The 244506-nt window shown below is 39.9% G+C and overlaps 2 protein-coding genes across 3 annotated transcripts; both read right to left on the bottom strand.

The window, feature by feature from the left end:
• Window positions 1-9378: 9378 nt before the first annotated feature.
• On the bottom strand, window positions 9379-122952 carry btaf1 (BTAF1 RNA polymerase II, B-TFIID transcription factor-associated). Of its 2 annotated transcripts, none has more exons than XM_059653119.1 (38): window positions 122572-122952; window positions 114082-114205; window positions 100256-100370; window positions 92876-93019; window positions 86564-86769; window positions 81131-81276; window positions 77746-77875; window positions 74701-74769; window positions 73487-73576; window positions 68917-69012; window positions 66248-66424; window positions 65984-66124; window positions 63219-63343; window positions 62326-62446; window positions 62088-62192; window positions 58909-59058; window positions 58414-58556; window positions 57689-57863; window positions 56795-56998; window positions 55599-56025; window positions 54981-55171; window positions 54337-54490; window positions 54143-54252; window positions 53602-53803; window positions 42191-42339; window positions 38270-38422; window positions 37933-38054; window positions 37666-37833; window positions 37033-37110; window positions 36759-36888; window positions 31586-31727; window positions 26605-26735; window positions 26203-26328; window positions 23293-23445; window positions 21542-21753; window positions 20443-20602; window positions 18081-18251; window positions 9379-10120 (listed from the first exon to the last, which is right to left on the bottom strand). In XM_059653119.1, the coding sequence occupies exons 1-38, from the start codon at window positions 122583-122585 to the stop codon at window positions 9977-9979; spliced, it is 5598 nt and encodes a 1865-aa protein (XP_059509102.1). In that variant the 5' UTR covers window positions 122586-122952; the 3' UTR covers window positions 9379-9976. The 2 variants fall into 2 exon arrangements, with proteins under 2 accessions (XP_059509102.1, XP_059509103.1); XM_059653120.1 differs by having other exon boundaries at window positions 86606-86769.
• A 7665-nt stretch (window positions 122953-130617) lies between these two features.
• Window positions 130618-189990, bottom strand: LOC125461694 (RNA/RNP complex-1-interacting phosphatase-like). Its single transcript, XM_048550725.1, has 12 exons — window positions 189878-189990; window positions 189627-189680; window positions 163630-163705; window positions 161427-161558; window positions 161204-161327; window positions 152856-152916; window positions 147509-147555; window positions 147346-147421; window positions 140900-141028; window positions 140146-140235; window positions 131846-131962; window positions 130618-131262 (listed from the first exon to the last, which is right to left on the bottom strand). The coding sequence occupies exons 2-12, from the start codon at window positions 189653-189655 to the stop codon at window positions 130956-130958; spliced, it is 1188 nt and encodes a 395-aa protein (XP_048406682.1). The 5' UTR covers window positions 189656-189680; window positions 189878-189990; the 3' UTR covers window positions 130618-130955.
• Between the last annotated feature and the right edge of the window lie 54516 nt (window positions 189991-244506).

The following is a 244506-nucleotide window of genomic DNA, read 5'->3' as shown; positions in this document are numbered from 1 at the left end:
GGATGCTGCATCACCAAGAAGCTAATGCATAACAGATCTGGAAACCTCTGCCTTGCTGGGATTTCGGAAATGGACATTGAAAATATGGGACTTAGCCCCAAAGGAGGTAGTAACTGCAGTAGTGGAATCAACTGAAGGCAGATGTTTATTATTATTTTATCTCCATGGAAGATGATGTTTCATTATAACCAAGAAAGGGTGAGAACCACCGAGAAACATTACCAAGAGGGCCAGCAGGAGTGTCTTGAAGGAAAAGATCCTGGAGCTGGTCAGCTGTCAAGGGTTTTGATGTGCTAACTGTGGAGAGGCTGGTGTTTGTGTCACTGGGACTGAGTTTGATGGTCCCTAGCTGGGGAGTGCAGGAAAAACATCAGTTTACCACCTTGCATGTTACTTCACAGACCTCTGAAATTTGTCTGTCTCAGTTCTGCATTTATATGTTGTGTTGGCCAGTTCTAATGTCAGTTTTTTCTAACAGCCTAGTCAGTGCTTGCAGCAGCCAACATCCATGAGTAATAGCCCTTGGCCTCAAGTGGATGAGTGTGGTGTTGGACGGTGTAACCTCCTTCTGTGCCTTGCACAAGCTTGGAAGATCCTCCCCCAGTAAATATGTGCACATTGACTAATCTGGAATCCGGCCTCTCACTCAAACCCTTCAGTCTTAGTAACATCCTTTTGGATTTTTTTTTTGCACGCTTTCCAAAAATCGTACGCAGTACTCACACTGTGACCTTACCATTGTCTCGGGCAGCCGTAATGTGACATTCAACTCCTGTAGTCAATGCTCTGACTGATGAAGGCAAATTTGTCAAATGTTACCATCACCCGACAACGTGATGTCATAGGTGGACAATGAACTATGTACCTGCACCCAAGTCTCCCTGTTGGACAACACATGCCAGGGTTCCACCATAAGACTAGGGTAGGACTTGCATTGCTAATCGTACCAAAACACAACGTCTTGCATTTATCTAAATTAAACTCAATCTGCCAATCCTTGGCCCAGTTGTTCGAAGTCCTATTGTACTCTTGGATAATCTTCTTCATTATCTATTTTACCAACAATTTTTGAGACATCAGCAAACTTACTCAACACATGGCCTACATTCTCATCAATTGTTTTATATAACTGAACAACTATGGCCCTTATTGTACACTGCTGATCACATGCCTCCCAGTTTGAACAACAACCCTCAACCACTTCCTTCTGTCTCCTACCATCCGGTTTTGTATCTGCCTGGTTAGTTCTCCTTGGATTCCATCTAATCTAACCTTATTAACCAGTCTACTGTGTGAAACCTTGTTGAAGGAGTGAACGTATGGTGTTAGAAAGTTTAAAAAAAACAGGACTTCAAGGTAGTAATCTCTGGCTTACTCCAGGTGCCATGTGATAATGAATGACAGTAGCAACAGGAGATTAGGGCAGATGAATGCATGGTGAAGAGGGCAGCGATTCAGATTTTTTAAATCATTGGGATTTCTCCTGGGGCTGAAGTGACGAGTACAAAAGGGATGGGTTGCACCTGAATCGGAGGAAGACCAATGTCCTGGCAGAGAAATTTGCTAGAGCTACCTGGGAGGGTTTAAACTAGTCTGCAGAGGGAGGAACCCTAAGCTGTAGCAAGGCAAGAAGGAAAGTGGAGGCTGGTACAGAAGGTAAATAGACAAGGCAGCCAAGAGCATAGACAAGGGAAGACTGATGAATTAAACTGACAGGTAAGGCAAATGAACTTGGGGCATGGAAAGGAACACGGACTTGGGATATCATAGCTATTGCAGAAATAAGGCTGAGAGAGTACAGATGCTATCAGAAGGATTGAAGGGGAGGTAAAAGAGGGGGAGTGGTGTTTTTGATTAGAGAAAATATCACAGTAGTACTTTAGATATTTCTGGGGTATCGTCCAGTGAAGGTATATGGGCCGAACTGAGAAAGAGACAGGGACGATCATACTACAGACGCCCCAATAGTCAGCAGGAAACTGTTGTAGGAAGACTGGCAGATAGCTGTAAGAATAATAGGTTTCTAATAGGGGAATTTAACTTTCCAAACTAGACTGAAGCTGCCATAGTGTCAAGGGCTGGGATAGGGAAGAATTTGTGTGTTCAAGAAAGTTTTCTCAATGTGTAGATGACCCTAATAGAAAGGGCGAAAATCTCAACTTCTCTTGGGAAATAAGGTAGGGCAAGTGACTGAGGTGTTAGTGGGGGAGCATTTTGGGACCAGTAACCATAATTGTATTAATTTTAAAATAGTTGTGGAAAAGGATAGGCCTGATCCAGAAGTTAAAGCTAAATTGGGGCAAGGCCAATTTTGATGGTCCAAGACAGGAACTTTCAAATGTTGACTGGGGGAGGCTGTTCCCACGTAAAAGGGATGCTTGGCAGGTGGGAGGCTTTCTAAAGTAGATAACGAGTTTTTAGGGACAACATGTTCCTATTAGCGTGAAGGACAAGGCTGGCAGGAGAAGGGAACACTGGAGATATTGAGGCTCTGATCAAGAAAAAGGAAGCATATGTCATGCATAGACAGCTGGGATCAAGTGAGTACACTTGAGGAAAAGCAAGTGTAAAAAGTGGATGTGAGATAGTTTTGGGCAGAAAAGGTTAAAGAGATTCTACAATTATATTAAGGGCAAAAGACTAACTCGTTCCCCTTGAAAATTAATCAGTCTGTCTATCTTGGGACATCATAAGACGCTAGGTAAGAAATCACTGGGGTCCCTAGCAGAGATATTTCTACCACTGACAGCCACGGGGGACAGTGGCTAATGTGCCACTATTTAAGAGAGGCCAGGGAACTACAGACTGGTGAGCCTGATGTCAGTGGTGGGTAATTTACAAGAAGGGGTTCTGAGAGATAGTATCTACATGCATTTGGAAAGGCAAAGACTGATTAGGTACAGCTAGCACAGCTTTGGATGTGGGAACTACAATGTTATATGTTCACCCACAGTAAAACGTTTGATAAACAGTAAAATTTAAGTATTATGTGAATAGGTCATTCTACTGCAGTGGGTGTTATGTACTAATTGTTCAAATCCCACGTTGAAATGTTTTCTATTTACATACTTGAAGCAAAACCTATGAAAAATATCATGAAATATATTTACAATACAAACACAAAAAATCAGTAGCGTACCAAAGAAGCCACATGTCCCAGTTTTGACTTCTAACCAGTTCATTTCAATAAATCTTAACAGGCACCACGGCAGGGCAGCAAAAATTTCCGCCAACATCTGTATATTTGTGAGTGCAGGCGCTTGGAATTGAATAACGCCCCCCAACTCTTGACTGTGCACGAGGCAGCAATGTGGTCTAGTGAAGAACGGTACTAGAGACCATCCGCTACTCACATCACACCGACTCAATGCAGTGGGGGCTGGATGTTGCAATCTGCAGCAAAACTACTCGCCATTATCCTGAAGGAAAATTGCCCAGTAAAGGATCGAAGGATCTCTGTGGTATGGCTTGTAGTTTAAATTTGGGATCAAATCAAAATAATCTATTGGTGTGCACAAAGTCATGTCAGCAGTAGCTAATCACATCAAGCAGAGAAAACCAGAAATTTAAAAGTTAGGCAACTAAAAGAGCAGCAGTTGCAATAGCAGCGACGGAAAACAGCAAAACCAACTGGGAGATGCATGAGCTCAATCTAGTGACACTGTTCAATAAACTTGGTGGGACTTTAGTTAAGTGAGTAATGCATTCAAATGAAATGTTCCAATATGAAAAGCACGCAATTCTGGTCACTATAACAGTGTGGGCTAAGATGGCCAGAATCACAGAGACTGTATGCACTTACCTTTCCCGCTTCCCAGCATTACACAGATGTATTTCATAGGTACCCGCGGAGTTTAGGTCTGCTAAGTAAATAAACTGGAGTGTCAAGCACCCACAACAACGTTCAGTCTTGTGCCTTTTGCGTTGCAATATTTACCCGTATCCCCACGCGCTGTGTAAAAATCAGGCAATCACCCCGCCTTTTCCATACACGGTACTAATCCTCTTCCCCCAATTCCGATCGTGTTCACCCCCAAACATACGCTTTGCTTCCTCACTCACCTTGAACCTCTGACTCCTGTTCCTGCTGATGGCAGAAGAGTCGGCAACTTCTGAGGGTTGGGGAAAATCGAGCACTTTCGTCGGGTGAACATTAAACGCTGATCACATGATAAATAACTTTCTATTGTAAAACAGGGCTAGAAATAGCACAATTAACACAAAAATGTAAAAAAATTTTTAAGTTCCAGCAAGAAACGCAAAGCTTGGTCATAACACAGTAGACGAACAGTAATCTGATGACAGTGTTACTCCTCAGCATGAGAAGCCAGTAAATTATCAGGGAACATAAAACTGTAAAATTATTTTCAGATCATAAAAGAGAGCTAGTTGGACGAACAGAACCAAAGGATAGACAGGATAATACCTACAGACACAGCAGAAACATTTATCCAATGTCTTTCTTCAGTATTTACCAAGGAGATAGATCAGGTAGATGTGATATCGAATGACGATACCAGCAATGACATAGGTAGATATAAATAAAATTTTATTCCCTTATTTGTCTTGTTTATCTAGTCAGGGCAGAGTTCATTGAGAGGTTTCAAAGGAATCTGATGAAGAAATGGTAGAGGCATTACTACCTCTTACAAAACATTGAATAATTTGGTAGAGCATCAGAGGACAAACATTTGCTAGATGCAATTTCCTTATATAAAAGGGAAACTGAACATATCCAGGAATTACAGACCAGTCAACTTAACACTAGGAAAAATAATGGATTTTCTCCTAAATGAACATTTGGAATTTAAGTTGATCTTTGACCTTTTTAAATTTCTAAATGATAAAAGCAAGATTGATCAAGCGAGATTTTAAGAAGGGAACAGAAAGGTAAAAGTAAACAACGGTGATGTAGAAGGTACAATTTATCTGGATTTTTAAAAGGCCCTGGTTAAGGTGCTTTGTAATAGACTAATGAATAAAGTCAGAGAACAAGTGACAGAATGAATGTGAATGACAAAGTGTGGGAATAATGGGGAGTTGTTTAGTGGCTGCAGTGGATACAAACTTCACCTGTCCAAATCTTTCCTGTAAGACTAAGATGATCTGCCCTTTCCAAATATTAGTTTAGTAAATCTTCTCTACTGCTTCCAAAAATAAGGAGCTAAATACACAGATGTGGTCTCACCAATACCTTGTACAAGTATATAATGTCCTCACTTTTGTTTTCGCATTCTCATGCAACAAACAACAACCTTCTATTCGCTTTCCTAATTACTTGATATAACTATGTATTAATCTTTAGTAACTCATGCATTCGGATACCTAGATCCTTCTGTATCTTAAATCTCTCACCACCAAGATAATTTCTTTTCATTTTTATAGTCAACATCGACAATTTCACATATCCCATGCATACAATCCATCTTTCTAGATTTTTTTCCCCCTCAATTAACTGCTGCCCTTTGTAGCTTCCTGATGTCTTCTTACAAGTTATTTTTGTGTCCATCTGTCATCTACCATCTGCAACTGAATCCTCAGCTTTCTGACTCAGTCCACAATCAGTGAAGATAGGTAACTGCAACTCATCCACAATCATACTCAACACTCGAGGCCCCAAGGATGTGTCCTCAGTCCCCTAATGTACTCCAAATTGTTGCCAAATTCTGAACGAACACGATCAACAAGGTCGCTGATGACACCACCGTACTAGGACAGATATCTAACAACGATGAGTTAAAGTACAGAAGAGAGACAGCGGGGTTGGTGACGTGGTGCAATAAGAACAAGCTGTCTCTCAACATCAGTAAAACTAAAGAACTGATCATTGACTTCAGAAAGAAAGGAGGAGAACATATCCCCATCTACATCAACAGAACGGCGGTTGAGAGGGTAAACAGTGTCAAGTTCCTTGGAGTGACGATAACTGACCATCTGTCCTGGAATTCCCACGTAGATGTGACAGTCAAAAGTCACAACGCCTATTCTTCTTCAGGTGGCTCAGGAAATTTGGCACATAAAAGGACCCTCGCCAACTTCTAAAGATGCACCACTGAAAGCATACTGTCCTGGTGCATAATAACCTGGTACGGCAACTGCGCTGCCCAGGGCTGAAGAAAACTACAGACGGTGGTGTGCACAGCCCAGACCATCACAGAAGCCAGCCTTCCATCCACTGACTCGATTTACAAGGCTACCAACATCAAAGACCCATCGCACCCCGGTAATAATCTCCTACAAACTTTCTGAAGGGCCCTGACCTGAAACGTCAGCTTTCCTGTTCCTCTGATGCCGCCTGGCCTGCTGTGTTCCTCCAGCTCCACACTTGGCTATCTCACATCACGTTTGATTCTTTTGCAAAACACTTTCAATCTCTGCCCTCTAGTTCTCAACCTTTTATAACGGGTAACAGCATTTCTTTATCTACCATGAGCAGACACCTCATGCAAATCTCCTCTTCCATTCCAACTTCTCTAATCTTTCCTCACAAGGGAAGTGCCTCATGCCAGAGCCATTCTTGGAAACCTCTTCTGCATTCTCCAACACATGCACATCCTGAAGTGTAGCACCTAGAATGTAAGCATTACTACAGCCGAGGTAAAATACTGTCATATAACTTCCTCATATCCTCTCTGCTCCTTACTCCATGCCACAAATTATTGTACACTTTAGTAACAGCTCTCTTAGTATGTCCTGCGCCTTTAATGATTAATGCATATATTCACACCTCCAAGGTCCCTAGAATCATAATCTTTCTTTTATGCTGTCTCTTTGTTCCAGAAAATGCATCACTTCTCCACATTGAATGTCATCTGCCAGCTAACTGCCTATGCCAATGTTCTTTTGGAATCCTATACTGTCTTCTTGCAGTTTACAATTCTTCCGGGTTTTATGTGGTCTGCAACGTCCCTGCATACCAAGATAACATAGTGCTCCAAAATAGTGGCGAAGTAGGACGCCTGAGCTGGATCTCACCTGCTCTGCTTTTCTTCCTTTCTCTCTTTTCAATTTTCTTTTTTAGCTTTTCCTTTATACCTCCCATTCTTGGGTTGTGTTTGCGATGTCTGGGACGAAAGTCAGCGTGGACTCCCAGCCCTGAGGTGAAGCCCAGTGTGGTCTGAGTTATTATTCTGAACACTTATTTATCTATTTTTCTAATTTGTTGCTGGACTTTTAAAATTTCTTTATTTTACTAATTATTTTCCCCTAGGGGAAGGTACTTACAAGTCTGTACCTAGGTACCTTCATACCTAAGATGGCACCATAAGTGGCAAGATGTATACTTTTCACTACTCATGTGAGTACATGAGACAATAAAGTTAATTTTAATGCTAATTTTAATTTTGTGTGTGTGTGTCAGACTTTCTGTATCACTGGCATTGCTTGGCCATCCAATCCCATTTGTGCAGCATAACCTGCAACATCACACAAAGTTTGGTAACAGATTTCTTTTGATAGGCCAAGTCATCTATGGCACAGGTCGTCTGAGTTGAGGGAGTTCATGAGACACCTACACAGTGGCATGACCAATCCACAGACTTACTCCTGACGCTATTCTGACTGGTGCCCTTTTACAGCCTGTCCTGCCACAGAATGCATCTATTACTGCTACGTTGGCATTGGTGCCTGGTCTTCTGTCCCTCTGCACCACTTATCCTCTGCTCAGGATTGGGGGGAGTTGGTTTGGCAAGCTCCATGGTTTAAAACATTCCTTAAAAGGGCAGAAGCCAGTAAAAGGAAGTGGCCTACAGATTGCAATAGGTCTTGATGATGCTCTTCAGCTTTGTAACCTGCAGCCTTACAGTTATGGCCCTCTGAGTAGTGTCTGTCAGGTTTTCAATATTCACTATCCTCCTCTCTACTTTCAAATCCAGTAGAAGGCTGACTGATCTGACCTACACTCCAAAAACAGAGGCTTCACCTAGCGAACCCTACTTTTGTATGGCTGTGGATCTTGCATCCCGGAGATGTCCTGTACAGGATATTAATTCAGAAGACAACATTGAATTGCAAAGACAGACATACAAATATCACAATAACTTTATTAAAAACCATGTTCAATTGCTTTCCTGCCCTTACCATACCATGCCACCACTTGCATGTTTATCTAGAATTTCCAGTGTTGGAGCCTCCAAAATAGGGCCTCATACATGATTTTACAGAGCACTTCCAAGTCAGAACCTGCTCCAATGAACTGCATTCGTTTTGGTTCTGCATCTATTTAGCAACCTCCAATATTCCCGTTTACCACTGGGTCAAATTAAAAGTCTGAGTTCTGGTCTAGAAATCCATTTCTTAATGATCATTTCTCACCGTACCTCTGTGCTTTCCTCTAATTCAAAGTACATGATGATGTCATATGTTTCCCACCCTTTCCACAGTGTTGCTCAGTTGGGTGGTAGGACTTTCAGCTGTTGATATCAACTCCCCTCCTGAATGCCTCTGCATTGCTCCTTCACCCCACTGTTAAAAGTTGCCTCAAAATTCATTATTCTCCTTCTTTGCTTTTTTTTCCCCTAATTACCCCACTGCTTATCCTGATAAATGAAATATTCATCACATTAGAGCTGCAAACTTTTTAAACAATGTTAAAAGCAATAGCCAAGTTTTCATATTTACACTCTCACTTTTGCTAAATACAAACATTTGAAGAAACCAAAGTTACATCAAAATTGTTCTCTACTGAGACCATAATACACTGGACTAAACTGATAGACAAGAACATTTAAATTAAGATTTACATTCACTTGTTCTTATCAAAGTTTAAAGGCTTTTGTTAAACCTCTAGATGCGGACAACATTTTGGTTCCTGGTTTATGTAACAAATGAAAAAGGCATGAATAAAGCTTCAGTGTAACATTTTGACATTACACTAGTTCAGTACTTACGCTGCACACAGAGAATTAATATCAAGTGCATTAAGTAAATTTAAGCACAGTATAATTTATACTTAATGTTTAAAATTGTCTTCAAGTAAAGAAGTCAGTTCAATTCCTGTATCATTAGATTAAGTAAAATAACAGAAGTAGAGAAAAGATCAGAATAAATTAGTATTGTAATATTTCTGACTCAAAATTGATAGGTTTTATCACTACAAATTTAATATGATTTTGCAATTCATCCTTCAAAGTATTTGATAGACGTACTGTAAAAGTACTGCAGCTGTCAATGTACCTGTTTTAAAGAGTCATATTACACATGAAATGTTAACTTTTATTCTCAGCCACACCTGCTGAGTTTCACCAGCAATTTCTGCTCTTATTTCAGATGTCCAGCATCCAGAAGGTACTTTGCTTGTACATAAATGTACTTCTGTTGTTCAATTATGAATAATACATGTGAAAGATGTAGATCAATACATTTAAATTCATGCTCTGAGATCTTTCAATTGAATTTTATTCTTGATCCAAGGAATGCCATGGATGATAATATTCAATGTCAGAAGTTCTGTTTTTAAACCCAAGTACAAAGTTATTTCTATTTAACATCTACAATGATCATAGATCTGCAAGTAAGTTGAAGGCTATCACTACTACGCAGCAAAAATTCAATTTCCACTGTGGAAAAAGTGGAGGTCTGTGTTTTCAATCAAATTTAGATTGTGCACTCATGTACAGCATGTTACTGTATCATACATATGTCACATAATGGCATAAATTTCCTTAACTGTAGGAAAAAGTTTTCCTCAAGAACAGGTTCTTTGCTTCCTAAGACATCAAAAATGTTGCTTCAAGTATATCTGCTCTGAATAAATGTCTAAATGAAAAACTGTAAAACAGTGCAAATAACTAAGCCAGGATAACTATATGCTCTAGTTTTTTTTTGAAACAATGGTTTTAGAAATATCCATTTTATGCTCACTCTTCAAATGCCTGTATTTTACATATTATTTTCAGCATTTCATTATTTTATTTCATTTCATTAGTGAAACTTGCTGAATATCAGCAGAACAATCCTGTGATTGTGCAAGTACATTTTATTTCAGCGAATGCATGAAATTATCCAAGTTATATTCTGTGTCATATTGCTCCTGATCCCAAAGTTCTCCAAGGTTTTCCAAGATTGCTTTTACGGACGGCTTCCCACTGGAACTAGAAGATCCCTTATCTTCTTGGCCGTCCTTTAGAAAGATTAAGAAATAGATATTAGGATCTCAGCCAAAAGTAATACTGGACAAGCTGGATCAAGAATGAAATCTTGCTTGATCAACCACAGCAATAATTAATTTTGCACAGTTTAGTGTAGTGATTTGTCATTGAAACGTATTCATGAGACTGCATATGTTCTTTGACAACAAAACTTAAGTTTATTCCTCAAAACAACAAATAAACAAAACTACATACAGATAGTGATGAGAAAAATGAGAAAGACCTGAATATAAACATCAGTCTCACTAATTCTTCAGATTTCCAGCACCTACCATATTTTATTGCTTTTTAAGCGTTTGGTCCACTGTCACTTCTCTACCATGTATGGCCACCTAGAAAAAGTTTTGCTCTTCTCTATGGTGGGATTTCAGTTTTAATTTTTCTTCAAATCCTACTTGATCTCCCTCTCAAGTCCCCTAAAAGATTTTAGATACAAGGAAAAGAGGAGTGAAAATGGGCTTATTCTCCCTGGAGCAGAGAAGATTAAGAGGTAACTTGGAAAACCTAATAACATTATGAACAATTTTGGCTGGATAAAGAAGGCTATTTTGTTTCCAATAGTTGATAGGAGGTGATATCGTGGCTCAGTGGTTAGCGCTGCTGCCTCACAGCACCAGGGACCTGGGTTCAGTCCGAGCCTCAGGCGACTGTGTGCGTGTGCGTGTGTCCCCAATCCAAAGATGTGCAGGTTAGGTGGACTGGCCATGTTATATTACCTGTGGTGTTCCGGATTGTGTAGGTTAGGTGGATTAGCCATGAGAAATGCAGCGTTATAGGGTAGGAGGTTGAGTCTGGGTGGAATGCCCTTGGCAAGGTTGGTATGCACTTGTTGGGTTGATTAGCCTACTTCCACACTTGTTTCAAGACTGTCAGCAAGCGAGCGAGAAGAAACGTCTTTACTCAGAATTGTTAGGATTTGGAATGTGCTACCTGGGAGAACGGAGACAGGTTTCATAGAAGTTTCAAATGAGAGAGGAGAGCTGAATATATAGTTAGCTCTGCCACAATGTGTGTTTCGTTAACACAAATTAGCTGTAACACGATTGATGAATAATGAATGCCGTTTGGTGCAAACTTTCTGCTGTACAGATATAGTGCTAGGTCACACAAGAACACACCTATCACGTTACAGGGGGACTAACTGTATTTGAAAGTGATGCATTTAGAGAGCTATGGAGGCACACTGGAGAATGGGATGAGCTGGGTAACTCTCTTGGAAGCTGATGCAGATACAATGGAATGAGTGGCCAACTTCTGCATGGTAAAGTTCCATTTTTCTTTCTATTGACGCTGTCAGATTCACTGAGCTTCTCCAGCACTTCTGGATTTCCAGCATCCCGAATTTTGCTTTTAAGAAATTTCAATTGGATTCTGAGTACCATCTATTAAGGAGACTTGATCCCTGATTAATATTACTCCTATCTCAGCTTTATAATCTTTATTTAACCAATGTTTTCTATTTTCTTTCCCTTGGGATTGTTGAGATCACTGTTTTTACAACCACCTCCAAATCTGCTGGCATGAACCTCTCAATTTTGACAGCCTAAAATTTCTCATTTCTAACAACTTTAAGATCTCTATTCAAACTACCTCAACTTTGAAGCACCACAGTAAAACATTTCAGCTGGGGTGATTAGTTCCCCTGCACTAATTTGATTCTTCCACTAGGAGAAACTGTTCTACCTTCAGAACACCGAGTTCTGTTCATAACTAAAACTTTGAACCTTCTGTTCTGAAATCAAAGCCAAAGTAATTGCCTTAATTATGTTTTCTCTGCCTGTCATAAATCCAAAAGTACAAACACTTGATTTTTTAAAACACTGCAGTGGCTCTCCCAGTAGGCATCATACTATAGTCACATGCTTTCTTGAAACCGATGTTACCATTCGAAATTAACTTTGATGTTTTTCGAAAAATTACTTCTCAGAACTTACCACACCCATCTATCTCTATTTTAAAATCCAAATACTTTTCAAAGATGTATTAAGAAAATATCGTTTCAAAATAAATCAAAGTAGTTACAATGACAATGTATGGAACCTCAGGAGATGGGTGAGATACTAAACAAATACTTCCTGCCAATATTTGCTATAGAGAAAGACATGGAAGCTGGGAAACTTGGGCAAATAAATAAAGAGGTCTTGAAAAGAGTCCACATTACAGAAGAGGTGATGCTGGAAGTCTTAAAACACTAAAGGTAGATAAATCCCTGGGACATGTTTAAGTGTATAGCAGGACACTACGGGAAGCTAGGAAAGAAATCATTGGGTCCTTTGCAGCGATATTTGTCTCATCTACAGCAAAGAATGAGGTTCCAGAAGCCTGGAAGTGGCTAATGTAATGCCATTAGTTAAGAAAGGTGGTAAGGACAAGCCAGGGAACAACAGACTGGTGAACCTGATGTCAGTAGTGGGTAAGTTGCAAAAGGGGATTCTGTGGAACAGGACTTGCATGTATTTGGAAAGGCAAAGGCTGATCAGGGATAGTCAACATGTTTTTGTTCATGGCGTACTGTGTCTCACTAATTTGATTGAGTCATGTTTATGGAAAACGTCAGAGCAGGAGACGGCGTATGTAAGAACTTCGAGGTGCTTGACAAGATTCCACTTGATGGACTGGTTAATAAGGTTATGTAACATGGAATCGGGGGAGTTATTGAACTGGATACAAAATTCCTTGGAAGGTAGGAGACGGGGTGGTGGTGCTAAAAGGTTGTTTCTCAGACCAGAGGCCTGTGACCAGCAGTGTGCTGGGTCCATTGCTTTTTATCATTTATATAAAGATTTTGATGCAAATATAGAAGGGATGGTTAGTAAGTTTGCAGATGACATGAAAACTGGTGGTGTAGTGGACAGTGAAAAAGATAATCTCAGAGTCCAATGGGACCTTGATCAGCTGGGCCAATGGACTGAGTTGTGGCAAGTGAAGTTTACTTTAGATAAATAGTGAGGTTTGGCATTTTAATAAGGCAAACCAGGGCAAGACTTGTATAGTTAATAGGCCCCAGGGAGTGTTACAAACCAAGAGACTTCGGGGTGCAGGTACATAGCTCCTTCAAAGCGGAGTCGCAGGTAGACAGGGTGGTGAGGAAAATGTTTGGCACACTTGCGTTCATTGGTCAGCGCACTGAATTTAAGAGTTAGGACATCATGTTGCAGCTGTACAGTACATTGGTGAGGCCATTTTTAGAATACTGCATTCAATTCTGGTCTCCCCGCTATAGGAAGAATGTTGTTAAACTTGAAAGGGTTCAGAAAATATATACAAGGATGTTGCTGGGGTTGGAGGGTTTGGTCTGTAGGGAGAGGCAGAGTAGGCTGGGAGTTTTAGAGGCCGAGGGGTGACCTTAGAGGTTTATAAAATCATGAGGGGCATGGATAGGTCTTTTTCCTAGTCCAAAACGATTTAAGGTGAGACAGGACAGAATGGTGCGTGTATGGAACATGCTGCCAGAGGTGGTGGTGGAGGCAGATACAATTACAGCATTTGAAAGGCATCTGGATGGGTATGTGAATAGGAAGTGTTTAGAGGGATATGGACCAAATGCTGGCAAATAGGACTAGATTAATTTAAGATATCTGGTTGGCATGGACAACGTTGGGCCAAAGAGTCTGTTTCTGTGCTGTAGAACTCTATGGCGCTAACTAATCCTTACAACAAATGGTAGTAGATCAAGGTTTCTCCAACACATTGTGAAGTAGTTTTAACTTTTAGGCTGTTTCTCACTGAAGGGGCACACCATTATAAATGTTCAGACATTTGGAGGTCCAATGCTACAAAGTGAAATTTTCATGGGCTGTGTGCTCTGCTATTGGATTGAATGCTTTCATTTTCCTAAATCTTAATTGTTCCATTGAACAGCAATTAATCAGCTTTAGGATCACAGAATGGTCACAACAGAGGAAGCCATTCAGCCCACAATCATGTTCGCTCCCGGCAAGAGTAAATTACCTAGTACCTTTCATTTGCCTATTTGGCTTATCATCTTTTTTTTTAAAAAAACTAAATGACACATTGTCGTTAATTCAAACTTATGTCTTTTTAGAAAGATTTTTATTTCTCTTCATTAGCTGCCTTCTCCCAATTTCCCATCCTTCATCAGCATATATCATAAGATACAACTATGTTCTGGCATGATTTGAATCCCATCAGAAACAGTCTTCAATGGATCTGTATTATGGTGATATAGATCTCTTCAAACATTGCTCTCTTATGACTCCTAATACAAAAGATCATAAAATACAGAAGCAGAAATTAGGCCATTCAGCCCACTGAGTCTGTTCCATCATTCAATCATGGCGGATAACTTTCTCAATCCCATTCTCCCCGTAACCCTTGTCTGCTTGACAATCACAAACCTCCCTATTTTCATCTTAAACATACTCCACTGCCTTCTGTGGCAGTGAATTCCATACATTTGCCTCTCTATGGCTGAAGACATTTCTCCTTATCTCCAATTTAAAAGATCTTCCCTTCTGGATGCAAGTTTGCTCGCTGAGCTGGAAGGTTCATTTTCAGACATTTTGTCACCATTCTAGGTAACATCATCAGTGAGCCTCCGGTGAAGTGGTGGTGTTATGTTCCGCTTTCTATTTACGTGTTTAGGTTTCCTTGGGTTGGTGATGTCTTCCCTTACCCAAAGGCAGTGTCGTCGGGTCCTAGTCTCCAATCAATGGAGGCATCTTCCCAATATCCACTCTTGTCCAGGCCATTCAGTATTTTGTAAGTTTCAATTAGACTCCCCCCCCCCTCCTTTTTCCAAATTCCATCGAGGATAGACACATATGTTAAGCTTTTCATTCCTGGGACCAGTCTAGTGAACCTTCTCTGAAACCGCTCCATCTTTCCTGAGATATGGAGATATTCCAAATGTGGCCTGACCTGAGCCTTATAGACCGTCAGTAGTACATCCCTGCTTTTATAATCAGGTCCTCTCAAAATAAATGTCAAAGTTGCATTTGCCTTCCTGACTACTGATGCAACCTGCAAATTTACCTCGAGAGAATCCTGGACTAAAACTCCGAGTCCCTTTGCACTTCAGACTTCTGAATTTTCTCCCCATTTAGAAAATAGCCCTTGCTTCCATTTTTCCTACCAAAGTGCGTGACCTCACACTTTCCCATGTTGTACTCCATCTGCCACTTCTTTGCCCACTCTCCAAACCTGTCCAAATCCTTCTGCAGCCTCCCTGCCTCCACAATACTACCTGTCTCTCCAACTATCTTTGTATCATCTGCAAACTTAGCCAGAATTCCCTCAGTTCCTTCATCGAGATCATTAATGTAAAAAGTGAAAGTTTTAGACTCGGCACTGACCCTTGTGGAACACCGATTTCACAGACTGTCATCCAGAGAAAGACCCTTTTAATCCCACTGTCTGATTTCTGCCAGAGAGCCAATCTTCTATCCTTGCTAGTACCTTGCCTCTAACACACTGTGCCCTTATCTTACTCAGTGGCCTCCTATGTGGCACCTTGTCAAAGGTCTTCTGGAAGTCCTGGGAGATAACATCTATTTGCTCTCCTTGGTTTAACCTGCTCGTTACTTCCTCAAAGAATTCTAACAGATTTGTCAGGCATGACCTCCCCTTGATGAAGCCATGCTAACTTTGCCCTATTTTACCATGCAGTTCCAAGTATTCAGAAATCTCAGCCTTCACAACGGACTCTAAAATCTTACCCACAACCGAGGTTTTACCTTAGTCCCTTTTTAAAGCAGGGGTGTCACGTTAGCAATTTTCCAGTCCTATGAGACCCTCCCTGACTCTAGCGATTTCTGAAAGAGCACTATTAACACTTCCAATATCTCTTCAGTTATCTCCTTAAGAATTCTGGGGTGTAGTTCATCTGATCCTGGTAATTTATCCATCTTCAGGCCATTCAGTTTTTCCAGCTGTATCTCTTTGGTCATGACCACCATACTCAGCTTTGGCCCTTGAATCTCTCAAATGTTTGGGATATTACTTTGTGTCTTCCACTGTGAAGACTGATGTGAAGTAATTATTCAGTTCCTCAGCCATTTCCTTGTTCCCCACCACTCTCTCCAGGGTCATTTTCCAGCGGTCCAATGTCCACTTTTGCCTCTCTTTAGTCCTTTAGTTATCTAGAGAAACTCTTGCAGTCCTCCTTTATATTATTGGCTAGCTTACCCTTCTATTAAATCTTCTCCTTCCTTTCTTTTTGTTTCCCTGTGTTGATTTTAGTAAGTTTCCCAATCCTCTGGTTTCCCACTGCCCGTTGCCACATTATATACTTTCTTTTTTGCTTTTATGCTCTCCCCGCCTTCCCTAGTCATCCATGGTTGCCTCTTCGTCCCTGTATCCTGCTTATTTTTCCTAGGGAAGAATTTTCGATGCGTCTCCTGAATTACTCCTAGAAACCCCTGCCATTACTATCCCACTGTCTTTCAAACTAGGCTCCTCTCCTAGTCAATTCTGCTCAGCTCCTCCCTCATACCTCTGTAGTTGCCTTTATTCAGCTGTAATGCCATTACCTCTAATTCTATCTTCTCCCTCTCAAATTGCAGAATAAGTTTAATCATATTATGATCACTGCCTTCTAAGGGCTCCTTCACCTTAAACTCCCTTATCAAGTCTGCTTCATTGCACAACACTAAATCCAATATTGCCTATTCCCTATTGGGCTCCACCACAAGCTGTTCCAAAGCTGAAAATGGTAGATGGAAGCCACATTTACGTTGAAGACATTTCCTGCATGACAGGAAACATACAAAGTTCAACAATTCTCATGATAAATTGTCAGTCTTTATCTAAATCCAAACCGTCGTTAAAATATTTTCATTCATGTTGATTTTGGTTCTAACGTAATCCATATCTTACTGGTTTGCTGAAAGTATGTATAGTTTTAGTCCGAGCTGGTGAATATTCAAGTAAAACATTACTTTGGTTTTCTGAAGATGGTGATAAGATGTCAAAACACAAAAACAATTCCCAACTGCCATCATTTAGAGGTCCTTAACATATTTCAGGAAGTTCTTCCGGTGTTTCACAAGAATTGTTTTGTTCAAATCTATCCTCTATTGCATTTCAAAAAACAAATAGTTACCACAAAAATACAAACATCTGTTAATTTTCTTACTTCTGTGGAGGCACATGAGGCTGCAGCTTTTCAATCCTCAGTGCTATAGTGATGTTACCAATGAGAAGACTCTATGCACTACAGCAGGTCCATTGTTTCAGTAGATGTGTGCTAAAGATATTTTACATTATATAGAACTCACAGGGTAAGATTTAAGGGTGCAGCTGCTGAAGGAAATGTAGTTACTTTCCTTTACTCTCACTGAAAAGATTGTCCTCCAACATGGTCCACAACAGGACTCTAAATCCTGTTAATTCCATTCCCTCATTTACCTATCCTACCAAAACCATAATGGTGTTCTCCTCGACCTCACCATACAACATACACCAGCAACCACATGCAACAAATCATTCTCCATCATTTCCTGCATGTTGCCATCAACACCATTCTCCCAGTTCAGACATGTAAAGGGACTATTCCCTCTACAACATTCTTCAATCATTCCATTTCCCATATAATGGCACTTGATACAACAGTTGCTCTTTCACATCCTCTATTCCCACCATCCAGGATTCCAAACACACTTACCATAGATCCATCTTTTGTTTCTCTACCATTAGTATCTCCTCTCACTTTGCACTTCCATCATTTAATTTTTCCCCCTCCTCCAGCCAAATCACAGATACCTTATTTAACTGACTTGACAGTCTCTGGAGTAGTTTAAAACTTATTACATTTCTAATTTTTCTTTCTGACTATCCTAAAACACTAGCTCTGCTTCTCCCTTCACAGACAGTACCCAACGTGTTTAAATAATTCCAAGATTTTTGAGTTTATTTCAGACCTCCAGTATTCACAATAATTGAAACAAAACAAAAAATAATAATCGACCTTACCTTGTCAAGAGTAAATAAATCGAGAAGTTGATCTGTTCCCATGCTCTGGAAACTTGCATTTTCTTGGCTAATGACAGTATTTGCAATGCTCATTTTAAATTTTTGTAAACCCATGATCTTCTCTTCCAGTGTTCCTCTTGTTATCAATCTATAAACATTAACAACACGTTTCTGGAAGATAAAGTAAAAATGCTTAAAACTTTTCGACCGGGTTCTTAGTTTACTGAAGCCTCCATCAATTTGTTAGTTTTCTGGTTCTAATTCTATTTTATTTACAACTTCCTCTCCTGAAAAACTGTCTTCATAAATGTCTAATTATTCTCAATACAGTTCATTATCTCAAGCTTCTATCGCTCCAGTTAATAAACCAATTCTTATTTTCTGAAGCACTTTACAGTTTGCAAAATTTCTTCTCAGACATATGTAATCTGCCCGCATTGTCACTCCTCCCTTTCTCTCTATTCTATCTCTTGTAAATGTTATTCCTCTGCAATAACTGCCAGTGCAGAGGATTTGTATTCAAGATCTTAACTTTGGTTAATCAGAAATTGTGAAGAGAAAAACAAAGTGTTTTGAGCATTTTGTGATTTTTAAAATGGACTTCTTAGGCCAATTTTACTTCTATTCAGTGGAAAGTTGGTCGAGTCAGGTTAGATTTAAAGAAATATTTAATTTATAACCAACAAAAATAAATCACTTCCTAGTCCAGAAAATCAATCAGGCATATAACAATTGTCATGTAATAGAGCCAGGTGACTTAGTAACAAAAAACGTTGTTGACAGGTCCTCCTAAAACTAAACATATTGGTGCAACGTTCCAAGTCTAAATATTAGTCCAGGAACTTACATCCTTAAGACTTGTGCTTTAAATAGTTTAAGAAAAAAACAGCTTCATAATAATTGATTTGGTAGTGGGCAATGAATTGGAGAAAAATACAAATAAAAGCACTCTTTACTTCTATAATGAGTTCAGCTCCATCAGTGTTGGATGGTTACTTTGCTTATGTAGAATTAGAACAATGTTGGCTACGATGATAAACCATGTGTGTTCGGCAGCATCTCCAGAAAATTCTCTCTCTCTAAAAAGACTGCAAAGACGTGACAGACCTTACTGGGTTTCTGTGCACGCTGAATTCAAGTTATTCAAATCTCAGATTCTACTGAGGCCCTTTTTTTGGAAGTGCGAAGCAATTCTATTTAAAAGATCTGGAAACAAGGCGTCCAGCTTGCAGTACTAGTGAACATTAACAGAAAATTAATTAATTAATTCATTCATTCCATCTCTTGTGGATGAATTACTTACACTTTAAAGTACATTTAGTTATTCATGAATTATACATTAACAAAAGTAGGAATTTCTAACTTTGGTTTTATAACAGCTCAAACAGTCAAAGAATTAAATCTGACTGTTCCCAATTTCAAAAAATTTTCCACATAAAAAGGATGTCAATATACAAGTTTCTGAAATATATAAAGCATTTCTGCTACAATGGCATAAAACTGTAATATCAATGTTACTACAAAAATTGGATAACAATATAACAGTTTGCCTTGGAAATATTCACTATTTTGAGTTTAACTTCAGTTATAACATTATCCCTCATTTTTTTTAAGAATATCAGCTTCCAATAATTTGTTATAATGCAAGATTGATTAGTGATTTCCTAGCTTCTTGGCTGTCCTCCCTTGGCTTCTACTTATACTAGCAAAATTAATACTGTTTTCAAATAATAGGTACAAATTTGAAGTGCAGAGAACTGGCGGCAGAACAGGACCAAGTGGAAAGCTGTTTGAGAGTCAGCACAAGTACAATGAGCCTAATCCAGTGTTGTGACATTACTTCTAAAATAACCTATAGTTTCTCATTCTACATAAATTGAAAGTCAAAGTTAGGGCCAAATTAAAATGAAAAGACATACACTATCCAAATGCCACCTTATATTTTAATAAGTATATGTATTCCCATCACGACAATAGCTTACAACACAAATCACTATTCTAACATCCCCATAAAATATACACACTCACTTAAATTAAGTTTATGCTCAACTTGCACATCAATATTAAATTTCCAACTTTTGTGTTTCACTCTTTCACTCTGTAGCAGTGAATCTTTATGACATGGTATTGAAAGCATTTTGTAAAATTTGTTCCAAAGAAATGATCTCTGCAACAATAACGCCCTTGACATCACCATCAGTGGTTAAGGGTGGGCACTTAACATTGATCTTGAAGACAACTGCTCACAAAAGATGTTAACAATCCTGTGGTGGAAATTTCCTGACAGCAGGTTGAATCTACTGTGATCTTCATGATTTGGTGCCAAACTAATGGCTTAATAATAATTTTAAGAGTACAGTACCTGTCCAATACGATGTGCTCGATCCATTGCTTGCAGATCACGCATTGGGTTCCAATCATGTTCCACAAATACTACAGTATCTGCTCCAGTGAGATTAAGACCTAGGCCACCAACATGGGTGGTTAACAGCAAGACATCTATAGATGGATCATTATTAAACCTAGCAAAAAAAAAAAATCAATGTTCAATTCATATATACATTTCAACATTGTACATTTTGTGCTATGTTCACATCCTATGTAAAAACTTTTCATTCAGAAGTAAAAACATTAAAGTACGCACATGTTACTGGTTGACAGTTGTTATAAATCAAGGGATACCTTTCTTCCCAAGCTAAGGTTTTAATATATTTGATCTGTTAACATGACAACCAATTTAATTGGCCACTTTTCTAAGAAATAATTTAGTTTTTTTACTACATTACAATGAACACAGTGCACAAGTATCTGGTTGGTTGTGAAACATACTGGCAGATCCTGAGATCGTGAAGAGCTTTATGCAAATCTGGTGTTTTATACTAAATTATAGCCCATTGAATAGTCTCTCTAAAAATAAAGCTTTCAGACTGATTTATCTAAAAATATTTCTGTCAGTATCCAGCTGTATTTTTGCTTCTTAATTATACTAACTACAAACTAAAACTATAAAATTCAAACTTAATCATATTAAGATGAGTGATAGTGTGTTGGTCAGAAGTGCATAATGGGCAACCCATTCAATCTCTAGCACGAACAGTGAATGGACAATAAATGCTGGCTAAGCAGAAGGAGGCCATAGGTTACAGCACTCCCTTGGTATGACCTCTAACCATTTTTCAAGAATGAGGCTAGGTGGTGTTACGATTTTCAACTTTAGAGGATCATTTGATTTGTTTTCATTCAGCTTCCACACAGGTGTCCAAGTGATGTGAATTCTTGCAAATCATTCTGTTTGGATGTCAAGAATGCAAAAGCAAATGCACTTCAGGTGCTGCCATAGCTAGATCAACTCATTGCAGGACACAAACTACTACTTACCAGGTATTTAACCACTAAAACGTGGAAAAGCTTACACTAAGTACCATTTATAATGCAGCTTAGATTTTAGGCATCCTACTTACCTTGCCACAATGGAATGTCGCTGGCCTGCAGGCACACTGCCATCTAATCTCAAGTAAGTAATACTTGACATCTGAGGTTTAAGCAAATCATGTTCTACAATATCCAACATGCTCTTTAGTTGACAGAAAATGAGAACTCTATGCTGAGCTACAACTGACTCGGTACCATTTTCGGAGGCTCCACTATTACCAAGTCCACAGTCAAGCAGCAACTAGAAAAATACAGAAAATAACATTTTTACACCTAGTCAAACAACATCATTTCAAAGGACCATCAATTCAAAAATTGTGCGATGGTAATATCTTAAGAGCTTAGGTCTACCTATCTCCAACATTCAGAATTTCAAATGTATTCTGCCAACATACAGCAAATTTCTTCAGCTCTGCTCCTTGGTTAAACTTACGCAGTTGCATAAAATTGATGTAGCACAGAAACAAATCATTTGGCCTACAAATCCTGCGACTGTCCATATTCCACGATATGCAAATATTTCAGTGATGCATTCTGCATTGAATACTAGTGAAGAAAACCTTTTGTCACTTCTACACCATTTCCTGACTTTGGCCCTGCCTTAGTTCATCTGCTGCAGAAATCCTCATCAGTGCTTCTGTTCCATCTAGACTCGAGTATTTGGTTGCCAGCCTCCCATATGTACCATCAACTCACGATCATACAAACCTCTGCTGCCTTTGGCTTTATTCGCACCAAGTTCCATTCACTATCACCATTGCGCTCACTGACCTATGCTGGGTCCCAGTCAAGAAATGCCTTGATTATATGAATCCCGTCTTAGCTTATAGATTCCCCCCATGGCCTTAGCGACTTTCTATCCCTGTAATTTCCTTTAAACCAATAAGCAGCTTGAGCATTCATGATTTTAAAAAGTGCTTCATCATTGATCACCATACCTTTAACTGCTCTAGCCCCAAGCTCCAGATATATCCCCCTAGCTCTATATAAAAACTTGCATGACATTTTCAATATACTCACTGACAAGATAAGCTGGTGAGTCTAGCACTACTCAGACATACCTGATGTTTTCAACTTCAAGTACTTTGAAAGGTAGAATTTGCAACCTGATTTGTCTGTTACTATGATTGCTTACACAATTTTAACATCGTAACTGAGAATCAGTAATGAAAAAGATCAGCTAATGTTTATAACAGACCAGGGATCTCAAAGCTAGTTGTGTTGGGTGTATTAATTTGTTAGGAGACAACCAGAGCCCGTGAAAATAATTAGATGTCACAAAACAATTCCTGCACATTTTGGAAATAGAATTGCACCTTTAGTTCTAAAACTATTTCTTTGGCATGGGCATAACTGTGAGAGAGAACGTGTGCATGAGTAAGATTGAAAGTAAAGAACAAAAGAAATAGGAACAGGAGCAGGCTATTTGGCCTATCAAGCTTGCCCTGCTATTCAATAAAATCAAAGCTGATTTGCCTCAGGCCTCAAATCCTCTTTCATGCCAACTCATCAGTCCCCTGCTCCCCGAATTTCAAAAATCTATCTCCTCTTAATACTTTCCATGATCTAGCCTTTACAACTCAATGAGATTAAAAGAGAAAAAAAGAAATCCTATGAGAAACTTTATAACTTTCAAAACCATGTGATAAGAAAAATTAAGATCTTGCTTCAGGACTGCTCGTGTAATTTAACTGTACTTTGAATTGGTCTAGATGAATAATTCTGAAGCACAATTTGACAAGAAGTGCAAGAAGGCAGGGTACTAAATTCTAATCAATACCTGTTTTAAAGCAGAGAGTTTAGGAGCATGCTGAATATCATGAAGAGATGAATTCTGGGCAGCAAGCTGCTCTATAATATGTTGGAATTCTGGATGTTGAGAAGTTAGTACCAGGGCTGGATGATTGCAGAGTTTCCTCAAGTACTGCAAGGCCTAAAAATAAAGCATCAATTCAAATAGGTCATCCAGTTTCCCTTTTAATATGATTGATCACAACATCAAAATGTATCAGAATATTCATCTGGTCTTTCAACTTCTGTGTCGTTTTCTCAAATTTTATTCTCAACCAATATTTTCTGCTCAGTAGGTCATATCGCGTTACAGTTAATTTTAAGCTGCAAAGAACGTAAATGATCCATTTTCTTAATTTCATACTTTCCTTTCAGTCCTTTTGAAGCTGGGTGGCAATACACTTTCAAATTCTATTTGCTTTCCCCACAGTATTATGTTCAGCCTTTGCTAATGTGCGTTTCTTGTTTCAATGTCTCATACCGACCATAACTACCCTTGCCATCACTTAACCACTGAGCTGAGACATATATCAACTTTGGAAGAGTGGGGGATATAGGACAGAAAACTTCACAGAATGGTGGGAATACCAAGTAATGGGATGGGGGAAAAGAGGACTGAAGGGTTAAAGGATGAAAAGGACAAAAGGTGCAAAAGGTAGTGGATAGGAAAATCCAAAAAAGACAAACATAAACAGACTGCATATACTAACCGTACGTCCACTACAAAGTTGAAGGAAAATAATATCTTTTCCAATCTTAACTTTAGTTTCTCTAACATTAGTTTCAAAATATAAACATCATAATATTTAGATTCAAGAAGATAGTTTGAAAGGCAGTTTCACAGAACAAAAACAAGAATGTCAGCAATCACAAGAGAGACAAATGAGATTGCATGAGACAGGCATGTGCAGTAATGCAGAGATATTCTCTGTACTTGGGTTGTTTGCCATGTATCTTGAGCTTGATGTGGGGCTGAAATTTACAATAAAGGCAAGTGACAGTAAAAGAATCTGCGAGGAATGTTTCCTTCAATTAAGGTTGGTGGGTGGGTGAGTGAGTGGTATGAGGCAAGACAAGGCTCGTCACTCAAGATGACAGAACATTAAGATCACAGCCTGAATGGCAGCCAGGTGGACATGGGTGGGAGCCAAACAACATTCACATGAAATGGAAACAGCTACTCTCCTGTTCACCTCCTATTTTGGTACTGCCTTTAAAAAGGTCAGAAGTGGGGATGTTTATTGATAGTTGTACAATGCTCTGCACTATTTGACACTCTTCAGACACCGAAGTAGTTCACGTCCAGATGCAGCAAGGCCTGGGCAATATGCAGCTACGGACTGACAAGTGCCAGGTAATGACCATCCCCAACAAGAGAGAATCTAACCATCGCTCCTTGATATTCAATGGCATTAACATCACTGATACTGACCTCTGAATCCACCGCCGACAACATCCTGGGAGTTACCACTGACAAGAAACTGAGCTAGCCATATAAATACAGTGGCTACAAGAGCAGGTCAGAAGCTAAGAATCCCATAGTAAATAACTCACTTCTTAACTCCCCAAAGTCCATCCAACATCTACAAGGCACAAGTCGGAAGTATGATGAAATACTTCCATATGTCCGGATGCATACAGCTCCAAACACACTTCAGAAATTTGAACAGCCTGCTTAATTGGCAACACACCCACAAACATTCACTTCTTCCATCACTGGAGCAGAGAAACAGCAGCATGTGTTAGCTACAAGATGCACTACATAAATTCACAAAGGCTCCTTAGTCAGGACTTTTGAAACCCAAAACCACTAGCATCTAGAAAAGATAGGGGTAGAAGATATATAGGAACACCACCATTTTGCAAATTCCCCTCCAAGTTACTCTCATAGAAATAAATCAATGCTCCTTCAGTGTCACTGGGTCAAAATCCAGGAACTCCCTCCCTAACAGTATTGTGTGGGCCAACGCTGCAGGACAGCAGTAGTTCAAGATAGCAGCTCATTGCCACCTTAAGACCAACTAGGATGGGCAATAAATGCTGGCCAGTCATAAAACACAATGTCCCATGAATGAAAATTCAAGGACCCAACAGTAATATTTGAACATCTGCAGTGGAAGATATAGTGTACTGATGGGATATAGGAGGTAATGTACTATCTGAATCGGAACAATACAGCGTCAGCAAGTGTTGAAATAGGTTCCCCTCACCCCAGGGACAAAAAGAAAAGCAAACAGTAAGAGGAAAAAAAAAGTGTTCTGAAGAGTAACGTATAACTTATCAGTGATTTGGCCTGACTTCAGGCAAGTGTATGATTCATTTCAAGCTGATGAAGACTTCTTCTTTCAGTATTAGCCTATGAGCATATTCTTGAAGGAACAAAACTAAAATCAAATGATTTATCATGGGTTTTGTGTCTTATCTTATCAATCTCCATCTCTACCTTTGCCTAACTGCTCCAATCCATGATAACTATTCAATGTTTGCTTCCCTCAATGTGTTCCATTTCGTATCTTTATCGGGGTATGCCCTTGAGCAAAGACATACAAGACCCATTGTTCTTTCAAAGATAAAGAAACTGAAATTCAAATGTTTCGGTGTGAGAAGTTTAAAAATATGGACAGATGAAGTCCGATGTTTTATTACACAAATTGATAGATCCTTCACAATACAGGAACAGGATCATCTGTACATTATTAATGGCTTTTTGGAGGCTAAGCTTTCCACTTGTGTGGGTAAACCTTCATTAGCATCCAGTATCTCGATTGGTAATGCAAGAATTGATTTAAACTAAATTTAACACACTAAGTTCTTGAAGATCTAAAACAACCTAACATTAGCCTCAAGAACAGATTTTTTTGATGCCAACATCATGAGAATCTCAAGAAAAAATATTTACTTGAAATACATGTCCAGTAGCCTTCAATTTAGGTTTCTCATTTTCTTCTGAGAGTGCACCTGCAGAAATTGTTTCTTCAACATCGCACTTAGCGCGAGATTTGGCAAAATCCTCGTACAGTTGTACCTATAAACAAAAATGTAATAGTAAACGTGAACTGACAAGGAATGTGAAAATATTATTGGTCCATCAAATATACTTATCCTGCAGAGCATTCTCCATTTTGGTAGGATCATAGTTTATTAAATTATTTATGGTCTTCAATTTTATCATAAAATGTTTCCTAAATAATGTTCAATTTCTTGATGTTTCTATTCAATGTGATGGTATTCAGGTCACATCTAAACAGTTGACTAAAAAGAAAGGTGCCTTTTTCACAAGGCAACTCATATTACAACATACCTGTAAAGTACTGAGATTACAGTAATAATCTTGAATGATCTTGGGTGGAAGATCTTGAAGAACATCTTCCTTCATTCTGCGTAGCAGGAATGGAAGTACTTGTCGATGTAATGCTTCCATTGCAAGCACACCTATAATGTGTATTGCATAATATTTACTTTGAATTGCCAATTTTTAGCTCATGCAGGAATAGAATTTGAAAATCTAAATCGCAACATAACAAATTAATCTTCAAACCAAAAAATTAGTGTACAATTACATGGTAATGCTGCAAGTTTCAACATGATGAATCATTGTATCATTAAAAAGATAAAAAAACACTTTACTGGTGCAACTCAATCTTTCCCATGCCCTATTTGCAAGGTAAACACAATAAGCACGAAACAATGATGTCTAAGACTTAATCTTAAATGACACTGTTCTAGAAACAAAGCAATCCTGTAGTAGGATAAAATGCCACCATTGCAGCCCTTCTACATTAAAATAGCAGGCCTATTAACAAGAGTGACTTGGTACAAAGAACCGCACTCAAACAGCAAAATTAAAAGCAAAAGTCAACTTATAAACCAAGTTTAAAGTTCAAAATTGTTTTGTGAACTTTTTGCCAACTTTAGCAGCAACATTTTTGTTTAGCATAAAAGCATGATCACTTTAGCGTAATGTAACACGTGAAATATCACGGCACAGGAGATGCAATTGTGAGTTTCCTGCTGCATAGGTGATCCGAGATACAACGCTAGTTAATTCCTTGAGAAAACTATTATTGTCCAATTATCTTGGTCATCAAGAGTTCAACACTGTTTTAAGCAAAAACTGAAAGAACTGAGGCAGCACCATAATAATAACGCAGTATTAGTGCCTCCAGTGACAGAGAGTATAAGCTCTAACGCAATGAGGACAAACAAGCTGATTTCAGCTCTGATCGACACTATTATGGTACATACAAATCTTTCACAGCTAGCAGGGATCTTTCATCCCCTAAAATAGATATAACAGCAATGATGCTGGCTTAGAAAATTGTACATGAGCAAAACCGTCTATGAACCATTCTTGCAAATGGATAAAAGGAGGAGGAATTACAGTTACACTGATGGATTCGGAAAATGGGTGTTGTTCTCTTTATTGCAAAGGTGGCAAAGAGGAGACCTTAAATAGGTTTTTAAAATCATGGAGAACTTAGAAAGAATAAAGACGAAAGAATAAAGACAAACTATCAATTGACAAATCCCAAATAAATTGTGGGCACAGAAATCATGTGATTTATTAGTAAAAGAATAAAAGGCAACACAAGGACAACCTCTCTTACACAGAAAATGGTTAAATTTGGAATGCAATGCCTGATAGAGTGAACACATATTCAATACTGGCCTTAGAATGGGAATTTGGTACAGATTTGAAGGAGTTAATATTGTAGGGTTAGAGTGAAGGTGCTGTGGAATGGGTCTGACTGCATCATTTTGTGTAAGAGCCAATGTAGACTCAATGGGCTGAATGGCCTCTTTCTGTATTATCCTTTGACAAATCTCTGAGACTTTCCAAACGTAGAATTCAATTCCAGAATACAAAATTGCAGAATCACTACCATGTGGAAGTATTTGTCTTTACAGCTTTATTGGCAATTTACTTTCTGTCCCAGTATTGTTTTGGCAATCTAAATACAATAGCTCGTAAATGATTGGCACATTTATAAAAACTGAAATGCTGCTAAGATGCTCCAAGTTGATTTGCATTCTCTACTGGTCTTCATTAGAACATTTACATATCAAGAAAGAGGTTGGAGGCATTGGACACTCCAAAGGCTAGGCCCTGAGAATATTCTGGCAAGAGTACTAAAGACTCGTGATCCAGAACTTACTGCACTCTTAGCCAAGCAGTTCCAGTACAGCTAGAACACTGTCATCTACCGGTCAATGCAAAAAATTTTTCAGGTATGCGCTGTATACAAAAAGCAGGACAAATCCATTTGGCCAAATACCTCCCCATCAGTCTACTCTCGATCATCAGTAAAGTGATGGCAAGTTTCATCAGTGGCATCAAGCAGCATCTGCTAAACAGTTTGGATTCTGCTAGGGCCACACAGCTCCTGACTTCATTACAGCCTTGGTTCAAGCAAGAGAAAAAGAGCTGAATTCCAGAGGTGGAGTGACAGTAACAAGCCTTAATATTAAGGCTACATTTGACTGGGTATGGCATCAAGCAGTCCTAGCAAAACTGAAATCAATAGAAATCAGGGAGCAAACTCTACGACGGGTGGTGACATATCTGACACATAAGAACATGGTTGAGGTTGCCAGAGGTCAGTCACCTCAGCTCCAGAACATCTCTGTTGGAATTTCTCATGGTATTGTCCAAGGCCCAACCGTCTCTAGCTGCTTCATCAATGACCTTCACTCCATCACAAGGTCAGAATTGGTGATATTGGCTGATGCCTGTGCAATGTTCAGCACTATTTGCAACTCCTGAGATACTGAAATAGTCTGAGTCTTAATACAGCAAATCATGGACAATATCCAGGCCTGGGCTGAAAAGTGGAAAGTAACATTTCGACCAGACAGATTCCACGCAATGACTAAGTCCAATAAAAAGACAAATTAATAACTTTTCCCTGACATTCAATGGCCTTACGACCAAAAAGCTCAGTATTACCGGTGACCACAAACTCAACAGGATTCACCTTATAAATACAGTGGCTACAAGGGCAGGTCAGAGACAAGGGGAATTAATCCATACAACTGTTGATTCTATAAATCAGAAACAAAAATAGAAATTGCTGGAAAAGTTCAGCAGGTCTGACAGCATCGGTGGGGAGAAATCAGAGTTAATGTTTCGGTTTGAATGATCCTTTCTCAAAATCGAGATGAGGAATCTTGCAATAAATAACTCATCTCCTAACTCCCCAGAGCCTGTCCACCACCTACAAGGCACAAGTCCAGAGTGTGATGGAATACTCCCCAATTGCCTGGATGAGTGCAGCTCCAACAAGACTCAAGCTACAGGTCAAGCAGCTTGCCTGACTGGCACCACATCCACAAAACATTCAGTCACTCCACCAATGCTCAGTAGCTGCTATCCACAAGATGCACTGCAGAAATTCAAAAAGTCCTTAGACAGCATCTTCCAAACCAAGACCAAATTCATCTAAAAAGGAGAAGGGCAGCAGATACACAGGAACACCACCATCTGCAAGTTTCTTCCAAGCAACTTACCATCTTGATTTGAAAATATATCACTGTTCTTTCACTGTCACTGGGTCAAAATCCTGAAATTCCCTCCTTAATGGCATTGTGCATTCGGCTACAGCACACAGGAGTAGAGCGGTTCAAGAGGGCAGTTCACCATCAATTTCTTAAGGTCAACTAGGGGCAGGCAATAAATAACAGCGTGGAGCTGAAGGAATACAGCAGGCGAGGCAGCATCAGAGCAGCAGGAAAGCTGACTTTTCGGGTCGGGACCCTTCTTCAGAAGCAGGTCCTAAACCAAAACGTCAGTTTTCCTGCTCCTCTGATGGTGCCTGGTCTCGTGTTCTCCAACTCTACATTGCGTTATCTCTGACTACAGCATCGGCAGTTCTTACTATCTCACAGGCAATAAACGCTAGCTCAGCCAGTGACGGCCACATCCCAAATTAAAGTAAAACCTAATTTTGCTCCAGAGGCATTTGTTTAATGAAAGAAAGAAACCTTTTTTTAAAGGCTTTTGACTGCTTGAAGGGTCGGATTCCTTGGGTTGTAGATTGCAATAAACAAGATTACTATACAGGCTTAAAGTCTAAATAATAATAATAATAATAATAATAATAATAATAATAATAATAATCTGCTTTGCAAAATTGACAGTATTAAAATAGCATCAACATGCTGACACCATTGCGGCTAATAAATCACTTGGAGGGGACCTCCAGGGCAGAATATAGACAATATTCTCAACATGTGCATCCTGACATTATGTCCTTTTTGCTTAAATTAGCTCAGATTCTGGATACTGTCCTGACAGAAGCAAGATATACCTCTGAATCAGTGACTTGTTTTATACAGAGCACAAACTACAAGTTTAAAGTTTTAACCATGAATATAAAGATGATTTTCAGTAAATGAACAAAAAAAGTGTACTGACCTCGAAAATAAAAGGCGAGTAGAAGAAAGCAAGCAAGAACAAGCAGCTAAATTAATGTTGGTAAACAGAAAACACTAGTCAAATTACATTAGGTACAATAAAGTAAATGATGGAGAATGGGAAATTACAAAAAGAAAGGATACTTTTTTAAAACTACAATTTAAATTTGCTTTTAAGTGCCTATTATACACATTTACAATGAATTTTCCTCTGTTAATGTTTCAATATCTCAGGTGTGTCATCTTGAAACTGGAAACACATTTTCAACGTGGAGACAGAAGTTATACACTGAACCAATTGAAAACATGGAAGATAACTCCTCACATAAAGTATACTCGTATTATGTTAAATGAGTCACCAGAAGATAGTGTAGCAAATTACCTGAACTGATTTTGCACCATCATACCACATTTTGATAAACGAGTAGCCAAAAAATGTCATAAAACAAAGAACATAATAGCATAGAAGGAGAACATCTGGACCAATGTGTCGGTGTCAGGTCTTTGATAGAGCTATTCTATCAATTCCCCTCCCTACCCGTTAGCTCTAAATCATTTCATTCAAATATGTTTCAGAGATGGTAGGAACTGCAGATGCTGGAGAATCTAAAATAACAAGGTGTAGAGCTGGATGAACACAGCAGGCCAAGCAGCATCATAGGAGCAGATTGCTCCTTGGCTGGCTGTGTTCATCCAGCTCTACACCCTGTTATCTCTCATTCAAATATGTGTACAGTTTTCTTACCTTTTTTTTAAAAAACTGAATCTGCTTTCAGGTAGAGCATTCCAGATCTCAGTGAGAATTGGATGCAAATTATGTATTGCTATACATCACATTTACATTAAATTGGGTTTTAAAGCCTGCTTACCTGCTTCCTGCTCCCGTGAAGAACTCCTAGCATCTCTGCTAGCTAATATTGGTTTTCCATAACGAGCTGCAAATTGCCGCTCAGTACCCAAAAATCCTGGCATCAGGAAGTCAAATAGTGACCATAATTCCAATACATTGTTCTGCATTAAGACAAATTGATTTTCAAATTGTATAGCGTGTGCCAAATAGGGTTTTCAACAATTTAAAATGTTCTTAAACATTCACTTGCAAATAATTTAAGAGACCAAATAATTTTTTTAAATGATACAAGAAGAAATGCTGTTCAGTGATTTCAATGAGACTGCTCACCAAACTGGTTTTATCTATCTAAAAAAAGACTATGCCACATTTATTATGACTTATTCTCGCAAGTGGTTTCTGCAAAAAACCAGTGTGGCAATATCCCATGCTAACCAGCTACTCTTAAGAACATTATTACTTTGGATTGGAGCATTATCGTGCAGACATACTTGATTCTAGTGATAACCAGCTACTCCTAAGTGAGTTGCTATATTGGTATGTCGCCATAAAGCTAAAGCTAGAATGTGTCTGCCTAGGTTTTATTAATAAAAATGGGACAAGCTCGATATAGTGAGAAGTATATTTAACTCAAGACAAGTGATATCTACGTCTGATTTATATGACTGAACAGCTAATCATAATGACCAAAGCATTAACCAAACAGTTGATATCTCCAACAGTTCAATCATGTTCCAGTACTAATACTTGTTTCATAGGTACTCAATAGTTTCCAGGTATGTTGAAGTATTACAATTCCCAAAATGGCGTAGAGGGTCATTTATTTGCATGAATAGAGAATCGATAAACTGAAAGCAGGAGTATTGGGAGATCTTTCTCTGGATGGGGTGCCATAACGTTCGGTCCTTGGGCCACACCCTCAACTTCTTACAAGCTAAATTAATTTTGATGCAGGGATAGAAGGTTCTGTAACCAAATTTGTAGATGACATTAAAATAGGTAGGAAAGTGAGCTGCAAGAAATTTACAAATGGATACGATTAGGCGAAAGGGTCAAAATTTGGCAGACAGCGTTTAATGCAGATAAGTATGAAGTTTTCCATTTTGGTCAGAAAAATAGAATGGTGACTTGTTTTTAAAATAGCAAGAAATTTCAGAGATCTTTAGTCCAGAGGCATTCGGATATCTTTGTACATAAAATGCAGAAAACTAGTATGCAGATACAGCAGGTAACAAGATTATTAGAATTTTGGCATCTATTATTGAAGAAATAGAGTATAAACGATGGGAAATATTGCTGTAAGTGTACAAGGCATTTAGTGAGATCATATCTGAAATACTGTGTACAAGCGTGGTCCCCTTGACGGCAGGTAAGTCCATAAAATATAGCAGCAGAATTGCGCCATTCGGCGCAACTACTATGCAGTTAAGGCTGATGTGTTTCTCATCCCTATTCTTTTGTCTTCTCCCCATAACCCTTGCTTCCCAGTTCTAATCAAGAACTTGTTTTAAATGAATTCAATGATTTGGTCTCCACAGCCTTCTGCAGTAATAAGCTCTATTGGTTAACTAACCTCGGGTTGAAGAAATTCCTTCTCATCTCAGTTCTAACGGTTGCTCCTCCACTCCCAGGCTATGCCCTCTGGCCCTAGTCTCTTCTACTAATGGAAACATCTTCTGCACATCCACTCTATCCAGTCGTCTCTGTATTCAGTAAATTTTAATAAGAGACTCCCCTTATCCTCGTAAACGCCTTCCAAGTGAATATAGACCAGAACTCACAATTGCTTATCATGTGACAAGCCCTGCATCCTCGGGATCACTCTTGATAAGCTTTTCAGGACCATCTCCAATGCCACCACATCCTTTATTAGATGTGGAGCCCAAAATTGCTCAGATTATTCAAAAAGCGGTCTGACCAGAGCTTTATAGAGCCCCAGCTGTACATTCTGCTCTTATAATCTAGCCCTCTTGAAATGAATGCTAACCCCTGCATTTGACTTCCTAACTGCCAACTGAACCTACATGTTAGCTTTAAGAGAATTCTGAGCCAGGACTCTCACGTCCCATTGTCCTTCTGACTTCCAATACCTTTCCACATTCAGAAAATATTCTATGCCTCCGTTCTTCTGACTAATGCGCTTAACGTCACACCTTTCCACATTGTATTCCAACAGCTACTTCTTTGCTCACTCTCCTAGTATGCCCAAGACCTTCTGCATCCTGTCTGCTTCTTCAACACTACTGACCCTGTGCCTTTGTGTCATCTGCAAACCTAGCAACAATATCTCCAGTTCCTTCACCTAGCTCAATGTAACATGACTAGTTGTGCCCCAACATTGACCGCTGTGGAACTTCACTATTCATTGGCTATCACCCTGAAAAATCCTTAAATCGCCACACTCTGCCCGTCAGCTAATCCTTTATCTATGACAGTACCTTACCCCTAACACCATGGGCTCTTATTTACCAGTCTCTTGTATTGCACCTTGTCAAAGACCTCTTGGACATCCAAACAGATCACGTCCATCGGCTCTCCTTTGACAAGCTTGCTTGTTACTTCCGTACAAATTTGCTTGTTACTTCCTTAAAGGATTCTAACAGATTTGTCAGGCACGACATCGCCTTGACAAAGCCACGCAGACTCGGCCCTATTTTAAGCATACACTTCAAATACTCTGCAATTTTATCCTCACAGACTCTAAAACTTTATCAAGCTATAATTTGCTGCCTTCTGTCTACCCTCCCTTCTTAAACAGCAGTGTTATGTTAGACATTTTCCTGTCCTATGGGACCTTCCCAGGATCCAGTGATTCCTGAAACATCCCCACAATCTCCCGAGTACATCCTTCAGAACTCTGGGGCATAGGCCATCCGGTCTGGGTGATTTATCCACCTTTCAGCTTCTCTAGCACCTTCTCCTTAGGTGATGGCCGTTACACTCATCTCTGCCCTATGACCCTCTTGAAATTCTGCTACATTACTGGGGTCTCTCACTTTGAAGACTAGTGTAAAGTATCTAATTCCTCCACCATTTCTTTGTAAGCCATTACTACTTCTTGAGCCTTATTTGCCAGTGGTCCAATGTACACTCTTGCCTCTCTCTTACCTTTTATAGCTCTAAAAGCTTCTTGCAACCCTCTTTTATATTACTGGTTAGGTTAACCTCTTATGTCATCTGTGTCCCCTTTATTGCTTTTCTCCCCTAGTTATCCTCTGCTGACTTCAATGGCTTCTCACTCATCTTCATCACATTGTATATTTTTCCTCTTGCTTTTATGATGTCCCTGACTTTTCACCAAGCATCACTGATTCGTTCTCCCCTAAGTATGTTTCTTCTTTTTCTGCTGTGACTCCCCAGTTACTCCTAGACACTCGTACAATTGCTGCTCCACTGTCTTCCCTGATAGACCCCCCTTCAAATCAACACTGGCCAGCTCCACCCTCATGTCTCTTAGTTACCTTTACTCACTCAAATACTGTTACATCTGATAACTGCTTGTCCCTGTCAAACTACATGGATTTCTAAAATATTATGGTCACTACCCCGAGCAGTTCCTTCACCTTAAGCTCTAATCAAATCTGCCCATTTGAAAAAAAAATCACCAAATCCAGAATCATCTGTTCCCTAGGGGACTCAACTATAAGCTGCTTTAAAAAAAATCCAAGTCAGATCTTCCATACATTCCTTTTCTTGGATTCACTCCCAACCTGATTTCCCCAGTTCACCTGCATCTTGAAGTCCCCCACAATTATTTCAATAATGCCTTTCTTATATGCCTTTTCTATCCCCACATCTCGACAACTGCTAGGAGACCAGTGAGTAACTCCCATCAGATTAATTTTTCCTATGCAGCTCAACTTTACCCACACAGATTCTATGCCTTCAGACTCTATATCACTTCTTGCTAATCGAATTACTTTAATTTCTTACTGACAAGACAACGCCACCCCCTCTGCTCATTTCCCTTTCCTTTTGCCAGGATGCATATTTTTATATATTTAGTTGCCAACCCTAATCCACTTGCAAGCCACAACTTCGCACCTGCTTATTTAAATCTGCACTACAAGTTCATTTACCTTGTTTCATATACTGCATGCATTCCAGTACAACACCCTCAGTCCTATATTGCACTTCTCATAGTTGTCCCTTATCTGCTGTCCCTGAAGTTAGATTCCTGAGCCTTTGCTTACTCTATACTATTACTTATTCTACAAACTTTAATAACCTCAGCTGAGTCCTCCCCCCATTTTAACTACTTTTTTTCCATGCAACTGAACCCCACCCCCCACTATTTAGTTTAAAGGAGATCTACTGTGATGGTATGCAATTCTTATCTGTCTTGTACTACGTCCTGACATCCATTGCAGCTTGTTTGCAATCACTTTTTGATATCCATCATCCAACTAAGACTTAGGTCAGTCCCTCTTTGTCTTCAATTTTATCTTCTAGAAAAGGAGATCTCTGTAGCTTTCGAAGTCTGATCAGATAGTCAAAAAACTGACATTTTCTTTCCTGAACGGCACCTTTTAGGCTTCTTTCTGCTCACAGCTTTCATCTTCACAAAACTACTTTTGGCTGCCTCGATCCATCTAACTACTGTATTATATCTACCATCTTCTAATGTTATTCATTCTAAATTGACAAAATTAGTTACTTGCTCCAGTGTGACACCATCCACCTCATTCTTCACTCTATTGGCTTTTAAAACAAAAAAAGCCTCCTAAATATCACTGACAAAAAGACAACATTCGTATTCAATCTATATTTTAAATGTTTACATTTTACTTTGATCTACGATATTTTGTCAGGCTTTTCTGATTTTGCAGACTGTGCTGCACTCAATGCACTGAGTTTATTAGTTCTAGTCTCCAATTCTTTACCCATGGAATTACATCTAAATTTTTGAATATTTTGTTCTGAAAAGATTGAATAATTTTGAGTACCGTACGCAGTCATGTCATACACCTCATTTCACGCAATCTAACAGGCCCTCTCCCAGCCTGATGCTGATTATCTGGTTCCAATCGGTCACTGCATAAATCTCACATCTTTAATGGTCAATGACAAATTTCATTAAGTGCATCTAACAACAAATTTCTTTTCATTCTACTTCAAGGACTTGAAAATTTTATAGACAGCACACTGTATCATTATTAGGTAGAAAACTATTTAACTACAACAAAAAGTACCTGTATTGGTGTTCCAGACAGAATTAACCTGTAGCTTGCAGTTAGTTGTTTAACTGCCTTTGACAATTTTGTCTTGCCATTTTTGATGACATGACCTTCATCAAGGATACAATAGTTCCACTTAATATTCCTGAAAGCAAAGGAAAAAATCGTGCAAGCATTCATTTCTTCTGGAATACAAGCCAATGAAACAAAATCAAAATTTAAATATTAAAATGAGTCAGAACACAACTTAATAAAAATAGAGAATATTTGCTGTTGAACATACACCTACTTGAAAAAGTCAATGTCATTTCGAACAACATCATAGGATGCCACAACAAGGTTGTGTTTTTTCACAAGGTGCTGCAATCTGAAACCCAAGATACAAGCCAATTCATATTAATACAGACACTGGGTCATGACTCAGTACATTTTACAATGTTAGTTCATTTGGAGTCAGAAAATATGAAGTTCTCCCTCATTTATATTTAGTAATCTATAAAATATATTATCATCTCATGTTGATAGTTAATTCCATAACCATGCTTCAGCAATTGAATCTGTGCAGGTGAAATGAATGGAATTAATCACTTACATTGCTGGATCGTTCAACTTAAAAAAAAGACATACACATGCTAATCAGAAGATGAAGAAATACAGTAATAGAACCATTAAATGGTTTGAAAGGAGGAAGCTGAAATGCATCAGAATTTTGCTACTGCTTTACATGAATACACTTTTGACTCAGTGTGAAGCCTAAATAAGCAGCAAGTTTTGCTTTGCTCAAATCTAATTGGAACACACAAACTTGCTCCCATTCAGTTTATTTGTGTTTATGTTGATAACAAATGTGTGACTTCAAAAACATTACATGGATTAATAATCGCTACAGCTCAGTTTTGGTGCTATAGAAAAAGAAACTTACCGAGCCCTCTCTGTGGGAGGTCCTGTATAGTGCAAAGGATGTAATATTTCTTTAGAACAGAATTTCTCCACTTCATCAATCCAATGGCCCGTTAGAGTTGGAGGACATACTACTAAAGAAGGTAGGGGTGAACAGTCTTCTGCCTGAGTTTTTGTGTATTCCTGAACCCTATAGAAATACATAAGTTAGCCATTACACAATTAGATTTTCTCCAAAGCAACAGCAAGATTTTAACAAAGCTGTAGCGAATGATTTTCGTAACATTACCTGAGGTAATGATCTCCTGCAAGAATGCATATAGATTGCAAAGTTTTTCCCAACCCCATATCGTCACAAAGAATGCCATGGAGCTTGTATTTATTCAGAAATGCCAACCAGTTTACACCATCCTTCAGGAGCAAAACAATAATTTAAAATACAGAGACCATCCTGATTCATGACTTTTCTTTGTAAAAAACATTAATGGTATTAGATAACACATTCATGGCCAAAAGTTTGAAATTTGTAGTATTTCATTACCTCTAGAAATAAATGTTAACTGTTCAAAACGTTATCAAAATCTTTATTTCCAAAAATGATATTTAGCAATATAGAAAATACTTACCTGCTGATATTTTCTAAGTTCAGCCTTGATAGAAACAGGAATTTTATAATTTTCCAACTTTGTCCCATCTAATAACTGTTCCAAAAAGTGGCGCTCTCGAGCTTTCTGTTTAATCAATTCTTCAGACATATGAGGAGGATCTGGAATGCCAGCCTACAAAATTGAACGTAGTTTAGAACTAGTCTCATGCTTACAACACTGCAAAGATCATATTCATTCAGTCTCATTGGCAAAGGTCATTAAGTATCCAGCATCAGAACTTAAAGGTAACACCTATCTTAAGGGAAGAAAAAGGCCGAGTTCCTTCTCTTGAAAAGTGAAAACAGATGTGGTACCTGAGGCTTTCAAAATTACAAACGATTTCGACAGTGGACTTCCACTTGCAGCAAGGAACAATATAAGAAGCTGCAATATACTCTCTCTAACAAGAAATTATATAGGTTACGGAGATAAAACCATCTTTAACCAGAGAGTGGTATGAAAGTGTAATTTAATTAGAACAGTGAGTATTTGAGGCAAATAATAGATGCATAGCAGAACCTAGATAAGAACATCAGGGAGAAGGGAATTCAGATTCATACTTGTAGACTTGCATGAGGAAGAATGGGAACAGATTCAAAAGTGAGCATAATTGCAGTTGTTGACTGGGTCGACTGAATGACTTCTTTCCCCTCCACACCTGTTAAGTATTCGTATGTCATTCTATGGTGCTATCTTACGCAACAAACTTTATATGGTTAGCATAATGCATCTTATGATGTGGGTTACAAGTCTGAGTCCTCACAGTACCCACAATAGCATTTGCACAATCTCTCCAGCCAGAATGGTAAAAAAGTTGGCGAGATAGTTTTCTACCAAAAGGTGGAAAAGAATGAAAATAATGAGTTACCTTGAATCCTTTATACACACCTTTTAAGAAATAATGAATTTTCTAAGTAATTTTTTGAAAATAAGTTCACACAAAGTGCTCTGGCAAGAGTTCCAAATGTCATACAATTGTTTTGTAGAAAAGATTGGGAATGTAATATAGTTACTTCTGTTAATGGAAAACATGATTACTAGGCTTCATAGTACTTTAGTATATTATTACTGCCAACAAACATATGTAACCGAATGATCTCTCTGCTGGTTGCAAAGGTTTTGGCTGTCGCAATTCAATATCTGGCAGTCACGACTCCAAAGCAAAAATACTGGCCTATAATTTTGGGAGAAAAAAAAACCAAGATGGATGATTATTGTCAGAAATGGAGTATTCATTTTGGTACATGAAGCATCAGTCTCAAGCCTGGAATTACACTTCAATTTTTGCTGGTTCAGTGTAAATAGAAGTGACTATTTGGCACTGGGCTACATTACTACATTTGGAAAATTATAATTGAACCAAGCAGGGCGAACAAGGCTTCAAGGGAAATTGTATCTTACTAATTTATTAGAGTTTTTTCAGCAAGTCTCAACGAGAGTGGACAGAAGGGAGCCAGTAGCTGTATTTGGAATTCAAGGTGTTGTTCAATAAGGTACCTCACAAAATGCTGAATAATGGTTTTGGAGATAGCATATCACTGTGGATACAGAATTGGCTCGTGGGCAAGAAAAAAATTAAAAGGTTAAGTGGGTAAAAAGGTGGCAAATTGAGTACAATGTCAAGTTTTCAACCTGGAAGGGAGAATTCATGAACAGAGTATTACTTAAGTGGTGAAAAACTTCAGAAAGAGATAGCACAAAAGCACCTGAAGGTGCTTGTGAGCTGACAACAAAGCTAGGACTCAAGTGCAGCACGTAATCAGGAAGGCTTATGGAACGTTGGCCCTTATTTCAGGGGCTTGGAGCAAAAGAGTAGCGAAGTCTTGCTGCAATTGTACAAGGTGCTGGTGAAACCACAGCTGGAATATCGTGAACATCTTTTGTCCCCTTAACTAAAAGGAAAATGCTAATTCATTAGAGGCAGTTCAGCACAAGGTTCACTCAGATGATCTCTGGTATGGAGGAACTGTCTTATGAGCAAAAAGCTAAACAGATCATGAATTGTTTAGAAGAATCAGAGGTAAATCTCATTGAAACGTTTAGGGTTCTTAATGGGCTTGACAGGGCAAATGCTAAGAGTCTAGGACCAGAGACAGTCCCACAATAAAGGGATCACAGTTTAAGGCTAAGAGGAGGAGGAATTTTTTCTCTTATTGAATAGCAGAGCAGGCTTGATGGGCCAAACAGCTTGTTCCTATTCCTGTTTCTTAGTCTTATGACAAAAATTAGAGAACAGGGTAACAGGAAGACTGGTGGACTTCCACTAACTCTAGTATTTGGGGAAGTTATAAAGAGAAGAAATCAGGACAAAATTACTTGGAAAAGTATGTGCTAATGAAAATATTTATACTAACTTTCATTTAAGGCAAATTGGATTACAAGAACCTGATCATATCAGTCTAAGAAGTAACCGAGAGTATTGATGTGGTTAGTGTAGTTCATGAGATGTATATTAACAAATAACTTTTTAAAAAGTCAGAAGTCCAGGTAAGATACTGGTTAGAAAAATTAAAGCCTGTAGTATGAAAAGCAATAACAGTTTGCACACAAAATTAGGGAAGGGAGAAAAGCAGAACAGGTGGAATGTGCACAATTGTATTCTACAGTGGTTAATATTTGAACTGCTGATCTTTTTGATATACACGTGATCAGACTTGGGTATACGGGATACAATTTCAAGGTTTGTAGATGATACAAAACTCAAGAATTATAACACTTTAGATATAGACCAGCTGTGGCATGTGCAAGCAGATCAATCATAAAATCTAATGCAGAGAACTAGGAAGTGACGCATTTGGTAGGAAGAATGAGGAGAAGCAATATAAACCAAGTGGTACAATTTTAACGAGAGTGCAGGAACAGACAAGTCTGGAGCTATGCATATCTTTGAAGGAAGTAGGGCATGTTGAGAGGCTATTAAAATGCGTTGGATTAACTAATAGAGGAACAAAGTACAAAAACAACAAAGTTATGATAAGCCTTCAATGCTGGTTAGACCTTAGGTGGAGTAATTTGTTCAATTCTAAATAATACACTTTTGGAAAGATGTCAAAACCTTGGAGTGCAGAAGAGATTTACTATAATGCAGTCCTCCATCCTTACTTCTAGTTACAGAGAGAGAGAAGCTTTTCTCCTTAGAATAGAGTAAAGATTAAGAAGAACTTTCATAAAATTTTGTTCAATATCATGAACAGCTTTGCTCTTTCAAAGACAAATTGCTTCCAGTGGCAGAAGCATCAGTAATCGATCAAAATCAATTGAAGGTAATTGACAAAGAGGAGGAAACAGCAAGTTGTGATGATCTGGAATATACTGCATAAAACGGTTGTTTGCGCAGATTCAACAGTATTTTTCAAAATAGAAGTGAGTAGATACTTGCAGAGAAATAGAAATTAGAAGGGTTTGGCAGTAATTAGAACAGTATGACTAATTGTGTTGCTCAAACAAAAAGCTGATATTGGCACAAACTGATCCTTCTGCAGCCTTTCACGTTTCCAAATCAAAAAATGATAGGAACATACAACATCTCAGTTAACACTTCTAAAATGACATGGGTTTACATCCAAAAACACAAAAATCACCTTCTTTACATTTAAAGAAGGCAATTTTCCTGCTGTATAGTTCATGATTTTCATTTTCAGTCTTGCTTCTCCTATTTGTAAACGTCACACGGGCATAACTTACATTTAAGCAGATCATAATGCCATATCCCATAACTCAGTAAGTTCACTTGAATTTAAAATAAGTTAAATTTGAATTCATTGTAAGTGCACACCTTGTACTATTTTGATAACACTATTTACAAGACAGACAAGTTATACTAAACCAAAGATTGATCTTTTTTAATTGCTACATGCAATTACCATCAATTGCTACCAAATACAAACTTTCCAAGCTTACCTCAAGTGGCATTAACCTAATCAATGTTGCAAAGCACTGGGTAGCCATGAACCGCACACTATCTGTTTGGTCACTCATCCTTCCCAGCACAGGTACCACCAGCAGGACTATATACGGGATGATATCTACATCAAGTTGCTCCATTATACCTAGACATATTTTGTTAAGGAATTTTACTCTTCTTCACCTCTCGCATAAAAAAGATTACTTTTTATAAGTCAACTCTATGTTTTTTAAAATAAAAATTGTGATAATAGTCAAGACAGATTTTGACATCCACAATCAGGAAACCGGAAGAAAAAATGCTTTTTAAAAATTATAAATTATAGCTATAAATTATTGGCTCACTTAATAAAATCTTCTAGAAGACTTATTCCCTTCTAAGTAACAACAGTAAAACATTGTTGGAATGAAATGCAATCTATATTGTTTTAACTGGTGAGTATTTGCAGCATAATTTAAGAAACTGTTCTGTTAGCACAAATGGGTTGCCATCACTTACATTACGAAAATTATCCTCAAGATTTTACTTAATGCAGAGAATATAAAAGAAGAAAACAAAACTTAATTACCTGTTAAAAATTAGCCGCAGAATCTTTTTGTAGCATCGGGGGACTCAGCTGTAGGTCAGACTGCTGGAAAGGCACAGCAATGCCTCTCTTTTGAGAGGTCAGCTGAAACACAAACTAATCGGCAAGTGGTAAGGCCAGTGACAGGGCTTTACTCCAGCATGGAAATTCTGCCTATTGAAAATTGCTTGCCAATCAGAAGCTGACAATTCTTGCATTCAACAAAACTACTGAGGACGCTATGGCTGCTGCCTTGGCAGCACATGCCTTCCCAGTTTTGGGTACTTGGATCACGAAGGGCCTAGATTGCAGATGAGTTATACAGTCAGAGAAATAAAGCATAGAAATAGGCCTTTCGACCTAAACTGGTCCATGGTGCCCACTCAGCCAGTTCCAATTTGGTCCACATCCCTCTAAACCGTTCTCATCCATGTACTTATCCAAATATTTTTTAAAATGTTGCCATTGTACCTGCCTCAACCACTTTATCTGGCAGCCCATTCCATATATGCGCCACTCTCTGCGTGAAGCAGCTGCCCCTTAGGTCCTTCATAAATCTATCCCCTCTCACCTTGAACCTAGGCCTTCTAGTTTTAAATTTAGCATCGCTGGGAATAAGACTATATGCATTCATCCTATCAATGCCCCTCATGATTTTATACATCTCAATAAGGCCAACCCTCATTCTCCTACGTTCCAAGGGATAAAGTCCTATCCTGGCCATCCTCTCCCTATTATTCACACCTACTAGTCCTGGCAACATCCTTGTAAGTCTTCTTTGCACACTTTCCGGTTTAACTATGTCTTTCCTGTAACAGGGTGCCCAGGACTATACACGATATTCCAAGCACGGCCTCGCCAATGACTCACGCAACTGTAACATAACAGCCCAACGGCTATACTCGAAGCCTGGACTGATGAAGGCCAGCATGCTAAATGACGTCTTCGCCGTCCCGTGCGTGTGCGCGTGCGTACGAGAGTGTGGGTGGAATGGGGTGGGGTGGGGTTCAGAAGGCCACAACTATCAACACTATTCCATCCAATGCCCAGTCCCCTTGATCGGGTACTGAATGCTTCAAGGGGACTCCAACTCCCACTTGAAAAGCAGCCAGCACAGTCAGACCTGTTGTGCATTCCTCATGGTAGCAAGACTGCTTGCAGATGGGCTTATCACACAGGGGGCAGAATAAGGTTCTTAAGACAGTCCTAATTTGGTAGCAGGGCCAGAAGACTAACAACAGACTTAAAGAGATTAATTATGGAGGAGGTAGGTTCACATATGATATCACCCTGCTCTTCCCACCTCTAATTCAACCCCCATTTGAGCGTGCAAGATTCTGTTAGCACTTGAGAACTTCGGTCCTCTTATATCAGATTACCTGTGCCTGGATTATATAAATTCATCAGGGAACCGTCAGTTTTTCAGCCCAACAAATTAACTTTATCTTCTACAAGTATCTTGGTTCAGATATTGGGCACAGCAACTTACAAAAGACCCACATTCAAATCCAATTGAAAGAAAGAATGCAGGAAGAATTTTGGTCTGGCAGTTTGGTACTCACTAAGATTAGTGCCTCGAACAGCAAATGTTGGCATCAGGCATTTCCATATCAGGTGCATCATCTTGCATACAGAGTAAAGATTCCTTCCCTCTGTCCCAATTGTGCACAATTCCAGAACACGTCATATCAATCTAGTACTTCTCACACTGGGATTTGTAAGACTTTCCAGCAGCTGCATAAAATAACTTTAAATACAAGCTGACAAATGAAAAAGGACATCCATTGCCTCACTATGAGGGACTGCATTAGATTCCCCAGTGAGAAGCAGGTACACTCACCTTACTCATCTACAAACATTATTTTTCTAAAAAAGGCACTTTACATGCAGCAATTCATAGTGAATGGTTACTGAACAATTTGAAAAGAAGTCCTTAAACCAAAAATGTTCAAGAACCCCTAATCCATAACACTGGACGTTTTTGACCATTTCCTGCACCTGTTTTTCTACAGCTCCTGAACAAGAAGAGAGGATGGTATTGGAAAAGATGGGTTCTTGGAAAAGTGTGAAAAAACTGTAATAGCTTCGACACATACCCAAAGAGAATCTAGTTTGAGCTCAGAGTTATAAAATGCAAATGCAAATTCAAACCATTCTGAGTTTAAATGGGTACAGGCATGATGAGTAGACATTTTGTTTCAAAACTTTGACACAAGTCATTTATAAAAGATTTAAAGGGATATTCATTGGGATAATTGCTTTGGCTAGTTATTTCAAATCAACAACTTGCCTGGAACAATCTTGCTATACACAAAAATTTTGTTTTCTAGCTAGGAGGAAGAGCAAAACACTACTAAATCTAAGTAAACACAAAAAAATAAAATTGCAAAGTTTTAAATTAATTACCCTCAAGTGTCCCCTTATTGGGATATCAGCAATGCCCTTATCCTCAAGTTTGTACTGTCTAAATTTATGGGAACTATCATTGTAAATTACCTTGAAAATGTGTGCAATGCAAAATTAATAAATATATAAAATCATGGATGATTTTCAGAAGACCACCACTGCTGCATTGCGTTTGCATTGATTGCATTATCACAAAGGGTCCCATTTTTATGCTCTTTCCCAATAGGCCTTTATAAATTTTATTCCTTCAATTATTTATCAAATTGTCTTTAGGCAGTTACAACTGAAATAGTTTACAGACACTGAATATACTCACTAATAACTGAGTTTAGAAAAGTTCATTTTATCTCTGGCTCTTTTGCCAATCACCTTGAAGGTGTATCCCCAGGTTACCAATTCCTCTGCAACTGGAAATGGCTTCTCATTTATTCCATCAATTTTCAGCATTGGTCTCAAAGTTCTTAATGGTCACTGTTTGAAAAATAATAACCCTGCTTCCCCAGACTCCCCACTTCATGGAATTACCTCCTTCTTCAGGATTGTCTCCTTGAATTTCGTATTGCTTTTCCTCATTCTTCCAAGCAATGCTTCACATTTCTTGCATGAAATTTCATCTGACATGTCTCTGTACATTTTTTAAGTCTATCAAAGGCTCACTGCCAACACCTTTTTATATTTTCTTTTAATCTGAAAAATAATTATTCACCATAATTTTTTTCTGTCAAATTTATATTAATTTTTTTATTGTTCCATTTGGCAACATGTTGGTATACTAGTACTATCACTGGACCAGTAATCCAGAACACCAGGCCAACATTCTGGAAAAAACAGCAAATTCTGGAGATCACAGCAGGTCAGACCGCATCCATGGAGAAACAGCAAGCTAAAATTGAGATAACAAGGTGTAGAGCTGGATGAACACAGCAGGCCAAGCAGCAGAGGAGCAGGAAGGCTTCTCAGATTCTCCAGCATCTGCAGTTCCTACTAACTCTGAAGCTAAAGTTGAGTCTAGATGACTCAAATGTTCTGGAAACATAGGTTAAAATATCACCATTGCAGACTGAGAGATTTGATTTCAATAGAAGAACTGGATTAAAAGCTAGCCTAATGGCAACCATGTAGCCACTGACATTTGCCATTAAAACCTCACTGAAATAATGAGGTCCTTTAGGAATGGAATCAGCTTCCACACTGGATGTGGCCTACAGGTGGTTCCACACCACAGCGATGTGGTTATTTCTGAAATGGCAAGGCACTCTGTTCTTTCAAATCACTAGATGTCTCAAGATAGGAATGAAACTGAATGGGCCACCTGACATTGTCCAAGGCACCAAAAAAATGATGATCGCCGACAACCTTGTAAACATTACAAAAAGGTCTCCTTAACAACATCTGGGGGCTTATGCCTAAACTAGGAGAGTTGTCCCACAGATGATTCAAATGCAACCTGACAGAGTCATACTCACAGAATCATGCCTTACTGACAAATAATCTCCAAGACACCATGTTCACTGTTCCTGGATCCCAACAGGACAGACTCAAAAATGTGACAGCATAGTGTTATACATTTGGGAAGGAATTGCCCTGGGAGCCCTCAAAATTGCTTCCGGACCCCGCTAAATTTCATCAGGTTAAATACAGGCAAGGAATCCACGTGCTAATTACCACTTACTGTCCCCTCCTCAACTGGGGAATCAGTACTTCACCTTGTTGACCACTGTTAAGTTTGTAATTCTCTGGGAACCAGGAGTTATACAAAAAGAGAGGCACGAGTAAAATTCTGAACAGTAACACTATTTTAGATGCTCACTTCTCCACAGCCAATCCTAGACTGAACCCCTAGCTCTGTGTATTGACAGTCACCTGGCCAACTCTATTAAGAGGGGGCAGCATACCAACTACATACGTAACACCCTTCCCCCTTTATTTTTAGGGAATCTCATTAATCAACATATATACAACCACTAAAAATTGTACAGGCATCATGGCCAACATATGTACATACGCAGGAATATTTACAAAAACATGGAAAACAACAATTCCCCTTATAGAAGATATTCCGTCCATAAACTACACTGACATTAGTCTCTCAGGGGGATTGGAATTCCTCGAAGAATGTCTCATCATCTCAGTAACTTTTTCCACTGTAGTCTACCAGGCTTCTGAGACTCTTGTTGTTCTGTTGATATGTCCCTTCCTGATTGCTCGTTGTGACCCTGTGACACTGCTATTATCTCCTCCCACAGAATGTCCAGCTCTGGCTTGGAAACACAACTGAGTCAACACTCCTGGTTCTAACTGGCCCAGCTCTGTATTCAAAGGGATACCCCTCAGTTGGCGAGGTGAAATGGCCATCCGGTCCATGTTCTCCTCCAGACCAGATTATCCCTAGTCTGCACCACATACGACAATGGCCCAGTTCGAACCAGCACCACCACTGGGGTCTATTTGCCCGCCAGACCCGTAATTCCAGACTAACAGGGTGTCTCATTCTCCACATTAAACACAGTCTGATACAGATAATTCCTACCTTCTGGACAGGCAAGGGTACAATTCTGGTGGTTTCCATTTTTGCAACCAGGACCATCCACATGGTGTTGGGTGTTTAGCTTTTACAACAATAAAATGGTAATTCCACACACTGGTCCCTTAGTTGTACTTTTACCAGAGAATAGCCCTTCAGTAGCACCACTTGTTCCATTAAAATCTGTGATGTTATCTTTGTTGACTTCAGTGGTTGTGTCTTTACCTCCTCCCCCTGTATTGACTCAGGAATCAGGGTCACTGCTGAGCTCATGTTCACTTCCATTTTTATGGTCTTCCCCTCAAGTTGGGAAGAGGACAGAAACAATCAACTTCACTCATACGAAGAGCATGTCTAACCAGAACACCTTACCCTGGGCCTTTGGTTTCTCCTGCAGACTCTGTTGGCTCCCTGGTCTACTCCCTGGCTAGCAACACATGCCTTATGCCTTGCCCTCTGATATTTAGGTATCCCTTATTTAGTTTCTACCTGACAATTCCAATCAGTATGACCTACTCAATCACAACTGTAGGACTCGGCTTTGAATCTAACATGTTGGCTCCTTGTGGCCACCCTTGCGACATCGACGGCACGTGACTGTTAGAACCACAACTTGACACATGCCGGAGTCATCAGTCAACTGGGTTGCTTTGCTGGCAGCCAATTCCATCAAGGTAGCATTTTGAAAAGCTGCCTTGAAATTCAGGTCTCTCCTTGTTAGTAGTTTCTATTGGATGGCTTTGTGTCAGAGGTCCCAACCTAGCAGCCCCACAACGCATCTTGGAGAAACCCTCCCAATTCATAATGTTCCATTAACCTCTTTAATGTGGCTTCAAATTGGGTGTTGGATTCTCGTTCATGCTGTACCCATTTGTAAAACTTGAACCATTTGATAATCATTAGCTGCTTTGGTGCAAAGTACATTCCCAACATTTTGCATAATTTTGAAAGGTTTTCTCCATGGATTTCTCTGGTCGTACCAGAATCCTAAGAATTGAGAAGTTCTTGCTCCCAATGGTACTTAAGAGAAGTGGTACCATGGTGTCTGCAGCCACTTCATTCACCATTATGAACAAATTAAAGCATTCCATGCCCAAAGTCCAATCTTCTGACTCTTCATCACACAGTACCAGCACTTCAGAATGGCCTGCCATTTTGTTTTTCCATCACTCAGACACTGTAGCTAATTGCAGTCCATGTCCCCTTGGTGAACATTCCAGTGTTGGCCCTTCCCTCACCAGATGCATTAGCATACCATTCCTCCCCATCATTGCCCACAGCCTTAGTGACTGCTCTCCGCACCAAAATTTCTGAAGTCCAGGTCTGGTCTCCTTCAGATGAAATAAAAAGTGTTTGCATATAATTTGTCGGTCAGATTTACACTTGACGCTAGTTGTTGAGTTTGTTGTTTGCTGGGAACCAGGAATTATATACGAGGGATGAAATAGGTAAAAATACTGAATAATGGACACCCTATTTGAGATGCTCACACTTTCACAGCTGGCTTGAGACGAGCCCCTGGTTCCATGCCTCGTAAGTCACCTGACCATATCTCAAAGGGGCAGCAACCCAATTGCACACCCTAGAACATGATGTAAGCAAGAGGATGGCAAGAGCACAATGTACTTTGGATGTGGGATTTCAATATCCTGATTTGATTTCAATTGCTGCTGCTCTGGGTCTATGGTAAGTGGCAAAGCAACCAACAAGGGAGAAAAATCTACTTAGTCTTATCCTTGCCAATGCACATGTTGCAGGTGCATACTATGTATATGTACTATTCATATACACTATGAATAGTAAGGAGTAGCCATTGCACAATCCTTACACAGAGGATACAGTCCATCACGTGTGTGGCATTACCACCTTGCTAAAATGGGGCAGACTTTGATAACATCTCGGAACTCAAGATAGAGCATGCATGTGGCACACTGGGCCATCAGCAGAAGCTGAATAGGATTCAATCACAATCTGTAACCTTATAACCTGGTACAGGGGTCTGACTTACGAACACTTCTACTTACAAATCTGATGTCACACACAGGTGCAATTTTAAAAGATCCAACATAGGAACATTTCTTGTCCTTATGAGCGGCTGCTTTACAATGTCTGGCATCGTGATCTGATTTGTGAACAAATCTACTCATGAATGGACTCCAGAGTCAAACCCTGTTCTGGACTGGCTGTACATATTCCACTCAACCGCTACCATCAAGCTAGGAGATCAACCCTAGTTCAACGAAGAGTGCAGGAGGGCATGCCAGGAGTTGCACCAGGCATACCTAAAAGTGATGTGTTAATCTAGTGGAGCCACCACACAGGACTACTTGCTTACTGAACAGCAGAAGCCACAGGTGAGCGCCAGGGCTAACTAATCCCTTAACCTATGGATCAGATCTAAATTCTGCATTCTTGCCACATTCAGTCGTAAATGGTGGACGATAATTAAACAATTAACACAGGGACTGGAGGCTCCACAAACACCCAAATCCTCAACGATGGGGGATCCCAGCAATCAATGCAAAAAAAATCTAAGTACTTTCAACTAGAACTGCTGAGTGGATGATCCATCTTGGTCTCTTCCTGAGGTCCCTCACATCACAGATGCCGGTCTTTAACCAATTTGACACTGATAAACAGTCAAAGACATTGAACACTGGAAAGGCAATGGGGTCTGACAACAATCCAGCCGTGGTACAGGAGGCTTGTGCTACAGAACTAGCTGCACCCTGGTCAAACTGTCCCAGCATAGCTAACACGTTGACATCTGTTCAACAATGTGGAAAATTGTCCAGGTATGTCCAATGAACAAAAAAAAACCCAGAAATCCAACCTGGCCTCTCAGTTTACTCTCAAATCAAAGTGATAGAAATTGTCATTGATGGCGTTATCAAGGGCACTTGCAAAGGAACAACCTGCTCAATGTTGCTCAGTTTGGTTTTTGATAGCATCACGCATCTCCTGAACTCATGACAGTTTGGGTCCGAACATGGGCAAAGGAGTTTAACTTGCGAGGTGAGTTGCGATTTACTGCCCTTTACATCGTGTAACATTTGACTGAATATGGCAATGAGGAAGCCCTAGGAAAACTGGAATCAAAGGGAATTGGGTAAAAATCTCTGCTATTTGAAGTCAAGTATGGTTGCATTTGTTAGAGATCAAATCATCTCAGCCGCAGGGAGGAGTTCCTTAGGTTATATCCTAGTCTCAACCATCTTCTGAAGAAGGAGCGAAGGTCATTAATGAAACAGTTGAAAAAGCGTGGACACCTCTGATGCTGAAGTAATCTGTGTTCACATGCATCACAACCTGGGCAAATCCAGGACTGGACTGATAAGTGACAGGTAGTATTTGCACCATATAAATGGTGAGAAATGATAATCTCTAACAGAGAATCTAGCCACTGCCCCAAGACTTTAAATGATATAACAAATGTGAAGTTTCCCACTAACAACATTCTGGGGTTTCTAAGGATCTGAAACTGAATTGGACCAGACCATGCATGGAAACACTGAGTGTAAGAATAAATCAGACGCTAGGAATTCTGTGGTGAATAACTCAATTCATGTCTTCCTAATGCCTTTCCACTATCTACAAGACAAAATACAGCATGTGATGGATACTTTCCACTTGTCTGGAAGACTGTGGCTCCAACTTCAGAAACTCAACAACATCCAGGGCAAAGCAGCTCACTTGATCAGCACCCGGCATCCACTTTCAATGTTCACTTCCTTCACCATCAACACAGTATTTCATGCGGAAGAATCACTGCAGACATTCATGAGGATCTTCTGACATCACCTACCAAATCTATGACCTCTACCATGCAAAAGGATAAGGGCTGCAGAAGCATGGGAACTCTACCACAAGCAAATTCATCTCCAAGAGAAACACACCATCTTTACTTGGAAGCACATCACCATTCCTTCACTATTACTGGGTCAAATTCTAGAATTCTCTTCCTAACTACAATAAGTTTCTCTACACCCTCAAGGACTGCAGCAGTTGAAGAAGGTAGCTAACCACTACTTTCTCCAGAGCAATTAGGGATGAACAATAAATGCTGCCTTACCCAGTGATCGCAGGTCCCATGAATGAATGAAAAAATACTTAGAACTTCAGTTTTGCCAACAGGTCTATGCGATACTTCGTCAAACACTTGTCAACAGTCAATATGCACAGCACCACTATACCACCCTCATCATCCTTAACATTATTTAATCAAAAACTGCATTGAATCTCAGCCTAAGGTGAAATTGAAAACTTAATTTCTGAATCATTAGCTCAGGCCAATATTGGTAGAGTACTTCAAACCTGGATCCGTAAAAACAAGTGGTGTTTGAAAATTGGAAAAAAAACGTACATGTTTATACTCTTTCATGCATCAGTTTTGATTGATAAAACCTTACCAAGATAATTTAGTAATACCCGGCATAGCGTGGTTTGCCTCTAGTCTAGATCTCGGCTTTGCTTATTCCTGTACCTACCAAGTTCCAAGTGACACGACCCCACCTGACCCAGCTTGACCCAAAACTACTCAAACGGAAATCTGGAAATATCAGAAATCTGGCACAGCCAGTGTTCAGTGTGCTGGGTTGAGGTACTACAACTGTAGTATAACAACTTTGTGACAAGAACTAATGTCACTGCTAACCGTTGTTTCTTATGTCCATATTTAATACTGTTTTGGGAACAGTTTGACCATAAGCCCATCATCATTGTCCACAGGCTTTATAAAAGGATTAAGCATCGTGCACTACTTTAAACAACTAACATTCAGCATCTAGCTTTTCTCTCAAAATTGTTACCGTGACGTATCTGCAATCTTTGACATGGTTCGCGACACGACCCTTCTCCAAGGCTTTGCCACCATCATCCAGCTACAGCACTGTACTCACCTGATTCTATTCCTATTCTAATTGTAGCTCGAATAAAATCTGTCATGGCTTGTCTTCCGACTTCTGCACCATTACATCTGACATCCATTAAAGTTCTATCTTCAGCTCACGGCTATTTCTCATCTACATGCAACACATGAAAAGCACAGCTTTAGATTTCATATATATTCTGATTTCACCCAGCTCTACTTCACAACCATCTCTCTTGACACCTCCACTATTGCTAATTTATAAAATTAGCTCCAATTAAATACTTTGAAGACTGAAGCCAGTCCCTCCATCCCCTCTCTGGCACCTATCTGTGACTAAACCGAATTGTTTCAACATTAGTACCAAATTTCTTGCCAATTTGAAGCAGCAACCACTTATCTGCATAACAGCTAAACTTTGTACTCATCTCAGCTCTTCTCACTCCTGACTGATCGCTCACATTCCGACCTCCATATACTTGAGATTATTCAATACTCTTCTGGCCATAGCTTGACTCACGCCAAATCACATTCACCTAACATCCGTGTGTTTAATGCTTAGATTTTAAAATTCTCATCCTTGTTTTCGAATCCCACCTTCTGATATCTGCAATCTTCCAAGTCATTTGTATTTAATTCATGCTGGACTCTTGAGCAACTTCGCTTGTAATTGCTGAAACATTTGAGACCATGCCTTCTGTCACCTTGGCCCTAAAGCTCTGCAGTTTTCTCCCTAACCATCTTCAATTCTTAATTCTATTTCTTCCTTCAAAATATTCCTCAACATCCACCTCTTAGACCAAGCTGCTGGCCATCTTGCCATATAGGCCTTTGTCTTAAATTTGGCTTTATAATACTAGTGAAATACTTTGGGGTGTTTTATGATGTTAAAGTCTCTATAGAAATACCAGCTGCTATTGTTATGATGATGTTAGTCATAAGAGAGACAATACGCTTTTAATTACATTTACAGTTGCTGAATTATTATGGAAAAACAAAAAACAAAATCACAAATACAGGATCCTTATTTAATTGCTAAGGATACAGGCCAATGCTTCAATTGCTCCTTCTTGCTTTGTATTATCATCAATTGCTCCTAGCCAAGGGAGAACCTTCTCCAGAAAAATGTTCATTGTTTCCATTGTAGCTATTTTGCTCATGACACCCACACACCTTGCGGCCATATGCCTTACTGCAGTATATGGGTGTCGCAAACAAGTGCAAAGATGTGGAAGATGTTGCAATAGCTGAAAAGAAATAACAATGTAATTGGCTCATGATATTTTAATTCATAATTTAAAAGCATTTACTTTAAAATTAAAAAGATACTGTAGTAGAAAGATAGACTCAAAGCTCACCAGGAGGAAATCTACTTTAAAATTAAGAAACATACAAATGTTTAATCCTTCCACGAAAAATAAGCAAAGCATTTCGTACTTTTTACAGCAAAATATGCTCAGTTAACCCACATAAGAAATAAAACATTCTAAAAATACAAGCCTAAAATATCCTAAGGGTAGTTTGGTAAATTATTTGTAAATACAATAGAAACAATATTTTAGCTTTCAACATAAAGTTTAACAAACCTGAGCATGGATGTCAGAACCCATTGCCGCTGCTGTAATTTCTAGCACCTGTAACGAGTTTACTAATTCCTGAGCAACAACATCTCCTTTTTCAAGGACTACCTTTCCATCTGGAAAAACATAAATAAGTTAACTATTCATGCTTTAAAACAGATTTGAACTAAAATATAAAATGTATGGGATTAGTTACATACTAAAATTCTGCACATCAACATGACTTCGCAGTAGTCCAACCATAGAATCCCATAAATAAGGCAGTGTTGTAGCCATTTCAGCACCAAAGTGTTTTCCTATGGTTGTAAGTGCATATTCAGCTCCTCTTCTCTGAATTAAGTTTGGCTTTTGGGTCTGCAAAACAATGAAGAAATGCTCCTTCAATACATAGTAAATTTTGCCACATGCCACATATAAAAGTAAACTAACATGTCAATGTCAGAACAAGATAAACAGGATGATTCCCTCCTCTGAAAAATTGGACAAATTGCAGTGGTCTTGCTGCTATTCTGGTTGAAATTAAGTGCGTGCAGATAGGTAGTTTATTTTTAAAATCTATAAAGCTGTAGTAACTCATCAAATAACTGAATTCATGGGCTAGTTTTTTCACCGTATTAACAGAAGGAAAACCTAGAACAACGCTGTCAATGTGAGCTACTATCAAACTATACAACACATGAGACTCAAGGGCAAAAACAGTCAAGAAATTTTGTTTGGGGTCTATGAATGACTAGAAAACCAAGGGGCAGGAAAAAAGTGCACACTAACAGCGCAAATGATTATTTAATTAGGCAACAAACACACACTTGACTAGTTGAAATTTCATCTGTAATTAGAAACTTACTTCATCATGGTCACACAAATTGATCCCAGCACTCCCCTGTGGAATGTCTGTAGATGAGCCCTTAAGCGCTTTAGGTGTTGGGCCCCGCCTACTGGTTAAAGCAAAAGCAGCTTGCTGATGCCTATAAAGCGTGATGATTCCCCTAGTCTTATTTACTGTGTGATGCATTCCATCTTTTTCAGAATTTGGTCCTTAAAAGAAAAGAAAGTACAGATGGATTAGTCAACAGTCTTTTACTGAAATAAATTTTAAACAGGTTAAACAGAACCTAAATTATCGTTAATTTGTTTAGTGTATTTTTTCTGAATGCATTTCTTAAACTTTACGTTATAAAACAAATGCCAATTTATTACAATTTTTAATCAACGCTTCAGTATTAATTAAAAAATACATTTAGCACAATTTTAGTGACAGTAGATTTTAAAAGGAATAAAGTATTTATTTTAATTTCAATACTGACCAAAACTTAATAGCTGTTTGGTTCATTTTCTTCATGTTTTACAAGGAGCATGTGAAGTTAAGTTGAATGGTAATGTAAATAGGTACTGAATTTTTTTTCTTTAAAAAAGTTTCAACTGGTTTATTGCTTAACAAGTTCTTTGTATGCTCCAAAATTACCTTTAGAATTTTCTATACTGTTAGACATAGGCACTGGGGAAGCTGCAGAAGGAGTAACTGTGGAGTCCACACAAACCGAGTTACAAAGATTTTTCACAACTTTGGGGTTGGGACAAGGACATCTAGATGTACATTGTTGGAGCAGCTTAGCAATACAAGATGCAGCATAATTCTGCACAAGTACATTTTCCTCTTTCTTCACTCCTTCCATTAAGGGTTTGATGACAGGATTCAGTTTTTCTGGAAGTTGCTGCAAATCAACAACTGCACAAGCAGAGAACATGTGAACCCTCAAATGAAGAGTTTGCCATTCTTGATTTGTCTCTGTTATAGTCATTTGAACCTGCTGCCGCTTACTCTCCAACTGTTGGATCACATTGGGCTTTAAACCAGAGGTTGATGTCACTTCATTGAAAATTGTTGTGACCTTTGAATTAAAAATGGAATGTTAAAACAAAGTTTACGTAACAGTAAATGTACTAGTATTGATAGAAAAAAATTCTGAATAGAATTTTACAGCCTAGGGTTTTTAAAATTTGCTTTGTTGATTCGCAATTCCAATAGTGATCTGACAAAATGTTTTTTCAACATTACTATTCAACATTTTCAATCCGCAGGTGATTCAACACTACTTTTCTACAATAATTTTCTTTCAAGTTTGTGTATTTATGTTATGTTGTTTTGTCAGCTTTGCAATATTCAATACATATTAACTTCGGATGTAAGTCTTTCGGACTACAACTTAACAGCAAACAATAAATAAAACACTGAAGGTACTTCGTAAAGAAAGCCAGCAAACTGTTTTTTTTAAATACAATATATAGTCTGATTTTACAGCAAGTCATAACAAACTTCTTGTAAAAAGTTTGAAACAAACTATAATCAAAATAAATGCCCCAATTATCTTAATGCATACAATCTGCAGAGCATGATCAGTTGTTTCAAGATTACTTTTATATAATTTAGAATATTATCCACTGGTGCCACATGCATCAGTGATGTTAAAAAGTCGCTAATAGTTTAACAAAATGTGGGACAACTGCCATGCTTAATATTCTCTCAATCCAACATACAATTGTGGTGTAGTTCAAAAATTATACTTTTTTTTCTTGGCAAATGAAGTTTTCAGCCAAACGTTTTAACTTACTCTTCAGCATATAGCAAATGCGTCCCTCAAATTAAACAGATTTGCTTACCAGTTCGTTTGCTTGATCTATGGTAAATACGCTATTATTTACGCTGTTCCCAACATCACAATTAGCTTCAACCAGTGATGCAATAAACTGTTTGCATTCATTCTGCATGCGGGTAAATGGAATAGCTATCTCATCATAATAAAGATGCTCTGACAAAATAGCCATTAATCGTGGCTGTACAGCACGGGATACAGCGGTACAATCCTGAAATTAAAGCAAAGCTCAGATTTAGTCAGGCATAATACTAACGTTGCTCACAAGAGCCTAAACCCCTAAATGGAAGCCGGTAGAAAATATATTATGCAGTTTCAATGTCACAAGAAATCTCAGAAGTCCAGAATTCTCTGCAAGCTAAAATGCTCAAGATTTCTAAATGTAACATTTGTTCCAGTAGGTCTGCTGTGCATTTGTTTATACTTAAAATTATGCTTTTCTGTGCTAATGTGTAGAGGTTTACCTTCAACAGATTATAAATTAGTACATGAAATTAAATTGATTTAGACAAATAAATGCAGAAGTGGATTAAAATACAACAAATCGGGAGTAAAGGGTAATAGATTGAGACACGAAAGCAAAGTTACAAGACTGACCAGAAAACATGGGAGTCTGAAGACAAAGTCTTAACAAAAAGTTTGGCAAATACAAGGATATTAAGATGACAAATTCACTTCAAATATATTTTGTTCACGGCATATAGTCCAATGCAAACTTAAAAGGCGACATCCAGATCTTAGCAATTCGTTCAAAGAGAAGGTATCTAATGCTTCTTATGTAACTTGTAACAGGAGGATTTATGAAATATCGCTAAAACCCAAGACTGTTTTAAACTTTCAGGCAAAGAGAAAAGGTGAAAAGCTGATTTATAATTCTTAATTGTTCAAATAAATTCCATACCTTTCGCAGTGTAGCCCATTCAGAAATAACTAATGCAACAGCAATTCTCTGCAGCGCAGATTTAGAATTCAAATGAAATAATAATAGTTGAGCTAGTGACTCAGCTGGTTTCACTTCCTGGCTGATGAAGTTCACACTTGGCTCACACAAGGAACAACAGAGGGCTCCAAGCAACCTTTAGAACAGGAGTTTTATTTTAAAAAATAGTGTTGCATAACATGGTTATGTTCAAACAACTACAGTATACTCAAGTTAATCCTCAATTCTTATTTAGCGCAGAGAAGCCTTACTCAGAAGAACTTCAGCTTTTATGGTTAAAATGACCAACGATCATAATGATAATAAATGGCTTCACTAAGTTATGGTACCAATTCCCATCATGAAACCTAAATTGCTGATGTAATATAAACATTTTCCATCAGTTCTATTTGTTTTCCTAGCTTAACCCTAAAGTTGATTGAAGATCAAAAAGAAAACCTTTCCAATCTAGCTAGATCAAAAATTATTTGGAAATGCAAAAGGAAAACAATAGAAACGTAGAACTGATGCAAAATTTTGCAGCAAATATTTAATGTTTTTGTTTCAGTTTGACTGCACCCGATTTTCTCATACAAGTCATTATCTCTACTGAAATTATTAGAGAGACTCAGCTAATAAAAAGATTCAAGTATTATATGAAACTCAACTGAAACAGTTAACAGTAATGATTTAAAGTGTTACTTTACCTAGCTGCCTTTAGGCGTGTCCTAGTTACAACATAATCTCTGGTAGATTGATCCTCATTAATGGTGTCCAACCCAGCAATATATTCTTGCCTCACCTCTTTGGTTTGAGCTTGACCTTGTCGATGTTTACTGCAAGACTTTTCCTATGTCAAAAAAAGGTTACAGCTAAACAGAATCAATTACTAACAAATTGTGACATTTTTAAACACACGCTGATCGCAGGAAGTTAGTAAATTAATAATAGGTTTACAAGTAATTCCTATGTTAGTAACAAGCACTGATACATGTTGTACAAGTAGTTGTAGATGAACAATTATTATTTTTTGTAGACTAAATCAAATTTAGAAGTTATCAAGTTACAGGTATTAAGCAGCATAATCAATGCCTTATTACCTTTTTAAATTCTATAAGTTCCTTCAACCCAATTTTCTGGTGAGAATGCTTGACTTACTTTGTTTTTGAAGGGTGTGGGCCCTTATAATACAACAAAATTACCTTGGACTTGGATTTAATCTCCAGTAGCATATTTGAATCAATTGGTAAATGAGAAGGTTGCATCATTAAACACAGCCAAGCTCCCATCCAAGGGCAAGCAGCAGCAACTAAGTACTGAATTGGGGCTTTATTCAATAGTTCCAACCACACCTAAATACAAGATAAAAAGAAATTAGGTTGGTGTATCAAACCTTCTGGCTTTGAAGCCTCTCCAGATCAAAAATATAAATAGGTTACAAAAATCAAGGGTTTAAAAAGTAATGATTCTGAGTTTAGGTTGTTACGGTAGCCATGATATGAAATATATTCCAAAAAAAAACTTGGTAGCTTTAAAAAGAGAAAGTTGTTGCAATTTTAGAACCTGGAACTGGAATGGTTTCTAAAAAAAGGAAAAACACCGACTAAAAATGGTCACAATGATTACTTAATGCCATGTTATCAGCCAGCAATTCCCTGCAGACACATCAAAAGATTCTCAACTTCTATTTTTATTTACAGCCTAAGAGAACGTACACATGTTGAAAGATGGAATTTTGCTTACAATTAATAAGCCTAAAAACAATTTCCAACAACTCAGAACACACAAATAAGCTTGTATTTCAAGGAGATAGCAGGAACTGCCGATGCTGGAGTCTGAGACGCCAAGGTCTAGAGCTGGAACAACACAGCAGGTCAGGCAGCATCAGAGGAGGAGGAAAGTTGACGTTTTGGGTCTGAACCCTTCTTCAGAAATGGGGGAGGGGAAGGGAGCGCTCAAATAAATAGAGACAGAGGAGGAGATGTTAGAAGGTGGATACAGGAGCAGATAGGTGGAGAGAAGATGGACAGGTCAAGGAGGCAGGGATGACGCCAGTCAAGGTGAATGTAGGAAGGGAGTTGGGATGGGGATTGGTCAATGAAGAGGGAGGGGCAGGTAGGTGGGAGGGAAGACTGACTGGTCATGGAGGCGGATATGAGGCTGGTAGGTAGGAAGTGGGGGTGGGGGGTTGGTCAGTGAGTTGGGAGGAACGGATAGGTGGGAGAAAAGACAGACAGGTCGAGGAGGTGGGGATGAGATAGGCTGGTTTTGGCATGAGGTCGGGGGTGGGGAGAATTCGATGCTTGTGAAATCCACATTGAGAGCACTGGGCGGCAGGGTTCCCAAGCGGAATACAAAGTGCTGTTCCTCCAGCTTTCGGGTGACATTGTTGTGGTACTAGAGGAGGCTCAGGGTGGACATGCTGTCCAAGGAGTGGGAGGGGGAGCTGAAGTGGTAGTGACCGATTGCATGACAGAGCGGTCTCCGAGACTGTGCTTGGTTTCCCCGATATAGAGGCCGCCACATTGGGAACCACGGATGCAATCTACCACATTAGTAGATGTGCAGGTGAACATTTGTTTAATGTGAAAGGTTTTCTTGGGGCCTGGGATGGAGGTGAGGGAGGAGGTATATGGGCAGGTGTAGCACCTCCTCCAGTTGCAGGGAAAAGTGCCAGGGGTGGTGGGGCTAGTGGGGAGCGTGGAGTGGACAAGGGAGTCACAGAGAGAGCGGTCCCTCCAGAAGGCAGATAAAAGGTGGGGAGGGAAATATATCCTCGGTAGTGGGGGAAGATTGCAGGTGGCAGAAGTGGTGAAGAATGATGCGTTGAATCCGGAGGTTGATGGGGTGATACGTGAGGAGAAAGGGAATTCTGTCTTTGTTGTTATTGCAGGGAAAGGGTGTGAGGGCAGAGGTGCAGGAAACGCAAGAGATGCGGTCGAGGGCAGAGACAATGGAGCTGTTTATGGCCAACAGAAGATAAAAGTATGGATGCAGCAGGACACTGAGCACTCAAGCAAAACTGCAATATTTGCTACTGCTAATGTTCTAAGACACGAACTAATGAGCTGCAATCTCAGGCTAAAACGATACTTCTCGATGACATCCTAAGGCTTCTAAATTGTATCATCCTTTCCCTTACTTAACACTAAACAGTGCCCCTTTCCACTTTGAATCTACAAATGTTTGTGTGAGGGCCCATGTGGCATTGTGTCTTTATTACTTTTTTCTTCTGGTTAGCAGGTAATAAGATTGTTCCTTCAGTTAAAGAAACCTTGTAATTGGCTCCTTACTGTTTCTGGTGAAAACAGTTAACTGTATTTTAACTGGGGAAAGGTGCAGCTCTGTGTTTAACAGGAACTTAAATTTTTGTTGCAACAAACTTACAAGGCTGAAGAGAAGGGAGCTAATCCATTCCTCTTCACCTGATCATAACACAAACACAAGTGTGAGCAGTTAACAGGATCAATATTTTGATGTCATTCTATTAAGTTTAACTTAAAATCAGATTTTAAAATAGGATATCAACACAAGTCTCCCTAACCTAGTATCAAAATGTTATATCAACCTAACTTATTAAGCTGCCCAGCATTCTTTTCAATTCTATTGTCTCCATATGTGCCAGGAACACGTTATACTTGCAAAAATTATAACAACACTACTTTTAGGATCATCAAGCAAGTCTTCAGATTGTCCCTGAATGGTCCTGATACCATTAAAAACACCAGACTTAACAACATCTATGTAATTCAATGAAGCAGTTTAAGGCTTGTTAAAATGGTTGTTGAAGGAATGGATACCAATCTACGTATTTGTAGACTAATGTTCAGACAAACACTTACCCAGGAAAGTATTCAGTAATGCAATTGGGTGATTCTATTTCCTATTTACCAGATAAACTTGTAGATATTTTATAATTAACGTGCTCAGAGCAATTATTACACACCTCTGAAGCAGGTGGGATGTGAACCCAGGTGGCCTGGCTTAGGAGGTATGGATGCTATAATTGCACCTTCAAGAGCCCTTGGACTAACTTTGCAATCATTCAGTCCAAGTGCCAATAAAAGGTGACAAATGTGGACAAGTTCATACTTCAAATTGATCATAGTAAACAACTTATAACTCGTATGATATACAAGATTTAAGTGCCACCAAAGGGGAGACCATGCTTTAAGTAATTCAATGCTAAATAAATTATCTAAACAATTTATCATGATTGAAAAATAAAGATGGACCAGTTTCCACAATTAAAAACAATTGTGCATATTTTTGTCTGAGCTAGGAAGAATTCAGCAACAAAAATACTTAAAACTTTAAAAATGATTTAATGCTTAGTGAATTTGTATGCTAACAATGATTACTGAATTGAAGAAAAAGGCACCTTATGAATAAGTTCCAAAATTTCTTGATTGCTTTCCAAAATACACGATTGGTATATATGTCTTAACACATCTTGTAGAATTGGGGTCAACCACATTACACAGCTCTAAAAAAATAAAAAACAATTATTTCCAAATGCTTTGCATATTAACTACTTATTTGCTCTAATTTTTAAAAATTAATACAAGATAAAAAGGGCATCAGTTACATATTTTACATCTCAGTATAAAAGTACATACTTGATCTCGTGTAGATAGAAGAGTGAATAAAGTTTCCAAAGTTGCTTTCCGAACAGAAGAAATAGTGTGACGTAAAAATGGCCAAACTCGAGGAACCAAAACTGTAAGTGATTGCTGGGTACTGGTAATTTAAAACAAATTGCAGTTTTAAGAGAAAAAAAAATCTAAATGTTTCATGCAACATGACATTTAGTAATATTTAAAATTATGTGCAATATTCACTGCATTTATTGTGATAATATTTGCCATATCAAAGAGATTGGTGAAGTTTATGGTTGAATTTGTGCATATCAGGAGACACAGACATTTTTAAAAGCTGTTAAACTGAAATATTCAACATCCCAACAAGCACACTGGTAGGATTCAGACTTGTATTTCTAATTCAGTATTTGATAAGCTCCCATTATTGACTATCAGGGGTTTAATAGAAGAAAAAGAAAACTGATGCCAATTATTTTTGGATACTTCAATCACACCTCTTAAATACTACCTGCTGTGATTAAGACAGCATGTGATTCATTCTCTTTTCATACCAAGTTATTAGAATATGAAATATACTAACAAAAGCAGTGTTGGAAGTGCAATTTACCAATGGTTTTAGACAATAAGTGAATACATTATTTGGTAAGAAAAGAATGAAGATGATACAGCAACAGGACAGCAGCTTGGGACAGAGTTTATGGCTCTTCGAGAATTAGAACAGGTATAGTGGATTGAATTGTTTCATTTGTAAAATTCTACGATGTGCAAGCATATGAAAAAGAATTAGATGTTAAACAAGGAGGAAAGAATAAATTGCATTTGAAAAATTCAAGTGAATTTCAGACAATATATGTAATATAAAAATTATTTTTCAAAAGATTGCTCAGTAGCATTAATACTTAAGTGGTTACCTATACTGTTGGATTTGACTATATGTCAATAGTGATGACAATAGGGTCATGATGCTGTTAGTAGAAGCTGTAAGATCATCCAACTCCAAAAGTGCATCCCATAAAGTATTGACAATAAAAGGCACCTAGAAATAAGAAAATACTATTATTTTGTTTACTTTTTTTGAAGTATTCTACATTGTTAATATGAATAAATTGAGGAATGCAAAAATTAAAAGTTTACATGAGAAAATTTCAACAGAACTGGGTGATGTCATTGTAATTAGAAGGGCTGTATGCAACCCTTACTGTTAAAAATCAGAACATATACGGATTGGACCGAGAAGAGAAAAAGTGTGTGTACTGGCTAGGATTACAATCAAACAATTTCTATGGTAGAACTTGTAGCTTTAAAGAGAAAGTTGTTGCAATTTTAATCTTTTGATGCTTCTGAAATAAATATTAATGGAGTGGAATTTTGCAATGCAAGAGACAACACTAGCTAAATGCAAAAACCCAGATTTAGAGAAACATCAAAAGGTTGAACAACTTAACTGCTGGTACCAGAGGTTAGCAAAACTAGAAATTTGAACCTTATCTTCATCTTTCATTACTAAATTCTCAAGGGAGAAACACAATTGAGACCATGCTGATGATCTTCAATTTATTGCAACAAATTATGTGAACACATCCAAAGTATATGTGTTAGAGGGAAAATGGCGGCGGGGGGAAAGAAACATGCTGACGGTTAAATCAAAAGAAACTGCTTTAGAAGTCAAATCTGATCTGCGACAGTGAAAAAAAGTCTACCCATACTGCCAATTGATTGAAACAATTCGTTAAAATCATTCAAGAGGGATGGAAGAAGGCAAAAAAAAAAGACAAAAACTGACAAGTTAAACTTGAATGCCTCCAAGTACTCTTCACAGAAAGTGAAAGTTGCCCAACTCTGAAAGTTGGGAACTCAAGAAGGAAAAACAAAAGGTACAGGAAATGGCAAAAAGACTACTAAGTCACAAAGACCAATTCAGATAATTTAGACTCATGCAATTTCTTGGTAATTTAATTAAAATCAATGCCAACAAATAATCTGTAGCATAATTCAAGAGTATGCTTTTTTTTAGTTATTTATGAGTGCTTATACAGTGTAGCATTATTTAAGATGTTCAAGATTATAGGGTCAATCCTACTCAAGACAGCTCGTGGAGAAATAATTTCTGATTTTGGACAACTGAATGTTCATGACCAATGATATGGAATGCTTTTTTACCAGATCATCATATCTAGCTGGTGCTTCTCAAAAGAGTTTTACAATTTAGAACAATAACCAGTCCACATAAAAACATCTGTGCCATGAAAACAATCCAGAGCATCACCATCCTGTTGAAATTAAAAATGAAGTAGCAGAACGAATGGGTTACATCATGTATCATTATGCTGGAAAATAAAATAATGTGATCCCATATAACATAGGAAATAAAGTTCCAAATTAACAATATCATTCTGAGAGTTTTACATGGCACCTAGAGGGTCAACTTTCATATCTGGTCATGGTTGGTTTATAGAAATATTTACCTCTTTTGTTTTATGCTAGTCTGTATCCATCGTGAGAGATATTTCTCTGTATGCCTGCTGCCTATAGCTCGCAAATTCCAGTTTCACAATAGTAATTAGCACCTATACATTTTGCATTCATCAATTAAAAAACAGGTGGTAACCAGGATAGAACCAACAGTTTAAAGGTTTTATTGATTTACAAAAATGAACTGATAAAACTCTCAAACTGGGTTGAGGAAAATACACTGTTTAATACAGTTTCTAATGTTTACGATTCCTATAATTCAAAAATTTTTTAAAAATCATTTAGAAAATCTACTCTGGTTGGTTGTATTTTATCTTCTTGATTTCAACTTCCCATGGTCTTGTAAACTGGGGATCAATGGGTCAGTGTATAAAGATACAGCTCAATTCTCATTTTAAAGTCAACATTCAATTCTTATTTTATATGCCACTTTATTTGTACACTATTCATAGATAAATAGAAAACATGAATTTGGGACAGAAAATTAGAATTCGCTATAGGCATTGCAGTGCCTTTACATTATAACAATCAACTAGAAAATGTAAAACTGAGGTGCTCTGCCACTGCAACTGAAGCAGGATAGAGCTGCAGTATCAGAAATTTACAGCAACCTTGTCTGCCATCTGGAGGTGGCAATTTAAAGTAGGAATGTTAGAAGTTTGCAAAAACAGAACGACAGTAAGCAAGGTTTTGCAAATGAGAAATGTGAGCTACTATGTCCACTGATGTGTTAAAAAGAATGTGTACTTCCATCAGAGTTGGATTGGTCTGCTGTATTCACAGCAATTTCAACCATTCTTATTACTTCTCAATACCCAGCACGTGCAATGAATTAACTGTACTGTAGCTCTTCAGGGAACCACACAGCCAATGAAGTGGGAAGTACTGAGACAATTGATCAGAACAGGAATTCCTCATTTTCAGTCTCCGCTCTGTATGGAGTTAATTAATTGCAGGCACAATGGCTTATTTAAAGCACCTAAAGCGTCAGCTTTCTAATTCTTCAAGATCAAAAGCTCATGGGTGAAGAATAATGCCTTGAAACGGTGTTCAAGTTCTGTTAGCATCTGTGAAACTGCAGCACCACACAAGAAGTTGCAAATCTAAAACAAAACCGAATGCAACTCAATCAACTTCAGGTTCTTTTTTCAGAGCTACTTCTACCTTAAGAACATGCAATGCTTACAGAAGATTTTGTACTAACCTCTGATGCTTGAAGTTGTACAAGATTTTCCACAACAGGTACAAGTGCAGCTGCTGCTACTGCACGGACGTCATCATCCAAGTCTTGCAAACCATCAATTATAGTAGGAAGGACTTTTGGTAACAATGTCTCAATCAAGTCCTACAACAAAATACAAATATTTACTACTGTCATTTCACATAAGCTAATATATGTACAAATCCAAAAGAATAAATAGTATGCCCAAGATTTATTTCTAAATTACTGCAAATTGTTGCAACTTACCTGCCGAACTGCCAAAGCGTATTTTATTCCTAGAAGTCCGCCATGTCTCACTTCCCATTGTTCCTGTGCCAGTAACCTTAGTAAAACAGCCACTGTTCCATGCACCCCCCTCTCATTCATGTACTTCAACACAACTCCAAGTGTTTGAGCACAAGTTTCCCGTACTGGTGCCACAACCTTTAAGACAAAAATGTTCATGTGTTTCTATATATTCCTCACTTGGTACCCACCTATTTAAGCTCACTGAAATAGTGAGATGCTTGAGCCCAAAAGGAGATCGCATTGGACATTAAAGCTATTGCTCAAACAGATAGTCTGCTTGATTAGGGATAGCAGGAACTGCAGATGCTGCAGAATCCGAGATAAACAGGTGTAGAGCTGGATGAACACAGCCAGCCAAGCAGCATCAGAAGAGCAGGAAGGCTGACGTTTCAGGCCTCGGCCCTTCTTCAGAAATGGGGGAGGAGAAGGGGGTTCTGAAATAAATAGGGAGAGAGGGGGAGGCGGATAGAAGATGGATAGGAGGAGAAGAAAGGTGGAGAGGAGACAGACAGGTCAAAGAGGCAGGGATGGAGCCAGTAAATGTGAGTGTAGGTGAAAAGGTAGGGAGGAGATAGGTCAGTCCAGGGAGGACGGACAGGTCAAGGGGGTGGGATGAGGTTAGTAGTAGGTAGGAGATGGAGGTGGGAGGAAGGACAGGTTAGGGAGGCAGGGACGAGCTGAGCTGATTTTGGGATGCAGTAGGGGGAGGGGAGATTTTGAAGCTTGTGAAGTCCACATTGATACCATTGGACTGCAGGGTTGCCAGGCGGAATATGAATTGCTGTTTCTGCAACCTTCAGGTAGCACCATTGTGGCACTGCAGGAGGCCCAGGATGGACATGTCGTCTGTGGAATCGGAGGGGGAGTTGAAATGGTTCACGACTAGGAGGTGCAGGGGAGAGTGGAGCAGACAAGCGAGTCACGGAGAGTGGTCTCTCCAGAAAGCAGATAAGGGTGGGGAGGGAAAAATATCTTTGGTGGTGGGGTTGGACTGCAGATGACGGAAGTGTCGGATGGTGATGTGTTGAATCCAGAGGTATGTGAGGATGAGGGGAGTTCTGTTTTGGTTGTTATTGCGGGGAGGGGGTGTGAGCAATGAGTTGCGGGAGAAATGCTCGAGGGTGTTCTTGACCCCGGGGGCGGGGAGGAGAGCACATCTGAGATGTGCGGGAGTGGAATGCCTCACGCTGGGAGCAGATGCGTCAGAGGCGAAGGAATTGGGAATACGGGATGACATTTTTTACAGGAAGGTGGGTGGGAGGAGGTGTATTCCACTCACTCCCCTCCAGCCCCACCTCACCTGGCACTTGTCCCTGCAACCGCAAGAAGTGCTACACCTGCCCATACACCTCCCCCCCTCACCCCCATCCCAGGCCCCAAGAAGACTTACCACAACAAGCAGATGTTCACTTGCACATCTGCTAATGTGATATACTGCATCTGCTGTTCCCGTCGTGGCGTCCTCTACATTGGGGAAACCAAGCGGAGGCTTGGGGACCACTTTGCAGAACACCTACGCTCGGTTCGCACTAAACAACTGCACCTCCCTGTCGCGAACCATTTCGACTCCCCCTCCCATTCCACAGACATGTCCATCCTGGGCCTCCTGCAGTGCCACAACGATGCCACCTGAAGGTTGCAGATACAGCAACTCCTATTCCACTTGGGAACCCTGCAGCCCAATGGTATCAATGAGGTCTTCACAAGCTTCAAAATCACCCCTCCCACTACCACATCCCTGAAGCAGCCCAGCTGCTAACCTCACCTCCCTAACCTGTCCTTCCTCCCACCTATCCCCTCCTCTCACCTCAAGCACCTCCCCATCTCCTACCTACTAACCTCATCCCGCCCCCTTGACCTGACCTATGTCCTCCCCACCTACAATCACCTTTACTGGCTCCATCCCCATCTCTTTGGCCTGTCTGTCTCCTCTCCACCTATCTTCTCCTCTATGCACCTTCTACCCGCCTCCTCCTCTCTCCCTATTTATTCCAGAACCGCCTTCCCCTCCCCCATTTCTGAAGAGGGGTCTCGGCCCAAAACATCAGCCTTCCTGCTCCTCTGATGCTGTGTTCATCCAGCTCTACACCATGTTATCTGAGTCTACTTAATTATGCAGATGGGGAACTGTACCCTCCCCTGAACAGTACATTTTTCTTCTTCAAACGTTAGCCATTTCTAATAAATCTGTAAAGCCGAATTACACGCACAACTGATGGGTGCTCTACTCTGGTAGTCTGGCATCCACTATAGCTCTAAGAGTACCTATCTTGCTCCGAACATACAAAGCATTACAAAAAGCATTACTATAAGTTTTAATGTTCAAAGTTAGCATTCTTTAATTAGAAATTGTGATTCTAAATTTAAAATATTCCAGTAATCAAAACTAACTTGAAATAAACTCTTCTACAAAGTACATAAGTTGGGGCACAAAGCTTTCTGTATTGCAGCGATTTACTTTGAACAATGGATTTTTAGGAGGAATAACTATAAAACAACTCCTTTTCAAAATAATAGATTTAGCATGTTCACGCAAATTAGACGTTCATGTATAATACTGCAATGGGTACTGCTGCTTTAACATGAAAGCTGCTCCGTCCCACGAAGTTTTACAGCAGAACACATACTTCATCAGATACAAAATCTCCAAATCTGTCCAGTGCAAACACACAAAGTAGACGAATAGCCAAATCCTCTAGCCATCCCTGGTGTTGTTGTTCAATCTGAAAAATAGAAAGTTAAGACCTCGTGTAGACTTCACAAAATAAGCAACAGCATGGGTGATCGTAAGTTCTTCCTGGCCTTCCTATCATTGCAAACAAGGGCCTTGGGCACGGAAACACATATTAACCTTTGAGTAACTTGCATAAATTCCCTGTTATTATTATGAGATGGTTTTAGTCCAAGAGATGAAAAAGGCATGAACAGATTTTGTCAGCAGTTGGAGCAGAGTAACGGTATTATTATAGGTAGTATTAAAGGTGGTATACAAAATATGTTAATATTGAATAACAAATTTTATTGAAGAGAAAATGGAATTATTTGATTTGATGGGAAATGATATTCCCAATATTGCAATGTTCTGGGAAGTCCACTAAATTCTGAAGGTTAACCTTTATGCTTGCTAACCAGAATTTTACACAATTTCTTTTTCCAGTAACCTGCGATCTCAAATCTCTTATGTATCTATTTTAAATTATTCCTTAGGGGATTCCATTGACTAACACGACAAATTATATCTTTAGAAGTTTATCATACTTTGTGTACCCATTTGTCTGGTGGGATTTATTTGATTAAGTCAAAGAAACAGAGGGTATTCCCTTGAGCTTATGGCTCTGCTGTCTGAAGTGAAGGAGGGAGAGGCACAGGAATTTATCACACAGGGGAAAATTAAATTGCATTCATCATAGCTCTAAAGAAAACCAACATCATATTAATTTTAGTCTGAGATTAGTGGGAAACATACCAGTTTGCAAAAAGGGCATAAGCATATATATTTCTGAATGACAGGAATCATCACTGAAATGTGCAGGAGTTCAAACACTGTACCCTCACAGCTGATAAACTTGTACTCTCATACAAACCAATAAAAAAAATTCAAATTCATAAGCAAGGCAATGTTTGATTTTTAAAAATTAAGAACTGTCATCTTTAGCAGTAGGTGACTGAGGTATTGCTCAAATGCCATTGCTTATTACATTGTTGTGGACCATGACTTCAAACACAGTTCTGAGAATTCCTTACATCACTGTTATCAGTGTCAGCATCTCATACTTAGATGACATAGCATGGAGCCAAAAACAATGCAGTGTGAATCACATTTAAAATTTCTGAGACATTCAGTCTTCCTAGGAATTAAATAAAACTCCTAAAAGTAAGATTATAAAACACCTTGAATAAGGTTTTAAACTCACTCCAAAAACAACTTTTCTATCTAGAAGTATGCTTTTTTCCCATCGCACATTTGCAGTGCCCCCTCTTGGCAGAGAACAGACAAAGCAACAGAAATCTGGCCAGCAGCACTACTATGTTTACTAATCACAGGACACTTTCTAAAATGGCTACTGTAAACAATTGTAAATAGTTAAAATAATGCAGCCCTCAAAAAAAACTTTCATTCCATCTAGAATTCCAGATCCAGGCAATAACAAATACAACAGCAACCATGGACTAACCACCTCTTCTAAAAAAAACTCTGAATCTCTCCACCACTTCTGTATTCATTTTATGGTGCTATCTTTGACATTGTCTCAAAATGATCTATGCACCTGCATTTCCACATTTAAATTATTCCTTAGGGAATTCCATTGACTAACACTATAAATTATATCTTTAGAAGTTTATCATACTTTGTGTACCCATTTGTCTGGTGGGATTTATTTGATTAAGTCAAAGAAACATGCAAAAAATGTTCGCATTCCCACATTTCTCTGGCCTAAATTGCATCTGTGCCTATCATATCAAATACTTTAGAACCATCGAACTTGGGTATCGCTTCTCTCGTGCCTATGGCCCAGCAATTTATGTAAAATGTTTCAATATGGTCACATCAATGCCCTGAATAACTAAGATGTGGAGGTGCTGGTGTTGGACTGGGGTGGAAATGGCCAGGTGTTCGAGAGAGATCTAGTACGCAAAACAGAATTTATAAGTAAAAGATCAAAAAGGATCACACCAGTGATGATGATGAATAAAACAATCCTAAGATGTTGTTAAATCTTAATCAGTTAGAAGATAAAACAGGTATATGTAAATCCCTGAATTCCTTACAAGTCACGGTCCTGAGAGAACTAAAGGTTTTACCAGAGTAAAGAAGAGGTGATCTAATACTACCACTCTCACTAACACCTGAAGGAGGAGCAAAGTTCCGTAGCCTTGTATTTTCAAATAAACCTGCTGGATTATAACCTGGTGTCATGTGATTTCTGACCCTGTATAACTAAAGCATAACATCCTGACTTTCACATTCAATTCCTCTTACATGGGATGGCATGCCATCAGCCTCCTGGATTATGTGCTCTCTCCGCATGCGTCAAGACACACGTAGTAGAATGCTTAAATTTATTTGCACTTCAGTATCCCACCAATTACATTTCATTTCAGTAACAAGATAATAAAATGTGGGGCTGGATGAACACAGCAGGCCAAGCAGCATCTCAGGAGCACAAAAGCTGACGTTTCGGGCCTAGACCCTTCATTTTGTGCTCCTGAGATGCTGCTTGGCCTGCTGTGTTCATCCAGCCCCACATTTTATTATCTTGGAATCTCCAGCATCTGCAGTTCCCATTATCTCTCATTTCAGTAACACTCTGCTTTTTCATTCTTCCTACGAAAGTGAACAACTTAATATTTTCTCACATTACACTCCATCTGCCAGATTTCTGTCCACTTGCTCAACTGATCTACATTTATTGGCCTGTCTTCTTCACAAAGAAACATAGAAAACAGAAGCAGGAGTAGGCCATTCAGCTTTAAACCTGCTCCACCATTCAACATGGTCATGGCTGATCATCTAACTCAGTACCTAGTTTCCACTTTCTTCCCCCACACACTTTGATTCATTTAGTCCTAAAAACAATATTGAATTCCACCTTGATAGCAGTCCATAATTTGGCCTCAACTGCTTTCTGTGGCGGACATTTCCCACAGGCTCACCACTTTCTGCTTGAAGAGATTTCTCATGTCAGTTCCAAACAGCCTAGTCAATATCCTCGCACTGTGACCCAGAGTTACTGATTCCCCAGTCATTACAAACATTCTTCCTGCATTTATCCTGTCTAGTCCTGTTCTTCTGAAATAGTGAATATTGTCCTAACTGATTTAGTCTCTCTTCATGAGTCTGTCCTGTCACTCCAGGAATCAGTCTGATAATCACTTTACTGATCAACATCTTCCCTGTGACAGATGTTAATTTAAGTGACCTACAGTTTCCTGTTTCCTTCCTCCCTTCCTTCCTTCTTGAAGAGGCATCATGTTGCAACTTTTCACTCTAAATGAAACCTTTCCTGAATTGAGGGAACTTTGGAAATTTTTACATCAATGCATCTCCTGGCTCATGAACAATCTGTTCTCAAGACCCTGAGTCTGGTTGGGCCTCTTCCTAGAGACTGGTCAGCCTGCAGATCCATTAAATTGCATCTATTGCTTCTTTGATTGTACTTTCACGTAGGTGTCCTCAATTTTTGTTTGTATTACTTATAGTGAAGACAGAAGAAAAATATTTCACCATTCAGCATTTCATTCTTATTTCTCATTCTCACTCTCTAGGGGTCCAACTTTCAATTACTTTTCCCTTTCCTATTTAAATACCTGTATGTACTCCTGCTATCCATTTTTACCCTAGTTTCTTCACATACTCTAAATTCTTCCTAATTAATCCTTTAGCCATTCGCTGTCATTCTTCATATTCTGACCAATCATCTGACCTGTTCAGTGTGCAATCAATCAACAGCAAACGTTCCCACATCTGATGTTATGATAGAGGGAAGGTCATTGATGGTCCTGCCTAGGACACTAACTTGGCGAACTTCTGCTGAAGCCGAGACGTTAAACCTATTTCTCTCTTTACAGATGCTTCCAGGCCAACATGTTTTCAGCACTCTGTTTCTGTAACAAATCTCCAGCATTCACACTATTTTACTTTTATAATAACTTTCCCAAATCTTTGAAATCGCTGAAAACAGGTACTAACAGTTAGTTGTAAGTAACCTCAGTAAAAGATACAACAAAAAGCATTTCACACATATTCAATAAAGGAATTGTTACCTGAAGGTTAAATCGATAACTAACCAAGAACAAATGAACATGCAATTATACAATACACTTAACAACACCAAGAAAAGTGCTTCATGGCCGAATGAATTAGTTTTTGGAGGGTAGCCACTATGTGGATAGTTTATTTGCACATGGCAAAATCCCCCTCAAATCAGCAGAAAAATGATTGCAAAATTTGTTTTGGTGGCACTTTATTTTATTTTGAGGAATAGACATTGGCTAGAATAACTACTCATATTTCCTCTGAATACAGTCATGAGATCTTTCCTGTCCACTTGAACCAGCAGATGACATACTTGACACAAACTAATCTTTGATAGGCTAATATTACAGTTGCTCAAAGTGCTCAGCAATCTTGAAATCATAGCGCATCAAAATAGATGTTAACAAAAGATACATAAAATCATTTCTATGACGTTTTACCTCTTCTAAAGTGCTGTCTCCAACTTTACCACCACTTTTCCCATGAGCTTTCAATATCTCCCTTAGCCCAGTTCCTGCACCATGCCGAACCTGACAAAAAATAAACAAAAACAGACAAAAATGATTGAACGATATTTAAAAAAAAACTGTGACAAATATAATTGCTATTTGAAAAGTGTACCGACAAAGTTTATAAAATTTGACTGGAAACCAGATCGTTTTGAGAAATGCAACGCAAACTACCATCTTGAGTGTTCTGGAATTCACTTCAAAAGTCACCCAAAAAAGAAAAAGGCAAAGACTTTGGATTTTGGAGGTCATAAACTTGTATACCAGTTCTGAAAGTATTAAATCACAACATAAAGTTGGTGAAATGGGAGAGATAAAAATGAAGCTGTATAACTGTGCCATTGGAAATATGATGTAGAGATCTAAACTAGATTAAATTCATCTATTCCTTAGCCTCATGCAAATAGAATGAATGAGATACTAAAAACCCAACTATGAAGGTGCAATAACAGTTATGCAAAATCTCCTGCAAAAATTTCAAATTTTACTTCCATGCCTTTAATACTATTGGTCTAACATTCAGTACCATAGCTGGGCATTTAATATAATGAACTTGGAAGCTTAAAGATGTTGCCCTGTACACTTCTCACTTTGGGTTTTCTCAGTATTAGAGACAAAAATTCAGCCTCTGATCTACACTCTCAAATGTAACTGACATATAGAGGTACTAACAGAGGGATGGTAGAAAATTAGTAAGAACTTAATTGTGAAAATAAATTTTGCAAAAACAAGACCCGGTGAAAACTGAGCCATCCTCTCATTTTATATTCCACTGTGTCTTCATTTTAATTTCAAAACATGATTAACCCAACCCATTACTCCACTTTTAATTGTATAAACAAGGACACCTGTACTTTTACCGAACTTGCACACAAACAATTTCTCAGGAGGTACATAGCTTGTAAACAGAATTCATTGCAACACATTTTTGCATTTTGCACCTGTTGCATGGGGAATTTATTACTTGTGATTCTTTCCATAGCGACTACAGAAAAAGCATTCTAGGAACCAGTATAATAATGTGGTCAGTGATGTATATTTGAATGATGCCTCTGGCTTTAAAGGCATATAATAATATTAACACAGCGTTTAATCTTAATTTTAAGAAATGGTTTCTGACGCTTATAAAGAATGATTTTAATTACCTCCCATGAAGAGTTAAAAAGGTCGTTGCAAAGTTCTTCACAGAAGCTTTCCAATGGCCATTCATTTGACTAAGTGGAAAAAAGTGGTTTGTTAATATACAGCATAGAACATCCTTTGTATGCGGTAATGGTTAAGAAATTAATAGATGGATACTTGTGGGATATCATACAATATACAATACAGTACAGCACAGGAACAGTCTCTTTGCCCCTTCAAGCCTGTGCTGATATATAATCCTTATTCAGACCTGCTACTTCTTGCCAATATGCAGTTTCTATCCCTCTGTTTGCCTCCCATTCATATGTCTATCAAGATACACCTTAACTGTTGCTAGCGTATCTATTTCCACCATCTCCACTAGCTGCAAATTCCAGGCACCCACCACTATGAAAAATTTTCTCCGCACTTCTCTCTTTAGCTTTCCCCCTCTCAGTTTGAACTTGTGTCTTTCTGCAGTTGTCCTTTCCACCCTGGGAAAAGGACTGACTATCCACCCAATCTATGCCTCTCACAGTTTTGTGGACCTCTATCAGTTGCACCTCAGCCTCCACTGTTCCCAGTGAAAACAATCCAAGTTTATCTGACCTCTCCTCATAACTAAAACTATCCAGACCAGGCAATATCCTGGTATACGTCCTCTGCATTATCTCCAAAGTATTCATGTTCTTCTGGTAGTGTGACAAAGATATGGCTAACTAATGTTTTAAGGCTGTAATGTAACTTGCTAACTTTTATATTCAATGCTTCGGCTGGTGAAGACAAGCATACTGTATGCCTTTATGACCACCTTACCCACCCATGTTTCCACTTTCAGCGATATGTGAACCTACAAGTCCAGATCCCTCTGTACGACAATTCACCTAAGCTTCCGCCATTTATTGTACAATTCGCACCTGAATTTGACTTTCCAAAATGAGTCACCTTGCATTTGTCTGGATTCACCTCTATCTATCATTTGCCCGTCCAAATCTGCAATCTCTATATTCCACTGTGCCCTTTGATAATGCTCCTCATTATCTGCAACGCTGCCAATTTAGGTGTCACCTGCAAACTTAACAATTAGAGCACCTACATTTTCCTCCAGATCATTTATACATATTACAAACAACAAAAGGCCCCAGCACTCAAGTGTATGGAACACCACTAGTTACTGATCTCCTTTCCGTCTTCTATGACCAATCCAGTTTTGTACCCATCTAGCCAGCTCACCCAAGATCTCATGAGACTCTATCTTTTGTACCAACCTGCCATTGGGTACCTTTCAAACATCTTACTAAAGTCCATGCAGACAACATCCACTGTCCATCCCTCATCAATTTTTCCTGTCATCTCCTCAGAAATCTCATTAAAGTTGGTGAGGCATGGCCTTCCCCACACAAGCGTATCACTAGGTGATTACTAACAAGTCCATTCACTTCTTCTTTTTCCTACTTTCTCCACATTCTTCAAGGACTTTGTTTGTTTTTAGTTGTCTAGACCTTTGGTATGCCTCCTTTTTGTTTGACTAACCTGATAATTTCCTGTCATCCAAGATTCCCGAATCCTGCCATTCCTTCATTTTAACATGAACATATCTATCCTGCACTCTGATCAACTGGTCTTTAAAAGACTCCCACATTAGATATGTATTTACCTTCAAACAGCTGCTCCCTAATCTACATTCTCCAGTTCTTGCCTAGTTTGATTATAGTTGGCTTTCCCCTAATTTGACACCTTTCAACCAAGGTCCACTCAACCTTATCTACAAATATCTGTAAACTTGGAATTATGGTCGCTATTCCTAAAATGCTCCACCACTGAAATTTTGATCACCTGACCGGGCTCATTTCCCAAACCAGGTCCAGTATGGATCCTTCCTTTCTTGGGCTATCCACATACGGTTTCAAAACAAAAAAACCCTCCTGGACACACCAAACAAATTGCTCAACATCCAAACCCCCAGCACTAAAGGGAATCCGAATCAATATGGGGGAAGTTAAAATCAGGCACCACAACAACCCTGTTATTTTCAAATCTTGTTAGCATCTGTCTACATATCTCGTTTTCTATTTCCTGCTGGCAGCTGGGACGTCTGTAGTACAATATTGCACCCTTCCCATTTCAGACCTTTACCCATAATGCCTCACTGCAAGATCCCTCCAGGGTGTCCTCCCTCAACACAACTGTGATATACTCACTAACAAATAATGCAAGTCCCACGCCTCTGCCGCTTTCTCCTCTGTCTCATCGAAAACATTAATATCATTAAGCTGCCAATCCTATCCCTCTTTCAACCATGTCTCTGTGATAGCAACATCATAACTGCATGCATTAATCTAGGCTCCGAGTTCATCCAATTTACCTATTACACTTCTCACATTGAAGCAAACAGTCCAAACCTCCAGTTCCACGGAGTTCGGTAACCTCTCTCTGACTGCTCTTCCTCATAGCTACATTTGCCTTAGTCTCAAGCTCCACCTCAGTCTCTTTAGTTACTGATCTACCACTCCGGTTCCCATCCCCCGCCACACTAGTTTAAATTCTCCTGCACAGCATTATAAAATGTCCCAACCAGGATACTGGTGCCCCTTCAGTTTCAATGCAACCTGTCCTTCCTGTACAGGTCCAACTTCCCTGGAAGACATCCCAATGATCCACATATCTGTAGCCCTCCCCTACACCAGCTCTTTAGCCACGTGTTCAATTGTTCTTGGTCTCTGTTCCTAGCCTTAGTAGCACATAGCACAGGGAGTAATTTCTTTTTCTTCATACTTTCACGGGATGAGTGTGTCGAAAGCTAGGCAGCATTTCTTGCCCAGAGGGAAGTTAAGAGTCAACCGCGTGTACTGCCGTGAGATTCCGTAAGCTATAGTACCAAGGGAGTTAATGGGTAAACACAAACATGATCATTATCTAATTGTACTATTTAAATCAATTTCAGATAATAGATGGTTTTAGAATTTCTTCCTTTTTCTGGCACCGTAAATCAGAGACAACATAGAAAACATCAAACTGTTGACATTACCTCATCTAATTTTTAAACACACAAGCAATATTCATCTCACCTCATCAAACATGGAAGAACTGTCAAGTATATTGTCAATTAAAACCTTCGATTCAGTTGTCGGTTGCTCAATTACAACATTGGTAAGTTTCCGGCGCTTCTCCTCTGGCTCCCCATCAACATTATCATTGCTATAAAACATAAATTAGTTCATTTTTAATTTTAAAAAATCCTCCCAATTCCATGGATTAGGCATAATTCTATAATTTTTCATTTATTTTTAAAAACTCAAATCAGTTAAGACAAACAGCTATATTTTCAATGCCGAAAAATCCTCTCTCGGCTAAAGTGCAAAACATTTTCCCTGCCATAAATTTTTTACCACATTTTTAAAATTGAAACAATGTTGAAAAATCATTCAACAAAAGCAGCATTTAAAGATTTTATATTCATGAATTTTTTGACACAGAAAAAATTGAAATATACAGTGAATGGTTACAGTTTTCACAAAAACTCTTGAAGGCTGATTAATTTGCTAATTACGTACACCATGCTTGCTAAAGATATGGAAATATTACTTGCACAACTGTTCAAATGGTACTACAGCTGAATAAATGCATTATTTTTATTCTGAGGGAGCGGTACCTTTTAATTCTGGAAAAAATGTATCAAGTAAGTGGCTACTATGTTGCCCATCTTCTAAAGCAAATATAGATATATTGATCTGAATTTTGTGACTGTAAGATCATTACCCTTCTGAAACTGACAACTTCTGGAATCCACACATGGAAAGGGTCTTTGATGGTAAGCCAGCAAAGAAGAGTAGCCAGAAAACTGGTAATAAGGGCTATGAACAGATGACAATGGGCTGGCTGTACTGAAAGCAACCCACTTCATGACGGGACCTGGGGCGTGGAGGTGGATAATAGACACGGAAGATGGCGATGATGCTCTGAAGTTGTTAGACTCAATATTGAGCCCTGAAGGCTATAAAGACTCCCAAATGGAAGATGAGGCATTGTTCCTCCAACTTGCGTTGAGCCACACTAGAGAATTGTAACAGGCCCGGGACAGAGATGTTTGTATTGGATTGGGATGATGTGTAAAAGTGGGAGGCAAGTGGAAGTTTGGGGTCATTTTTCAGACAAATAGGAGGTGTGACACAAAACAAACAGTCACCTAGTCTATGTTTCATCTCCCTAATGTAGGGAAAACCTCATTTGGGAGCAGCAAATACAGTAATTAAATGAAGTACAGGTAAATTGTTGCGTGGAAAGTGTGTCTGGGGCCTAAGGTTAGCAAGTTGGGAAGTAGTAAATGGGAAAGAGATATGCCTTCTGCAATTGAATGGCAAAGTGCCATATGGGTGTGCAGTGGTGTTGGGAGCAGAGGAGGAGTGAAGTAGGATGTCGCCAGGGGGAGGGGAAGCATGCCACCTTTCTTGTTGATAACCTAGCTACCTGTGTTGCCACTTTCAGGGAACTATGGACCTGCACGCCCAGATCTGTCGGAATGTTACTATTCCTAAGTGTTCTGCCATTTACAATATAATTCAAACCTAAATTTGATCCTCCAAAATGCATCACCTCCCATTTGTCTGGATTAAACTCCAGCTGCCATTTCTGTGCCCAAGTCACCAATCTATCTATCTATATCCTGTTGTATACTTTCACAATCATTGGCACACTTAGCAACTCCACCAATCTTTGTGTCATCAGCAAACTTGCTTATCAGACCACCCACAATTTCCTCCAGATCACTTATACATACTACAAACAACAAAGGTCCCAAGACTGACCCCTGTGGAACAACACTAGTTACCAGCCTCCATTCTGAAAAACATCCTTCCACCTCTACGACAAAGCCATTTTTCTATCCATTTAGCCAGGCCGAATCCCTTGTGATTTTAAGCTTTTATACCAACCTGCTTTGTGGGGGTTTATCAAATGCCTTACTAAAGTCCATATAACCTACATCCGTGGCCCTTCCCTCATTGAATTTTTTTTGGAAAGATAATCAGCTCGGTGAGACATGACCGTCCCCCAAGAGAAAAAAAACCATGCTGTCTGTCTCTAACTAGTTCAATTTCCTCCAAATGCGCATAGATCTTGTTCCTCAGTATCTTCTCCAAGAGCTCCCCACCATAGACATCAAGCTCACCAACCTTTAGTTTCCTGGATTATCTCGGCATCCTTTCTCAAACAAGGAAACAACATTCACTCATTTCCAGTCCTCTAGAACTTTACCTGTGGTCAAGGATATTAAGATATCTGCCAATGCCCCAGCTATTTCCTTCCTTGCCTCTGAGTAACCTGGAGTAGATCCCATTGTCTATGTTATTACAATTTAGGATTCCCAAAACTTCCGCTTTCAATAGACAAATGACGTGTCAATTTCAGTAAATAGATATGATTTAAACCTACCTCCCCATCGTGAACTCACATTTTAAGCAGTGGGCAATTTAAGCATATCAATGAATTTCCAACAGCACATTTCTCCTTTTGTTACATTCCTACCACCAGCTGCTGAGGGTCTGATGCATGGCCTGTAAGCCAATCTCTATATTTGCCAACCATAATATAAAACTTATTTAAAATTAAAAATCAAATAAGTATCTGTCTTGGGAGGGATAAAATAGCCAAATCAGGTTAACTTCCGCAACCTCAGACTGAGTGGAATAAAACACTGTTTCTGTGTGGTTCAGCTATATGCTTATTTACTGAAGCATACAAATAACAAGCTCCGTTCAGTTCTTTTTCCCTTTTGGGAGGTTAAAAGGAATTTTTTTCAAAATGCAAAACAAATAAAATCCTACATCTCATTCGATTTTTCCTCCCTTTCATTTGGTGTTTTTCCTTCCACTACAACATTTTCCAAAGTTACATCATTTCATATGTTGAGTAAAAATAACGTGGTTTACTCAATGCATTAAGCTGATAAAATGTAGCCTCTGTAACAGTAGCATAAAATAGATCATACTTTATGGAATGAGCAAAAATTTTACTTCACTCATAAGTGAAGGTCAGACAATGACTACATTTAGTTCAATATGCTTATCTTGAAATACTGAGCAAAACATTTTAGAATTTCAACACAGTTCATGAAAGACAATTCTGCATGCCTTCAGAATGGAAGAAAATTCAAAATATAATGAAGAAGACTTTACCTAAAAATTTAACATTAAACTTTTAATTTTCATAATGCATATATTCATGGTCAAAATGGTATATGGCATTATTGTGGTTTCTAATGGTCTCACTTAGCACAATTTATGACATAGAAGCAAGCAGAATGTTATTTCAGATAACAAAGTGCAGAATTTCTGTCAGCTTTTGTGCTTCTAAGATGCTGCTTGGCCTACTGTGTTCATCCAGCTCTATACTTTGTTATCTTGGATTCTCGAGCATCTGCAGTTCCCATTATCTCTGATAGAATGTTATTCTTACCATTTTTCATTGTTTGTATTTCCTTCAACTGTGTCTCTTGATCGTTGCTTCGCAAATAGTTTAGCCATCCTTTTTGCTTTATTCTTCTGCCGACTGCTCATGCCCGGCTGAAATTCAGCTTCGATCAGATCAGCAGCCTGGACAAGCTTAAAAAAAAATTCAACTAGTTCCAGTCATGATCACAATTTGTAATGTCAAATTTGCTATTAAATCTTATGTAACAAATATTTCAGAGGGGTTTCAGGTATTTTACATAGAAAAATAGTTGGGCTTTGAAGACAGGCAGACCTCAGATATAATCACATTATTTAAAGCTTGTTTGCAATTAAAAGAATGAAAATATTACTCTCTTGACAACGTATTTCATTATGATCTCTAAATATTCAACTTATTTGTTTCATTGGAACAAATAAGCTGATAAAACTTGGGCATAAAATCTGTTGATTTTATTAGTTCATTAGAACAGTTGCTGAGAGCATGTGAATTATTCACTGACACATAATCAAGTTCCCGGCTTTAATAGCAATTATTGCCAAGCTAGCTTATCTCATCTAGACCAGTATTAGATAGGATGCGAGTCAGGAGCGAGGAAAGGGATAAATCATGCAGGAAGCAATAAATCCCACTGGACGTGTATGTATGCATGTTGAATAGGAACATGGTCTGGCTGCAATCCCTTCTGGTGTTGAAAAGTTATTGCAAACAAAGTTTTAACTCGCAAGTAAAGATCAGCTAATTGTGGGTGATTAATGATATCACCATTCTAGATTGGCATTTTCATACAAGATTTACTAATGGTAAGTAATGCTTTGCAACGACAGATTTTAATCACATGGCTGTTTTCTAGCTATGTTCATAGTTTGCTTCTTCAAAAACACAATGGAGTCACCTACTTGTTTTGATCGGTTTCTGAGTTTCGACTCCACTGAAGATGTCACTTTTGACAAATTTCACATTAAGTCATTTAGTAGTACAAATATTGAAATCTGCTGACAAAGACACACTCATCAACAGCCCTCACAAGAATATCAATTTAAGAGGGAAACCAACATTTATGTCGTAGAAGTGTACTGATTGTTTAAAGAGTAGACCCTGGCTGATTAAAAAGTATCCAAATTGTTCAGACACTTTACATCACACATCTGGGGCTGGTGGGGCTTGAACCCAGGCCTGCAAGGTCCAGAGGTAGAGACAGTATCACTGAGCCACAAGACCCCTCTTGTTTGGTATTGTGGTGTTGGCCATGGAACACATGTCAGTTAATGATTTTTGATAGTAAACAACTAGACTTTAAATTTAAAATGAGGCAAGTTCATTTTGATTGGTCTAGGAATTGTCCTGAGCAACAAACCAGCAAATGGATGCCAACCATTTTGTTGAGCCGAAAACTTGGTGTAGGTGTTCTTTCTGATTGTGAAGAGACCACATTTTCTTTCTTCAGACTATGAATTGAAATTCAAGCTGCAGTGCTATAATTGAAATACTACGAAGGTTTTGTAATCGAGAACTGCACATTTTAAAAAAAAACTCAAGTCAAAAGAACCGTGAGAAAATAACTTTTCACTTTGTGGTCTAAATTTTTGATCTTTGGAATTTTGTTTTAACCTGCCTTTAATATTTTTCCACCTAGTATCTGTATCATAAATATGTCATGTGTGTACACACACGTGGGGGGGGGGGGGGGCTTTTGAAGGGGTACAGTAAGTTGTATTGTGGGAGATTAAAAATCCTTTCGTCCTGCTATTGAAGTTGTGGAGTTGTTTTTTTTTAAAAAAAAACACTGCCGACAAAATCTGGCTTGAATTTCTTCCTTCCTGACTAACAGTCTAGACAAATTGATCATTTTGTGATAACAAGGTGTAGGGCTAGATGAACACAGCAGGCCAAGTAGCATCAGAGGAGCAGGAAAGCTGACATTTCGGATCGAGCCTGGCCTGCTGTGTTCATCCAGCTCTACACCTGGTTATCTCAGATGCTGTAGCATCAGCAAATCCCACTATCTCCTGACCATTCTGTGATTGCTTGTGGAACATTAGGGCAAATTGTCAGTGCACTCTTCCCGGTTAAGTTGAGACAGTCTATTAACATTTGTAGCTTCTAGCACACACAACTGCATCATACTGTGGTCCTAAATTGGTTGCACTCTTTGCACTCAAGGTGTTTGCCAATTGCAGAGAGTTTAATGTAGGTCAGCGTTTTGCAAGTGAGGATTCATTGGATAGTCGGTATCTGGTTTGTTGTGGATAGCCAAAGGGATATGCTGTTTGATACACAATCTCCTCCAGTCTTCAGGATGCTATGAAAATTCATGCCCCACATTCTATCTTTGCACAATTGAGTAATGTCTTTTTGACTTGATGACAGCATCCTGTTAGTGGGGAACACCACTCACGTTGTGACTGCAAATTGCTCAGTCTACTGTTCCTCATTGATCTGAAGTAAATTATTGCAAAAAGTGCCAAACTATTATGATGCAGTACTGAAAAGTACAACAAACAAGTCAACAAGGTGCTGTCTTTCTTGTGGGTGGTGGTTCCTCTTTCAAAAGCACATTTCCTAATTGAGGGATTTAAGAGCGGCAATAAAATCTCCCCTGGCTTGAGATTCAGATGATGATAGAATCATCTTGGGTGGGAGTCAGATCAGCAAAAACCATTCTCTGCCCCTTGGCACTACCTACATTCAATTCTGCTAAATCGTTCTAATTCAGGAATTAAATTACAGCATTTCTAATCTGTTTTACAGTACCAGAGTTTGGCATTTGAACCCAAAATAGTCAAGGCTCTCTCTTTTGTGAGTGGCAAGTTTGAATGTGCCTTCAAGAATCACTTCAGCTGATGTCTCTGGAGGCTGGAAACTACATTAGGAACAGGAGGAGTCTTTAGTTGGCATACAGTGGGCCTGATGGGATGCATCCCAGTTTACTGAAGGAAACAGCTACAGAGATAGTAGATGCATTGGTAGTAATTTTGGAGGAATCCTTAGATTGTGGAAAAGTTCCAGAGGACTGGAAAATGGCTAACCTAACATCTTTATTTAAAAATAGGGAAACAGACCAAAAAACAAACAGTAACTATAGGCCAGTTGGCTTAACACCTGTTACTGGGAAAATGAGAGTCTAGTAGTAAAGGATATAATAACAGAGCATTTAGAAATGCATAAAATAAATCAGCATGAGTGAGAAATCGTACCGGACAAATTCACTAGAATTCTTTGAGGTAAAAAACAGGATGGATAAAAGAGAAGCAGTAGATGTAATACATTTGAATGCTCAAAAAGGTACTTGGTAAACGTGCTGAACATTTCAAAAAGGTAAGAGCTCATGGAGTTGGAGGTAGTATACTGGCACGGATAGAAGATTAGTTAACAGGGAGAGACTTGGGTTAAGAAGGCATTTTCAGAATGACAATCTAACTTTTGGTGTGAAACAAGGATCAATACAGAGGCTAATAAATGACAAATCAGGAAAGTGAATCTTATTGTCAGATGTGCAGTTCACACAAAGATAGTTGGAAAGGGATTTGGTCAGGATGACAGAGTCTGCAAAAGAATAAAAGGTTAAACATGTGAGCAAAACAAAAAAAAACCAACCTAGTAGATGTAATATAATGCAAGAAAATGGTGACATTATGCACTTTGGCAGGACAAATGGGAGTTATTGCATATTTGCATGGAGAAAAAAATGCAAAAAGTTATAGAAGACAGACTTAGGAGTCCTTGTTCATAAGTCACAGACGACTAGCATCGCAGTTCAGTGGGTAACAAAGAAAGCAAATTATTTCAAACAGAATGATTAAGGGATACTTTACTAAAAATTACACAAGGCACTAATTGGATCATTGCTGGAACACTGAACAATCTTGGGCCTTTGGATGTACGAGCATTGGATGCATTCCAGAGACTATTCACTCATACGAAGGACTGTCTTAGGGGATACAGTGAGTACATTGCGCCTGTTTTTGTTTGAATTTGAAAGAATGAGGGGCAACCTTATTGGAATATTGAAGATTCTTAGGGGACTTGACACAGTAGGTGCACATTTAAAATAAAATGAAGAGGAACTTCTCCTAGGTGGGTGGTGAATCTGTGGAATGTTTTACCACAAAGGATTGTCAAAGTTTGGTCATAAGTATGTTTAAGACTGAGAGACAGATTTGAGATTAAGGGAATCAAGACATATGGGGAAAAGGCAGGAAAGTAAAATTGAATATCAGATTGATCATAATCTCAGTGAATGGCCTACTTCTGTTCCTATGTTTAATGGTCTGGCTTTTAAAAAAGTCCTTAATCCTGGAGAAAGACCTATTAAATATCTGGGTAGCATTTAAATTTGGGGCCTTCCCCAAGAGACAATGTGGGGCTGTTTCTGACTTTAAATCTGGCAGGCAAAATGCTGATTACTTCTATTAAATTTTATCAATTGTTTAAGCATGTTTATAGAGAAATACACACCATGTGTATAAAGTTATTCCCCGATTCAGTAGAAACACGTGATTTAAATTTATGTGGCCTGCTGTAATTATTGAATGTGCCTAATTAATAGTTGCTGCATTGTAGGCAATTAGTTCTGCAGTGTGGTTGAAACCATTTAAATGTGATACAGCACTAATAAAAATTTATTTGCAGGTTCCCAAATGCAGTTACGTGGTGTGACAGAGAAAAGTTTGTTGAGCAAACATATTTCTTGAAAGGGACAATGAAAATTTGTAGAAAAGATCACTACAGATTATGGATATGTAACATGGGTTAGAACACTGACAGACTGATGCAAATTATCAACCGGTCAGTCTTCCTAGCCAGAAAATGTGCACAGGAACCGATATGAAAACTTAAAACAGTAGTTAAAAATTCCATTTAGAAGCAACAAGTTCATTAACTAACTTTTAGGTATATAAAAATTTATAACAATACTGTGGAATAAGTGGCACACTGCAGAATCAAACTGGCCTTTTTATTTCTAGGGCCCAGGTTTAAATCCAGGTCATGTAAAGATGTCTTTCTGCAGGTTCTTAAACTATACACAATGCGATTTTGGACGAGTTTAGAAATAAAGTTTAATAAATGATTCTGGTGCATGCTTGAAGGAGACATCAAATCCATGAAGTAGATAAAAATGATGATCCATTTTCCAGTTAGATCAAAAATATTTACCTTCAAATGAAAACTGTTAAATTGTACTAGGAAGCAATTAGAATAATTTAAATAACCTTGGCTCTTTACACAACCTTTCAGTTGCAAATACTTGCTAACTGACTCATGACCAACATTGTGTGATTAAACTGTATAAATTCCAAATGCCCAGACTCAAATCACATTTAAATTTTAATCAAAACATTTTAAAACATTTGCAAGAAAAGCTGTTAGTAAGAGCTTTTAACAGGTACATGCATGCAGACTTTAAGCTACCAGAAGCACAAAAGAAGCCAAACCCACTGCATGATTCCTTGTAGACAAACAACCCGAGGTTCTACCTACAGGTTGCTTCAGTACTGTTGGAGCTGGAGAAGGATTATAAATGAGATCTTCATCATTAAAGAGCTCTTCAGTGTTCATTCCTAGAGCTGCTCCCATGTCGAGACCCAACTTCTTTTGCAACAGTTTTCTTTGATGAGCTATTCTTTCCTTGGGGTCGATTTCTCCTGTAACAGGGAACACAGATTTTAAAAATAAAAGTTCTTGAAATGGATCAACTGGCAAGGGGAACAATACATCTCAGACCTGACCTACAGCAACATTTTGGGACATCTTACTTAATTTCCTAGTTCACAATATCAAGCCAAATAGATTTATAAATAACCACTGACATCTCGATAATGGTTTTAAACGTAAAACAAAAGCAAATTTTGGCATTTTACTAATGGTGCAAAGAAAATTAAGGAGGTTGGAAGGGAAAGGAGGGCTCAAGGTTGTTTCTCCACACCCCATGCCCCACCTCAGCCACTTAACATAGCACAGGGAACACTAATGAAACCAACTGACTCAGAGAAAGTGGGATCCTTAAGAAAAACTGGAAAAAAGGGAGAATGACAAAAAAATGGCTAAAGTTAGAAAATCAAACTGTGATACTGGGCATGGTTCTAGACTGTAAGTAGGCATTTGGTGCTGTGAAAAAATTAAACTGGAAAAGTTACACAGTCTTGAGAGCAGACACAGAATTGAAGGTACTGACATATTTGAAAACTTGAGAGGAAGGGAAGCCAGTAATGGTGCATTAGCTTACGGAGCTGAAAAACTGAGGCAAGAATCATTCTGAATAGTTAATAGTAACATACTAGTTCCACATATTTAGCCAATTGAATTCAATTCTGCAGAGAATGGGAAATGGAAGAGAAATCCATGAAAGTTACTTTCCACAAAAGCCAGAAACAACCAATTCTGAAATAGGACTTTTACAACACTTGCCTTTTATATGCCAATCTTACTGTCTAAACAAAAAAAAATCATGGTGTGGGTTCTGGTGGCTGAGAAAATATTTGTTGCCCAATCTTAACTGCCCTCAAGAACACATTAGTGAGCTGCCTTCTTGAGCGACTGCAGTCTGTTTGGTGTAGGTACATCCACCGTGCTGTTCTGTTCAGTTACAGAAATCTGATCTAACGGCACTGAAGGAACAGCAATGCATTTCCAAGTCAGGATAATAAGTGGCTTGGATGGGAACTCGCAATTGGTGGTGTCTGTTTGTATCTTGTGCCCTTTTTCCTTCTAGATGGTAGTAGTCACAGGTTTGGAAGAATCTGTCCAAGGAGCCTTGCAGAATTTCAATTCCATTTCTGTTAATTAAAGAACATTTTATGCTGTGAGAGGGTCAAAAGCTGAACCAGATGAATTCAACTATAGTTCAGGGAGTGACAGACATGGAATTGGAAGATAACAGCAGATAACAATTTCTATCCTATTTCTTGCAACTCCTGAATCAGATATTTCGGTATCGACTTCCTATCTACAGTGGGGAAAGCATGGGTCATGTCCCATTTCTTTAATGCTAGTCAGGAGGATGAAAGGCTTTAAAATCTAATACAGAATTTGGCACAAAGAAATCATCTGAAGAGCAAGTTTGGGAGCTCTCTTTGAACATGTTTCTCTATTTTTATTCTGTTAGCATTGCAATTCCTTTGAGTTTATTTTCTAAAAAAAAAATTGAGACTATGCAGAGTTCAACAAAAAAAAAACCATGTTACTTTGTAAGGAAAACCATTCATTTTTTAAAGGAGCAAAAGGTGCAGAATTAATATTCATGTAGTTAAAATTACAAGATTAGTAATCATTTATCCTTTTTAACCAAAGAAAGGACTGAAGGTTTTTGCCTCCTGTTTCAAGTACAGGATACCCCGCTAATAGATTATCAACAGCACCATGATACAGAATCATCTCCAAGATACAAGTCACATTATTACATCAAATCAGCTTATGGTAAATTGGAAACAAGCTAAAGTCTACAAAAAGGTAGGTAAGACTAATGGATAGAATGGAATAATCATCCATTTTGTCCAAATAATCAGGTGCATACCACTCTCATAGGAGATTTTCCTCCTGTAAGTTATGCTCCAGTATTGGCTGAAAAATGAAAACAATTATTTTGTTTTAAGTTAGAAATCACATCTATCAGATCTCAACTCAGGTGTAGTAAGCAGTTGAAGTGCCTTATTTTCAACAGTTCAATCTACTTCTGCACCCAGGTTACTGAATATTTTGACCACAGCACTTCTAGACAGTGGAGTAGAGTGCAATGATCAATTTTTGCCGATTAACTGAACCTAAATTCATGCAATAGTACATGTTTAAGGAGATAGTTTGTGACTCGCAACAAAAATATACGCCAGTAAGGAGGAAAGATTCCAAGGAGGGGGGTAAACCAACCATGGCTGACCAATTTGGTTAAGAAGAGTATAAAAGTTGAGAAAAAGCACCCTTAAAAAGGAGGTAAAAGTCAGTGATCAGCCTTCAGGACAGAGAGCGCGAGAGCAAGCGCGACACCTTAGGGGAAAAAAAAAATCAAATCAAATCAATCTAGGGAGATAGTTATGGGGAACAAGGAAATGGCTGTGGGGTTAAACAGATATTTTGCATCAAGCTTTATGGTGGAAGACACTCCAAACAACATGTTAATACTAAAGAATTGGTGGAAGAATTAAAGGACCATCACCATAACTGGATTAGTTGTACAGGCCAAACTAAAATCGGGTGAAAGGCAGAAAAGTCTGCAGGTCCTGATGGCTTGTACCCAAGGATTCTGAAAAGTAGCTTAAAAGAAGAGAAATAGTGGATGCACTGATTCTAATTTTCTCCAGAATCCAAGGATTTTTGGAAGTACTGGAGAATTGGTAAACTGCCAACATGGCACTCCTATTTAGAAAAAAAAAGGCAAAAAAAAAAAAAAAATCAGGGAACGATAGTCACATTTGTTCAACAGATGTTTGGCTAATGTTGGATTCAATTACTAAAGGAAGCAATGGCAACACATTTCGAAAATCAATCTACTCAAACAGAGTCTGAATGGCTTTATGAAAGGGAAACATTGTCTGATTACTATAGTAGAGCTTTTCCAAAGAAGTCTCAAACAGAGTGGATAGAAGAGAACCAGTAGGTGTTATATTTTAACTTCCAGAAGACATTCAAAGTATCTCACAAAATGTCTAAGTCACAAGGTAAGAGCCCATAGCATTGGAGCTAGTATATTGGCGTGGATAGAGAATTAGCTAGTGGACAACAAACTTTGAATGGGTTTAAAGGGGGATCTTTTTCAGGTCAGCAACCTGTAAACAGCAGGGTTCCACAGGGATCAGAGCTAGGAACACAATGGTTTTAACATATGTCTTCATGACTTCAAAGCAAGCAAACGTATTGTAGCCAAATGTGAAGACTACACAAAAGTAGGTGGAAAGGCAAGTTGCGAGGAAGAAACAAACAGTTTATAGAGATATACTGACAGATTAAGCACGTGGGTAAGAAGTTGGCAAATGGAGCATGATGCAGGAAAACATGAAGTTGCCAAATCTGAAAGGAAGAACAAAAGAACAGGCGAAAAATCTCAGAGATAATGGGAACTGCAGATGCTGGAGAATCCAAGATAAAGTGTGGAGCTGGATGAACACAGCAGGCCAAGCAGCATCTCAGGAGCACAAGAGCTGATGTTTCGGGCCTAGACCTTCATCAGAAAAATCTCAGTAGGCTGCAGCATTAAAGGGATCTGGGTATACTTATGTATGAAACATGAAGCTAGCACACTGGTGCAGCAAGTTATGAGGAAAGCTAATGGAATATCAGCCCTTATTTCAAAGGGGTTGGAGCATAAAAACAGGCAAGACTTACTGCAACTGTACAAGGTGCTGGTGAACTACATCTAGAGTGCTGTGAGCATTTTTTTATTTTAAATAAGTTTAATTGGATGCAGTTCAAAGAAGATTCACTAAGATAATTCCTGTTGGAGGGACTGTCTTTATGAGCAAAGGTTAAACAGACTGGGGCTCTGGAAGAAAAAAGAATGAAAGGTGATCTCATTGAAACATATAGGATTCTTAAGGGGCTTGACAGGATAAATGCTGAGAGGATGTTTCCCTTCATTAGTCTCAGAGTACCAGGATGCTACTTGAAGACTTAAAGGAGGAGGAATTTCTTCTCACAGGGTCGTGTCTCTTTGGAACTCCTGGCCACAGATAGCTTTGGGGACCAAGTCCTTTGTATGTTTAAGGTGGGGATAGATTTTTGATCAGTACAGAAATGAAGGGCTGCAGGGCAAAGGTAGAAAAGTGGATCTGAGAAATGTCGGATCTGCCACGATCCTACTGAATGGTGGAGCAGGCTCAAGGGATCAAACAGCCCATTCTTGTTCCTATTTGTTATAGTCTGGTATTACTTTACTATTATTAGATTAATTTGTAATATAAATTTTCCTCCTTTTAAACGTAAAATACTCACATTTGGCATATTATTACTATCTTTTAACTTACCTCATTAGTTATGGCTCTTTTCCTTTTGAGTATTTTTGCCTTAAAAAGTAACATTTCTAGTTTTGAAAGCAAATAGTAATTGTTTAATTGTTTGCTACTGCCTCTTTACCATTAAGTGTTTTAATGTGTTTCTCCAATCCATCACAGCCAATTTATCCTTCATAATTTCGTTTAGTTAAGACACTGCTTTCAGCTAAAATTTAATGGAAAATTCCAATTCTACTATTTTGACTATTCCCTCAAAAAAGTTCTTTTATAAGATTATTAATGAGCCCCTTCTCATTGCATAATGCTAGATCTGAAGTGGCTAATGTCCGAGATGGTCCTTCAATGTATTATTCCAGGAAATACGTTCTAGAATTCTTCCTATTTATCTTGGTGCTTATTAGGTTTACCCAGTTTATGTAGATTAAAGTCACCCACAATTACTGCATTGCTCTTGCCACTTGGGTCTCCAATTTCCAGGTTAATATAATTCTATATTTTAAAGCATTTGGTGGCCTTACAATATTTGCTATTCCTTGCTGTTTTTCAGCTCTGCTTGAACAGATTCCATACCCTGCTATGCTAATTGGAGATCCTCCCTCACTAATACATTATTTATTTATCATCAATAGTAGTCCAACTCTTTGGCCTATCATTCCTAAATATTGAATATCCTTTAGTTTTTAGTTCCCAGTCTAGGTCACCCTGCTGTAATGTTTCTGCATTGGCAATTACGTGACAACCCTCTACTTCTATTAGTTCCAATAAATCTCTTGCATGTCTGTAGCAATTACAACAAGATAGGTAGGGTATATTTATCTCTTTCTGATACTATTCTGTAATTTGACCCTAGTTGATATTCTGCTGATTTCCATGATCATTTACAGCTTTTCTATTTCCCATAACCACTTTGTTTTTGTTCCATCCAAGTTCTCTCTTCGGTCTCCCTTTTCTTGACAAGCTAGTTTAAATAAATCCTTCCCAACAGTACTAGCAAATATCCCCGTGAGTGTATGTGTCGTAGTGTTGGTAAAGCATAACACATCCTCCTTGTACAGGTCTCACCTAGCCCAGAAGGTTGATGGTACAGTAGACAGAGAAGGTTACCTAAGATTGCAAACAGATCTCAATCAATTGGGTCAATGGGCTGAGGAGTGGCAGGTGAAGTTTAATTTGGATAAATGCATTTTGGTAAAATAAACAAAGGCAGTACTTATACAGTTAATAGTAGAGACCGGGGAAGTGTTATCAAAACAGAGACCCCTAGGAGTTTAGGTATATAATTCTCTTGACATGAGGTCGCAACCTTTTCTGTAAAAAAAAGTATTTTTTTAAAAAAGTGGTTCATGTGACGAATGAACTGCCAGAGGAAGTGGCAGATGCAGGTGTGGTTACATATTTAAAATTCTAAATTTTACAACATTTTAAGTGAATAGGAAAGGTTTGCAGGGATATAGGCCAAACGCAGACCAGTGGGATTAGTTTAGTTTGGGAACATGGTCAGTGTGGACTAGTTGGACCAAAGGATCTGTTTCCGTGCTGTACGACTATAATGCTATAACTGGTATCAATGCCCGATAAATCTAAAGCCGTCCCTCTGGCACCAAATTTTCTAGCCATCTGCGTATCACTCAATCCTCCTATTTCTATACTTACATGCATGTGGTCCAGGCAGCAATTCTGATCTACTGCCTTACGAGTTCTGCTTTTTAAAGGTTGTTATCTTAGGCACCATAGCTTTCACAAATTATGGAACAAAACTTAACCACACAATTCAATTAAGTGAACATGTAATTTAAGAATCGAAATGTACCTGATTTCTCATGTTGGATCTCAAACTCTGCACCAGCAGAGCCAAGAAGAGATGCTCCATGTTTCAAAAGCCGTGATATATCAAATCTATCAAAGCTCAAACGATCCAAAGGTGCTTCATCTGTTGAAATTTGTGCAACAGGCTCTAAAATTAAATTCAGCAGAAATGATAAATAATTACAGAAACTAATACAACAATCCATTTGACAAAAAAATTGGAGTAACCATTATTTATTTTTACTTCTAAGCTTTGGAAAGGAAATTGCAAGTCCATCTAATGAAACCTTATATTCACTTTCAGAACAGCAAATTTGCTTTCCATATGATTAGTTCTGGACAGATAGTAGTAATGGACACAAGTACAAGTACAACAGGATACAAAAAGTTAAACCTGAAGCTCAACTGAGCTACAGAATCAGCAACATTTACAAAGACAAAAAGGTCATTTACCCTATCACTTTAAAGTTGGCTTTTTGCAAGCTACTCAGTTAGCTGAACTCTGACTTTCTGTAATTCAACCAGTAATTCAAGCTTTGAAGAATGCTAAAATGTGGTAAAAAGCATTGGGCATTCTTAGTACAATGGTTTTGTGAATGCAACTTGAAGAATCCCTCAATAGCTGCAGTGCAAAGGAACACGCTAAGCATGTAACAACACCAACAACCGATAAGACACCACATAGTACTAGATAAAGGGAGAACAGTACTAAGTCACGGTGCTCATTTGAGAGCCAAGGTAGACATAATTGAACGAATGGCCTCAGTTTGTGTCATAACATTTCTTTGATTCTCTAAAATAGTTTCTATCTACACAATTCAATTACAACAATATCAACTGCAAGTCTGTGTATGGTTTTCCATCCAGTTATCAAAGTTGTTAATAAAAACAACAAACAGTTGAGGCCACACCACCGAGAAGATTAGTCAAATTCTACCACTCATTGTCCTTATGCTCTGACTCCTGCCGCTCAGATAAATTCTTAAGTGAATAAAATTGCCTTCAAATACACCAGCTCCAACTTCAAGCTATTCTGAAGGGCAACATCAAATGCATTCTGGAACTCTAAAAATAACAATCGATAGTTTCCTGTACATTAAATTCAGCCACCTCTTCAAAAACATCCAAATCAAATTGTAAAGCATGATCTGTCCTTTAGAAATTCAAGCCAAGTCTATAATCACCTGAAAATTTTCAAGGTGGTCACTCACCAAATTTCCCAATAATAGATGTCAGGCTAACTAGTTAATAATTCCCTATCATGAAATAGTACTGTACTGAACTCAAAACGTCAACTCTCCACAGATGGTGTTTTCTCCAGCATTCCCTTGTTTGTTTCAGTTTCCCAGCATCTTCAGTAATTTCCGTTACGTATTTCACTGGTATTGATAGTTTTTGGTATTGTTAAGTGTTCTTAGAATGGAGGAGTGACATGCACAATTTGTAATGGATGTGAGTTTGCTCGCTGAGCTGGAAGGTTCGTTTTCAGACGTTTCGTCACTTTTTTTTAAAATTTGAAAAAAATATACTTTATTTGTAAGATGTACAAAAAAAACATATTTACACACCTACCCAGTCATGCAAGCCGCTCCAGGTTACCCGGGGGTACATACACCAACTAAAGGAAAAAAACAAAGAAGGAAAAAAAAAACAAAGCAAAGAAAACACCCCGGCAGTCGGCACCCCGCACAGTCCCCGTCGGCCCCCTGACCAGTTGGAGAAGGTGCCAGCTGGGCCTAGCTGCCAGATAGGGCCCTTTTTTCTATTCTGGACGAGGGAGTTCATACGGTGGTCTTTCCCCACCGCGCCTTGGCGGCGGCTGCCCCAAGCTTTAGCACGTCCCTCAGCATGTAGTCCTGGACCTTGGAGTCCGCCAGTCTGCAACACTCGGTCGGGGTCAGTTCTTTCAGCTGGCAGACCAAAGAGCGTCTTTCACCGCATTGACGGTCCTCCAGGCGCAGTTGATGTTGGTCTCCGCGTGCGTCCCCGGAAACAGCCCGTAGAGCACGGAGTCCTGTGTCACGGAGCTGCTCGGGACGAACCTCGACAAATACCACTGCATCCCCCTCCAGACCTCCTGCGCAGAGGCACACTCCAGAAGGAGGTGATTGACAGTCTCGTCCCTCCTGCAGCCACCTCGAGGGCAGCGTGCGGTGGCGCAGAGATTCCGGGCATGCATAAAGGATCTCACTGGCAGAGCCCCTCTCACCGCCAGCCAAGCAATGTGCTTGTGCTTGTTTGAAAGTTCTGGCGATGAGGCATTCTGCAAAACGACTTTGGCAGTCTGCGTGGGGAACCACACGACGGGATCCACCCTCTCCTTTTCCCGAAGGGTCCCGAGGATACTACGTGCTGACCACTGCCTGACGGCCTTGTGGTCAAAAGGTGTTTCCTTTCAAAAATTTCTCCACAAAGGACAGGTGGTACGGAACGGTCCAACTACTCGGAGCGTTCCGCGGCAATGAGGCCAGGCCCATCCTTCGCAACACCAGGAACAGGTAGAACCTCAGTAAGTCGTGACACTTGGTGTTTACGTACTGGGGATCTACGCACAGCTTGATGCAGCCGCACACAAAGGTAGCCGTCAGGGCGAGGGTGGCACTCGGTATGCCCTTTCCCCCATTTTCCAGGTCTTGGTACATGGGTGTCCCTGCGGACCCGGTCCATCCTTGACCCCCAAACGAAGTGGAAGATGGCTCGGGTGACCGCAGCGGCGCAGGTCCAGGGAATAGGCCAGGCCTGCGCCACATACAACAGTACCGAAAGCCCCTCGCACCTGACAACCAGGTTCTTACCCGCGATGGAGGGGGACCGGAGCGTCCACCTGCCCAACTTCTGCTTCAGTTTGGTGATACGCTCCTCCCAAGTCTTAGTGCACACCCCAGCTCCACCAAACCAAACACCCAGCACCTTCAGGTAGTCTGTCCTGACGGTGAAGGGGATGAAGGAGCGGTCGTCCCAGTTCCCGAAGAACATGACCTCGCTCTTACCCCTATTGACTTTGGCACCCGAGGCCAGTTCAAACTGGCCGCAGATGTCCAATAGTCTACTCACCGACCGACGATTGGTGCAGAAGATGGCGACATAGTCTACGTACAGGGAGGTCTTCACCTGAAGGCCTCCACTGCCTGGGATAGTCATGCCCTTCAGGCTCACGTTCTTCCTGATGGATGCAGCAAAGGACTCCACACAGCACACGAACAAGGCAGGAGAGAGCAGGCAACCTTGCCTGACTCCAGATCTGACGGGAAAAACTGTCCAATTCCCACCAGTTGATCGAGACTGCGCTAACGATGTTGGTGTAGAGCAGCCAGATCCAATTGCGGATGCCCTCCCCGAACCCCAATTTGGAGAGGATGCCCCTCATCTAAGCATGAGAGACCCTGTCGAAGGTCTTCTCCTAGTCCAGGCTGACGAGGCAGGTGTCCACCCGCCAGTCCTGTACATAGGCGATGGTATCCCTGATGAGCGCGAGGCTCTCAGCGATCTTCCTGCCCGGCACAGCACAGGTTTGGTCAGGGTGAATCACCGACTCTAGGACAGACCTGACCCGGTTGGCTATGACCTTGGCCAGGATTTTGCAGTCCACGTTCAATAGTGAAATGGGATGCCAATTCTCAATTTCTTCCCTCTCCCCCTTCCTCTTGTAAATGAGGGTGATGATGCCCTTCCTCATGGACTTGCACATTTCCCCTGCCCGAAGCGCACTATCGTACACCTCCAGCAGGTCCTGGCCGACCAGGTCCCATAGAGCGGAATACAGCTCGACCGGTAAGCCGTCGCTCCTGGGAGTCTTATTCCTCCCCAAGGACTTGATGGCTCTGGTCAGCTTGTCCAGGGATAAATCGGCCGGTCCAGCCACTCCCTCATGCCGTCGTCCAAGACCTCCGTGTTGGACGACAGCGACGACTTGGAGGCCGTGCTGTCCGTGGGCTTCGTGTCGTACAGTCCGGCATAGAAGGATCTGCTGATCCTCAAAACGTCGGGCCGAGACGACGTCACCGAGCCGTCGTCCTCCCTCAGCCGGCTAAGCACAGAGGTCTCTTTGTGTACTTTCTGAAAGAAGGAACGCGAGCACGTCTCGTCCTGCTCCACGGAGCGGACCCTGGACCGGAAGATTATCCTGGAGGCCTCCGCAGTGAAGAGCGAGGCTTGCTGGCCCCTCACCTTGCGGAGGTCCTCCGTGACATCGACCCCCATCAAACTGCAGAAGGAGCAGGTTCTGCACCCTTTTCTGGAGTCGCGACAGCTTTCCCCGCCTCTCTCTTGCCTTCCGAACACCCTTGAGGACAAAGAACCTCTTGATGTTCTCCTTCACCGTCTCCCACCGGTCGCCCGGAGACTCAGAGGGGTTTCACAGTTCTCCAACCGGCGTACTCACTCTTAAGCTCCTCGACGTTCTCTGGGGTCAACAGAGTCGTGTTGAGCTTCCACGTCCCCTTGCCGGCCGGCTGGTCGTCCTGTAAGTGACAGTCGGCCAGCAGGAGGCAGTGGTCAGAGAAGAACACCGGCTCGACGCCGGTGGACCTGACCGAGAACGCCTGTGACACAAACAGGAAGTCTATCCTTGAGCGAATAGACCCGTCTGGCCACGACCAGGTATGCCTCCGCTGCGCCCCGTCTGCAGGGGTGCTGAAGACGTCGAGCAGCTTGGCGTCCTTCACCATGCCCATCAGGTATCTGGATGTGACGTCCAATTGACTCCCCCCACCCGCTGTCCCCACGCCGGATCTTCCATCTGCATCGATGATGCAGTTGAAGTCTGTGCCCAGGATGACTGGCCTGGACGTAGCCAGCAGGGGTGGAAGCCACTGCAAGACAGCCAACCGCTCCCTCCGTACCGCTGGGGTGTACACGTTGATCAGCCTCAGGGGAGCGTTCCTGTAGGTGATGTCAGCCACTAGGAGGCACCCCCCACCACCTCCTGAACTTAAGAGATGGTGAAGTCGCACCCCCGCAGCAGAGTAGCCAGGCCCGAGGAGCGACAGTCGTTACCCCCCCGACCAGATCGAAGGCCCACAGGTCCAGGCGCTGGACCATTTCCCGTACCTGCCGAGGTGCGGTATCCTGCACTCCTGCAGGAACAGGAGGTCCACCTTGGCGGTGGTCAGGTAGGCCAACGTGGACACACATCTTGCAGTGGACTTGACACTGCGCACATTAACACTCGCAACTCGTACCCCCATTGTGGGCAGTGACTGCTGTACCCTCCCCAAGTCCAAGGTCCAGCCCCTCCGTGCCCATTGACCGGGCTAACGAAACCGTCCGTGCTGCCTTCCGGGTGGCATCCCCCCCCATTGGGGGTACAGAGGCAGGAGAGTCCGGCTGGGGACGCGCTGTTTCCTCCTTCCGGCCTGGAAGTCCGGGGGGCCCTCCAGTGCCCCAGCGGCACGTGGCTGGGTGTCAGAGGGAGCCTCCCGTCACCTGGAAGTGTGGTGCTGCTTTCCTTCTCCCGTGAGATCTTTAACTTCTGCTTCGGGCGGGCCCTCTCTGAATCCTCCTCAGAGGAGCTCTTATAGTCCCCCTGTAGCTGCCTCTTCCCGCCTGATGGTTGCGGTTCCTGGGCCCAACGACGCACCGTCCTCCTCGCTTTCCGGACCATCGTCCGCTCCCCTGGGGCGCCTGTCGCCGCCTCCATCTGAGTGTGAGAGAGAGCGCGTGAGAGAGAGAGCAGGGGTGCTCTGCTGGCCTTGGGCCCATCTGGCGGGGCTGGGCCCTCCTGCCCCGCATTGCCCCTGCTGGCGACCTGGGCGTAGGTGGTCCCCCACTGCAGGCATGCCCTATAGAGGTGGCCCACTTCCCCGCAAAAGGTTGCAGCTTTTCTCTTGTGGGCAATCCTTTGCAAGGTGTCCCTCCTCCCTGCAGATGGTGGCTTTGCAGTCGGCCGCCACGTGACCTGACCTACCACAGGCATGGCACACTTTAGGTTGCCCTGCACAGGTCAGGTAGCCCTTGCTCCTGCTGATCGCGAAGCTGGATGGTGGGTGTACGACGTTCCTGTCCGCACCCATCCTCGGCGTCACCTTGACCTGCCTCTTACTGGTCCAGATGCCAAAAGGGGTCCATGATGTCAGTTAGGTCCCCTTCCACCTTCACGTACCTTCCAAGGAAGGTCAGGACATCAACTGCTGGCATATGCGGGTTGTACATGTATACAGTCACCATATGGCTCCTCTGCACTGGCATCACAAACAGTGGGACAGCGGTGAATACAGAGAGGGGGCCCTCACCTCCTTTCTCCTTGAAAACCTCCAGGAAGCGCTCGCAAAGCTTGGCACTCCTGAAGGTCACATCGTAAAAACCTCCTCCGGGGAAATCCTGCAGGCAGTAAGTGTCCGCAGCAGCAAACCCACAACAGTCCAACAGGACCCTCTTCACGAAGGTGGTGTGGTCCACAGGTGCACCTTCATCCACCTTCTTTAAGGAAACACGGATGGTGTTCCGGACCCCCTGACCTGGGGCACAAGCACTTGCCGCAGCCATCGTTGCAGGTTGGCTGCTCCCCTGAACCAGCGTTAGGCCAAAGCCAGCATTAAGATCCACTGGTCGCAAGGGTGCACAGCCAACCCGACGTCCTCCTTTCACCTCCAACACAGCACTCTCCTCCTCCTGGTCCACAAGAGAGTGGGTCTTTATTTTGTTCCAGTTGTAAGCTGGTTCACTGAGCTTGAAGGTTTGTTCCCAGATGTTTTGTCACCATTCTAGGTGACATCAACAGTGAGCCTCCGACGAAGCGCTGGTGTTATGTCCCGCTTTCTATTTATCTGGTTAGGTTTCCTTGGGTTGGTGACGTCATTTCCTGTTCGTTTTCTCAGGGGTTGGTAGATTGATTTGGAGCCAATCTACCAACCCCTGAGAAAACGAACAGGAAATGACATCACCAACCCAAGGAAACCTAACCAGATAAATAGAAAGCAGGACATAACACCAGCGCTTCGTCGGAGGCTCACTGTTGATGTTACCTAGAATGGTGACAAAACGTCTGAAAACAAACCTTCCAGCTCAGCGAGCAAACTCACATCCAGAACCTCAACCTGAGCTACAAATCTTCTCAAAACTCACTAACAATTTTCGATTTACAAGTTCATCTAGTTATCTATGGGCAGTCTTTGTTTTATCCCACTAAAGTGTCCTGTACCCTAGCAGTTCATTTTTCTTTGAAACACTTATAATTTTGTTATGACTGCTATTAAATAAATACTCATGCATTGTTAGCCCATTGCTGGTAATAGGTCATGATAAGCTGATAGTATAACTATAACCACACTATATGTTGGTTCCATCATTTCCAAAGTGAAATCTATGATTTAAAGAAGGAAAATTACTATATTTAGCTTGGTTAAAAACAAACAGTCATCTTCATGAATACAGAAAATGGCTATACCTTGTTTTAGCTTTGGAGTAGGGTTCCATTCACATACGTTCTTCACAATAGCTTCTACTGCTTGGCCAGCTGCAATACGAGTGTCCCAGTTAGGGCTGCGTAAATATGTTAATACCTATATTTTCCCAAAAAAAAGGATTATTTTTTAAAAAAAAATCCTTCAGTATTTGCTTGATTGAGGTCATAGTCCATATACAAGTTAAAACAAGCAATTCACAAGTTTGTTATGATACCGACATTAAAAGTTTACACAGTAGTCCTTCCCATGGGTGTTATGACTGAAAGTTAATCAATTAAACTGGAATGGAAAAAAAAATTCAACCATGGCCACCCAAGTGGACAGGGTTGTTAAGAAAGCATACGGTGTTTCGGCTTTCATTAACAGGGGGATTGAGTTTAAGAGTCGTGAGATCTTGTTGCAGCTCTATAAAACTTTGGTTAGACCGCACTTGGAATATTGCGTCCAGTTCTGGTCGCCCTATTATAGGAAAGATGTGGATGCTTTGGAGAGGGTTCAGAGGAGGTTTACCAGGATGCTGCCTGGAGTGGAGCGCTTATCTTATGAAGAGAGGTTGACTGAGTTCGGACTTTATTCATTGGAGAAAAGGAGAAGGAGAGGGGACCTAATTGAGGTATACAAGATAATGAGAGGCATAGATAGAGTTGATAGCAGGAGACTATTTCCCAGGGCAGAAAATGCTAACACGAGGGGTCATAGTTTTAAGCTGGTTGGAGGAAAGTATAGAGGGGATGTCAGAGGCGGGTTCTTTACAGAGAGTTGAGAGAGCTTGGAATGCGTTGCCAGCAGCAGTTTTGGAAGCAAGGTCATTGGGGACATTTAAGAGACTGCTGGACATGCATATGGTCACAGAAATTTGAGGGTGCATACATGAGGATCAATGGTCAGCACAACATCGTGGGCTGAAGGGCCTGTTCTGTGCTGTACTGTTCTATGTTCTATGTTCTAATCTGCTTCGCCACTTAAGAGGAAAAAAATGCAAGCAATCCTACTTTTTACAACTGAACTCATGAATTAGATGCACATGCTCAATAAAGTGACTAATGATACTTCACCAGTGCCAAATTGAGTTACAATATAACTTTATATTGAATCAGTTTAAATAGGTCAATCATACAACTGTTGCTCACATCCAGGACTGAACAACAACTCAGAATGGTGGTGAATACAGAGAAGGGCAGCTCAATGCTCTTCATCGTATTAATGTGGCAAAGTCACCTACTTTGCACAACATCACAAACAAGTTCGAGACGAAATCTGCAGGTGCTGGAATCCAAGGTAGACAAACAGGAAGATGGAAGAATACTGCAGGCCAGGCAGCATCTGGAGGAAAGGAGCAGTCAATGTTTCGGGAACTACCCTTCTTCAGGACTGCTCCTCTACTCCAACTTATCTCACCTCATCTCTCCAACTATAATTACAGCACATTCTCTATTGTACATCATTGGGGATTTCTAGCAAGTTCCAACTAGTCCAAAGTGGCTTTAGTGCAATCTAGTAGGGCACATAGAAGGAAGCAAGTCTGAAATTTTGCTGTTTCAGTCAGTGATGTCGTCCTGCATAATCTACCCTAAAGATGTAACCCGTGGCCAGTGAGGATACAAATTTGAAATATGGTCAAGCTGAACCTTGAGACTGAAATACAACTGTCAGCAACCTGAAGGGACCAATCAAAAAAGGTTTCTCAACAAAAGAGTCACCTCTTTTCTTGGCCTAGATTTCCCAGAGGTAAAGTGAAGGTGCTCTCAACTGATCTTTAGGAAAAAAGAGTGCATAGAGTGATCTTTGATGTGGATAGCCCCTGTTCAACATTAGTTGCAAACAGCCTGGAAAGCCAAAATTTCTTCTGGAAATACTTTTAAAAATCGATTTTCCTACAGGAGGATTTTTAAATCAAATCAAAACAGCTGAATTTAATGGATATTTTATCCTCCAGTTTAAAAAAAACCATCTTTCATGATGTTTCTTAATGTCTTTCCAGAGTGTAGCAAGATTAATTTAGCATAGCTTTCGGGTATATATTATTTTCACCTAAATATAATTACAACATTATGTAAGCTTGAAATCTGAACACATAAATCTAAGGGACATTTCAGTATTGTACTGGAGAATCATGGCATTGGAAGTGCTTAATATATCATGGCACCAAGTCCAGTCTTTCCATCCAACTGGCTGTTACAGGACCAACTAGACCATTTGAAGGGGTGGGCATAGCATCCACCACTAACGCATCATCTGGTCATTTAACCTGCTCTACTTTGTAGGACCTGGCAGTGTATAAAAGTTTGTGGCCAAGTTCGCCTGTATTATAATTGGGGTTTTCAGTTCAAATCTACTTCCTTGGTTGAAAAGCACTCTTTTAGCACTCAAATGACATGAAAAAGCAGTGGTGTAAGTTAAAATCTCTGCAACTGTTCTTCCTGGCTTGTTATTTGTTTGTAACATATTAAAAGTTGGATCTTTATAGAAATTTTCCATCCTTTCCTGAAGGCTGGTCTCTAGGTTAAGATTTGATTTGTCAATTATCTATTGTTCTAAAGTACACTGAGCAAGTTCTAGCGCTTACAAAACAACTACTTCGACAATAATTAGCAATTTCCAAATTCACAGCCCAACAGAAGTTATTGTCATCTGAACAACTGAACAAGTGGTTGTGATGGAATGCTGAAGTTTTGTCTCTGATGTTCTAGAACAATTCTGCAGGGGTCTTTAACAATGGATTGTCAACATTCGCCATCATTACTCTTCTGAAGCAGACTGCAACTTCAAAATTGAGTGAGTGTACAGTTTCAAAGAACAGTAAGCGGTCTCATTGAAAACTACACATGTCAGGGTGGATACAGGCAACATTTCTAGCAGTTAGGAAGTCTAGAACTGGAGCACTATTAAAGTTTCAGGAGGAAATTTTTATTTGGGGTTAAAAACCTATAGAATTGTGTATTCAAGAGGGCTGTGGAAGGACATCTGGGTATATTTAAAGTCGAGACTGAAATTTTCAATTATCATTATTATTAGCATGAAGTATTATAAAGATAGTGTGGGTGAAAGGCATTAAGTGAAGTGTATGATCAACCATAACCTTATTAATGACAGAGCAAGCTTGACCGGTTTAGTGTTGTTCCCATAATTTTACAGCTACTGGATAATATCAAAATCCTTAATAGAATTTTAATGTTTTGACTTAATTTGAATTTCAGACTTCTTTTCTCGATTTTTATTAGAATTCTTAACACTAAACCCAATTTTGACTTGGGTAAGCTGACAAACCTGTCAAAATACCACACCAAATTTTAAGATTTGATTTTAAATAAAACAGTTAGCTGCAAGAAAATAAAAATGATTTTTAAAATCTCACTCATTATGAGCATTTGCTTTGGGCAGGATGTTTTGACAAACACTTGAGAAAATGAGGTGACAAGAGGGAAGATGAGATCATAAGAACATGTGTTCTTGGCATTTTGGAATTGCTGGATCACTAAGACCTTTTACAGCATCTCCATGAATAGTTAACAGCCTAACATAACATCTTAAAACTTTCAATGATACACAAGTACAAACTATGTTCAGAGATGAAATTTGTTAATTCCCATTTATAGGAAGGCCATTCAAAGACAGCTGTGCCAATACGTAAAGCAGCATGAAGCATTTCATTTAAAAAAAATCATTTTGAAACAACAGCCAAGACATCTGTAATCGTGCCTAGAATCAGTGAATAATGGTCATATGTTGTAACTACAGTCATTTCAAAAGACATTCTGCAAAATTCCATAGTAGAGAATAGAAAACAAAAAAAAACAAACATGCAGGAAATTCACTTAAATGAAACTGATAATTATTGCGATAGATCTAGCTGGAAATTATTGCTCTGGTTCAAATTTAAAGGAGCTCATAAACATGTTTGAATTAACTTCATAGTCTCAATCCACATTGGGATATCATCCAGCCCTACTGGTCCTACTTCAGCCACTGAAACTCTCCAGTTTTTAACCTCATTTCTTCATTCACTGTTTTGAATGTGCCTTCAGTTACCAGTATTCTCTCCCAGACTGACTGCGTCTTCACCTCCTTTTGTCATCCTAGGGCAGATTTCTGACCAGAATTTCAACAAACCATCCTAATTGTCTCATCCTTTAGACTAGCATTTAAAAAGGGAAAAAAAAACTTATTCCTCTATCACTGTTAGAAGTTTAGGGATTTTTTTTGAGCTACTGCTACTACAACCCTTCAGAAGTCATTCAGGTGTGTATGGCAGAGCCTTTAAGATTAGATTAAATCCACGTTTACAGCACACGAGGTCATTTGGCGCATCTTGTTCACACTGGCAAAGACAGATCGGATAACACTAATCCCATTTTTGAAATTTCAGTCCATAACCCTGGAGTTCAATGGAGAGTTCAGGAGGGCATACCAGGACCAGCACCAGGCATACTTAAAAATGAGATGTCAACCTGGTGTACCTACCAAACAAAAAGTTACTTGCATGTCAAACAACATAAGCAGCAATAGACAAAGCTAAGCAATCCCACAAACAACAGATCAGATGCAAGCTCTGCTGTCCTGCCGCATCCAATTGCAAATGGTAGTAAGAAATTAAACAACTCACTGGGAGGAGGCGGGTCGATAAACAACCCCATCCTCACTGATAGGACAGCCCAACATATCAGTGCAAAAGGTAAGGCTGAAGCAGTTGCAATCTTTAGCCAGAAGTGCCAAGCGGATGATCCATTTCAGCCTCGTTCAATGGTCCAAGACATTACAGATTCCAGTTTTCACCCAATTTGGTTCACTCCACATGATATCAACAAACAATTGAGGGCACTGCATACTGCAAAGGCTATGGGCCCCGACAATATTCTGGCAGTAGTACTGAGGATTGATGCTCCAGAACTTGTCTCTAACCTAGCTAGCTGTTCTAGCACAGTTACAACATTGGCATTTAGCTGACAATGTGGAAATTTGCTCAGGTATGTCCTGTGCACAAAAAGCAGGACAAATCCAACCTGGCCAAATACTGCCTAACAGTCTACTCGCAATCATCTGTAAAGTGATAGAACGGGGTCATTAGTGCTATCCAGCAGCACCTGCTCAGCAATAACCTCTTCAGGGACTCCCAACTTTAATTCCACCAGGACCACTCAACTCCTGACCTCATTACAGCCTTGGTTTAGCAATGGACAAAAGAGCTGAATTCCCGAGGTGAGCTGAGAGTGACAGCCTTTGACATCAAGGCTGCATTCGACCAAGTGGGGCATCAAACAGCCCTAGCAAAACTGGAAGCCATGGGTATTGGAGCAAACTCTCTGCCTCTTGGAGTCATATCTGGCACATAGAAAGATAGTTGTCAATGCTGGAGGTCAGTCATCTCAGCTTCAGGATCTCTCTGCAGGAATTCCTGAGGATAATGCCCTAGGCCCAACCATCTTCAGCTACTTCATTAAATGATCTTCACTCCATCATAAAAAAGGTCAGAAGTGGGAACGCTTGCCAATAAATACACACAATGTTCAGCACCATTCTCTAGGATATTAAAACAGTCCATATTCAAATGCAAAAAAAATCTGGACAATACCAGGCTTGGGATCACAATTGGTAAGTAACATTCAAGTCACAAATGCCAAGCAATGACCATCTAATTACCACCCCTTGACATTTAAATGTTGTTATGACCAGTGAATTCTCCACTATTAACATCCTTGGAGTCACCACTGACCAGAAACTCAATTGGACACATCACAAACATAGTGGCTGCAAGGAGAGGTCAGAAGCTAGGAATACTGCAGTGACTAACACATCTCCTGACTCCTCAAAACTAGTCCACTATATGGAACACTCCCCACTTGCCTGACGGGTACAGTTCCAACAACACTCGAAGCCTGACGAACCAGCCCAATTGATTGGAACTACATCCACTCCCTCCACCTGTGCTCAGAAGCAGCAGTATGTATTATTGACAAGATACACTGCAAAAATTCACCAAAGATCCTTGGGCAGCTTCTTCCAAACTTATGACCACTTCCACCAGAAGGACAAAAGCAGCAGATACATGGGAGCACCACCACTTGCAAGTTCCCTCCAAACCACTCAGCATCCTGTCTTGGAAATATGCTCAACAATTGTTCACTGTCACTGGGTCAGTGAACTTTCTCCCTAAGAGCATTGTGGGTCAACCTACAGCATGTGGTCTGCAGTTGTTCAAGGTAGCAGCTCATGACCACCTTTAAGGGCAACTAGGGATAGACAATAAAAATGCTGGCCACCAGCAATGTCCACACCCCAGGACTGAACTTAAAATAAAAAGGCTCTGGCATAGCAAGTGAATATCAATGTAGTGCTTAAAATATTACAAGATTTTGACTTCACCCCCCTTTTAGACAAATGTGTTCTGGACTTCCAGCACCTTGAATAAAAATTAAATCCAAAGAAAGACTGGGTAGAAATTAAGGTTAGGGACAGAGGCTGTTATTCTGATTAATCCTTCTATTCATTGAAGAAGTGCCTTCTTATTCACCTTAGCTATGGTCCTCATAATCTTATATATCTCTATCAGCTCCCCTCTGAACATTTGCTGCTCCAAGGAGAAAAAAAAATCACAACCTATCCTCATTGCTCAGACCCTCCAATCCAAGCAGCATCCTTGTAAATTTCTTCTGTACCCTCTCTACTGCAATCGCCTCCTTCCAAAACATGGTGACCAGAACTACATGTAGTCCTCTGGGTGAGGCCTAACAAGTGTTCCAGTATTAACATCCTTGCTCTTCTGTTAGATGTTTGACTAAAGGCATGCCTTCTTAGCCACATTATGTACTTGCCCTGCTACCTTTAGGGATCTGTGGATATGCAAATCAAGGTCACTGATGTTAAGTACTTTCTAGGTTCCTACTATTTACAATTTAATTTCTTCGCCATGTTAGCCTTCCCCAAGTACATTATCTCAGACTTTTCTGGATTGAATTCCATTTCCCACTGTTCTGCTCAACTGACCGATCTGGCGATAGCCTCCTCCTGGTTATGACGATCTTCCTCACTATTTACCACCCTACCAATTTTCATGTCATCTGTGAACATCTGGATCATATGACCCAAAGAAACTATACCTTACTAATTTTCTGTATTTTTGATTGAAAAATAAAATTCATTTCATTCACAGGATCTGGGCACATTGCTGGCAATGAATGCTTGCCAGTCATTCAGTGCCCATCCCTCACTGCCCAAGTGTGAGCCACATTGCTGTAGGTCTGAAAGCACATGCAGGCCAGACTAGATATGGGCAGCAGTTCCCCAAAAAGGGCATTAATGAACCAAATGGGCTTTCCCTGAAATCGTTTCAGTTATCATTAGACTCTTGATTCCGGATTTTTACTGAATTCAAATTCCACTATCTGACGTTGCAAGATTTGAACTCATTGTCCAAAACATTACCTGGGTCTCTGGATAAATGATCTAGTAATAATACCACAAAGTCATTAAGTCCACCAAAGAAAGGGGAGGCAATGTACCAATCACCTGTGCTCCCTGCAAAGAACCTGGAGAATAGCAAGTTGTGGCTAGCAAATGGATCACCTCAATGAATGCTGTGGACAGAGGCCATTGCACTGGTTTCCTAGATTCCCCTGCCACGTCCATTCATAACAATGCTTTTTTCCCCCCCACCCCATTGTCTGTCAACACATGTAAGGGAGATTTAGGAAGGAATTAGAAGTTTAATTAGCACAGTTATGTGTCAACAATTCACAATTTTTTAACCTGTGGATAGATTCCCCCCTCACTAAATAGCATTCCTTGTTAATCAGAGAAACCAGGTTCATGTTTTAAGTTAGTCTGGGTTGGACAGGTGAATTGTGGGAAAGTTGTGTACTTTAATAAAATGTTTACCTTCTGTGACCAATCAATGAAGACTAGGATTTGACTGTGTGCTCCCTTGAAGTAGGATGCCCCTACCTTTTAGTACAAATCATTATTGTACACTATAAACAGCAAGGACCACAGCACAGAGTCTTGTAGAATCACACTGGAAACGGGCTTCTATTCTCAGAACCATCCCTCTAACTTGTGCTTCCTGCATGTCAGCCAAGACTGGATCCAACTTTGCCTTTGATCCCATGGGCTATTACTGCCAGCCTGCTGCAAGGGGCCTGATTAAGATCCTTGCAGAAGTCTAGAGAGAACAATGCATTACTTTTTTCCAACATTACAGATTGAACTTGTGGTAATCAAATTTGTCATATCCTGAATTCCATGCCAACCATCCCCAATTAATTCATATCCCTAGAAGCACAGATACATTCTGTCCCTCAGAATTCTTATTAATAACTTCCCCACCACAAAGGCTAGACTGACTGCCTTGTCATTTTCTAGTCTGTCTATCTCTTTCTCTTTCATAATAGGACATAAGCAGCCCTCTATAATGTTCATTTGCAGTAGCTCCTGAGATCACAATGTCATCCAGATAGACTACCACTCTGGGCACCCCTTGGAACATGTTCACTGTTACCGTTTGAAAAAAATGGCACAAGCTGAAGACAAAGGGCAAGACAGGGTACTCATACAATTCTTTCAGAGTATTTACAGTAACATACTTCTTGGAAGAGCCACCAAGTTCCAGTTGAAGGTAGGTATGCTTCAGACTAAATAACTGTTTGTTTGGGGAAGACACCCCCAGAAGTCTATTGAGTTTGTTGTAATTATTCCTTTCAACCTGCTTTAAAATGTGTCTGCCGGTTAAAATGAAATTGTGAAACAAAGACAGTAATGTATAGTTTTCAATTCTTTAAGAAAAGAAGTTCACATGCACACAGTGTGGTGACAAAACATAAAAACACAAGTGTACAGTACTCATGAACATGGCTGGACTGCGGTTTTCCCACTGGCCTTGAGAAAGGAAGGAGGTAAAACAAGTAGCATACACTACTTCAAGGAAAACTGAAGAATGGCTGAAAAATTCATACATCACTTAAGTTAAACTAAAGAATTTTTTGTTTTGCAAGTCCATCGTTTCAAAGTAAGTGAGCACTGTTGTACGCGGTCCTGATTACTTGACTATTCCTTTTGTAAGATTAAATCGCTACAAATTTGAAACACTACGAAGCCAGTAGAGCTAAGGATCTAAGAATAGCATACATCAAAAACACCTTGCTATTTTTAAACTGAAATGTGAAAATGTTTGCACTCAAAACTAGCTTCTCTAACTGAAGCACAACAGGGGGTTGCAGAGTAAAGGAGTCTGAAGTCCAAAAAGCTAAATCTCTCTGCTATTAAGTGTGTGATCTACTAAGAAGACTAGTAGTATGGCAGTGTGACTGAAGCTCCAAATGTTCAGACAATATCAAAATAAATTGTGTAGAATGAGACAAAGAACTGTAGAAACTCAGCAGATCTGGCAGCATCTGTGATAAGAAAGCAGAGTTTCAAGTCCACTGACTCTATCAGTAACGAATCAGTACTTTTATTAGTAGCTGAAGCCAAAGTCGGGGACAGGGTGGGGGGGGGGGGGGGGGGGGGGGGTGTGATGTGATTGGATAGGCAGAGATGGAGCCCAGACAGTGAAACAGAGATGATAGTGGGAGGTAAGCAAGGAGATTATGTATAGCAGGTCAGGACTGAAGAAAAGCAGAATACATGATAATAGGACTGAAGGATAGTAGAAAATGGGCAAAAATGTACTGAATGCAACCCATATAATGTGATAATGGGCTTTGGAGCATAATAGAATGAGTGACTGTGCTAAAAACAACCCTTATAACAGGATGGATGTGGGTAGGTAAAAATCATGGCAAGATGGAATTGGATTCTAAAGTTATTGAACTCCTCGGGTTCTGGAGGAATCAGGGTCACCAAGTGGAAAAATGAGATGATGTTCTTTGAGCTTGTGTTGAGGCTTGCTGGAAAACTGCAGCAAGCCCATAGACAGAAATGTTGGCCACAGAGCACAGTGTGTTGAAGTGCCAGGCAACTCCAAGATCTGGGCTATTTCTGCAGGTAGAACATAAGTGTTCTGCAAAGCAGTCACCCAGTCTGCATTTCATTTCCCCAATGCAGAGAGGAATAGGTGGTACTTCATTGGGCATTGCTGAAGAGTCCTCTGTTCACTCCACAGATGACTTCATCACCTCTAATACTCTCCCTCCACTTGTGCCTCACCCTGCATTTGACCTGTTGGAGACCTGTAGGCGTGATGTCAGTCGCCTCAACATCTCTGACCCCTCACACATTCAAACTGACTACACTCCGTACTCTCCAATCTAATCCTGATTTTGTTATCAAGCCTACCGACAAAAGATGTGCTGCTATTGCCTGGTGTCTCTACATTGCGGAGGGAGAGTGTCAGCACTCTGACACCTCCTATCGCTCCATGGACCATGACCCCACTATCAAGCATCAGACCAATGTGTCCACTTCAACCTCATCTCACCAGGGAAGCTCCCTGCAACAGCCTCCCAGCTCAGCTTCCCAAGCCTACACAGCCTACTTCTGTTTAATCCCTAAATCCACAAACAGATTTGACTGGGCAGAACCATTGTTTCTGCCTATTCCTGCCCCACAGGATTTATTTCTTCCCATCTGAACTTTTTTTCCTTCCCTTGTCCCATCCTTCCCCACTTACATCAGTAATTCCTCTGACACTTTATGTTAGCTTCAAAACTTCCAGTTTACAGGCAGCAGCCACCTCCTCTTCGCTATGCACGTGCAATCCCTTTACACATTCATCCCCTATAAGGACGGTCTTAAGCCTACCACTTCTTCCTGGAAGGGCAGCCTGAACCGTTTCCATTCATCACCACCATCCTCCATCTGGCCAAGCTCCTCCTCACTTTGAACAACTTTAAGTCCCCATGTTCTTCAGGTCAAAATACTGTGGCTATGGGTACACGCACGGGCTCCAGTGATGCCTGTCTCTTTGCGGGGTAAATGGTACATTCCTTGCTCCAATCCTGCTCGAGTACCTTCCCACATTCTCTTTCTAGGATATATTGATTTCATGATCATTGTCACTTCCCTCTAATTCTGAATCAGAGGAAAAAAAATTTATCAATTTTATTTCCAACCTCCACCCTGACTTCACCTTTCAGACTCCTCCATTCCCTGACCACACTGATCTGTTTTCATTTCGGGGGACAGACCACCAACATACACTACAAACCCACAGACTTCCACAGCTACCTTAACAATACAGGAAGCAGGGTATGAGGTTGTAAGGACTTCATCATGCCCTCCCAGTTTCTCGATCTCATCTGTTCTGGTGATGCTACCTTTTGTACATGGGCTTCAAAACCATCCACCTTTTCCTCAAATCATGGATTCCCCCAATTCTTGGTCATCCTTAGCTGTTTGTGGCTTATCTCCCACATTTGTTTCCCCATCCCTTTCCTTTCCTCCCACAACAGTGATAGGACCCCTCGGTCCTTACTTACCACCCCATTATCCTGTATCCAAAAGATTGTAAGAGTGTCGTCTGTCATCTCCAACAGGATGCCACAACCAGTTACACAGTTCCCTCCCCTGTTATTCTGCAGGGACTGTTCATTCTGGTCTAGTCTTCCTCTATTATCAGCATCTTGTCACACCCTCAAGTTAGCTTCCCATGCAATCACAGAAGATGCAATACTTGCCCAGACACCACCTCCCTCCTCATCATCCAAGGCTCTAGATACTCCGTGCAAAAGGAAGCAGTATTTTTCCTACCTTTCATTCAACCTAGCCTACAGTATTCACTGTTCACAATGTGGTCTCCTCTACACTAGGGAGATGAAACACAAACCAGGTGACTACTTTGCAGAGCACCTCCGTTCTGTCTGCAAAAGTGATCTGAAGCTCCCATTTGCCTACCACTTTGACACACCACCATGTTGCCTGGCCAACATTTCCATCATAGACCTGTTGCAGTGTTCCAGCAAGTTTCAGCGCATGCTCAAAGAACATCATCTCATTTGTCAAGTGGTGATCCTGCAGCCACTGAGTTCAACAACTTGAGCCCAATTACATCTTCCAGAGATTTTTTTACCTTCCCACATCCAGTCCTATTGCATCATGGTTTGCTTTCACCACAGGCACCCATTCCAACCTACTCCAAAAACCCATTACCACACTGGATGAACTGTACTCATTTTTTCCTACTTTTCACCCTTATTATCACTAGTTCTGCTTTTCCTCTGTCCTAGTCTGCTATCCACAATTTCCTTGTTTACCTCCCCCTTTCGTACATCTGTTTCTCTCTCTGGTCACCTCACCACTTCCAACTTCAGCTTCAAAATAAATATCATTTCCCCTAGCTACTAACAGTTTGATAAAAAAAGTCACTGGACTCGAAGTGTTAACTTCACTTACTTCCCACAGGTGCAGAGTTTCTAACAATTTCTGTTCTGGTTTCAGAATAATTGTGAATGGAATGAACTTAGATGTGCTTCTGCTTCCCTTTGACATTGGCGAATGACAACAAAGACACCACACCCTCGTTCTCAGATTTTAAAAAAAATGGCATTACTGTTCAAGAATTGAACTGACACGTCCCATCATGCCAAGAGTTGATAGGTCCCCACAATAGCTGCCCTCAGATGACAACTCTGGTGATACCAAGAAGTGATGAAGCACCTTGGCACTAACGAAACTTACAGGCCTCAACAACAGTCCAGCCACAGCTCATAAGACTCGTGCCCAAGAGCTAGCCACATCTCTGGCTAAGCTGTCCCACGCAGCTACAATACTGACATCTATTAACCAGATGTAAAATTACCTAGGTATGTACTATTCACAAAAGGCCAGAACAATTATCACTCCTTTAGTATTCTTTCCTGAGCTATCAGAAATGATTTACTCATCAGTAACCTGCTCAGTAATGCTCTGTCTAGGCTCTGCCAAGGCTACTCAGTTCCAGACTTCATTACAACCCTCGTCCAAACATGAACAAAAGACTAAATTTCAAAAGGTAAAGTGACAGACTAGTTGGAACATCCGTACAGTATTTGCTGGCAAGTATCAAAGATTAGAACATTAGTTAAATTATTGCCTGGCATTTGCAACCCAATGAAAAATTGTTGGAGAATCTAAAAATTTTGCCTTGACTTGCACTGACATTATGACTGCTGAATCCAACACTAAATACTACAGTTTACCACTGACCAGTACTAACCTGGGCCAGCCACCTAAGATACTATGGCTACTTTGGTCGATCAGAAATTGGGAACTGATGCAGTGAAACTTGTGTAGGAACAGAACTTTTGAGATTTCTGTATTTAATTATGGTTGCACTGATATCAGATGTTACTGCGCAAGTTACTCCTTAAAAACAGTGAGTGAACACCAATAGCCACATTGTCAAAAGCTGCAGTAAATCTATAGATGCCAAGTCATTTTCCATTTTATGGACAAAGGGTAATCTGACATTTTACTTCTACCTAAACCTTATAGGATTATATTTTTACACTTATTTTTGAAGCGACAATCTATGACTGAATACTGACTTGCACTGGCAGGAAATCAAAATTGCAAATATAGTTTCAAGATACAAAACGTGAGCACCTTCACAAAACATGAAGCTTGGAAAGCAATTCCGCTGCAGAAATTCAAAGCTGTCTTTTCATTCACAGCTTGTGCTGAATAATTTTCATTCTTGTCTGTCATACAAAAGGGTCAGCTAATTTTTATACACAAGTACCTCAAAAAGTAGAAAGGATGATGTGTAAGTTCCACAAAATAGGCATTTCTTGCTTGTTGTAGGTCAGCCAAATATTTTATTTGTTACAATAAAATGAAACTTCAATGTTGACATTACATCTATGTACATATTTCATATGTTAAAAATTGATTTTCTTACCCTGGATAAGAGGTTGTGCAGTTCATGAGGATGAAGTTTAACTACTTCACCCAACTGTTGAGCTGCTGCTTTTCTTGTTACTGGTGTGGTTCCAGTATCCAGTAAAATAAATAGACGATCAAGCCTGTCAAATGGAAGAAAAAAAAAATTTATAATTTCAAAATTATTTTCGCAATGAATTTACTGTAGTTTGCATACAATCACAAAAATAAATAAATTTGAAGCTTTAAATTTTCCCTTTAGAACATGAGCTCTAGGACAAACAATATGGCAGACTTAGAAGCTGTGACATTAACCAGCGGGTTCTCGTTCTGTTCCTTTGTAGACAAAGCAATGAGTCTGCTTCCCACTCATCTGCCATTAAACAAGGTTGCAATAAAGGTAACAGAAACAGGCAGCCTTTAGGCATCCATGAGTATGCCAGCAACTTAAAAGAATAAGTACCATATTACAACTGAAATTTGTGCCAAGAGATTTCTACTTGAACACTTGCAAAGGAGTCTGCACTACAGCAAGGGCAGCTTCTGGTTTGCAGCTGTCTCATATGATATTACTTTTAAAACTTGATTTAATCTAAAAGGCTAACCCAGCATATGTAATTATTTCATTCTCCAAAATGAACAATGTTACAAATTTGCAAGTAATAGGATTAAACTTTGGGACTAGTTTTTGTTTACAAAAAGGCAGACATAGTCTGGCAATGTATCTTAAATGCAGTTTAACACAAAAAGGAGTCAAGTACCTAGGCTATTGAGTTAGGCGCACCTCCTACTGCCACACTTGAACAGGAAGTTGGTGCTACTAATTTTGTCACTGCGGGCCCACACTACATTTGAAATGGAAGTTAGAACTGGAATCAGACGTAGTAAGCCTGTCATTGCAGCCACTCGTCCACTGCCCTGCCTCCCTTGTCATCTAGCTGACAACCTCCCTTGCTGCCTCACACACCACTGCACTCAGCAAGTGAGGATAGTGGGGGAGGCACTGAAGACTCTGAGCATTCCTTTGCATTGACAACTTTTGTAACTTAATTCAGGCTGCTAAATGAAATAATCTTAAAGTATGAAGCTGTTACACAAATCCTGCAGCATTGCTAATGTCGTCATGGGAGCTGCGAATACATGGATTATGAGTGCTTCTCTGCTGCAAATACATGGATTTATGAGTGCTTCTCTGTAGTCATCTGGACAGTAGTGTGTTTTGTATGCTTGGATGAAATAAAGTCAATGAATTGCAGCGAGATGGATGAAATCACTTGTCCATGAAGCTGCCTACTCACGAATGATCAATACTACTATAGGAGAGCACTAGTAGAGGGAGACTCCAAAAAAGTGGTTGGCCAGACAGCAGAGGAGCAAGAAAGTTGACATATCAGGTCAGGACCCTTCTTCTGCCTGGCCTGCTGTGTTCCTCCAGCTCCACACTTATCTCTAACTCCAATATTTGCAGTTCTTACTATCTCCAAAACGAAGAGGTTGTTGCATTGTTACGATTTCAAACGATAACAACTTAGAGAAATCCAAATTTTGCTGTTAGCTGAAAAGGCTGATGTGATTTCACATTTTGAGCAATTCAAAAGAATTTTCAAAATCTATTAGAGTTAATTTTCCTCAGCCTTAACGAAATGTTTCGTATCTGAAATATTAACTTTTCTCTCCATATTTGCTGCCTGTCCTGAGTATTTCCAACATTTTCTGTTATTAATATCAGGAACAGACTGTACTTGATCCAACAGTAAGTCTTCTTGTGCATGGATCATTTAATAAAACAGAGGGCACCAACTCTTGAGTCTAAGTTACCCAAATCTGTCTTCATTCATGGCATCTAAATATCATTCATACACCTTATTATGGATAACTCAAATAAGCACCATCTGCAGGAAGCTTTCATGATGCATGCTATTTGTTACACAGACGAAGCATAAATAGTTGCACTTGCACCCAAAGCAGAAAAACAGGTTAAGTAACAATGTTTCTTTTTAAAAACACAGAACGGTTCTTCTTGTCTCAAACATTGCACTCCAGTGCAAATAATGCCTATGAATTTGGTCCAAATTCGGGGAAAAGTGGCCTGCAAGAAAATGGTCCATACATGATAAGTATAAGACATCTTTGTAGCTACTGATAACAAGGCGTAGAGCTGGATGAACACAGCAAGCCAAGCAGCAGAGGAGCTGGAAAGTGGACGTTTCGGGCCTAGACCCTTCTTCAGAAATGGGGGGTGGGGGGGAGAAGAGGGGGCACAAGGGGGTTCTGAAATAAATAGGCAGAGAGGGGAAGGCGGAAATATGATGGATAGAGGAGAAGATAGGTGAAAAAAGAGACAAACCGGGCAAAGAGGCAGAGATGGAGCCAGTAGAGCTGAGTCTAGGTGGGGAGGTAGGAAGGAGGTAGGTCAGTCTAGGGAGGACTGTCAGGTCAAGGGGGCTGGACGAGGTTAGTGGGTAGGAGATGGGGGTGAGGCTTGCGGTGGGAGAAGGGCACGAGCTGGGTTGGTTTTGGGATGCAGTAGGGGGAGGGGAGAATTTTGAGGCTTCAGAAGTCCACATTGATACCATTGGGCTGCATGGCTCCCAAGTGGAATAGGAGTTGCTTTTCCTGCAACCTTTGGGCAGCATGGTTGTGGCACTGCAGAACATCAACTCATATTCCGCTTGGGAACCGTGCAGCCCAAGTGGTATTAATGTGGACTTCACAAGCTTCAAAAATTGCCCCCCCCCCCCCCCAACCCTATTTATTTCAGAACCCCTTCCCCTCCCCCATTTCTGAAGAAGGGTCTAGGCCTGAAACACCAGCCTTCCTCCTCCTCTGATGCTGCTTGGCCTGCAGTGTTTATCCAGCTCTACACCTTGTTATCTCAGATTCTCCAGCATCTGCAGTTCCTGCTGTCTTCATAGCTATTGGGTAGGCACAGTTAAGGATGAGTCAAAAAGGAAGATATCACCAGTTCTTAAATTAAACTAGTGCTTCATGGCTAAATTAGTTTTTGAAAATAACATTCATGCTCTTAATGATTTCACTAAATTAATGCATGTGGAATCTTGCTAAAAGTTTAAATAGCATATAGAAATCTATTCTAGATCAAATCGTGGTCAGTACTGTCATTTGTGACAGGATAGAAAACATTCTTCTCAGTACCAGAATTCATTGTTTGCATTAGAATGTTAGCCTCGGTTGTGTTGCAAGCCTCAATCCAGGATTTCATCAAATGATACTAAACAATTTTTCTGTGGCAGTTTTAAGGGATAGCAGTAAATTCAAAGCTAAAAATTTTAACAACTTTTTGAAAGTTAAGTTCCTGATTATCTAATAAAAGTGAACGTAAAAAGATTACGTGACCTTTGAAGCGGGACAAGCTGTTTTTGACCAGGGCCTGGCTAACAGTTATCCCTCAATGCATATCAACAAAAAAAAATTATTTAGCCATTTATCTGATTTGTTGATTTTGGCATCTTGATGACATCAGACTGGTTACAACACCTTTCTATAAAACAATGACTAAAGTTTAAGAAATAATTTCTGGCCTGTCGAAGAAACATGAGACTCCATGCAAATACAAGGGATTTCTTGAAATGCAACTGATATAGGACTATTATTACAGATTCCTTTACTTTGCCCTACTCCAGTTCCCACAAATGGCAAAATTAAGGTTATATTATCTGATTTTATTTGTTGCTTTTAAAAGTTAAAGTGGTGATTGACGTAACGTATATGATAAAGGGTTTCCAACTAATTTTTGGAACTTTTAGAAAATTGCACTACAAGCAAAAATGACCATGACTGTAAAAATACAAGAAAATGTCAATTCTGAAACAGGCTTAAATTTGTACTTTCAAGTAGATAAATGCTAAAAAAATTCTTTCCTAGACAGCTAACATATCAGGCATGAGATGAAAAATTATCAAATTGGTGTCCTCTTCCTCTACCACCAACTAAAAGTATATTAAGAAGTTCTCACGAAATTGTAACTTCCACTTTTTCAACATCAGCTTTTTTTGAAGCTGCAACAGCCTAAAGTGAAATTTCTTAAATACCACATTACATGAAGAGCTATCAAGTTCAAAACCGTTAACTTAAAAAAAGCTAAGAATATTGGCTGAAAGGAAGAAGATAAGATGTATTTGTCAGAGGTGTTATGTTCTAATTGTGGTAAGGAGGTGGGAGGGGCAAGGTGATGAGGGTAGGTCAAATATCCATGCTGGAATGATAATGGCTTATAACTTGCATCAATAACCAATTCCAACGAAAAGCTGGATGCATTTTGCACAGTAATGGAAACCAAAAAAAGGCCCAAAACTATGAAAATATTGAAAATATGTAAGTAAAGCAGATGAATGAGACATTTCAGTGTCAAGTGCAAGATGTTCGATGAAGAAGAAATTGTTGGCACTCCCAGAAAAAAAACTTTCCCAAATTCACAGAATATTGCCTTTCAACATTTGAATTGTCTAGACTTAGGCTTGCTGTGTGCCACGATGCACTAGACCTCACTGTACAAATAGCCACAAATGCCTCAGTGTTCCTTATCACAAAGTTTGTGATCAGACAACCAGCTTTTCCCTTCATTCAGTCTACTGGGCCAAAATGTTGTCCAATATTCCACATTGGCCGAGACCTTTAATCCTTTGCGAGCTTTCTTCCTACCGCTACTTTGAGAACAACGCATCACACGAGACCCACCTCCTGCTTGCTTATGCCTACCTGCACTAAGCTACTGGCCACTGAACATCCTCTTCCTGCTTCCACATTGGCTGATATTGTTAACTGTTCTCTCTCCCACTTTCAAACTTGACAATATCACTCTTCTCCTCAACTCCACCATTATATACTGTTAACTTCTTCCTTATTTCTCTCAAAGTCTTAAACATGGTGTTGTCTCCCAAATATATGATTAGCATTCCAAAACTTCCACATTGAAATCCCTCCAATCAGGTTCCTGCTGCTCCCACAGCACTAAAACTACTCTCAACATCAAAAATAACTTCTTATGCAACACTAAAAAAAAAACTCTCTCTCTCCATTCTTCTCTTTAACACCATTTGACCACACCAAATTCCTCCAACCCTTCCCACTGCATCCAACATTGAAAGGCAGCATTCAGCAGACCCATTCTCATCTATCCAATTAAGGCCAGCAGATCATCTGTGATGACATCACTTCTTACTCCCACATCATAACATCTGCAGTCTCTAAGGATCTATCCTCAACTGTCATCTATGGGCTAAATAAAAAGAAAATAAAAAAAACTGTGGATGCTGGAAACCAGAAACAAAAATAGAAATTGCTGGAAAAATTCAGCTGGCATGGCAGCATTTGTGGAGAGTAATCAGACTTAAAGTAAAGTATCAGGTCCAGTGACTCTTCTGAGCAGATGGTAACTAGGAAAAATTTTATTTTTAAATGCATGAGATAGGGTAGGGAGAGAGATCAAGAAGTAAACGATAGGTGGAAATATAGCCCAAAGTGAGAAGAGAGAAGAACAGGTGGAGAGACGAAGGAATGGATAACAGTCGGCCTAAGAGAACAAATGGCTATCAATGGGGCCGATGAGTAGCTACCATTGGGTTCTGTGTAATAGCAGACCATGTGATAACAAGTCAATACGGTGTGTAGCTGGAGGAACAGAGCAGGAGAGTCAACATTTAGGGTCAGGGCCCTTCATAAGTCTTGACCCAAACCATCGCCTCTCCTTCTCCTCTGATGCTGCCTAACCCGCGTTCCTCCAGCTCCACACTGTACCAAATTGGACTCCATCATCTACAATTCTTGTTCTCTTCATGTGCTAAGGCGGCCTGGTGTATGGGGGTTGGGGTAAGGATACGGGAGATAGTGCCTTAAGCTCTAAAGTTCTTGAACTTGATATTGAGTCCGGAAGACTGTAGAGTCCCCAAGTGGAAAATGAGGTGTCATTCTTCCAGCTTGCACTGAGCTTTGCTGGAGCACCGAGACAGAGATGTTGGCCAGAGAACAAGGCGGAGTGCTGAAGTGGCAGATAACTGAAAGCTCAGGGTCTTTTCCAGCTGACATAACATGGGTTTTCTGTGAAGCAGTTACCCAGTCTATGCTTTGTTTCCCCACTGTAGATGAGACCACATTATGAGCGGCAAATGCAGAGGTCTAGGTTGACTGAAGTTCAGGTAAAGCACTCCTTTACCTGGAAGGTACATTTGGGCCCTTGGATATTATCATCTATATGCTGCCCTTCACTTCAACAATGTCATCTAAAAACACAGCATCAATTCTTAGAAGCACACTGACAATATCTACCTTCATCTCACATATCATCCCACTTGACCCCTCACTGATCTCCAAACTGTCTGACTGCACATCTGACATTTGATATTTAATCTCCTCCATTAACTATATATTACTAGCATGGATTTGACCTTGTGTGTTAAACCATGGCTGAACCTTACTGTTGACCATTCACAGTAAGGAGTTACTGACCACATCTCAGGTACAGTTGAGTGTGCAATTTACATCACTATTATAAGAAACTACACAGTGGCTTATATTAAAAAAAAGGCAGAGAGGTTAAGGATTTTCAAAGATTTTCACAGATACACAAATCAGAGTGGTGACATCTTCCAAACTGTGACAGGTTTTGACAAGAGTGGATACAGGCAGAATCTGTGAAAGAATGTAACTAGACAGCATCAATAAGTGACAATTACCAACAAATCCAGGAAGGAATTCTGAAACAAAAAATCTAGAAAAAAATAACAATGTGGAACCTTTACCAAAGGGAGTGGTTGAGGAGAATAGTATTGATTTACTTAAAAAGAGAAACTAGACAAGCTTTTGAGGGAGAAGAGGATTCTTATGATGGCAGATTTTAAAAAAGATGGGAGGTGGTTCAAACACAGCACGAACACCAGCATGGGATGGATGGGCTACGTGGCTTATTTCAGTGCCATACTGATTGCCAAGGCTGCCTATTTACATCTTTGTAATATTGCCAGACTCCTCAACTACTGAAACCCTTTCTTTGCTACTTGAAGCCTGTACTATTCCAATATAACACTGGCCAACCTTCAACTGTTTACCGTTGTTAAAAACAGAAGGTAGAAAGAAAAAGGTCTGCTGTGTGTTTTAACTCATACCAAACCCTGTTCACCTATCACCCACACAATGACTGGCATACACCAATTCCTGTTTAAAAAGACCCAATTTAAAATTGCTGTTCTTGTTTTTAGATCCTACCACATCATTGACTCACTATGATCGCGTCTATAAGCCTTCAACACACCTACACTCCTCCATCCCTGAAGTCTCAAGTATCCCTGTTTTTCATCACTACACCATTGGTGCCCAACACCCTGCAATTCCCTTCCTACTTCTCTCTGTCTTGCCCTTTTCTCCTTTAAAATATTCCATAAAGGCTACTTGTCCAACCAAGTTTTTGTCCTACAACCATCCAAAATATTTAAAACAAAATTTGACAAAACGTTGAATAAAAGCTTCACAAGAGCATAATGTTGGTGACTACCTAAGTGAAAGCTGTTGACACTCAAGTTGCATGATTACTGTTAAAAATATATAAAGAGATGAAGTTGAAGTTGATAAAGACAAGAACCAACAATGCCAAAAACAAAATACAAGTCAGAGGGAGTGCTCCAGTCAGCTCACACTTGACGTACTGATAAAGGTTCGATCTGAAACCCTAGTCTGACTATTCTCCCCACAGATGCTGCAGAAGCTGTCCAATATATTTTTTTTTAAAAAATGCTTCATACCCTTCAGTACAGTGTCCCCTTCTGGTCACGAAAATACAAGTTAGCCGCAAAAGATTTATCCCTAGTTTCCCAGAAAGCTGGAAGGACGAATTCTGGGTTTATCAGCTTCGAATCCGAGAGGCATTCTCAGAGATCGAACCAAGTTCGGCCAAATATGTAGTTTATCTCTTTAAATTTAAACATGGTAATGATCCTTCATTATAAGCGATACCAAAGCATATGTATACGAACAGATGTTGGATCACTTTGTAATCCGTACGTGTACATGAAACAAAAAGACTATAATTATACACTATATGTCTTAATAACTGGAGATAATCCAACTTGCTCACGATTCGGTACGTGTCAAGATAGACGAAATGTAAGCTAGTATGTCCAAATATCGTTTTGCCATTTTAAAATTTACTGCATATGCCTTGTGGATGAAGAAAATTTAAACTCACTAAGGCAGTTCCTGGATCACAAGTAGTAAACATTTTCCACTGGCCTAGCCATCACTCGTCATTGAGCTAGCATAGGCCTCAACGATGTGCGATTTAACAACCGCACTTGGAATAGACGCCCAAAAAGTTTCACAACCATTCAAAAAGGCCAAGATCAACTGTAACACTCAATCTGATTCATTATTTACCATCGAAAAGCAGATCCCACACCATTCAAACTATCCCCCTGTCACTCGGTTAGAAATAAATGGGCCTTTTTGACCACCCTTCTTGGTTTTGTTTTACTATGAAGGACTGAAACACATCACTAACCTCGATACTGCCATGAAGAATCTCTGGCACAAAATTTGTCTCACTCTCTGTGTTGAACAATATTTGCGGCTTTACTCCACTATTATCTCGGCCAATGGTGGCCCGCGATCACCAAGTCGGAGCAGCAAACGCCGAGGCCGCGGCGTTGTCAACCGTGAGAGGGGATTTAATTCATCGCTTCGTCGCCGGAAACCAAAAACCCTTTAATTACACTCAGCGATAAGTACCCGACGGTCATTTACCGATCGGTTTTCAACACGTAACAACCAGTTAGCCCTCGGGGCGCCACCGAAAAACAGATCGCGTATAAAACTGAAGAAAATCAAGTTTTTTACGAACAGGAAAGCGCTTCTCCGCGCGTGCATTTATATGAGGAGCCATCTTGCATTTATTGTCACCAAAATGCATCCTCCCGCCTGATTGGCTCCTCCGGCTTCCCGCAGCCAATCGCAATCGGGCTCTTTGCGCTCCGGCCTCTTGGTGCGGGTGGAGAAGCGCTTCCTGCTGGAGGTACTGTTTCAGGCTTTATCTCGGCCGTTCTCAACAGTCTGTCAGATAGAGGATGGGACGAGTGGACCATTTATTTCGAGAAGCACCCGGGAAATTTAGGAGAAAATAACGTGGTATTGAGGTTTCCCTTCAGGACTCTACTCGATTCTGCCCTCCCCAGAAATTGTGATTTACACGCTCAAAGTTAATTGAAGCGTCCACCTTCAACGGTTTCAAAGGAAAAACTGTAAAACTGGAACCAATTGAAATCTTTGATAATGGGGACTGCAGATGCTGGAGAATCCAAGATAATGAAATGTGAGGCTGGATGAACACAGCAGGCCCAGCAGCATCTGTGCTCCTGAGATGCTGCTGGGCCTGCTGTGTTCATCCAGCCTCACATTTCATTATCACCGATTGAAATCTATATGATCTGCTGTAATTTTTTCCCTTTCTTCCGATCCTGTTGTCGTCCCGGCTCCACGCGCGCTACCCCGCAGCAAATCCGTTAATAATGTATTGTGTCAAGATGTACTTCCTGTCGTCTTACCTTAAACTCCCATGCTTAAACTATCATGCATATTGTCTAAACTCGTCAGTGTGTAATACTTTCTTTACCGTGGCGGCGTCACACGTAGTTGGCAACAAACGTGTACCTGCGGTGATATAGGTATTCATAGGAATTTATAAAAATAAGGGCATTGATTTTTGTCTTAATGAAAATTGAAATTTAATTGAATTTATCATGTCATTTTCAATTATTTAGATCACAAACACACAAAGAAGTTTAATTGAACCCATCTAAAACTGCTTTGGCGTCAACTCGAATATTGTATCAGAGACAATAAGAACTGCAGGTGCTGGAGAATCCGAGATAACAAGGTGCGGAGCTGGATGAACACAGCAGGCCAAGCAGCATCAGAGGAGCAGGAAGGCTGACGTTTCAGGCCTAGACCCTTCATCAGAAACATGTTTCAAGGCCGAAGAGATTACAAGAGAGTTGCCGAAACGTCAGCCTTCCTGCTCCTAAGATGCTGCTTGGCTTGCTGCGTTCATTCAGCTCCACACCTTGTTAACTCAAATATTGTGCTCACTTCCGGGGCACGACCCTTTAAAAAATATTTGAATGCATTAGGAAGACTGCAGAAAAGATTTGAGGGACTGTTTCCTGAAATAAGAAACAGGACTTTCTTCTTGGAGAAGAGATGGATGAGTCAAGATGTGATACAGGTATTTGAAATTGTGACGGACATAAAGTAAATATGGAGTAAAACCTTACACAGTGAATGGTTGGAGGCAGACTCAATCATGGCATTCAAATGGGAATTGGATCATTACCTGAATAATAAAAATTGGCATAGCTAAGAGGGAAAAGGCAGGGGGCGCAATTAAGTAACTTCCTCCTGTCAATGGGGATCATGGACTGAACAGATTGAATTACCTCCTCCTGTGCTATAGACCATAAGACAAAGGAGAATTTGGCCATTCATACTGCTTCTCCATTCAATCACGGCTGATATGTTTCATTCTTGTAACCTTTGATTGCTTTACTAATCAACAACTTATCTGTCTTAAACGCACAATTTTTCCTCCTCGGCCTTCTATGGCAGTGGGTTCCACAGATTCACCACCTTTTGACAAAATTCATCCGCATTTCAATTTAAAGAGTTGACCCTTCACTCTGAGGCTGTGACCTTGAGCCTTTGTCTCTCCTGCTGGTGGAAACATGTTTACATCCCCTCTCTTTGGGCCTCTCAGTCTGCTTTTAAACTCCATAGTGTTTGTATCTAGAGACCTGCATCATTTTCATAAACCTCCTCTGGGCCCCTCCACGGCCAGCACATCCTTAGATGGGTGACCCAAAACTACTCCCAATATTTCAAATGAGGCCTGGCATCCTTATACAGCCTTATACAGTACAAAATGAATGGTAATATTACATTTGCCTTCTGAACTTCCAACTAAACCTGCATGTTAACTTGGAGATCTGAAAAGGGAGGAATTTAAGAGAATCCTGAGCTAGGACTTCCAAAAGTTTTCCTATTTAGAAAGCAGCTGCCTTCTTTCCAAATTGCATGCCTCACACTTTCCTATTCTGTATTCCATCTGCCATTTTGCTCACTCCTAGCTTGTCCAAGTCTTTCTGCAGCCTCCCCACCTCATCAATACTATCTGTTCTCCACCTATCTTTGTGTCATTTGCAAATTTAGCAAAAGTGCCCTATTTATAGAATCCCTGCAGTGCGGAAACAGGCCCTTTGGCCCAACAAGTCCACACTGACCATTGGAGCATGCCACCCAGACCCATCCAAGCTACACATCCCCGAACACTATGGGAAATTTAGCCAAACCACCTAATCTGCATATCTTTGGATTGTGAGAGGAAACCCACACAGACATGGGGAGAACGTGCTAACTCCACACACAGTTGCCTGAGGGTGGAATTGAATGCGGGCCCCTGGTGCTGTGAGGTAGCAGTGCTAACTATTGAGCCACCATGCCACCCCACTACACTTGTCACTGCCCGCCATCCTTAAAGAGACCCCTTTATCCCCACTCTGCCAGTCAGCCAATCCTCTACCCATGCCAGCACCTTGCCTCTAACGTGGACTCGTTATTTAGCAGCCTCCTGGGTAGGCACCTTTTTAAAGACATTCTGGAAATCCAAATGAATCATGTCTACTAGTACCTTTATATCTAAATTGCTCATTACCTCCTCCGAAGGAATTTCATTCTGTTCTTGCCTCCTAACTCAGTTTTACCCAATTCCTGCAAGTAGTGTCAGGGAATTGACTAGTGTATAATAGTTTTGTAGTTTAATTTACTTGTGAAAAGCATATGAAACAGCAACAAATCATAACTGAAGAGGTGAGATAAAGGTAGAGAATTTAGAAACCAAAAAGCAAGGAAAGGTGGTAATAAACTGCCAATAAGAAACAACATTAGAACTTATAAAACAATAAGTTTTCAAATAAAATATATAGATAAAGTGCCAATAAAAGATGAGATGAACCAATTGATTCACTCAGATATCTTTCAAGAACTTCATCACTCCACCTCAGTAGCTAAATTGGTAATATCCAAAGCAAAACCATATATAATTCACAATCAAATCAACTTTACCCATCTTTTATTATCTGGTGTTGCTTATTGGCCTGTCAGTCTGCAAAGCCTACATTTCTATGGATGTTTTGCCCCATGGCAGTCAATATGGTATGTGGGCAGATAGGTAGGTAACCTCCAAAATAAACAGGAGATTGATGTTTCTAAGGATTGTTTCAGTTGAGTTTCACATTTGACTATTAACCCTGTAGAACTGGATGAACACAGCAGGCCAAGCAGCATCAGTGCAGCAGAAAGGCTGACGTTTCTGGCCTAGACCCTTCTTCAGAAATTGGGGAGGGTAAGGGGGTTCTGAAATAAATAGGGGGAGGAGGAGGCGGAAATAAGATGGATAGAGGAGAAGATAGGTGGAGAGGAGACAGACAGGTCAAAGAGACGGGGATGGAGCCAGTAAAGGTGAGTGGTAGGTGGGGAGGTAGGGAGGAAATAGGTCAGGCCACGGGGGCGGGATGAGGTTAGTAGGTAGGAGATGGGGTTGGGTCTGGGGGCTAGGTGGGAGGAAGGTCAGGTTAGGAGGTGGGGACAAGCTGGGCTGGTATTGGGATGCTGTTGGGGGGGGGGCAAGGGGAGATTTTGAAGCTTGTGAAGTCCACATTGATACCATTGGGCTGCGGGGTTCCCAAACAGAATCCGAGTTGCTGTTCCTGCAACCTTCGGGTAGCATTGTTGTGGCACTGCAGGAGGCACAGGATGGACATGTCGTCTGAGGAATGGGAGGGGGAGTTAAAATGGTTCGCAATTGGGAGGTGCAGTTGTTTACCACCATCTCCAACCTACTAACCTCATCCCATCCCCCTTGACCTGTCCGTTCTCCCTACCTCCCCACCTACACTCACCTTTACTGGCTCCATCCCTGCCTCTTTGACACGTCTGTCTCCTCCCCGTCTATCTTCTCCTCTATCCATCTTCTATCCGCCTCCCCCTCTCTCCCTATTTATTTCAGAATCCTCTTCCCCTCCCCCATTTCTGAAGAAGGGTCTAGGCCTGAAACGTCAGCCTTCTTGCTCTTCTGATGCTGCTTGGTCTGCTGTGTTCATCCAGCTCTACACCTGTTTATCTCAAATTCTCCAACAGCTGCAGTTGCTACTATCTGTGACAATTAACCCTTTTCTGTTTGGTTCGGAAAAGAAGTTTCTCTCTCAACAAGACATCATTTGTAGGCTTAGGTTTTAATTTGAACCACCTAACCTGAACAGCCATCTGGTGACGGCAGGAGAATATAGTGCAGGCAAAACTGTGGAGTTCATTGCAAGGAGAGATTTGAACAAGATAATGTAGAAATGCATAAAAACAAATAGATATGCAGTATGCGATCACTAAATTCTTGTGCACAAGTACAAGTAATCAGAAAAGTTCGAGAAGTGTTGTTCTTATACTTGTCAGTTGGAATACAAAAGAATGGGGAATTATTAAGCACTTATACACAGCCTTTGCCATAACCTGACTGGACTACCGCAAGCAGTGTGGCACACCTTAGGAAATATATTTATTGACATTGGATTGGAGTGGGAACCACGTATAATGCAGATTCTTTAGAACATAATTTAATTGTTTAATGTCAGTCAATGTAAATTTTATTATTATCCCTTTCAGCTCCAACAGCTATGGGATCACTGATATTTTTTAAATTCCAGATGTTTATTCATTTAAATTCACCCAGCTCACATGGTGGAATGAGTGTCCCTGGATCACTAATTCAATAAACACTCCTATGCTACTGTGCTAATCTCATACATGAAAACATACGGAAGGTTGATCCAATAGACAACTGCACTTCAGTTTGCAATTACTTCATCTGCCTTACCACTAAAGTACATACTGATAAGGGAAACAAGTTATGTATAGTCCCTTGAACTTAAGTGCAACACTACCACACTTCTGAACAGCACCGCAGATATAAAAATTCATTTGAAGAATAGCTTTCAGATGTCAGTCTTTAAGAACTATGTATTCCCTTTCCTAGCAATCACGCTAGCATTTCTAATCAACGTTTTATATTCTATATATTCAGTTCCTACTCATTCACCTGTTTCCAAGACTAAGTTCAGACAAAAAACGGAATTCAAATTTTCTGATTACTAAACTTAGTATTGTCTGCGTTACTGCTAGGACTTAGTAACCAAAACACAATTATAGTTTTAAAAGTGTAGCCTGGTTCAGTTTCAGAAAGGCATTAGATCTTTGGGGGTGTAAGAGTTAACCTATGAAAAAATATTGAAGGGGAAGTGCAAGTCAGGAATAGGTTTATGGTACAGTTGCCCAACTTCTTCAAAATCGTGGCTTCTCACTGTGTTGAATACACTGTTTAGGTTATTGACACATTAGCACTGATGAAGTACGGAGTACATTTATTTCATTTGTCAGTTCTGCACTTACCTGGCACTTCAACCATCTGAACACCTCTCTCAAGTTAATTGACATTGTCCTCAAATTCCTGTTCCAAATACCACCATGCATGGTATGCAGCATATTTTAGTTATTTCCATTTTCTAAATAGGTTCAGGTAATTTCAGTTGTTCAAATTTCAAAACTAAAATTTTTCCCAAGTCCATCTATAGTTTCTAAATTCATGCAATTTACATAAATTTCAACAAAAGGGAAACCTGGGGTATATCATTCAGCACATCATCCAGCCTGACATAACTCCCCAAATGAGTAATTGACTGCTTTCTTGCAAAAGAGCCAGATATTTAAATTTCCAAATTTATCTGGCATATCATTTAACAACTTTATTCAGATATTTGGTGAATGTTTATTACACTAAAAGTAAATAAGTTCAAACAATACATGAATGGGGATTACTATAAAGATTACTTAATCCAAATTAATGTAGCAACCATTTCTCAATTTACTTACATTAGAACCATGCTCTGCTATATTGTCATTCTGTAACATTGTATGATTTTTTTTAAAACAAAGCAGAGCTCTTCTGTCCTGAATCTTTCTGTCCAAAATGAAATACTTTCATCTCAAAGACAAAATGCATCAATTAGCTTCACTACACATTTCAAAGTGATCTAATCTTTAGGAAAGATAACATCTCTGTTTGCCAGCTTTGGAAATCCATATTTGGTGTCACATTTTGGAATAACAACTTGTATTTACATAAGCCCTGCAATTAATGAAAAGTCCCAAAGCACTTCATGGGAGTGTTGTAAAACAAAATTGCACAAAGCCACACAAAATAATTTAAGTCAAAAACTTAGAAGTTAAGAGATGTAGAAAGCTGATGAGGTTTAAGGAACAAATTCCAGGAATTCTGGCCCCAGCAAGCAGCAGTCATGGTCAACAAAATTGGAGCATTTCAAATCAGGGAACCTCAGGTTGTCAGAATTAGAGGAATGCAGAAATCTCCATTTGTTGGGGTCGATAAAATTATTGACAGGTTCATGGTCAATGAGAATTTGAATGTGAATAAGCATGAGAATTTTTAAAATTGAGGCGTTGCTTTATTGCGTACTAACGTACATCAGTAAGCATAATGGTGATAAATGACTGAAACTTAGTAGGGATTGAGGCAGCAAGTTTTGATTACTTTAAGTTTGCTGAGGTTTGAGAGGCTGGCCAGATGTGCATAATATAGGTAAGCTTAGAAGGGCAGCAAGATAGCTCATGGTGAAGTACTGCTACCTTACAGTGCCAAGGATTCGAGTTTGATTCCAGCTTTGGGCGACAATGGACTCTGCACATTCTCCGGTTCTCTGTGGGTTTCCACTGGCTGTCCTGGTTTCCTCCCACAGTCCAAGGATATGCAGCCTAGGTGGATTAGCCATGGTGATCGCAGGGGTAGGGGTCTGTATCTGGGTGGGATGCTGTTCACATTGCCAATTGATAGCCAAAGTCATATGAATACAGTTCTCTCAATATGCTTATTTTTTGTCTCACTGATGTTAGTCTTTTTGATATCTTTGTTTTGTCTTGACTCTTTCCCTCAATTTGTTTCTTAAACACCAGCACTAAAGTTGCACACAAGCAAATGAATTAAGGTATGTGTGAAAAGCATCAAGAAATCTCCAGATTACTGGGAAGCTACCCTTCATCCATAACTCCATGTCAGGTTATCTGCCACATGTAATTCCATATGATAAATTGCAAAACAACTACAAACTGAAATATTTAAAAATATCCTTTTTTAAACAAGGAGTAGTAGTATCTATTGGAAAGGAACAACCTCAACATAAGTTTATTTTAAAGTAAAGGAACATTTATTTTTAGTACTATGTGACTCAATATGCTGCTATGAGTTGAGCAGGTACAAACAGGACTATCGCATTGAATTGCATGTTTTAGTTGGTATGGTGCATCGTGGAACCTAGCTTTTTTGTATAAAGAAATAAGTTTGTACTTCCATAACGTAATTTCCCTTTCTGAACATATGGAGACCATAAATAAAAATCAAACCACTGTGGTGACAAATTCAATTTGAGGCGACGTGTGCAATTCACTATGTTACACTTAAAGGTCTCTAATTTTATTTAAAAAAGTTATCTACAATCTTGTGCTCAGAAATTCACCTTCAAAAAACCAGGAACCAAGACAAAAAGCATATATTCATAGTGATTTATATAAAAAACTTAAACAAATGTTTATGGTGTAATAACTAACAGTTTTCTTTACAATTGCACCATTCTAAGTCAACAGAAATATTAAAAGGCAAGAAGTGAGGGAAGGGTCGTGGTCCTTCAATATTCAAATTTTGGAAAAGGAAACTTCTATGAAAAATACAAGCGCTTATCATCCCCAAAATAAAAAAAACACATTAAAGTTAGTAATTTAGTTCCAATCATATTCACGAAAACCATCAAAATTATCATAACAACCACCCCCGAGTTTACTCAGACTGGGACCACGCTCTGGTGGCTGGCCATGATTGTAATCACGGGTAAAAACAGTATATGGGGCAGAGCTCTGTGGTTCTAATTCTCTTCTGCTTGAAAAGGAATAAGGTTTCCTTTCAAACTCATCCCTGAAGCGATCTTGAGGTGCTGGTAGTCTTGTAGAGTAGGGTGCATATCTACTATGCAGGCGGGAATTTTCTTCCGAACTACGTATTGCTCGATGTTCACTGAAATGGTTGAACCTGGAATAAAAGACAAAATTCTCAGTGAAAAGCAAACAAGATTGTTGGAGATTTTCCTGCATCTCATATCCATTTTGATTAATGGGGTTCTAACATTAGGCTCTACCCATAAATAGGAATTCTAACATTTAGCAAAATACATATCCCACTATTTCCCAATTCCAGGTCACAAATTAAGCGTAGCTATGATGTGGAGATGCGAGTGTTGGACTGGGGTGGACAAAGTCAAAAGTCACACAACACTAAATTATAGACCAACAGGTTCATTTAAAATCACAAGCGGTCAGAGTGCTGCTCCTCCAAAAGCTTGTCATTTGAAATAAACCTGTTCCTCTATGACCTCGTGTTGTATGACTTCTGACAAATTAATTGATGGCAGTAGGCTAGGAGGGAGGATGACCCAGACTTGGGCCTCTGATGTGAATACAAGTTAGTCATGGACAGCTCAGAAAAGGGACATCTTTGACTTTCTCTCTGACTTAATAACAACACTGACAAGACGACTGAAATCCTGACTTCACTGTCAACCATTTTAGACAATATTTGGCTAGATTCATTTCCACGGCAAAGCTTAATCAACTACCTGGAACGTCCGTCGTAATCCTCAGGAGCAAAGTCATCGAACCGGGAAAGTGGTCTGTGTTCACCATATAGAAGTGAAGGTGGAGGTGGAGGAAGGGGAGGAGGAAGAGGTCGAGGCCTAAACAAAATAATTTTTTTTTAAAATTAGAAAATGCTTTTAATAACCGGTGTTCGTAGATGTTAAACAATCTGTTCTTTTATGAAGATTTATGTAAAAGTGACAAAATAACTAAGTTCATTGCATGCCATCTAAACCGGTACAACTAGATTCTTTGTAATAATTAATCCATGTTTGTTTGCTGAAAGCTTGGAATTCCAGAAAATAATCCTGAAAGTGTTCAATACCTTGCACTCAACATATGACTTGCCCCTTAAATAGTTATGTCTAAATAATAAATTAAATCTTGATGTCATTAGAGAATCCAAGCAGTTGGCTTTAGGAAATATAGACCATATTGACATATCTGACTGAAGCCTCAAGTACATCACAAAAATTAGTGGATTATGGAAGGCTTGTAGAGATTGTATACTTCAATTTCCAGAGAACTTTCAAAAAGATGGCCCTCAGATCATTATCAACAGAATTTATATCACATGTTTGGCAGTTAGATCTTTTGTCCTAAAAGATATATAGCAGCCTTGCAGGCAAGGTTTCAAGGTAGTAGATCCACTTAAAACTCGTGAAGCACTATAAAAGAATGGAATTGTGACTTCAGCAGTTCCGTCATCTTCCTAAAATGAGGCATTTACAAGTTTGTAGGTGATATATAACTACATAAGAGTCAGGAATTTATATCAAAGAACAGGCTAAAGATAAGTGTAGACAAATTCAAGAAATAAGCCCATGTGTAGTAGATATCATTCAACAAGAATAAGTACAGGTCATGTAATTGGGTGTGGAAAATTCCAGGTGTATGGATGAGATGCAGCATTACCACACTAAGTTTCACAGAATAGAATAGGGAGACCTAGAGAAAATGCTTCATAAATTGTTGAAGCAGTGAAATAAGAGCAAAAGGAAAACAGAATTTTATATTACACTATTAAGACAGGGAATAGTTTTGGTTTCCTCACCTGGAAGGAGATAGTGTGTCTCTGGAGAAGATTTAATGTAAGATGAGTTAAAAACATACCTATTCAGTCTTAGCCTTGGCTAAATATGTTGGCTTATTTTCCTTTAAAAAGGTCCCCGAATCAAATTTCCAAATCAGGTTCTGGTCGTAAAGGACATTTCAAGTTTTAGAAAAAACATTGTGGACTGGATCAAATGAAATTCAACAGTGTAGCTTATTTGATTGATTTAGGGGACCAGAGAGGAAAATTTCAATTTTTCCCAAAATTAACCTCAGGACTTTGTCAACTCTTTCACGAAATTGAGAGGCAAGGTGGGTGAACAGGTAATGTTCGTAGCTGGGACAGTCTGGATGGTTCTTTACATAGTACAAGAAAAATGTTTTTACATATTTAAACTTTTTTTTGTAATTCATCAATACCATATTTAAACTAAAAGATACCTAAAATACTGCATTAAAAGATCTGTGTAAAAGTCTATCAAAAAAATTGGACTGTCCTGTCACTTGCCTACGTTTAAAGGGAGAATGAAGGCAAAAATAATGCAAGAAATGACAAACAAGTAATAAAAACACCAAAGTGCAATATCAATGTAAGCAGAAGACAACCATGATAGAACTCACACCTGTATGTGTGCTCTTCTGAGAAGACAGAAGTAGTTGTTTCAGCACTGGTCTACTGTGACCCACAGAGTATTTCCAGACTGATGAAGTCTCATTGCATCAGGTCAAACAAGAACAAGAATACCTCATGCTAATTACCACCTGGCACCCTTTCTTGATTGTTGAATCAATACTTAATTTTGAATGCTATTTGGAAGTAGTTTTTTTAAAAAATTATTTATTCACAGGATGGGGTAATCACTGGCTAGGCAGCATTTATTGCCCATCTCTAAATGCCCAGAGGGCAGTTCAGAGTCAACCACATTGCTGAGAGTCTGGAGTCACATGTAGGCCAGACTAGGTAAGGATGGCAGTTTCCTTCTCTAAAAGGACATTAAGTGAACCAGACAGGATGTTCTGACAATCAACGATGGATTCATGGTCATCTTTAGGTTCTTAATTCCAGATATTTTATTGAATTCGAATTCCACCTTCTGCCATGGTGGGATTCGAGTACCAGTCCCCAGAATGTTATCTGGGTCTCGGGATTCATAGTCCAGCGATAATACCACGAGGCTATCACCTCCTGAGTACTGAGGATAGGAAAGGCACAGAACGTACTCTGGATTGAGGCAGGTTACATTGTTGGTGGTTGTGGGTAGCTAGGGTGCTACTATTACAAGCAAAAGCTTGGTAGCACAATTGATTGAGGCTTGAACATAACAGTCACATTGGGACTGCAATCAAATAACCCAACTTAGCAGGGGTGACGTCCGCTTAACCTCTAAATTGACCTCCTCCAGATGCGTCTATCTATAACAGTATTGGTAGTGAGATACACAGTCCATCTGGGGATGAAAGAAAAACTTGCATTGAAAATGCTTTGCATGACCACAGACACTATTGAAGCACTTTCAAACAGCACTCAGTGTTGGAATGCTGTCGTAACTGGCTTTGATAAAGAACATTCGACCAAATGTGGCGCCAAGAAGCCTCAGTAAAATGGAACTCAATGGGAATTCAGGATAACTTCCAATTAACAGAAATGCAAAGAAAGCTGCATCATGAGACACTAAATCATTCAGTCCTAGATATTACTGGAAAAATACTCAAGGAAATGTTGTTGGCCTCCACTAACTTTAGTCGTTTTATCACCGATCTTTCCTCCATAAGATCAGAAATGGTGATGCCAGATGATGACAGTTCTTAAAAAACATGAAAAAAAACTCAACATCATCCAGCTTGCTTTCTTGGCATCCCATTTATGACCTCGCATATTAACACCCTCTAGCAATAGTGCAATATGTCAACAGTAAATACCATGTACAAAATGCACTGCAGAAATTTACCAAGCCATTTTAAATTGCGCTTTCAAACTTACCTTCTACTAGCTAAAGATAAAACATGGGCAGCTGTTATATAGGAAACACACCAGCTCACACACTATCTGGATTTGGATAGGTATCATTTCTTTCACTGTTGCGAGCCAAAAATCCTGCAGATGACTGCCAACATTGTGGTAGTACTTTCACCGCAAGTACTGTAGCATTTCAAAACTGTTCACCAAGATCTTTAGGGGCAATTAGTGATGGCTAATAAGCGAGCATTTCCCAACAATGCACATATCCCATGAACATTTATAAGCTTGAAGCTAGCAAAAAAAGACTTTGCTATTCATTCCAAAAAGGGTAACTTTTACTGCATCATAACTTTACAAAAATACTGTTTCCAAATTATCACTCAATTTCTTTCAAAGGTTAACACAAGCAGTAGTAATACAACTAGCAGTGATGCATTTTACAAGATGTTTCATGAACTCAAGGGTGAATAGCCTATAGGAATATGTCAATGGTGTTAGACGGAATGTGGCTGGAAACTTGAGTGAATCATAACCTCCAGTATGGCCCTATGGACAAACAGCATTTACACCACAGAAACAGACTACGTATTTTAATTTGTATTCAAAGTTGCAAAGGGTATAAGGATAAAAATTTTAATATTCCACATTTTAAAAGTGGTGTTGACAGCATATCATTGAAGCTCAAGTTGAGTTGCTGCAGAACCTCAAAATTGTGGGTCAACTGAATAAGACAAGGGAGACAAATAAACTGTTTAGAAAAGTAGGCCATTAAGCCCATCAAACCTGCCCAACATTCAATTAGATTACGACAGGTCATAAACCTGAACTCCACTTTTCTGCACATCTTGATAACCTTGATGCCTTTAGTCTCCAGAAATTTCTCTCTCAATGAGTGAACTTTGCAGCCCAATTGGGATTGGAATTCCAAAGAGTCACCATCCTTGGAGTGAAAAAGTTTCACATCTGAATCTTTAAGGCCTACCACTTATCCGAGAACATTTCCCTTTGTTTTAGGCTCATCAGCCAGCAGAAGCATCTTATTTACATCCACCTTATTGTGCCTGTACGAACTTTGTAAGTTTCAACAAGGTCACAAATTCTGAACTATATAGAGAATATAGACACAGTCTCCTCAAACTCACCTATTAAGAAAACCACACCATCCCAGGATTAATCTGGCAAACCTCTTACTTACCCACAGAAGCAAGTATGTTTTTCTATAGATAAGGGAAGCAAAACTGTACAAAAAATACTCCAGGTGAGGTGTTAAGGGTCTATACAACTTAAATACAGCTGTAAAAATGTCATGAAGTTCCTTTGCAATGAAGGCTAACATAAAATTTCTCTTGGTTAGTTGCTTGCTGCTAACTTTGACTCCTGAACAAAGACACCCTGGTCCCTTTGGACACCCGATTTCCTAACCTGTCACCATTTTAGTACTACTCTATTTTTTCTGCAAACATAATACAATAGGTGAAGTTACGAACCATGTTCCAGCCCATTCAATTAGCCTGCCCAAGTTTTCAAAGTCTCCTTGCATCCTCCTCATGACTTAGGCTCCCACCAATTTTGGGTCATTAGAAAATTTGGCCAGATTACATGGCTCCCACATCCAAAATCAGTCAAATAGATTACAAAGAATTGTCAATCAGCAACAGATTCTTGTGGCATTCCATTGGTTACAGCCTGACATTGAGAGAATTATCAATTTGATCCCACTGTTTACTGTCTGTTTACTAATTCTCAATTCACCAGTATAATTATCTCCAGTCCCATGCAATCTAGTTTTATTTACTAACCTCCTGAGAGATTGTACCAAAGGCCCCCCCAACAATCCAAATACAACACACCTACTGATTCTTTTATTTAGACAAGTAATAACCTCCAAACAAAAACTGTAAGGTTTCTCAGACATGATTCCTTTCATAAATCCACATCAACTATTGCCAATTTTACTATTCCTCTGGAAATGTCTAGTCAGCAGGCCCTTTATAATAGATTCCAACATCTTACCTAGTGTCAACTTTCTACGGTAATGGGGCGACCTTTGCGACTTTCCAGTCCACAGGAACTTTTCTAGACTGAACTGAAGCTTGAAAGATTAACGCCGAAGTATCCACTGGCTCTCAGGCCACGTCCTTCGGCACTCTGGGGTAAAACATGTCTGGGCTGGGACATTTGTCAACCTTCAACCCAGTTAACTTTTCAGGCAACTACTTAATGTTAATTCTTTTAGTTCTCAGTTTAACAAGCCCTTTGGTCACGTGCTCATGGGCATTTTATCTTCTGCTAATGCAGGTGCAAAGTAATGTTTTGTTTCTTTGCCAGCTCCCTGTTCTCCAAGACAAAATAGTCTGTCTGCACCTGCATTGGGCCCACATTTGTCGAAGCAAATCGTCTCCTTTTCATAGATCTAGAGAAGCTTTTGGGAGTTTACCTTGTGGTTCTTGATCATTTGCATTCATACTTCCTTTTTTATTCACTCTTTTGATCCTATTTTGCTGGATTATAACTTGCTCGTAATCCTCAGGAATCCATATAATGACTTAATTTGACCTATTGCAATCTTGCAACTTGTTTCATTAACTATACTTGACTTTCTTTTCCTTTGAGTGTTTGTGTCTATGTATATTGTTTCCATGTAAAATTTAAATACTAGCCATCTGCATCATATCTTTTAGCACATTTTCCCCAATCTACTTTAGCCAACTTTCCCTTCATACCTTTATAATTTCTTCCTTTCTGATTTAAGACCCTAGTTTCAGAATTCAGCATTATGTTTGAATGCAATATAGCATCATAGTAAGGTCATATTTGCTGCTCTAAAAACACAATGTGTTATAGATATACTTTAGACAAGAACTATTTGAAAGTTAAATATGAGCATCTATTTGGTGATGTGCGCATTGTATAAAAGGAGGTACAATACGTATCATGTATTTGTTTTTCCTCATTGCTATAGTAATTCAAGCTCAACTACAAATATGATTTTGCCAGCATGAAAGACAAAGGATATTCACAGTCAAGAAATTTATGTTCAAGTGGAAAAACAATTTGTGCTTCATGAACTTTTTCTCTTAATATTGGACACTGATTTGTAACAAGACACACTTAACAGTAAGGACACTAAAAATATGACATCTCAGACCAGACTATTGAAAGTATAAGAATGTATGAAGGTGGAGAAATCTCCTGGTCCTGACAAGATATATCCAAGAACTCTGCAAAAGGCGACAGCAGAAATTGCAAGGGGCTCTGGCGGACATTTGCACCATTGTTAACCACAGGTGATGTCCTGGAAGACTAGAGGGAAGCCAATGTTGTACCATCATTCAAGGAGGGCTACAGAGAAAAAACCTGGGAATTTTAGACCAGTAAGCTTAACATCTGTGGCAGGCAAGATCCTTGAGAAGATTCTGAGGGATAAGATATACATGCATTTGGAAAGACAGGGTTTGATTAGGAGTAGTCAGCATAGCTGATCTTGCCTCAAATTTGTTAAGAGTTCTTTGATGAAGTGACCAGGAAGGCTGGCGAGGGCAGGGTGGTAGATGTGGTCTATATGGATTTCAGTAAGGCCAGATGGTAGGCCGGCTCTGGAAGGTTAGATTGCATGGAATCTAATGCAGAGCTGGATATACAAATGGTTTGACGGTAGGAAGCACAGAGTAATAGTAGAAGAATGCTCATTGGACTGGAGGCCTGTAACTAGTGGTGTGCTTCAGGGGTCGGTGCTGGGCCCATTGCTGCTTGTTACCAATATCAATGATTTAGATAAGAACGTACAAGACATGATTAGTAAGTTTGAGGAGAACACCAAAATAGTTGGTATTGTGAATAAAGAGCATGGTTATTAGAAATCGCAGCAGGATATTGATTAGCTGGGGAAGTGGGCCGAGAAATGGCAAATGCATTTTAATAGAGATAAGTGTGAGGGGTTGTATTTCGGAATGTCAAATCAAGAGGTTTCACGGTGAATGGTAGGGCCTTAAGGAGTGCAGCGGAACAGAGGAACCTTGAAGTTCAGGTGCACGGCTCACCAAGTGGAGTCACAGGTAGAAAGGGCATTGACGGCAGCTTTTGGCATGCTGGCCTTCAATCAAGGCATTGAGTATAGAGACTGAGGGGGGAATCTTGTGAAAGTGTATAAGATCATGAGAGGCATGGACAGGGTGAATACACTCAGTCTTTTTCCCAGGGTTGGGGAATCGAAGGGTCTAAAGTTTAAGATCCGAAGGGACAGAATGCATGGGAACCTTTTCATTAAACACAGACGGTGGTACGCATATGGAATGTGATGCCACTGGAAGTGGTTGAGGCGGGTACATTAACATTTAAAAAGGCATTTGGATTAACACATGGATAAGCAAGGTTTAGAAGCATATGGGCCAAATGCAGGGAAATGGGGCTAGCATGGATGGATATTTTGGTTAGAATGGACCAGTTTGAGCCAAAGGGCCTGCCTCTGTGATGTAGGACTCTGTTACCAGACCAGAACCATCACATCAGACCAGATCACAAACATTTACACACCAGAAGCTAAAAAGCAGCTGCCAACAAGTAAAGCATTGAACAGTTACTCTTTTGAAATTTAAAATGTCATAATTTGATGCTTAATGGTTCCTTAATGAAACTTTAATGCAAAAATAAGGGACAAAGATCTAACAGAAATAAGCAGATCATACTTCAGTAAAACATGCAACTAATTCTTTATTGATAAATAAAAACAACTGATCTGTGAAGGTTTCTTTCTGTAGTGACTTCTTTTGTACAAGCGTTAAAAAGTTCCAAAAATGAGATAGTAAGAACTGCAGATGCTGGAGTCAGATAACGCAGTGTGGGGCTGGAGGAACACAGCAGGCCAGGCAACAGAGGAGGAGAAAAGCTGATGTTTTGGGTTGGGATCCTTTTTCAGACCCAAAATGTCAAGCTTTCCTGCTCCTCTGATACTGCCTGGCCTGCTGTGTTACAAAAATATATGGATCAGAGAGAATGAGAATTCCACAGACCAGCCAGCAATCTAAAAGTTAACATACTGTGGTTGGCGGGCGGGCGGGGGGGGGGAGGGAGGGAGAATATATCCTTATCGCAACTGAGCTTTTGCTAAACCAAGGTCATGGAGCAAAGATACCTATGAAATTACGTCACAGATCATTTGAAAGTTCAGAATAGTTGAACAGGCTTCAGAGGGTAAATAACCAGCTTCTAATCTTACGACCCCACTTAGCTTAACAAAGGAAACACAGATGGAAGTAGGAAAGCTGTTACCTGTCATGCCACCTATTATAAGGGGGAGCATCAAAATCTCTAGCTGAAAGAGGCAGAGCTCCATATGATGGTCCACGTCGTGAATCTGGTCTTATTTCACAGTGAAAGAGAAAGAGAGAGAAAAGCAGTATTATTTGGTTTCTTAGTACATCACACAGATACTAGATGACTAACAAGTGAAATGATATCTGTCATGTGTAATTTTCCAAAACTAACTGCCACAAATGCATACTAGAAGTAAAGCCTATATAAACGTTGGGATGAAGTTGCACGTGTAACTTGTTCAGCGTAAAAGGAAGTGATTCAAAGGACCACAGAGGGGAAGTATTTAATTGTAAAACATTGTCATGGCTCAGAGTAGCTTGACTGATTTATATCATAATCTCATTGGTTTGGTCCCTGCCGATAAATCTGATCCATGTTTATACCCCAGAACGAGGCTCCCAGTCAAAATATAGGAAATTGCCAAATGTGCCAAACCTCCAAAAATGGGAGGTTTTAATGGGAACAATTAAGTACGACCTAACTCCTACAAATATCTTTCACAAATAGTTAAGGAGCAGATATTTAATATACACTTTCCACGTGAAGACACTTATGTATTCCAAAAGGTCTTACAAACATAGTTGTTTCCAAGATACAAAAATTTTTACTTTAAAGGTCTGAATTAGGAACAAAAATTTATAACTGTGCTGAAATATTTTATATGTAACAGTTCCACATCATCTACAGAAAAGTAAATTTAGTTCCTTACTCTGGGAAATCATCAAGCAGTGGTCTTGGGCCATGTGGTCCTTTATAAGAGTACGAAGGGAAAGGCTCCAGTATTTCTGGTTCTGGTTCTGGTTCTGGCTCTGCATCAAACACGTCAATTCCTAAATTACTGTAAATAGAGAGATTCAACGATAGCAACCATACATACAGTACCAAATATACATACACATGTCAAGTCTGTTCCAAATAAGAAACACACAATTGAGGAAAAGCGTATTAGCGAGAAATCAGGTTTTCCTAGCTTTGGCTGACCTGAAGTCATGGAACACTTCAGGCTTTTGGGGTCAACATTGAGACATTTCTAGGCCAGGTCATACATCCCATTCATAGGACAGCAAACATCCATTGATTGGGATATTTGGAAGCTGGCATATTTATATGAGGAGTTACAACTATACCAAATTGTTGCTTGACTGCTCAAGGGTCAGCTATCCTAATTTGGACACCAGTTCCCAGACATTTGTGGCAAGTCTGGTCTTCATCTCTTTCTTGGATCATTGCAAGTAATGTCATTCTTATGATCATGTTCTGCAACAATTGATTATAATTAGTGGGCAACTACAGAGGGCAACAAGGAACAAAAACATACTGCAGCACAGAAGCTATATACACCACACCAGTTAAGTACAGGTTCTTCATTGAATCTGAAGGATTCACACCTCAAACATCATGCCATCCTTATTTAAAATCCTCTATCAGACCTGTTGCACAGAGTGTAAAATTGTTTGCACTTTTATTTATTTCAAAGCATCAGTCTTCCCTTAAAGGGGAGGAAATCAAGGTGCAATCCCAAACAGCCCGAAGAAAAATATCTAATATATATGCAAAGGGAAATAATCTCAGAATATGCTATCCCCCTGCAGTTTACTCGTGATTAGTAGGACTTTTTTTACAACAATCCAGCCACCTCGATTGTTATTTATCTGATTCTGGGCAATAAGTGACCAGAGATATTGAATTCATTTTTATAATTTGCCAAATTCAAACATTGTTGCAGCTTTCTTTAGTCAAGAGTTCATAAGTTCTTTGAATTGTGTTATGAGTGTTACCTGAACTTCCTTCATTTAAGTACTGCTACTCATTATTCATAATGTTGTCTTCTATATTATAACATGACCAAACACAAAATATCCACCAGAGATAATGGGAACTGCAGATGCTGGAGATTCCAAGACAACAAAATGTGAGGCTGGATGAACACAGCAGGCCAAGCAGCATCCCAGGAGCACAAAAGCTGACGTTTCGGGCCTAGACCCTTCATCAGAGAGGGGGATGGGGGGAGGGAACTGGAATAAATAGGGAGAGAGGGGGAGGCGGACCGAAGATGGAGAGTAAAGAAGATAGGTGGAGAGAGTGTAGGTGGGGAGGTAGGGAGGGGATAGGTCAGTCCATGGAAGACGGACAGGTCAAGGAGGTGGGATGAGGTTAGTAGGTAGCGGGGGGTGCGGCTTGGGGTGGGAGGAAGGGATGGGTGAGAGGAAGAACCGGTTAGGGAGGCAGAGACAGGTTGGACTGGTTTTGGGATGCAGTGGGTGGGGGGGAAGAGCTGGGCTGGTTGTGTGGTGCAGTGGGGGGAGGGGACGAACTGGGCTAGTTGAGGGATGCAGTAGGGGAAGGGGAGATTTTGAAACTGGTGAAGTCCACATTGATACCATTTGGCTGCAGGGTTCCCAGGCGGAATATGAGTTGCTGTTCCTGCAACCTTCGGGTGGCATCACCTGCCTCTTTGTAGGTTACGTGGAACAGTCCCTCTTCCGCACCTACACAGGCCCCAAACCCCACCTCTTCCTCCGGTACATTGATGACTGTATCGGCGCCGCCTCTTGCTCCCCAGAGGAGCTCGAACAGTTCATCCACTTCACCAACACCTTCCACCCCAACCTTCAGTTCACCTGGGCCATCTCCAGCACATCCCTCACCTTCCTGGACCTCTCAGTCTCCATCTCAGGCAACCAGCTTGTAACTGATGTCCATTTCAAGCCCACCGACTCCCACAGCTACCTAGAATACACCTCCTCCCACCCACCCTCCTGCAAAAATTCCATCCCCTATTCCCAATTCCTCCGCCTCCGCCGCATCTGCTCCCACGACAAGACATTCCACTCCCGCACATCCCAGATGTCCAAGTTCTTTAAGGACCGCAACTTTCCCCCCACGGTGATCGAGAACGCCCTTGACCGCGTCTCCCGCGACACATCCCTCACACCCCGCCCCCGCCACAACCGCCCCAAGAGGATCCCCCTCGTTCTCACACACCACCCTACCAACCTCCGGATACAACGCATTATCCTCCGACACTTCCGCCATTTACAATCCGACCCCACCACCCAAGACATTTTTCCATCCCCTCTCCTGTCTGCTTTCCGGAGAGACCACTCTCTCCGTGACTCCCTTGTTCGCTCCACACTGCCCTCCAACCCCACCACACCCGGCACCTTCCCCTGCAACCGCAGGAAATGCTACACTTGTCCCCACACCTCCTCCCTCACCCCCATCCCAGGCCCCAAGATGACATTCCACATCAAGCAGAGGTTCACCTGCACATCTGCCAATGTGGTATACTGCATCCACTGTACCCAGTGCGGCTTCCTCTACATTGGGGAAACCAAGCGGAGGCTTGGGGACCGCTTTGCAGAACACCTCCGCTCAGTTCGCAAAAAACAACTGCACCTCCCAGTCGCAAACCATTTCCACTCCCCCTCCCATTCTCTTGATGACATGTCCATCATGGGCCTCCTGCACTGCCACAATGATGCCACCCGAAGGTTGCAGGAACAGCAACTCATATTCCGCCTGGGAACCCTGCAGCCATATGGTATCAATGTGGACTTCACCAGTTTCAAAATCTCCCCTTCCCCTACTGCATCCCTCAACCAGCCCAGTTCGTCCCCTCTCCCCACTGCACCACACAACCAGCCCAGCTCTTCCCCCCCACCCACTGCATCCCAAAACCAGTCCAACCTGTCTCTGCCTCCCTAACCAGTTCTTCCTCTCACCCATCCCTTCCTCCCACCCCAAGCCGCACCCCCCGCTACCTACTAACTTCATCCCACCTCCTTGACCTGTCAGTCTTCCCTGGACTGACCTATCCCCTCCCTACCTCCCCACCTACACTCTCTCCACCTATCTTCTTTACTCTCCATCTTCAGTCCGCCTCCCCCTCTCTCCCTATTTATTCCAGTTCCCTCCCCCCATCCCCCTCTCTGATGAAGGGTCTAGGCCCGAAACGTCAGCTTTTGTGCTCCTGGGATGCTGCTTGGCCTGCTGTGTTCATCCAGCCTCACATTTTGTTGTCACAAAATATCCACCAGCTTTACAGACGTTTTAAAAAAGCATGCTGCCCTTACTATTTCAGTTCCTTTTTCCATTTCGAGATTAATCCCCTGCGTTGCTTTAGATATAAATCAGAAATATTTTCATCTTCAGCAATACGTAGCCCTCCAGTTTTAAAAAAGTGGTTTTACCAACATTATTCCTTCTTTCTGTTCTGATTATTCTTTCCATTTCTTTCAATCACATTCTGATTTTCACTCCCATTTCAACAGTTCATTACATCCACCTCCCATCTGCATTAGTCCCTTAAATTTTTGACTCTTCTCTGTTGGTATCTAAAGATACTCTGAACTTTCTTTCATGAAATCCATTGGATTTTTGGTAAATTTTCCATTCCTCCTTTGACTTAGAGTCCAAAGGACATTTTGGTTCAACTTTCAGCAATGCTTTAGCTGATGTTCTACAATTTAGCGGTACTTGATGTTATCTCCTCTGTAGTAACTCTGAACCAGGCAGACAGTCTATAGAGCTTAGAGTCACAAAGCACAGAAACAGACACTTCCGTTCAGTTCATCCATGCTGATCAGGGTTCCTCATTTTGAGCTAGTCCCATATCTCTCTAAAGCTCTCCTATCCATCCTCTGCCGGTTCATTCCCTTAGGGCCCTTACGCCTCTCTGGTCAAGTGCTGTTTTCTGGCTCTCAACAATCTCCAGTCTGGTGTTCTATTCCAGCTTTTAGGCCTCGCCTGTCTTGCACCGTTTTTAAAGTTCTTGGCTTTCTCTGGTCTGGGACTGTTTTCTAGCTTATGGGCCTCTTCCCCCCTCACTTTTTAAACTGCTCTTGGCCCACTCCAGTCAGGCCCTTTTCTCAGTCTCTGAGGCCTCTCTCCTCTCATGCCATCTTCCAGATGTCTGGACTCTCCGCTCTCATAATGGTTTTCTGACTCGCCACTAAGTGGAACGAACCTCTCTCTATCTGCCCAGTTAAGACCTCTAAGAATCCTGTCTGTTTCAAGAGAACTGCCTCTCATTCCTCTATATTCCAATGACTACAGGCCAAAACTACTTGATCACTCATGAGATAGTCCTTCCATACTTGAAGTTATCAGCCTAGTTCATTTTCTGTGGATTGCTTTCAATGCCAGTACATCCTTCCTTAGAAGAGGGGCCAAAACTGTTTGCAGTATTTCAGTAGAGGTCTGGCTAGTGCCTTGTATAGTTTTAGAAAAGTTCCCTCATTCAAACATTCAATTTGCTTTCCCTATTATCCTATTGAACTCTGATACTAGCTTTTTATGATTCAAAGATGACGACACTCAAACTTCTCTATTCCAGAGATCTTTCTCCATTTAAGCTGTTCTATTCTTCTTAGAAAATCACAGCCTCACATTTCCCTACAATATTGTCCATCTGCCTAGTTTTTGCCCACTTGCTAAACCTGTCTACATATATCCCTCTGCAGAATCTGTGGTTGTCCTCACCACTTGTCTTCCCCCTATTTCTAGGACATCTGCAAACTTGGTGATAATATTTATTTTCCTCAATGACATTAAATATACACTAATGTATATAAATGTGACCCCAAGACTGATTTCAGCTTCCTGTCACCTCACCCACACGGTGAATGTCATTCCATGGTTGTCCCACAGCTCTCATCTTTGGGTCTGTTCATATTCTTTGTTTGCTTTCTTCGATGAAAAGACCTCTATCGTCTTAAACGTAAAGATATAATCTTTACTATTCCAGGATATCCTCCATATTCAGTCACACAGGCACCTTGGCTTGAATCCAACTACATCGCTCCCTTTTTAGCCCCTTCTTGGCACGACTAGCTTCTGTTCCCCTTAATAAATCACTCTTCATTTCTTCACTCTTTAGCATCAAGGTCCTCTTGATCCTACATCTACTCTTCACTGCCACTCCACAATCCTTACTGCTACCAATACAAGTTTGAATCTCACTAAGTGGTCTTCTGTGCCTCCAATGATATTCACTAGCATGGAAGGCATCACTGCCTATTTAACTCCTGTGACTCATTGTGCACTTCAGTAAAAAGTAGACGAAGGCCTCTACTTCTGACTCTGCAACACCATGCTCCTGTCATCAGGTCACCTTTTGTGGCCGTAGCTGGTACACTGTTACCTCCAGACTTGACTAATTCAGGTTCTATTTGTTGGCCTCTCATTGCCCTCCCTCTGAACTGTGATTGAGCAAAATCTACTGTATTATTCCAACACTGTGCCTGCTAATCCGGGCTCTGCTAATATATATTGTTTGCTATTTCCAAATGTACCCAAAATTATTTACCTTAATTTCCCTACTCTATTACTCCCTCAAAATGCACAATCTTCAGCTGTCCTGTAAAATGATCATGAATACGCTTTTTTGCTGATTGTGTATAAAATCTTGGTTGCATCATTGGCAGCCTTCAATCACCTGGGCATTACCCTCCAGAACTCCATTATAAACCCACACCCACTTGTCCACTTCATGTTTAAAAATCACTTCAACTTCAAATCTTTCAATTGTTTGACTTAAAGCTTTCCTTCTTGGTTCTGCATCTGTTTCCTTTAACCTAATCTGCAAAGTACCTCAACACTTCCTAAACAAAAATTTAAAAGATGTTGTATGAATTCAAGATCAACTGCCCACAATAATGTGTTAAAAAAATCCATTTTTAAAAAATGTCACCATTTCCCAATTGAAAGTCTTCTTACTGGGATAAGTTCCATGGCTAGCAAGTACCTTTGGTAATTTACCAAGTGATCAATATTAACACAAGAAATTTCACAGAAGGAATATCCGACAAAGCTATTTTACTGGAGGAACGCAGTAAAGAGCCAGACTCCAATCTCCAAATTGAATTTCTCGACTTCCAGTAGAAGTTACTGCACAGTGATTTGGAATGAGAAACCAGACTGACTTATCTCTCCTTACAAGAAGGCGCTGCATCCAAATGTGACTCTTCAGAATGCTAATTGAGAAGCTAACTACAAATTGAACCTGAAATGCTCTTGGAATGGATAGCTCAGCTACTTAAAAGGATAGATTGACGAAGCATCCTAAGGTTGAAGCACAACAAAATTGCATGTTAAATAATTATAAAGTTCTAGAATAAGACCAAATAATTTTTTCAGAAGCCATATAATCACCTTCTCATTGGTCCACTTCGAAGGTCAGTCAAATATATGCTTCCATCCATTTTGTGGCCACGAGCAGTATTGAAAACTTAAATTTAAAAACGACAAGCAAATGTCACTCAAGATCCATTTTGTATGATTGAATGAAAGGATTTCACTTAATTAAGATACATACGTTCAATTGATGTCTCAGGGTCCACTTCTTCTACATCAATAAGGTACCTTTAATCAGTTTAAAAACAAAACATAAAAACAAAAACATAGTACTTTAACATAAGCCATGTCACAAATATTTTCATGTTTTTAGGGTAACATCATGAGTAAATGCTATAATAGATTCAGTCAACTATTTTACACATCACTGTCTGAATCAGTTATAAGCAATATTAGGAAATAATATGGACCTAAGCAGAGGTGGTTACTGGCAAGGCCAGTGTTTATATCTTATCTCTAGTTGCCTTGGAGCATGCAGCGATGGGTCATTTTCCTGAGAATAATTGAGTGACTTGCTCAGCCATTTGAGAAGGCAGTTAAGATTGAAACACATTCTGAAAATATATACAAACCAGACTGAGCAAGAATGGCAGTTTTCATTCCTAAAGGACGTGAATGAACCAGATAAGTCTTTAAACGGTCGCAGAAGAGCAATACGGAGACTAATAGTTATTTTTGGATTTATTTAGCTGTTAAATAATGCATGTGAGATCCTTGGTTTTCTAACCAGAATGGTGACCAAGTAGAGGCCATTTTGCCAAACCGTTAAAAGGGATCAGATCGTACAAGCATATGATACAACAGCATAATTAGGCCATTCAGCCCATTGAGTCTACTTCAACATTTGATTATGGCTGTGTTTTTCAAACCCACTCTCCTGTCTTTTCCTGGTAACCCCTGAAACCCTGATTATGTTTTTGATTAAATAAATCTCTCAGTTTAAAGACATCGAATGACTTGGCATCCAGACTCAGCATCCTCTAGCTTAAGAAATTCCTCATCTCCATTCAAAAGGATCAACCCTTCACTCTAAGGCTGTACCTTGGGGTCCCAGCCTCTCCTACTAGTGGAGACATCTTCTCACATCAACTGAATCCATGAAACTTGGAGTACTGAGAGGCAATCACATCTCCCATTATCCTACTAAGCTCCAAAAAGTACAGTTCCAGAGTCGTCAAACCTCTCCTCATACGAAAAGCCCTTCGTCCCAGTGATCATTTTCGTAAACTTCCCCCGGATCCCCTCCAATGCCAACAAATCTTTCTTTAGATACAGGGCCTGAAACTACTACAATATTCCAAATGCAGCCTGACTAGAGACTCATACAGCTTCAGTAGTACATATCTGCTTTTCTATTCCTAGTTGATAGAGTATTGTATTGAAATTTTGGGCACCCATCTTTAGAAAGGATTTCAAGGTCTCAGGCTGGGTACAAAAGCAATTTACGATAATGGTACCGGGGTTATGGGACTTTAGTTTATTGGGGAAGCGTAGTGAATCTATAACTTTCCCTCCCCTCAAGGGAACAATTCATAGATTCGTCAGAGGCATTCTCAAAAAGAGAAAATCTTCTCAATGGCAGGAGGGTAGGTAAACAAAAAGATAGAGATTTAAAAGTATTTCGCAAAAGACTGAGGGATGAACTGGGGACATATTAACTCCCACCGCATGTTAACATCACCTCTTTGGATGCTCCCATGTCTTCAATTATGAGGCTGCATGTCCAACATCCAATATTGGATGAATAGAAACTCCCTTGAATAAACTTTGGGAATTCTGAAATCACCATCTTCGGTCTCCATGACAAACTTCATCCTTCTTCCTGGCAATGATCCATGGCTGAACTTGAATGCTTGTAATTATGATGTCATGTGTGACATCACCAAAGTGCATATTTTTATTTTGGTAACCTCTCTCACATCTATCCCACACCGTTCACCTGCTACTGAAACTCTCATGCTCTGGTTACCTCTAATAATGACTATTCCAATGCACCTCTGCCAACTTAAGTTCATCCAAAACCTATTTTCCCGGTCCTTACACATACCAAGTCCCACTGAAACACCACCACTGTGCTCATTGTCATATACTGTCAACCATGGTTAACCAAAACCTTAATTTTTAGCTTATCATCACAGTTTTCAAATCCCTCTATGACATTGGCTCTCCCTATCTCCATTTCCTCCAGTCCATAATACTCCAAGCAATCTGCCCCCCTCTGATGTTAGTCTCAAGAATCTCCAGTTTTAATTGCTCTGCCATCGGGCATCAAGGCTCTAATCTCACCATCTCTATCTTTAAGCCTACTTTTGGCCAATTTTTTGCTATCTGTTCTGTTATCTTTGTATGGTTGTGTCAAATTTGCTTCCAAATGCTCCAATGGAAGTACCTTCGAGATGTTTTATTCTGTTAACTTTAAGTTGCTGTTGCAGTTATTTAAGCACACAAATCACGACCTAAAATACATCACCAAAACAGTGCAGTGCAATGTTGGAAGCAAATTCAAAATAAGTTTCAAAAGGGAATTAAATAACTAGCAAGGGAATTGCAGGGATAGTGCATGAACATGGCTTCAACTGAATCGCTCTTTCAAAGGCTTGGCTCAGGCAAATGCACCAATGCCTCTGTTTCCATGCCATATGACTAGACTATCTGTACATAGAATAATCAGGCAACTGAAGAATCAATTTGGGAAACAAGAGAGAGAATTTGGACTGGAGTCCGAGGATGCTCAGTATTGCTCTTTTAGAAAGTCAAAGAAGATGACAAGATGACTTGAGCACTGAAACCTGGAACTATTAGTGCAGCAGATAAGTGATTGTTTAACCTAGAGTAGTCTAAATTAGGAACAAAAAGAGGTCATGTAGCAGAGTTATTGTGAGCCTCTGAGCCAGAAGACCTCGGTTCAAAACCCATCAGTTCCAGAGATGTATAACAACATTTGATTAAAAATATCTAAACTAGGACCACAAATTTGTAAATAACTAATTAAACTACTTAACAGGACTACAAATAGACGTTGACGAAAGGCTTTAATGAATGAATTAAATAAAGCTAGCCTAAGACATGGCAGATCAGATACTGTGCCTGGACTGCAGAATATGGAAGCTTGTAGATTACGGGACATGCCCTGTAGATGTCTGCTTGGGACAACCTCATTCCTGACTTTCCATGGTTTAAAATTACTAAACTGCAACTTGGAGAGACTGATACTTGGGAGAGCAATATGTAGGAGTTTTATCCAGACATCATCCAAGTAGGAGGAAAACAGGTTCAGGAAAGGCGGGGGGGGGGGGGGGGGGGGTGGGGGGGGGGGGGGGGGGCGGGATTTGACTGAGCTAGGGTAGTGGGGATTTAGGAGTGTTTAAGGAGGTCCTGTATTTAATAGGTACAATGCACTTGCTACCTGAGAGGATCAGGAGAAAGGCTGCAGGGAGGATGGCCATGATGTAGAAAATGGCACTGTGGCACAGGCACCCATCTGGGGTCTTGGGGAATAAAGAGCAGAATAGAAATATAGTAGTAACAGGGCCCTCTAAATAGAGAGAAAGATAGGATTCTCATTTTTGGCTACAGCAAAATCATCACTTCTATCCACTGCCACTTTAAGGGATATTTCTCTGCAGCTGCAGGATAGGTCCTGTGTCATGATGCAAAATGAAACAAATAAATAGGAAAAATGAGGAGGTCTTGCTGGAAGAGTATCAAGAGTGAGCATCTTAGTTAAAAAAAAAACCAGGAATCTGAAGGATAATCATCTCTAAATTACTGCCAAACTAGAGGCAAATTGGTGTCGGAGTCTACAGTTCAAGAGAATGAACAAGGGGAGGAAATAGCTGTTGTGGGAGAAGGGGGGTTTATCTTCACATATAACAAGAAGCAATTCTAAATTAGGGAGCTGAACCAATAAGATGGGCTCCACTTTAACTATACTGGGACTTACATCCCTAGTAGGAAAGTAAACAAGAGATGCAGCAAAAGGTTTTCATCTAGTAAGATTGGGGAAGGATCAACAAGAAATAAAACAACCTAAATACAAACAACAGGGAAGGAGAGCACAGAATGAACAACACAAGGTAAGAGAAGGATATTAAAAAAAGACTAAAACCTTGGTTAGAACATTACGTACAGTTTGGGCCATTTGTAGCAAGGCACTTGGAAAAATTCACGTAATCACACAATCTATATCATTGACAGATGGAAATCCTGTTTAAACCAATTTGACCTCTGAATTAGTAGCACGTGCTGTGGACAGAGGGAAGTAAGTTACTTATACTCTACTTGGATTTCCAGAAGTATTTGATAAGGAGCCATACCAAACACTCATGGCATAAAGACAATATATTGGCATGGACAGAAGGTTGATGAGCTGACAGAACATTAGTCCAAAGTGGCCACTTTCTACTGACATCTTGGGCCAAAGAGCCTGTACTGTGCTGTACTGTTCGATGCTCTTAGGATATAAACAGAGGATGCTACAAGGCAGTGCTGGACCCAACATGTTTATTGAAACAATTAGTAAGAAACATGACCAATACAGTGAGAAATTAGAACCAGGAGCTATTGCTTAAGAATAATGGATCACTCTTCAAGACAGAGATTAGGAGAAATTTTTCCTAGGAGCAGCACGAGTCTTTGGAACTCTCTTCCTCAAAAAGATAGTGGAAGCAGAACATTTGAATATTTTTAAAAGAGAGATATAGAAAGATTCTTAGTAAGGGAGTGAAAGGTTATTGAGGATAGGCAGAATTGTAGAATAATTAAATCAATCAGACAAGAACTTAAGTAGCAGAGCAGGCTCAATGGGCTAAGTGGCCTAATCTTGTTTTAACTTACAAAGGTCATATGGTCGCCATTTAAAAAAAAGGCACTGAAGAGAGAGTGCACTGAAAAATTTATAAGGATAATACTAGAAATACATGGCTTATATCAGAAAGAACTGACAGAATTGATTTCTTTACAACAAAAGAGGAAGACTCAGTGATCCAAAAGGGATATCAAAATTATGAAAGGTTTCGGTAGAGTTATGTAAAGTGAATGTCCCCTCTTGTGGGGAACAGCATAACCAGAGGCTATCAACAAAATATAACCATCAAGGAATTCAAGAGCAATGTTTAAAAACACTCTTCATTACCCAGTATAGGGAATGTGAAACTTGCTGCTACAGGGGATGATTAAAGTGATTAGCTTACCTGCATTTGAAGCAGCACTCGACAAATGTATGAAGGAGAAGGGTAGTCAAAATTACAATGATAGATTTTTTTTGAAGAGGCTCAGGTGGATTATTATGGACAGTTGTGCCAAAGGTAATAAAACTCTCACTAGTGTGTATATTTGATGCAGTAAGTACATTTCACTTACTGATAATCCATAACTGTGGTATCAAACACAGATTGGAGATGAATTGATAAAAATATGAACATTTGCAACCAATATCATCTTACATTTGTATAGGACCCAACATGGAGAATCTCTCAGAATGCTTGAAGGCTATGAAAGAAAATTAAGTATATTAAACCAATATTTACCTACAAATAAGATATCCTGTTCTATTAATTCCACCAGTGCAGTGAACTCCAATGATTTTATCTAAAAATAAATTTGAAAGATTAGGTTAAGATTGGAACTTCTCCAAGATTAAGGATATAATGACTTAAAAAGTAATACACAGCAATGTCAGCATGAAATTCTACATGCATGCAAGGTTCTCAGCACCGTATGAAACAAAAGGTTTATTCTCAAAACATTTTTATTGCATAAACTGGACAATGTTCAAGCACTTAAAGATATGTAATTTTTACTTTAACTTTTCTACTACAAATATAAAGTTGGAGGAAGATCTCATTAGACTCTATTTTGTCAATTTCCTTTACTTGCAAACAGTGACTGATTGCAATATACTTTCACATGTATTGCTCAATATCCTGCCCACATGTTTGTTTATGCACGAAGCACCACACTCTGAAAATGTTGCCCCTTTCGATTCCTTTTAAATCTTTCCCCGCTCACCTCAAAACAGATGCCCTCTAGTTTTGGACTCCCCTACTTCTCCTATCCATGCCCCTCATGATTTTATAAACCTCAATAAAAGGTCACCCTTCAGCCTCTGACACTCCAAAGAAAATTGTCACAGCCTATTCAACTTCTCCCTATAGCTCAAAACCCTGGCAATATCCTCAAAGCTGGTCTCAGCCAATATTAAAAATTCTTACATAAAAACTTTGATTGGGTGCATTCAATTTTCCCATTAAAATCTCAGCAGTACTGACGGCAACAGTATTACTCCTCCTGCCCTTCCAACATAAATTGAGGCAGTCAGAATAGTTGTGAATCAAACAGAGCCTCTGCTGTACACAGATTTTAATCTGACAACTCAGGAAACACGGAAATTTATTGCAGTTTCCAATTAGCTCAGTTTGTATTTGAATCCTTTTGGCATTTTTACTTTAAAAAAAACAAAATTTATAACTGACCAATTGGCCTGAAGTGCCTAGTATTTTCAAACATAACCCAAAATTAAGCTTACCAGCTTAAACTATTTAACATGTTCGAGTTGAATTTTACATCCTTAAAAACTTGTACCTACAGGGAGAACTATTCTTTGTCTTCCTCTATGAGAAGCAAGAAGATGGCCACAACTTGCAGATACAACCACTGGGTTGAAAGTGATACAGTACAAAAATCTGAAACAAAAAAGAAATTGCTGGAAAAACTCAGCGGATCTGACAGTATCTGTGGACAAAAGTCCAGTAACCCTTCTTCAGAATTAGAACTAGTGTGTCTCTTAAAAAGGCAATCACCTTATTAACATTTTATTTCCTGGTATGGCATCAATTGCTTGACACCAGACCTGAAGAGGCCCCAGATGACACTTTATTAACCCTAGTATTTAAGAAATGTTTAAAAAGCACAAAAGGGAGGAAATTTGGCCCATCATGCCCATGCTGGCTGGAAAAGAACAGAGAAATAAAATAATCCTGTCGATTACAGCAACTCAAGTGCACTTTCATTCTTTTTATTTTCAAGACAGGTTTTTTTTTATCTCTTCCATTCTTTGGGCAAGAAATTCCAGGCCCTGACCACCTGTTGTGAGGAATTTATTCCTCAACTCCACATTAACCCTTCTACCAATTATTTCAAATCTATGCTCTCTGGTTATTGACCTCTTTAGTCATCAAAGTAGTTCTTTCCTATCCACTTTATCTAGACTCTCAGTTTTACATAACTCAGTGCAATTTCCTCTCAACTTGTCTGTTCCAAAGGAAACAAACTGCCTTTTAAATGTTTCAGTCAAAAATGATCCATTGTGGCAAATATCTGTCCTGTGTAGCTGCCATGACCGCCGCCTATCTTCCTCAGAGGCATTACACCTCTGTTCTACAAATTGAATTCCTATCACAATTTCTCTCCCCACCTGACCATTCCTGAAATTATCACTGAAATCTTCCTGCAGTCCACACTTTCAGTTATTGGTCATCCCCAATTGTCCTTCAACTGAGTGACATGCTAGGATATTTTAGAAGGCAGTTGAGAGTTAAGCACACTACCAAGTCTAGAATTACATTTCGGCCAAACCAAACAGGATAGCAGATTATCTTCCGTAAAGGCCACTCGTGAACCAGGTGGATTTTTAGGACACGTTAAATGGTTGTTTCACAGCCAAAACTGAGAATGGCTTTCAATTCCAGACTTCTGATTTAAACTGGAATTTGAAGCCATATCCTTAGTGATTTGGCCTGGTCTCAGGATTACTAGACCATTCCTACACCGCTGTCTCATTATTCGGTCACAATTCACACTCCTAACATTTGCACTTTGTGTTCTTCTCATATCCCTATTTGATCATTCAATGCTACTATTCACCTGCTTTTTGTTGATATTCATCCTCAATTGCATTTCATTCACTGGTGAACACATACCATTATAGCCAAACATCAGATCGGCTCATTCCTTATGTGCAGAGAAAAGAACACAAAACATAAGGAAACGTTGTCAAGGTGAACATCACACAGTACCAACTGCAGGAGAGGAAGCTAGAGATCCGTGGTTTCTTTTAGCTAGTGACAAAATCAATTAGAACATACAGATCACAACACCCAGCTACGTTTTGATCCCTGTAGAGAGAGAAATGAGAAGTTGCAACATTTTTACCTTGGCAGTACTACTTCAATATAATTCAGCACTTTTATCACAAGCATGGCCTTCAAGTATGCAGGAGTTCACTGATCTTGCGGATAACAAATCCTTAGAGGACATGAGTTGCTCTGAAGGTGCACTGCACTGAACTCATGTTTACCATGCACCAGGCTTACTTTGAGACTTGTTGGACAGATTATTGAGTTTTTAACCTGGTGACTCACTTCACAAGGAAGGTGGAGTGTGCTCTATAGAAAGCCAGCATCTCAGGGCACAGGTTTGTCAAATCAAGCTTGGCAAGTCAGATGCTGTACTCTAGAACCTTTGACAAAAAAGGATATTTCCAAGCAGCAGAGAACACAATGTTTGGACAAGCCTTTAAGCACATTACCAACTATACAGAATAGAGCTGTCAGCCTCAAGCTTGCAGGATAATGTCATAGGACATTAATCTGAACAGATGAAGCGGCATGCAGTTGACCTCACCAAGTTAGCCTACGCATGCCTCTGCACTGGATGCTCCCCTAGATTCACATCACCATAGGTCACGTCAGGATTCCATGTCACTATTCAACTCCATTTAATTAAGTTACCAAAGCACCAACACTTCACATTATGCAACACAAGCAAGCTGCTTCCCTCTACATCATCCAACAGACACCTGGTCCCAGAGGTTGTCACTTGACTCTGCAGGATTCAGAGACCCAAACATCATTTCGGTTATTCTGACCCCAAATATTCACATTTTAGAGAACACCGTCACATAGAATTGAAGGTCAGACTTATGATTGATTCGTGTTTTTACTTTCAGCGTTTTAGTCTTCTTGGATGCCATCGAAAACACCTGGTTCAGCCTAGAGAGTGTTAGCTATCCACTCATTGACCAAGCCATCCACATCAAATGCTGTCAGCCCAAGGAGATGGTCCACATAACAGACTGGGTCTCATCCAAATAGGAAATGTTGTGAAGAATAGCCTGTGGAAGAGTGCTGGGTACGATTCCGTGTAAATCAGCTACAAGATAAAAGATACTACTCAGGCTACTTCTCTTTACTGAGGCAAGGTGCTCAAATTGTCATGCATATATTAGGTTGAATCATTCACAATGTTCATTGCTATGTGGATGATGGGGGTGGTGGGGCTGTTGGCAATGCCATAGATCTTGCAAAGCTCCTGCCAGATCTTGCTCTTGAAGTTGCACCCGATTACCGTGAATCTGACACAGAACACCGAAATGAACAAGCCAAAATCGAGCACTTGCACTTTGGCTACAGTTGATCCCATTTATGGTCAAAGGGTAACGGCCTGTGAAGACATCTGAGAGTACAAGAGCATGCTCAGACCCATTCCTACCAGGGTCATGGACCATAAACCTGTTGCAAATACCTCGAGGTCTCTTGGAAACCAGGAATCATATGCTGGGGTGAGATTGCTTTCCTGCTTTGATAAAGATTACACATCTCAATTGTGAAAGTAATATCTAAAGCCAACCTGGTCAGGGCAGTTGTCTTTTCTGTTGCTTTTTGTTTTGTTTGATCAGGAACAGCCACCACTACTGGATACTTGAGGATGTTGTGAAGGAAGAGTTACTTAACCTCTCTGTTGTTAACAAGAGGTCTCCATCCTCCTCACCGATCTCATTCCAGCACCTCAGTTTCTGTGCTGGTTTGGACTCTGGATTAGCGGATGTTAGGCCTTCCAGAAATGGTGCAATCTGCGGATGCCCAAACAGGTCAACTAAAGCTGTCAGAAATTCTCTTTTCAGCTAAACAGCAAAGGATGGCCACTCTAGGCTCTACCCATTTGGACTGCAGTTTGTTCTCACTCAAACGCATTGGTGACGCACTGCTGAATCTCAATCCAGTTGTCATAGGGAATTGTGGTTGATTGCAGCTTTCGACTTGAGGCACAGGCACAGCACCAGACACAATCCCTTCTACTTGGCAGGGCGAAGGGATTCTCCCATGGTCAGTCATCTAACTAAAGGGCATCAGTTTTTAATGTTACCTTTACTAGCAGATCAGGGAAAAGTAAAGTCACCATACTCCTATTTGTCTATAGGGCTGGTTTTTACATTAGAGAGATGACTGGTAATGGTTTATCCTGACCATTAACATGTCTCAGGGGAAGATGTTGAGACGGAGGGTTCTTTCATGCTAACCTCAGCTGGTATGGGAATTGAACCCATATTGTTGGAATCATTCTGCCTTGCAAACCAGACATCCAGCCAAGTGAGCTGACCAACTATCTAGAATTAAAACTTGTGTTCAGCAGCCCACTGGGTCCCTATTGCTCTCAACTTGACAGATGTTTGAAAGTGGCCAAGTTGGCTATTTCCGTCGACAGTACTGGTGGCCATATTGTTGAGGGCAATCTTGTTTAAAATGCCAAGCCCCACCTCAATTCCAACACTTTTAGCAAGGACTAGGTCTGTGCATGCTGTGTCAGGATCTTTTCTGCCTGCCTCTTTGGCAGAAGATTTACAACGATACCAACAGTCACATCTTGACAGTCGTCCCTTTCCTGGTCCTAAGAGTTCAATCTTTCCCTATGATTTGGATGATATGACCCCACAGTCAAAAACTTAGATAAAGCAGTTTTGTCACGGTCAAACCTCAACTCTGACATTTAAACCTCATACTTTTGCTAGGCAGTCCTTCAGCATTCTGTTTGGAGTAGATTGGAAGGAGGGATCCAGGACGATACCATTGAACAAACTCTCCAGCTGCAAAAGCAGATCCTTCTCTTCAGTCAGTACCTCTTTGTAGTATTTCCTGATGAGATATCCTGCACAGACGTTCCACTACAAACACCACCTGCTCACTCACGTTGAGACTCCAGTTGGAATTAACAGCTGGTCAATTAGTAAAGAATGTATTTTATTGTCACTTGTACTACAGAGGTAAAGGAGTACTATGAAAAGTTTTTACAATGGCTACCTTTTAATGGCACCATCTTAGGTACAAGTACCTAGGTACAAACCTGACACAGTAAAATAAAAAGAACGTTCTTATACAAAGAGGATTAAAGAAAAGCATAAGCTTTACTTATAGATACAGTTACCATAGTGATAGGTCCTACAGTCTGATAACAGCAGCTCAGCATGTGGCACCAGGCTCAAGTCTAGCAATTGTCTCATTTCACTCCAGCCTATAGTCCACTCCTCATCGATACTCAGCAGCAACCTGGTAAGTCATGTTGTACTGGGATTTGTACCTCAGCCCCTCCATCACGCTCGGGCTGCCTGCTCCCACTTTTGCCGCCGGCCACTGGAACTCAGAGCCCAAGTGATACTCCAGGGCTGCTTTGCCATGTGCTGTAGGGCTCACTACTCTGGAGATTTGCTGCCAGGTCCCGTGCCGAGGGAAGATAATAAAAAAAAAAAGAGAGAAAAAGCAGACCCAAAAAAAGGAGAAAAGAAGGAGGAAAAATAAAAAAAAAAGGGCAGTTGGAGCAGAGGAGATTCATTAGGAGCAACCCACTTTGCTGCCATCTTGCAAGTGGCAGGTCAACTGGGTATGCCTGGTCTTCCCCTGCTTTCTACTGACTAACCAAAAAAAAGTGCACACGACCTTCAACTGTAGCATCAAGGGAACACACAGTGAGCTGAGCCTCTGCCTGGATTTGGCCTAAAGTTGAACTCCCTCTTACAACACCCAAGTCACCAATTATCTCAGAGCAGCCTCAGCCTCTCTTACAGACTTTGGCAGTTTCACCTCCTGTACATCTGTTCAACCTTGGTCTAATGCCTTTCAACCTCATCCACCATTTGATACATTTGCAATGGAACCTTGGCAAAAATGCCAGAAATATAACATGATATTTGATTAAACTGATGGCCCAAAGAATGTGTAGAAAGAATACGGTATTCTATAGCACCCAGGCTATTACAAATAAACAAACTTTATACTCAATTTTCATGATATGACTATTTGTGTTAATTTCTCTTTCCATCGGCCCTCTCTTCCTGAAAAAGACATTTTCTTTGCCCAGAGAAGAGTCCATTCAGCTATTCCAACTGCTTTACCTCACCATTGCGACTTGGAGGTGCTATTACACCTACATTCTTGCAGCTTCCACTCAGGCTCTGGAGGGTAGGGAATTTGGGCAATCACAGGACAAAGATATGGTTGAAACCATACACATGTTGCAGATGTATCCTTTTGGGAATGCATAATAGCTGCACATTGATGGATTGAACACCATACGAATAGACTATTAGGCCTGTTAAACAAGATCTGTCATTCAGCAGGATCATAGCTGATCTGCAAATGTCATTCCCTGCACCCATCTTCTCATAACCCTTCCTTTGGATAACAAAAATGCACAAATATCAAAGAATTATGATCTTATCTATCAATTTGTGGAACCAAACTTTGTGTAGACACGCTTTCTAATTCCATTCCTGTAAGATCTGGCTCTAATTTTTAGATTATTTCCCCATTATCCGAAACTTTTGGGAGATCACGAGTACTCTTTATTGATTATGGGGGATACACAAATGACCAAATACGCACAACGAAGCGCTGTACCTAAAAGGGATACCTGTCAGAGATACAAGTTGGAGGAGCAAAACGTTCCAATTGGTAACACTGCAGGGAAAGTTCACATAATTGCTGGTCTTGATATATCTTATGCACTTGCGGTCCATTCCTGGAAAATTCTTAAGGCATAACAAATTTGAAGCCAGGGTCATTTTGACAGGTTCCAAATCTAGTACAGCACACAACAGTTGCAGATGTCTACCAACATCTGACATAGCAATTCAGATGTTATGATACAACAGCCTTGTGACGTGTCAAGAAAGCTTGGCTTCCACCTTTATTCTGCTACTGCTGTCTAACTGCAGCTCATTAAATAGCAGAGTGCAGCTACTCATGCTGTCGCTGGTTCAACCCGTTGCTCCTCCAGAGATTTAATCTAGAAGAAGCAAAAGTGCCACTTATTCTGCTGTGGTTCACAAAACCAGTGAAGTGTGGAAAAAAAAAGCACTCAGCATAAAATACTGTAACTAGCTCCTTCTCCTAACAGTAGTATAGAAAACAGACTTTAGTACTGAGTTTTTAAACTGTATTTCCAGGAATTACTATTAGCTCCTGCATTGACTGTTGTTTTATTACTTTGCTTTCAATGGAGACTTCAATCATCCCAATAATCCAATGGTTCAACATGACAGAATGCTTGCAGTATTCCTCCAACTGAATGATAAGCATGTTAAACAAGCAACAAAAACAGCAGTTGCTGGGAAAGCTCAGCAGGTCTGGAAGCTACTGAAAAGAGAAATCAGAGTTAATGTTTCTGAGTAAAAGGTCAGTGTACAAAAAAAAAGTGTTAACTCTGATTTCTCTTCTCAGATGCTGCCAGACCTGCTGAGCTTTTCTAGCAATTTGTTTTTGTTCCTGATTTACAGCATCCAGTTCTTTTTCTCCCCCTGGTTGTTACATTAACAAGCAACCCACCTAGATTACTGCTCCTCAGATGCTGTGTGATCTGTACTTTTCCAGCTCCACATTTAGTGACTCTAGCTTCCAGCATCTGCAGTTCTGAATATCTCCTATTTTCTAGAGGGTCAGAGTAGGCTGCTTAATGTACACACAATTGTGCCCAACATAACCTCCCTCAACTCTTCCTCCAGGTTAAAGTTATTCCCAATTCTAATGCATCAGTTCAGTAATTTCCCTGAGACATTAAAGAACCATACTTAAATGGCAAATTAATGATAATAATTGTGAATACTTACCATTATCTGCATTTTCCCACAAGAACTTCCTGACTCTCCTTTTAAACTGCAGAATGGTAGCATCGTCTGGCACTTCATGTCCGACAGTGTAGAGTTTTTGATATTGTACACTTTTGGGCAAATCCTATACCAGAGAAGAATATTTACAAAACATGTAAGCCGACCATTCAATTTCATTAAAGGCAATAATTATATTTCATGCTTAATTATGTTTATTTTATACCTTCTCCGTGTAATAGCGAGTCGTATACGTCAAGTCAATAATTAATCCAAGTTCCTCATTCTGTTCTTTGATCTTGGCTATTAGGTCTTTTGGAGAAAACTTTTGATTTGCTGTAAGCCTTTGGCTTATAGCCTGTAAAAAGAAAATATAACAAATGTCCATAATTAAGTTCTGGCTTGTATTGAGAATCAGATGTATTTTCTTCGACAAGCAAGGAGGGTTGCGAGTCTGGGAAATGAAGTGGGCCAGGGGGGTAAACAAAGTCGAAGACTGATTAGCAAACAAGAACCGTAAGTAGGTTCCATGTATTTAAAAAATATATATAAAGGGAAACACAAAAACAACAAAAAATTTCAAATGAAGGTAACAAGTCCGGAGGAATTGTGAAGAAAATGTTATTACTAATAGACAAACAGACAAATTAAAAAAAAAGGTCCTTGGATGAGAGATTCTTTTATTGAAAATATAACATAACATCAGGTGTTATTAGCATAAAATAAATATCAACTGAAACACAGAAAACATATTTTGTAGTGGTTTGAAAGAACCAAGTCATTTCAGAGGACTAGGTATTTCAGAGATCAACCATGTTGCTGTGGGTCTGGAGCCGCAAGTAGGCTAGACCAGGTAAGGGGAGCAGGTTTCTCTTCTAAAAAGGCATCAGTAAACTAGATTTTAATGACACGTACCAATGTTTTTGAAAAAAAAGTTCATACAATGTGGATGCCGATGACTAAATCAGCATTTACTGCTAATTCCCAACTGTCCTTGACAAGGTGATGGTGAGCTGCCTTCTTGAACCACTGAAGTCCATGTGGTGTAGGTATACCGACAGTGCTGTTCAAGATGAAATTCCAGGATTTTGACCAGCGAGGATGGGGAAAATCAGTTTCAAGCCTGGACACTATTTGGCTTGGAAGGGAACTTGCAAACTATGACATTCCCATCTGTATACTACCCTTGTCTTTCCAAGGGTTAGAGGTCGCAGGCTGGTAAGGTGCTGTCTCAGGAGCTTAGTGAGTTTTGCAGCACATCTTCAAGGCAATACACAATGCTGCTGCAATTTGTTGGTGGTTGAGGGATTAAATTCTGAAATTATTAAATGGAGTGTCAATCATTTTGGCTGCTTTGTCCTGGACGATGTCAAGTTTTTTTTTTTTCGGTGCAGTCGGAGCCACAATAATGTAAACAAGTGGAATTTGTTAGATTATTGTGTATCACTATTGTGACATCTTTAAGGCACATGTTCGCGAGGTTGGATTCTTCAATGTCACAACATCCACACCTAGTTTGATGCTGCAGATGATATATGCATCACCATATCAGTTTAAAAAACCTTTGCAAAGAAACTCACTCCTGCAACTCTACTCCACATTGCTCCTGATTTGTGCCTTGTAGATTATGGACAGGTTGAGGAATCATGAGGCAAATTATTTGTTGCAGAATCGCAAACTCTGAAACTGCGATTGTAGCCACAGTAATTATATAGCTGGAGGCTGGATCATTTCAGTTTTGCATCAATGAGAATCTCAAGGATGTTGATAGTGAGAGATTCAGTGTCAGTAATGCCAGTGAATGTCAACAGGAGATTGGATTCTCCATAGTTGAAGATGTTCATTCGTCAGTACTTGTTTAGCACAACTGTTACCTACCATGTTGCAGGTCAAACCTGCATTTGAGATGGACTACTTCAGCATCTGAGATGCTGCAAATGGTACTGAACATTTTGTACAGATCAGTGATGAGCTCTACTTCTGGTATTATGATGAAGATTTGCAAGGACTCCTTGATGTCACACTCTGTCAAATGCTGCCTTGTTGCTGATGACCCTCAAAAGTTAAGCTCTGTCATTGATTGGATTAAGGCTGTAATGAGATGGGGAACTGAGTGTGCCAAGCAAAAGCCAAATTGAGCAACAGAGAGCAGGTTATTGTTAAGTGCAATTGAGTAACTTGATAGTAGTATTGATGACACCTCCCACCATTTTGCTGATGGTTAAGAGCAAACTGGGGTGGACATTTCAAAAAGTTGATCTGGAGGTCAAGTTCTTTCATTGATACATCATTTCACCACAATAATATTCTGGGACCAATTAGATAGAATGAATTTTATTTGGAGGGGATGAAGGGGGCGGGGCGGAACTCATTTTACTTTAAAGCCATTATTAAATGCTTAAAATACACAAAAAGAGTAATATTCTTACCCCTTTCAAAGGAACTTTGAAAGCAACAAATCTAGTTCTTGGTATACGTTTCCCAACTGGTATAATGCCTCGCCACCTAGTTTAAACATATGGGGGAACAAACTGTCAACTATAACGATATCTTGCTTGGCATATGAGTACAACTGACAGAAAGTGCATTTAGCAAATGTTTAAGGTTGTTTAGCCAACTGAAATATAGTTTAAGTTCAACTGAGTGCAATAACAATGTGAAATTAGACTGATATAAATAACATCGTCTTTGTACTGTACAATACAGTAAATTTAAACAGAGATCAGGATGATACACAAATCTAGCTCAAAATATATGTAAAATTAGTCATACTTCTTGTGTAAACATTTTAATTTAGTTCTCCAATAGGAAAATTACAATAAACTGCAGGCAAATTATGGACCAAAAACAGTTTTTCATTTTGTAGAGTCAAGCCAGAAGATTACATTTTGTGGTAAGTTACAAATAAACCCCAATATTTAAAAAAGGTACTTTCACTCCAAAGAAAAGCAGAAAATGCTGGAAATACTCAGGTCAGGTAGTATCGATGAAAAAAAAATTACCTTTCGGTTGAAGGATTATTCACTAGTTCTGATAAAGGAGCCATTAAACTGACATGTTGAACAGTTCCTTCCAGATCTTGCAAACTTGCTGATTATTTCCAGCAACTTGTTTTTATGTTAAATTTTGAGGATCTTCAATATTTTGGTTTTTATATATTCACCTTTTGAAGCAAAACCATATTTTGTACCCCATTGTTGATCTCTACATATAACTTTAATAGCAACTTCTCTTTGCATATTATATTTGACAACAAGGCAGAAGTGGAATTGGAGAAATATGGAACAAGGTACTTTCATCATGGGTGGAGTGAAAGCAGCAGGACACGAGGGCGGGAGGGAGGGCCACAAACCAGAACAAGGACACTGCATAAGGGAGCAAAATAAAAAAGGTTGGAGAAGTTGTAGAGATAGGATTGTCAAGGCCATGGAGTGGTTTCAAAATATTTACTGTTACAACTGTGACAATTTTTTTTTAATAACAATTACAATCAAACCACAAAGTAATCTTCATGCTAAAACATCTTGAATTTTTTGTGCTCATGTAACATTTATAGCAACAGCATTATATTGGCTTGGTTTAAAAAATTCATGGTGTTCTAAATATTCATAATAGACACATTTGCATGATTTATAAACACCTTAAAGATAAGAAAGAATATCATGCAAAACAAAATTATGAAATAGACTTTAATGTGGTTAGGTTCAAAACAAGGTGAAATGGAATACTTTTTGTATTAAAAATTGAAATAAGGGGCAAAATACACAGAACACCAAATGGATAAAACATTTTAGGACCTGGAACATAGTAAACAACAGGAGTCAGACTGTGAACTAATTTAACTGAAGGTGATGCTGTACTTACAGGAGAGATGGGCTCTCACTATTATATCAGCTTATCCTCAAAGAATGGAATTGAGATTTATTTCTCATATTTGTTTCAAGCCGTTAACATTATTTGTGCAGTTTTTAAAACTGAAGTCTAATGCTCATAAAACCAAATCTTGTAGAGATTCTTAGTGGGCATGGGTGTCAAGTGAAACAAAAGCAACAAAGTACACCAACTACATATCATTCCATGCAGTTGCGCAAATTTTAAATCCAAATATTTCTTTTATTTTATTCCAACATGGCATCTCAGTTGATTAAAAACCATATACAGCAAGCTTACACCTCCAATACTGAAACAAATAACCGCTCTTTTTAAAAAAAAAAGTTAGAAATATCAAAACATATGAAGCAATATCATCTCGTAAACTACAGTAAAGTTATTATAAACCACATGAAGACTGTATTGAATTGCAGGAAGTCTGAGATACTATGACACAAGTTCAGTTATTTAATACAAGTGTAAGGCTCACTGCAAAAAAGTATATTTCAAATTGATCACATCTGTCAACTTTCTGTGGGAGGCCAATATATAAAGATTAATTAACAGGAATCTGTTATGTTTAGTTTTTAGGTCATACAAAATTTTTGGTTGAAACTTACAAAAATTGCATGTTAGAAAGACCAAGAACTATGCTGGAAATGATCCGAGCTGCAACATACTTGGTCCCATGAGACGAAACAAGAAATACAAAGCTCACAATTTTTAAGCATCAAGTGTGAGCATGAATTGTATTTCTTCTTCTGTAAATTTATGCAGAAATATTGTTTCATCAAATAAGAATAGCTCAAGTCATGATTTATTGTAGTATAATTCTAACAACAGGTAGTTTTGCAAGCGCACAATAAGAACATGTACAGAATAATTAAACTGCTTATATAATAAACAAGGTTAAGAGAATTTAATATCAATGTTTACAGTAATGGAATACAGATCGTTAAGCTAGACGGGTGTGGGGTGGAGAAGTCCTACGCGCATTGTTCAGTGAATTTATCTTGGATTTGTGCTCAATGGTTATTAAAAAAGTAATTTATTTGTTGTTAGAACATGAAATGAGAAATCAGACAGAAATCAAAAGGAGGCTGTTCTTTAAAAATAATAAGTATTTTAAACAATGGGACAATTTAAAAAAGCTATGGAGAAAGAACACTGGATTAAATTAAGTGCATACATTTTCAGTAAACCAGCACAGGATGACACTGGATGGGTACGAAAGTGAACAAGAAATACCACATTCAGGATACAGTCTATAAATGCGTTCAAAAATAAGGCTCATGTTCAAGAAACTTTTTGGAATTTTGTGTTTTCATGCTTTAGTACCAGGCAGGGAGCTGTTCACTAAATACTTAAGTACTCAGTACAAAATCTATCAGAAATTGTACTCCTGTTTCTAGTTTCTTAAAAACTAAAAGCTATATCAAGAGGATGAAGACTGAAGATAAATGAAATCAATTCTTTCATTGTTTACGATTTGACGCAGTACTATTCATGCAGAATCCCCATCCCCTGTAACAATTCTGTTAGGTTACTGAACTCCAGGTTTCCAAATTTCAGAATGTGGTTTCACAGTCAGTCAGTCAGTCAGTCATTCTTCCAGAGAGGGGTGATAACATTTTCCATGTGCCATAACAAAGGAAATAGCAGATACAGTCCAAAAGATCTAACGTCAATGCTCTTTTAGTCATATCAGATTGTGAGGAGCTTTGCTCATATTGTGGTGTCCCTGCATGAGGTAGAATGTCTTATGCATTTCAATAAAGTTCATTTCAGAAGCAAGTCCCAAAAATGCTGCAGTTGAGATTTTTTTAAAAAATTGATCACAAATTATTTCAGCAAAATTAATGCTTACAGGATAGCCTCTTTTGATCCATTTGTTTAGCAATCTAAGCAAGAGGTAAATAGAAAAGGTCTAATATTTTAATGAAAGATGTTTCTTAAAAACTTCTCTCCAATACATTTTAAACAAAGAAATAACACGTGCTATAATTTTTGAATAGGACAACAGCTCGTGCCCTAATTTGGAAGCATTTACCTCTGGAAAAACTGCCAGTCAGACCTAGTGCAAAACCACATTGTCCTGCAGACTGAACAATCGGAATGCTGAAATTCTACTCCCTGCCTTTCAGCCAGAAAATCCATAATCATTGATTTTTTGGGGGGGAAAGCATGTTAAATAGATCTTTTGATCAGAAACACAAATTTCTGCAATATTTCAAGCTTCCTTAACTCAAGTGACAAGGCCATCCCTTTATGTACCAACAAAAGGAGAGAAAAGTCTGAACATGACCAACAAAGCGGTGTTATTCCCATGGAAGATGGGTCAGTAACTACACTAATGGGGTGTCAATAATACTGGCTCAAAATTCCACCCACTTTTCTGGTAGAGTGCTGTTCTCCTCAGGGTGCTAACATTTTCACACTTTTTCTGGCTTCCAAATTGAAAAACAAAATTTCTGCAGTGAAGATATAGGAACTCTGGCCAAATCAATGGACAGTTCAATGTGTTGTATTAATATTTCATTGGACAAGAGATGATATTAAATTGGACTTGGATGAATATCAAGAATGACACACCACGTTCCTGGTTTTTAGAGCATCTTAAGCTTGTGTTAATTCTTCAAAGAATCACAGTCAGCTTTACACAGAAAGCTGCTTATGTTGTTCCAATAAAAAAAAAGAGAGAAATCAATGCAGTTTAGATTTATTTTCTGGGTAGCATACTTATGCTAATGTCTGATCTTGGTGCAGCAACAAATATGCAATTACAAGTGATATTTCATTAAGATTTGTTTCAACTGAAAAAATCATTTTTATCCTTTTGTATTCATCCATTTTGAAAGCCCTTAGCTCAAAAAGGCAAACAACTACATATTTCAAGCTATCTTGTGCAGCAACACAATTTGCTAATATCCAATTTAAATTTACTCTGCTGCACATCCTGTCACAATCAGACAAAAAGGTGCAGATAAAAAGTGATTACAAAATAAAAGTTAACAGAACTAGGTAAAGTGACAATTTTTTAAATTAAAATTTTAGGACAAAAATGAACAGGTTATGAAATTAAGACATAAAAGTGTGGGGAGCTGGAGGAACACAGGTGGTCTCTGCCGAAACATCAGCTTTTGTGCTCCTAAGATGCTGTTTGACCTGCTGTGTTCATCCAGCTCCACACTTTGTTATTTCAGATCCTCCAGCATCTGCAGTTCCCATTATCTCCGGTTATGAAATTAAGCTGCCTTTCAAGAGAAAAAAAAAACTTTTAAATAATCTATTAAAATCTTAATTACTGGTACTATCCTGCACATGCACTTCTCAATTTGGTTATATGGTTCAGATTTATTACAACAGACTTCAGTTGCATTACCACTTTGGAACTGCGGCCACTGCTTCTGTTCATAGCAGTGTCGGCATGTTATTTTACTGTTCTACATTCATACGTTTAAGATTAAAATTTTAGATTACAAGATTAAAATCTCAATTATGGCTTAACTCAGACTAGACCAGTAACTCCAAAAACTGTATATTTTTGCAAGCGTAAATACTTTTGGTTGAATTTGCCAAATTAACATGTTTTGGGGGGAGAAAGACCTATCAATAGAGACTCTAAAGGAGCCCTGATTGCATATACTGTAACCTAAAAACTCAAAAAAACTGTTGCCTCACTTTCTGAAGGACCTCAAAATGCTAATCAGTAAACACTCTAAGTCAGTAAAAGGCCACAAATTAGGTTGGTGTGTTTAATAATAACTCTTGATCAGGAGAAGTGAGATATGAAATTAGTTTAGTTAGATCAGTTTTGCAGAAGCACAGAATTGAGAATTAGGATTGTAGTTCCACCCATCCAGGGGTATAAAAGCGTCTAGTAGTTACCATTGACAGCAACGTATTCAAGTGTAAGCACATTTTTACATGTTGCCAAAGTGAATAGAAACAAAATACACAAAACTATGAAACCTGAAGCGACTGCTTTGAATGAACATGAGCTTTAGAACACTCTAGAATATTTGCACTTAATTGGGATTGCCATTACATTTCAAGAAACAATTATTATTACTTATTTGCATGAGTTTGCTTTCAAGAGGATTTGTGCGCACAACAGTGCATTTCATTCCGTAAGAGGATGTAAGTTTTGTATATGTTGCATGGAACCAAGTGAGCTTGACTTGAAACATTGTTTTCTGATACTAATTCCTGAAATATCCATGGATGGAAAAATATTAAATCAGGTCACCATTACTAAGGATGCTCACTGATGAAATGCTACTAGCAGTTGAAATTAAAATGTTATTTGAAATGACATTCGAAATGTCTTATGCTTTTAAAATGTGACCATTGGTTCTCATGAAAGATGGCTAATGGTTGACAAAGAAAATGACATTTAACACAAAAGGGCAGCACACTTCTCATCAGTTGAGCCACTTGTCAAAAAGATCCTGGATTCATTTTCTGATGTTATTGACTTATTGTAGATCAGGCAGATGAATGTCAGTTAACCTTAAAACCAGTTAAGTAGTGGGAAAAACATTGAGCCAGATTTTCCAGCTAACTGCTGAAAGTACACCTGCATGGAGATTTATTGCAACCAACATCTCCATAGCTAAACAAGAGGTAGAAATGATTGCATTTATATGGCACCTATGTAAAGTGTTGAAACATTTGGTGTTGTGTTGTTGCAATATAATTAACTGTAATGCAAGGAATGTGACAGCGAACTTGCATACAACACTGCCACAAGAAGCAATGTTGTAATGATCAATTCATCTGTTGTGACATTGATGGACAGATTTTTGATCAGAGGATTGGCGAGAACACACTTAAATCTTCTAAATGGTTGCATGGGAACCTTTGGACGCAAAGGGAACAGAAGTGGCTTAGGTTTAAGGCCTCATTAAAAAAAGTGTCAGCTGACAGGGCAGCACGACTTGAACCCACAGATCTCAGACCTTTCTAGCATAACCGGTACCATGAAGTAAAACAATTATAGGAAGCCATTTGGCTATTAAAATATTGTTCTTAGCATTCCAGTACTGTATTCCAAAATGTGCCTTCATTACTGATTCTCTAGTGAAAATCTTTCAATGACAGCCCCACTCATCCAGAACCACTATACATTCTTGTCCCTTCATTATCACGAATACACTATTCCAGTTAATTACCTAAAGCACATTAAAAAGATGACAAATCCTCTGCAAATTTATTCCCGTTTTTAAAAGCATAAACTTTCCTATATTTAAACACAAATCCATTTCTATGAATTTTTAAAACATGTACTACTTGCATTTAAAAAAAAGGATCTTTATGCCTGTTGCATGACAGAATGCAACTAAGTCAAAGAGCTACAATAGGAGCAAAAAGGATGAAAGTAAAATAGTTGGAGAAAAATGCTGATGTACTATAAAGGCCAGAATTGGAGGAGCACCAAACTCTCAAAAGGTACTAGGGTTGAAGAGAAGGAAAAATCATCCGAAAGGAGCTCTCAACACAAATGGAATTTTCCAATTCTGGGTGCTGCCAGTAAGCACAGGGATGGTTAAGATTTGGTTTGTTAGGGTAGAAACAACAATTTTGAATCAGTGTTTGCATTAGTAGATATCTTTCTTTCAGTAAACAAAAATTATAATGTATTTGTGTGGAGGGTGGCGTAGTTAACAGATAACTTCCACATTTATCTACTTGCCACATATTTGCATATTTCCTTAAGCAGAGTAGTCTTTCTGCAGTCTTGTTTGCCATTATCCTTCATTTGGAATTCAGCAATTATAATCCTTCTGCCCATATACCAGCAACTTATTCAAATGGAGAATAAAGATCAATACCAATCATGACACATACAACCCAAAAACTATCCATTTATTCCAATTTTTTTTAACTTCCCATTCATCCCTGTTATATATTCCACCAATGTGCTCATATTTTTAAACTCTCAAACCTTGCACTGTTTTACTGATCATCTTTCCCATGGATTCTATCATATTCCTGGAGTTTTCCTCAATGTGCACAATTTTCTGGAGTAATCTGATTAAATGCAAGCTGGATTTGGAAACATATTTTTTGGCTTCAGCAGCATTTATTTCACAAGTTTTAATATTGTAAATAATACAGCAAGTTGATCACAAACTTTTCTTTTTGGCAAATATATTTAATATTCTAACCAACCTACTGTTACAACTAATATGCTGGGGAATTATTGGCTAAGTAGTACTGCTAATCATCACACCCTAAGATTGTGAAATAGAAAAGCATTTGCGTCCTTTCTTAATGTTCTTCTGATAACACATTGGAATACAAGAAATGTAATTCCTTTATTTTTGGAAAAAAAAAGCACACATTGGCTCCTATCATGAAATGCTACACTTTTGAAGGGCCAATTAAGGCATGAAGTGACAGGCAGTCTCTTACCTACTCTAACACTAGCCTTAATGCTCTTTTTTATTCAAGCTACACTAAGTGAATGAAATAGTGAAACAGACCAGGTCTTCTGTGAAGCACTAATGCCTCCAACAGGGAGAAACTAAGGATGTCAGTTACAGTTCCAACAACACACTGCATACACTCTGGTTTTATACATGAGTATTTTATCCTTAAGCAAATAATTCATTTCTTTTTTAGTGATATTGTACTTTGGAATTTTCCATCTGCTACATCTCTAAAGTTTAATCCCTCACCTGTGAGGCTAGCTGATCTCACTTCCCAAGCCAGGGTGGGAACTAGAGTCTAGAGTTTCTGCTCAAATATTCCCACAAACACAAACTGACATTCCTGGAATGTCCCATCTTAACTTCTGAAAGCATCTATTCAAAGGGAACTAGATACTATACACTTGCAGGTTATCACTGGAAAGTGACAAAAATAGTACTATACTAACTATGCAGAAAATATTTACATTTTTTGCAGGTCTTCAGGCAAAGGCATTCAAGCTTTAAAACCTATTACATACGTACATGTTGATTCCTTCAGGTTCAGTTCCAATGACCCATTTAAAGATCTTGTTTGGTTTTGCCACTATAAAGCATGAAAATCAATGACCGTATTAAATAAAAATAATTTATCATCCCATAGTATATAGTCATTTACATATAGCAATAAAGACTTCATAGGTGTGGTAGATCTTTATTTTTTTTCCAAATCGCGTTGAACAGATGACAAGTGCCAAACTTAAAACACAAGACCTAAAAATAGATTTTAGTGTGACTTATATTTACAAGAGTTCATTCCAAGGATTGCATGATACACAAGTACATTTGATTTAAGTTCATTAACCCAATAAAAAGGAGATTTGCCTTTAGAATTTTGCTTGTGTTTTCACAGTAGTCAATGCAACTTCTGCTACAGTTACAGGTTTCAATGCACCAATTCTCTTCAGCTTCTTCATTTCCATTTTTATTAAATTGTCAGTTCTTCTGTTATGCAACAAAGTTTCCTTTTAAAACACGCCAACTACAATCTTTTATTCAAACATTAACAGTTTTTAAATCTTCAAGTCAGCTGCACGGTTCTGTTAACAGAATATGCAACTTCAATATCCTTAAAACTGAGCAGTCAGGTAAGGAAAACAATCCTGACTTCGAAAATACCAATTTTGATAATTAAAAACAATATTCAAACTCCTAGCAGTTCAGATCAATGGGAGGAAAAAAAATGCAAGAAAGCAAAATTGATAATAGCAACACAGTCAGTCGAAAGCCTCAAATTTAAAGATTAACTTATATGTTTACAATAATACGTGGAATGTTTCACGGCTAAACAGACATAAGCTGTAGAATGACTTATTATGAACTCAAACTGTAAACAAAAGAAAGTCAACTGACACAAATGGCATACTCATTGATAGTCTTAAACAATCAGAAGGACAAGATGTACTCAAAATTGGAAAAAACTATGATCAGTACTTTTTGATGTTACCAAATGATGCTTGAGGCAGCATTTCAAAAAAGCTTTTTTTAAAAATACTAATATAAATTGAATTGACTATATTTAAACTGTTTAAATATTCTTTACGTTCATAATAGCCATAGTTGTGATTTTAATTTGAAATATACCCAAAATATTACAATTCTTTATTTGCCAAATATCAGTTTAGCATTTCTACATCTCATTCTAATGCTGATGGGTGCCAAAAAAAGTATAAAGATAAGCCAAGACAATGCAGGAAAAACTGGAATAAGCATCATTTTTCATGAGTAAAAATGACTTAGGCACACAAGTTTTGTAATTAACGATGAGTCAAAACTGTATTTAAACAAAAGACAACAATTAAACAAGGGCCATGGAGACAAAAGTTTAGTTTCTTACATGAACTTGACCTAAATTACTGCTGGAGAAAGCTTTTAGTTATAAACAAAGCTATAAAATTGGTTTCCATTCTAATAAATTCAAAGCAGGCATCCCAAAACCATGCTCTGGAGTTACTTCGCAACTTTTACAGAAGAGTGGTATTTTGCAAAACAGTGACCAAATTAGAAGCCAAAATCAATTAAAATCACATCAGATAGCAAGAATTTAAGAGGAATAATTAGCAAATAAAGAAAACCTGAATCCAAAAAAAAGGATACTGAAGAAACTGAAAACTGTCTGAAAGTCTGTATTTAAGAACATTGTAGAACACCAGAATCTCCATTGTGCTAATCAGGCTAAAACACAGACATGAACGCTGTACTTATTTACCATTATCCCAATGCTTAGATGTGGATGGAAATGTTATGAGAAATGCCTTTAATATGAAATGTTTGAAACCTTTTCCTTAAATGAAACAAAGTTCTCAGAAACCCAATTTCAGTGACCTGGCACTAAATATGTCAGACCTGCATTGCGACATAGTGAAGTAAAATTGATTACCCAAGTCAATGAATTAAAGAGCTTAGAATACTTGTGCACAGCCAACGGTGCACAACATTTTCATTGCAAATAAGGATGCATTGCAAGGCCACATTCTACATCAAACTTCAAAAAGAAGTGGGAGTGCAAAGTCAGGAATTTTTTTTCTCTAAAGCAGCAGGATAGCAGAAGCAGCAAAAATTTAAGACCAGAGAATGCTAGAAATACTCAACGATCAGCCTGTCGACAGAAAATCAGAATCACTTTGGAGTTGTGAACTCAGAACACTCATGGAAAAATACAACCAGATACGGTAGTTTGTTTCCTCACTCCAAAGATGCTACCAGACCTGGGTATTTCCATAACAACAACTACGGAAATTTTGTTCTTAGAAACGGAATACCTGTGTTTTAGTTCAGAATGAAGACAAGGTTTTACAGCCACAGACCACCAATTTACAAGTATCACCAAGTAACGTTGAAGGAAGAGCAGTCAACGATAACTTTCATTACAGATATTGTGTGACCTGCTGAGAACTTTCAGCATTTTTATTTGCTTTAACTGTAGTATTTTGCTTGGCTGTGGCACATTTAGAAATTTTCCTCAGTGTTTAATAACTAAGGGTCAATCCACTTTTGGTAGAATACTGAAGACCACGTACAGTAAGATTTAATCCTAGCTGCAAGTTATTTTCTAAAAAAATTTTTGTCCGAGTTGGTCAAATTTAGTCATGAATTTGTTCCAATTGACAGGTGCTAATATATTTCAAGCTGTTTGATTTTCTCAGTGACTAACTCAAAGATTATACAAAGGATTATACAAAGCTTCATATTTTATGACTTCAAACAGTAACATATTGGTTATATTTACTGTTAATGTTTAAACAAAATAAACCACAAAAATTCCTATTAACGTTTCAAAACCAAAAAACCACATGTCATAGTTACATATAACACTGTTCTAGTTGTGAGACCACATCTCTGTAGAGCATGTTTCAAGCTCTCCTCCGCTTACAGGATTTCTTTGCTCTGTGTCATTAGGATGAATCTTCCACTGTGACTTTAAAGATTTTCACTTAACCCACTGAGCACAATCAAACAGATTTTGTTTCAAGTTAACCAGTAGTGATTCTGCAGTTTAATCCTTCACAATGGTAGTTTCCTATAACCTAGGTCCAGTCTTCTCATCCTTCCACATGGCAATTCAATAAAAATGGTATGGTACAGTAGTAATTTCTTCCATAAAATTTTTAGCCTGACTGTCAAGTATTAAGTCTGGGCAACAACAAGGTCCGATGTCTCTTAGCATCCAGATATTCTTGGTTGAAAAGCATTTTGACCTGCTCCCTGTCAGCAGATTGCAATGGCTTGGTTCCAGTTTTGTAGGTCACATCCTTCACTCCATTTTAACAGATAACTCAAAATTTGACTGAAAATCTAGCATTCCTAACAAAAAAAAGCACAGTAACAGGCTGTACAATTCAATAAGTCTGCACTAGTGTTTATATTCCACCCTTGCTTGCTCATCTAAAACTTCCACCATGGCCACCTCTTTGCTCATATCTTGTGTCTAGTACCCCCTTAAATACATCTATTATGTTTGCTGCAACTAATCGCATGCAAACACATTTTACATTCTTCTACACGAGTGGATAAAAATTTCTTTAGAATAGATATCTCACAAATTCATTTTTTTTGTCTTTGCAACAGTAAGTTGTCTCCACAGATAAAACACATATCTGGTCAACTATCCACACTTCAAGAGTAGCAATTCATACAGCCTTCAATTCAGTTTACACAAAACATGTTTTCCTTTCAACCAGAGCTCCCAAATGTACATGGAATCTGTTTACACTTTACCTTATATTCTCCAAGTTTCCCCCCCACCCTGCCCCCACTGTCCTGTTAGATGTTTTTTCAATCCACAAATGTTTGTGTCCAAATTTATATGGCATAAACAAACATGAATTCATAAGGCCTTGAGACATCACTTCCAATCCCAGTTAAATTCAAGGAATTGCAATTTGTCCATAACCATTGTTACTTAGCTAGAAAAGTTGATTGGCAGACATGTTCCCCTTGCTTTCAGTTTCGGTAACTAGCTTTGTATCAGATACCTTAGTCTTGTCAAAGTCCACAATCCACAGCTTATTTCCACTAACTATCCAAAATGACTTTACAAAAGTCAAACTCAACCACATGCCAAACACTTGCTAATTTCATGTGGAATTTTCATACTATAATTACTCAATTGTCTTTTGCTTGCTTCTTAAACACAAAAAGGTGTGGATGAGTATTCTGGAATCTCTGGCAAAATTTGCTTCAAACGGTAAAAAAAACATCACCCGACTTTCTTTCACGACTCTATGCTTTTCTGAAGTGTTATGGCATCTTATTTCAGGCAGACATTGGTTCAACATCTCATCTAAGAGACAGCACATCCAACAGGAACAGCTGAAGATCATTCAGTCCATCACATTTGCTCTTCTTTCATGATCTGATGCAATGGCAATGTACATTTGGTTCAAATAGCCAAGTATATTCCACATTCCCCCAAGATCATATGCATGAAAAGTTGGTGGAATGATTGGGCAAGTGGGGCAAATCAAATTTAATGTGGAGAAATGTGAAATTATTCATGTTGGTAGAGTCCATGTATATGTGCACAAATCACAGCAAGCGACAGGGCAGGGTGAAGTGACAAATCAAGTGTTATGGGTCTGAGGCTTATTTTGAAAAAAGAAAGCCGGATTAAAAAAGGTAGCTTCACCCCTGTACAAAATTTAAGGTTCAGCTAGAACTAAAGTATTGCACCCAAAATCTGGGCACGATTCTTTAGGAGGGATGGGGAGGCACTGGAGTAGATGGTTTGGACAAGCTGGAGGAGATGTGCTCCTTGATGCAAATATTAAAAGGAAATTTGAAAAGGAGGGTGCCAAAAATCACAATCAGTTCCATTGCCAGAATGATCAATAAATCAGACATCAATGTTAGAATTAGTGAACAAACATTTTTGATCTGAAAATGTTCTGCCTAGTGTGCTGGCAGGTGATTGAATTGAGAATATTGGAAGCAAAAAAAATTCGTAGGGCTATGGGGAAAGTGGAACTTCACAAGTTTCTCTTCCGGATAGCAATCATGGTCATAAACCGAATGGGCTTCATTCCATACTGTAACCATTCTTTAGTAATACTCTTGCACAAAGATCTGTGTCAGATGAAAAAGTTCCAGTTGATATATCCTCTGCACCTTTTTAGGGGAAATGTTCAAAATTGTTCAGTACCTGTTGATGATGATTCAAGAACTTAAAATTTCCTTTGAATGCTACTTTCTTATTCTGAAGACCAACAGAAATATACACCCAATAAAAACCTTGCAAATCACCCTAAACAACCAATTAGAACATTCAAATTTGCTCAAGGGAATGCATGCAAACCTATCCTTGATCCTTCTTTTTACTGTTCCCACAGTTCTGATTTAGCACTGTACATGCTCAAGCCTTTCCATCTTTTCAAGATGTGGTCCCCCAAAACCAAATGCAGCACTATAAAGTTAATTGCTGTTTCTGTACTCTAACATTTGAAATGAAGAGCAATAACAAACTAGGCTTTTAAAGTAGTTTTAGTGGCCATTCACCAGCTTAGTGATTTCTGTACATGAATCCAGATACTACACTGTTTATCTAGAATTCTTCGCCTATTTAAGATTTTTTTTAAACTCCATTGCTGATAACCTCACTTTCTCTCAAACTCCATTGGTCAATTCTGTTCAGTCTATCAACATCCTTTTGCAATATTATGCTCCCATGTAATTTACTAATTTTTGCCACATAATTCAGAAAATTTAGTTATAAAGCTTGTTTCCAACAGATGAAGAGCCAATGCCCGAGTCCAATATATAGGGATCAACACTACAGTGTTATCCTAGATTACATGCCAAGTCTCAAATCTCTTCTGAAGAGGCGAGCATGAACATTGAGCTGCAACAAGTAACCTTACATTCTCATTCTTAGCACACAAAGTTGGCCATATCTTCAGCTATTTCTAACCATTTCTCTTTCTACTACACTAAAACTAAAGCACTATTTTAAATACAATTTTTCAACAGTTCAGCCCTCATCTCCAATTATCCTGAATTTTTCAAGTAATTTTAACACCAATTTCGTCATGTCAGTTTATATCCATTTACATGCAACAGTCTATCGATCATGAATCAGCTGGGAGTATAAAACGTTCCCAATGAGAGAATGTGATCGAAAGTAGGTGCTTCCCCCCAACCCCAAACTAAATTTGGCAACATCGTATGGAAACAAAAACCTCTTTCCACAGAAGTTGACCATTTCTCCTTCCATAGATGTTGTTGGCAGGTGTCCAGCGTGTTTTTATTTCGGATTAACATCAGCTGTTGTTTTTGCCCTTGCTAAATTTTCTGTTCAATCAATTTAGGCCAGGCCCACGTCACACCTTTGCAGGGAATCTAGCTTGCAGTTCCCGTTTCTAAACCATTACCCCCCCCTTAGTTATTCAGTCAGCTTCAGGAGAAGTCAAACACTTATTATTAGACCAGAAAGGTGCAAACCTAAAACATCAAGATTCCATGCTTCCTCCACTATTGCTTAAAATAGATAAATCATTATTACTGTGCCCACACATAGTTGATGGGCTACTCATCACCACTAACTCACCACTTTTGTTTAACGAGCTGCCATGCACACCATGAACTGTCTCTATTCCTAATCTCCTGAAATCAAAATTAATCCTGTATTAAGCACTTACCCAACACTTTAAAAATATTCATTTTTAAGGGTGATACATTTTTCAAAGTTCCATTCCAAGAAAGTTGTGCACTCCAGTGCGTCCACATAGTATTGAGGAAAATTGATTGAAAAACCTAGGCAATCCACTTTTTCCTCCGCAAATGTTAAGATATTATGCAAGGTATTTTTAGAAAAGGTCAGTCAGTCAACTAAACCAATTCATCCACCTACAAAGTGATCCTCAACTTCTTTGTTATCCAATTCTCTAAAATTTCAGGGTTTTACATTTACTATTCTGACTAGAAGTTTATTCCAAATATTTGCAACTTCTAAAGGTTTTATTATGCAGTCCTGAATTTTTCCTAGTGTGAAACTTTCCTCATAACCTTTTACCTTGTTGTTGACCTCAACTCAAATGTGTCACCTTTAAAAACTGGTTGAATGCCCAAATCTCATTCACAACGTGCAAATCTAATTTTGTATATGTGAATAGTTCAGCACATGGTGAATGCTTTCCTTTTTTGGAGACAACCTACATGATATGAATGCTGGGATCCAGTGAGTTTCGGTTCCTTTGAACTTAAAAACTGAGCATGCTCTGTGAAAATTGAAGCCACAGCCATCTAACAGTTTATTACAGGGTTTGAACCATATAATAGATGTAACATCGTACGATCTTTAAGTGATGGACATTATTTAATTATTCTGTAATGGTGGTCTTTTGGACTCTTTCTGTATAACATGAGTCCAAAATAATGTAGTATAGGCACAGTGCTCAAAAAAAACTGAAAGGAATCCTTCATCACCCGTGAATGCTTAAATTACCACATCACATCAAATGGCATGTGCTACTTTTTGCTGCAATTTCACACTCTAAGCCTGCAAGAACTCCCACAAAACGATCAAGGGACAAATACAAATCCTTGGGCACCAACTTGGGAGAGAAGCTAGAACATCAGGTAGCGACATTACAACAGTTCAGCAAAAAATTACTTAAAGTCACATGACACCAGGTTATAATCCAACAGGTTTATTTGAAATCACAAGCTTCAAGCATAGCCCCTTCACCTGAAGTGGGAGACAAACACACACAGAATTTATAGGCAGAGATATCAAAAGTTCAGATACACGGAGAGAGTGACATGTTGAAGTCTCTACAGATGATCACAAGCGTCAGACGGTGAGCATGAAGCGTCAACAGTGGACCAAAAGCAAGGAATGATCTATAATTTGATCCAATGAGGTATTAAGTAGTTTTCAGTTTTGTATTACTTGTTGAGATTCTTTGCATGTGACTCTTATACCTATCATGTTATTCCAGTCATTTGGTTAATCACCAGCACCTTATTTTAATATTTTGTACTATCTTTCTGCTTCACTTAAATCAAACTATTGGTCATTCTTCGCTTGTTATTCAGCTGTTGACACATTACTCAAACCATCTGACACTTTTGATCACCTAGAGACATTACTGACATTCCACTCAGTTTGTATTATCCTTTGATCTCTTTGCCTATGAATTTTGCTTCTGTGCGGTTCTCTCTCACTTCACCTACTGAAGGTGCAACACTCTGAAAGCTCGTCATTTTAAACTAACTTGTTGTATTATTACCTCGTGTTGCATGCCTTCTGACTTTATCCACTCCAATCCAACACTGGCACCTCAATATAATACTTAAGGAAGAGATAGAAGATTTGAGCGTATCAAGAAGTTGGCCATTTTTCAATCTTGCACATTGGAGCCTTGAGTGCAGATGTTACAAAATCTGAGGATTCCTCCAACAATTATAGGTGCATTCCTGTTGTGCAATTTCTTGAACACAAATGCCAATGCAGGTAATTGCCTCCTCTAGTTTTCCCTCCAATTTTAAAGAAGGTTTAGATATAGGTTTGTCAATAATTAGAAAATAATAGGTCCAAAGAGTTATTTAAAGTGATGTAAGGTCAATTGAAAACATTTCCATCTAAATGACTAAGAGCCCAACACATTTAAGAATTCTCAAGGTGGAAAATCAATTTGTTGGTCTGAAAACTAAGGCAATAACCATGATGCAAAGCTACCTTCCGGAAGATTTTACCTTAATAAACTGAACTCTATGTTTATGTGATGGCCCTTTCAGGTTTTGACAGAAGTGTCAATGATTTGCAAGTAGAAGACAGTTTCTTCATCCTCATTGCCCTCCTTTCCATTGTCATTACAAAAAAATTCTAGTAACTTGTGGAAGAGTGCTTCCTAGTATTAAATACTTTGTAAAGGTCAAAGTTTCAAGATGAAAGCTTAGAATCCTGAATGGCAAGATTAAGTCATTGACCACAGTGCTAACATCCTTTGCAACCATCCGGCGATTTAACTGCTTCAACAGTTAGTCTGAATAATACATCTGTGTGAAAGCCTACATCATCATCAACTTGCACCAAATAGACCAAGAAATCCGATACAGAATAGCCTTGAAAGCTACTTTGATGAATCACTGACCAACTTAAATTTGCCACTTTAAACCCCAATGGCAACAAATGCGGCACCTACAAGATGCATAGAATCTTTGGAGTGTAGAAAGAAGCCATTCACCCCATCAGGTCTGCACCAATCCTCACCCAGACACATTTACGATGGCTAATCCACCAAATGTGCACATCTGTGAACACTATGGGGCTATTTCATATGACCAATCTACCTCATCTGCATATCTTCAGACTGTGGCAAGGAAACCGCAGCACCCACAGAGAAACAATAGAGATGGGGAAAATGTGCAAACTCATGCAAAGACAGCGCAAAAATGGATATTAAACAGAGGCCGTTGACACTGTGGCAGCAGCGCTAACCACTGTGCCACCGTTGGACAGCAACTTTCAAGTCCATGACCAAAACCACCTGGAAAAGCAAAAGCAAGAAATATATGGGAACATCACATCTTGTAAATTTGAGGACAGTAATAAAAGTGTTCTGAGAATAGGGCAGGAAAATACAATTAATTTAACTGTTACCTTACTGACAGGTAGATAGAATCTGTATGATCTATTTCTTACATTCTTAGCGAAAGCAATTCTCACAAAGACAAACAACCCAACACACTGAATAGAGAATGCACAACTCTTTTCTCTGCATACTATTTAAAATGTTTACCTACCCCATCCACTAGTGCCAATCCTATCTTACTACTGTTTTTAACACCCCTCCAGATTCCCTAGAATATTCTTCATTCATCCCTCAGATATATGGCTGTTACGTCCCCTCAGGCAAAGTTTCAGTTACACTAACAATACATGGTTCACTTGGATATAAAGTCAATTCAACAAGTCAGAGTGTCTAATAGTTTTAGAGCAGAGAACTGGGCGCGTCATGTCGACCCCGGTTACCAAGCATCTATGAAAATAGATTTTTCCTGCATTTGGCCTGTGGCCTTGTATACTGTAGCAGTTCAAGTGCTTATCTAAATAATTAAAAGCTGTGATGGTTCTCACTTCACCATTTCAGCTATAGTTGCAAATACAGTAAAAACACCTCTCAATATCCTAACCCACATCTTAAATCTACACCACTACTAGAAGATACAAGGGGAGTTTCTTACCTACTCAATCCATGTCCCTCAAGTTGGATACAATCAGGTTCTCTCCCTAGAAAGTTTTCTGGGTAGCCATTCAGAATCATTAATAGTCAATTTCAGCTTAGATTCATGTTTCAAGTTTTGCTACTTTCTCTCCAACTACATTGCCCAAACATCTATTAGTGCTCAATGTTAGTTGTGCTATGTCCCTTTCTAACTGGCTGTCTAATTTTTTTGAACTCTTTCTGTGCAATCAATTCCACTCAAAGGTTCAATATTTTAAAAATGTATTTTCCTTTCTGTTTTGGGCATTTTTGACTATTTGCTGCCATTGTGTTGATCTGCATTTTTTGAAGGCCATCCATTTTCTGTCAGTAATTTTTCCACTATTAGCACCCTCCAGAAAACGTTGCGGCTTACCTCTCAGTCCTTATAAAGTGTATTGGGTTGAAGTAGCATCCTAGACACCAGGTGCTTCCTCAACTCAAAAGAAACAAGTCTAGAATACACACACACACACACACACCTTTATTCTCTCCATAACACTCAAAATATTTTGCCATGGTGGTGGTGGGTCTAATGTACTAATTTACTCGATGATGCCAAGTGTAAGGGGCAAGCAAAAACCAAGAAGTGGGCCTCAAGGATCACGAGAGGCCTTGATTTTATTTTGTGCCCTGCATCCCTGTAAGGCAGTAAACCTATAAAGTAAAAAAAACTCTTCCTCATTTCCCCTAAAGTGACTGCCTCCAATGATGTGAGCTTGGAAAAGGTAGTTAGCAGCTGGAATTAATTGTGATGAGGAAGAATTCAGTGTATAGCAAGACATCAAAAATACAGCATGCCAGAACGGTCTAGATTTGTAAAAGGCATGGATTTCATTAAGAAATAAGTAAGGCCAGGTGTGAAATGTGCAAGATTATTCAGTGTTTTGAAAAATGCTAACAGATGATTGGTAAAGCTCTTTGGTCATCCCATGTATTGAAAAAAATAAAGATTTTTAAAAAAGCATTGTTCCAGGAGAACACAGCACGCTTTGACTCAAGTGACAACCAAGGGGCCACCTTTTAAAAAAGCCAGTATTTCAAAAGTAAAATATGCAACATCATGCTAACTCAAATCCACTGATGTTTTATTAAGCTGCAGCACAAATAATTTAGTTTGTTACATGGGGGGGGGGGGGGGGGTATCAAGTTTCTCAGTAATTAAGTGACAATTTGCAAAAGGGACAAGTTAACTCATGGGATGAGAGAGAAATTTCACAAAGAAGTTAATCTAAGTAAGCATGCTGCCTTTAGACCATATTTCCCTCCAGGCCAAACTGTGATTATAACATATTCTTAAACTGAACTGTTAAGATAAAAAAAACAAACTTAGACAACAGAATTAGACTCAGTCGTGCACAAGGCATATACAAATGCTTTATTAATTAACTTTTACAGCTAATACAAATGGTTTACATAAAAACAAAATTATCCATCACTAAAACCAAATTCAATCTTTTGGATAGAAAGCAATCTTAACGTAAGAAATGTTATTAACCACAAATTCAAGACTAATCTAAGGTTGCTTCACATGGTAAGTATAAACAGCTCCAGCTACGCTCACGTTTGTCATATAAATCTTAGTGTAGCCACAATTTGCCAGATTAATGCTCCAGAGCTATAAATTAAATTCTGTAGTTGAGATTTTACCTCATACTCACCAACTCCACTACGATGACAATTATGTCCAGATGACAGATTGATCCTTATAACGTAATGCTATGTGACACTTCTGATATAATTCGGTTCTAACTGCAGAGGGCGAAAATTTGTTTGAACCTATTTCCAGCAATCTCAGGTACGCCCATCAATAGTTGACTTAACGCAATAGAACAATGGTGTAGATTTCAACAACAGGCACAGCAAAAATTAACAATGCAGTGAAGTTCATTTTTCAGCTTGTTACACATTCTGGCTGACAGACTCAGATGCAGTGAAACAACAGGCAACTGATTACTACTGGCTTAACAGAATAGTTGTTAGATCACAGAGAACTGAATATTGCCCAAAGACATTTTTGTTGAAGCTTTTTGCCTTGTGCTCCTCAGGACAAGGCCAAGTCCAGATTTGCCATGCATGACAGAAGAGTGCTGATTGGTAGAGACATGGTCATGGAGGATGCACCAGTTAACTGATGACTGACAATTGCCTGGCCCCACTTAAAATGTTAAACCAGGCAGGTTGATTTTTCGTCAAGAATCCTGAGAAATGAACCGATAGACACTACAGTATGAAATCCAAGGGCTTGTGTGGACAAGTTTTACAGATGTGCAATACTTACTGTTTCAAAAAAAAAATCTGGATTTGCAATGGTAGAGAAGACAGAAGCCTTTAAAAGGAAAATCTAATGGGAAAAATCAAATGAATGGTAGTTGAGAGCGCAACTATTAAACACAGATCTAATATTCTCCACATTAGAAAAGTGCTTGATAAATATCCATGAGATAGTAGAATGAAGAAGGGTTTAGGCCCTAAACGTCAATTTTCCTGTTCCTAAGATGCTGCTTGGCCTGCTGTGTTCATCCAGCTCTACACCTTGTTATCTCTGATAAATATCCATAACTGGCCAAAAAAGCAGAAATTCTGGAACATGTGTGACTTGCCTCAATTAATCTTGCAAATGCATCTTGCCATCATCTCAGATGAATTTCCATGCAATTACTATAATCTCAAACATGAGACATATTACCTGGCTATATACAATATCAATTTATAGACATGTACTGGATCTAATCTGATTCAAGCTGGTCCATTGCATTAAGTATAACTGTACAGAAAATTACAGGTGTCACTAGCTTGATTGATTCAAATCATTTACACTGCCAAAAAGCTTATGCCATATGAAAACATTAAATACGTCCTTTAATGTCAAAATATTACTGTTTTTAGTGGGCAGAACTAGAGCATCATGGACAATTAATACATTATGTAACAACCAATATTCATCTGTGCGCAAAGATAATGGTTTCCTTGTGGAAACAAGGGACAGTTTCAACACTTTCCTGAGGTTACAAGTTAACCAATGTCAACAATTAGCAATGCGGCATTCATTTATGCCATAATTGTAGGGGTGGAATTTCTTACTCACATGTAGTCACATTGGGTAGCAGGCAGAATTGTACACTTGAGGCAGGCACAATGTGGGCCATTAGGTGGCTTCTGGGTAACTGTCAGGTATCACCCTGTAATACACTGTAGTCATGTGATGCACAACTTGCATTAAAAAATGCAAAACTGGAGACAGTCCACAAAAGCAACCACGTGAACAGTTAAATTTCAGAATAATTAAAGCTTGTAGAAATCAAATTACATCATACAAGTATATGGATAGGAAAGGTTTAGAGGGATATGAGCCAAGCACAGGCAAGTGAGGTTATTTCAGTTTAAACCGCCTGGTTGGCATGGACGTGTTTAATGATTATATGCCAACAAAATCTCCAAAAGATGTTAATGTACATCAGTGGCTACAGTGTCTTACAAGGAACTAACAGTGTACCATATGAAACAGAACACCACTTGGCTTGCTAGTAAGCCTACAATTTATAATTGCATTGCACTCTTTACATGTAGAGTTGTTTTGGTCCAGAACAGGCAGGTCCTTTCGTTTTTGAAAAGGGCAAAGATTTTAACCTCAAAAGGGCTGTGCTGCTGTCTTGTGTTGAGTGAATCTCTGAGCAGCCTAATAGCTTTGAACATACAAATTTAAAGCATGAGCAACTGCACACCAATAAAATCTCAAACCACAGGAGCAGAATTAGGCCATTCAGCTCAGAGGCTGTTCCACCATTCAATCCTAGCTGATATGTTTCTGAACCAAATTCTCCTACCTTTTCCCTGTAATCTTGGATTCCTTTACTAATCAATAATCTAGCCCTCTTACACACGCTCAATGACTTGGCCTCCAGTGTTCTGCAGCAACAAATCCTACAAATTCATCACCCCCAGCTGAAGAAATTCCTCCTCAGCTCAGTTCTAAAGGGTCAGTCCTTCACTTGGAGACTATGACTTCAGGTCCTCGTCCTTTTTAATATAGTGGAAACGTTTCCATGCGCACTCTATCCTGAAACACTCAATGCTGACAAGTCTGTCAGATTCCACTCCCACTCAACCCTTCTAAACCGCTGACTCGGAGTGTTCAATCATTCCTCATTTAACAATCCCATAATTTCCAGGATTAAACAGGTTTAAAGGCAAGCTCTGGTGTCTTATTCAGAAGGCCAAGCTAGCGCAAGAAAACTTAAGTGCCACTGCTTAATAAGGGGCACAGGTAACATTGAAGATTCTTTTAGATCAAAGTAATTAATGGTAGTTTCACTTTTTTAATTTCGTTGCATTATATGTTTGAGAAACTTGCATTAACGTACGTTTTAAGGCAGCTTTGAAAACACATTATCTAGGAGCTAAAACTCCTCTACAACAGCTCAATTCCACAACTCCTTTAAACTTTGTATTACATCTTGCATTATATTAGTTGTCCATCAGAGCTGATAGCTTTACAAGTTATAGCTCAAACTGAATGCTATCTGTGGACAGTACACCCTGAATCAATTTCCTCAGTGGCAACTGATCTGGTTTTCCACTAGACAGAATAGAACATCTGTTCAGGAAGGTGCTTTGTCCTCATGCAAAGTGTTTCTTTTTAATCAGTAGGCACTGTCTTAAATACCAAGATTTTTTTTACCAAACTTAAAGTTTGTCAAAGCAGTGATATTGGAAAAAGCTAAGAATAACATGCAGAATTCTTTATTTGCCTGCAAGAATGCCATTTTCTAAAATTAAGATTAAGATTATGAACTGGAAATGACTTCAGATTCACTTTCTAGTTACTTTATATTGAAGCACTGCTTCAAGTTCCCAAATGCTATCAGTGAGACAACTTTTCAGGATGGGTCAGATTGATACTCCACAAAGATCTGAAATTTCAAGATTTCCACATTTATGACATGGGAACATTAAGGCTACTTTTCCCTGACTTTTACAGCTAGCTCCTTAAGTTAACTGCCATCAGTTTCATGACACTAAAAGAAAATAACTGGCGTTGACAGAAAATAGGAAAGAAGCTGTAATTTTTTTGTTAGCAATTCAAATTAGTTCATTTATTTTGAACTTTGCAAGGGGAGTTGTTATAGAAAGCCGTTCCACGCAAAGAATCTTAAAGAGCTACTGAAACAGTCAAATCCAATTCACTACTTATAAGCTTTTTCAGTGATTTGCAATTGAAAAGTTCGATTTGGTATCAATTCTGCCGAATTGCATGTTTTTCTTGCAGCACCTAAAACTTTTCAGTTAGCCTGCATACGCTGGTCCGATAGTTACTGCCCACTTTTTAAGTTAACACTATGAACTTGCACATTTGCCCATAACATTTTGACTGGAAGGCATTATTAAGCCATACGTGGTAAACTTGATGACAGCAGTGGGAAATCATCTCAGGGTCAGCAAGTTGTCCAACAAGGAAACAGATCTGTCAGTTTAACTCGTCCATAACAACCAGATTTGGTAAATTAATCTGGACCCATTTGGCAGCATTTGGCCAATATCCTTCCAAACCCTTCCTATTCATGTACCCATCCAGACGCCTTATAAGAGTTGCAATTAGACCAGCCTCCAACACTTCCAGTGGCAGCTCATTCCAGGCGAACACCATCTTCTGCAAGAAAACACTGCTCCTCTAGGTCCCTTTTAAATCCTTTTCCTCTCACCTTAAACCTATGCCCTCTAGTTTTGGGCTCTGAAAAACTGGGAAAAAGACCTGGGCGACTCAGCTTATCCATGCCCCACATCTTATAAACACCTAAAAGCTGACACTTCAACCGCCGATGGTCCAGGAAAAATAGCTCCAGCCTATTCAGCTTCTCCTTTTAGGTCAAACCCTCCAATGTCATTATAAATCTTTTCTGAACCCTTTAAAGTTTAACAACATCTTTCCTATAGCAGGGTGGCCACAAATGAACACCGTATTCCAAAACTGGCCTAACTAACGTCCCATCCAGCCACATTATACCCCAACTCCTATATTAAATGCACTGATCAATAAACACCAGCATACCAAACGCCTTCTTCACTACTCTGACTACCTCCGACTCCAGTTAAGGAACAATGAACCTGCACCCCAAGGTCTCTTTGTTCGGCATACACAACCCAGGATCCTACCATTAAACATATGCATCCCACCCTGATTTACCTTACATCTGGCATTTATCTAAATGAAATCTGCCACTTCTTGGCCCATCGGATCAAGATCCTGTTGTACTCAAACCTTCTTCAATGTTCACTACACCAATTTTGGTGTCATCCGCAAACAAACTACAAGATGAAATAAAAGCAAATTTTAAGAAAATTTTAATGTTAGAATCTGAGCATTGACTTTGGGTGTAAACATTAATTACTGTTACCACTACATTATCATGGCAAATTGTTTTAGATTTCTCAGATCACTGTTTTTCAAACAATTCCCAAAAGACTTTTCATGGGCTACTATACTCAAACACTTGGGGCAAATTTTACAAAAAATTTCACACCTTTGTAAAACTGCCATTGACTAAAGACTCTGGACTATTGCATTTATAGCACACCTGGGCAAAACTCAGTCACAGAAACCCATTTGTACCGATCAATAGCAAATACAGACTTCCATTACCATCACTTTCAATATCTGGTGCATTTAACTGTAACAAAAAGGACATCCAAAAACTGGCAGCTATTTATTTTCTAACTTAATTCTTAAGAACCAAAATATTAACTCCTTGATCTATTAGTATGATTCTATTTTAACTAATTATTTTTAAAAGGTAACTATCAATAATAAAACCACAAAACTTCATTTAAGCTGAAGATTTCAAAACAAGATTAACCAACCAATCTTTGGATACATTTTAACGGCTATCCCTTCTAGGTGTCATTGTTTTCTTCTTCTTCGATCATTGCACACAATTACACAAATTACGGATTTCTCCGTTTGCAGACGTTATAACTCAGATGTCAGCAAAAAAAAATCAAAGTCCAGGATTGGCTACTTTCCGAATTTCGTATATCGTGAATCAACGGAATTCCTATAAATGCAACATCCTTACACGCTGATGCAAGGAGAGCGAATTTTTAAAAGGATCAGAGGTGAACTGCTTATTCTCCACAATACTAAAAGCACGCATACACTCACGAAATATACCACCTTGTACGATTCATCCTCCAAAAACGTGAAATTCGCAAGCGTGATACTTACAATTTTGAAGGCATTGTTTACTTACCAATTGTGCTTAAGCGCCGCTTAACATGGCGGCAATCTTTCTACTTACCCGTTGGGCGACATTTTAGGCATAGACTCACCTAGTATGTAGGCCTGTAACTAAATCCGTCTAAAGTCAGTCTGATCATACTTACCCATCAGGAACCGTATTCTTCTTCACCATGACTTAAAGGAGCCGTTGAAAGTCACTGCAGCAAATAGAAAAATCGCGCTGTTAAATGTTTTAACTTCGATTTTGTTCAGTCAACAGGCACCACAGACCAGGCCTCGATCCTTTCACACAAAAATCATCTGTGACTGCGCTTAACCTCCGAAGTTCAATATAGAAGGCTCTTTATAATGTACCATTCGTATTTTAATCAGCGTAAAATGAGATGAAACCTACCCAAATTTTTTTAATACAAAGTCTGAAGTAATATACAATTACTGCTCATCTATCTCTACAACCAACACCCAACCATAGAAACTTCTAGAATACGAAAACACGCATGTGCGATCTGACGCTATAAAATGAGTCCTTAGGTTACGTAGTTGCGCAAGCGCAATGAGTGAGAAATCCGTGTTAGGGTTTCGTTATTTAGTCAAGGATAATGGCAATTGCAGATGTAGATGCTGGAGAATCCGAGAGAACAAAGTGTGGGGCTGGAAGAACACAGCAGGCCACGCAGCATCTTAGGAGCACAAAAGCTGACGTTTCGGGCTTAGACCCTTCATCAGGAAACAGCTTTTGTGCTCCTAAGATGCTATTTGGCCTGCTGTGTTCATCTAGCTCCACACTTTGTTATTTCGTTGTTTAATGTTTTGTATTATAATTAATGTTAGATAAAATGCACATTTCAACATGTCAGTTTATTCAGCTGTAACCCTCCCGTAATGGTGGATGAACAGGGGTCAAAGATACAGATAACTCAAAACAAAGTGGAACTCTTCTGAATTTCTGACAAAGGGTCTAGGCCCGAAACGCCAGCCTTCCTGCTCCTCTGATGCTGCTTGGCCTGCTGTGTCCATTCAGCTCCACACCTTGTTATCTCAGATTCAACAGCATCTGCAGTTCCTACTATCTCTGGAATTCTTCTGACGCTTGAATAAGTTTTCTTGTATGGAACTTCCGCAGGAGACGGTGAAACCTAAATCATTCAAATGCATATTCTTAGACTGTTTGTTTACAATTGTGGTATTGGCACAGTATTTGTAACTTGTCGATTTTTTTTTTTCAATTTCATCTAACCACTGTATTTGTATCTGAATTCCAATGATTTATAACCTGTGATAATCTATTACAAGCTCAGCTATTTCAAGGCAGCCCCATGAAAATCATATTTGGAAAGATGGGAGAGTTTTTTTAGCAGAGCCAACAATACGACAAAAATTAAGGTTAATTTTCTGGTAAAAAGGAAGTATATGATGCTGCGGTCTGCAAGGACCTACCAGGAACTGAATGGAAAAATCAGCTGCCTCCAGAGATAGTAGGAACTGCTGATGCTGGAAGATCTGAGACAACAAGGTATAGAGCTGGATGAACACAGCAGGCCAAGCAGCATCAGAGGAGCAGGAAAACTGACGTTTCGGGTCTATGGACCCTTCTTCAGAAGAAGGCTCTAGACCCGAAACGTCAGCTTTTCTGCTCCTCAGCTGCTTGGCCTGCTGTTTTCATCCAGCTCTACACCTTGTTGTCTCCAACAGATGTTGAGTTGGAAATGATCGATAAGATTGCGATGCCAAGATATCTCAGATTTTGTGCTGATGGCTACAGACAAAGGATGTAGAACACTGCTTGCTGCCTCCTGTCACAATGGGCAGATATTGCCTCCAAAGTATTGTAGGTGGAGAAATAAAAACTGAAAGAGCTGCAGATTCTGTAAATCAGGAACAAAAACAAAGTTGCTGGAAAAGCTCAGCAGGTTTGGCAGCATCTGTGAAGGAAAAAACAGAGTTAAATTTTCAGGTCTGGTGACCCTTCCTCAGAAGGCCTTGTGGGTGGAGTGTCTCTGGTACGGGATTTTGAACCCCCAAACCAAGAGGCTATATGAACAGTCAGAATATTGTTACAAACAGTGATGATACTGCAAAGCTATAAGAGAAAATAAAACACAACAGATGTTTTTATGGTTTTTTGGGGAAGGAAATTTGCTGACCTTAAGAGTTATGGCACACATGGCCACAGATAACCTCGCAATGCTGCATTTCTCTAGCTTCCACCCTAAATATACTAAAACAGCCATCGCCTACCGACAAGCCCTACTCCTATACAGGATCTGTTTGGATAAGGAAGAACAAGAGAGACACCTGGAGGCTCTGAAGGACACTGTCAACTCATCAATCACCTATTCAGGTGTGCCACACGGAAAAACCATAATGACCTTCTCAGAAGACATATGCGGGCTACGTCCAATAGGGCACCCTTTGTCATCCAGTACTTCCCTGGAGTGGAGAAACTATGCCATGTTCTTTGCAGTCACCAACACATTATTGATGAAAATGAGCACCTCACCAAGATCTTCCCCACACCGCCAATTTTTGCCTTCAAATAACTGCCAAACCTTTAACAGACCATTGGTCGCAGCAAACTACCCAGCCTTCAGTACAACATTGACCACAACACTATAAAAGTGGCACCCTCTGCGAGACATCTCAGATCTTTAACATGGACTCGACCATTACACATTGGAACACCACCCGCCATGTGCGTGGCAGATACTCATGAAACTTGGCCAACATTGTCTATCTCTTATGCTGCAGGTAAGGATGCCCCAAGGCATAATGTATTGGTGAAACCACACAGATGCTACGACAATGGATGAATGGAGGCTGCGCAACTGTCACCAGACAGGGATGTTCCCTCTCAGTGGGGGCACACTTCAGTGGTCAAGGACATTTAGCCTCGGTTCTTTGGATAAACGTCCTCCAAGGCAGACTTTGGGATACACAGCAACACAGAGTTGCTAAGCAGAGGCTGATAGCCATGTTCCGTACCGATGAGGACGGGCTCAACTGGGACCTTGGGTTCATGTCGCACTACAGGTGACCCCAACACACTATACAGTCTCTCACTCACTCACTCACTCACAAACATACAAACACGTGAATCTATGGGGTGAACTTGTATTTGCAGAGACGTTCTACTTCGTTCAAAAAGCACACAATCTATACACAGTCAGTCAATGTGGTGTTTTATAACTTCCAACTTTGGCAATAAAACCAGTCTGACTCCAAACCAAAACAATGACAGATCCTAAGTAAGGCCTCAAACCTAACATGCATTGTCTGACCTAAAATCTCTTCTTTATACTGATAAAACCTATAGTTCTCTCAGGACAGTGACTTCAAAGGAATTCAGGGATTTACATGTACATATTAATCAATTAAAACCTTATAACTCATTAAGAGCATCTTAGGTTTTTTTAGTACATCCTCATCAGTAGTGTGACTTTTTACTTATAAATTCTGTGATACTACTACTCTCACTAAAACCTGAAGGAATAAGACTCTGAAAACTTGTGTTTTTAAATAAACCTGTTGGACTATAATGTGGTGACGTGTGATTTCTGACCATGTCTATCCTTGTCCAACACTGGCACCTGCACATTAAACTAATGTGGTTGGTTAACTCTTAACTGTTCTCTGAAATGGCCTAGCAAAGCACTCCTGTATTAAGATGTGTCAGTTCAGGCATGTAGGCTCACATCCTTCACAGGTTGCCAATCAGCCACCAGTGTCTGAATGAAACACTTGTCTATTTTGCAGGAGGAATCCCTAAATCCCTAGCCTCACTGGGGAGGTGAGGGGGTCACTATTTACATAGACTAAGCAAAGTCAAAGAGCAATAAAACTTGACATCATATCGCTTCAAGCTAAGCGACGGGCATCACCCGGCCTTGTTCACCCTGCAAAATCACCTTTGTGGATTGAGCCAAAATTGGGAGAGGTGTCCCACAGATTTGTAAAGTGACAGTTTGGCATGGACATACTGGCAGAATAATACTTTATCGTCAATTTTCCATGCATTTACAGTCCCTGGAAATGTCCTACCGCACCAGCATGACAAACTGTACAAAGATGGTGGCACAGTGATGTACAATCAGGACAGAATTGCCCTTTCGGTACTCAGCATTGACTTTAGACTGTGTGAATTCTCATGGCATCAGGTTAAACATGGTCAGGGAAATCTAATGTTATTATTGTAATAATACTTTACACAGTACTAATACACTCATCTATATTACATCCTTAACCAATAAAGGAAGTATTTAAATATGCCTTTCTGACCACATTATCAATATGCTACTTTCAGGAATCTGTGGACATCCACTCTAGGTCCCTCACTTACTAAACACCTCTCAGTATTCGAAATTACATGTTGCTTTGCTTTTTATCGTCTCCCCAAATGCGTTACCCTACAGATCTAGACTTGGAGGGTGTTTTGTTTCACACAGCCTAGGTGAGGCAGCATAGGCCAATTCTGCCACCTTTTGGACTACTGCCCATGATCGTTTACTTTTTCCAAATTTTCTCTGTTGTACACTATCACCTCTTATACTCACATTGTAATATTCGTTGCAGTTATTTTTCCATGCAGCTAAGCTCAGCATTTCTTAATCTTTCAACCTCTGCAGACCTAATCCTCCATTTTTATTTAATAGTTTATTAATTTCAACCACCTTCCCAGAAAAGTTTCCTGAAGCCTTCTGAACTTTTGTGGCAGCCCCTGTTTTTGTTTGGCAAGACAATTACATTATCAAAAAAAATCAGGGGAAAGCCCGCGAACGAAAGGCAATATTTATCTTTACGCTGGCAGAATATTGAGTGTATTGGTAAGAGAGGTCAGGATTTTGGGGATGGTGAGTGATATTTCGTGATTCACATCTGGAGAAATAGGGCGATCATCCATATATGAATGATATTTTCTACTAGCTTTATATATCTACTTAATAACAAATCAGACTACAGCGAGGGGTGATATTTGGTAACTCACACCCAGGGAATGAGTATGGTCATTCATATATCAGTTAATTTTTAGATTTTGTTTATCAACTGAACAACTTAACTGGAATTGCCCCTACCATTTGTTGTCAATTGTAATTTACATTTCTAACGGTTAAACCGGATGAAGACAGTCAAGTTGATCGCGTGCTGCTCGAGCGACCACAACGAGGCGCGCGAGCAATGCGCCGTTGGGCGTCTGCTGCGCGAGCGTATCAGCTGCAACTGCCGCCTGAGGATTTATTTTTTAAGTGACTTCGATTTAGGCTGGTTTTGTTGTCTCACTCATTCCTTTGGGGCGTATGGTATTTTATTCTGTGTATTTCACTTGGTCTATGACTGTTAGTTAATCTCGGCGTTTCAGGTCAGGTATTGGGTACTTGTATCTTTTAGATGGTGCCGATCAGCTATTAGCGTCTGATTTGAAGTACTCCTGTATTTTGTACGAGGGCTCTCGAAATTCTCCCTGAAAGAGAAGGGAGGCGGGGGCTGTTTGTATAAATGACATAATCTAAACTGGTAAATCGAGCATTTTCTTAGTAATTCCTCTATCGCTTAAGAGATGTTGAATGCGCTGTGTCTCGACAATGCGTTATCTTCGGTATGCTCACGTATGAGGAACTATGCTACTTAACACTTTCTCAACGTGCAGGGGCGACTGAGAAACTCATTTTGTTTGACAAATGAAACAGGTCATTTCAAAAGTTTGAAGTTCATAATTTCTGTGAAGCCATCACTTTGAAGCATTTAAATTTTCAATAGCACTTTTTTGTTCTAAGATTTCGTAAAATGTTCTTCAACTATTTACTAGCGAAAGAATTTTTCCACTCTTCTGCTCTTGAGCCTTTACCATCGTGATAACTGAACAATCGCGATGGCTGTGCGTGCAATGAAGTAGAAGAAATGATATTAGCACTACATCAAAGAAGATGATCAACATGTATTTATCCTGCACCTTTTATTTAAAATATATATCTGGTAAATAAGTTGCTTTTGATCTAAAGTGTAGGGTTTCTCCTTTCAGGAGAGGGAGGAGAATTTTCCCTTAAGGGCGTCACAACCCACTAGTGTAGCACGCAGCAGTGCTGTTCTCTGAATTTATAGCGAAATATGTTGACTAAAAGTACGCTCAGCCCATCAATTTAACTGTCTTTCAAGTCAGTTTTTTGTACGAAAGAGAAATTGTAAATAATAAAAACTACTATAGATGAACTATCATAATTCTACTTTACTCACTTCCATTTCCTGTTTTCTTAATTCCATCTGGCTTCCATATCTTCTCTCTTCATTCTCTCCTCCTGCTTCAGCTGGAACTGAACATCGTCCCATTCTAATATTTTACTATCTGAAGCATTGGGCCTTTTTAAACTTAGCAAATCTTGCTGAGCAAAGAAACCTTGGGGTGCAGGTTTAAGTTTCCATTGAAGCAGGGTCATGGGTACACAGGGTAGTGAAGAAGGCATTTGGTATGCTTGTCTTTATTGGTTAGTGCATTGTGTATAGAATTTGAGGTCATGTAGTGGCTGTACAGGATGCTGGTTAGGTCACTTTTGGAATATGGTGTTTGATTCTATCCTCCTACTATAGGAAGGCTGATCCGAAACTTGAAAGGGTTCATAAAAGACTTACAAGGATATTGCCAGGGTTGGAGGATTTGAGCTAAAGGGAGAAGCTGAATAGGCTGGGGTAGCTTCCCCCAGAGGGGACCTTTATTGAAGCTAATAAAATCATGAAGGATATTGATCAGGTGACTAACTAGTCTTTGCCTGGGGCAGTGAGTCCAAAACAAGAGGGCATAGGCTTACAGTGAGAAGGAAAAAATTTAAAAGGGACCCAAGTGGCAGCCTTTTTCAGAGGGTGGTGCATCTATAGAATGAGCTGACAGAGGAATTGGCAGAAGCTGGTACAAGTACAACATTTAAAAAGCATCTGGATATATGAATAGGAAGGGTTCAGAGGGATATGCACTAAATGCTGGCAAATGGGATGAGATTAATTTAAGACAGCAGCATGGATGAGTTGGATGGAAGGGTATGTTCCCATGCTGTACAGCTCTGATTTAAAGTACTTTGCTAGTCCCTTGACTATCCCTGCCTTTTTTCGCTCTGTCATAAGAACGTGAAAAATAGGAGCAGGAGCAGGAGTAGGCCATCTGGCCTGTTGAGCCTGGTCCACCATTTAATAAAATCAGGGCTAATCTTTTCACGGATTCAGCTCCACTTACTCACCTGCAGACCATAACCCTTAATTCCTTTTAGTGTTCAAAAGCCTGTCTATCTTTGTCTTAAAAACATTCAGTGAGGTAGCGTGAACTGCTTCACTGGTCAGGGGCCCAAAGATTCACAACTCTTTGCATGAAACCCCCTCCTCAGCTCTGTCCTAAATCTGCTTTTCCCCCACTTTCCCAGTCCTAGTTTCACTCACCATTTGAAACACCTCCCTGTTTCTAGCTTATCTGTTCTGTTCATAGTTTTAGATGTTTCTATAAGATTCACTTCCCTCTTTTTATTCCTCTAAATTTCAATGAGTATAGTCTTGGTCTATTCCATGTGTCCTCTCAAGCCAACTGCCTGAATTCCAGTGAGTTAACCAATCTTCTATCTGTGCTAATACATTACCCGTAATGCCGTACACCTTTCTCGTATGCAGCAGTCTTTTCTGTGGCACGCTGTGGAATGTCTTCTGGAAATCCAGATACACCAGTTCCACTGGTTCCCTTTTGTCTGCCACACTCAATGTGCTCAAAGAATTCCAGTAAATTAGTTAAACAGGACCGGAACTCCATCAACAAACACATTGATTTGGAGCCAATCTACCATCCTCTGAGGAAAAAGAACAGTAAATGACAGCACCAACCCAAGGAAACCTAAACCGATAAATAGAAAGCGAGACATAGCACCAGCGCTTCATCGGAGGCTCACTGATGATGTTACCTAGAACGGTGACGAAATGTCTGAAAACTAACCTTCCAGCTCAGCGAGCAAATTCACATCCAGAACCTCAACCTGAGCTACAAATCTTCTCAAAAATCGCTATGACATGTGTTTTTGAATCATGCGCATCTGCCTGAAGGGACTGTTTCTATCCAGATGTCTCACTCTTTCTCCTTTTGATTATAGATTCAAGCATTTTCCCCACTAGAGAAGATAAGCTAATGGGCTTATAGTTACCTGCTTTTTGCCTAGCTTTTTTTAAACAGTAGCGTCACATTTGCTGTTTTGCAATCTGCTGGAACGTCCTCCGGGTCCAGTGAATTTTGGTAAATTACCACAAGTACACTTTCAATGTCCACTGCCATCTCATTTAGCACCTTTGGATGCATTCCATCTGGACACTTGTCTACCTCCAGTCCCATTACTCACCCAACGCTGACTCTTTAGTGATTCTGATTGTCTCTGGATCCTCATCTGCTATAGTCTTGTCATCGATTATTGGCATGTTATTTGTGTCTTCCACTGAGAATACCAACACAAAATACCTGTTCAACACTTGGCCATTTCCTCATTTCACATTATTAAATCCCCCTTCTCATCCTCTAAAAGACCTTTAGCCACTCATAGCTCAGCCACTCTTATTTTCATTTTATATATTTGCAGAAACTCATCTCTTTTTATATTCTGAACTAGTTAACACACAATCCATCTCACCTTGTTTTAATATATTTTTTCAATTGTTTTCTATTGACCTTTTGAGGATTTGTCAAATTTTGTACTAATCTTTGTTTTCAATTTGTTATTTCCTTTATTTCCCTTGTTATCCATGGCTAATTTCCTATAGTCCTTCCTTTTCACTGGTATATACTTTTACTGAGCACTGTGGAAAAATAGCTTTGAAAGTCCTCAGTTGTTCCTCAATTGTCCCACATAGTTTTTGTTCCCAGTCTACATCAGCCAACTTCTCCCTTATCCCATTGTATTCTCCTTGTCTTTTAAAAGAAGACTGTTTTCAATTTTATCTTCTCCCCCTCAATCTGTATTTTTAAATTCAACCATAATGTGATCACTCTTGAGAGGATCCTAACTTTGAGATCATTAATTATTCCTGTCTCATTATCCAGGTCCAGATATGGGATAGCTTGCTGCCTCGTGGGTTAATACTGTTTGAGGAAAATATTGCAGATACATTCTACAAACTCAAGGTTGTCTTGCCTGATTTTGTTTGAGTAAACAATATCCCCCATGATAATGCCCTAGATTTTTACATGCATCAGCTATTGTTTGTTTATTGCCCACCTGACTGATTCTTATTATTTAGACTACAGGCCAATCAATGACTTTTTTCACCTTACTTCTAATTTCCACCCGCAATAATTCAATGTTTTTCTCCATAGAACTTGTATAACTTCACACTACCACCCTGATGTTATCCTCAAATATCAGAGCTATACCAGTCACTTTCCTTTCTGCCTGTCATTTTCAATAGTTTGACAGTCCTGAATATTTCATTCCCAGTTGTGGCAGCCCTGTCAGCAATGCTACCTCCAGTTTCCTCACCAAGTCAACCAACCTGGGTTTTGAAATTTCTTGTACGGCTGCCAGCCACCTGGAGAAATCCTTTGCTTTTCCAGTACCATGTCTGAAGTCCGGTACAGAACTTGGTGTTTGCCTTGTTATTCCTGGAATTCTGCCAAATGCTAACTTTTTTTAAAAGGTCCTTACAATGTCCAATTTACCTGCACAGACCAGGTTTCTGTACTAAATTAGGATCATTATTAAAAGTAATTTGCGTATAGCTACAAGTAAATACTTTTGCATAATAGTGTTAAGCAGAATTTCAGTCCCATTATAGACTGCCCCTTATGCACAGACAAACAAATAGAGAAGATAGATATTGGCAGAGGTAGGAAAATGTGGTAAAACCAGTTCAGTGGTCTTTGCTTCCCAATTCTGATGTTGAGATGATTCATCTTTGGCTAGCCAGGCTCTTGGTTTCCAATTGTATTTCTTTGGAAGATTCCATGAGTTTATAAGAAGTACAGAGTGATTAATGAGGAAAATGTCTGATTTATCAAGTCAAGTGTGACAGCTCACAGCAATTGCCACAGGAAAGATAACTTTTTTTTTCCCAAGTTTAAACTGAGATTTCTTCCTATAGAGAACAGCTTCTGCTGAGGAACACAATAACGCCCTTGTGTCTTTTTCTTTCTGTGTGTTTCTTTCGAAGTTGTTTCAATTTGAACCTGTTTAGTTAGCTAGAGCCATTCAGCTTCACCAGTAAACAAGTCCTTGGCTCTTGAACATCTGCACCTTGACAGAACCCAGAGCCACACAAAACAGGTCACAATAAGTGTCAAATTTCTTGCTATGAAATTATGCAGCCATCCTTGTGAATCCAAGTTTTTAAAAGCAGTGCTTTCTTCATGCAGTGTACAATTTTTAAAGCCATGCCTCTAAAATGGTGGCAGAGGCAGGGGGTCTTGGAATATTTTTAAGATGAATAAGTAGATTCTAGTTGGGCCAGGGAATCAAGGGTTTTTGGGTAGACGGGAATACAGAATTTGAAACACCAAGATCAACCACAATCTTATTGACTGGTGGAGCAGGCTGACTGATTAGAATGGCCAACTTCTGCTCCTGTTTTGTATGTTTATACGGTGAACTTGTGGTGTTAGTTTTTCGTTTGGCTTGCTAAGTGAGCAGCTGAGAGAACCAGCCAAAAAATATCCTAAAACCACCTTTGCGTAGTAAACTATATTTATGGAGGTGATATAGATGTAAAATTTGGACAGTCCTAGATCAGATTTCACTGATCAAGGCACACTTGATGGCATCAATTAGAATTTACAGACTCATGAAGGTAGTGCTCCAATCCTCTTGAAGCTAGTTGTTGACATTCTTGCTAGAATGCCTCCACTTTTGAAGGCTTGACTGGTTAGGAGGTTTTTCTATTGTTGAACCAAACATAGGTGCCATCACTTGGTCCAAGTATACAAAGACTCTCAATTTGAGAAATTCCTCAATCATCTTGGCAATCACAATCAGTAGTGTAGTATGCATCTTTTTTAATCTCCACCCCAGACAGAAACATGTCCAGCTTTTTATTGAAAGAATTCTGTGAATTTACAATCATCATGTAAACAAGAAGCCTTTTCTCATGGTCTGTTATTTTCTGGGAAAAGAAACACTTCTTGACATCTAATGTAGTTCTGGCCTTAAGCAACTTAAAATTGTGATCCCTGGTTTGAACTATTTGGTATTGTATTGAGCCAAATTCTCCATGTGAATTGGCACTGAGAATGAAATAAATCCTACCATCTTTCATTTTGAGATATATGATCGTGTCTCAAGTTGCATTCTCATCCAGCATTGTTTTTACATTAGGATCTAGTGATCCAAGCCTTGAACTAAGGGCTACTGCCTATAAAGCATACATTTGGGTGTTGACTGTTTTCAGTATCTGAGCCATTATAAATGAACATTGTACAATCACCTGAACCTCTGCACTTTGCTGTTATGAGAGGAATTGTCATGAAGCAGCTGAAGATGATTGGTTTTAGGACACCACCCTGAAGCATTCATTCTATGGAAAACTTAACATTGGCACACATCCTACTTTATTGTTATTTCTTATTTGGTGGATATGCCATAATTGCACACTGGGAAGACGAGTTTGGTAGTGTAGCATTCATGTGAGGTTTCTATAAATCTATTGCTTCAACTCTGTTCCAATATTTTACAAAACTGGAACTGTAATCATTGAAATCCTAACATTGATATGCGCAGGCCAAACCCCTTTAATTTGAAATTGTTCGGTTCTAGTCCAGTTGGTTCTGCTGTAACATGATAGTTGTCTTCCTGTGCAGCAACATGTTAGAGACAATCACGCTATAAATATGATGGGGCCAATGGGGAAAGGCGGGGTTAGGGGCAGACCACCAAAAATATCGCTCAAAAGCCTAAAACAAAAGATAATGCAGTTTGAATAAATAATTAATTCATAACTGATAATGAAATAAAAGTAAATTTAACACTTAACTGTGGAAAAATTGTCAAGTTGACCTGATGAGGGAGGAGGTTTTGATGTTGCTCTGCTGCTAAACCAATAGCTGAGGGTCGTCAGCATCATCATCACCACCTTCAGGTGCAGTTGTGGTTGCAGGGTTAGGGCGAAAAATAGTTAACCCAGAAGTCAATGGCTATGGTTCATTGTCTTCTGACTGTTGCTCGGGGGTTGGCTTAAAAAAAGACTTCTTTTGCTGTTTTTGTTCTTTTTTTCTTTATGAAGAAACTGTTTGTAAGGTGCCAAATAACACCTTATTCCATTTACTGCCACCCCGTTGTGTTCTGCATTGTAATCATTGCCTGAGAGCTGCAACTGCTTCTCAGTTTTCCTCAGGATAGAAGACAAGGCAGAAGTGGAAAGCTCTCATGATGCTGCATCCTGGACTTCTTCTTCTTTTCCAGCTCCCACTTCCTCAGCAGCAAGTTGTTGTAGATCAGTTGTAGAGAGGACTTCACAGTGGGACTCGAGCAGCTCTTCAATATCCTCGCTCTCCACTTCTTCAAATCCAACTTGCTTAACAAGATTAACATAATGTTATTTGGTTCCTGAGAGCTCCTGTGATGGATCAAAGCCCTTAAAATCTTTAAAATAACAGGGAGAAGCTTCAACCAAACTGCATGCAAGCAGTCCTTCCTGACATCACCCCAGGCTTCCACGATGTCAATTGCATTCTTAATGTTAAAGCTCTTCCCAAATCGAGGGGGCAAAGACAGTATTCTAAAATGGCTATAACCAGCCTCTTAAATATCTGCCTTTTAAATAAGCAGCTTTAAAAGCTGCTATCGTACCAAGGTCCATAGATTGGACAGGAGAGGTTGTTTCTGGGGGTAGAAATAGCACTCAGATGTTTTCAGAAAACTCAACAATGGTGGGAGGATAGCTTGATGCATTATCCAGAATGAGGACAATCTTGAAATCCAAATTTTTTTTCCTGCAATACGTTCTAAAAATATCTTCCAAAACATCAATAAAGTCAGAGAAAAATTGCCCCATCGTCAACCTCTTTTGCTGGATCTAAAATCGACACCTAGAGTAGACTTGAAGTAATCCTTCGAGGCACGCGGGTTGGCAGAGTGGTGCACCGCCACAGGCTTAAGCTTTAAGTCTCCACTGACATTAGCACCCAACAGCACAGTTGTATGATCCTTTGCTACTTTAAAGCCTGGAGCATTTGCTTTGATCATAGAAATGTACATCGGTGATGGCATTCGCTTCTAGTATAATCGATTAATTTTTTACTATAGGAGAAAATATCATCGCATGCTGTTAGTCTGCACAGTCACTTTTGCCACAAACTCTGTTGTGAAAGGCATAGTAGTTCTTATAACCAGCAAACTACCCACCGCTAGCACTAAGGGCAGGCACATCTGTGGGATTTTCAGTATTTTTTTTGGTTAGATCTTTATAAATTGACAAGGCTTTCTCTTTTATGGAGAGAAAGGTGGTCCCGGATCACTTGGTGTTTTTTTTTAAAAGATTTGATCTTCTATCCACGTTCTTAGAAGCTGCTCCATCTCCTCAAGTTCCTTTGTCCATGACTTCTCAGATTTGCTAGCACCCAGACTTTTTCCAACAATACAGCTTGCGTTAATCTTTTCTGCGTTGTCTCATGGTCCATAAAGTCGACTTCTTTATTCCTGTTATGCAGACTGTATCACATGTCCTCTCATCACACCCATGCTTTATAACATCTAGCTTCTCTTCCAGTGTTATACCTTTCTTTTACGTTTACCACCCACAATTTTATCACCAGGATGCTTCTTGCTAGCATTCTTTTCACTTTGTCCTTGCATGTTTGTGGGTAACATGACAGAATTAGCAAAACAAAAACAAAATCATGAAGTACTGAACATCTCTCAAAGTGCTTCACGACAAAGTCTGTGAAATGATCACGTGATGCTGGCATGGAGACTGTTTTGTCATTAACATCGTGCATGGTCAGTACAAAGCCTGTGAAATGATCATGTATTCTTCCATGCACTGATGGAATTGCGTTATAGCCAACACAAGTTCATGTTGTAGAAATAACATTCCCCTATTCATCAGTCGTTTATAGCCAATTCATGTTGCCAGAACATACATTATAGCAGAACTGAGTGTGTATTTTAAATGAATTAGATTACGCAAAAAAATTTCCCATTGAGCATGCATTGCTTAAATAGAACCTCTTTTGTTTTAATTCTTAATTCAAATTTAGGTCCTTTACGGTGAAATTACTTAATTCAAGTTCATCCAGGTTCAGGCTGGTCCAGAGCATCTGACCTTCCTGGGATATCTAGATTGCCTTTGTGGAAAAGTCTCTAATGGATTTGGAAATGACTTGTCTTTTTTTGCATTATGATTTGGCTACTTTCTATTCAAACCAATTTAGATCCAAATGTGAGCAGGCATTTTATGATTTTGTGTGAAATGTATTTTTTTTATTGACCAAAAGTATCTTTAATAGTGGACTTTTTAATCAGACAATGTCCAGGCCAATCTTTAGTTTTAATCAACAAGAAAGTATACGGTTGAGGAAGGAAATGCTTCAACAAATTTAACATTCTGTTACACTTGAATGACATGATGTTGATAAAAGCAAAGCGCTGCAGAAGCTGGAGTTCTAACTGAAAACAGTGACGGAAAAACTCAAGAAATTTGGCGGCATCTGTGGAGAGAGAAACGGTTAATGTTTCGTGTTTAATGTGGCTCAATTTCTACCGTTTCCCTTTCCTAGGCCCAGCTGCCTTCTCTCCCTATGGATGTCTAACCCCTTACACATCCATTCTCAATAAGAATGGTCTGCCTCATCCTTGAACTGAATTGAATAATTTTATTGTCACTTGCATTTTATGATAAAACGGTGAGAAGGTTCAACCGTTGTGCCAATCCAGTGCCATTTTGAATAGGTTAAGAATAAAAAGTGTAAAAAGAGTCTCTTTTTATTCTGCTGTCTCCACTGTGAGTCTTCAGTCCGCTCCCCAGCAACACCTGTGCCACCACCCCTCCTCCACTGCTTCGTCGCCACCTGTGCCAAATTGGGTCGGGGAGGGGGCGGGCAAACAGGGTGTGTGCGTTTGTATGTTGACATCATTGGTGCTAATTCCTGCTTCATCCATAATTTGAAAAATTAATCAGGTTAGCTTCCAATTTCCACATATCTCTTCCAATTTTCTTCGTTGACTAATTGGTTTTGATTTTTGGGATAGGCTGTCCACCAATATCCATTACAAACCCACCAACTCCCACGTGTATAGAATCATAGCATCATGCAGCATGGACACAGGCCCTTCAGTCCATGCCAACTATAATCCCGAACTAAACTAGCGCTACCTGCCTGTGTTTGGCCCACATCCTTCCAAATGTTTCTTATTCAAGCACCTATGTAAGTGTGTTTTAAACTTTGTAAGTTTACCTGCATCCACCACTTCCTCTGGAAGTTCATTCCGCTCACAAAAAACAATCTTTTTAAAAAAAATTGCCCCTCATGCCTTTTGTAAATCTTTCTCTTCTCAGCTTAAAGATATACTCCCGAGTCTTGAAATCCCCCACCCTAGGGAAAAGACACCTGCCATTCACCTTATCTATACACTTCATGATTTTATACATCTCTATAAGATCATCTCTTCAGCTCCAAGGCTTCAGTGGGGGAAAAAAAACCTGCTTATCCAGCCACTCCTTGTAACTCAAACACTCCATTCCTAGCAACATTCTGGTAAATCTCTTCTGAATCCACTCCAGTTTAATAATACCTGTTGTATAACAGAGACCAGAACTGGACACTGTATTCCCGAACAGACCTCACCAACATACTGTACAACCTCAACATAACACCCCAATTCATACTCAAAGGCCTGAGCTATGAAGGCAAGCATGTTAAGCGCCTTCTTAACTGCCCTATCTATATGTGACACAAACTTCAAAGAATTGTGTTTCTGGCCCCCTAGGTCTCTCTGCTACAACAGTACCCAAGGTCCTACTTTTAAACTTCTAAGTCTTGTCTTTGTTTGTTTACTAATTACGCTATCATGCGACACCTTGTCAATCACTTTACCAAAGTCCAGGTAAATAATGTTTACTGCTGTGCCCTCATCAATCGTCTTGGTTAATGCCTCAAAACCAGTTACATTAACTGTACCTCCTCACGCGCTGCTTCCTGTAAGGATTCCATTCCATTTTTCCAGTTCTTTAAAATCTCTATTGCATCTGTTTCAATAATGCTACCTTTTACTTGTCCTTCTGACAATGTAGCCTATTGATTTTGTTACTCACAATGAAATTATCTTCAGATTGGTAAGACCAAATTAATCGCTGGTTTTGCAGAACAACTCCACTCAGCCTGTATAACAAAGTGTGAAGCTGGATGAACACAGCAGGCCAAGCAGCATCTCAGGAGCACAAAAGCTGATGTTTCAGACCTAGACCCTTCATCAGGGAGGGGGATAGGGAGAGGGTTCTGAAATAGGGAGAGGGGGGAGGCGGACCGAAGATGGATAGAAAAGAAGATAAGTGGAGAGGAGAGTATAGGTGGGGAGGTAGGGAGGGGATAGGTCAGTCCAGGGAGGACGGACAGGTCAAGGAGGTGGGATGAGGTTAGTAGGTAGGAAATGGAAGTGCGGCTTGAGGTGGGAGGAGGGGATAGGTGAGAGGAAGAACAGGTTAGGGAGGTGGGGACGAGCTGGGCTGGTTTTGGGATGCTGTGGGGGAAGGAGAGATTTTGAAGCTTGTGTCCATCATGAGCCTCCTGCAGTGCCACAATGATGCCACCCGAAGGTTACAGAAACAGCAACTCATATTCCACTTGGGAACCCTGCAGCCCAATGGTGTCAATGTGGACTTCACAAGCTTCAAAATCTCTCCTTCCCCCACTGCATCCCAAAACCAGCCCAGCTCGTCCCCTCCCCCCCCGCCCCACTGCATCACAAAACCAGCCCAGCTTGTCCCCACCTCCCTAACCTGTTCTTCCTCTCATCTATCCCCATCTCCCACATCAAGCCGCACCTCCATTTCCTACCTACTAACCTCATCCCGCCTCCTTGACCTGTCCGTCCTCCCTGGACTGACCTATCCTCTCCCTACCTCTGCACCTATATTTTCCTCTCCACTTACTTCTTTTCCATCCATCTTCGGTCCGCCTCCCCCTCTCTCCCTATTTTATTTCAGAGCCCTCTCCCCATCCCCCTCTCTGATGAAGGGTCTAGTCCTGAAACGTCAGCTTTTGTGCTCCTGAGATGCTGCTTGGCCTGCTGTGTTCATCCAGCTTCACACTTTGTTATCTTGGATTCTTCAACATCTGCAGTTCCCATTATCTCTCTCCACTCAGCCTGTATTTTTTTTTCTTTTAAAAAAACCCCCAACCTTTCAGCTGCCTGTCATTTCAGTGCACCATTTTGCTTTATGCTTAAATTTCTTCAGTTCTAGGTCTGCTGCATGTTGTAGTGAAGCCCAATGTGAGCTGGAGAAGCAGCACCTTTATTGTTTTTTCGAGTATGTTACTGCCTTCAGAACTTGACACTGAGTTCATCAGCTTCTGGCTATAAACACTTTTTTTGATTTGATCACACTGAACACCTGTCATATATTGTTTGCCTGCATTTGCTGTCAGGAGAACTGACCTGTTTTCTGCTCTTTACACCTTCTGTTAACTATTTTTGATCTATATCGCCCTCCAATGTCATTAGAACACCCTATACCTTTTGCTGTGGATATTTTTTCACTACTTGTTCTGCGTGTTGCTCCTCCTTGATGGTCAACAGCATAAAAAACATTTGTCCAGCACCACCTCAGTCCTGAAGAAGAGTCAGATTGGACTGATAACATTAACACTGTTCCATCTGCAGATGCTGCCAGAACTGTTGAGTTTCTTCTGCTCTTTATCAACGATTGGGAGTTCCATTTTTTTTCTTCTTTGTTACTTACTGAAATAGCAGTACAAAAGTACAAGCAACCTTTTGTTTGAAGACTGACAACATCAGTTGGACCAAAGCATGGTTTTGCAAGAAAAATGGAAAATTGTACCAATACTTGACATTGATAATCACATGAAATTTCTGGTTTTAAAAGATAATTTCGTCAACGGAAAATAATTGTTATCGATATTTCTGAACAGCTTGATTGAAAATGTTATTACATAACTCTGGAGCAGGTGGTTCTTGAAACCAGGCCTCCTGTCTCAGGTCGGAACCATACCACAGCACCACGAGAGATTGCCCCAAAACAAATGTATTTTGAATCAACCTGTTTGGACACAGGTATAGGTAGGACTAGAAGCAGGGACAGTACCAATGCACCAAAAGATCCCTCAAACAACAGCATAGATATTTTCTAATCAATGTATTTAATGATGTTATTACACATTTCTGGAGCGGGTGGAACTTGAATCCAGGCTGCCTCCTTAAGAGATAAGGGTGATTCATTTCAGCTAGGCACTGATGGCTAACTCGGGAGCAATTAACTCCCTTGTGTGTATGTCTGTTTCACTGCTAGTGCTAGAAACTAGTTTGGGACATGCAAAACACACAACAGATTCCATTCTGGATTGCTGAGATCATCGGAAATTGTAATGTTCTTGAGGTGATTGCGGCTGTTGCTGGGAGCAAAGGCCCAGAAAAATTGAGAGTGTGCACAGGAGACTTGCTTGGATGTTGCCTTGATGGGAGAGTTTCTGTCATGAAGAGAGATCAGTCAGACTGGGGTTGTTTTTCCTTAAAGCATAGATTTGTGAGAGTACGTGATTGAGAAGTATAAAACTGAGGGATGTTGATAGGGTAGACAGGAAGGAACTCCTCCCTGATTGACAGATCAGTAACAAGGGGCATAGATTGAATGCAAGAGGCAAATGGTTAAGAGGAAATGTGTTGAATTTTTTTTTCACCCAGAGGGTGGTGGGAATCTGGAACTCCTTCCTTAGCAGGGTGGTAGAGGCAGAAACTCTCAACATTTAAGTATTTAGATGTGCATTTGCAATACCAAAACATACAAGACAGTGGGAAAAATACTTGGAAAAAAGGATTAGAATAGTTAGATGTTTGTTTTTGACTGACTTGGGCCAAGGGGCTGTTTTCTGTGTTGTTGATGAAGCGCTTAATGAATGATAGGCTTTCAATCGCAGTAAGAGCAAAAATCATCCTTTGAAATGACTAACTGTCACATTTTCTAACTTTACGTGTAAGACATGTTTTATGAAAACTGCTCACATCAGCTTACTGGGTATTGTTATGGAAGATATCTGTTTTGAGTTAACCTAATAGAAATGAATATTTGAGCTTTTAATTGCATTACAATTTAATAAATTGTTATGTTCTAGGGCTGTCCTGAAAATATGACTATCGTTCTGTATAAGAGTTAGAAGTCAAGTTTAACAGTATGGCACAGTAAGTATTATTACTTACATTTGCAGGTATAATTTAGCTCATTGAAATGCTTTGGCAGTGATGAATGTTGAGCATTTACCAAAGAGGTTATGCAATATTATTGTGAAATAACTAGGACTGGTTGAAATACTGGATCATGTGTCTCTTTTAGGTGCCATGTAGACACCAAAATGGAGGCCAAGGAATTATAACATGCTTTTAACTGTTAATACTTGTCTGTACTGTGGAGGAGGTAGTGTTCATGCTTGGGTCACCTGATATTCCAGGTCAGAACTAATTTATGTAGATTTGACCACTTTCGTTAACACAGGCTCATGTGGCGTAGCACAACATGACATTAATTAGCATGAAGCTCCTCGAGTGCTATTTATTTGCTTCCATGTAGTACTTGCAGTAAAATTACTGGTATACTATTTCTAGTCATTGATTGACTTTTGGGTATAGATTTTTGCATTCCACCATCTTTGAATGTTCTTTGGGCTGCACAGAGAGATGTTTGCTTTCTCTTTTTTTTAATCTATTGTTGCTCTTTGCCTACTCCTCCCAAACATACTGTACCTCTGCCAACAGTTAAACACTTGAGAAAATGAAGACACCACAGAACAGAAACAGGTGCCAGAAGAGTGAAAGAAAAGGAGGAGGGCATTATATTTTATTCATATCAACAGAGGAATGTCTTTAACATAACTGCAGGAAATCAAGCAGACCCAGGCTCAATTCCAAATCTTTAAAATTTAGCCTAACACTTTACTCAGATTGTACAAATTCTCATTCAGCACATCTGGTACCATCTGTTGAGAGAGAAAGTTCAGAACTTCAAGGAGTCATAATGACTTGAAAAGTTAATTGTGTGCCTCTCTCCAAAGATGCAATTAGACTTGCTGAGTTTTTCCAGCATTTTCTGTTTTTTTTAATTTAAGATTTCCAGCATCCTCGGTATGTTATTTTGGAACAATATAGACTTTGTACAATCTAGGATATTACAATACCTCCTCATGCAAAGCAAATCAGCCACAGAAAGCTTCAATTGTTCTTGAACAAAACAATAAAGGCAGCATATTACTTGCAATGATTCTTCTGTTTAACCAATCTATGGATTTCCAACAATCAAAAAACTTTTGAAATTTCAGCAGAAGCAAGGGATAGTCCTTTGCTATAACAGATTTGAAGACAGGCATAAAAACCTCCAGTACATTGTGTTATCTAACATTGTCTTTAAGCCTACAACTATTGGCAGAGTTGGCAAATACAAACCCCGAGAGAATTATAGCACTTTGGTTGTGGGTGGTACTGAAGATTTTGCACAAAGTCATAGCTGACTGACAAATTTAAAGTACTTTCCATATAAAATGTGTAAAAGGTGCAATATTTCACAGCAATCTTAAGTGAAGGCTTTTAATGATAGAGCTGCTAATTTTCAAGATGAGAGTCACAAAGAATGAAGGTGAGAAAAAGTTTGAAGGAAGGAAATATACCTCTTTTTGTATGCAGTCCTGATGATCTCATTGGTATTAGTTTGGTAAAGTTAATGGTTTAGAATTTAGCTTTAGACTTTTTTTCATCTATAGCGTACTAGACAGAGACTCTTCATATGCATTCATTTGCAGAATCCATACAATAATGTACACCACTACACTCCTGTGTTGTGAACTAGATATTTGTTTCTTTGCACATTGCCTTCCTGGCTCAGCAAAACAAGTTAAAATAGACAATCAGGTAAGTTGAGATCCGATATGGTTCATTGAACACAGGTAAGTTGAGATCCGATATGGTTCATTGAACACAGTTATTTCACAACAAGTGAAAATATTGAACAACAGGTATCATTGAATTCAATAAGTTCAATCTCTAATGCTTTGTATTATGTCAAGACAACAGGCCAGAACCCTGAAGTGCTATGGGCATTTTTAACTTCAATTCTAAAATGTATTTTTTTAAAAGAGAACTGATGCAGTCAGGAATGGCTACGGATGTGAAATAACTGGTTGTCTGGAAAGAGAAACCCGTGTAATGTCCTAGCCAAAGATGCAAAGGAAATTTCAAACAACAACTCTTCAAAGGCAGAAGTGGCAGGTCAACATAGTCTGGACTGTGATTGATTTTTTTTATAAATGGGTATGAATATAACAAGGGGATGACAATCCCTGCTTAACAGCAAGTTATAACTCTTGCCCCTGTAGATTATGCCCAAAATTGTAGACACAAGACTCATATTTTTGTGTTTTTCCTCTTTGAAGAACACAGTGAGGGTTTTAAAATCAGGTTCAACTCTAGTGGGATGTGTTTAGTGGGTTTGAGGTTCTTGTATCTGTATGGGTTTGGGTTGTGTGTTAGGGTGCTGTGAAGGTCACAGCTGAAGATTTATCCCCTAATCACCCCTGTGTTGCATGCAAAGGAACTCTTTCAGTGTAGGTATCCAAAATCAGCTGGTTAATGAGGTAAATAAAAGGAAACAACGCAACAAAAGGATTATCTCTTGCCCTGAACGCTGGAATTCAGTCACAATTGAAAGAAATCAAGACCGCAGAATCACAACCAATCTGCAATACTAAGAATCTTGAAATTGATTGTTTAGCTATCAGTGTCAATGCTACCAGTAATCTTCACAACAATGGATTCCTCAAGAACAATTCAGAAACTGATCCACAATTCAGACACTTTAAAATATTTTGCACTCACCTCTAATCTTTGTCTATGTATATTGCATTAGTAATTCTTCTTGTGTTTAATAATTAATAACCTCACTGTTAATTCAAGAAAGCCTGGTTAAATTGATTTCTTTTAAAGCATGACATCTTTTGGATCTGGGAGAAAGATATCTTCAAGGGAAGGATCAGTTTTTAAATTAGCTTGTAACCAACTGAAGAGAGAAGTGATTGAACAAGGGAAGCCAGTTTATTCATCCTTGGCTGTGAGTTTAACAATTTGGAGTATTCCATCTGGAATAATAACAAATTGGGGAATCTTGCATGGGTCCGGGCAAAACAGTTGTAATACAAAAATCATGAATGGCTATGTTTTTATCATATCAATGAGCCATCTTGCTATGGACAAAATATCTCCTAACTTCTCCCCATTGGTCTTCCAAAAACCTGTCCTCCCAACTTTCTGCTGCAAAGATGTGACTCGCTGTTTTTTTTTATTGTCACATTCTTGTGATTAGAAAAGAATGCCTTCTGTAGCAAGCAGGTAAGGGATTGGGCACATACAAAACATGTCAGTTAGGTACAGGCTAGGCTATTCAATGTTTCAAAGTTGCTCTGCCATTCAATAAGATCATGGCTGATAAGTTTGCAACCTCAAATCTGCTTTCCCACCTTTCCCTGATAATCTTTCACCCATTGCTTAATAACAAATTGTCTACAGCTGCCTTAAAAACAATGACTCACGAAATTCTGAAAGAGAGAAACAAAAACAAAATTGCCTATTTTCAGTCTTAAGTAGGCAACTGCTGAGTTTTAAGCAGTGACACCTAGCTTTAGGTTCTCTCATCAGAATCTTGACATCGCAGTTTCTGGCCTTTTCAAATGCAAGAAATGTGGGATGTTCATTGCTTACAATCAAATATTCCTTTTTGCTTAAAATCCATTATAAATAATATCAATATCTGACTTATTAACATTTTAAACACTATCATCTCAGATGCTGTGAATCTGGAGTCACACGTAGGTCAGACGAGGATGGCAGATGTTCATTCTTGTTCAGAATTAATGAACCCAGCATGTTTTTGATAGTATTAATTGCATTTAAATTTTGCCAGCTGCTGTGGTGGGATTAGGACTCTTGTCCTAGAATAATAGTCTTCGTATTACTAGTCCAATGACGTTACCATGTACACACAATGCACATGCTCCTTTTTACAAAAAAAAGTAATTTCAGGATAACTTTTCAATTAATTGCTGGATATGGCCAGCCCACAGAAACTTTCTGTTAGATCTTATGCCTGTGCTTAGTTGATAATCTTTCAGCAGCAGGATACCAACATCCCAAAGAATGTGTATGTTCAAAAAGTCAGAAGTGACATTTTGACACCATCTGTCAACGATTATGCCACTTCTACTTCATTTGCAATCTGTGGCAATTATGCCAATTGAAGAAAACACTCTACATCTGTGCTGATGTCTTTCTCCAGCACTTAAATGACCATGAGTAATGACTCTTAAGTTCTGCAATTTCCTATTTGTTACTGCTTTCTGCCATTTACCTATCTTTCTATTGTTTTGTATGGAGCTACCAATTCTCCTCACAACTCTGCATTTTTGTGATAAATTGGATTTACATTGGGAATCCTGCTTTGCCTTTGATTACTGAAACAAGAAGAGCAATCATTTAATACCAAACTACTGTGAGACAGCATCACTGTGGCAAGATACCTTTCCATCAGTACCTCAGCATTAGAAGATGCTGACTGCAGCAGAGCTAGTGAAATTTCCTGAGAAGCAGATTTATAGGGCTGAATATTACAATTTTTTGGCTAAGTGCGAGTCAATCGAATTTGATGGGATGAGTGAGTTTCCTTGCTATATCTTACCAACTTTTCACTTCAATTGCTGTTTGAGCCATCACCGTGAGAACCTTGCCCTATTTCTGACCCAAACTACCATGCAATGTTCACTGAGGAGGTCACCACTCAGAGGTCCCCATAAAACCAGCATCCCACTTCAAAGTCTGCTGTGCACCTGTAGATGGAAGTTATCCTGATTGTCTGCATTAGGGTTCAGTAGAGATGGTATCTTGCTTCTCTGAGGGGATCCTGGAGTTCTTTGTGGACAGGGTCACTGAGAGGAGAGGGATCCTCTTCTCAGAAGACCAATAGAGGAGGCAACACCTCTAGACCACCATATGAGAGGTCCTGGGTCAGTGCTGGCTTCAGGGTGAGGAGGACTGCAAAAAGCTAATAATTTTATCCATTGTGCCTGGGGTAAGTGCAATACTCTGTGTTCTTCACAGTTTTTTTCTGATACCTTATTCAGAGTTGTGTAAGGTATTATTCCCTGACAACTACTGCATAGTATGAACCACTTTCCCTCACTCACTCTCATTATTCCCCATCCTCCTACACCACTAATCCTGCTTGCACTCTGCACTGCCTCTTCACTTCCTCACAGCACCTCAGTACCTTGTCCCAAGGTACCATCCACTTTTATCTTACTCATTTGCCCTTTCTACGTCATTGCAGAAGAACACATCCCATAAAAGGGCTGAAAAGCACTGTACAGGTGCCAGACATCTGTATCCTCACCCCTTCAAATAAAGGACTTTGCCCTGGCTGGAGAAGATAGGGGCCACTCCTGTCAGGATACAGGGACATTCATGTTCTGATACCCAAGTAAGTAACAGTTGTAATACCCCTGCAATAGTCACATTAAATAGGTGTCTAGCAATAATACCATTCAGTGGTTGCAATACCTTCTGTCTTCTGCAGGTCGATCCATCACCTCAAAGATTAGCCTGTCTCCTGCAGAGGAGAGTTCCTCAGCTTACTAAGATCACTGTGGGGATGCATTGGAGGGATGATTGTCTGCACTGCTCTTGGACATCCTGCCAGCACAGACATTGAAGGAGAAATTCCCTGGGCTACTTGCAGTCAGAGGAGAGGAGATGAAGAAAGCAAGAACTGCAGATGCTGGAGTCAGAGTCAACACAGTGTGGAGCTGGAGGAGCCCAGCAGGTCAGGTGGCATCAGAGGACTAGGAAAGTCAACGTTTCAGAGGAGACCATACATCTGTTGACACAAGCAGGAGATAATCCTTTGGTTTTAGCAAAGAGAAACTTGATGCAGATGTTTAAAAAGGCACAGTAGCAGGCAATTCATGTCTCACTGGCCTTCATTGCTAAGAAGCTAGGGTGATTTACTGTGTGTCGTTGCTTAGATGCTGCAGCGATGCATACAGTCCATCAAACTCTGCAGCACTCCGTCAGTTTTACCAAGGACAGGTTAGTGGCCTTCGAGAGGAAAGCCCAGCACCCGCAGGGACTGCTGGAACATTGGCAGCAGTTACCCTCCTTTGTTCCATGCACTGGCCCTCTGGACTGACGGCTTGCTGATAGCAAGAGAGGGACTCTAGTCAAGGTAATCGCCATGCACATGGCAACAGAGCACTGCACTGAGACACCCATTTCGAGGTGGAGCTGGAAACTATACACAAATGCCTTGACAGTCTCCACTCAGGGATGTGGTGTTAACTGGGTCCTCCACCATCACTGTCTGTACTGTACCCGACTATTGAAAGATCTAGCTGAGGAGGGTCAAGATACCTCTTGCGTGAAGCCCCTCTGAATGGCTGGCCTGCCAAGAGCCAAATGCCCTTGGAATCATCCCATCAAACTTATTGACCCAATAGGCTTCACTATGGAACAGCCCCCCCTTAACCCCAGAGGGTGCTCAGTGCAGCACAGTTGAAGAGACAGCAGGATTAAACTTCATGAGTGGGCAATAGCTGGAAATACTGTATGTAGTTTGTTGATCATTAAATCCGATGTAAATAGTTTGTTTACCATATTCTGTTGTGTCCATAGTTTATTTAGAAAACAATTTAAACATGAAAGTTTCTTTCACCATCACTGGCATGTAACTCATTGCAACATTTCAAAGACTCCTGTAATTCACCATTCACGTGACTGTCCCTACCTTTGTTGTGTCCACTCCCTGCAGCATGAAGACATAAATTCCATTGTGCAATGTCACTCTAGACTCAATTGTGGCAAAAGCTTGGTAGTGGTAAGGGAGGTTACCCTTGACTAACTGTCGTGGGCCCCGTGACCAATGGATGCTCCCATTGAATCTGTTGAAGACTACTACCTTAAGACTCTCACACATGCTGCATTGGTTGTTGATGCTGTTATTCTGACTTGAACACTGAGGCTATTTGATTTCATTGGGTCAAAATCTTAGAATTCCCTCCCTGACAACATTGTGGGTCTATCGAGAGCATATGAGCTGCAACGGTTCAAGACAGCTCATCAACACCTTTTCAAGGACAATTAGGGATGGGCAATAAATGCTGGCCGAGCTAGCCATGTCCATGTTCTATAAGTGAGTAAAAAAACTCACTACTGCCTGGCGAGAATCATACCACGCCCCTAGAACAAAAGGAAGTGGACATTGCAGCAAGATCTCGTCATCAAAATGAACATCTTGCCCAATTCTACTGCTCATCTCACCGTAACCCACACCAAACGAGTTTGGTAAGATTCTGTTTTCAGTATCTTTCCAATGTAACTTCTGAAAAACAACCCCAGAAATCTGCATGTTGCAACACCTGAAGAATGTTCAGTCATGGTTTGATGAGTGACATGCCATTTTTGCTGCACAAATGCCAGCCAAAGATCATTGCCAACAAAAGAGAATCTAATCATCCCACTGCCATACGGCCATTAAGAAAGAAGTTCATGCACTGCTGATTTACTCTGCTTATTTTCCTCCTGCAACTGCCAGCCAGATTGAAAGCTCTCATAGGGTGTAGCATACCCATGTATTTTCAATGGACAGCAGATTTTGGTATTAACATTCTAGATCATTGGCCATTTGAGAGGATGATCCTTTGCAACAGAAGTGAGGTTTGTAATCCACAAATTACCAAGATTTTTTCAGTAACATTGCAGGCTTTTCCATTTTGAAGTCAAAATAGGCACCTTAGCCTCACATCTGCTATGGCAAGGTACTTGCACAGTCATCTGTTCTTCAGTTCATTTGTGTACAAGCAGGTTCTTTGGCAACTTGAGCAGTAAATCCTGTGTTTGGAGAGCAGAGATTCTTGCCCCTCCTGACAGTATCTAGGATTGAAATTTCTGGCATCATAGTTAAAGGTCACCCTTTTTACAAGCTAGGAGCAACATTGGAATCTGTTGTCACTCAACATATGCTATCACCCCTCTCTGAAATGTTTGCCAATCGTCAAAAATGGCTCCCTGCTTTCATGATGTCTCATTGGAGCATTTGCTTTAAGCTGTTTTGAGACAGGATGGCATAGTGGCTCAGTGGTTAGCACTGCTGCCTGACAACACTGGAGACTTCATTTCCACCCTAAGGTAACTGTCTGTTCATGTCTGCATGGATTTCCCCTTGGTGCTCTGGTTTCCTCCCAAAGTACAAAGATGCACAGATTAGGTGGATTGACTATGCTAAATTGCCCATAGTGTTTAGGGATGTGCAGACTAGGTGGATTAGCTATGGCAGGGTTACAGGGATAGGGTAGAGGGGTAGATCTTTGGAATGTCAATGTAGGTTTGATGGGCTGAAAGGCCTGCTTCCAAATTGTAAGGATGCTATGAGGCAGGCAATCCTCTTTCCCTCTCAAGGGAGGTAGAAGCCCTCCCATCACACACAGGTGGCCCTGGGCTGAGATTGCATATGAAATCAATGCATTTAATAGGTATCAATACAACAGGGCTCAAAGCAGGAAGAGAATTAACAGCCTCCTGTGCTCCACAAAGATAAGTGCCACTAACATCTTACTGCAATCTCAAACCCATAGGACCATTACTTAGTTCAACTCTGCCACAACTGTGCAGCCGTATTATACCGACTTGGTAATCACGCCATCACATGCATAGTGTGCATTGAAAGGTTTAGATCTACCTTGTGCTGATAATATTCTAATGCTTTGTTACAATGCAGCAAATTATCAAACAGTTATTACCTCCTCTGTTTCAGGAAACAGTTTGGTTATGTCACGTCGATTCCTTTTTCCCGGGAATGGTTAATTAGCATGATGTTTTTAATTCCTTTATAACGGTTTCTCATTATCCCTTTCATCTCACAAAACTGTTTATTCCAGAAAGAGTTATTGGTAATTCTTTCAATCCCTGAACAGTTATTATAATTCTAAAGTGTTCAGTCAGTGAAGGAAGCAATGGCCAAAGTCTCTGGTACTCAGAAGATTGCTGGAGGCCAGGTACCTGCTGACCCTAGTGTAGAAGACATGCTTCTGTTCTCAGCCATAACTGGAATGCTCAACTTCAGAGACAGGCAGGGATGTCATGGACAAAGATAGGGGAGCATTTCCATCTTCTATTGACTGTGGTAGTTCCAGAATGTGAGCACTTAGCTGCCTTCATAGAAAGGGTGGCTGTTACCTTGAAGACCCAGATCCAGCAAAACATTTAGCCACTGCAGATATTCACTGAGACCTGCACTGCATCTCTCTAGCCATTAATATCACATCAGTGGCAAGGCAGGAGGGGACGAGATACTTCAACCTCTTTTGAGGTGTTGTATCTCAAGGAGACAGGATAGTGTCAGCAGGCACTCACAGCAAGCATGAGTGACAAACAGGCATTCCAGGAGCTTCAGACCAGGATATTTGAGGGATCCCCTACCCCTCTATCTCTCCTCTGCCAGTGACTCCAGTTGTTTGCAGCACATTGATCCAAAGAGAGAGACTGTCACCAATCCAAAGCTCTCTAGGCAGCAAGGTCACAGCAGACATTCACCAAAGTCTTCACAGCCATCAGGACGTTCCAATCAATTGCACCCCCCCCCCAGCACCAGCTGTGACCGTCAACCCACATGTAAGTGTAGTGGTAGGTAAAAAGGGAAATTCTTTTTAGAGTACCTCAACGGCATGGATGTTCAGTTGATGTAAAGAAATATAATACTTGTAAATATGTAAACTTGTTAACACTTCTTTTAATCTAACTTTTCAGGTTATCTCAAGTCCCAGCATGGTTGACTGAAATGAAAGCCATGTAGCATCCTCCCCATTACATAGCAATGTTGCTCTTCCCTCAGGATGCCATTTACTGTCTAGCTACGTCAACAATAAGTGTACTGTACTTCCTTTCATATCCAAGTGAACCATGGCATTTGAGTGGTGCAATCAAAGCTGCAAAGCTGGCATTCAGGTCACACACACTGCCCCTTCTGTTCAATGGCAGGATATCAAGCACAGGATAACTGTATACCAGATCCATGTACCCAGTGCACGAAAGTCACACTGAGAAGTGACAGGCATGTATAGGGATGCAGGAGGGTATTCATACCTTGGGTGTCCATTGCCAGGTTATGCATTCTCAGTAAATAAGGTAGGCAAAACATCTTACCATTTGTTGTGGGGGCTAGTGGGGAAGTGTTAGCATTTGTATAACACAGGATACTAGGAACTCACTTAGAGCATGTGCAGACATTGCAACAGTACGGTGTATGATTCTTAACATTCTATAGGGCTGCAAGACTGTATAGAGAGAAAGAGAGAGAGAGAACAGAATGGCACTAATTTGGCATCAGGCAAAATGTCACAGACTAGGGGAGCCTTCCTTAAGATGAATGCTTGCTAATCAGCCTTATCTTTAATAGAGGGGTGGTCCAGAATATTGAAACACTTTACAAGCCCCTTTAATGCCATTCATGGGAATCTCACTGTTTTAGAGCTACAGGTGCACATTGCTACTACATGAGCCCAGAGGTCTCTCTCGTATGCTTTCTGCCTCAGTTATCATATCACAAGCAGGTAGAAAAGTTAACTTTCTTTTTATACTAAATGAATGCAAAATGAAACATGTCTCAGTCAATGAATTATGTTGAATAGCAGATTCCCAGTTAGCTGGTCCATGATGGAAATGTCCCTGTAGCTTGGACCCACTGGAAGTGGGTAGCAATGAGTTTTTCACATGCCTCCTTTATTTGTCAGACAGGAACTTTGTTGTCCTACAAAAAATTGTGAGTAGATGCCTGTGAAATTACACAGAAGACCCCAGTAGTTGTCTGAATGCTCTAGAGGCACAGAAATTGAGGGTTGCTGTCACTGTCAAGGCAACTGGTATGGGATTCCACTTTGTCAATGAGGACACAAATGCTTGTCCACCAGTTGTCAGATGTAGGAGACAACCTGCTGGGATATCCTGAGATGGCGTTGACATTGATTTTAGATTTAGATTTAGGTTTTATTGTCACATGTACTCAAGTATGAGGTACAACAGTACTGTGAAACGTGCCATACAAAGTACCTAGGTACAAAATTATAGTTATAGAAGTAAAAACATAAAGAAATAAGTTAGAAAAATTCAGCACTACATTTTTCTTTGAATAAGAGTAGAAAAATAGACAAATAAAATTTAAAAAGTCAAGCATTACTGTCAGTTCTTAAGCCATGGGCCTGCCGATGCTCCAAGATGGGCTTTCCTAAGATGGCTCACTCTCCCCTGCAGTGGACATGCTTTCATCCACCCTGGGCTAAGACCTGCCTGTGCCCGCCAGACACCTTTGCCACTAGTCACTGCTGCTGACCTCCATTCGGCACATCAAGCTTTGCCGTCACTTGCAAGGCTTTGGGCCTGACCATTGCTGTCATCCTTCTTGACTGACTGCTGCTGCCTCCATCTTTCACTGCTGCTGCTGTCATCCTTTGCCGCCATCCACCGCCTCACTGCTACCACCGTCCACACCTGCACTGGACTCCAGCTGCTGCCATTCTCCGTTGTCAGGTTAATTGCCTCGCTGCAGAGTCCTGCTGTAGTACCATTGATGAAGCAGCGATGATGCTGAACCTGACCTGTCGCCACGGGGCTGACTGTCAAAGTCCCCCAGCTGTTGCCATCACCGCTGCTGTCTCCACAAACAGAATCAAAAGACTAAAGAACTAAAAGAAAGACAGGGAAAAATTCACAAGAAGAAGAAAGAAGAAAGAAAAGCAGTCGAAGCAGATGAGCTCCAGTGAGGAGCCCTATTCCACTGCCATCTTGCCCAGAAGATTGTCTTTCACATGCAGATGGGTGCATTTTGGGAAATATCTTTATTGCAATCCTTGCTAACTGGACAAGAGTGAGAAACTGTGCTCTTGAAAATCTGATGCTTTTGGGTTTAAACAGTTTAATTTACAGTTTTACAAATATTTTGGCTCTCTGGATCCTACAGCAGCATATAATTTCCTGTCTGCCAAGTGATATACTTTCAGCTAGAGTTGGCACTGAGTATTGAAAACTGATCAGAACTAAAGATGAACCTGAAATCTGAAGTGAAGTTATTTAACTTTTGGCCTCAGATACTGCCTGTAGAAAGTTTTTACCTGGGTTTATAAAAGGTGGATATTTTGTGTAAAATTTTATGTTTGAGTCTTGCATTTCTGTATGTACTTGTGTACTCACTTGTTTTAACATGTATATTTGGACTTGATGTCCTAGCGTTTGAACATTTCTAACTAGTACAATAGTCCTGTGATACTAAAATTCTGTATTCTGTGTTTCACTTTTTGATACAACTGAAGGTCCATGTGTTAATATTTCTACTTAATACTTTGACATTTTAAGTATCAGCTTTTTAACAATTTATGAATTTTTAAAAAATTATTTATGCTAATTATTCTGCTTGCACTTGAGGAGGAAAGATACAGCTGAAACATTAGCATTGCGAGATTCTCAAAGTGAAAGTGATGAAATGCTTCAATTGCCAATGCAGGCATTGTGGGTAGGTGAAAAATATTTCTCTTACCAAGTTATTCAACTTGTCAAAATAAATGCTTGTGTATTGACAAAACTATTGTTTCTTTCTGATTAACAGAAAAAAAATTACTTTCAGCAAACATCCCTAGAATTTACATTTTTAAATGGGGCCCACAGATGAAGAAAGACAACCGAAATCAGAATTGTATTAGTACCATTTAATATAGTAAAAACTTTAAATATATTTCAAACATGAACATTGTGAAATTAGATGAAATGACTAAGGGAACAATCAAAATATGATTTTTTAAAAGACCAGAAGGAAAGAAACAAGAAAGAGGACTCAAATATTGTCATAAAATGTTATTCTTGCTTGAAACTCTGCCACAAACTGAAGAATGTACAATAATAGGTAGGTAAACTGGGCAGCATTTATGGAGCATCATAGGACATCAAAGATATTGTGGAGGTAGAGTGGGAAAACACTATAAAATTATTTGTATGTAAGTACAAGAATTTTGAATTTAATCCATTGGAGACCAATTCAGCAGATGTAAACAAGGTGATTGGCAAGTTCCAGTCCATGGGCATTGTTTGTTAAATATATTACTAGGACAAATAGTTTTTATTCACTCCGCACTGGCACAATCCATAAAGTAGGAGTTCCCAAACTGTGAATCACTTGCTGCTGTAGGAAACTATTATACAGGCTTTCCTTAAGAAAATTAAGATAGCTGGGTAAAAGAGTCAAGTACAACAGGAGAAGGCTGCATCCTATTTTTCAGTACCCTGCCTCGAGAGTATACAGGCTTCACCTGGCATTCTAAGAGATGTTTGAATAGCTGGTTGCTCCATTGATGCTTTCCAAGGGCTTAGGACATACTTAGCTAATGCTCCAACTATCATGAGATGTGTGGCATACTTGATGAACAAGCCCAGTCTTTTCCTTCCAGCCAATTTCATATGCTTGTATGATACCTTCACCTAAATCTGTTCTCAAAGATGACTTGCGATAACAAAGTGTCGAGCTGGATGAACACAGCAGGCCAAGCGGTGTCATAGGAGCCGAAAAGTTGATGTTTCAGGCCTAGACCCTTCTGCAGACCTGCTGTGTTTATCCAGCTCTACACCTTGTTATCTCAGATTCTCCAGCATCTGCAGTTCCTACTATCTCTCAAAGATGACTTAATGTTTCTGCCTATGTGCTATGGCAGGCCAAGAATGGCAATATAAGGTCCTTGCGAAGATTTGTAGCTCAGGTTGTGGGTAAGCTGGTTGACTCTCTTGCTGAGTTGGTTGGCTATAGTTAAGACATTTTATCACCATGCTAGGTAACGTCATCAGAGCAATCTCCGAGAAAGCAATGTAGTTCTTCTCCGCTTAGTATTTAAATGATCCAGTCTGTTGAGGTGTTTTGTGTCATTTCTGGTTCTTTTTTGCAAGGGTTTGTGTATGGGGTCTTATTCCACATGTTCATAGTGGAGAACCAGGCCTCTAGGACTTCCTGCATGTGTCTGTGGTTGGCTTGGCTTGAGAATTCTGTTCTCTTAAAAAAAATAACGTTTATGGACAAGTGCACGCAATTCTCCAAGAGAAAATTACCAATGATTAATTTTGTCTGCACTTCCATTTTTCTTGATATATTACACTAAAGTTGACCCAAAATGGGTTATTCCTATCTCCATTTAATGTTATGTTGCTTTTTCCATGTGACCTTTCTTTTATTCTATGTGGGGCATCACATTAATTACCTCTGCTTGTCTGAGAAAAAAACAGGGCCCAAATTAGCAGGCACTGTTCTGGTTGAACATTATTTTAGGATTTTCTCTCACACATTTCTTGTTGGCAATTTTTTTAGATTAAGTACTGAGGGACAGGATTTACATGTATTTTGAAAGGCAAGGACTAGTTAGGGATAGTCAACATGGCTTTGTACTTGTGAAATTGTGCCTCACTATCTTGACTGAGATCTTTTGAAGAAGTAACAAAGAGGATTGATGAGGACAGAGCAGTGGATATGATCTATATGGACTTTAGTAAGGTGTTCGACAAAGTTCTTTTGGTAGAATGGTTAGCAAGGTTAAATCACAAAATACAGGGAGAACCAGCTATTTGGATACAGAAGTAGCTCAGAGGTTGAAGACAGAGTGTGGTGTTGGAAGGTTGCTTTTCAGACTGGAGGCCTATGACCAACAATATGCCACAAAAATCGGTACTGGGTCCACTGCTTTTTGTCATTCATATAAATTATTTGGATGTGAACATAGGAAGTATGATTAGTAAGTTTGCAGGTGAAGCTAAAATTGGAGGTGTACTGATAATGAGGAAGGTTACCTCAGTGTATCAAGGGACCTTGATCAGATGGGCCAATGGGCCAAGGAGTGGCAGATGGAGTTTAATTTAAATAAATGTGAGGTGCTGCATTTTGGAAATGCAAATCAGAGCAGAACTTATTACTTACTGGTAAGTTCCTGGGAAGTGTTGCTGAACAAAGAGAACTTGGAGTGCAGATTCATAGTTGCTTGAAAGTAAGGTCACAGGCAGACAGTTTGGTGAAGAAGGCATTTGATGCACTTGCCTTCATTGATCAGTGCATTGGGTATAGGAGTTGGGAGGTCATGGTGCAACTGTACAGGACATTGGTTCGGCCACTTTTAGAGTATGGAATGCAATTCTGCTGTCCCTCCTGTAGGAAATGTGTTGTGAAACCAGAGAAGGCTCAGAAAAGATTTATGAGAATGTTGCTGGGATTGGAGGGTTTGAGCCATAGGGAGGGGCTGAATAGGCTGGAGCTATTTTCCCTGGAGCATCAGAGGCTGAGGGGTGACCTTATTGAGGTTAATAAACTCGTGAAGGACACGGATTGGGTAAATAGGCAAAGCCCTTTCCCCTGGGGTGGGGGAGTCCAATACTGGAGGGCATAGGTTTAAGGTGAGAGGGGAAAGATATGAAAAGGACCTAAGTGGCAACATTTTCACATAGAAGGTGATGCATATATACAATGAGCTGCCAGAGGAAGTGGTGAAGCCTGGTACGATTGCCTAAAAAGGTATCTGGATGGGTATATGAACAGGGAGGGTTTAAGAGTGATATGAGCCAAATGCTGGCAAATGGGACTAGATTTATATCGGACATCTGGTTGGCATGGACGAGCTAGACTGAAGAGTCTGTTTCCATGTTGTTTATCTCTATGACTCTAATTGCATGCATGTATAAATTAGATGTCTGCCAAATGTTTTGCTTATCTGTACCTTTTTGGAACATGCAGAACTTTTAATCACAATATATTATTTTTGCCCTAGAAGGATAGCTTTTTGAGCTTAAGTTTGCATTAATTGCAGAGAAGCTCACTGCTGAAACTCATTTGAACAAGCCAGGTTTGAATCTGTGATGCTTTTGGACCCCGACAGCCTGAATCTTAGTCTTAAATGTATTCAATAGTAACGACTCGATAACCTTCAAATAACCTTATGAATGAAATAATTTCTCCTTATCGTAGTCCTAAACAACAACTTGATCTCTTATCCTAAGACTGTGCCTCCAAAGTTTAGAATCTGTGACCATCAGAGGTAATCCCTCAGCATCTATCATACCATGCCCCTTTAAAATCATACATATTTCAAAGAAGTTGCATTTCATCTTCTGAACTCCAGAAAATATGACCCTAGTATGCTTAGCTTCTCAATATAGGGCAGCCCTCTCATTCCATGAGGGATAATTTGGTTAAACTTTGCAGTGCTACCTTCTGCGCAAGTGTAGCCTTTCATAAATGCAGAGACCAAAAAAAAACTGCACACAGTATTCCAGATGTGGTCTTACCTAAGTCTTCATTATTCTAACAAGACTTCTCTATCCTTTATTCCAATCTTGTAGCATTTATGCCCAACATGCCATTTAGCTTTGTAATTGCTTGCTGCACCTGAATGTGTTCTTTCTGCATTCCTTGCACAAACACAAAGTCTCTTTGACATCAACATGAACAAGTTTTCTATCTTTTTTAAAAAATGTTTTGCTTTACTGTTCTTATGACTAAATTGAAAAGCTTCACAACTTGATAAGTTGGAGCTTTTCTTGGCAGCTGAGGAAATTAAGTATTAAAAAGGTTTCAAATTATGAAAAAGAGAGTGTAGAGCTGGATGAACACAGTAGGCCAAGCAGCATCAGAGGAACAGGAAGGCTGACATTTCGGGCCTAGACCCTTCTTCAGAAATGGGGGAGGAGAAGGGGGTTCTGAAATAAATAGGGAGAGAGAGGGAAGTGGATAGAAGATGGATAGAGGAGAAAATAGCTGGAGAGGAGACAGACCGGCCAAAGAGGCGGGGATGGAGCCAGTAAAGGTGAGTGTATGGGGGGAGGTAGGGAGGAGATAGGTCATTCCAGGGAGGACAGACAGGTCAAGGGGGCAGGATGAGGTTAGTAGGTAGGAGATAGGGGTGGGGCTTGATAGGTGGGAGGTTGGCGAAGGACAGGTTTGGGAGGAGGGAACGAGCTGGGCTGGTTTTAGGATGCGGTAGGGGGAGGGGAGATTTTGAAGCTTGTGAAGTCCACATTGATTCCATTGAGCTGCAGAATATTAGTTGCTGTTCCTGCAATCTTCAGATAGCATCGTTGTGGCACTGCAGGAGGCCCGGGATGTATCTGTCACCTGTGGAATGGGAGGTGTAGTTGTTTAGTGCAAACTAAGCATAGGTGTTCTGCAAAACAGTCCCCAAGCCTCCACTTGGTTTCCCCAATGCAGAGGAGGCCACAACAGGAACAGCGGATGCAGTAAACCACATTAGCAGATGTGCAGGTGAACATCTGCTTGATGTGGAAAGTCTTTTTGGGGCCTGGGACGGGGGTGAGGGGGGAGGTGTCGGGGCAGGCGTAGCACTTCTGCGGTTGCAGGGAAAAGTGCCGAGTGAAGTGGGGCTGGAGGGGAGTCTGGAGCGAACAAGTGAGTCACGGAGAGAGTGATCCCTCCTGAAAGCAGATAAGGGTGGGGAGAAAAAATGTCTTTGGTGGTGAGGTCAGATTGCAGATGGCAGAAGTGTTGGAGGATGATGCGTTGGACCCAGAGGTTGGTGGGGTGGTATGTGTGGACGAGGGCATTCTGTTTTGGTTGTGAGGGATGAGTTGTGAGAAATGTGGTAAACACAGTCGAGGGCCTTCTCAACCACTGAGGATTGGATGTCTCCCACTTCCTACAGACAAAGTGGGTGGCCATAGGTACCTGCATGGGCCCAAGCTATGCCTGCCTCTTTTTAGGTTACGTGGAACAATCCCTCTTCCATACCTACACTGTCCCTAAACCCCACCTCTTGCTCCGTTATATTGATGACTATATTGGCGCCGCCTTATGCTCCCACGAGGAGCTTGAACAGTTCACCTTTTATCCCAACCTTAAGTTCACCTGGGCCACCTTTAGTACCTCTCTCTCATTCGTGGACCTCTCTGTCTCCATCTCTAGCAACCACCTAGAAACCGACATCCATTTCAAGCCCACTGACTCCCACAGCTATCTATAATGCACCTACTCCCACCCACCTTCCTGCAAAAATGCCATTCCCTATTCCCAATTCCTTCACCTCCACCGCATCTGCTCCCAGGATGAGGCGTTCCACTCCTGTACATCTCAGATGTCCTTGTTTTTTAAGGACAGCAACTTCTACCCTTCAGTGGTCGAGAATGCCCTCAACTGTGTCTCCTGTAACTCATCCCTCACACCCCCCTCCCCGCAATAACAACCAAACAGAATCCCCCTCATCCTCATGTACCACCCCACCAACCTCCGGATCCAATGCATTATCCTCCAACTCTTACACCATCTGCAATCTGACCCCACCACCAAAGCATTTTTCCCTCTATATCATTTTTATGTCAGTCAGTGTTCCCTGATTGGACCAGATTAACAGCCCCAATCAGAGAACCCATGTTTTATGAGGTCCAGCTGGCTGACTTTGTTACAATGACTACAGAGTCCATAATTTTCATTAAAGGGAAATGTATTGTTAATTGAAAAAGAGGAATGTTAAAGTTTATTGGTGGCAAGCAATATGAAAGGTGGTAGTTTTTTAATGTTTAATTTGTGATGTGAATTTTGCTACTCATATATTAATATAAGTTATTTTAGAGTTTGGCCTTTGAAATAATGGCATGTGGGTTTTGGTCAATGTGTATGAAAGGTCTCAATAACTAGCCTGTCAGTACTGCTCGAGCCATGATTTTAAACTAGTATGTGTCAGATTGTAGCTAACTGGCATCTCCTGGTGTGACAGTGGGATTTGGAATAGATAAAACAAATTTTTAATTGCTATTTCTGTTAATTGCAACAGCCTGTAAAGGCTTAAAACAAAATAGACCTAGATTATTTGTTATCAGAAAATTGGATCAGATAGGTTAGGTGCAGGGACCTCACGCAGTCTTTGGAGCAAACTTACTATGCTGAGAAAACATACATTTGGCTAAAGCATTTTTGTCTTCAATGTTCAGAACAATATGCAAGAAATTCCAATGTAAAGAGAAAACTACCTTTTTAAATTGTATGAGACAATAATACTAATTTGTTCACAAGTAAAAAAATAAAGAAATAAACCCAATCAATTAGCAATCTCATCCAATACAGTACAAAAGGGTTGTTTTCTGTCTACTGAAAACAAACAATGCTAGAGATTACAGTGGATCAGGCAGCATCCTTGGAGAGACAGCAAGCTGACTTTTTATGTATGGATGACTTCATCAGAGCTGACATTTTCTCTTTACATCTGTATTTCTTGTGAATTATCCCAGTGGGTGCAAGATGAGAAGTTTTGATCGAAAGAAGAGATAATAAAAATGGCAGATGCTGGAGCCAGAGATAACATAGTGTGGAGCTGGAGGAGCACAGCATGCCAGGCAGTATCAGAGGAGCCGGAAAGTTGATGTTTCGGGTTTGGACTCTTCTTCAGAAAATAGGGAGCTAATATTTTTCTTAATTCCATGTTTTAAAGTAGAAAAGAATGATCAAGCACAATTTAAATTTGTGCTTTAAGAAATATTTTAAAGTTTGGTAATAAAGGACTGACAGACAAAATGGAAATCAGATTGAAAAAATGAAATTGAATGTTAATGTTATAGTGATCGTTTTCTACTTTATAGTTAAAATTTAAATTGTTTACCATTGGCTTGGATTTTCTTAATATAGGACAGAATCCAGGAGTACCAGCCATGAAAATGGCAGGACATTTGTGTGAGTTGGATTTTTCTTTTCAAATATTGATTTCATGGGCTCAAAGGGACCAACAATTTTGGTCTCCCAGGGAAAGTGAAGTGAACAAACCAGCTTCTCTCCCACTAACGTCCACTGTCCTGTCATCCCGTTGTCAGAAATGAGAAGTCAGAGATCCAATTCTCAACAGCGTGAGTACTTCCCAGTCCATGCAGATTAGATGTTCTCCCTATGACTTCTACAGACTATAGTGAGGTAGGACCTGTAGGACTGCTATGTGGCTCTGTCAAAATTGTGTCCCTGTGCAAGTTCAGGATCTTTATTAACTATTGAAAATTGTTTCCTTAGGATGAAGATGCACAAGAAAACAACATAAGACATCGAATTTTTGCTAGAAGAGAAACTATAAGGAAGAGGGTATGGTATTTTATTTTGCCATATAATTAACAGTCTCATCTTTGTCTCCTCTTCTTCAAAGACTTCACCTTTGTCTACTGTTCATCTAACCACACAGCAACTTACTTGCTCAAATGATTTTCCCTCTCACAACAGATGACTTTTGCATTTTGTGGCACTGCTTTTTTTGTTTTTCTTCTTGCACTTCAATTTCCTTGTTTTCTAACTTGTTCCCTTAATTTCACCCTTCAGATCAAATTCCAATTTGATTTTAACATCTTGTATAACTGCCACTTTGTAAGTTTTTAGTTTTTTGACTCATTGATTTTCATCACTTTCTAATCACTTTCTGCATCTGTTGTTTTCTCATGAGTGATTCTATTTGATTTTTGATTACCATGCATCGCTAAAAAAACTACATCAAATCTCTTGTTTATTTCCATCTCTCTCCTATTATCCTTTTAAGCACTGTTGCTATACTTGACTTATTTAACACCTCTCTTGTCCTTAAGTTCAATGCACCTCCATGTCCCTCCTATTGCCAGTGTTCCCCAAACAAGTCCCTCCCAGCTTCTGCTAAATACAATCTATCCAGTACATGACTGACATAGTCCTGCTTTGTTCAGCTTAAGCAATGCACGTCACTCTGTGATCAGCCTCCTCTCCTCATCTGGTATAATTCTGAAGGGTTAAACAACTTGAAAATTCTAATAGCTTTTTTTTAAACTTCCTTTTGACTCCTCAGTATAAAATGGAAGTTTTTGGCTCACTTAACCATCTCCTTTTCCACCTCATATTTCTTTCCTCTCTATTAAGGCTGTGATCTTGTCTATCTTATCATATGTGTCCCATCTCACGAAACCTGTATCCTCAACATTTAGTCTGGGTTATAGCTCAACCTGAAGGCTATCTATCGTTAGGCTATGGGCTAAATAGAATGTTAATGGCTTCCTTTTCTGAAACTATGTCTTCTTAAGCTTGGAGAGTAGGGGTTTAAGCAGGAAGCCACCAGTAGTGATGGCAGCAGCAGCAATACCATGAGGAGCCAGACACAGCTTCACCCCAGCCCAGCATTGTCACAGTGAGTGAGGAGCAGTTGCTGGTCTGATTCCCCCGGCCCACTTTCTCAGCCTGAACTGAGGTCAGCGACTAGGCTCGGGTGCCTGAAGGATCAGTGGTGTTGGTGGAGGACCCTGTTGGTGGCCATTTCTGGAGCAGTGTGGGATAGCTAATAGGAAGTATGGAACCTGTGCATCCCTGGTCCATGTCTCCAGCTTGGAAACAGCAGTTGCAATTGTGGCAGTGATGCAGGCCTGTAATCATGACTTCAAAGCTGTTACAGAGACCCAGGAGCCCATTTCTGGCCAATGTCAAGTAATGACTGGAGGAACTGTGGAGGAGGAACAAGAAGAAGAGAGAAAAATAAACTCTACTGCAGTGAAATCTTGCACTATATTCAGTGCTTCAAGGTGGCGCTGGAGCATGACGACACTTTTGCGCGTCCCATGTGAGAAAACACTTTTCACTGTTTTTATATCCAAGTGACAATATATATAAACTTAAGTATTATTATCATTATTTTGTTTTGAAAAGGTCACCATTTATTTTCTTTAAATCTTTTTAAATCACTGCCTTAATTTCAAACTACTTTTCTGCTTTGTTTTTCAAATGAATGGTGTCATGATCCATCTCCCCATGATCTGTAATATCCCCAATAGTTTCATCTGTTCCTTTCAGTTCATTCAATGAGAGTTTGTCCTCACAACAAAAGTGCTGTGGCTAAAGCCACCTGTATTATGTTCGTAATATTTGATTGTTCTAAATGCTATTTCTCTTTGACCTATTGTGCTACTTCACTCATCTAATAATTTCCTCTCCAGTTTAGTTTTACGGTGTTAATCTAATCTATTTCTACCCCTATGTACCTTAGAATTATAAGAATTTCTCACTTATTTTTCTTAATTCTACTCTTGAACAGTTTCTTTATTCCAGCCTAATTCCATCATGGTTTCAATATTTTTTTGTGGCATTATTTATAAGGATCTCTCATGCCCCTTTCTAAACTCCTGACTCTTAAACAATTTGCATTCTGTCAGGATGATAGATTTATCTCAAACTCTGAAATAAAACTATGAATGAGCAATAACTTCTTCAACTTGATGTTCACACAGACTGAGTCAGATGTTGTACTACCTCCACGTCTTCTTTAAACCAGATTGAAATTTCAAATCACATATTCTGGCCACTGTGACAACTCCTTTTCTCCCATTCTGTCTCTCGCTTACTTCTGCTCCCAGTTCGTTCTCCAGCAATTCCCTTTATACTACATCCTTCCTGTAGCTGAAATACTTTTTCTGCTACTTTGCCTTTTCAAGGTTTGATTTCAACACTGTTAGCAGTGCTTTTTATAAAATATTTGGATGCATCTTAAAAGAAGCCAGACAACTAAAAATTGATTTCGCTAATACAGTGATCAGCATTTATCACATATATGCAAAGATAATTTTCTCAATTAATTCTTGTTTTCTTTTTAGCTTGCTGAAGAATCTGAACATGCATTATTACATGACCAAGTTGAAAGACACAGGAGCAAAAATTTGGAGGAAAGTATGTTTTCTATTTTGTACGTGCACATGTGTCCTAAAAATCTATGTAAAGGAAGAGAATAAATTGAATTTAAAATCTGCATTCTTTTGTATGAACTGTAAGTTCTAGATGTAATGTATTTCTTAATACAAGTTACTGCATTCCATTTAAGATTTCTTGTATAATGTACAATTGCATATTTTAGAATTGGATAGACATTAATATGCAAATAAGCAAAAAAAAGGTGAAGACATGCTAGCCCACTAAGCCTATAAAATAATTATTCTTTATCCAAAACCTGACCGATTACCTCGCCACCCTTTAAAAGACCTATAATTTTGAAGAGAGGCAAAAACAAATTATCATTCAGAATTCTAAGTCAACTCAAAGGGGAGAATTTTGAAATCCTTTCTCAAGTCCAGAAGTTGGTGAAACATGCACCAAAAGACTGCAGCGACTAGGTTTGCTCAGTTTCCCACCTACTTTTGTTTCCTGGGCTGTCACTGAAAGCTCAGATCATTTTCAACTTCTGTTTAAACATGTGATAGTAAATCCACATTAACAGCATGGGGTAAGCTTCCATTATAACACGTTTATAATTCTTGCACGTCTCTGTAATTTCTTTGCAATTTTGTTCCTCTACATTTTTCCCATTAGTTGGTGTCTAATAGAACACCTGGGGCAACAAAGTTATAACCTTATTCTTTCTTTGCTCTAACCAATTAACCAATCCCGGCCTTGCCAGTGATGCCCACATCCACAAAGAAATAAAGGGTCTCCTGTGACATTTCTTTCTCTGATCCTGTAATATACTCTTAGTCAACGCTGCCACCGTCTCACATCTTTCCTGAATACCTTGCACCAAGGGACATTTAATTCCTATGCTTTGAGCTAAGTCTCCATTATCGCCACGACATCATATTTCTATTTGGCTATCTGCAACTGTAGATCGCCAGCCCATTTTATCACACTCCATATTTGCACATGAATGCACAGTAACCATAACTTAGATATTAACATAACTTTGTTGCATTCAGTCTTACGCTGATCCCCACCTAATTCTTTATTATTCACTTCCCTAATGTTATCTGTCATTCCCAATTCTCCATGCATTTTGATGTTCCTTATTAATATTATGCCTGCTTACCACTCGTATCAACTTCATTTAGAGTTTTTCTAGTGGGAGCAAATTGCTCATAAGGAAATTGGTCCCAGCATTTTTCCAGTGTATCTCTTCTGCCTTGTACTGGCCCCATCTCCTCCAAAATTAGACACAATGTTCTAAGAATCTAAATCCCTGCCTCCGGCACCACCTTCTACATAACTACTGTCTGGTGTACGGTACCAAGAGTGATCCTGCTTGTTAATTTCCTACTGGCTCCTTAAACGGACTACGGGGTTATATAAAAGTGAAATACTGTGAATACTGGAGATCTGAAATAAAAAAGAAACAAAGTGCTGAAGGAACTCAGCTGATGGACAGAGAAACAGTTAACATTTTGAGTCTAAGACTCATACTGTATTTGAAACATTAACTCTGTGTCTCTCTCCACAGATGCTGCCAAACCTGCTAAGTTTCTCAAGCATTTTTTATTGCAGGATCATATTCCTTTTTCTGCTTATGTAGTTGGTACTCATGCAGACTACAACTGTTGGCTGTCTACCTTCTTTACTCAGAGTGCACTACAACCGCTCAGTTCCATCCTAGATGCTGACATCAAAGAGGAACTTATTATCCTAAGTTCAAGTCTGTGGCTTCAGAAATGCCTGTCTGTTCTCTTTGAATTGCCTTTACTTTGCCAATCTTCTGCCCACATCTGCCACACGTTCCTACAGCTGAGCCATGATGTCATAAACATGCCTGGGCTGCACTCTTTGAATGAGCCATCGCTCTCACTAGTATTCAGAACTGAATATTGATTGGATAGTGAGATACACAAAGGGGAATCCTCTATCTGCTTGGTGCTTAATTCACTGGATATAAAGAATTCCCTCTCAACATATCCTTAGAATGGAGGAGTATAAATATATTGTTCTCAACTTGTGTATACACCAGCTGCTGTTCAAATACTGATTTCCACATGAAACAAGCTATGCACTGCCCTGTCATAGCCCTATTTGTTAAACAATAAAATGCACCAAACAAATAATGAATTGTCAGCCATTCATCAAACATTTGCTTCTCTTCTATTGATGCCACTTCATTTTACGTAACTCTTATTATCCAAAAATTTTGGATTCAATTTGCTGAAAAATTTGGAGTTCTTTTATCTTCAATCCCAGTTTTTAAATTACAACTTTATCCTCTAGATCTGATTGATGCAGCACGATTATAATTATATGATAAAGTAAAATATTGGATTCATTGTAGCTGTTGTTAATAGATGAAAAAATACCATTGGTGATTTTGTTATGGAAAATAAAACATTCAGTTGTGTGTAAAAGCATAAAATATAAAAAGGTAAATAAAACTGGATTTAGTTTCTAGTGTATATACTAATTAATCAATTTAGCCTTTTTTTATAGTTGATTAATTTAAGCTAAATTAAACATTTGCTAAAAAGCTAATCCCATCTTTCTGCTTGTCCTGTGACATCTATTTGCTTCTTAGACAGCCTCTGCTCTGAATCACAGTTCCTGATCTTTTTTAAAAGTTCAATTAATATTTTTAATTCTCCAGCTCCCAGCTTAATTTCTTGCTCTACTTTAGAGAAATATTCACCAACCAACCATTTGGCTGCCTTGCCTTCCTCTGAAGTGGCATCTTGAGTATTTTTATTTCTTGAACTTGCTCAGTCCACCTCTTGCTGACTCTTAGCAGATGCTTTTAACTGTGGGTCTCTAACACTGTCTTGCTCAGACTCACTCTGCCTTCCACTGACTCTGTCTTGCTGCTTTAAACAATGTGTCTCTACCTGTTGAGTTCATTGTTATATTCATTGTCTTGAAGAAGATTTTCAATGTATCAACAAGGAATTTGTTGAACATAGCTGCTGTTTCTTCAATCATCCTGCAATGTTTGGTGTAAGAACTAATAGCTTGATCTTACCTTATTGAATCTGCATCTGCTGTGATTCTGAAATCTTTATTGTCAACAGTTTACTCTATTTATCAACCAAGGCATTAAAGAGTGAACTAAGACAAATTTAATGCTTCTCCCTTAATGACAAGTTTTGTACTGTTGGCTTTCTGCAAAACTTTCCCATGTATTTTAATTACAGCCTTCCATGTAAAATAAGATTATAAATGTGTACTTCTGTTCACAATTAAGGATATTTCTGTCCTAACTTGTTTTCAGCTGGCAGGTTGAAATCAGAATAAAACATATTCTGGAAGATTAGGTCCAATGAGATGGAAAGTTAAATTTATGCATTTTCTGTTTAACAATGGGAATTCTATCCTATAAAGTTTCAACGCAGTAAAAAATTTTCTTGTCTTTCATCAACTTCAGAGGTTTTATAATGTTTATGAAATGAACCTGTTCTATCAATTTTGCTAGATATTTTTGGGACATTATAATTGAAACTGCTTTCATGCGATTATTTAAGGTGGATATAATGAATTTGTGAGAAATAATTTGGTTGAATTTTTGTCTTTGCCTACATGTTCAAATGCAGATGAAAATCAACTGGCTGATTCAATACGAAGCAGAGTGAGAGATAAACTGAAAGCAGTAAAAGTGAGAATGCCATCATTAAACACTTGTTAAATGTAGATCTCACTTGTAGATTAAAGTGTTGTTCAATGGAAAGCATGTGAATCATCTTTTCATAGGCTGGCATTACAAGTTCATGCGTACAAGAACTGAAAGAACCTTCAGCCAATCTGCAGCAATTAAAAGAAGAACTCGCAACAAGATTTGATAAGGCACTAGTAAGCAAATACTTGTGTTTAAACAGTTAATGAGGCTATTATAAAAGTATTATGAAGTATTTCAGACTTTATCATAATCTATATAAGACTGGAATGTGTAATGACCATGCAAAGCAAAACATGACAGTTCAATTGGAACATGATACGTGAACAGGAATGGCCCAACTATCTCATTCCATGATGCCTCATCTTGAGCTTCAACTCCCCTTTCCCACTTGCTCTCCACTTCCCTCGATTCCCTGAGATACTGAAACTCTGCCCACCATTATCACAGTTCTAACTGCAATAAACTAACTCAGTAGTGAAAATGATATTACAGCTTTCCTTAACAGATGATTTGTAACTCGTTTCTTTCTTTTTAACTCTATTTTTATTCAGAATATACCATGGTGTTCTCCCCCTCCACACACTGTCACTGATCAACAAACCCTCTGGGCTGAATTTTACCAAAATCAGCTAAGTGTCAACTTTGGAGAATTTGACAGAGTTTCTGTCAGCGAGCTCTCATGAGTAATCACATGTAAATCTCCAATACTCATCTCATTACGTATTCTCCATGTCTCTACACTGTTTTTCTCTCGCTACCATGTGCTAACCAGTGGCAGATGTACTCACCATTGCTGGAACCTTCCAAGATTTCCAGTCCTGTCATCTTCTTGAAAGTCCAGCTGTGTACCAGGTCAATTGTTGCCAGCCACAAATAGCTTTTCATTGTATATGTAGGTGAGGGAAATGATAAAAGACAGCTTCCGAGGCCACATAGGTGGCACAGGCTACTTTTCATTGGAAATAAGACACATTCTTGAATGTATTGCCACTTTATATCTGTCTGAACCTCTGTCATTGTAACTGCAGCTACAAGAATCAAGCTACACAGTCTGCCTAATCATATGTGTAATCCCATATTATATCCTAATTTAAGGGAGTCATAATTTTTTCCTAATGTCCAGCATAGCAAAGCATTTTGTCATTGTGCAATGTGGGAACATCACATGTTGAACAAAAGAAAAAGCAAAGACTAAATAAACACAAAACTTCCTTTGCTTCTTGCAATAAACAATTGTCAATTAAAATCAAAGTGTCAATTAATTCCTGTTTAACATACTCTGTCCGACTCTGCACACTTCCATCTTGCTGAAGGTGATGTGACTTTTATTCAGAGAATTCATATTCCTCTTTGGAAGACTGCTTTTACTCTCCCAGCTCTTCAGCATCCCTTGCACCCCTGTTTGTCTGCTGCCAATGTGTAGGCCACAGCATGCAAATATTATGCAGCATGCTCTGTCTGGACTGCACTACAAGCCCTTAGATCAATTCAATCATTGAAACATCACCTTTATGTGGCCCTGATTAAAGAATGAATTGTATTTTTTTGACTCTCCACTCAGTAAATGGGTTGTATTGTTGAATCATCAGATATGGTTGCAGATAGAACAAAGCCCATGTTTACCAGTAACCATCCTTGTAACCATTCAGCCCTTGAAATGAAACAGGAACAGGAGTGTTCTTGATGATATAGGTATCATTGCAGCTTCAAGGGTACCTGGCACAGACTTCTAGGATGTGGTACCAATGATCATTGATGATTTGTGCATGGGTGGAAAGGAAGCTTTTTTGATTGATGAAATCAGCTATGTTATGTTATGGTGCTTTCAACGTGGTGTGCACAGTCTGTAGTGCTGTACTCCTGGGGAAAGTTAGCTATGTTTGCAAAGACTATTGCCCAAGCTGCAACATTGATCTCATCATGGAGAAATGAGATATGATTTGGCACAAATTGCATTGGTAGCAGCCTTGAAATGTTTGTGGGTGGAAGGTTGGGTGATCCCACACAGGTCCACATTGCATCTTTGGTTGCAGCCCGTTAACACAGCTTAGCAGCTACACATCCCTTCTGGGTGCAGTACCTGTTCCAGTAGATGAAAGTTTTCTTTGACAGTTTCCAGGGACATATTTTTTAAAACCTGGAGGGTCAGCTTTTCATAATCCAAAGTAGTAATGCTTGTTAATGAGATGATAACGCAATTTGATACCCTGGAGCTAATGTCGAGAAGTAAAGGCAGGAATGTCCTATTGATTTTACATTGGTTCGACAATTACTGGAAGACATGTGAAGATCAGGTCTCCGTGTGATAAAACTAGGCATTGGAAAAGAGATACAAATGTTTCATTTTGTCTAAACAGGCTTTACATTTGAATATAATTTGACAAACCTTTGTAAGCAGCTTGAAGTACGTTATGCTTGTCAATGAATGCATTAAATTTTCAAACTTTTATTCATAATCAAACAATACTAACATTTTCTAAGTGCTTTAAATGGACTGATCTTCATGATAGGATAGGATGAACTCAACTGAGAAGAGGGTAAACAAAGGTTTCCAGTCATGCGATTAGTAAAGAGTTGCTTATTTGTCAAAGAATTGACAGTAACAGTTCAGTGTTATCTTTGGAAGAGTCAAAGACTGAACTATTGCCATGATAATACAACATGATTTAAACATGAGAAATTTTCCCGTTTTTGTTTCTGGGTTTTGAATCGATGCTGGGTCAGAATTGTTCATTGCCACTTGTCAAGCCCACCATTTAATTCAAAAATATCAGATGCTCACAGGATCACCACTTTTCATTTGGCTGCCAGCCCAGCTATAAAGATGTGGATGTGGGCACTTCTCATTCTCGAGGATACATGCAAGCATCTGTCAAAAGCATAGCGTGCATGCTCCTCGTTGTCAGCAAACATCCATACAGTAAGAGGCTTTTCAGACAGAATGAAATCAATAGATCAGAAAAGAATAAGAAATATTTGCAGAAAAGCCAGCAGAAAGTTCAAAGACAGATAAAAGTATTAAATATAGCAGACAACATCACGCAAAAGAAGAGAATATTCTTTTTAGCAAGCAGTGCTCCAACAACAGGAAGTTCAATCACTTTGTATACAAGTGTTTAGCTAGAAAGAACCAGAAAAAGCCAATAAAGATGGCTGCTGGAGAGATATCAGCCAACTATATTGAAAAATTTCTTCACTGTACAAAAGGTTGGCATCATCAAGTCTAAGAGTGATGAAATAAAGAAACCCAATAGAGGCATATAAAAGGCAAACTTCTTTCTCAAATAATGTATGTAGTCCAAGAAGTTGCAGTGTCAGTCTAAGCTGCGTACAGCTCAGCCAGAGATTTTGTCAATCGTTAGTTGGGCTGTCATTGAAGTTAGTCTTAGAGGTGGATGACAATTAGCCTTGAGGTGCAGCTCAATGAAAGTCAAAAGTTATCAGCTTTGATAGGGAAACTGAATAATTCAATTCTGGGGATTGGAGGTGGCATACTGAGCTGCAGTAGGGGCAAGAATTGTGAAGAAGGAAACTGAACAAATGATGGGTGCTGAAGATAATGCATTGGAGGATATGGGAAGCTGTGGGATTGGGAGTTACTGACAGTCACCACCATCTGGCGACGATGCAGAAACATTGTGTGCAATGTTTGGCATGAGTATAGGGCTACTCTGGATGTAGTCTTACCAAGACTCTGTACAATTGCAGCATGATATTCCTGCTCTGGTATTTGAACTTCACGCTTTGAAGGCCTACATGCTATTTTCCTTCTTCACCACCTGCTGCATCTACATGAGTACTTTCAGCAACTGGTGTACAAGGGCACCCAGTCTCATTGCACACCCTGCATTCCCAACCTATCATCATTCAGATAAAAACCTGTTTTAGCTCCCAAAGTGGATAACTTCACATTTATCCACATTATACTTCATCTGCCATACGTTTGAACACTCACTGAAGCATCTTTGCATCCTCCTTACAACTCATCTCCCACCCAGCTTTGAGTCATCTGCATGTTTGGCAATATTACATTTAGTCTCTTTATCTAAATGATTAATATATATTGTGAATAGTTGGATTAAAGCCCTGATCCCTGCAGTACCCCACTATTCACTGCATGCTACTTGGAAAATTACCCTTTTATTCCGACTCTTTGTTTCCTGATTGCCAGCCAATTCTCTGTCAATGTCAGTACGCTATCCCCAATCCCATGCTCTTAAATTTTACATGTTAACTTTTTGTCTGGGACCTTATTGAAAGCCTTCTGAAAATTTAAGTAAAGCATATCCATTGGTTCCTTTTTATCAACTCTACTCATTACATCCTCAAAAAACTCCAGTCAATTTTTCAAGCATGATTTTCCATTCAAAAATCCATGCTGATTGTGCCCTGTTATTGTTTTCCAAATGCACTGCTGTTAAATCATTTATGATAGACTCTAGCATTTTCCCACCATAGATTCCAGACAAACCACTCTATAATTCATTGTTTTCTTTCTATCTCCTTTTTTAAACAGTGGGGTTACATTAGCACTCTTTCAGTATAAGGCAGCTATTCCAGAATCTATAAAGATTCTAAAGGATGACCAAGCAGCATCTCAGGAGCACAAAAGCTGACTTTTCGGGCCTAGACCCTTCATCAGAGAGGGGGATGGGGAGAGGGAACTGGAATAAATAGGGAGAGAGGGGGAGGCGGACCGAAGATGGAGAGTAAAGAAGATAGGTGGAGAGAGTATAGGTGGGGAGGTAGGGAGGGGATAGGTCAGTCCAGGGAAGGCGGACAGGTCAAGGAGGTGGGATGAGGTTAGTAGGTAGATGGGGGTGCGACTTGGGGTGGGAGGAAGGGATGGGTGAGAGGAAGAACCGGTTAGGGAGGCAGAGACAGGTTGGACTGGTTTTGGGATGCAGTGGGTGGGGGGGAAGAGCTGGGCTGGTTGTGTGGTGCATTTTCTCCCCTTTGGTCCAGGAACTCCCCACCTATGTCCGTGACACCACCCACGCCCTCCACCTCCTCCAGGACTTCCAATTCCCTGGCCCCCAACACCCCATATTCACCATGGACGTCCAGTCCCTATACACCTGCATTCCGCATGCAGATGGCCTCAAGGCCCTCCGCTTCTTCCTGTCCCGCAGGCCCGACCAGTCCCCCTCCACCGACACTCTCATCCGCCTAGCTGAACTCGTCCTCACCCTCAACAACTTCTCTTTTGACTCCTCCCACTTCCTACAGACTAAGTGGGTGGCCATGGGCACCCGCATGGGCCCCAGCTATGCCTGCCTCTTTGTAGGTTACGTGGAACAGTCCCTCTTCCGCACCTACACAGGCCTCAAACCCCACCTCTTCCTCCGGTACATTGATGACTGTATCGGCGCCGCCGTTTGCTCCCCAGAGGAGCTCGAACAGTTCATCCACTTCACCAACACCTTCCACCCCAACCTTCAGTTCACCTGGGCCATCTCCAGCACATCCCTCACCTTCCTGGGCCTCTCAGTCTCCATCTCAGGCAACCAGCTTGTAACTGATGTCCATTTCAAGCCCACCGACTCCCACAGCTACCTAGAATACACCTCCTCCCACCCACCCTCCTGCAAAAATTCCATTCCCTATTCCCAATTCCTCCGCCTCCGCCGCATCTGCTCCCACGATAAGACATTCCACTCCCGCACATCCCAGGTGTCCAAGTTCTTCAAGGACCGCAACTTTCCCTCCACAGTGATCGAGAACGCCCTTGACCGCGTCTCCCGTATTTCCCGCAACACATCCCTCACACCCCGCCCCCGCCACAACCGCCCTAAGAGGATCCCCCTCGTTCTCACACACCACCCTACCAACCTCCGGATACAACGCATTATCCTCCGACACTTTCGCCATTTACAATCGGACCCTACCACCCAAGACATTTTTCCATCCCCACCCCTGTCTGCTTTCCGGAGAGACCACTCTCTCCGTGACTCCCTTGTTTGCTCCACACTGCCCTCCATCCCCACCACACCCGGCACCTTCCCCTGCAACCGCAGGAAATGCTACATTTGCCCCCACACCTCCTCCCTCACCCCTATCCCAGGCCCCAAGATGACATTCCACATTAAGCAGAGGTTCACCTGCACATCTGCCAATGTGGTATACTGCATCCACTGTACCCGGTGTGGCTTCCTCTACATTGGGGAAACCAAGCGGAGGCTTGGAGACCGCTTTGCAGAACACCTCCGCTCAGTTCGCAACAAACAACTGCACCTCCCAGTCGCAAACCATTTCCACTCCCCCTCCCATTCTCTAGATGACATGTCCGTCATGGGCCTCCTGCACTGCCACAATGATGCCACCCGAAGGTTGCAGGAACAGCAACTCATATTCCGCCTGGGAACCCTGCAGCCTAATGGTATCAATGTGGACTTCACCAGTTTCAAAATCTCCCCTTCCCCTACTGCATCCCTAAACCAGCCCAGTTCGTCCCCTCCCCCCACTGCACCACACAACCAGCCCAGCTCTTCCCCCCCACCCACTGCATCCCAAAACCAGTCCAACCTGTCTCTGCCTCCCTAATCGGTTCTTCCTCTCACCCATCCCTTCCTCCCACCCCAAGCCGCACCCCCATCTACCTACTAACCTCATCCCACCTCCTTGACCTGTCCGTCTTCCCTGGACTGACCTATCCCCTCCCTACCTCCCCACCTATACTCTCTCCACCTATCTTCTTTACTCTCCATCTTCGGTCCGCCTCCCCCTCTCTCCCTATTTATTCCAGTTCCCTCTCCCCATCCCCCTCTCTGATGAAGGGTCTAGGCCCGAAACGTCAGCTTTTATGCTCCTGAGATGCTGCTTGGCCCGCTGTGTTCATCCAGCCTCACATTTTATTATCTTGGAATTCTCCAGCATCTGCAGTTCCCATTATCTCTAAAGGATGACCATCAAGGCATCCTCTACTTTTAGGACACCTTCCTTCAATATTCTGTGATGTAGATTATCTGGCCCTGTGTGTTTATTGCCTTTAATCTCAAAAATGTTCCCAACCCCATTTCCCTAGTACTCCTGATTGTTCCAGTTCCTATCTTTCAATAGACCCAAGGTCCCCAAACATTTTTGAGACATTACTTGTGTCCTTCTTTGTGAAAATAGAACCAAAGTAATTTTGTAATTTGTCTGCCTTCCCTTTGTTCCCCATTATAACATCATCTGTTTCTGACTGACAGGAGGTCCAGAGTCTATCATCCTTAATGCCATTTCCTCCAGATGAGTGAGGCACAGAGTTGGCACAGACTAAAGATGTCGCAGAACAGAACAGTATCACAGTATTATGTGATTGTGTTCCTGGATCTGCAACTTGAAAGAGTGAGTGGCTGTTGTACCTTGATGGCCATCAAAGTGACAGCTGTGCTCAGCTTTTATGCAACTGCTGGTCCTAAGGATCCATTGGGAATATATGTGGGATCTCTCAACCTTTGACCACAAATGCATCAAGGCTGTTACTCATGCAATTTGTGTCAGATCACACTATTTCATCTTATTTTTCTAAAACTAGATTCTCTCAGGTGTAGGGTCCTCTATATTCATATGTTGCATGGAGAGTGCTGTACCATCTGACACATGTGACTTCATCAATAGAAAATGGTTCAATTTCATCAATGTGCAAGTCACTGTAATCAGTGGTACCACATCTTAGAAGTCTGTGTCAAGTATCCTGTGAGTTGCCATGACAGCTATATCCTTGAGAACTTTCATGCTCCTGCCACATTTTAAAGACCAGATGCCTTAGAAGGATGGATACTTGGAGACAAGGGCTATAGTCTGTCACCATACTAATGACTCCATTATGCAATCCCAAGAGTGAGAAGGAGTATAGACACAATGCAGCCCTGTCTTTGATCAGCGTCTGGGTGGAGCAGATGTTAGGCTTTCTGAGGCAGAAGTTCTGATGCTTGGATCAGACTGAGGAGCCTTCCAGTACAGATAGATTGTGCTGTATAATCCTAGCATGCTATACTCTGCACGACTCAAACAGTCAAAAACAACGTGATGGTTTCTAAAAAGCTGAGAGAGTGGGAGAAGTCTTGCAAGGAGAAAGATGAAGACATTGAGCAGGAGGAACATCACTTGCTGTACAAAACCGGTTCCAGCAGATGAGAACTGGGCGCAGTGATCACTTATGCACTGTGAATTTATTCTTTGCCAAAGTCAAACAGTTCTTGTTTGTTACCAGAAGAAAAATGCAGCTTCATTTTTGTTGTTGTTCAATTTTTGCTGTTTAGCAGTAGAAATCAGTGTAATGACAATAAAAAGTTTTCCTGTACATGATGGTCCCATATTGAATATTGAGAGGATGTTAAGCTACATTGAGCATTGGGGGCAAGAGTAGAACACACTTACAAAAGCGTTGTAAAAATGAAATGAAGCTATGGATGAGTAAACTGTAGCTCGATTTATAATTTGCAATAAATGTACAAATGTACACTTGAATGTGCAATGCAGTCCTTACTATGCCACCTCTATGCCCTGAGAAGCACTGGTTTGTGGTTGCTTTCCTCTACATGTACACTGAAGGTCACTTCTGGACTGCCAATGCTTGACCAGGTATGCAGAAAGACTCTAAAGATGGTGCCAGTACCACAGATCACAAGACATCCCAGCAATAGCGAGTACTGCCATTCACGACATGTGGAAAAATAGTGTCAGCGGGCACTCTAGGTGTCTAATGCATAATCGATTAGACAAGTTTGGAAAGATATTGAGAGAAAACTTCACTGACATAAACCCTCTATGAAATTCACCAAAATTGACACATCTGATTTCCGGTAAAATTCAGGTCGTTGTTACAACACTGGATACTAAAAGGGATTGACAAAATACACAGAGAGTTGATATTTCCCCTTGTGTGGCACTCTAGAACAAGAAGTCATTGTCTTAGGCTAAGGGATGTCAGATTTAAAAAAAGAGATGAGGAATTACTTCTTTCAAAGGGTGTAAATTTCTATGGATTTCACTATCCCAGAATGTGGCTGATGGCAGGACACTGAATAAATGTAAGGAGGAGATGGACAAATTTTTAATTCGTAATGGATTAAGGGCAGAAAAGTGGTGTTGTGCCTGGGATGAGATCAGCCATGATTGTGTTAAATGGTGGAGCAGGCTGAAGAGACTGAATTGCCTACTCCTAGCTCTTATGTATAGGTTTCATTTGATTTTTATTTCTTTCTAATATCAGAATTTCGAATCAGATGAAGCATGTCAATTTTTTACTTCTACTTTGAACTCGTCAACTGAATCAGTGGTACAAGAACACAAAATGACACAACTGAAAGATTTACCTTCTGAATTTCGTCTCACAGGATTGGAGGTAATTAGCAGCTAAACTTTATAGAGGGAAAGCAGATCACAATGTAAAATTGTCACGGTTTTTTAAAAACATTGATAGTTTTTACTGAGGAAAGAAGAAGTAA

Source organism: Stegostoma tigrinum, chromosome 20 (assembly GCF_030684315.1).
Source record: "Stegostoma tigrinum isolate sSteTig4 chromosome 20, sSteTig4.hap1, whole genome shotgun sequence".
Lineage (NCBI taxonomy): Eukaryota > Metazoa > Chordata > Chondrichthyes > Orectolobiformes > Stegostomatidae > Stegostoma > Stegostoma tigrinum.
This window is presented reverse-complemented; position numbering and strand designations above follow the sequence as displayed.

What these genes read in the sequence shown, in the direction of transcription:
- btaf1 (XM_059653119.1), bottom strand. An exon ending in GTTCTTCCATGTTTGATGAG is followed by an intron (nt 74,770 to 77,745) that starts GTGAGATGAATA and finishes TTTTCCACTTAG; the next exon opens with TCAAATGAATGGCCATTGGA. An exon ending in ATTTATTTACTCTTGACAAG is followed by an intron (nt 10,121 to 18,080) that starts GTAAGGTCGATT and finishes ATCTTTCTAAAG; the next exon opens with GACGGCCAAGAAGATAAGGG.
- LOC125461694 (XM_048550725.1), bottom strand. Translation starts at nt 189,655, where the DNA reads ATGGTGAAGAAGAATACGGTTCCTGATGG. An exon ending in AAGAATACGGTTCCTGATGG is followed by an intron (nt 163,706 to 189,626) that starts GTAAGTATGATC and finishes TGTTTAAACTAG; the next exon opens with GTGGCGAGGCATTATACCAG. An exon ending in CTCGCTATTACACGGAGAAG is followed by an intron (nt 161,328 to 161,426) that starts GTATAAAATAAA and finishes TCTCTGGTATAG; the next exon opens with GATTTGCCCAAAAGTGTACA.